Source organism: Tachypleus tridentatus, chromosome 6 (assembly GCF_004210375.1).
Source record: "Tachypleus tridentatus isolate NWPU-2018 chromosome 6, ASM421037v1, whole genome shotgun sequence".
Taxonomy (NCBI): domain Eukaryota; kingdom Metazoa; phylum Arthropoda; class Merostomata; order Xiphosura; family Limulidae; genus Tachypleus; species Tachypleus tridentatus.
In genome coordinates this window covers 167,464,789-167,733,642 of record NC_134830.1, presented here as the reverse complement: position 1 = coordinate 167,733,642, position 268,854 = coordinate 167,464,789, and the positions used below count along the sequence as shown (strand labels likewise).

Sequence of the window (268,854 nt, the reverse complement as noted above, 5' to 3'; positions counted from 1 at the left end):
TTAATCGTTGTATGTCAATTTAATAAGTTTACTTAAATAGCTATATATCCATATGATAAGTTAATTAGGTCGCTATTTTTGCTTTTGTAATTTTATATCAGTTTAATAAGCTTAAATAGTTATATATGCATTTAAAAATTAGCTTGGATGGTTATATATAGATTTCGTACGTTAACTTTGGCGACTTTATAAGCAGTTAATAAGTTAACTTAACCATATATCCATAACTTACTCTTGGTGGCTTCACAAGCATTTAATAATTGACTTACGTTGCTACATATCTATTTAATAAGTTAGCTTTGATGGCTTCACATTCATTTAATAGTTGACTTTCGTTGTTATATATCTCAATAAAATGAATATATATTATCAACTTTTATTAGTTTATAGGAAGTGTCATGTTTATTATGAACATGGAATGTACGTCAGATCTGACAAAGAATGAAATATTTCATTTTTTCGAGTGTATTAAACATTCGCTAAAGATATACATTGTATTAATGAATATCGAATATTTCATATTTATATTATATATAACTCCTTCTGTGTATACATAATGACATTTTTATGCTCACAAGCATAAATTTCAAATGAATATTTATTTGTAGGCCTTTATAATGCGTGCATATAAATAATATATATATATGTGTGTGTGTGTGTGTGTGTGTGTGTACACAGACACACATACATATACGAAGTCACCCGCTAGTACAGCAGTAAGTCTATGGATTTCCAACTCTACAATCAGCGGTTCGATTCTCCTCGGTAAACTAAGCCGATAACCCGACGTGGCTTTACTATAAGAAAACACACACAGTTACCTCCAAACATTTATGGGCCCGGCATGGCCTAGCGTGTTAAGGCGTGCGACTCGTAATCTGAGGGTCGCGGGTTTGCATCCCCGTCACGCCAAACATGCTCGCTCTTTTAGCTGTGGGGCGTTATATTGTGACGGTCAATCCCACTATTCGTTGGTAAAAGAGTAGCCCAAGAGTTGGCGGTGGGTAGTGTTACACTGCTAAATTAGGGACGGCTAGCACAGATAGCCCTCGAGTAGCTTTATGCAAAATTTAAAAAAACAAAGAACAAACATACATATATGAATTTAAGGTTTACATTATATTTATTCACATATACATGTATATGTGTGTCGAATTTTTTTTTTCTTTTCACCAAAAGTTAAATTGAAAATGCTTTTCCTGATTGGTCGTACTTTCTGCTATGGACCGCAGTTTTGCCTATCCAAAGCTGAGCAGCAGATTTAGGCCTATTATAATAGTGATGTGTATTCGTGTTTCAGTGACGACAAAGTGACGTAGACGTCAGATCTATTTTTTGATTCGTTACTTTTATTGCAGCAGATTAGTTTTTTTATTTCATAACTCATTACTGCTTATAGGAAGAACAAAACAGGTAAATGTTTGTTTGTAGTTAAGAACAAAGCTACACAATGGACTACAGGTATTGAAACCTTCTTTCTAGCGTTTTAATATCCTCAGACGTTCGGTTGTGCTACTCGAGGGTCCGAAGCAAATAACAAGTAGACCTCATATATTTTGCAGTGGAACGTAAACAACTGTTTTGATTTTGATGTATCGTGTTTTATTCTTCACTCACTAGTAATAACCTAAAAGTTATCTACTGGTATAGTGGTAAGTCCACGGATTTACAATGTTAATGTTTGGGGTTCGATTCCCCTCGCTGAACTCCGCGGATAGCCCCATGTGGCTCTGCTATAAAGATACACACACACACAGTAATCTGAAGCATTTTTAGTTAATAACGGCGAGTAAAGAACTATGAATCATCCAAAGAAATTATCATTATATTGTTTAATATAAATATTATTGGCTCGGCATGGCCAGGTGGGTTAAGGCGTTCGACTCGTAATCTGACGGTTGCGGGTTCGAATCCCGGTCGCACCAACCATGCTCACCCTTTCAACAGTGGGGACGTTATAATGTGATGGTCAATTCAACTATTTGTTGGTAAAAGAAAAGTAGTCCAACAGTTGGCGGTGGGTGGTAATGACTAGCTGCCTTCCCTCTAGTCTTACACTGCTAAATTAGAGACGACTTGCACAGATAGCCCTCGAGTAGATCTGCGCGAAATTCAAAAACAAACGACTTAAATATTGTTAACGTGTTATTTTTCTAAAGTACTTAAAGTTTTTCTTATGTAAATAAATTATTCCCATAAGTAATAATTAGTTATTTTATGTACATTAGCTCAGAAGATAATGTTTAACTATTTCAGTTTAAAACATAACTGTTCAAACTTCGAAACATTTACCAACTTGTCTAGTTTAAGTTGGGACAGAAATTTCGCTTGAGACCATTTATTTTGTTTGAGTCTACGTGCTGAAAAACTAGTGTTTACAAATATTATTACATTAAATTTTGTTAGCTCTAAACGAACTGACGTTTTCATATTTTCACCATATACAAAATTGATTATAGTTTAATGTCTTTATAACAACTCGAAGCAAAATTAGTTCGAGGTCAACGATGCTAAGAGTTTAGGAGTAAGAAAAAAAAAGCGTTAAATTTTAACTATTAACGGCTATTCTAGTTTATATTTACTATGAAGTTTCATTAATATTCTGCTTTGTGTTTAATCCTCAGTGGACTTTAGAATTGCATTTAAATAAAGGAGCCACACCCTTTCACTTAGGGACACACCCGTTAAATATGAGGTATAAATATTAGCAGAAAATTTGTATTTTGAAACAATGCTTACACTAACCATTATTCTTAAAAAGTTTCCGAACACATCCAGTCGATGAGTTTCCAGTAATAGAAGAAATGCATACGCGTGGTAAATTGAAAGAATTGAATAATAATAATAGTTGTGTGAAGCTTGTCAAATTAAAATAACAGTATTGATGAAAAGAAAAATAGCGTTTTGGACAATAGCCAATCATCAGATTTCTGGTGATAATCAGGCTGTTAACAGAATAATTATGATAAAAGAACAAATACCACGTGGTTGATAAGCTGTTTAAATGTCGTTTTGTTTGTAACTTAGGGTTTGCTCTCGAGTGTTCGGATCACATGTTACTTGTCCTTTTTTTTACTTCAAACAATCTCTTTGACTGTAGAGCTTTATTATTATCGGAGTAGAACCCGATACAAGACAGTTGTTCGATAAGTTGTTTTCATTAATAAAATTATTTTAATTTGGAGAAAGTTTTGCCATTATTATTATTCTATATGCAATCGGTGTTCATAATTAGAAGTACTCTACTGTAATTTTAAAATGGGCAACTCATTTGAAGTCGTAATAAAACTTCTAAGCACGTTTAACATGTTGTGTTCAACTCCGCCCAAATTTTTAAATGCCATCCAGAAATAACAAGTTCTATGCGTGTTTCTTCGGTCTTATACACATCTCAATGTTTCTTGAAAGTTTTATCATATCCTTAACATTTTCGCGCGGAATTATGCCAGCTTCTTACAGGCATACATAAGAACTAATGACTCGTAAACGTCACCAAATCTGAAACACAGACATTTGAAATACATTACATGTTATTTATTCCGCAGTTTAAAACATGTATTTGATTTTCTGGTGGACGTATAATTTACAGTACAATAGAAATCACTACATAGCATATAGCCATTTACTATGACGTTACGCACGCGCTCCTAATGGCTAGGCCAGGCATGGCCAGGTGGTTAGGGCGTTCGACTTGTGTTCTGAGAGTCGCAGAGTCGAATCTTGCCACTCCAAATATGCTCGTCCTTTCAACTGTAGGAACCTTACTATGTGACGGCCAATCCCACTATTCTTTGGTAAAAAAGTTGTTGGTGGGTAGTGTTGATTAGCTGCTTTTCCTCTAGTCTTACGCTATTAAATTATGGACGACTAGCGCAGATAACCCTCGTGTAACTTTGCACGAAATACAAACAAAAAATTACGTTATTCAACGAATAATGGGATTGTCCATAACGGTATAATGCCCCAATGGCTGAAAGGACGATCATGTTTGCTGTGAGGGGGATTCGAACCCGTGACCCACAGATTACGATTTGAAAATCCTAACCACCTAGTCGTGCCAGGCATACGTAAAAACAATAGGCCCGACAACCATAGCTTTTGCCGCTTTGTGAAAACAAATGGTACACTAAAATAATCAGCTAAGTTATATATTTTGTTTCACTCTTATTTTATACATGTAATAATTATAATATATCTAGCATTTATTAAAAACATTTAACCACGAATGTGAAGTAATGTTCACATTAGGACGGTTAGCGTACATTGTTGATTTTAACTAAGAATCAAATGATCAAGTTCAATACGTTTTTATTATTTGATTAATTTTAAGGAAAATAACTTCAGTAACATAAATCAACACACATGGTTTTTTTTGGAACGATTGTTTGAAATTAAGCATAAGGTTCCACAATGGACTATCTGCGCTCTGCCTACCATGCGCACCGAAACCCGGTTTCTAGCTGTGTGATTCTATAGACAACACGCAACGACAGGCATTAAGTCAATTCATTATCTATTCATGGCTTATAAACAACAGAATACACCATTTTTAAAGATTTAATGGCAGGGTACAAAAATCCAGAATATAAACCAAACCAGGGATGGATACAGAGGGGGGATGGGGGATGCATCCCCCACTGTCCATACCAAAATTGTGTACGATTACTTGTAACTTGATATTTTAGAATAAAATCAATAAATGAGAGTTCATAGTCATATATGTTTCTTTTATTTGTTTCTAAATTCATTCCATGAAGTTTACATTACAGTAACAAGGAAAAGTTTACTTGGGGTCGGTTTTAAGTCACTGTTACTTAGTCGATCATACTCCCCACACCAAAAAATCCTGTATCCACCCCTGAACCAAACTGTGTGTGTGTGTTTTTCTTATAGCAAAGCTACATCAGGCTATCTGCTGAGCCCACCGAGGGGAATCGTTTTAAATCTGTAGATATGTGTGTGTGTGTTTGTTTTTCTTATATTAATGCCACAATGGGCTATCTGCTCAGCCCACCGAGGGGAGTCGAACCCCTAATTTTAGCGTTGTAAATCCGTAGACATACCGCTGTACTAGCGGGTGGGGGGTGCTAAATCAAATTGTTTCACTTTAATTATAAACACAGCAAAAATTAATATGACATCAATAATACCATACACAGTACAGAATTTCATGGACGCATTCTTAACATAAACATTCACAATCTAACACATTAGCATCCAGGGTGGTCTTGATTCCAAGAGCACGAGATTGAAAACTTTTTAATATAAACTAATCCTTATATTGTAGTAATAACTGAAGCTATGTACTATAAAAATAATTCACTTAAATTTTGGGGATATATTACTTTAAGAGTAGATAGACTAAACAAAAATGATCCAAGTAGAGGCATTGCAGTATTATAAAAATTTGCTCCATTTATTACACACCTAGAAATTAAAAATAATAAAGAAAATATTATTACAGATGTTAACTTATCAAAAGAAAATATTATTTACTATAGCTGAAATTTATTGCTTTACCACAAATATATCGGATACTCAATTACTATATACGTTAATTGAATATAATAATCAATTAATAATCGTAAGTGATCTAAATAGTAAATATATTTTTTTCTGCAATAAAGCAAGTCATAATAGAATTAAGACTATTATACTTTATAAATAACACCAGGTGTGTGTTGTCAAATAACAACCCTTTTTCATACAGTGATTGATATAGCACAACATGTTTGGTTTGTTTTTAATTTCGCGCAAAACAGCTCGAGGGCTATCTGCGCTAGCCGTTCCTAATTTAGCAGTGTAAGATTAAAGGGAAGGTTGCTAGTCATCACTACCCACCGCCAACTCTTGGACTACTATTTTACCAACGAATACTGTGATTGACCGTCACTTTATAATGCCCCCACGGCTGAAAGGGCGAGCATGTTTGGTGTGACGGGGATTCGAACCCGCGACCATGGAATTACGAGTCGAGTGCCTTAACCACCTGGCCATGTCGGGTCCCAGTTATGATTGAGACTATTAGACTTTTATAAATAACACCAGCTGTGTGTTATTAAAAGACAACACTTTTACCTGTACAATGACTGATAAAATACAATTGGTATAATAGGTCTATGTATTAGTACTATAGAACTAGCAAAAAACTGTCCAAATTTGTATGCAGGTAATAATGTAGATGGTGATAATTTACTAGTATTCTGTATCTTCGATCTCGCACCTCATCACAATCAACCTGTAATAAAACCTAGCTTTGATGATTGGAAAGATCAGTGGTCTAAATATGCAAATTACTACCAAATTCAACCGTCGAAATTGCAAAAAAAACCCATCATGTATACGGACGAATACTGTCAAACTGTTTCTGAGTGCCTTATAAATGTCATTGAGAAAACAATATCGAAAAAATAAAAATATAACTCTAACACAAAATGAAAACCACGCGTTCAAGTAATAGACTTGATCAAAAGAAGATAATTAAGAAGACATTGCATGATACAGGGGATCCGAATATTGAAAAATGTATATATTTTTTAATAATTAACTTCATAAGAAATGCAATGAAAGAATTAAAACAAGATAGCTGGAAGAGTTACTGTTTGAAGCAAAATAGTTACACAGACTCTTTGTACACGTTGAGAAAGATTCAGAAATAATCTAAAGACTCGCAGATATCCACCATTACACATCAATAACAAAATAATCGATAGAAATGAAACAAAAACCAGACGCTTTTAAAACACATCACAAACCAGATAAAATAACCATTTATACAACAAAGTAAGTAAATATGTACAGCGAAATCAAGGTTTATATACACCAACACGTGCGGCCACTACAACAATCTTACAATACAATAATCACGATCCAGCACAATAAATCATAAACACAATAACTAAACCTGAAGATACATTATCTGTAAAACAAACAAATAGCAAAGCACTAGGAAAAAAACAAATACAAACTGTATTATTAAAGAAAAATGCTAAGAGATTATTTGATCACCTGACCGCGTAAATTAATGTATCCCAAACTTGTGGAATCAAGGAAATGTACTTATGTTCTTGAAAGGTGGAAAACCAGCGAATAATCCGGAAAATTACAGAGCGATAACTTTAACTGGTTGTCTAGGGACAACGTTAAAGAAAATTAATTATTAGCAACAGGATCATAAATTTTCTATATATCCCATTAAAATTATTTGAAGTTCAAAATGGTTTTAGGAAATATCAGAACAATTAATGATTAGTTAATTAGGCTAACTGAATGTTGTTTTCTTTGGAGTTAAGCAAAAAGCTATACAATGGGCTGTCTGTGCCTTGCCCACTACGAATATCGAAACCCGGTTTGTTGCGGTCTGAGTTTGCACACACGCCACTGTGCCACTGATGGGCTACCTGAAACCGTAATAACGTATACTAAAGATGGCTGGTATAGGTATCAAGACTTTAATCAAAATAAAGTACAGGACAACGTTTTGACCTTCTTAAGTCATCTTCAGGTTAACGAGGAGAGTTTGCAACTGACCATTACTGGGCATATGTCTTAGAGACGAGAATGTAAGTAGATATGAGATTGTACGGAGTCATTTTCAGATAAATTCAACTTTACACCCACCACAATACTGGTACCGACATGTTGACGATATAATTGTTGAATTCACGTCTATAGAACATACACTTAGTTTTTTTCAACCAAGTTAACACAATACATCCCTACATTAAATTCATCTGTGAACATGAAAACACTAACCAAACAGCATTACTTAACTTCAAGATCTCCGGAACCAATACACAATCGAAACTGAAATTAACAGAAATATCACTCGTACTGGACTATACGTTTTCTGCGATCAAGCATAATAAAGAAAACACAACCTCAACATATTAGGAAACTAAATAAACACAGCCACAAAACAACACTTATTCTGTAAATTTAATTTTGAAATCAACCAAATAAACAACACTTCATCAATATCAATTTTTCCTTCAAAAACTGTTGAGAAAATTATACATACGCGCACGCACCAAGACCAACACCACAGTCAACGTCAAATAAATAATAATATATTCAAAGAAACAACAAGCTACGAGACCTTACGTTACTGCATACCATACACTTCCGATATTAGCGAAACAATAACCAACATTTGGAAAAACTTACAAAAACTAAACAATATTTTTTTTTAGTAAACACTAAATTTATTCAAAAACTAGGTACAAAACTAAAGCCTATACTGTGTAAAAACTACGCTGACAAACACAACGCTAACATAATTTATAAAATACAATGCAACAACTGTCACGACTTCTGTATTAGAGAAACAAACGAAAAAATCGAAACCAGATTCACAGAAAAAAAAACACTTTCGAACGTTTTGAACACTGCAAATAAAATAAACACAACATAACCATAGAAAATACCCAGATACTAAGTAGGGAAACAAACGGCAAAATCACAGAAGCCCTACTTGTACAAGAACTCTTTTATAGACACAGGAACATCCATAGGAAACATTATTAAAATTTATAAACAAGACATCAAACCAATAGTATACACAGGAGCCACTGAATTGCTACTGTAAGAATAATACCACCTACGCCATACGTCAAAATTTCCCACCAACATTTATGAAACATCGATATATTTAAATAGGGTGTTATTGAATGTATCCTGAGAACAAATGTGATTTAATATCGGAATTATTTGTGATCTTACAGGACCAAATGAAGCTAAATACTACTTTACGAACTGTTTGTTAGTGCGTGGGGTAAAATTCGTGGACAGACAGACTACAGAAGATAGTTCATTGTGTAGTTCTGCACTAAAAACAACAATTATTTTTGTAGTGTTGTCAGGTTTCAATTATTTTCGATCTTTTACAGTGTTTATTGAATGTCTGTCTGTGATCCTTTACACTGTTTGTTTGGTGGTTATAGTGAAGGATTATTTACATTGTTTGTTGGGTGGTTATAGTGAAGGATTATTTTCATTGTTTGTTGGGTGGTTATAGTGAAGGATTATTTACATTGTTTGTTGGGTGGTTATAGTGAAGGATTATTTTCATTGTTTGTTGGGTGGTTATAGTGAAGGATTATTTACATTGTTTGTTGGGTGGTTATAGTGAAGGATTATTTACATTGTTTGTTGGATGGCTCTCATGTATGATTAACATTATTAGCGTTCGATTCTTTACATTGCATTATTTTTGTGTCTCTTTCTTGAAGGATTATCGTCAGTGGAAATACTAAGATTTTAAACACGTGTTTGTGTATTTCTGAATTATCAGTATTATGTCCAAGTGTGTGCTGTTGTAACTTTTCTTTTCTCTACTGTTATAATGTTGCTGGATGACTATACTTACAATTCAACAGTGTTATGTTACGTTTTGATTGTTGTGAATTTTTGATAATAAATCTACTTTGAACAATAAATATTCTTTGTTGTTTTTTTTAATTTCGACTCGGAATCTGAGTGTCCCCGGTTCGAATGCGCATCATACCAAACATGATAGTCGTCCATTCAGCCGTGGGGGAGGTATAATGTAACGTTCAATCCAACTACTCGGTGTTAAAAGAGTAGCCCAAGAATTGGCGGCGGGTGGTGATAACTAGCTGCCTTCCCTCTATTCTTGCACTGCTAAATTAAGAACGACTAGCGCAGATAGCCCTCGTGCAGCTTTGCGCGAAATTAAAACAAACAAAACAAATCCTTTAGTGAAAACAAGTATATATATTACAGTCTATATAAGTTTGGAAACATTGTTCTCAGGTTTCAAAAATCAGAATCTTAAAAAGAACTCATAAATATTTTAACGACGTGAAATGAAAAATAGGTATAGTAGACATACAACTTGGGAAGTGGAATATTGTGATAAATGTAGGTGTGTTCATTGCATGTTGCTTTAAACTACAAAAAAGCAACAATACACATGTTTTGCGGGGTGAAGAGAAAGAAATTTTCTGAGCACCTCCAGTTATATCTGTTCCTAAACACTAGTGACAGATATATTTAAACCAAAATACCTGCCACGTTCTTCGGTCGATAACATTCACCAACCAACACGGGTTCTAATCTTACCATGACTTGTAATCAAAATTATTTATACAGATAGTGATGTCCGTCGGAATTTTATCTATGTTTCTTTTATGTATATACGTATTTTTGGTTTAGTAAATCCAATGACATTCAGAGAAATGATTCGATAGAATTATAATCGATAGAACAAGTTTAATAGCTATTCTGTTTAAAAATACAATTCCGAGAAACAGTATGCAAACTTTTATGATTTAATTATAACCAAAGGAGTTATTATTAACTTAGTATAGTTAATTACCTATTCAAAACTGATTTTATCTGCATTGCTGGCTGTGTATTTGTTTAACACAATAGTATTGAAAAAGTGAGATAGAAAGTCAAACTTAGCATAAAAACAAACTCATAAACGCTGGTTGTTGTCAATACGTGACTCAAGTTGTGGTGTTCATAATTTTGCGAGCTCAGATCACAGTAAAATCAGGTCCATAGTTCGGTTTGTTTGGTTCGTTTTGAATTTCGCGCAAAGCTACACAAGGGCTATCTGCGCTAGCCGTTCCTAATTTAGCAGTGTAAGAATAGAGGGAAGGCAGCTAGTTATTACCACCCGCTGCCAACTCTTGGACTACTCTTTTACCAACGAATAGTGGAATTAAACGTTGCATTATAACGCACTCACGGTTGAAAGCGCGAGCATGTTTGGTGTCAGGGGGATTCAAACCTGTGACCATCTAATTACGAGTCGAGCGCTTTAACCACCTGACCAATATCGAGCCCCATAGTTCGGCTTGTTGGACATGAGTGACGGACTATGGACTTGTGGTCCGCTATTCCCGTCCATTTGAAGCAAAAGAAGAATCGTGTCCACCACTGGAGGTGGGTTTTTTATAAGGATGAATGTCTAATTCCACTAATTTGTGAGACAAGTATAGCCTAATAATGTAAAGAGAGCGCTGTTGACGAACTACATTCCATCTAGTGTTTCCGTTAAAAATTAGATAAAGCAGTACAGTTAGCCCTTGAACAGTTTTGTACAAATAACTGAAAGCAAATATACAAAGAATAAAAGTAAAATTAAACAAATTATTTTCTAGCAGTGTGAGACATACACTCTAGGGTAAACGTTTTAAATAAGAGAATAGTAAAGCATGTCCTGTAACAGTTTACCTAATAGATACTGTTTTTTAAAACAGTAAATAATAAGGAACGTGAACAACAAAATAATAATTTTAGAAGACTTGGCATGACCAGGTGGTTAGAGCAATCTGCAGGTTGCGGGTTCGAATAATCGTCCCACCAAACATTCTCGTCCTTTCAGCTGTGGGTGCGTTATAATGTAACGATCAATTCCACTATTAGTTAGTACAAAGTAGTCTAACAGTTGGTAATGGGTGGTGATGACTAGCTGCCTTTCTTCTAGATTTTTACTGTTTTGCCTCAAATTTATAATAAACACAGATATTTTAAATGTGAAAATAATGATGTAGGTATTTAAAAGTATAAGCTATAAAATTCGTTTCTTAGTATCCCACTACTCAGGATGCCAAGACACTGTGGAAAAATACGAAGACTGAGATGTATTCGAACCCAGGTACCCGACCAGATGGTTTCTAAGATACTGCACGACTCGGTTTCACCTTATTGGTTATTGAAGATGAAAATATTGTATAACGTTTGAGCTACAGTGTTAAAAATAGTTATGGTATTATGGAAAGGAGATGGAAAAAGAGTATACAAAGCAAATACAATGAGGGTAACACTTCTTTATTGTTAAAAATAAATTGCATCAGAATACAATAACTGTTTTGATGGCTTACATTGTGATTGGTTGTCAGCTAATCAGTCAGAAAGTTCCAAAGAAACTATGCCCAGTAGTAGCAGCAGCAGCGTAGCCTCCATGTTTCAATAGGAGGTGTATACAAGAATTTGAAGAGTGTACGAAAAATTGAAGCTGTTAATAATAATAGTGGTCGAGGCAGAATCCCGAAACTGTTCGAAGGTGATGTTACTCCCAGAAGACCGGAAGTAATGTTATTTGCGAGATAAATGACCACAGTCGAGTACTGTTCTTGTTGACAAAAAGCTGGCATAGACAGATTCTAATTCATCATACTATTCCAATAGGACACATTCCATCAAGACAATGATAGAGCAAATATGGTGAAATGGTGTCTTGAGGTTGATGGAAAATTCATGTCATGATTTGGGCTGCACAAAGTTCAGATGAGAACATTCATGCCACAGTTTGGGTTGCACAAAGCCCAGATAAGAATATGCTAAAGCCAATATGAGTTTATGTAAAAAGTGAGAAAGCCAATAAACGAAAAACCAACTTTGGTGAATTGTAAAAAGTAATAACGTATACATTTAGAACTATGTTACGTGATCATAAGAGGCCTGGCATGGCCAAGTGTGTTAAGGCGTTCGACTCGTAATTCGAATCCCGGTCGCACTAAACATGCTCGCCCCTTTCAGCCGTGTGGGCGTTATAATGTGACGGTCATTCCCACTATTCGTTGGTAAAAGAGTAGCCCAAGAGTTGGCGGTGGGTGGCGATGACTAGCTGCCTTCTACCAATATAAATTGGTAGATTATATGGCATTATGAAAACAAGGCGTATATTTCAATGTAAAGCAAAGGGCTTGCATAAAAAATAGTAGAAACAACATACAACTTATTCAATTTTTTTGTATTTTATATTTTAGCTATCAATGATTTCACCATCTGGCTACCATTAAACATCGTTTACGACTCCTGGATATTATCGCTTATATGTTTGCATAATTAATTATGTTACTCAATGTTGTTACTCGTTTTTGTAACGGGTTTAATATTATTTTAATATATATTTAGAAACGTGTATTGCAAAAGTCCCGCCTGTTCTCTAAATATGTAGAAGATTCTCGAGCATAAGAATCAACAATGTACTAGGTGTGTATGTAAAAGACTACTGATTACCGGTATTGTTGCCCATTGAACTTTCTTGAATGTTGCCTTAAAGTTTATAAATCGACGCGCTGAGAAACAGTATAATATCGTTGGTCTACTACAGTGAGTATACTGTAAACCTTGGAAGCAATAACTGTGATAAACGCTTATCAATCGTAAAACTACAGATGTTTGACCAGGAATGCTTATAGATTTCGAACTTTATAAAACATTCAATCTCGGAGAATTAACTCCAAACATCTCTATTTCTACGAAGACAGTAGAAAAACTCACGTGTGAGCAGCGAAAGATACCTTACCAGTTAATTGAACTCTACTGATATCAATATTGAAATATTCGTTCTTCGTGAAACGTCGATAAAATATTTAGTTCCATACCAGATAGAAGACTCAGTATTGTTTGCCAGTTTGTGAAACTCTTATGTATAAATCATATTTGTAATAACCATTATTATAAATTGTATTGTTGTTTGTATATTAAAATATATATATTTGTGTTATAAAGTAAATCGTGTGTATGAATTTTTGGCATATATCATAAATATGATACATATCGACATTTAGTTAACTTTTAAATTAAAATTAAAATTTCAGGTTATTTAAAATAATAATACGTTACGTAACATAATAAATTGGAGACTCGTCCGAGATTTCTTATAATACAAAAAAAATGCCGACATAGGTCGTGAGTCCTATCGAATTCTGTCCTGGATAGCCAGTCTGGTAAAACTGATAATTACGGCTCGAATGAATTAACTAATGCTTTAATTTTAGTTGGTGAAAGCACATCCTCAGATTTTGAAAAACATTCTAACTTGGAATGGTGTGCCAATCTTAACATTTCTGTTATCGAACCACCAAAAATTGGACACTTCCAACAACCACAAGAATTGGACAAACAAAGTATCGCGCATGCAAAGCTCACTTTATGCCGACGTCATCATGGCAATAAATATGTTGATTTTGAGTTATTAATAAAGACAAAAACAAATATAGCCTATCGAAATACTGTAATGATGTGGTGCCTGTAGGTGGCAGCACAGAAAATATATAACACTGAACTTGTAACATAAACGATGCTAACGTGATCAACAGTATTACGTGTGACGACTTTGTTTCTGTTCGTTTGCATATTATGATAATCACGTATTTAATATGCTAAACATATTGTGTTAGGGGCTGAAGTGTGTAAATTAGAGTGGACACAAGATTAAAAAACATCAGCAACTAAAATTAGCTACACAGTAGAAAACCGTAACATGAAGCAGCTTAGATATGGTTAGGTGGGTTAAGGAGTTCCACTCGTAATCCGATGGTCGCGGGTTCGAATCCCCGTCGCACCAAACATGCTCGCCCTTTCAGCCGTGAAGGCGTTATAATGTGATGGTCAATCCCACTATTCGTTAGTAAAAGAGTAGCCCAAGAGTTGGCGGTGGGTGGTGATGACTAGCTGCCTTTCCCCTAGTCCTACACTGTTAAATTAGAGACGGCTAATGCAGATAGCCCTCGTGTAGCTTTGCGCGAAATTCAAAACAAACAAACAAAACATTTATTCACGTGATTAATAAAATATACAGAAATTAGGTACGTGTTTTCGGCCTCGGACCAGTAGTTTACGAACAGTGGAACAAGTCTATTATATGGTACTGATAAAATTGAGGCTACACTGTTCCAAAAAAGAGTAAGCAGTTATGTTTAGCCTAACAACAAATGCAGTTGAAAATGTTGTTGTTGTTGTCTGGTCTTTCTTTGTGTACCTTCAACGAACATAAATTGACTAAAGAACTAATCCTGTTTGATATCCTTCAAACTTACAAAAGAAGTTTTTATAACATTTATTGATGGAATGGAGTACCAGTCATGAAATTTGGTAATCTTGTTGCACGAGAGGTTAATTTCTCAAGGTGAGCTTTTCCGAGTGGTTTGATAACCCACACACCGGGCTGTAAAAGACCTTCAGTTCTACAGAGACAGTTAGCGAACTCTTGATGCTTAACAAATAAGCGGTGAACATCTAAGAATTGTTTGTGCCATATTGTATTAAAATCAACACGCTTAACTTCCAGAAACATGGATATCAGCTTTACCCTGAAGCCCGTACGTATTAGTAAACACATGCGTAATGAAATAGTTATTGAACGTACACAACCTACACCCTTTTAACTGAGACCTCTTTTACTTTTTTATATTGTGCGAGTTTATAACATTTATTGTGCTTGTCACTGCAGAAAAACACAAAAATCAAACATTATCAGAGAAGATATAAAACACGAATATATCTAATTTTGATGTGTATGATTGGATGGATTTCATAATATCCTACACATGAAAAATTAATGTATTATGTGCTATACATTCCATGAAATGTACTTTCACTACAGAGTTGTCATTAATAACTTGGTATTGAAATTAACATTTTAGATTTTGGGGAAATTTTTATTTGACGAGTATTTGTGTTTTCTTATATCAAAGCCACATTGGGTGATCTTTTGAGTCCACTGTTATTTGACGAGAGGTCGCATTTAAACATTGAAATTTTCCTCCTACAAAATGTGATATGTGTGTGTATATAGTCTTGACTAACTTGTTTCCATACTGTTTTATACTGTTATTACTGTCTGGATACAAGTAACTACTGAGTGGATACTCGAGTAGTAACGGAGAAGATATTGTATGATCGAGTTGTTATCCTGGTCTGTATAACTTGTTTTGACCATTTGTTCGTCAAGCAACACACACGGATCACATGCAGACAGTTTCTCTCAGTGCTTTATGCAGACAGTTTCTCTCAGTGCTTTATGTTTTGTATAAATTTTCTCTCAGTGCTTTATTCAGGATGTGCTTTCGGTCTAAACGTTTTTGAAACGGATCAGCGCTTTATTCAGACATTTTCTCTCAGTGCTTTATGCAGACAGTTTCTCTCAGTGCTTTATTCAGACATTTTCTCTCAGTGCTTTATTCAGACATTTTCTCTCAGTGCTTTATTCAGACATTTTCTCTATACTTGGTGTACGTTCATTGTTCTGGCAATGCCCATTTACTTCCCACCATTTCTGGACAATTAAATAATTCGATGCCTTATAACAATAAGGTCTCTCTAGTGTAATGTACTTAGAATAATGAAACGCCATTGGACTGTAGAAAACGTTGTTCCAAGTAGATGCCGAAAACACTACTGCCCGAGATGACCATGTTTTGATGGAATTAACAACTGAGGGTTGAAAGACTTTTTATAGCATCTTACAGTTATGTTGTGAACATATTCACTCATGGTATCCAACAGAACAGTGAATAGGTGATTGATATAGCAAAGTTGTTTCGCAAGAAAAATTACTAACAAACGAATATTAACAAAATTCACAACCATCATTGTGTTACTTGAACATACTTGGACAAGACATGCTAACTTGCAGTTAGGACTTTGGTGATATGTTAGGTTTTCAGATGAATCCTGTGTCCGTCTTCTTAAAGCTGATTGTAGAATTCGTGTTCTGTTGCCTGGAGAACAAATGAGGGAAAACTATCTGTCCCACAGGATACACACAGGAGGTGGTGCAGTACACGTTTGGCAGCTATTCATCATTGACAAGGCTTGGTAGTAACTTTGTGTTCCAGGATTACAATGCCACTGTTCACTGTGTACGTACTGTACAGGATTTTCTTGACCAGAAGGCGTGTGTATTTGTATGTTTTCTTATAGCAAAGCCACATCTGGCTATCTGCTGAGCCCACCAAGGGGAATCGAATCTCTGATGTTAGCGTTGTAAATTTGTATACTTACCGCTTTATTAGCGGGAAGCAACCAGAAGGCAATGTTACAGCGTTGTCATGGTCATGAGTTGCAATCCAAATGAGTACTGTATGGCAGAAATATATCGGAAAATTACTCACCACGAACTTTAGTTATATAGTATAGTTGAGCTGCAGTAGCGTTTAGTGACAAGTTGTGATGAAATCACAATGAATTACATCAATATCCTGATCGACAGTATGCCACGTCGTCTTGTAGAGCTTATTAGAGTATGACAAGGACCAACCAGTTACTGAATGTTTAATATGAAATGATTTAAGGATGCATACACTGTTTATTATTTGATGTTATATTTTGTGTATGTTTTGTTGTGATTGGTAAATCGCTGAATTCCACATCTTTCTACAAGTGATAAAATTGTTTACTGTTGTAATACATTGCTCATGTCCATAGAACCTATCTTATTATACAAATTACGTATTTAGTTGTTTCATATGACATGTATTTCATAGATTGGCAGCACTAAGTGTATTTGTATTCCATATGAATAATAATGATTTTATTTGTTATAAAATATGCAAACATTTTGGCTTGGGCTAAGACTGTATGTATATATATATGACACAGACTATACTGGTCTAGATTTAGAATATAGTACAGTAAGTAATTTAATGTTGAATATCGTAACTTACCTGTTTGTTTATTTCAGACATTTGCGAAACATTAGACAAGGGCTATGTGCGCGTCACGTCCCTAATGTGGAATTGATAAACTAATGGAACGGTGGATAATTAATAGCACCCACTTTCGAACATTGTCATCAAATAACGGGATTTGGTTGTTACTCTTATAATGCACCTACTGTTTCAAAATGATAAACGCGATTTTTGCGACAATAGTTTGCGAACGATGGACTCTCCGATTCATAATCTAATACGTTAACCTCAAGACCAGATCCAGCCCAATATTTAATTCGAGGGTCGCGGGTTCGAATCCCCGTCACACCAAACATGCTTACCCTTTCAGCCGTGGGGGCGTTACAATGTGACGGTCAATCCCACTATTCGTTGATAAAAGAGTAGCCCAAGAATTGGCGATGGGTGGTGATGACTAGGTGCCTTCCCTCTAATCTAACACTACTAAATTAGGGACGGCTAGTGCATATAGCCCTCGTGTAGCTTTGCGCGAAATTCATAACAAACCAAACCAGCCCAATATCACAACTTTCGGGAAGGTTGCACTTAGAATATAATTGACTAAAAAGATAACCTAGTCCTCAGGTATCATATCTTATACTAAATTACTTATAATGGTTTTATCTTAGACTGAAAACAACTTTTAAGTTAACTTGGATTAAGACACTTAAAGGTAAAACTGTTCTTGATCTTTACTTCGACTGATAAATTATACTTGTATTGAGTTTTTAAAATTAAAACGTTAGATGTTACAAACGAACTTACCTGAAATTAAACATGTTTCTTATCTCGTGTACACATAAAATTACAGTTCATTCAACGTGTCGCATAAGATGCTTCTCAGGTTCACTTGTTGTATTTCGCAAAAAAGAGGTCTATCTGCATTAGACGTTTCTAAGTTAGGTGTGATAGACCATACTGAAAGCAGTTAGTCGACATTACCCACCGCCAACTCTTAAGCCATCAATGAAAAATGGGATTGTCCGTATCATTGAGATGACTGAAAAAGCGAATTTATTCAGTGACATGATTACAATTCATGACTTGCAGTTTACGAGTCAAGCGCCCAAATCACCAAGTCCTTTCAGGCTAATAATATCAAATAGAATTGTTCGTGGAGATATTTTATTTATTTGGCTCTCAAGTAGAGTTGAAATTGTCACGAATTTTAATGGTCGTCAGATTTCTTTGAGCAAACATGAATAAATTTTGGTGTATTATTAAAATAATGTCATTGCATTTGCAATTACGTAAGTTTTGGTTAACAAAAAATTTAGAATTTAAACCCGTGATTTAGTGTATATATTTCAATCCGTACGTAGAGTGTTGTATAAAAATGTTCAAATATATTCACCGAACTCAAAAGTAAATGTTAAATATGATTAGTCATTTTTAGGTCTTAAAGAAAGAAAACATCTCACATATTAAAGCGGTAAATACAAGGGACTTATTTCCAGATGGACCAGGGTATATACCCCATTGTTTAGCTTAGCCCCTTCCAAAACAAAACAACAACAACTACACAACAATGGTTACATGCTTTTCTGCTCCAAAGTGTGTATAAAACTTTTATCCAACGTATCATTGTTTTTATTTTTATAAAAGGCAAAGAGTTATCTGAGATAATTCATGTGACCAAGGCATTAACATTCACTTGTACAGTGAGAAAATCGAAACAACAGTTAGTTGTAATTAAGTGCAAAGCTACATACTGGGCTATCTGTGCTCTGCCCATCACAGTTATCGAAACTATTGTTCTAGCATTGAAAGTCTACAGACATATCGTTGTGCCACTATCGGGCGATGCGAATAGTATTTTAGTTGTTTATTTAAGAGCAAAGCCCCATGGGTCTATCTACTATGTTTACTGCTGGGAATCAAATCCCAGATGTTGGCGTTGTAAATCCTTAAACTGAAATTGCTCACAACTCAAATTTGAAGATAAAATTACAAAAGCGATAAACAAGACGTGGGAATATTTATTCTGATTAAACATATATGTAGATTTTATATTGTTGACCACATTTAATATAAACAACCAAAACATTTTGTGCATGTTTTCTTATAGTAAATCCTCATCAGATTATCTGCGGAGCCTATCGCGGGGAATCGAACCCCTGATTTTAGCGTTGTAAATCCGTAAATCTACCGGTGTACTAACGGGGCAACCAAAATATTTTGATAGAGAAGTCTGTAATCTAGTGAATTACAAATAATATGTTCAGCTTGAAAAATCTCTATAACATAATCAAATGCTAAAATAAATGATAAGTAGAATAAAGAAATCTTACGTAAATAACCTTATGACAAAGAAAAATATATGTTGCTAAAGAAATAGGCTTACTTCAAAATCCTCCATATTGGACTTCCTTCAGGAAATATATTTCAAGTTGAATTAACTACTGAACCGAAATATTTTCTTCCTAAACAAACGTTATGAATATGAGAATTCAGTGCCAATGTGTTGCTTTCCTACAAGAGATGGTTAGAATAAAATCTAACTGAGGTATTTGAGGATTCCCAGAAAAACACAACTCCACTTGCGCGACGATCGATCGATCTAAGTTTTGTTATACGTCCATGCAATTGGTTGATATTTAGGTACACATGCAGAACACATGAAAAGCATGTGATTCTTTGAAGAGAGACTTGAAAGAAACAATCACATATTTCACAGAAAATGACCTGACGGAGTAAGCTAGAAAAGATTGATTCTAAAACAACACAAGTGATGAAATTTTAAAAATCCAGAGTTTTAACTTGGTATTGATATGTTGTTATGAATAATATTGATTTTAATATTTCACAATGTTACTTCTTATTTGTTAGAAATAAAAAAATAAAACTTACCATAAAAAACATTTTGTTTTGAATTTTGCACAAAGCTACTCGAGGGCTATATGCACTAGCCGTCCCTAATTTAGCAGCGTAAGAGTAGAGGGAAGGCAGCTAGTCATCACCACCCACTGCCAACTCTTGGGCTACTCTTTTACCAACGAATAATGGGACTGACCGTAACATTATAACAACTCCACGGCTGAAAGGGAGAGTATGTTGGTGCGACGGGGATTCGAATCAGCGATCCTCAGATTACGAGTCGAATGCCTTAACCCACCTGGCCATATCAGGCCAGTAATCGACAGCTACTACTTAGCATTCGAACTAATACGATCAAATAGTCATCGATCAAATAATTATACACCGTATTAGCTAGCTACTAGTTATGTTTATTATCATTACATTGTAAAAACGTAGCTATCATGTGAAATAATCTTTTGACAGTAACTGAGCGTGAAAAATCAACGAACAAGATAAATAGGGGAAAAAATCAGAATTTAAAAATCTGCAGTTAGGTGTCGTAAAATATAAGGTGTTTAACAAAATTAAAACGCTAGAAGCTACAAACAAATTTACCTTAAATTAAACATATTTTTTAACTCGTGCACACAAAAATTTCAATATATTCCACATGTTGTATGAAATGCCTCTTAGGTTTACGTGTTGAATTTCGCGAAAATAGATCTATCTGCGCCAGACGTTTCTGAATTTAAAGTTATTGGCCACACTTTGTTGCCAAAATAACATCATAAACGTCCACAATATAAACAATAAATAAAACATGTATTGAGCTGCACAGAATGTGTTGTATTTGTACAAAGAATAATGCTTTGTTCATACAATTTCTCTGTTCACTGGATGGTACTTTCACTGAGTTTGGCCCGGCATGGCCAGGTGAGTTAAGGCACTAGACTCGTAATCCGAGGGTTGCGGATTCGAATCCCCATCACACCAGACAAGCTCGCCCTATCAGCCGTGAGGGCGTTATAATTTGATGGTCAATCCCACTATTCATTAGTAAAAGAGTAGCCCAAGAGTTCGCGGTAGGAGGTGATGACCAGCTGCCTTCCCTCTATTCTTACACTGTTAAATTAGGGACGGCTAGCGGAGATAGCCCTTGAGTAGTTTTGCGCGACATTAAAAAATAAACAAACAGTCATTAAGTTTAACTTTAATGTCCTTACGACCTGATATATCAGTTTAATCAAAGTATGCTATTGTTGAGAAAACGTTGTTTCTGGGTTTGTTTAATTTGTTGAACTATATTTCAGAAAAAACAAAATTCTGTTTCTGAATACAGTAATAGAAAGCTGAAGCTTATTCACACTATACTTACCAAGATATTTATACGAATATTTTGGGAAGTATTTTATTCACCTATCGAAAAATTCATGAATAAATTACAAGTTTACCTTGTAGAGACTATTGATTAATAACAGGATATTATCCAGAGTAGAAGTCTCAGCAATTTAAAAATAGTATCCACATTATGTTCCAGGCATATGCTTAATATTCAGTTTGTACGTTTTTTTTCAAATATCTACTTTTATAGAGTTTTAATTTTCAAGAATGAATTTTTATTTCTGAGAAGTATCATACTTTAAAATATTTATTAGTGCAATAAATTATATGTTCCATTATTATATATTGAGTTTGAAAATAAAGATGAAAAATAATATTGTAATTGCACCTGTTTATAATGTGATAGTGAACTGCATCAGAATTCGAAATGTTTTGATAATTAAAATTTTAATTAGCTGTTATTCAATGAATTTAAAAGCCACATGAGCATAAATGCATTAAAAGTACTATGCCCAGTAGCAATATGAATCTAGTCATGACTATGAGGACTGAAACACTGTGTGGCAAGCAAATAAAAGTCAAAGTTTTTTTTGGTCAAGGATACACCGTTCAAAACAATGCAGTAAAACTCAATGTTTTAGTATAATATTGAAGATTGTGAGGTTGTAACGTGAAACTGGCACTGTTCATAACAGAGTTATTCAAAATAAAAATTGAAACTTTCTGAAACTGATGTCACAAAGTGTGTTATTTAGAAAACAGATAAAGACGGTCGAGTACAGATCTTTCCAACGACCCCTGTATAAATGTAATTGTGAATGTTACCCCATGAACAGTAAAATATATATTAACATAAAGTGTTTTCATGGATGTGCAGCTCTTTGAAAACTACTTCTGGGTAAGGTAGCTAAGCCTAAAACTCAAAATGTGCATGTTATTACAAAATAACAACAACAACAAACAAACTAGAACGACATTTTGTTTGATAGCAAAATAGACAATAATTATACAGTGTAGCAGGTGAAAGATCAATACAAGCTTGGTGTTAACTATCAGCCAGTGATGTCGGTGGTCTACACAAAAATTGATGGCACCCTAACTGCTGACAAGAACTTACAGATTGTAATGTATCAGGTCATTCCCACCATGGCTCATTGGACGTTATTCATCTTCCATTAAACAAGAAGTAAATAGAAAATGTGGTAAACCGATACCTTGAAGGTGCCTTGTTCGTTTATTATTAAGTACATAATGGACTGCCTGTGCTGTACTTAGCACGGGTATTGAAATCAGGTTTGTATTGTTGTAGACTTTCAAACTTACCCCTTGAGCCGCCGCTAGGGTCTATCTTGACACAATCTGCCGAAATTCCCAATATGAACAAAAAGAGATAAACAATTTGATGGAGATGGGAAAAGTGATACAGAACATTTGTAACAGCATTTCACAATTGTACTTGAAGAAAGTAAATGAAAAGTATGAAAACACAATCTTGTGTTCAACGTTTTTACTTTTTAGTGAGCAGTGCCTATTGATTAGATAGACGAACTGTATTTCTGAGGTTCCCTGATTAGTATCTTTGGGGCCTTGGATGTGTATGATGAATACCATAATTACTAGTTCTAAATAAGGATGGCTAGTTCTATAGTTCTGCACAAATATCCAAATGAAAGAATATTTCACATCTTCTTTTTTGTATCATTAATAAATGCATCATCTATTTGACAGGTTCCCCTGAAAACAAAGCCAGTAAGGTAGGGGTTCACTGAGATGGGGTTTTCAGTCATACCTTCAATTAAGTCATTACTTAACACAAGCAGATGGGGAATGACTCAGATATTTATACAACTTCGTACGAAAACATAACTGAGAAGTCACCAGCTACAGTACCTATGTTTTTCTGTATAATCGGACTTCTGAAATGGGAGATGAAAAAAACTATCACCCTACTCTACTAGATAGATTATTTAGAGCCTGCAGAAAGTGTGCTTTGGATATGCTATAGTTTCGCAGTGGAAACAACACCGCAAGACTACTATTAAGATGCACTGCTGTCAGATATAGTATGACTTCACGTGGCATCAGGAACTCCAAAGTTGTTCTAGCATAATGTACTGACTCTGTGTATTGTTCTCTACGGAGTTACAACAGTTAAAATCCAATGTCGAATCCCGGTATTTGGTGCTATTGAAATTTAAATTCAATATCACATAGACATTATTAATAAGGATCCGGCATGGCCAGGTGGTAACGGTGCTCATCTCGTAAGTTAAAGGTTGCGTGTTCGAATCTCCTTCGCACCAAACATGCTGGCCCTTTCAGCCGTAGGAACGTTACATTGTCACAGTCAATTCCACTATGGCGGTGGGAGTGATGACAAGCTGCCTTCTCTCTAGTCTTACATTGCCAAATTAGGGACGGCTAGCGCCGACAGCCCTCATGTAGCTTTGCCCGAAATTCAAAAACAAAATAAACAATATTAATGTACCATCATAAATTAACTACTGAACTACAGTGTGTACAGTTAAACGATCAATATATTTGTTTTAACATTTTTCAGCTCTCCAGATTTTAATATGAAAAATAACTTCTTGATATAAAAAAGGAAAGCAAAGTGCATGCTTGTTTTGAGAAATAACTATATGTTTGATAACACGTGAATTACGTGCATGAATTTTGATATATGTTTCGTTCCTTGAAGAGACACCATGAATATTGAATTTTAGCTTATACAATTAGCAACGTAAAGGCAAACTGTTGGGGGTAAAATGTTAAAAAAGTGTCTTTAAGTAAATATGAAAATAAGAAGCTTGTTTTGTTCGTTTTTGAATTTCGCGCAAAGCTACACGAGGGCTATCTGCGCTAGCCGGCCCTAATTTAGCAGTGTAAGACTAGAGGAAAGACAGCTAGTCATCACCAACCACCTCCAACTCTTGTTTGTTTTGGAATTTCGCACAAAGCTACTCGAGGGCTATCTGTGCTAGCCGGCCCTAATTTAGCAGTGTAAGACTAGAGGAAAGACAGCTAGTCATCACCAACCACCTCCAACTCTTGTTTGTTTTGGAATTTCGCACAAAGCTACTCGAGGGCTATCTGTGCTAGCCGTCCCTAATTTAGCAGTGTAAGGCTAGAGGGAAGGCAGCTAGTCATCACCACCCACCGCCAACTCTTGGGCGACTCTTTTAACAACGAATAGTGGGATTGACTGTAACATTATAACGCCCCTACGGCTGAAAGGGCGAGCATGTTTGGCGCGACTGGGATACGAACCCGTGACCCTCGGATTACGAGTTGTACGCCTTAACAGGCTTGGCCATGCCGGGCTTAAAATGTTTGGTGTAACAGGTATTCGAACCCGCGACCCTCAGATTACGAGTCCAATGCCTTAACCACCTGGTCAAGCCAGGCCAGTACATATCTGGATTCTCATGATTAATTCAGTTTTACATAAGTCATGTGTTTTTGTTATTATTTTCACGTATGTTTGGAAGTACCTGCCTTGTTGCACGTACACTAACTTTTCACTCTAAAATACCTCTCTCAACATGACCACATTCCCAGTAATATATTTCCTTAGAAGTAGTAGTACATATAATAACTGTTTCTAAATCAATCACCTACCATAGCGTGAAAGATCTGATTCATTGCAAACTGACTCACACCATTGTTTTTATAACACATGTAGATTGATATATAACATGACACTTCATAGGTGGTTCTACTGTATCTCATTTTCCTTTTAAATTGTGATTCCCGAAGAAAGCTAGAATTTCAATAAAATGTGTTAAAACGGTTTCAGAATCACAAATGATAATATTAATATTCCAATTCGTGTTAACGTAATATCTCCATACTTTGTTTTGTACTCGCTGTAACTCGTCTAGCATTTACTGTTAATCCATTTAACCACAATATGTCAGCAATTTCAACTTCAGTCAATATTTATAATAAGTTTAGACTTTCAATCCGAGTTTTAAATAATTTTAAACATTTTTACATTTTCTTAAACATATTTTGAAAAAAATAATGTCACTGAATAATATCGTCAAATACGAGTCCACAATCCCGTATCCGAAGTTTTTTCGCGGAGTGTGGAGCGTCAGTATAATTGCTGACCCCACTCCACATCCACTTGACCCACGTCACTCAGGTGTCACGTGGCGGCGTGGTCTAGCCGCCCAGCAGCCTAACACGCGCGTCAGTTGTATCTCAGCGCTCCTACTGGTCACATGTGTGTCTGCTGTTCGCTGATATTTTTTCTTTATTTTTATTTTGTGACTTTGTGTATAATTTCACATTGAAAATTATTATGGGATGCTGCCCTGGATTCTACTGGGGTGATACAATTGTTCTATAATCCGAAAAATTGCGAAACACAACTGGTTCCAAGGGTTTCGGAAAGGGGATTGTGGACCTGCATTAAAAATAATCATGAACATCAATTTAACTTTCTGTATCTTTATATAAAGTACGAGACTCTAGAGATAAACCTATTCACGTCTGACGCTTTGTTTCTTTGAATCTACGGGAATATTCTTATTAACTGATTTAATGTAAAGGTCAGATATGTTTTCTTGTGGACAATACATTTTGTCATGAGATCTCAAAATTTAGATACATATCACCATATTGAAGAAATAATAACTTCAATATTCATAGTACTTATAAATAAGAGAGTGATTTAATTATGTAAATTACATGAATAAATAAATATATTAAGCTCGCTGAAATACTGAGTCTGTTTTTCGTTGTTAAACAAAATACAAAAACAGCATCACAAACTACATCTCACTGCATTAATGGTAAAAAACAAAACAATTGTTGGTAGTATATAATGAACGTGTATCTCCTGTCATACATAGTTTAGAAAGGAGAACTGATGGGGTTGCAAAATCAATGATCCCAGACAAGGTGTTCATAGAGGAATGTTAGTGTTAAATGACAAGTTATGCGAGTTCTAAATGGAAAACCGAAATAGTAACTCAGAAAATAGCTTCCCAATTCATCAAATATGAGAATTTCGTGAATGTACATTTAGTTTTCTATATTCCGGAATATTTCAATGATAACGAATTAAAACAGTAAAAACTACAACTCGAATGAAATACCATGAAAAAGACAAATTTTAATAATGCAGTCTTTGGTGTGACGGCTTCTTCATACGATGTCACCTATTTTGCACCCATAGTGTTGACCCCTCTGGGTGACGCTGGTGTAGTTCTATTATACTATCTACCAACGTCACGTAGCAACACACACCCTGCCGCAATCCTATTATATCGCCTAACAACACACCATAAGAATATTAGGTCAATGCCCTCGACATTTTCAAGCTTGTCAAAATTGGGTTAAGATCATGTTTGTTTACTTCCAGCTACCTAGTGGTACCTAATACTACAGTGCTCTTTGTGATAATTACAAGTGACAGCCAACTCCACCCACAGCCAACTCTTGAGCCACTCTTTTACCAACAAACATAGGGATTATCTGTACATTGTAACACCCCCAAAACGAGTATATTCGGTGTCAGGGATTCGAAACCGTGATCGTCAGATTATTCAGTGCCCTAACCTTCAGACCTTTTAATTTTTATCTTAAGGTCTACTTATAAACTAACATGTGTTTAATAACAGATGCTTACAGATATTTTTAAAGTTTTCACATTGTTTGTTGTAATTACAAGAAAAATCCATTACCAATTGTTTGTTTGTTTTTCAATTAGTATCTGCAAAAATGGATTTATGGTTTCGCTTATCAGTTAAATTATTGTTTCTTCACGTTTTTAGTTTGATGAAATATTAAAAGTAATTTCAATATTCTTCTACCACGATTGTTATTGTTCCAGCCCTTAATAAATATTCATGGAAAGACGAAACAGTACATAACTTTCAGTAATGATGGACATTATTTGATAATTATTGCCTGAATACAGTGGAACGTGCACAGACTATATTACAGCTTGCTGCACTTGAAAAGGTCAAGATATAATGGATTATTCATTAAGAGGAGTGATGTTTATAATTAGCAGTCACACATCATTAATCACATTATGTTTGTAACAAACACGGATAGTTTGAAGCATATTAATAAACAAGTTAGAATTTCGTGTTAAACAGAAACAATAAACGATAAATTAAAAAATAAACAGAGCAACTGTTGGTTCCATGATATGGTTTACACTAATGTTATAATAACTTTATTAAAAAAATGTTCAAACTACAAAACTTTTATGACTTATATTCGTAATGTATATTTGAATATGATAATATGAATTTTGATAAAGACATATGAGCAAATTCACTTCAGTAAAGAATGTTATTTGAAATGTTTTAAGTTACAATATTATGATGGAGTTTTTGTTTTGAATTTCGCGCAAAGATACTCGAGGGCTATCTGTGCTAGCCGTCACTAATTTAACAGTGTAAGACTAGAGGGAAGACAGCCAACTCTTGGGCTACTCTTTTACCAACGAATAGTGGGATTTAACGTTATATTATAACGCGCCCACTGCTGAAAGGGCGAGCATGCTTAGTGCGACGGGGATTCGAACCCGCGACCCTCGAATTACGAGTGGAACGCCTTATCACACTTGGCCATGCCGGACCTTATGATGAAGTAAAATAAAAAGAATACGAAATTAGAACGTAATATTGTAAACATTTCCACAAATAAAATGTGTCATAATAGGAAAAAAAAAACGCCAAGAGATAATTTTTTATGGTTAAAATAAAGCCAAACGAAGAACTTATTAAGTAACAATATAGAGGTGTAAACTAAGGGGCGCTGCATGGCCAAGTGGTTAAAATAGGTGATCCTTCCAGGAGACCTTCAGTCTACTTTCGTATCAATAATACACAGATAAACACTCTTTTCTGCGACTTATCAGAGCTGAGTGTTATTTGTTGATAATAATATATAATAATGGACAGCTAATAAAAAATATTTCCTCTGTCTCATTAAAGTAAAGAAAATTTTGTGGTAATAATATAGAATGAAGGACAGCTAAAGTTTGTCGTTTGATTTAAACAGTTACGTAAATTGTTTGACCTAAGAAAAAACAAGGACGTTGACGAAATATTTTAAAAATACCTAAGTGATGTTATTCATAATTTACCAAACGTGTTATTTGATTTTATCATGCTGGCTGTTTAGTTTGTTACTGTACGTGTACATAAATAACATTAGAAAGACAACTAAATATAAAGAGTATCAATGGTAGATTTTACTAATCTTTACAAGTTAGCTTTGACTTATATTTGTGATAATCATGAAGAACTACCCTCTCGAGGTATTCACGAGAAAGGAACTATCTGGATAAAAGAGAAAATAGGCAGGATGATAAAGGGTATGTGAATTAAGGACCAAACATATGAGTTTGTCTATCATGCTAAATGCTTTTTGATGACTTGCATACAAACTGTTCCAAGTCTCCTTCTGGATAGCTTAGATGTCAACAATTTATCCGTATTCGTTTGTTTTCGTGGCCCGGCATGGCCAAGCGTGTAAGGCGCGCGACTCGTAATCCGAGGGTCGCGGGTTCGCGCCCGCGTCGCGCCAAACATGCTCGCCCTCCCAGCCGTGGGGGCGTTATAATGTGACGGTCAATCCCACTATTCGTTGGTAAAAGAGTAGCCCAAGAGTTGGCGGTGGGTGGTGATGACTAGCTGCCTTCCCTGTAGTCTTACACTGCGAAATTAAAGACGGCTAGCACAGATAGCCCTCGAGTAGCTTTGTGCGAAATTCCAAACAAACGAATTCCTTTGTTTTCCAATGTTACGTTTTGAAAAATGGAAATCCTCAATCGGCAATACATCTCTGTTTTCTGAGTGTATGAATACTTTTATTGAAAAGGGCTGTTACATACCTTTCCCAAAAGCGATTAACTTTCTGTGTCATCATACAACATGAGATGCCAAAAAAGTAATTCTGATACAAGTGTTCCACAAAATTTGTACATTATTAACTACTCAATACTTTGATTTTGTATACATTTCTTTATTATAAACGTCTTCTATGCAGTCTTTCGCAGATATATGTAAAATGTGATACGTTTTAACGCATTACTAAATAGTTTTTATCTTACACACTGAAGGGCATGCAATTCTGAAGGATAGGTTTCGTTATGTCGCGCTATATAGTGACAAATAGAACTAAAATGAAGAGAACGTTATATTGGGAACCTAAGTGTACAAGATTGTTCAGCTCGTATGGGTAGAATACCAATTTTTTACCTAATTAGTAGGATGTACACACACGTATATTTGTTTTAAGGACTTCACAGTTCCCAGTTGTACCTCAAAAAATATTTTACTTTCGTTTAACAATTGTAAAACAGTGTATTGATAAGTTCTGTTCTAATTATTACGGGCCTGGCATGGCCAGGTGAGTTAAGGCGTTCGACTTGTAATCCGAGGGTCGCAGGTTCGAATCCCGGTCACACCAAACATGCTCGCCCCTTTTAGCCGTGGGAGTGTTATAATGTGACGGTCAATCCCAATATTCGTCAGTAAAAGAGTAGCCCAAGAGTTGGCGGTGGGGGGGTGATGATGATTAACTGCCTTCCCTCTAGTCTTACACTGCTAAATTATGGACGGCTAACGCAGATACCCCTCGTGTAGCTTTGCGCGAAATTTAAAATAACATAACTCTTATTATTAAATTAGTACACTAATCTAATGAATTGGAGGGTGAGAATAACTTATTGTTACACTGCTTTACAACAGAATGAATAAGAGATATGAAAGGAAATTCAAGTATACCATTAATCCTGAGTGTGGTAAATTATTCATCTTCTCTGGTAGGAAATTGTTAGTTACGATTAAAGAAACACATGTATCCTCAGTTTTAAAACGTTTAGAATTTGAATCTTATTGTATTAAGTTGTCTGGAAAAATAATGTTTAGTGAATAAGAACAGTTGGATTTAACACTGAAACCTATTGACATTAACAGAATGAGATGTCTGTGGAGAGAGGTTAAGATAATTCCTTACCTTTCTCTGAAGTATCATAACATCTCAACACAAATTCCGACAGGAGACACAAAATGGAAAATTAAGCTTCGTGTTTTAAAGTTTACTCCAAGGATGCTGCCTAATGTTGATTGGTTGCTTCAGGAAGCGTGTTGACGACGTTACTGTGGTACTCAGCAGGTACAATTAAATCATAATTTCTGGAAGTGGCACTAGATGGCGAATATGTCTCAGGAAGGAGAAGGATGATCACAGAGACAGCTAACGATCAAACCACCGGAGTGTAATGTAGGTCATTGTGTCATCAACTTCATACTGTCAATTAAAGTCTTACAATTAATAATTTCATTGTTAATCTAATTTACATAATGTTGTGTTTACTATTATACATCTTTGCTTTATGGCCAATACACTAAATCTGCTATTCTAATCTTATAAACTTTAGAGTTTTCCCTCACATATATACTGCACATGTTTTACATGAGCAGATGGTGTTTCTATAGGCGGACGATTTTACTAAGGTTTTATAGGCAGACTGTGCAATTAAGGGCAAAGTTAGGATAGTTCCTAGGATAATTAATTTTATTGATATTATTATACCTTATTTGCTTAGCATACGTTTGCAAATTCTGAAAGGTCCGGCATGGCCAGGTGGTTGAGGCACTCATTTCGTAATCCGAGGGTCGCGGGTTCGAATCCCCGTCACACCAAACATGCTCGCCCTTTCAGCCGTGGGGGGCGTTATAATGTGACAGACAATCCCACTATTCGTTGGTAAAATAGTAACCCAAGAGTTGACGGTGGGTGGTGATGACTAGGTGCCTTCCCTCTAGTCTTACACTTTTAAATTAGGAACGGCTAGCGCAGATAGCCCTCGAGTAGCTTTGCTTGAAATTCAAAACAAACAAAAACTCATGATAAGTAGAAATTTTTTTGTAAACCAATTTAACATAAAGTTTACTACTTCGCTAGTTTGGATTTATTACTTAAATACACCATTTTTTTTTACCCATATACAGATAACTTTTATTGTGTGTGTAACAGTTTTCTTAATATTTCAGTTTACAAATGTTGACATTTATTATATAGTTTTCACTTACATACTAAATTTTCATAAGCAGATGGTGTTACTAAGTTTCTATAGGAAGATAGATGGTCTTATTAAACACATTGTGTGTGTTTTATAAAGGCAGAGTGTTTCAGTAGCCAAAGATTACTATAGTGCTCTAGGACCGAATACGGATTTCATCATGTACTTAAAGTTTTCATTTATGTACAAGCACCTTTATTACGAGAGATTTATAAAGATGTGTGGTATTTCAAATGGTGGAAAGCGTTAATATAGTTCAATAATACAGAATATAGACATCAGTATATGTCAACTTATGTTTATAGCTTTTCGATTATACATTCAATTTGCATGCTACAAGTTTCGATTATTCAAAGACTGGATTAAGTTACCATTACATTTAATGTACTGATTATTGTTCTTGCTTCTACATCTAAACGTACTTGAAAATCTATATAAAACCAACAGAAATATGTTTAAATTTTAGAAGATTAAGCAGTAGATTAATACTGATTTTTCTTGTAAACACTAAACATGAGAAACTATTTCTCAGTAAAGTGATAGGTGCAATCATGCAATTTTACCTTTCTCTATTTCAGTATGTGATGATCCAGAAAAGTACTTTTAACTTCAATTGCTTTAATAAAATAATTTTCTTCTGATGAAGAACATCCTTCTTCATTATTTACAGGACGAATAGTCATACTAAGAACATTATGTTTATTATGTATAACTCCAAGAGCCCAGTGTAGTTTCAAATGAGTGAATATTAACAAGATGAGTCAAGTAACTACAAAAATAAAAAACACCTCCATTAAAAATGAAATCGTACACTTAGAAAAATGGTTTGTACTGAGATGATACTTACATTATTGTACGTTTCAAATATTATTACCACAAAGTATACTCTAATAACACATGTTTAAACATTAACTTTACACACATACATAATTTTACAGTGATAAAAGTAAAAATTACAAAACTTAGTGTCCACTGATAATGTAAAACAAGTGTCTGCTTCTATCATTTATTAAAATATTTAAATTTAGATGTTACATTTCCATATCCAATGTACTTTGGAACTTGGCGAAATGGGCCCAGCATGGCCAGTTGGTTAAGGTACTAAATTCGTAATCCGAGGGTCTCGGGTTTGAATTCCCATCACACCAAACATACTCGCCCTTTCAGCAGATGGGGCATCTTAACATGAAGGTCAATCTCACTAATCGATGGTAAAAGAGTAGCCTGAGAGTTGGCGGTGGGTGGTGATGACTAGCTGCCTTCGATCTAGTCTTACACTGCTAAATTAGGGACGGCTAGCGTAGATAGTCATCGTGTAGGTTTGCACGAAGTTCAAAAACGGGGCGAAAGGGGTGGTTGGTAGTAATGTGCATTTGACAGTGTGCGTACTTCTCAAGTTGTTTCTCACTGGAAACCCGTGATAAAAGATCAGTAAGGAAACATTTGTAAGGAAGTGTAACCATTTGATATGTGTTTAAAATACCCATAACTCAAGAAATTCATTTCTATATTTGGCGTAGAGTGAACATACCAATTTTGTGTACTGTACAATCTCAATGCTTGTCTACATTTTATGAATCCTTGGCAGTGTACAGTTACATTTTGGTATGAGATCTTGAGACTGACGCAAAAAAGTGATTCATATGTTATTTTAGTAATCTACTCATTTATGTACTGACATGTCTTTAGTACGAATTTTCGTGATAAATTCAGTTTGTTTTCATATATTTTGACATAACTGAAAATTACAGAATCTAACAGAAATAACAATTCGAATCCAGAAATAAAACAGAGACTGTACATGATTTAAGAATTTTATCTTCATAATATATGTAATAATTTTAAAGCTACAAAATGAGTTACTAAATAGTACTGTATTAAGAAACAGAGGATAGGATTATTTGTTATCATAGATTGTTTACAAATTTTGTAGATCAACCCTTACTGAACGATGAAAGTTAATCCTAGGTTTGTTTGCTTTTTTCACAGTTAAAGATATATTAGCAGCGCGCTCGTCTTATTGTTCAGAGACGACTTTCTTAATTTAATTATTATATTATTCTAAGGTGGAATTATTCTCGAAAAAGGAAAATGACGAGGAAAACTGTAGGCACATCACATTTGTTTAGACAATGGTTGTCAATAGAACTTGTTTTGTAGGTTTTAAGTGTTACCAACAGTGTGATGTTTAGTGATGTTGCTTGTCTTCAAGTTGGAGAGCTACTTTAACATACATTATTTTTAAAACCATATTTTCACCTTAACTATATATATTTATTGATAATTTTCTTCTTAATCGTGTAATAAATAACGTTTAGTAATGTCACATAACACGGAGATTAGGAAGGAGTCGTTTATTTGTCCATCTGGATTGTCCCATGCTTAACTAAACTATAAAATAAACTCCAGACCAATTCTCACCTTTTAGCTCCATAAACTGAAACTGCGACGTATTAAAGCAACACACGTTCCAAAGGCCAACCACCCTGTTAAAAATGAAACAGTTTTAGCTAAAGACGACTCCTATCTTGCAAAAGAAAACAATAAGTTTTTTCTCCTCTAATTCTATTCTACTAGTTTTACCATTAACTAATAGAAAAGATGATACATCGATACTGTTATTCCACTTAACAATCTTAAATGCCTGAATAAAATCTCCTCTAACACTGTTTTTTTTCAAGAAAATGCGGTTTCAGAGATATTAAGCCTTCATATCCCAGTTATCACTATCAGTTTACTTTTGATCTCTTCCGAACAATTCAATGTCCTTTGTACAACAAAGAGCTTAAGATTCAACACATCACTCAATATTGTGCCTAAATAATGAGTTATGCAACAAAATTATGATTTATTTGGACTTATATTCAACATTTCTGTATCAAGATCCTCTTTTCCCATAATAAGAACCTTGATACTTTGGTTGATCAGTTTCTTAAGCCATCCAAGCAATGTGATGTTGTCAGTGGAAAAATAAAATAGAATTTTAGGATATTTTCAACAAGGTTATACGTATAATATCGTACACTGCTGTAATTAAATATCCTCATTTTTTGTAAAAAAAAAAAAACAGCATTCTTTTTACACCCAGTAACAGCAAAGCACTCAGTATGAGTAATTTTAAAACAATTTATTGACCGTTTTTTCATGTATGTTACTGATCTAAAGCAAAACGAGCAACGGTTTTAACACTTAGACCAATGGTATTCTATTTGCAAAGTTAATCCAGTTTCACTGAACTAAAATTGCGACAGTCTTTTGCTTTTTAAGCTACTTTTGTATCCAAGAGACCAACTTATCCTACACATCTATACATATAACTTTTCTAATAAATTTTTAACGTTTTATTTGGCACCTTGTCCAATGTCTTCTGAAAGTCCAAATACACTAAATCCGCACTCTTATCCTCATCGATGTAAACAGTAACCTCTTCAAATAATACTAACCATGTTGATTATCAAATAATAATAATAACTCGAAGTTAGTTAAGTAAGAAAGCATCCTTTATAGAACTTTCGAAAACCTTTCATAAAACAGATGTAAGATCAATAGGCTTCACAATAGTTAACTTTTAATCTTCTGGCACGTGCCTATAATTTACGGTATTAAAGAAAATATTAGCAAACGGACCACACATCGTATTCTCAGTTTCTTTTAAAACTCTCTTCTAAATATCATCTGAACCCAGAGACTCACAATTCTTTAAATTTTAAAAGGTTTCCTTAAAAAAACCTTACATTAATGTTGTAATATTGTTAGATCTTGTTTACATGTATTCTCTTCTAGGACGTACAACACTAAAATCCTGGATTTGTTCTCCGCTATGGACAAAACAGATAGCCCAGTGTGTCTTTGCTCTGGAAGCCACACATACAATGTTTCCATTTAGCAACTGTTCAAGGAGAAGAAATATCATTTCGTTTTTCCTTTGTAAAAACGTAAATAAGTTAGGTAATTATTATTTATTGATATAAAACAAGACAAAATTAAGTTTATGCTTGTCCCACCAAGTCTAATCAAAGTTAATGAACCACTACAAACTTCTGTTTACTATAGAAGTACTGAACAACAAGGTAAAATAATAATAAATATAACAGTCTCATCTCATACGTACGATATGCCATTTTAGTTTTAGTTTTATAACAACGGATGTGGTTTTGTATTTTTAAACACAACTAATAAAATGGATATCATTATTAATCTATGTCTCTTTTTAACGAAGCTATTAACAAATTAACAAGTATCATTTAAATAAAATACATGATATACAAACTCTTCCAAAAACAGGGTCGAAAATATTGCGAGTTGTTGATTATCGGTGTCTAAATATATATATATATATATCTTAGGTTATTAACTTTAAATAACAAACTGAGCACATGTGGAAACTGATAGATCAACAACTTAATAAATCAAACGTTACTTCCAAAGACATTTTACGGTAGTGCATAAGAGACATTTAGAGCAAAATTCCAAAGGATACTTTGATTACGTATGTTGTAACAACGCTTAAAAAACTATACATAGTTGTTAAAACAATACAAACAAAATAAAACTGTTTTACTGAGTGTCTCTTCTATTAGATATGAAGGTTAATAAAATTTTGATGTTTCACCTGTGATTTCCATTTCATTTTTCTTTACAAGTAACCACAAATGGAATTTTTTTACTTTAACTAAATACTTTTGAATCGTACTATACTTTGGTTATATTTGAATGTACTTATTTTGTTTCTAAAGACTGTCGTTTTGTTACATTGGTTTCTTCTTTCAGTTCAGTATTCCGAAGTACTAGATCATCTCTGATCAGGTTTCCCAGAATCACACAAACTTTATCCTTTTCGTTTTAATAAATTTGAGACTACCATTAAATTCACTTACGAAATTGAATTTAAATTTGTTTTGATGAATATTTCACTTCTTTTGATTCATTGTTCCAAGTGATTATTATACTTGTTAGTTATGTCAAGAGCATAACTTGAGAATTTTGTAACATTTCATTTCGAATGAAGTTAATAAAGTTTTAACATGTCAGGGATTCAACATTCATATTGTGCCTCCTTTCCTTGTTAAGTAGATAATACATGATAAAGTAAGATTTATAACAGGATCTGTGATAATGTCCATCTGCTGCAACAGGTTCTGTGCTCAACTTGGTTGAGTAGTTATATCATGAATTTTTACAGTCTATATATTTTATTAAATTTTCTTTCATTTTTTCTTCTGATATTTATATACCTTGTTACAAAACATACACACTACATCATGAAAACTTTGGAGGTAGTTGAATGTTGTCTTGGTTCCTTGAACTCATCATGTTGTTCCAGAAGATTCTGTATTCCTTCTTCAACCGTCAGAGTCTGTTTTATAGTGAGCAGATCTGAATACCTGTTCATTGTTATAATGGCCCCACATTTGTGGTTATTGGGCAAATGTTCCTTTGGCATTTTTTTCACCAAACTCCGTGAGAAGTTTCTCACGCACATTATTCTCTGTGATAACGTGACAAGTTTCCTTTTTTGTTCGTTGTGAATTGTCTACGAAAATGATTTATTATCATAACAATAAAACAACGATTTTATGGTAATAGAAATATATTATTTTATCACTTTTAGAATTCCAGTGTAAAATAGCTAATATAATACTACTTTAAGTATTATATACAACATTTTAAGGATTCATGACCAGGTACAAATGGTTACTAATAAGGGTTGTGGTGATGAAGATAAATCTAGAGATGATTACGTAATCCAATGTGATTGTGGCTTTCTTCTCCAAGTCATTTTCCAGTTTAAATGTAAATATTCGACCCAGGTTTAGATTCTTGACTGACTTAACCAGGTTCCCACTCCCTAAATATCAGAAACATCCTCATAACATGATGCTGTCACTACCAAGTTTTACTGTTACGATGGTGTTATGAGTGATGTTGTGTGTTGGCTCGGCATGGCCAGGTGGGTAAAGGCGTTCGGCTCGTAATCGGAAGGTCGCTGGTTTGAATCCCCATCGCACCACACATGCTTGCCCTTTCAGCTGTGGGGGACGTTATAATGTTACGGTCAATCCCACTATTCGTTAGTAAAATAGTAGCAAAAGAGTTGATGGTGGGTGGTGATGACTAGCTGCCTTCCTTTTAGTCTTACACTGCTAAATTAGGGACGGCTAGCGCAGATAGTCCTCATGTAGCTTTGCGCGATACTAAGAAAACAACAACAAACAAACTAAATGTAACACAAAACGCATAAGCCTGACTCAGCTGTGGATTTAATTAAGTATTTATGATCTTTGGAGACAACACGGACAACCAATTGTGTGGCTGTATATTTAACAGTAAGTCAACCGTATAATAGCTTTACTATTTATATACTTTACTAATTTTATATGTTACCAGGATATTTTGGCAACCTCAGTGCCATACTTTTGTGGCTTCAAGAGACTGAATGTTGAAAACGAATGCAGCAACTCATTTTCATCTAGTAACCTCCACTTTGACCATAGTGTGATTAAATAAGTCCTGTGCCGTTTTGGAACTAGAGGACGTGGTTACAAATTTCATTAATTACCAAACAGAAACAAAAGCAAATAGCCTAGTAGATGAAATTAAACGAGCGATACTACTGGCCAGCAGAGTTGACGAAATAGTCAGGAGGTTATGATTACAGGTATGTGTTTACCTGCATTCTTACTGGTCAAAAGTTCAGATATAAGTGCAAGTTTCACGTCAGTAATAGCAATTATTAATACAAAATATTAAAATACTTGCCCTGCTAAAATATCATTTCAGCAAGTATATGTACATTGTCTATAGAAAATATCTCTCGTGCATCATTCAATATTATGTTCCAACATTTTTTGTATAAGCTCTTATATTGATGGATATACGGTTATTCTATCCACAATATCAATACAATACAATTTTGACTACATCTAACATTCATATTCATATTCTACAGAGCTGAAATCTAGTATGGTACATAAATTACTTTCAACGGATTTCACTTTCTATAGAATATTTTATCTATTCATGAATATTCGAATTTGATTCAATCAAACATATTCTTCCGTAAAATCATTAAATATATTTGGGTAAAACTGTATAGTCTTCTAACTACAGTGTTATCTCATATACTGCTGTTATCATTTTGACAAAACACTGCCATCTGTCTAATTGTTCAGCGTCAAAAACATTCTTTCCCCAAAATAATGCAAATAAACTTCTACACAGGGGCCTGTATCATCTGTACTCATCACAATAATTCACAGAGTTACATTAAAAATTTATTTAAACAGCTTTAATACAAACGTAGTTCTATAACATTAATATAAGACTGTAGTTTGTAATTCAGATATTTGTGTTATTTACGATTTAATTTATTGATTTCAAAATTAAATATTTAAAGATAGTCTAAACCTTCATTTCTGTATGTCACGTGACGTGTTTGTTCTGTTAAATCTCCTCTCACCACACGATAACACAAGCCTTTATCATTTTCATGTTGTAGGCCTAGCTGATGATGTACAAGAAAGTTATACTCATATGATTTCTGATCCAATGCAAAAGTATCCCTTTCAGATTCGTGAGTCTTTTTGAGCAAACATTTGTCACACGAATGATAATTTTTTAAACATACAAGTAAGGACATTCATTGTTCATATATACTGTAAATTAAAACAGTTATTGTTTCACCATATAGTATGCACATTCATGAGTTGTAACTGTATGACTAGTATATGAAATTATATATTGTACTGCACTGATGATAACATTCTACGTGTAGTTGTGCAAAGTCACCGAAAGTGATCTGTTTCAAAATAATAAAACCAGAATTAAGTGTAACAAATGTAGCTCACAGAGTAAATAATTGTTCTCATGCTTCTTGGTATGCACGTGTTTATTAACATTACAAAAGAAGAAACGTTAAGGTTCCATTATATGATGTTATTTCAGTACCGACTAACTGACAGATCACTGCTATATAATGGTATGATTGGTTAAAATCTGAGCTACTTCAGGCAGTTTCAGGTCCCACTTTTGACAAATTACACTAGTGCTCCTATAAGCATTTAGTTATAGAAGACAACTTTTCCTCACGTATACTAATATCCATTTTTTAATAAAGTTCACGTCAGTGACTGAAACCTTTTTGACACAGTTTTAAATCCATCAAAAAAACATATTCATTTTTAATGTAAGTCAATAATGGAACATCAGTTTTGGAAAATCGATCACAACTTATCAATTATGTGAATCAGAAGTTGGAAAGCTCCAGAACACTCATAGTTTAAAGGTCAGGATACTATCTTACCCATGCGAGTTTCACACTTCGTCTCTTAATATAATGTAACTAATGCATGACACTCATAGTTTAAAGTCAGGATACTATCTTATCCCTGCGAGTTTCACACTTCGTCTCTTAATATAATGTAAATAATGCATGAGCAAATTTTACAAATATATCACTGGTTTTAATTTCAAGTCTTTTTTTTTTCCCATCCACTGACTTAAATATCTGACAAAATAACAAACCAAATGTTTGTATGGAAAGTATAAGGAGAATATTGATGATCAAATAAAACAAGTGATGATTAGAACACTTCATTCACTATCTGAATGTTACAGGACTGATACCTACCAACAAAAATATATATCCTGTTTAATTTTATGGTAACTGTAATGTATTGGTCAATCTCACTATTTGTTGGTAAAGAAAGTTGGAAACAAGTATTACAGGCAAATACCTTCTACAGGTTCAACAGCTCAAAATTAAGGATGGTATCAGGGACTTAAAATTTTACAACCAATAAAGTTGGTAAAAGTTGTGATAAATTCCTTCCATCTTTCGTTTTTTTAACACTCTCAAAATTGTGTAGGTTTTAGTCCTTCAAGATTTTTCCACAACTATTCTACTGATCCACATGTCTGTCTCATATGTGAACTTAGTTTAATTTAAACAAGACATTATAAACATACATGAGGAAAACTTCCATCGAATCCTCTCCGTATGAGCTGCATAGGCCCAGCATAGCCAAGCGCGTAAGGCGCGCGACTCGTAATCCGAGGGTCGCGGGTTCGCGCCCGCGTCGCGCTAAACATGCTCGCCCTCCCAGCCGTGGGGGCGTTATAATATTACGGTCAATCCCACTTTTCGTTGGTAAAAAAAGTAGCCCAAGAGTTGGCGGTGGGTGGTGATGACTAGCTGCCTTCCCTCTAGTCTTACACTGCTAAATTAGGGACGGCTAGCACAGATAGCCCTCGAGTAGCTTTGTGCGAAATTCCAAAACAAACAAACAAATGAGCTGCATTACGGAACTACTCGGGTGACCAGTGTGAATCTGTCTCTTTATTGCCTCTTTAACGAGTTTTACAGTGTGCTACCATTAATAAAGTACCTTAAAATCCCCAGAAACGAGGGTAAAACGGGATATTAATTGATTGAAAATTAATCTGCCTCTTCTTCGTTATGACAAACTGATTTCTAATCTCGAAAATCTGCTTCCATATATATATGAAAAGGTGAAATGATTTACTCAGGTTAATATAGCACCTTTTGAATTATTTAAAAATATATTTAAATATTGTCTCAAGTAATTTAAATTTACGGGACAGACAAAAACTGTAGGATGGGATATTGTTTTAATATTAGCTTGGAAAACACTCACAGTCACATTTCGTTAACAACATATAGCAGATAAATGATTATAATTTGGTATACACTTTTCTGTTCCTGGTACTTTAAAAGTAAATCATTCTGTATGGAAGTATTCGAGCTTCATTATGTAAGACTAAACGTCACACGTGACATAAGTCAATCAATTCGCTCTTAAACTGTTCACACATTCACATTTCATACTCATGGTTTTTGATACACGTGAAAAACATATTTCACTGTCTTTGTTCATTTACTGTTATATGTTAGATAACAGTATTTTGATATTCACAATACTGATCTTCAAAAGAAATGAAAAATTCTAGAAAATAATTATCTTTAATCTTTTACAACAAAAAACAAAAAAATGAGTCATGAAAATTAATTTCCCTATTTGTTTCAAAATTTATCCTCTGCCAATAAGAGAATAAAACGTAAGTGCGTGATTTATTGTACTGAGAATATATGAGTTTGTTGTTGTCTTCTTGTTAAATAACACGTTTGTATTTATAATATTAATGAGGTTAACAAATATTATATATCATCACAATGTTAACGGGCCCGGCATGGCCAGGTGGGTTAAGGCGTTCGACTCGTAATCTGAGGGCCGCGGGGTCGAATCCCGGTCGCACCAAACCTGCTCGCCCTCTCAGCCGTGGGAGCGTTATAATGTGACGGTCAATCCCATTATTCTTTGGTAAAAGAGTAGCCCAAGAGTTGGCAGTGGGTGGTGATGACTAGCTGCCTTCCCTCTAGTCTTACACTGCTAAATTAGGGACGGCTAGCACAGATAGTCCTCGAGTAGCTTTGTGCGAAATTCACAAACAAAAACGAACTTCTTGAAAATTTAAATTTTAATGTTTGATTAGTGATGCTAACACGCTTGGCCATGCCGGGCCGAAATTTTCAAGAAACAGACTCATTTAGATTTCAAATTTTCCACTTTTGTTTTCAAAACACGAATTTTCTGAACAGATAAAGTTTTATGATTTCCAAACCAAAAGATCTAAACAGCCTATTCTCTGACCCTAATTTCAAACTGGTTCTCGTGCTTTTCCTTGGGAGCTACATGTCTGCCACCAGGTGCTATTTAAAACATTGCTTTTAAATAAAGCAATCGACATTCTCATCCAATTCAATTGCTTTCAAACTATCTGAGAAACATCCTTTATTATCGATACTTTTCGATAAAAATTTTACACCAAATGTTCATTTGTTAATTTGCTAAACCCTAAATTTTGTTTACATATTATCATTCTCTGTTACAATCAACTTGTTAAATATCTAGGAATAAATAAAAAAACTCTTTCATTGTAACTAACCAAATGTTTCTTAATGTGGTTCCAATAATGTTATTAAATATTTTACACTATACTAATTCGAACACATTTTAACCATGTTATTAAATGCTAGGAAAGATGGCGAGAACGTTGAGCACGTCCATCACAAGGGTATTTATAGTTCTATAGGCCTCGGAGACTCTACTGGCTATTTTGACAGTGAATGTAACTTCTTTCTTGACTTTTCAACTTTTCAAACGAATTTCTACCTTCGAATATGAGTTTGTTTATACAAAGTTTTCTGGTATTCTTACGATCTCCCAAATAGTGTACACAACCGCCCGACTGTACATCTGACACAATTGTGTGTTTTCTTTGATTATTTCCTAATTCTCAAAACCAGAATCCAAACCACTGTTCATTGGTTGCAGATAAAGTCAGGAAATCAGCAGCCTTCTTACTTGTCTGTCCACCTTTAGTCGTATATACGTTTTCATGTCCTAATTTCCTGTTATACTATATTTCTTCATCTTCAGTAATAATCTAAATTTCCTGTTATACCGGTCAATGTAAGTTTCTTTACCTACAACGCTTTAATTTGTTCTCTGATACTTTTGTTTCTATAATGAATAAGCTTACCGTTAATACTTAAAAACAGTCATACCTAAAAAGTGTCTCCTAATAACTCATCTGCCAATTTATAGCGGGCATTTCTTTTTGCACACCTTGGACATTTGTTTTTTTAAATTTATGAACAAAATATGATTATTCCTTATTTCTAAATGAACCTGATAGAGAAATATTCATATGCACCCATATTTTATCCAGTTTCCATCCTCTCAATCATTTCTTTATTTGAATCATTTGAATAAATCTAAAATAGCAATATTTCTGATACGTTCCTTGTCTAATTGTTGAAGAAAATCATCCTTAAAAGTTTCCATAAACTTTAATTTCTAACAGCTCAACTCTCAACATTTCCAAGATTTTGTGCCTGTACTTAAAATCACTCATAATTTTAACTTCTTTAACAGCTGAAATATTAGTCTCAGTGTAAATATTCTCACTAATTTCATAAGTATCAGTTAGTGGTCTGTAACAGATTCCAACTAAGCCACTTTATATCCACTAATAGAAATCCAAATCGATTCAATCTCTTACATATAAAGTTTTTTTAGCATTCTGTTCATATTAAACAGCTTGTAACCCTGTATTTTAAAGAGATTTTTCTTATTAAAATCACTTATGTTTAACTGTGTTTCACTTGTTCCCATTATATCAAAATCACTTATGTTTAACTGTGTTTCACTTGTTCTCATTATATCAAAATCACTTATGTTTAACTGTGTTTCACTTGTTCTCATTATATCAAAATCACTTATGTTTAACTGTGTTTCACTTGTTCTCATTATATCAAAATCACTTATGTTTAACTGTGTTTCACTTGTTCTCATTATATCAAAATCACTTATGTTTAACTGTGTTTCACTTGTTCTCATTATATCAAAATCACTTATGTTTAACTGTGTTTCACTTGTTCCCATTATATCAAAATCACTTATGTTTAACTGTGTTTCACTTGTTCCCATTATATCAAAATCACTTATGTTTAACTGTGTTTCACTTGTTCCCATTATATCAAAATCACTTATGTTTAACTGTGTTTCACTTGTTCCCATTATATCAAAATCACTTATGTTTAACTGTGTTTCACTTGTTCCCATTATATCAAAATCACTTATGTTTAACTGTGTTTCACTTGTTCCCATTATATCAAAACTTTCCATTTTTACCAGTGCTCCAAGTCACCCATTTAATAGCGTACACTTTTAGCATTACAACTGTATCAATTAAACCTATCCTTATAACTACAGTATTACGACAGTATCAATTAAACCTATCCTTATAACTACATCGTTACGACAGTATCAATTAAACCTATCCTTATAACTACATCATTACAACAGTATCAATTAAACCTATCCTTATAACTACATCATTACAACAGTATCAATTAAACCTATCCTTATAACTACATCATTACAACAGTATCAATTAAACCTATCCTTATAACTACATCATTACAACAGTATCAATTAAACCTATCCTTATCACTACATCATTACGACAGTATCAATTAAACCTATCCTTATAACTACAGCATTACAACTGTATCAATTAAACCTATCCTTATAACTACATCATTACAACAGTATCAATTAAACCTATCCTTATCACTACAGCATTACGACAGTATCAATTAAACCTATCCTTATAACTACATCATTACAACAGTATCAATTAAACCTATCCTTATAACTACAGCATTACAACAGTATCAATTAAACCTATCCTTATAACTACATCATTACAACAGTATCAATTAAACCTATCCTTATAACTACAGCATTACAACAGTATCAATTAAACCTATCCTTATAACTACATCATTACAACAGTATCAATTAAACCTATCCTTATCACTACAGCATTACGACAGTATCAATTAAACCTATCCTTATAACTACATCATTACAACAGTATCAATTAAACCTATCCTTATAACTACATCATTACAACAGTATCAATTAAACCTATCCTTATCACTACAGCATTACGACAGTATCAATTAAACCTATCCTTATAACTACATCATTACAACAGTATCAATTAAACCTATCCTTATAACTACAGCATTACGACAGTATCAATTAAACCTATCCTTATAACTACATCATTACAACAGTATCAATTAAACCTATCCTTATAACTACATCATTACAACAGTATCAATTAAACCTATCCTTATAACTACATCATTACAACAGTATCAATTAAACCTATCCTTATAACTACAGCATTACGACGGTATCAATTAAACCTATCCTTATAACTACATCATTACAACAGTATCAATTAAACCTATCCTTATAACTACATCATTACAACGGTATCAATTAAACCTATCCTTATAACTACATCATTACTACGGTATCAATTAAACCTATCCTTATAACTACATCATTACAACAGTATCAATTAAACCTATCCTTATAACTACATCATTACTACAGTATCAATTAAACCTATCCTTATAACTACATCATTACAACAGTATCAATTAAACCTATCCTTATAACTACATCATTACAACAGTATCAATTAAACCTATCCTTATAACTACATCATTACTACAGTATCAATTAAACCTATCCTTATAACTACATCATTACAACAGTATCAATTAAACCTATCCTTATAACTACATCATTACAACAGTATCAATTAAACCTATCCTTATAGCTACAGTATTACAACAGTATCAATTAAACCTATCCTTATAACTACAGCATTACAACAGTATCAATTAAACCTATCCTTATAACTACAGCATTACGACAGTATCAATTAAACCTATCCTTATAACTACAGCATTACAACGGTATCAGTTAAACCTATCCTTATAACTACATCATTACAACAGTATCAATTAAACCTATCCTTATAGCTACAGCATTACAACGGTATCAATTAAACCTATCCTTAAAACTACATCATTACAACGGTATCAATTAAACCTATCCTTATAACTAAAGTATTACAACGGTATCAATTAAACCTATCCTTATAACTACAGCATTACAACTGTATCAATTAAACCTATCCTTATAACTACAGCATTACTACAGTATCAATTAAACCTATCCTTATAACTACAGCATTACAACGGTATCAGTTAAACCTATCCTTATAACTGCAGCGTTACAACGGTATCAATTAAACCTATCCTTATAACTACAGCATTACAACTGTATCAATTAAACCTATCCTTATAACTTCAGCATTACGACGGTATTAATTAAACCTATTCTTATAACTACAGTATTACAACAGTATCAATTAAACCTATCCTTATAACTACAGCATTACAACGGTATCAATTAAACCTATCCTTATAACTACAGCATTACAACAGTATCAATTAAACCTATCCTTATAACTACATCATTACAACGGTATCAATTAAACCTATCCTTATAACTACATCATTACAACGGTATCAATTAAACCTATCCTTATAACTACAGCATTACGACGGTATCAATTAAACCTATCCTTATAACTACATCATTACTACGGTATCAATTAAACCTATCCTTATAACTGCATCATTACAACGGTATCAATTAAACCTATCCTTATAACTACATCATTACAACAGTATCAATTAAACCTATCCTTATAACTACATCATTACAACAGTATCAATTAAACCTATCCTTATAACTACATCATTACAACAGTATCAATTAAACCTATCCTTATAACTACATCATTACAACAGTATCAATTAAACCTATCCTTATCACTACATCATTACGACAGTATCAATTAAACCTATCCTTATAACTACAGCATTACAACTGTATCAATTAAACCTATCCTTATAACTACATCATTACAACGGTATCAATTAAACCTATCCTTATCACTACAGCATTACGACGGTATCAATTAAACCTATCCTTATAACTACATCATTACAACGGTATCAATTAAACCTATCCTTATAACTACAGCATTACAACAGTATCAATTAAACCTATCCTTATAACTACATCATTACAACAGTATCAATTAAACCTATCCTTATAACTACAGCATTACAACAGTATCAATTAAACCTATCCTTATAACTACAGCATTACAACAGTATCAATTAAACCTATCCTTATAACTACATCATTACTACAGTATCAATTAAACCTATCCTTATAACTACAGCATTACGACAGTATCAATTAAACCTATCCTTATAACTACATCATTGCAACAGTATCAATTAAACCTATCCTTATAACTACATCATTACAACAGTATCAATTAAACCTATCCTTATAACTACATCATTACAACAGTATCAATTAAACCTATCCTTATAACTACAGCATTACGACAGTATCAATTAAACCTATCCTTATAACTACATCATTACAACAGTATCAATTAAACCTATCCTTATAACTACATCATTACAACAGTATCACTAAACCTATCCTTATAACTACATCATTACAACAGTATCAATTAAACCTATCCTTATAACTACAGCATTACAACAGTATCAATTAAACCTATCCTTATAACTACATCATTACTACAGTATCAATTAAACCTATCCTTATAACTACAGCATTACAACAGTATCAATTAAACCTATCCTTATAACTACATCATTACAACAGTATCAATTAAACCTATCCTTATAACTACATCATTACTACAGTATCAATTAAACCTATCCTTATAACTACATCATTACAACAGTATCAATTAAACCTATCCTTATAACTACATCATTACAACAGTATCAATTAAACCTATCCTTATAACTACATCATTACAACAGTATCAATTAAACCTATCCTTATAACTACATCATTACAACTGTATCAATTAAACCTATCCTTATAACTACATCATTACAACAGTATCAATTAAACCTATCCTTATAACTGCATCATTACACAGTATCAATTAAACCTATCCTTATAACTACATCATTACAACGGTATCAATTAAACCTATCCTTATAACTACATCATTACAACAGTATCAATTAAACCTATCCTTATAGCTACAGTATTACAACAGTATCAATTAAACCTATCCTTATAACTACAGCATTACAACAGTATCAATTAAACCTATCCTTATAACTACAGCATTACGACAGTATCAATTAAACCTATCCTTATAACTACAGCATTACAACAGTATCAATTAAACCTATCCTTATAACTACATCATTACAACAGTATCAATTAAACCTATCCTTATAACTACATCATTACAACAGTATCAATTAAACCTATCCTTATAACTACATCATTACAACAGTATCAATTAAACCTATCCTTATAGCTACAGTATTACAACAGTATCAATTAAACCTATCCTTATAACTACAGCATTACAACAGTATCAATTAAACCTATCCTTATAACTACAGCATTACGACAGTATCAATTAAACCTATCCTTATAACTACAGCATTACAACAGTATCAATTAAACCTATCCTTATAACTACATCATTACAACAGTATCAATTAAACCTATCCTTACAGCTACAGCATTACAACAGTATCAATTAAACCTATCCTTAAAACTACATCATTACAACAGTATCAATTAAACCTATCCTTATAACTAAAGTATTACAACAGTATCAATTAAACCTATCCTTATAACTACAGCATTACAACTGTATCAATTAAACCTATCCTTATAACTACAGCATTACTACAGTATCAATTAAACCTATCCTTATAACTACAGCATTACAACAGTATCAATTAAACCTATCCTTATAACTGCAGCGTTACAACAGTATCAATTAAACCTATCCTTATAACTACAGCATTACAACTGTATCAATTAAACCTATCCTTATAACTTCAGCATTACGACAGTATTAATTAAACCTATTCTTATAACTACAGTATTACAACAGTATCAATTAAACCTATCCTTATAACTACAGCATTACAACAGTATCAATTAAACCTATCCTTATAACTACAGCATTACTACAGTATCAATTAAACCTATCCTTATAGCTACAGTATTACAACAGTATCAATTAAACCTATCCTTATAACTACAGCATTACAACAGTATCAATTAAACCTATCCTTATAACTACAGCATTACGACAGTATCAATTAAACCTATCCTTATAACTACAGCATTACAACAGTATCAATTAAACCTATTCTTATAACTACATCATTACAACAGTATCAATTAAACCTATCCTTACAGCTACAGCATTACAACAGTATCAATTAAACCTATCCTTATAACTACAGCATTACAACAGTATCAATTAAACCTATCCTTATAACTGCAGCGTTACAACAGTATCAATTAAACCTATCCTTATAACTACAGCATTACAACTGTATCAATTAAACCTATCCTTATAACTTCAGCATTACGACAGTATTAATTAAACCTATTCTTATAACTACAGTATTACAACAGTATCAATTAAACCTATCCTTATAACTACAGCATTACAACAGTATCAATTAAACCTATCCTTATAACTACTTCTATAAATTTTCTATACTAAACTATTCTCCGCCTTTTATTATTTTTACATTAAGTTGGGCGTTGCCTTCTCCACTACCTGTTCCTATTTTAAACCTTACCTTATAGCCGAGTTAGAAGTCGTGACATAACACGCCGGCCCCTATCTCATTTAAATGTAAACCATTCATTCTAAAGGACTCCCTTCTTTCAAAGTATTGATTTCTCAAGACAAATCAATCAATTTTATCATCCTTATATAATAACCTAAATCCACCGTTTAACCCTAGTTACCTATTTATAACTTTACTCCTACACTTAACTCTGGGCAGTACTCCTGACAAAATTAAGTTACGATATTTTTCGTTAAATGCCTTTATCAACCCCTTGTGCAAGTGATTAGCTCCTTCCACCTACCTTTCCCTATATCATCAGCAAATACATGCACCACAAAAACTATATCTCTTCTAGTCCCCTTTATTATATCACCTCCTCTGTGATTTATATCCGCCACCTGTGCTCCTGGATAGCATCACCTGATTATTTTCTCCCTATTTACCCCACAGATCCTCATGTCTTATCAAACAATCATCTACAACTATAATCTTATCATCCCACATCCTTCTCTAATTAATCTTTTTTTTTTCCTTCCAGAAGCCAAGGGATGAATTTTTTGCTCAATGGAATAGGCTTATTACAACTAAATTCACTATTTAACTCTAACAGTACTCTCTCTAACTTCCTAATATCATTGTTAGCTGATGTATGCCTTGTATATAAAACCTTAAACTCCTCCTGTAATCCTGCTTCCATTTCCCACAGTCTGCACGTTTCTTTATCTATTGCCTCTACTATAATCGTGATAGTCTCCAAGCTTCAGATGTAGAAACTCTATATACAAATTGTTCATCTTCGTTAGTAGATTCAGTAAAAGTACTTATACTGAAGTGGAAAATAAATACTGAAGTGAACACCAGAAGACTATTGTCAAAACTGTTACTGTTAAGCCTAACATTTGAGAACAAATTGTTTTATAACTAGTTTGTCTTCACACTAAATAAAGATTATCTTTAATTATATAGAACTTCATTAACTAGTTTTTGATTTACACTCGCTGTTAATTTGAGAATAACAGTACAATGTATTTAGCCAGTTTTATTGTTTACCAGTAGACATAAGCCTAAACTTCCTCTGACTTAAAACTTAACCGTCTTTCATTTATTTACTATTTTTTCCACATCTAGTTATTTTTGTGCTATTTAACCCAAATTCCTACAAATTATAATATTAATATTAAATATTTTTTAAAAAAATGTAAGAGCTGAACTTTTCAATATCTTCTCTCCTCCCTGGTGCCCTCTAAGTTTATGAATTATGAACAGATTAAGATGAACCCCATTTAAGGCACGTGTTAACACGTCGGATCAATCAAAGGGCCTAAATGCATGAAGCTCATTCACAGCCACAGTTTCAACACTTCTGAAGAGAAAGTGATCAGTTAACAGGTAAAACGTCTGTAAAGAGAATTGGATCATCAATGTTACACATATCTAAAGAGATTTGGCTGCAGGTGAAACAAAAGTGAGGATAATGTTATCAGCTACAAGTTACACATGTGTGAAATGTTTGGTATTATTCACATGAGTTCATACTCATGGAATATATGGTAGTCTGGAAATGAGATATACTTGTGTATAGATTACAATTAGATGCACGTGAGATAAGTGTGAAGATAAGTGTCGCATTAGCGACAGGTCAGATACGAGAGGAAAGAATGGAATAAGCTAAAAGTGAGACACGTATGAACAGAACTTATTTAAAAGGATCTCATGACACTTAGTTGAGACACACATGAGAAGCTCGGATTAGCCACAGGACACTTACATGTGCAGTAAATAGGATGAGCCACAGATAAGATACATGTTGAGATTAGGATCAGTCACACGTAACTCAAGTGTAAAGACCATTGTAAAATTCTAAGTTCAAGTTTGTGTTGAGAAAATGGGATAAATTTCAGGTTAGACACGCATGAAAAGAAAAGGATCAGTGAAAGGTGAGTGACATATGAAAAGAAATGCATAAGTTATACCTCAGACATATGTGATAGAAATGGGATGAGCCATACTTCAGATATAAGTTTAGGCACTGGAATCCACCCCAGTTGAAGATTGAGTAAGAAGAAAGGATCATTCCACTTCAGACATATGTTGTGCAAATCAGGAAAGGTTAATAGTAGAATGACTAATATTTGAACTCATCAAGCTCTGCCCTTTGATATAAATATATTCATCATACATATTAGGTCTGGTTTAGAGTGGTTCACAACAACTGTAATTATTTTCACTTATCTCGAGTGAATAACAGGAACATTGTTTTGTATCAACAAAGGAACAGAAAAGAAACTGTAAAAACAACAATCAATCAATGAAATCATGTGCACAAAATATCCTAAAAATATTAAGATGTGGAAATGTTATGTTTAATGATAATTTAAACGCACATTAATACAACATTGTTGGTTGTAATGAATATAAAAATTATCTTGAAAAACACGAAATCGTAGAAATGAGTATTAATATTCCATTTGTATGTTTGTGAATAAGTGTCTGTTTCGTTGTCATTAGTTGTCCTCCAATGGTTCAGCAGAAAGACTGCAGTCTTTCAACGCTAAAAGTCAGGTTTCAATACAAGCGGTAAGCAGAGCACAAATAGCACATTGTGTAGCTTTGTTGTTAATTCCAAACAATCGACCAAACACACTATGGGACGACCAGACTGAAGACAGGTAAGTAACGTAATATATTTAAAGTGTTAGGAATGTGTACTACTTTTGTTATAATGTAGATTTACATTATGATTTTGTATTTATATTTGATGATCCGAAATAGAGCACATAGAATAAAGTATATTGTTTAGGACAATATACATATATATAGACAATAAGATGACTGCGTTCTGCACTGTGAAGAATCAGACACTCAAGTGTTTCACTGACCCGCTAGGGCACCACCTCCTTAATTAATTTGAATACCGTGTTTCTTTCAGTTGAAAATCCAAGTTCCGTAAACATGTTTGTGGTATTCCTAATTTTTAGGAGTAATAGTAAACTTACACTCATACCAGGATAGGTTTGAAGATTTTTAAATCAATGTATCAAATCACGCGGTTGATATAGACAGTTAATGATCTACATAAAATTACAGCACTTTACCGCAGGTCTTGGTCATTGAAATCAGAATGTAAATTTTTGAAAGTATCAAAACACGCACACAAGAATAATGGTAAGTATCTGTAAACATATGTGTTCAGATGACAGTTGTATAGTTATCCTATAGAACAGTATAGGACACAATACGAACTATCTCATGAAATATTAGATCGTTACATTGGTCGAGGGTTGACCTGACCTGGCACTTAGAGCACTCGACTCTCAGTTTATATCACTGACCATACTTGCTCTTTCAGTAGTGGTCGTTATAATGTCTCACTCAATCCCACTTTTACTTCATAAAAGAGTAGTCCAAGAGTATTTGGCAGTGGGTGGTGTTGACAGGTTGTTTCTCTATATACAATGAAAGAAAATGTCAGACCGTTAGCCCGGTTATCCATTAAGTAGCTTTACACGAAATTACAAAAAAAAAACATTGACCGGATCATGTTGCAGAGAGTTATAATAACACGTAACTTAAATAGGTTTATTGTGTTATAGTATGAACTTTTTGAACGTTTTTGGGTAATATGAAATACGTACTGTAGGAAAATAGGATATATGTTATCTACATATGTGTTCATAACCTTGTGAGCGAAATAGCTTAAATTAGAATTACGTTTGAAAATAACGTGCAGATCACCTTGTCAAAGCAACGTTTCGTACTTAGAAATGATGAAATTACATCAACCGTGTGCTATTAATTCTAATTTTGTTCAGTGGATCAAGCATTAATCTTGCAGAACTTACTGCATAAATGAAAGCTATAGTAACTGTTTAACTTCGACTGTAGCCCAAAATGGAAAACCAATAACATTGTTTCAAATTTAATTGGCTCTTAAGTGTGTACGTAAATTCTGCTTCGCTACTTTCTAACTCACGCAACAATTTCCATGAACTTCCTAAGTTGTAAAATAGTTTGTAATTTATTAAATAAATCCTAGTTAGTGATGTCAAACACAAAGTAACGTTTGCATGTAAATCATGTTGAACTGAAAACATGTTTTGATTCTATTAGTCGTACCGTAGATACCTAGTGGTTAGCATGCCGGGCTGCTGAACAAACGTTCAAATGTTCAGACGTGATGATTCTGAACTCGCACCTTTAACGGGTTATGTAAATTGACAGGTAATCCTATTAGTCTGTAAAGTTCTTGTATCAGCAGGTGTTACTGTCTAGTTGTCTTCATTTTGTTCAGTAGTTCAAACGTAGGGACGATTCCACCTGAAACCTAGAATTTTTCAGTGTTTAGTCCATGTGTGAATAATGCACATTCAATGTGAAAATTACAAATCAGTGTTATTTGTATTTCCAGACATAATAAAGATATCAAATTTAGGAACTTAAAGAACAAGATAAAGATTATCGAAAAATACAATGTTTATCCTAATTTTATTACAACTGTGAGAAACTGTTTTATTTTCAATATGAAAAACTATATATATATATATCAGACACGAACTCTGGGAGATTCAAGGGGTTTGAACGAACCCCTTAACCCTTGTTCCATAAAAATATGTTTGTATAGTTATGACTACAGCGCAGCTACGTATGGTATTTAATATTTTCTACTATGGCGGATTCAATGTTATTTTAATACCTATGTTTGTTTTAGTTTAATGTTTACGGTATTTAGGAAGTTATATAACTTATATTGTTAAATGTGCATTGCAGAAGCTCTGCCTGTCCTGTAAATTTGTAGGAGATTCTCGAGAGTAAGAATCAACTACATATGTTTTACGAATGCCCAAGGGTATTTTTGATTATTGTTGGGCCAAATGAAATTTCGAAAATATCGCTTAAAAAATTATAAATCGACTCGCTAAGAGACAATAAAATATTGTTTGTTTGCTACAGTCAATATATTATAAGCCTCGGAAGCTATAATTGTGACACGGGTCCGGCATGGTCAAGCGCGTTAAGGCGTGCGACTCGTAATCTGAGGGGCGCGGGTTCGCATCCCCGTCGCGCCAAACATGCTCGCCCTTTCAGCCGTGGGGGCGTTATAATGTGACGGTCAATCCCACTATTTGTTGGTAAAAGAGTAGCCCAAGAGTTGGCGGTGGGTGGTGATGACTAGCTGCCTTCCCTCTAGTTTTACACTGCTAAATTAGGGACGGCTAGCACAGATAGCCCTCGAGTAGCTTTGTTCGAAATTCAAAAAACACACACACAAAAAACACACATAATTGTGACAGACATTATTAAGCGGAAATCTACAGTTATTTGAACAGGAACGTTTACAGGTTTCGAACTCACAAACGTTAGTGAATTACCTTCGGACGTTAGTATTTCTTCGAGGATATTAGGTAATTTCGTCAGGAAAAACTCACGTCTGAAGAATACACCTAGCTAGTGAAATGTATCTGTGTGCCAACATAAAAGTAACATATGTCTCGTGAACCGTCGACAAAATATTCAGTTTCGGACTAGATAGAGGACTTAATATTTTGGCATATAATTTAGAATGAATTCGCTTTTCATGAATTGTCGATAAAATATTTTTGACCTATACAAGTGATTTAAAAATATGGAAATATTACGAAGTCTCTGTGTATGTTTATAAAATGAAAATGTTTGAATAAAACGTAATTTTATAATAGTTTTTTATGTGCCTTCTATATATATATTTATATTGGTCATATGATCTGGTTCAACGAAGATGTATTAAAATGAAATCTGAACAATGGCTATCACAATTTTCTTTTCATATTCCACTTCACTTTCATTACAAATTTCAAATCAGAAGTGTGCGGTGCTCAAGTTCTGCTGGATGTCTGTTTTTCTAAATCTCAAGGTAGAAACTCTGTAATTAAAAACGTCTCAGTTTTATAGCATTGCGAACTGATACCTTACTAATTTAATTAAAAATACAAAATATATTTGTTAGTCCAAGAAAAATCAGTGTCCAGAAGCATTGTATTTTTCTACACCTTTAATTGCAGCCTTTAAAACTCATAACTATTATTGAATTCATAAGGGAGCAAAGCATCATTACAGAAAAAACAAAATAAAGGCGCGTGCGCCCTTTGCTTTACATAGAACATCACATCTTGTTTTTATAAGATCAATGTTGATCAATGTACGATTGTAGAATATTGTTCTAAATCTCCTGTATAGAGCCAAGTTGTTTAGTCCACTTTCTACATTGTAAGAACTTAAAACGAGTTCATCAACAAATTATACACTCAACCATCACTTGTCTCAAGTAAACAAACCCTGAGATATTTAACATCGGTTTTAAAAGAGTATCAGTTTTTTTAACTTCACCACTTCTGTTATTGAGAGTACCTATTTTATTTACCTTCTATAGAATCTCGCATACAACTCTTACTTAAATATGGAGTCTTGCTATAACTTTTCTCATAAAGTATCCTTGACTAACCAAAAACTGATTGATACTCACTTTTCATGTAGTATTCAGTCCTGGAAGACCTGACTCAGTCCCACTAACGCCACTGGACGTAATATGAATGCATATACTATTATCGTTTTTTTATTAACGTGGCACTTTCTGATTGGTTGGATAACAATCACCCTCTGTGTAAAGTACTGCATGCTATTGTATTCAGATGTAATTGATTAAAGGATGCCATTCCCTTAGTATTCATCTTTAATAGCCTCAGAGTTTACATGAATATTTCAATACTGTATGTAAAATCACATCTATTTAAGATTACAGTAGTAATTGAAAAATGTATATACAAGTTTTCAAGCCTTTTAATCGATCTTTCATAAACTTACAGAAATTATACTTTCATTTAATCATATTTACTTACGTTCTTTATTAAAGTTACATGCAACTTAAACCTAACCATAACATATCTAGGTTGCTTCAAAATAAAGATTTAATAGTAATGTTTATTTGTAGAGAAACAAAACATGACAAAAAATTAAATATTTCTGTTAATGCAAATTTAACACAAGAGAAACTACGCTTCATTTTAAATACACCAAAATAAACTGTATCTCTGTTAAAACGAAATCTCAGCATTGAAATGCCGAAATTAATAATACAGCTAATTTTAGTTCATACAGTTTTAAATTAATTTTTTAAGGATTTTATTCTATCAGGTACTAGAAATATATTTAAGAATGTTGGGAAGGTACTAGTACCAGCAGTTTGTGTAACTTCATTATCTTGGTTTGTTTTTTGAGGAAATAGTATGAGATTTAACTGTAACAAGAAGAAATACACAAAAAGAAATAAGGTGAGCCGTCATGACACAGCCAGGTGATTAGGGTGATCGACTCGTAATTCAAGAGTCGAGGGTTCAAATCTCCGTCACACCAAACATGCTTCCCATTGCAGCCGTGGAGGCATTATAAAGCTACGGTCAATTCCACTATTCGTTGGAAAAAGAGTATTCCACGAGCTGGCGGTGGGTGGTGATGACCAGATGCCTTCCCTCTAGTCTTACAGATAGCACTCGAGTAGCTTTGCGCGAAATTCAAATCAAATAAACAAACAATTTTGTTCATTGAAATGAAGATCATAATAACGAGGCAAAACAAATTACTTGGTTTTCACCTCTCGATGAAAAAGCGAGTAGTAGTAAGCGAATCGTGGTTAACCGACGTGCAGTTCGAAGACGTGGGAATATACACTTGTGAAAATGATGAAGCGAGAACATACATTTTGTCACAGGTTAATTCAGTGTTTTTGTTTTTAGATCTTATTTTTGTTAACTAAGATATATTAATTTCACAACAAAAGTACTTAACTAGAAGTTACCCAATTCGCTTTGAAATGTGTGGCAGTCATAACCTTTCTGTTTGATCTTTCACCCACCATGTGTATTGATTAAAAATTAATTGATATTCTTAACGCATACCTAGATTTTGAATATTATGACAATAGTATCACTTTTATCAATATTATGACAATAGTATCACTTTTATTAATATTATGGCAGTAGTATCACTTTTATCAATATTATGGCAGTAGTATCACTTTTATCAATATTATGACAATAGTATCACTTTTATCAATATTATGACAATAGTATCACTTTTATCAATATTATGGCAGTAGTATCACTTTTATCAATATTAGGCAGTAGTATCACTTTTATCAATATTATGGCAGTAGTATCACTTTTACCAATATTAGGCAGTAGTATCACTTTTATCAATATTATGGCAGTAGTATCACTTTTATCAATATTATGGCAGTAGTATCACTTTTATCAATATTATGGCAGTAGTATCACTTTTATCCTAATTCTTCACAATATAGAAAATTTTACGTTAATGTTTTACTTTTTGTTAACAACCAAGCCGGATGTACATAGAAAGTAAAACGAAAATGAATTCTGTCATAAGTTGTTATTGGAGAGTATTACAAATATAGTTTAATTGTTACAAAAAATTCGATAACAAATATTTTATCAATCTAACCATATGTTTGTGATATTTATGTTTAAACTAATATACATTCGTTGGTTAGAGTTACGTAATTCCTGGTTCTTATGTTTTTAGGCTTAGCAGATAACGAAGCTTAAAGTGAACAAGGAATTCTGACAAATCAACCTCTAGAATCCATAATTTTCGTTAAAATTTTAAATGTAAACATAAAAACTATTTTACTGATACACTTCACATTAATTGTGTAATGTGGTTTCAGACTGTACGAGTTTTCTTTCCTAGCTTAGCTTTGCATACAATTTTACCTACACAAATTAGATATTTTCATTTTAAACTTAGATTTTTACTATAAACGGATATTTATTTAATAATATTAAGGTTTGGTAGCGAGCGCAGAGTCTGGTGAAAATTACTAATTATCATTAAAATCACCTGTCTTATAGATATTTCTAACCCACTTTTGTTAATTAGTTCGTTACGGATTTTAAATCACTGTTGTGCAAAATCACGTTTTAGATCTGACGTTTTCTTTAACGTTAGAACCCAATATATATTTTCTTTATGCATTGTGAAATACATATAGCATGCGTATTAACTACATTTGTTGGTAAAGCATTGAAGCTTTTTGATTAACAGAACTGAAAAATCACTTCAGGTGAACATGTTCTTTGGCTACATTTCTCTCAAAGTCGTTTTACACGCACTATGATTTAATGTCTGAATTGGACTAAATGCGGCCAAATGTCTTCTGTGGTTAAAAGGGATTTTAATTAAAATTTTAATTAAAATTTCATTAGTTAAAGCCAGTGTTTCCTTTTGCACCGATCCTTTTATTCTTGTGGTTCAAGACTTTCCAACGACTTACAAATACATTGTTGTTTTTTACATTTTTTATGAATATATTTAAATTCAAATTCTATGGGCATGTATTTGGTTAAAGTAGAGTGCATATTTACAAAGAAGAAATAGAAACAGAAAAAAAACACAGGGTAATAAGTGTAGTATAATTTTGTGTACGATTTAACCATTAATTAACAGATATTAAGAGAAAAATCTTGTAATTTATATATTTCCTCCTGTGTATTGCTTACAATATATAAGGTTTGATTCCTTCTATACAATGGATAAGATGCTGGGCTAAAGGTTTTTGCGATGCACAACAAGTCAGACATGTTTTAACATACTAAACAAACAACTGTCTTCGATAAAATTACACGAAAATAAAGAAACACACATAAATATTTTTTTCTCAATGTCAGTAAACATTTATCACATAAAGGCTTTTCTATGAGTATTTTAAAGGTAACCCACAGACATCTGTATAAATTGGAAATCAGCTCACCCAACTATAAGAAAACAAAACCACACATTTTAAAAACACTAATTTTTAATGCCAAAACCATTTGTAATTTCCAGGATATTCTAAGTTCAGGAATACAATATCTAAAACCTTTTTCTTTTTCATAAATACACTTCCTAAAACTATCACCAAAAACAAACTTTCAAGGTATTTCTCATCCATTGGAAATATTATGGTTTCACCTACGCGGAATTCACGGAATTTAACATAAATGTTAAATTTGTATTTACTCCTGGCACAAAATTAGGGCAGTGTTGTGCCAAATAAACTCCAAGTATAGGAACTTGTGGATGAAAGTAAAGAGGAATCTCATTTCGTATCAACCACACAATATCCACCATATCAATGACGACGAGGCCTTTTCTACATCACCAGAGTCCGTCAGAACAACTATGTTAGTAATGTTGTTTATCAATACAAATATCAGTGTAGTAGATAAAGCCACATGAGAGAAACAGGGAGAAAAATCAACACCTGTATAAACCAGCACAATAATCAACCTTACATTGCTCAACATAAACAAAACTCTGGTCACAACATTCCCTTTAATTCATTTCACAACCTATTTAGAAGAAATAAGAACCCTCTGTAAACAAATATGTTGGTGTTTTTTATAATATTTGTTTACCAACGATATTTCAACTAATTTATGATGGGTTCACTTAAGTTTTTATATTTCGAATGTAGTTTTCAAACAATCACTCGTACATTATACGTCATATACTGCAGACGTGAAGTGGTAAATATTTTAACTGTCTCTTATAAATACTTCAAAAAACATATATTAAATCTTATTAATAGAAAACTACGTTATAAATAATCACCTGCATCTACTAAATTAGAAATAAATTTATCTATATCATGTACACATGTACAAAAACACGTGTATATATAGTTCATTAATATCCGATACCGATGGAGTACTTACTACATTAGAAATCGATTTATAGTATTCAATACACCAGTTGGAGACTATAGTGATTTAATAAATTAATTAATGAGGAATGGAAGTGAATTAGAAAGTTTTGTTATCACTCGTGACTTGAGTACGAGGGTATTACCAAGCTTCTAATTCACATCAACTCTCACAACTCCACTGAAGTCATGAATGTTTTAATGTTTACTTATCTTTCAAACTATAACTACATTTTGAAAACTATAACAACGTCGTTATTTGCAACCAGAGGCAACATCTTCAAAAACACGACTTTCGAGTTTTTCTTGAACTAAATTATTGCCCCCCTAATGACTCAGCAGTATGTCTGTGGACTTACAACTCTAAAAACCGGGTTTCGATAACCGTGGTGGGCAGAACACAAATAGCCCATTGAGTAGCTTTGTGCTTAATTCAAAACAACAACAACAAGTAAATTATTTCTCAGTCAAGAATTAAATATAGCTTATCTATATAAACTGTTAATTGTAGTACTTTTATATAGCTATTCTTTTTAAGTTGTTTGTTGTAGTACTTTCATATAGTTTATCCATATAAATTGTTAATTGTAGTACTTTTATACAGCTGTTCTTTTTAAGTTGTATGTTGTAGTACTTTTATATAGTTTATCCATATAAATTGTTAATTGTAGTACTTTTATATAACTATTCTTTTTAAGTTGTTTGTTGTAGTTCTTTAAGTCTATGATGTGTTTAAAATATTTGGCTGTAATACTTTCACATAGGTAGGAATCAAATAACTTACGTCTTTAGTCACTGTCGACAAAAGTAGAGATAGACTTTGTACATTGACGTTTTCAGAGACATAGATTAGGGTTCGAAAACGTCAATTAAAATAATGATAAACTTTATTTACGGTTGTGTATGTAGCCTTGACAGTTTGCACTAAATGTTTCTCCCACTTAAGTAATCTGTGGAATTCTCTGTAGTCTGAGGTACATTAATTTCACTTACAGTAATTAAACAGGTTCAATAGTATAGCTGCATATTATAGTATATTTTGGGTTTCAATAAATTGTTAAGAATGAAAGAAACGGAATCCAGTGTTTTACAACACAGAAAAATATTTATTAAACAAACAGTCAGATGTAATGAGTGTAATGAAAGACCACTTTTACTGGAGCTTTCAGACCTTTCTGTAAAAAAGAATCTATTCACTCTGTAGCATTGTGTAAATGAAATAATACTGTTATTTTTCCAAGGGTGAATGAAATATTCACGTCATTTACATCATATAATGCTTTCATAACCCACAAATGTGGGTTTGTTTTTCAATGAACAGTTCAAGACTATGCAGATTCAAATTCCAAACACAGATCACAAAGGCCACGCCTCTCTTTGAGTCGATATGGACCCAATTGGTAATTTTAGGCTTAATAGAAATATGTATAATATTTATAAATATGTATAACATCCTTTATTAATTTGGTTCTACTTCATTGTGTTCCTTAAAATTGTTATATATTTCCAGTCCTGAATGTGCTTCACATGAAAATGGATTTATATATCTAATAAAATCTGCTTAGACGACCATAACGCCATTTTGATGTAACAATTTCGTTGTTGAAACCTTGCGTTGTGAGTTTAGAAAAGGTGTGTTATAGCGTTATGTTTGCTCCAGTTCTTAAGTAGATGTTGCAATTGCTTTATATGTTCTGTTTTATTTACCTTTTGAACAAAAAACATACACTAGTAAAGGATGTGCTAGATTGTTGTCAAGCACTAAGCTAAACAATGGACTATTTGTGCTCTTAACCACCACGAGTATCGAAACCTGGTTTATAGTGTTGTAAGTCCGTAGACATATTGCTGTGCTGTTGCGGGGGCGTGGTTAATAAATAGATAAATAAATGATGATTGAAATTTGTATTGTTACAGAGACAAAAATCACTGTTATAGAATAATATTATGTTACCTCCCTTGATTTATCGCTATTTAAGTCAAGCATACGGTGATAAATGATGTGAAATAATACAATCATAGAATATCCTAAGTCACTTTGGAAATATGATTTGAAATACGAATTATCGGTCATGTAGGTATGCTTTTCATATGTATTTATATTCAGTGTTCAGTATGGTACATAGTGTCTTACTCATCACTGATAAATGCATTACAGAGTTCAAAATACTCCACCTTTTCATGAACCACGATAATAACTTAAACAAAATATTTTACGTGTTATTGGAAACCTGCCAATTACAACAGGCTGTCGTGGCTTAACTCGAAGCATCTCAAGGTGTCGCTGGTAGAATATGGAACCGCACTTATACCAATGGCACAGTTATTTCTATTCGAGATTTTCTTACCGGAATCTAACATGGAGAGATGACAGTCATCTTTTGCTTCTGACTCGTTACGACTGTAGGAAAGTGGTCCTAAAACAGAATCAGATTATCACACCAGTCAGTAGGCGTCTGTTAATGTATAAAAAGAAAGCTTTATGTGCCAGGCTCTCAGTTAGATGTTTTTTGTTAAGGACAAGCCATGTAACAATAAATTGTGAAGATGGCTGACATGGGCAATATAAAAAGTTTGATTACATTATACAACTAGAAGAATAATGATGTGTCGACTTCTTAGGAAGGAAACTTGAAAACTGAACGATAAAAAAGTAAAGAAAAAACTTTTAAATAAATGTAGGGATAACTAACATCAGTCAGTTAGAAACAATACAAACAATATAGTAGGAATAACACTTACATCATCCATAAATAACAGCACATAATAACATAAACTCAACTGTGATTAAATAGTTATATGTATTAGTGTATGTCAACTATTCTTTGTATTATTAAGTTGAGATGATACAACCGACATCCCTACTATTTTGATCCATTCATATTAACTATCACTACATTTACTTCCTGTTTTTTTAAATGTTTTTCTTTACTTGTTTGTTTGTTCTTTTAATGCAGTGTTTTAATAGACAATAGGTTGAATTTAATATTGAATTTCCGTAATAAATATAATCTCAAGTGGTAACCTCGTTTACACAAAAATTGTAAATATGTTTAATTACCACCAGTTATTAATAATAACTATGAAACTATGTAACCTCAGTGAAGTTTATTAATACTGTTGTTTTAGTTTTCGGGTTGTCACGACTCCAGTTAGGTGGAAATTCAATCATTAAGTACACAAAGAAACAAGTCTTCTGTTAAGAAACCGTTTTGAAACACGACACGTTTTATTTTTCACACGAAAAGTAACATTGCGTTGTTGTTACACAGAGTGAGTCATAATAAGTAATTTAATCAGTGTGTCGTGCACATTGCAAAAACCTTATATTCCAGCGGTGACACGAAAGGTGCTAAAAATATTAACTCTTTGTAATTTTTCCCAGTGTTTGATACAACGGGGAACCTCGGCTGCACTCGAGGATACAGAAGAGATGATGACAGGTGTTGTTAGTATACATGACAGCCAACTACTTTTACTGTTCACATTAAACACAATAGAAAATTGACTTTTAAAATCATATAGTTTTACAAATATATACGTTTTATTGTTAGGACTATAAAATGTAACAACGAGTAAATAAATACCTAAGTATGTACTTTTAACGTTTTTGATCTCTGTCCTCCTGGTTACTATGACGACGGATTCCAAGCTCACTGCCTGCCATGCCCGGAAGGAACCAATATGATATCTTATGCAGCTGACACCTGTACTGCTTGTCCTGAAGGCAAAATTACTTACTAAGAAGGAGCCAACAGTGAAGATCTTTGTATAACGACTGGAAAAAAGGTTTTAAAATATTTTTTTACTGTTCCATTCGAACTTTTTAAAAAATGTTTATTTTTGTTTACACAGTTTGTTATAATAACACACTATTTCAGCACTTTCATTGTTTTATAAGTACATTATAAAGCGTTGCTTTTAACCGGAAAATCTTTTTCACAAGTTGTATACAATTGTCTGAACGATTCAATATGTTAACTGTTCTTTCTGAAAAGCTTACATTTACTTAGACAAAGTTTTGAGACAGTGTGTTATTGTTTTGTTGATCTTGTATGATAACAATTCTATATTAAAACGTTTGTTTTTCTTATTTTGAATCTATGCAATTTTGGCATATTAAGAATGCATACAATATTTTTTTTTGGATACCTAATACACTATGTAACACAAATTTTGTTCCTGTATAGTATGTATTATTTCTCAATTGCTTATGTTGTAAAAGTACAGAGAATGACCATTATTCCTTTTAAACTTTGCTTTTGTGACCTTGATAATGAAATTTAGAAATTAACCTATTTTCTATGTAAAAACGGGCAAATTTGCACATTTTCATTTACATAAAATCTGAATAAAACAACATGTGAATCAAGATGTATTTATACTAAAGTTATACAAAAATGTTTAGAAGTGAGTATTTTTTCGAGATTTGCGATTGTAATGTAAATCACTTTTACGTATCAGACCCAAATATAGTCTCCCATCATGTTTTCGTTATAAGCTCCTTGGTAGCGGCGTTTAAAGTCCAGTATATCTTGGTGGAAGCGCTGATCTTGGTTCTCTGAGTATGCTCCCATGTTCTCCTTGAATTTATCAAAATGAGCATCAAGGATATGGACTTTCAGGGACATCCTGCAGCCCATTTTGCCTTAGTTTTTCACCAGAACCTCAACCAGTTCCACATAGTTTCTGGCCTTGTGATTGCCCAAGAAGCCCTGAACCACTGCGACAAAGCTGCCCCAAGCTTTCTTTTCCTCCCTATTGAGCTTCTTGGGGAATTTTGTGTACTCCAGGATCTTCTTTATTTGTGGTCCAACAAAGACACCTGTGACTCAGACAGCTTAGGGAAGAAGTCTCGAAGGTACTTGAAGGTTGTAGACTTCTTATAAAGAGCTGTGACAAATTGTTTCATAACATTTCATTCTATGTGCAAAGGTGGGAACAACACCTTCTGAATGTCCACTAGTGGCTCACACTTGACATTGTGCCTCCCCACAGATAACTCGGTCCGTTGTAGTCAGTGCTTCCTGTTGTAGTGTGCTGCGGTGTCCCTGCTGTCCCAAAGGCAAAGATAACAAGAAACTTGGTAAATCCACCTTAGGGACCCATCAGAAATGCCACCATTTTGAAGTTTCCAATAACCTTCTAGCCATACTCATCATACTTCAAGGCTTCCAGCAAGGTCTTGATGCTGTTGTATTCCTCTTTAAGATATTTAAATTTTAAAAGGTCTAACATTTGTATAACATAAAAGCTTACTATTCATGCAAGCAAAAGGTGTCCGTCTTATCTTCTAGAGTTTCTTTACAGTGCTCGCAGGTAAAATGAGGTGCCCAGGGATTGTCTTGACCCCCGACAAGCGTGCCGAAATATGCCTTGTAGGCTTCACACATTTTAGTAAATGCTGTCACAGAGTACTTTTTTGCTCTTGTCTTGATAAATTAACCACATACACAGCAGAATGCGTCTGGAGAATGCTTGCAGCTTCTTGATGTCACCTCTGATAAAATCAGATAGATCTATGTGTTCACTTAGGCAGCTAGATCTGAACTGGAGTGGTGAGTGGTGAGCCCCTGTATATATATATATATATATTACTATGGAAAGTTCTAGAAAATTCTAAAAGGTTCTTGAAAATTCTCGTAAGTTTTACAACATTCTAGAATGTTTTTGAAAATTCTTATAAGTTCGAGATAATTCTCTATCGACTACTCAGCACTGATTCTACCTAGAATGTTCTGGAAAAGGGGTGAATTTGTAAATTTCATTACCCAACTCACAAAAGCAAAGTTTGAAGAGAAAAACAGGTCTTTCACATTTACTTTAGGCGTGAGGAATTGAGATATAACGCTTTCTGCCCAGGAAGAAGGAAAAATAAAATTTTATGACATAGTGATATTGGAACTGAAGTAAATGTTTTCATTCAAAGAGATCTATACATAGCATCTCCAGTATTTGGTCTAAAAAACTAACTTCTAAAACTATGCAGAAATTGTATTTAATACAATTGTAGTAATGGTAAGTTAAAAAATAGAGAGAGTTTCGTCGAGTGAAATAATCCTACTTAGTGAAGAGCTCAGATAACTCAATAGTTGTTATTTTTCTAGGTATCGGTTTAAATTGCAAAAAATATATGTATATACACTTGGCGAATTTAAATGTTGTCGATTTTTAGTATAAAATGTATTATAAATGTAAGAAATATCATGTTTATTTACATAAGATGTTAAAACAAAATTATTGTTGAACATAAAGAATTATACACCTTTTGTATTATTATTAACTTAGGTTTTAAATTTTCTTTCGGTTTTACGTAATCGAAACAATACGTAACACGGGTTTATATATGACGCTCTTTCTCAAGATCAAACTAAAGTGGTTCTTGTGTTTACGTCTCTATCAGCTTCAACACCTACAGTTACAAAATATCCTGGGTGGGTGAAACACGTAACAATCATGTTGATCTGTTTTATTGCTTTATGGTAAGTTATATGTTATCTTCCAGTTTTTGATAATTAATGTATGTGGAACACAGTTATAAATCACTTGATGATATTGGGGTGGAATGCATCTGGCCTCAATATCCAATTAAACTTTTAACTGAATACTGGGATTGGGTTTTCAATTATAGCGCTACCACATTTGAAAATATCATGTGTGTTGAGTGGCCCTTTGGTTGATAATGCATGAAAACACCAAAGTAAGCCTAGCAACGCTGAATAAGTTTAATTAACTTTGCGAAACAAGCCGAAACAAGTTTTCAGTTATAGTTAATACTACTTACTGAACTAATGATTAAACATACTTTCAGTTATAGTTAATACTACTTACTGAACTGAGGATTAAACATACTTTCAGTTATAGTTAATACTACTTACTGAACTGAGGATTAAACATACTTTCAGTTATAGTTAATACTACTTACTGAACTGAGGATTAAACATACTTTCAGTTATAGTTAATACTACTTACTGAACTGAGGATTAAACATACTTTCAGTTATAGTTAATACTACTTACTGAACTGAGGATTAAACATACTTTCAGTTATAGTTAATACTACTTACTGAACTAATGATTAAACATACTTTCAGTTATAGTTAATACTACTTACTGAACTGAGGATTAAACATACTTTCAGTTATAGTTAATACTACTTACTGAACTGAGGATTAAACATACTTTCAGTTATAGTTAATACTACTTACTGAACTGAGGATTAAACATACTTTCAGTTATAGTTAATACTACTTACTGAACTGAGGATTAAACATACTTTCAGTTATAGTTAATACTACTTACTGAACTGAGGATTAAACATACTTTCAGTTATAGTTAATACTACTTACTGAACTGAGGATTAAACATACTTTCAGTTATAGTTAATACTACTTACTGAACTGAGGATTAAACATACTTTCAGTTATAGTTAATACTACTTACTGAACTGATGATTAAACATACTTTCAGTTATAGTTAATACTACTTACTGAACTGATGATTAAACATACTTTCAGTTATAGTTAATACTACTTACTGAACTGAGGATTAAACATACTTTCAGTTATAGTTAATACTACTTACTGAACTGAGGATTAAACATACTTTCAGTTATAGTTAATACTACTTACTGAACTGAGGATTAAACATACTTTCAGTTATAGTTAATACTACTTACTGAACTGAGGATTAAACATACTTTCAGTTATAGTTAATACTACTTACTGAACTGAGGATTAAACATACTTTCAGTTATAGTTAATACTACTTACTGAACTGATGATTAAACATACTTTCAGTTATAGTTAATACTACTTACTGAACTGAGGATTAAACATACTTTCAGTTATAGTTAATACTACTTACTGAACTGAGGATTAAACATACTTTCAGTTATAGTTAATACTACTTACTGAACTGAGGATTAAACATACTTTCAGTTATAGTTAATACTACTTACTGAACTGAGGATTAAACATACTTTCAGTTATAGTTACTACTACTTACTGAACTGAGGATTAAACATACTTTCAGTTATAGTTAATACTACTTACTGAACTGAGGATTAAACATACTTTCAGTTATAGTTAATACTACTTACTGAACTGAGGATTAAACATTCTTTCAGTTATAGTTAATACTACTTACTGAACTGAGGATTAAACATACTTTCAGTTATAGTTAATACTACTTACTGAACTGAGGATTAAACATACTTTCAGTTATAGTTAATACTACTTACTGAACTGAGGATTAAACATACTTTCAGTTATAGTTAATACTACTTACTGAACTGAGGATTAAACATACTTTAGGTTACAGTTAATACTACTTACTGAACTGATGATTAAACATACTTTCAGTTATAGTTAATACTACTTACTGAACTGATGATTAAACATACTTTCAGTTATAGTTAATACTACTTACTGAAGTGATGATTAAACATACTTTCAGTTATAGTTAATACCATATACTGAAGTGATGATTAAACATACTTTCAGTTATAGTTAATACTACTTACTGAAGTGATGATTAAACATACTTTCAGTTATAGTTAATACTACTTACTGAAGTGATGATTAAACATACTTTCAGTTATAGTTAATACTACTTACTGAACTGATGCTTAAACATACTTTCAGTTATAGTTAATACTACTTACTGAACTGATGCTTAAACATACTTTCAGTTATAGTTAATACTACTTACCTGAACTGATGATTAAACATACTTTCAGCTATAGTTAATGTTACTTACTGAACTGATGATTAAACATACTTTCAGTTATAGTTAATACTACTTACTGAACTAATGATTAAACATACTTTCAGTTATAATTAATACTACTTACTGAAGTGATGATTAAACATACTTTCAGTTATAATTGATACTACATACTGAATTGATGATTAAACATACTTTCAGTTATAGTTAATGCTACTTACTGAACTGATGATTAAACATACTTTCAGTTATAGTTACTACTACGTACTGAACTGATGATTAAACATACTTTCAGTTATAATTAATACTACTTACTGAACTGATGATTAAACATACTTTCAGTTATAATTAATACTACTTACTGAACTGATGATCAAACATACTTTCAGTTATGGTTAATACCACTTACTGAAGTGATGATTAAACATACTTTCAGTTATAGTTAATACTACATACTGAAGTGATGATTAAACATACTTTCAGTTATAGTTAATACTACTTACTGAACTGATGATTAAACATACTTTCAGTTATAGTTAATACTACTTACTGAACTGATGATTAAACATGCCTTCAGTTATAATTAATACTACTTACTAAACTAATGATTAAACATACTTTCAGTTATAGTTAATACTACTTACTGAATTGATGATTAAACATACTTTCAGTTATAGTTAATACTACTTACTGAATTGATGATTAAACATACTTTCAGTTATAGTTAATACTACATACTGAACTTGTACGAGAGAATTTTTGAAGTATTTTTCTGGATGTGTTTACATGTGATATAGCAACAAGTAAAAGAGTGATTTAGAACTAATTTTTAGTACTATTGTGTATATATAGAAAACAGAAGGAAAAATCGCGTTTTATTTCTTGTTTGACTGTACGAAATTTAATTTAAATTATTTTATCAAATGTTTCAATAAACTTTGGTGTCGGTACCCACACTGCTGTTAAAAACATCTGCTTTCATGTGAGATACTATATTCACATATCTGTCTTCATATGATATAGGGCCCGGCATGGCCAAGCGTGTTAAGGCGTTCGACTTGTAAGCCGAGGTTCGCGGGTTCGAATCCCGGTCGCACCAAACATGCCTGCCATTTCAGCCCTGGGGGCGTTATAATGTACGGTCAATCCCACTACTCGTTGGTTAAAGAGTAGTTCAAGAGTTGGCGGTGGGTGGTGATGACTAGCTGCCTTCCCTCTAGTCTTACATTGCTAAATTAGGGACGGCTAGTACAGATAGCCCTCGAATAGCTTTGTGCGAAATTCAAAACAAACAAACAAAATCATATGATATAATATGTTGATATATCTGATATCAGGTGAGGTATTAATTTGATACATTCATCTTCATATGGGGCATTATATTGATACACCTGCCTTCATATAAAGTACTAGACTGGATGATTCGAAACATTATGACTGAACACACTTGGCTAAAGAATCGGTGGAATTGTTTGTTGCTTGAGAATGAGTCTGCTTGTATAATGATATAAATACCGTTTATAAATAAAGGTGTAACTAATTACTCATAGATCATGTAATAAAAAATGTGTATTTTAATAATATTAAAACACGTGTTTTCTTTAAATGATTTTATAGCTTTTTTGTTGTTTCCTCCTCCGGGTTAAAGAAGACTGGAACGAATGGACTTTTCTGTAAATTGTCTTCCGAGGGACATGCACAAGTCTACTTCAGGTGCTGTTGAAGATGTCACAATGAACATCAGTGATGACATACCTGAAGAGACATTGAAATATGATTCACGGATAAGGGTTCGTATTCCTTTAAAGTTTTTTTTTTATTTTTAATGATACTCAGTATTATACAGCATAGTCATATATCCACTAACAACAGCGTTGTGGACTCAATATTAAACTTTCACTTATTATAAGTTTATTTATATGTACACATGTGTTGCGCAATTATATATTATGTATTCATTCCATTGTCTACGTTGATAGAATGAATAGTACGTTAATAGCACGAAGGCAGCATTGCTGTTATAAAATAATGGCAATCATTCTTATATTTAATTTGTATGAAAATCTTACATTTAATTATCAATATGTGGTTTGATATTCAAGTAGCTGACCATTAATCATCTTAATTCATCTTATGCTTAGAAATTAATATTTGATAGAAGTGAATTCACACTTTTACAGTCAAAAATATTTCACTTTAATGTAATGTATGCAACGTAAAATCATTGTTGATAAGACTCTGGGATAGTCCCAACTACTTAAAAACATGCGTTCAGATAATCTTTAATGTTCAGAGTCATTTGAATACATGTGACTTTTCTTCCAAAAGAAACAGATACATGTTCGATACTATTAAGGTCTGATAAGACTGTGCACCAGTAAAACTTGTCAGTTATATCTTCTTCAAACTCAGTACGTGTGGGTAAGAGGCAATACCTTTTCTATAATGTATAACATTAATTACATCCGGAGTACATAAAGGTTAGAGTGGCTATTCATGATTTTGCATTTGTATATATACTTCCACTACCGATATTTAAATCGTGTTATTTTATGTCTTATTGCAACTGTAATATACCTTTTCTGCTCGTATTGCAAAGCTTATTGAGTGTTTAACTGTCTTACACTAAAATGACATTCTGTTGCAACTACGAACATCAGATTCAGTTATTAAGCAGATGCCTCATAATTGCGGCGATTCAACAGATAAGGGTAACCTTCTTAATATGTGGATGGTGTTCTGTTTAATCCATTACTCAAGTATCTGTGTAACTTTGTTGCAAGTGGTTCCACATCCTGTTAACGACACTTTTAGACACATTACAACTTTCTTTATAGTCAGTGTGTCATTTTGTTACAACTGGTTCCACATCCTGTTAACGACACTTTTAGACACATTACAACTTTCTTTATAGTCAGTGTGTCATTTTGTTACAACTGGTTCCACATCCTGTTAACGACACTTTTAGACACATTACAACTTTATAGTCAGTGTGTCATTTTGTTGCAACTGGTTCCACATCCTGTTAACAACACTTTTAGACACATTACAACTTCCCTTATAGTCAGTGTGTCATTTTGTTACAACTGGTTCCACATCCTGTTAACGACACTTTTAGACACATTATAACTTTCTTTATAGTCAGTCAGTATTCAGTGGTCTGATGGTTTCCTTTAGCAAGACATCCATTTATCTTCTTTCTGACTTTATTATGATTATTGAATACCTTAAAAACACTTTAAACTACATGATTTGCTTCAAAATAATAACTAAAATGATACAGTTTGAAAACTTTTTCTCCAAATAAAATAAATGACCAGTCATTTGCAGTTCAGATTACGTAACTGTTCATCACATGCATAAATTGTATAACAATGAAATGAGGAGAAAAACTGATATTTATTTATAACAGTAGTTTTTATCTCGTCTTAACAGTAATATAAACAATCCAATTATTCTTTGGGAATGTTCAAAATATAAATGTGAAACAGTATTTACAGCTATTGTTTGCTGTATATTACCTTACTTACCAATTGGAACAATGCGTGATATAATTTTCCTAGTTATCTTGAAAACGTTTATCAAATATCTGGAACCAATTTCATAATATATAATTTTTTATACAAACATGTGTTTGGTTTTACGTATATTATATTAAAGAAATTGTTATATAAAGAAATAAATTATATAAGATGTTTATTAAACGATCAATGCTATTAAAACAAAACATTTTCTCCATTGATGAATGTTGCACCACTATATATAGTTATGTTTTACATCTTCAGACAGAAACACCAGCATCAGGAGAGACAATAGACGGTGATGAAAATATTCAAAATAAGACATTTAACTACATCAGGCCAATGACTACTGGACTTCGCAACAACTATGACGAAATTATCACCACGAGGCCTATCTGCAAACCAGAAGATCACCACAAAAATATTATTGTTCTTGAAAGTGCTGACAGCCAAAATAAATCTTTCATTACAAGATCTCCGAAACCAACTCCCATGTGTAAAAACAATCATGATAGTTTTACTGTAGATGACACTAAAGAGAATAATTATTCTAATGATGCTGATGTGCTAGAGAACTCTGCCATTACAAGAGTTCTAAAATGTGAATGTTTATATCAGTGAAAACGTACTAAAATTAAATATGGTACTTTTGTTGTACATTTAACTGAATAGGGTAATCCTTCTGAAGGTGCTAACATCCAAGTCAACTCTACCGTTACAAGAGCTCAGAATCAAGCCCCATTAGCACAGCGGTAAGTTTACGGAGTTACAATGCTAAAATCAGGGTTTCGATTCCCCTCGGTGTGCTCAGCACATAACCCGATGTGGCTTTGCTATAAAAAAAACACATACACACTCAGAACCAACAAATAAGTTAAAAAGTTCACATAAAATGTTGGTTAAAAATAAATAACGTAATCATATTGTTCCCTGAAACTCGGAACTCGAATCACTAAATATACTATAAAACTGCCCAAGCTGACAAACTGTCCTTACAGTTGAGAGAAATTAAGATGGCTTCAATATCAACAGTATGCAGGTGGCACGACTGGGATTGACACTTAAAAATTTCAGAAATTATTATTAATTCAGCATTAATGGCATAACTGGTTAAAGCAGAAACGTAAATTATATGTTTATCTTTATGTACAGACAAAATAAAATAAACTTTGAAAATTTAAAATTTTATCGAAACATTCATAATTATCATAAAATTATAAGAGATGAAGACTATAGTTCAACAATCAGAAATGTCTTTTTTATTTTCTTACAATCAACTTGTTACGCAGTATTTACTTATAATAACCTATAACGTTAAAAGCTGAATATAGTATCAACACAAAAATAATCAAATGTTTTTATCACATATTTTTCGCCAAGTTAACAGATATTCGAAATTATAATGTTCATTTCAGTCCCAATGGCTTTTTTGTTTATGGTGTAGCTCTATGTGTGGCGTTATCGAGTGTTATAATCTAAGTCTAACAATTCAAAGTAAGCTACACTGAGATCTACATGAGACACTTTTCACTGTAGCACATGATATGTATGTGATTCTTGAATTTTTACATGTAATATGTCGTTCATTACTACACATAAGCCTAATTTTGCTTCGTCAACTGTTACCAGCGCGTGACATAATTTTCATGCTTTATATCTACATGTTGGACAGGTGGGGTCTTTGATTATTACTCTGTTATCTGTTTAATTATGTCATATTTTATATTCACTTTGCTATATAAATTTTCGCTCTTCAGTTGTTATGTGTTGTTGAGATGCAACATTTTCAGTTGACTTGCTGTAATACACATACGTCATATTCTATTGTTATTCTATAGTATATATTTAGCGTTTCCCAATGCTACTCCGTGATTAACGTGTAGCATTGTTTGTATTTTAATCATCATGTGGCGTCTTATGTATGAAAGCTTCAACTGCTACCAATACTGGCATCAATTTGAAATACAACATATGCACACAGCTGAGCAGGGACAGAGACCCATTAGTACCTCGTACATTAACCTTTACTATTTTCGAAAGAGTTTATATCTGACAGTGCTATATATAACAAGAGGTGTAAGTACTATGGATATCTCAAACAATACACCTGTTTCCGGAGGTGTTCACATTCGTATGTTTAGTGCTGTGTATATTTATATGGCCCTTATAATTATGGTAAACTTTATATTCGCATGTCCTAAAACAGCCCCAGACAAAATATTGATAGAAGTTTTTTAAAACAGGTGCAGACACATACAATTTTTCTGGAACAAGATAGTTGCCTGGGCTTAGTTTTTTACTTGAGAGATCGAAGGTTTACGTTTAAAGTGTTGTGAAGCTTTTACGTCGCTTTGTCTTTTCAGTCTTTTCAAGGACTTTGTATAATCTGCACTAAATAGTTGATTCAGTTTTCTCCTACATTCCGTATATCAGTTTCTCTCGTCACTAGCTTTAATTATTCTTTCCACTGTAATATTTATATGTTTTGTCTCCTAAGTTTACGTTTCTATAATGGTTTCTCTTCTTGCATCTTAGTGTACATTCTAATCCTATCTCTAACATCTCACTGGTTTAAAACCCAAACCCACTTCTATCATTCCACCAAAAATTGATACACTTGCAGTTATTTAGGTTATCAAATTAGCTGTTTTCTCTTTATGCAGTGTCATAAAATAGCAGGTGTACTTAGCTCTTTACTGGTGCGTTTAGTGTTTTAAGCATCCGAGCTGATTTATATTTTTGATATTAAAAATAATAATAAGGTAAAATAACAATGATTTTAAAACTCAAGCTTGTTATTTTGAAGTCCGTTAGTATCACGCATTTTACTGTAAACATTATTAATAACACAAAAACAATATAATTTGAGGTTTGTGAAATTATTTTAAATGTGTCAAGACAGTAAAATTTTTGCGATTACTTTACTGGATAATGACAAAACTTTATTATAAATATACGTGGCACATTTATAATAGTTTTTTCATCACACAATCAAGCCACCTCTAAACTTTTTTTTTTCTAAAACGTGGGTTCCTGTTTATTAAAACTCAAGGCTGTACTTTATTTCTTCGTTATTAGCTGTTACATTTCAACCTATTTTTTTCAGAAGAAAATTAGTTTAACTGGTGGACCATCATTAAGATCCATAGAATAATGAACACAGATAGAGAAGAATATATTACTTTCCGTAATTAAAATAATACTCTAAGTTGTTAGAAGTACTTCCGCAAGGTCCGCTAAATTATTTTGATTCAAGAGTAAATATAACCAAAATTATAAGTATGAATTTTTTTTCTTTTAAAGTCATATGTCTTGGTCTGTTGTAGAATAAAGAGTTCATAGTACTTCACGTGATTCATTGCATACGCACGTTTTACTGACGTGACGACAGCACAAAGAGCAACGTTAAAGCATACCTTATGCAACGTAATTTTAGTGTCTAATGACTGAATGACAGACAACTCTACTCTGTAGTGGTGTGAATGATTAAAACAGACAAGTCATCCAGGTGGCTTTTGGTCCCTTTTTGGAGAAATGGCATACTCAAATAAAATCAAGTTTCCGATTGTTTTTGGCTCGTTGAGGGGATTAAAGTTGTCATAGGTGGGGCTTTCAACTTGGCAGAAAGTGAACTGAAAACAAAACCATGAGCAAGCAAATCGGTTCTTTGATGGTTTTAAGAACTTTCTTAAAATGTTAACTCAACTCTTTATTTAAAACCATAACATTAACTAATAGTCTATAGTAGTCAGGAATGAAAACTTCAATTAAGCAAATATTCTGAAAGTATGTTAAACTTTATACATAAGTTACTTTGATGAATTGAGACTAAGCTCAACCTATGTGGACATCACTACAGATCATTGTAACTACATAATAAACAAATAGCGATTCAATAGCGATTGGAATTTTATCAGTTTAAGTAGTGTTGTTATGGTTTTCAAAGTTGTGGTTATTACCGTGTGTATTCCTTGTTAATTATTTCTTGTTTATTTTCAAATGAACACCATCACGGGTGATAGCTGTACCTTTCATTTGTTTTTGTGTTACACAATTGCTAAGACCACCTTAGACGATTCGTTAAAAATTCTAATGACTGTCATACGCAATCTTTTTCTCTTACGCAATATACTCAGTGCCAGATGAAGACGATCGTAAGGCCCAGTCACTTTCTCTTCGTAGGTCTTATCAGCCGTATAAGTTGAACCAAAGATTAACTTGTAAGGAAAATTTTCATAGACCCATAGTTTTCTAGACTCTAGGCACTGTGCCAATTGTGCCTAATAAATAATCCAACCCTGAATTTACTGTAGTATTTTTAGAATCTGAGAACGAAGAAAATCAAATTAATTTTATTTTCTAAGTACATTATTCACACGTTGTGTGTCTCTGTATATTGTTTGCTTTAATTAAGATCCTTTTGACTCTGTAAAGGACGTAAGTTTGGCGGGGTGGCTTGAACTAGTTACCAAAACACTCTTATATTAACCACTATTGGAGAACATTGGTGTAGGACACTCATAAGTAGAACAAATACACAAGTATAACTTACCTGTAAAGTTTATCACGCAATAATATCTACACATGAAAGAAAATAACTTAGATGTCTTTATGAGCAAACTGTTTGGGTTGTCTAAGTTAACCCAGGGCTTGAAAATGGATTTAATCTGCATTTGATAAAAGACAATATTATGTATTTATAAGTCATGCACTTTCATTTATCAGTAAGATTGTAGTGATTGTTAGCTATATTAATCAATTTCATTAAGAATGGAATATAGGAGCAGTCAAGACATGTTCATGAAAACACGTCACTGTGATTGAAGTGGACCACTGATGCAAGTAGCAAAAATACCATAATTTACTTATCACATCTATTAGTTTATTTACGATTTACCAGAAGTATGATATTAATAATCCATGTTTTTATTATGTCAAGTCTGGGATACTTTTAGAATCAATGAAACTAGTGTATTAGAGGAATTTATTAACTTTGAAGAATTTTGTAGAGTTTATGTTTTTTCTCTAAAAATAATACACGAAGAACTTTACTAATATAATTATTGCTTGTTTGTAACTAAGTGCTTGTTTGTTTGTTTTGAATTTCACGCAAAGCTACTCGAGGGCTATCTGCGCTAGCCGTCCCTAATTTAGCAGTGTAAGACTAGAGGGAAGGCAACTAGTCATCACTACCTACCGCCGACTCTTGGGCTACTCTTTTACCAACGAATAGTGGAATTGACCGTCACATTATAACACCCCCACGGCTAAAAGGTGCAACATGTTTGGTGCAACGGGGATTTGAACCCGTGACCCTCAGATTACGAGTCGAACGCCTTAACCCACCTAGCCATGCAACTTAGTGCAAAGCTATAAAATAAACTACTTGTGCCCAGCCCACGAGGTGCCCACTGTCTTTTTTAATTAAAAATGTTATTAATTTTATAAGTTATCGCCTGATATTTACAATGGTGAGCTACAAAATGTAGTGGTTGATGTGATACCACTAAACACACTCCGCACCTTATGGTGCTCCTGTTTGTCTGCCTTTTCTGTGGTTAGAAGTTCAATTTTGATCACTGATTTACCTGAATTACATGGACTTCTGACCTAGTGTTTACTGTTGTTCTATTTGGAATATCACAAAAGTATTTTGTAAGCAAATAAGATATTTTCAAATAGTAACAAAAATTTTGTAAACGTATTATTGTCATTTAGACAAAATAAATACAGTACCTAATAACTAGGGAAATATCATGTTTGGCAAAAAACAACAACATGTTTTGGATATTATGTATTTGAATCCACAATTTTATAAAATTTAAAAGTAATGATACGTAAATCAAATATTTAAAACAGTTAAGTGACTAATCTAGACTATTCACATGTAAGACACGTGGAAGATAAGTTATCTAGACTATTCACATGTAAGACACGTGGAAGATAAGTTATCTAGACTATTCACATGTAAGACACGTGGAAGATAAGTTATCTAGACTATTCACATGTAGGACACGTGGAAGATAAGTTATCTAGACTATTCACATGTAGGACACGTGGAAGATAAGTTATCTAGACTATTCACATGTAGGACACGTGGAAGATAAGTTATCTAGACTATTCACATGTAGGACACGTGGAAGATAAGTTATCTAGACTATTCACATGTAGGACACGTGGAAGATAAGTTATCTAGACTATTCACATGTAAGACACGTGGAAGATAAGTTATCTAGACTATTCACATGTGGGACACGTGGAAGATAAGTTATCTAGACTATTCACATGTAGGACACGTGGAAGATAAGTTATCTAGACTACACATGTAGGACACGTGGAAGATAAGTTATCTAGACTATTCACATGTAGGACACGTGGAAGATAAGTTATCTAGACTATTCACATGTAGGACACGTGGAAGATAAGTTATCTAGACTATTCACATGTAGGACACGTGGAAGATAAGTTATCTAGACTATTCACATGTAGGACACGTGGAAGATAAGTTCAGTAACCACAGGAAAAAACAGGATGACAAAAAGATCTTACATACATGAAGGCGTTAAGATCAGTCATGTATGAATATCTTTGACAGTGTCCCAAATCAGACACAGATAAGACACGTGTCAGAAGTATAAAATCGATCAAAGTTTTCTCACATGTGTAAATAATAGGATCCGCCAAAGATCTCCCATATTTGAAGACAACAACGTCTGTCCCAGTTGAAGAATATCTTAGAAGAAATTATCATAATTAAGACACATATATGTAGAGACATCAGGATATGCTATAGATAAGACACGTGTGAAGATAATGTCATTGGGTACAGGAAACTCACTTGAAGAAAACAGTACGACCAAGAGACCACATATATATCAAAATATTTGTTTCAGTCAAAGGTGAGCCACGTGTGAAGAAATGGGGTCATCTTCAGATAAGACACATGTAGAAATAATAACATAAATAAAAGTTTTCCAACATGTGAAAATAAAAACAGGATTGGATAAAAATATACCACATTAGATGATGATGGGATTTGTTCCAGTTGTAAAATATGTAAGAAGAAAGAATCAACATCAAGACAGACATATGTGAAGACTTCAATACGCCACAAATAAGACATATGTGAAGACTTGAATACGCCACAAATAAGACATATGTGAAGACTTGAATACGCCACAAATAAGACATATGTGAAGACTTGAATACGCCACAAATAAGACATATGTGAAGGCTTGAATACGCCACAAATAAGACATATGCGAAGAGGAAAGGATCAACCACAGGACAGACGCATGATGTCAGTAATCACGAGAAGAATACTGGATGAGCAATAGATAGTATGTATGTGAAGCCTCAAGATCAGTCGCAGGTGAACCACGTGTGAAGATCTTTGAAACAGTCCCTAATCAGACAGATGTGTAAAAACTTAGATTGGGGAAAGATAAGGCACGTGTGAAAAGTAAACGATCGATCAAAGTTCTCCCACTGTCATTAGCCTCCGGAGAATCACAGGAAGAACACAAGATGAGAAACTAATCGCATATACTGTGTTTGCAGTTTGTTCAGTCAAATGTGAGCAATGTTCAAAGACCTTTGACAATGATATAAATCAGACAGATGTGTAAGAAACAGAGTAAGCCCCAGATAAGACACGTAAAAATAATAAGAACAATCAAAGTTTTCCTACGTCTAAAACAAAAAAACAGAACCAAGTTACTGATCTTTAACATATGAGAACAGTAACATCTACACCAAATAAAGAATGTGTAAGAAAATTGAACCACCACCATCAATAAAGACATATGTGAAGACATCAGGATATGGCATAGATAAGAGGGAAGAAGAGTCACAAGTAATACATGTGGAAAGATAATGCCAATAACAGTAAAAGAAAACAGGATGATCAACAGATCACATGTACATGACAGACAGACATAGATGAAGATATCAGGATACGCCATAGATAATACGTATGTAAAAAGAAAGAGATGAACCATAGGTTTGACAGGTAAGAAGATAATGTGATTCATTACAGAAGAAACACAGAGGCACAAAACTAGATGACCAACAGATCATGTGTACATGACAGACAGACATATGTGAAGACATAAGGATACACCACATGTAATATGTATGTAAAAAGAAAGAGATGAACCACAGGTATGAAGATACTTTCATTCATCACAGAAGAAACACAGGAGCAGAAAACAGGATGACCAACAGATCACAATTAAGTGTAGGCTTTAAGATCAGTCACAGGTGAACCACGTGTGAAGATCTTTTAAAATGTCCCAAATCAGACAGATGTGTAAGGAACTGTATCGGCAACAGATAATGAACGTGTGAAAAGTACATGATCGATCAAAGTTCTCACACATGTGAAGAGAAGTGAATCAACCACAGATCTTGCACATTTGATCACAATAAGATATGTCATATAGAATAGTAAACATAATGCTTCAGACGAACCACATACTACAGCTATTCTGATGTTTTTTGTGACATAGTTGGCTTTGATTTCATCTAAGTGATTGACATCATCCACCTTCGCCATCTGAACGGATAAATATATTCTTTTAAATGAAGAGATTAACAGAGAAGTGCATCCTCTCAAACTTTAGTCCCAGCAGTTATGTATGGGATATTCTTAAAGATAAGTCACATTCTATCAACTGTATGTTTATGGATATAATTATTTGAGAAAGCTGATTCAGGATTTTACTAACATTCTAATTTGTCTCTTTGGTATTTTTGTGACTACTATCCGTATCAAAGTGAAACATAATGAACTATAAATCTGTTAAATCATTTCTTAAAAATAATAATAGCTTCTGATCAGAGTAAATTATGTACTGGAGCAAACTTCAACACAAAGCTGGCCATCAATGTAAGTGAATTAAAAATAATCTTTTTAACGTTTTTACTAACAAAGATCAGAAGGTATTATATCATTAGTTGGATACCGTCGTTTTTAAGAAATATTTCGGCCGTAATCCTAATAATATCTCATGAGGTTCGGCCAGCTGAAGAGATTTAGGTTAGTTTTAAATACTGAGCTAACAATGTAAAATAATTTAGATGATAATAATAAATTAATGAAATTCGCTATATTAAATAGCGTAGCAAGCACAATTAATGAAATTAACAATAAATAGAAGTACTTAGGTAACACGCTCGACTGGAACTACTTACATAAAATGAAATGTATCGAAACTGTAACCTATTTATATCATGTCTATTTGTACTATCCAGATGTGTGTGTGTGTTTCTAATTGCAAAGCCATATTAGGCTATCTGCTGTGTACACCGAGGGGAATCGAAGTCCAGATTTTAGAGTTGTAAATCCGTTTTAACATTGAGGTCTTACAATGATTTCATTTTAAAATATGTAAACTTGTACCTTCACATATACTCTGAACTGTAAGTTATCTAAAACGAAATTTGTGTCTTTCATAGAAGTTTATTCAATATTACAATTTTATTTTCAATATTACTTTGGTTCATTAAGTGTATTGACACAACATCAAAATTCAACAGTCAAGAAAGTTCAAATTAATAACAGGGTGCATCAAAGTTCAATACCATCATTTAATTTTGGAATGCACCAAACTTGATATAGAGGAACTCTGTTCTTTGTATCTGTCATAAACAGTTGTGTTTTACAGTCGATAGATATGTTATTTTTTCACTTATATTTTATTTATGAAATATTTTCCCAGGAAAATAGTTATTTCTTCACACCAAGGCAGAGCCTTCTTTGGAAAAAATTAAAAAAAAACACATCAACTTTGTATTTTAGTGTTGGAGTTATGTAAAAGATGACCTTCAATTTTTTGAAGATTATTTTTAATTCACTTACATTGATGGCCAGCTTTGTGTTGAAGTTTGCTCCAGTACATAATTTACTCTGATCAGAAGTTATTATTATTTTTAAGAAATGATTTAACAGATTTATAGTTCATTATGTTTCACTTTGATACGGATAGTAGTCACAACAGCAAGAGATGATATTTTGTCTTCTATAAAAAGTGAAAAATATGAATAATACAAACATTACATTCCAAAATAATGTCCAGCCTAGCCTAAAGCCAAACACAGGTTTCACCACAGCGAAACATTTAAGATATAATGTTTTGATATAGATGTCTTAAGCAAGAACGATTGGCTTGGACCAGTTAATGAGTACCTACACCTTGTTCTTATTAACAATACCTACTGTATGCAGGATAAAAATACCTGTACAGGACGATTACCAATGAAGCAAATGAGGTTTTGATAGCTAAGAAAAGACCAAGTTAAAATAAGAATGAGTGTCTCTATATCTTATGTTGCCAACAAAAACATATAAAAGAGTATTTTTATGTAATGTTTCATGTCACTCTTTATCTGCTAATGCAGCTCGCACGGAGAGGCTGCAAAGAGAGTTTACGCAATTTTTGTTTATAATGTTTTGTTTAAATTAAACTAAGTTGAATTAAGAGATAGATATGTGGATCAGTAGAATAGTTGTGGAAAAATCTTGAAGTACTAAAACCTACACAATTTCGAGAGTGTTATAAAAACGAAAGATGAAAGATGAAAGGAATTTATCACAACTTTTACCTTTATTTTGTTGGTTGTAAAAATTTTAAATCCCTGATACCATCCTTAATTTCGAACTGATGAACCTAGGGAAGGTATTGTCCAGTAACACTTACTTCCAACTTCTTTTAATAATAAATACTGAGATTGACCACTACGTTATAATGACTATAAAGTTAAAAAAGATACGTATTTTTGAGTGTGGGTTTCAATCCTGAAACGTGCAGATTATGAGTCAAGAGCCCTAATCACAAGGTTTTGCAAACTTCACTTGTTTTATCTGAGAATGTATTTTCTCTTTAAACATTCCATACAAGTATTTGATTTGTTATTTGTTCAGATATTTCAGTCAGTGAAAGGAAAAATAAAAGTCTTGAAATTAAAACTAGGGATATATCTGTGTGTGTGGTGTCTTTTTATAACAAAGCAACATCAGACTATCTAGTGAGTCCACTGATGAGTGGATTCCAAACCCTGATTTTAGCATTGTAAATCCGTAGACTTACCGCTGTATCAGCTGGAGACTGGATATATTTGTAAAGTTATACTCGTGCATACAAAGGTCATATTTTTTTCTTGCATTCTATTTAGCGATGATGTGTGAAACTCACAGGGGTAAGAACTTAAAACTATGAGTATTCTGGAGTTTTCCAAGTACTGACTTGTGACCGATTTTTCCAAGACTGTTGATCTATTATTGGCTCACATTAAAGCTGAAACACATTTTAGGTGGACGTAGAAGTGCGTACAAAACATTCAGTCACTAACGTGAGCTTTATTAGCAAATGGATATTAGTATACATTAGAACTACATATTAGTATACATGTGGAAATACTGTTATTTGTAACTAATGCTTATGACAGCACTAGTATAATTTTTCAGAAAGAGCAGCGCAAGCTGTCTAAAGCAGCTCCTGTTTTAATCACTCATGCCATTATATAGCAGTGTATTGTCTGTCAGTTAGTCAGTAATGAAATAACGTCCTGTAATGGACGCTTAACGTTGCAGTTTGTACCGTTGTAACGTTACTAAACGTGTGTATACCAGGAATCATGAGAACAATTATTCACTCTGTAAGATACATTGTTACTCTTAATATTAGTTTTATTTACTCTTGAAACAGATCACTTTCAGACACTCTGCATAAATACATGTAGATGTAACAATACTTTCATCAGTTCAGTACGATGTGTACTTGCATATACCAATCATACAATGACAACTCATGAACATAGATACTGTATGTTGAAGAAATAATGTCTTTCATTTGCAGCATATATGAATAACGAAAACCCTTTGTTGTATATTTGAAAAGGGTAATTCGTGTAACACACGCTTTGCTCAGAAAGGCTAATGTACTTTGGAAATCTGAAAGGGATACTTTCTAGTACATCATCAGCTGTGACTGCAACATGGAAATGTTGATTACTTGTGTTATCATATGGTGAAGAGAGATTTAAGAAAGCAAACACATCACGTGACACACAGAAATGGTGATTTACACTAACTTTATGTTGTTTTGTAAACTCCTGTGGTTTATGAATCGTGTTTCTTGTTTTGTATAACGCCAATGTTTTGTGAGATCAAACTGTGAATTGTATCATTGGACGTCGTCTGTTCAGGTGATTCATGAACTCTTGAATTTATATTTCGTATTATAAATTTATTTTATTTTGACTTATATGAATATTTCTACATTCACATGTTAATTTGTACAAACCAAGGTTTTACCATTAATTCAATTTTATATTTAGTTATGTTAAGATTCTGGACAACTTTATTGTTGTTTTTTTCTATTGTTGCTTTCTTTGACAAGACAAATACCATTATTTAAATATTTAATAAGTACTGTTAAACGTTATCCTTTTCTTTAATAAATCTGTCACTGAAAATTCACACAATTGTCTTTCTGTTCTTCACGGATACATTATTGTTTTACGTCTTTGTTTTAGTGGCCAAGTGACCATTGGCGATATACAACACTTCATAATAATATTGGACACATTTTACAACACTGAAGGAAAAAAACAACAACTAATAGTATATAATAAATATTTAAATATTGGACTGTCTCCAGTTTCAAATCACAATATGTTTTTATTTCACTTAATAGTTTTACTATGAGACTATGAACAATCTCGTATCCTTCAAGTTTCGACTGCTTATTGCGCCATCTTTAGAGTGCAATATATTACAATAATTAAGACCTATATATATTATTCCCGAAACAACATCTTCAAATTCATATAGATTTTAACTTAAAAAATGTTACGTTGTGTTTAAAAATATTTCTCTATAGTCGTTTAACCTAATTTAATACTTTCAAATTATGTTCATTGCATTTGGTTATCTCAATATGTTCAAGGATATTACAGCTGTTTATGTTTGCAGATTTTGCTAACCTAACAGTTTTTTTCCCCCCTATTGAATCATGAGTTTAGTTTCATTACTATGTTTAGCTAAAAGCGATGACTTTGTACTATTATTTGAAACATTAGTATATGAGCAGAATCTTGGGTCGTAGAACGGCTGTGCTGAATTATAGCTTGTTCATTAAACCACCGAGAGAGGGAGACAGCTAATTCAACTGTTCCTCTTAAATACCTGTATTCTGTGGTAATATGGACAACTTTAGTATTCCTTTTATATTGTATCAAAAATAAATTTTCACCTTATGTCACAACTCCAAACTCTTTTTATCATTGTCATAATTAAAAATAATTAAGATGTTTGGTAAGACTGATGTCTTAAACCTGAACTTCATGACCAGATAAAAACATTTATTTCAGAATACAGACAATTAATTTATAACTACTTCTGTTTCTACTCATTACACCTGACTGTTACTCAATTACAGACGTCAGTGTAATCTTTATCAGACTATTGACGTTGAGACAGAAGAAGACCGTATTAAAACATGATAAACGGCTATTTTACCTACTTACATAACTGTATAATCGTAAAATAATTATATTTCGTAGTTTAATGTCTCTCCTATATTTACACTCAAATATACGTGTGTTTAATGTCTTGTCTTTATACATATGTAAGATTTCCTAAGTATCGTAGGAAATTTAGTCTTCTATCCAATGAATGAACGTTAAGCCTCTTTAGACATAAATGTGTAACTTTATACTAGGAAAAACTGGCTAAAAACACTATTACACGTTATCTAGTTTAACTTATTTGTTCAGTACTAGCTCCCTGTTAAAACAATGTTTTAAAACGTCTTATAACAGATAGTACTGGTTATCCCTACCATGTATTAGTATGTTATTGTGTCTAACTTGGAAAAAAGTTCTCCGTGACCATCTTAGTATTAGATCGTTCAGTGATTCACGCCAGGGCGATTCCATAGAATGCTAGTTATCTTTAGTTTATCGTATTACTCAGAAAATTATCGAACCTTATTTTTATACACAAAATTAATTTAGTAGTAAATTATAAATTTACTTTTCCTGTCAGTGTTTAACACTAATGTTTCAGAAGACTGACTATTACTATTTTTCACCGTTTATATTTTATTTATAGTTGCTTTATGTACTAATAGATGTCGCAATAACATTTTCTTTAGAAAAATTTGATTATTTATTTTTGTTCTGAATTAAGTACAAAACTACGCAATAGGCTATCGCTACACTGCCTACCACGGATATCCAAACCTGTTATCTGGCAGTGTAAGTCCGCAGACATAGCGGTGGCACACTGATGGGGGTGGCTGATTATTTTGACTTGAAACATTTGTGATATTCATACATTTTATAAAAGACATTCACTTTTTTGTTTTTGCTTTATAAATCGTGCTAAGGCGTGCGACTCGTAATCTGAGGGTCGCGGGTTCGCATCCCCATCGCGCCAAACATGCTCGCCCTTTCAGCCGTGGGGGCGTTATAATGTGACGATCAATCCCACTATTCGTTGATAAAAGAGTAGCCCAAGAGTTGGCGGTGGGTGGTGATGACTAGCTGTCTTCCCTCTAGTCATACACTGCTAAATTAGGGACGGCAAGCACAGATAGCCCTCGAGTAGCTTTGTGCGAAATTCAACAAACAAACAAAGCTTTAGAAATGACGTTTCAAACAGTTAAATGATTACTTGACACGTAGTTTTTAATACAGTTCACATACGGACTATATTTACATGTACTTTTAAACGGAAAATTCCTGAAAACACTTAAGCTGCACAACGTTTCGGCTCTTTCGTGTTCTGCTGAAACGATGTTCAAAAATCATTATTTCAAGACATACTGTCTGTTAGGAAATACAAATTCTCTCTATTCGATGCTCTATTACTCATCTATGGCTCTTAGTCCGATACTCGGAGCTTGTTGAGAGATTTCATGGTATAGTTCAGTAGTAAGGTTTGGAAACTTCATAGTGTATTTATTTTAATGTTTCTTTTAGTTAATTATATATTTTAAAATGTATGTAATTTATACAGTTAAATGTGTATTGCGAAAGTACAGCCTGTTCTCTAAATTCGTACAATATTCTCAAGCGTAAGAATCAACAATATACTAGGTGTGTACGTGACGCTAGTGATTGAGAGTATTGTTGTCAAGTGAATTTTTGAAAATGTATCCTCAAAGTCCATAAATCAACACGAGAAGAGACAGTGTAATAATATTCTTGGGCCGCAACAGCCAGTATGCCATAAGCCTCAGAAGCTATAATTGTGAAAAACAGTTATTAATCGGAAAACTACAGCTATTTGAAAAGTTTATAGATTTCGAACACTACAAACTGCAGTGAATTAACTTCAGACTTTAGCATTTCTAAGAGCACATTAGATATTTTTTTCGGGAAAAAATCTGACGTGTGAAGAATAGAGCTAGCTAGTATTCACATTAAGTGATGTGTATCTTTGCATCAATATAAAAGTAATTTGCGCTTCGTAAACCGTCGACAAAGTATTCAGTTACAGACCAGATAGAACACTCAGTATTGTGTCTAAGTGCATAAAACTTTTGTATATAAACAATTTTTTTTAATAGCTATTATTAAAGCCGTATTGTTTTTGTATATCAAAATATATTTTTGTTAAGAAAGAAAATTGTGTGTATCACACTTGTTGTCAAACATCAAAAAATTAATACGTGTTAACATTAATTAACTTCGATTTTTAAATTTAAATTTCCGGTACTTGAAATTGTAATACGTAACGTACATAACATAATAAATCAAAAATTCTTCCAAGATAAATTATAATACGTTACAAAAGTATAGTCCAATCAGTAAAAATCTGAGAATTCATAGTGTACTCCACTCAGTAATGTTAAAAGACTTCTTAATGTAGTATAGTCATTAAGGTTGAAATATTTCATGGTGCAGCCGAGTCAATAATACTGAGATACTTTATGGTATTATCTAGTCATTTCATTTATGAGGTTTTATGGTGTATTCTAATAAATCAAGTTGGAATACTTCATGGTGTCGTCCAACCGGAAAGTAAGGTTGAAAGACTTGATGGTGTAGTTCAATCATTAAGATTGAAATACTTCATAACGTAGTCCAATCAGTATTTTGCTGGCGCTACAAAAATTGTTAATACATAGATAAAGACAGTAGTAAATAAATTAGCAAACTTTTAATAGTGACAATTAATGAAAACTTTGTCTTTCAACCGTTTAATGTGGATATTTTGTTGTTATCCAGTTAGAAAACCTTGAAACATTCAATCTGTTCTGTTAAGAAAAAAATGTACATGTTATTCGTTGTATTTAAACTTACGAGAAATGTTCTTAAATAAAATTAATTTAAAACTGACAAATATTCGCTTTAATCTCAGAATTTTCAAGTTTGCTCTTGAACTATTTTCCAAAACAAAAAACATTAAGTATCTGAGAAGACGTCATAGAGATTGCAACTTTCAAGTGTGTAAGCAAGAAGTCATTGAGATTTCTTTTAAGTTAAAATATTAAACATTTATAAGTCTTCGTACTTATATAAGTAACTTAAAACGGGACGTAACAGGAATTGTTATAGAAACTTATAAAAAAGATCACTGATGTCATCTTAATCTGTAGCACGTGGTGAAACGTCTCCATGTGGATAATATTTTAGATTCCCGACTGGGACAGCGGGGAGTCTTGGAATTTAAAACGCTAAAATCAGGGTGTCGGTTCTCCTCGGTGAACACAGCAGATAGCATAATGTGGGTTTGCTGTAATAAAATACAAACAAAAACAATAACAATAATATAATTGTATGAAATGACTTTGACCACATGTGTTGGAAAGACGCGCGCCTTCTTGGCGTGCTGCAAAAGTCAGATACGTTTTAATTCAGTTAGAAAATAAAAATCTAACGTAATTTAACATTGTCCTTCGCTTCCTAATTGCTATTAAACAAAGAGACAGTAAGTTTAGAATTATAGCACTACACTACTAAGTTTAATCTTAATACCGTGTTTCTCCGAAAATAAGACAGGGCTTATATTAATTTTCACTCCAAAATATTACACTAGGGCTTATTTTCGGTGGATGTCTTATTTTGATATATTAAAAAATGAAGTTACAAAGTAAAACTATTAAACTAACCATTTAAAATAAACTATTATTAAACTATTAAACTAACTGATTAATACTTAAGCAAACTAATTAACTAACTATTAAACTAATTAATAAATTAATTTTTTTTATTTCTTTCCTCTTCCTGCCACTCTTAACTAGGGCTTATTTTAAGGGTAGGGCTTATATTAAAACTATCCCCAAAAATAACACTAGGTCTTATTTTATGGGTAGGTCTTATTATCGGAGAAACACGGTAACTAACTTTTTATCCAGCACTTACTGAATGTACTTTTAAATTTGTAATTTAAAACTGTCCAATACGTTAAAACTCACTGAAAGTATGTCACATTGATGTGAAGTAATAGTGAAATCCAAGGAAATGCCGACTGAATGTTAATTTGTTAAACCAGTTTGCGTTATTCATTGTTACGTTCGATTATTGCAAAGAAACTTCCAAGACTTTAATTAAATTAATAAAAATATAGATTTTTTAACATGAAAAATTAAGAACATAAAAATAAATGCTGTTTGTACGAAACAAGTGTCAACAATTTCACAGACTCAATGTTACTATGAATGAAAGACGAACTATCTGAGATAAATAGCTAAAATATTCTACATCAAATGTTATAATGATGAAAAACAGTTATAAAACATATGATATTTAATAAAATAAAACAAACCTAATAAAAAAGTAAACTGAAAAAAAGATATGCTTTGTGGAAGTTATTTAATAAACGTTTGAAGTTAAAAAGGAAACCTATGTGATTTTTTACAGAAAAGCCATATCGACCGAGTCCACCGAAAAGAATAGAACCGTTGGTTTTAGCGTTGTAAATCCATAGACTTACCGTTGTACCAACGGAGAACGAAAGGAAAATGCCAACGATAAAAAGTAGAGATTTTTACATACCACTTCATAAAACTCATGTTTTAACATTTTGAAACGCGAATAAAGGCTCATGTATTCGTTATCGGAAGACAGTTACAATACACTCATGTAATGTTATGTTTCTGTATCTTATGAGCAGCGAATTTTAAATATTAAAAGTATTTTCTGACATTTCTTACTTTAAAACATTAATATTTTTATTCTGGTGCTGGAGGCTTCACCAGACTGTATTTGTAACTATAAGCGGTGGCGTATTTAGTTGAGGATTAGAGGGGGCTAAGCCCCAGGATCCATGGGTTTAATGGGAGGTCCATTAATAATTTTATTCTATGTAAAATTATATGGAATGTAAAGCCCATAAAAAGTATTAGCCCCCGGCCTCACACAACTTTAAATCAGCCATTGACTGTAAGTTGTTTTTTAGTGTTCTACGGTCTAAAGAACACTCCAGGACGACAAACACGTTAATATGCACAGCATAGATCGTCTATAATGAAACTTTGTAGAATGGACGGCAACTGCCTGCTGTGAAAACACAAGCGTAAGGAAATATCTTCTCCAATCAGAACACTGAAATCAACGTCAGCTGTTCGCCCACGAAGAGCTCTATTAATCTATTCTCTGTTGTTTTTTTCAGAGGCGTCGACATACCCATTCACCCTGCAGAAATCAAACATGCCACAGAATGCCAAACCAAGACTGAGATATGTGCCATCTATCGGATTTTCTCCAAACATACCAATCAAGCCACTAAATTCTTCAGGATAGTTACAACCTACAAGCACAGTGCCGAACACCCTCGTTGTCGCTCCACCCAGCTATAGATATCTAAACTCCCTAGACAACTACAACATAGACAATAAACTGAAGACTTCCCACAACCAGCCACTGACTTACCGCTAAATCAACAACCAGCCAGGAAAAACACGCAAATTTATTCATGCAACAATGCCGCTAACCCCTACTACCAGCAACATCCCAATACTCACCATCAGGACCAAAGACAATGAGACTCAGACTGACGACGTGGTCAACCACAGCTACGACCTAATCTAAAGAAGAAATGTAACAGATCCTGCCAGACCCCAAGTTCAACTCCGTGTGCTACAACCATATGCCAAACTCAAATCACGACCACCAAAGCGTCAGTTGAAACAGACAACCAGATCACTAACACTCAGAAGATACAAACTAAAATTGCAAGAAGACACAAATCATCCCAGACCGTTAAAGAACAATACACTAAAGAAAAAACATCCAGTCGAGTCACCTCCACTCTCACGATTTTCCTCATCACTTCTGGGTGTCAGATGTGAATACAGGTTCAACCTGAAGTTCCTCCCTGACTTTACAAGATTTGTCCTCATGGCCAGGTTGGTTAAGGCACTCGTCTCGTAATCCGAGGGTCGCGGATTCGAATCCCCATCGCACCAAACATGCTCGCTCTTTCAGCCGTGGGGGGGGGGGGTATAATGTAACTGCCAATCCACTATTCGTTGGTAAAAGAGTAGCCCAAGAGTTGACAGTGGGTGGTGATGATTAGCTGCCTTTCCTCTAGTCTTCCTCTGCTAAATTAGGGACGATTAGCGCAGATAGCCCTCGAGTAGCTTTGCGCAAAATTAAAACAAACAAACAAAATTTTTCAAGTTAACGGCAAGTCGTTTTCCAAGTCACCATCCAATTAGCTACTTCCGCATCTTTGCCTTAAGTCACGTGTTTTATTCCTGTATGCGTTATTAACCCTGATTTCCTTTCCAGCTACTTCCGGTCACGGTCTGGGTAGAGTTTTCGGCACCCTGGGTTTTCTCGGGCTATTCCCGTTTACCCACACACCTAAATCCGAGGCATTAAATCTCTAGATCCCAGCCAGGGCAACTTGATCCATTGATCCTTGGCCAGCCCCGAATCGTGCCTTTTAGGTTGATGTTTCGTCTCGTCTGCCATATAACTTTTCGGACTGGACTCTGGCCTTGCCTACCTTTATTGTGCCGCCTTCGTCTCGCTCGGCATTCTCACTTGACAGGTTCATACTGCCTCACTTCACTTCACTGTATCAAACAAATCAAATAAAATATAGGAGAACTCCCACGCGCAGATAGATAAACGTTCCTGAACACCCCTTATGGGGAGAGAATTCGTCAGACTTCTCTATCTCTAAACGAAACTCCTGCCATGGTTTGTTGTTGTTGCACACACACTGACCTGAAGCCAAAAGGTGGAAGACTTTCGAAACGTCGTCCTCTACACTTGTGTCCCCACAAGAGGCAGTAGCCGTCCATTCTTCAAAGTTTCACCATGAATACTCTGCCTAAACAATTTATCAAAGTATAGATCGTCTATGTGGTTATTTTTAAGATTTGATGAATAAATAATAGAAAATAATAATTATAAAAATAACCTCCTTCAGTTTTTATTTTATTTTATAATTATATAGTAAATTAAGTTTTTTTCTTAACACTCAGTACTTCCCTTTGAGGGTAAAATATTATATGATTTTACAATAGCTTAAGACTTGTTCTAAGTTCAAAAAATGACTAAGTGTAGATTTTTCACAGTGTCTAAAGTATACCAGGATCAATGTAACTGTGAAACTGTTTTAAGTTGATAAAACACAGCAGCGATCGTCGACAGCTACGGCCGGTTTTAGAAATTAGGATTTTTATCAAAACGTCTAGCATATTATCCAAGAATAAGTTCTCAATATAATTTGTAACCAAAAGTGATTTATACGCGAAGTTGATTTGATTAGATTCAGGCTTCAGTTTCGTGAATCTCAAATTTACATGTTTTTCATACGAGTTAGCAAAGTCCTCTTAGTGGAAATGTAAAAGCCATGTGAGAAGAAAACTGTCATCTGGTGTGAAGAAATATGGAAATATGATATCAACTACAAGATGAGTTTGCTTGAACATGCCTCAGATGATTGTGACGTAGTTAATCATTCAGTTTATTTTAAGACCTTACAAGAGTCAATAAAAATAGCTTCTATATTAAAAAAAGAGCTTACTCGTTCACAAACAGATACTTGGAAGTCAGCCATATGTATACGTTCACTTGGTTCTATACCGTGCATTTGTCAATTTTCTAATTGGAACTATAAGCATTAGGTGTAATTATTGTTAAGTGCTAAGCTACATCATGGACTATCTATGCTATTCCAACCATCTTTATTGAAACCCGAATTCTAGTGTCGTAAGTCTTTAGGCTAACTGCTGAGCCATTGTGAGCTAATATAACAGTTGGTAGAAAAGAACAGTTTCATACTGATGGGTTAGAAAGTAAGTCGTTAGATTTATATTTAATCAAAATGTGCAAACACATTAAAAAAGTTATTCAGAGAATAGTTTGTCCTGAAGCTCAAACTATACAATAAATTCTTAGAAAAACGCACAGTCAGGTGATTAAGGCACTCGACTTATAATCTGAAGGTCGCGGGTTCGAATCCTCATCACACCAAACATGCTCACCCTTTCAACCGTTACTGTTAATCCCACGTTGGTAAAAGAGTAACCCGAAAGTTGGCGATGGGTGGTGATGACAAGCTGCCTTTCATCCATTGTTACACGGCTGAATTAGGGACAGCGAGCGCAGATAGCCCTCGTGTAAATTTGCGCGAAATTCACAAAAACAAAACCTACAAAAAAAACTATAAGCTATATTTTACAAATCGAGTGTAATTACCATGACAGACAACAACCTATGTAAACAGATGATAGATAAACAGAGTAACGAGTTTAGACTTTGCAATCTGTTTCGTTTAGATAAAAAAAATCCAAAAATTTCAACTCAATGAGTGAGCTAATGTCAGTGGCAAGTCTGGTGAGTTACTCCTACATAACAATTAAAATCTGTTTCTCTCTTGATAGAAAATTTTCTTCTAAATATGTTTTGTTTATGAATTTGACGCAAAGCGACACAAGGGCTATCTGCGCTAGCCGTCCTTAGTTTAGCAGTGTAAGACTAGAGGGAAGGCGGCTAGTCATCACCACCCACTGCCAACGCTTGAGCTACTCTTTTATCACAGAATTGTGAGATTGATCGTAACATTACAACGCCCTCACGGCTGAAAGAGCGAGCGTGTTTGGTGTGAGCGGAATTCGAACCTGCGTCACTAAGATTACGAGTCTTAACCCACCTGGCCATGTCGGGCTTCTTCTAAATCTATCATCAACAACTTAAATTAATTCAATAGATCATTTTATGTCTCATAATGCAAGATAAATTTAACAATTTTGATCAAAGTAAACGTTTTTTCTTTCCAATACCGGCTCGAATCCAACTTGAGCAATAAAAAGGCAGAAAAGTGCATTCAAGGCAATCAAGCATTGTTAAGTTCCTTTGTGAACCAATCAAAATTGCGATCACTCATGAAATGAATTTGGGGCGTATTCGTAGAATAATTATTTCTAAAAATTAGTTGGTCCGGTTTGGTTTGTTTTGAATTTCGCGCAAAGCTACACGGTCAAATCCACCAAGTGTTAGTAAAAGAGTAGCTTCAGAGTAAGTGGTTGGTGGTGATGACTAGCTGCCTTCCTTGTAATCTTACACTCCTAAATTAGGGACGGCTAGCGCAGATGACCCTTGTGTAGCTTTGCGCGAAATTCAAAATAAACAAACAAATCATGTTAAATGTTATGTTCTTGGCTTTAGGATAGGTTATCGCACTCTACGTCTCTATATAAGGTCGATCATACCAACGCTTATTGACTATTTGTTTTTGAATTTGTGCAAGGCTACACGAGGACTATCTGCACTAGCCGTCCCCAATTAAGTAATGTAAGACTAGAGGGAAGGCAAAACTATATTATCAAGATAACCTAAGAAAGTTGAATGTTATTATTTATTTTAATTAAAGTTTTAATACCCATACCAGCCGTTTTTAGAATACATTTTTACTTCAAGTGGGTTTCTCGTCATCATGAATAGAAGGAAGGCAGCTAGTCATCACCACCCACCGCTAGCTCTTGGACTACTATTTTATCAACGAATAATGGGATTGACGTCAAGTTATAACATCCATACGGCTGAAAAGACGAGCATGTTTGGCTTGAAGAGGATTCGAACCGCAACTCTCAGATTACGAGTCAAGCGCCCCCTAACCATCTGGCCATGCGAGGCATACCAATACTCATTACACTTGTAAAGTTTCACGGCATCTTTCTCGCGGCCACCTAGCGTCTTCGTCACTATAGTCGTAATAGGCAAACACTAATCGAACTATTGTATCCGAATAAATGAATTTTTTACTTTTATAACTCGTATCTAGAGGAACTAACGTGACGTGACACACATTGTTTTTTTTAATAGGTTAAATATACATATATATATCTGTTAATCTCATTAAGTCCTAAGTTGAAATATCTTAAATCCAGTCTTGTTAAATTGGGCTTGAGATTTTACTTACATTGTTTGTCAATTAAAAAATTTATTTACTGTTTTATGGGACCGTTGCATTATGTCTGAGTTGACTGAATGTTTAGGGAATACCTAGCGACAATGACATGAATCAGAAATATTTTCACATTTCAATACAATTTTTTATGACTTACCAGCAACAGAAGGAGTGAATATTGTGAATTCTGTCTTAGCGTTTCCAGATCATATATGTTGGAATTATTGAGTGTGAAAGTTTGTTTTATGAACTAAAGAGAGTAAAGATTCGCTCTAAAAAAGTCTTAGTTTCTACCCCATGGTTATGGACAATTAGTTTTAACTTCATTTCACTTTCAGTATACTTTAATAATAAACATATTCTTTCAGTTTTCTTACTTTCTATACAAAGCAGTAATCACATTTCCAGAGTTATTAACATTTAAATGAGCCATTATTCTGCTTTTGTTCTGTTCCCGGTAGGGACAGCTGTAAGTTTACGGGCTTACAACGTTAAAATTCGATGTTCGATTATCCGTGATAGAAACAGCAACAAGTTCAAAGTGGGTTGTCTGTGAGATAAAAACAAATAAACAAAACAAAGTTTTTGTTCTAAAAAGAGATTTTCGTTTCATCTATACATATAATTGCACGTGTCCTTCCGCATATCAAATCAATATATTTTTTGTTTCTGTATAGATGTAGCTACTCTGAGTTAGGTTTATCTTTGAACTACCAAGATAATCTATGATCAGAACTTGATTATTGTGGAAGTGATATTTGATTCTGGTCTGTGCTGCTTGTGAAATATTATCCAAAGAATATCCTGCATTCAGAAAAGTCAGATTGATGTTAGCCAAGAGAAGACGAGTCAGATTGATCTGAGGGTAAGGATAAAATAATTTCGATTATTTTGCAGGAGTTATTTGTTAAATATCAATATTTACCCGGATTCCAACAGGCGATTCAGACCTCCAAACTTTAACTATGAAACAAGATAACTGATCCGCGGACTGTTTCATGAGGTACCACTTATATTAACAAGTGGTCTCGAGTAAGTCAAACGAGATCGAAAGGTTAAAAGCTGCTAAGGAGGCATGACCAACCGTGGATACATTAAGAATAATTATGTCAGCCTGGTCAGCGAACCATAGATATCAGCATTCTGTACAGTCGATATTTTTTACTGGATAATGCCTACAAAAATGTTTAAAACAGTCACGACAAGCAGGTGATTCGTCTTTACAATTTACTTATGATAAATCTTGGATAAGCCAAGAGACCTCTTCTGATGGAAGGAATAGTTTCAACGTTTTTTTCCTAATACGAACCCCGTGTTCTAATGACATTAGTTATAGATATAATTGGCAATGCATTACTAGAGCGAGTTTGTGTTTAACATTTAGCAGAATTTGAGAAATTCGTCCATAAGATAGAAGTCAATGATTGTACTAACGAATTAAATGATGTCGACCTGTTGACAGTTCTTGATACAACCAGCAGGTAGTATTGAGGTGAATTATACAAAACCCTATCTTTCTATGATTGAATGAAGGAATACTTATCTCACTTCCTTCATTCAGGTAGCAACATGAAATTTCTGTACCCAAAATTAAATGACTTGGTGTTTGTTGACTAGTTATGATAGTAGAGTGTTTTACACCTTTATAGTCATTGTCACAAGGTTGCATCGGTATTCGAATCATCAATAAATTAAGCCGCTTGTCGAGCAGAAATCAATACTTATAAGTAAGGTACCTGTGAACAACACTTGGCTCCATATGCCAATGAGCGAGCTGTGACAGTAGATCATCTTAATCAATTACTTTGTGAAGGAAATCGTAGTGTGTTAGTGAGATGTTACTGGAGTTTAGAGTTATTATGTCTCTTATGTGACAGTGTGGTACAAGATCATAACTTTGATCAAGATGTTAGAGAGAAGGAACCTAAAGTAGTAGTTCCACCTGATGGAGATCTGAGACAAATTTCTCCACACATCAGGTTTTGTATGTAGTAACATAAACCTCAATGACTGTCATAGAGTGGTAGTGGTACCACAGTCTTGTAATAGTAACTGTGAAAGTTATATGCCTGTATGTTTTAAGTCATATACTGGCAAAAGATATCCTTGTTGCAGCTGTGGACAAGATGATTATTACTAATAAATGTGCCTTTTATTTTTTTCTTGTAGGCGAGAACAAAACAAACAACTGACAACAGGCCCTTGGGACATGATATACAGTAAACGCCAATGGTTTGCTCGCTTAAACTAAGGAGATCTGGATTAGTTCTGACTACTGATCAGGGAAGAAATAGCCATAATTCTGTTTCAGATACGATGGTGTGTTAATTTCTGTTTAAATGGTTCTGCGCCAAGTAATTGGGTAGAAATTGTAGGATAATAAGATGGCCGCCATGAAACGCACTGTGAAGAAAAAATATATTATATCTTAACCTTGACTGAGTTTGAAGGAATGAAGAGATTTATACGCAGGTTAAACACAGTGGCGCAATATTTATTCCAAAGCAATCAAAATTAAATGATAAACGAATGGTTTGACACCATTATATCATATTATGTAATTAACTTTATCCTGCCTAGATGGGTGTATTCTGCCACGAGGGAAAAATTGTATCACAGAAATAGTAATTTATTGAAATACACTTTAGTTCCTATTCCTCATATTAAGCGATGAAAACAACACTTGAATGACGCAATAAACTATTTCGACTTTATAATTTAAACATAAATGCAGCTTTATTCAGTTTTTATTTCATGATTGGTTTGGTTTCTTTTGAATTTTGCGTAAAGTTACATGAGGGTTATCTGCGCTAGCCGTCTCTAGTTTAGCAGTGTAAGACTAAATGGAGGGCAGCTAGTCAACATCATCAACCGCCAACTCTTTGGCTACTCTTTTACCAACGAATAATGGGATTCACCGTCACGTTATAACTCCCCACGACTGAAAGGACGAGTATGTAACATCTCGGTAACATCTTGAATAAGTAAGGAGAATCAATAGAAAGAAATGCGATTCAAATGTATGTATAAATATAACATATAAGTATAAATTAATATAAAATGGGTTTAAAACTTATAATATATATTAAATGAAATGTTGTTAGTTGTAATTAAAAGCAGTTGGCTTTAATATAGTGTTACTATGATAAACTAATTATTTTATAGTATGTAAATAATGTAAATATTGACAAACTGCATGCGGTATTTCTCGGATCAAAGCAAAGATATTATTACAGTTTTATAAAATAAAATATTTACAGGAACTTTTTACAAGAATTTAAAAAGACGTAAAGATCGGAAGCTTAAATATACATACAGTGTACATAAAATACAAGTAAGATAAACCCTTTAAAAGTACATAAGTTTGTTTATTTTTGAATTTCGCACAAAGCTACTCCAGGGCTATCGGTGCTAGCCGTCCCTAATTAAAACTAGAGGGAAGGCAGCTAGTCATCACCACCCACCGCCAACTCTTGGGTTACTCTTTTACCAACGAAAAGTGGAATTGACTGTCACATTATAACGCCCCCACGGCTGAAAGGGCGAGCATGTTTGGCGCGACGGGGATGCGAACCCACGACCCTCAGATTACGAGTCGCACGCTTTAACATGCTTGGCCATGCCGGGCTCCTTAGTAAGGAAGTATTGGTTTACTGGTAAAGGTAAGTAACAATTGTTACTAAAACACAATGTTTCACTGAATATTATCTGCTTCTATATTTTCTAGAATATATTCTTTGATTTGTAAAGTATTGCTGCCATGAAATGAATTAAAAAGCAATTATATTTTGTAAGAATAATAGATATTCATTAATCTTTCTGTACAAATGTAATAACAGTAATGAAGGTAAACTAACAGAAGTGCGAGTGAAAACTAACACAAGTGAGAATTAAATTCATTTAACACCGAGCAGAGAAAACACGAACTGAACATCAGGCGCATGAGTGGAGCACAATTCGTCTTCCGCGATAACATTTGCTACCACGTGAGACACTGAACAGTCATAGCTCCAAAAATAACTATTTTTAGCTTGTATGTTACATATTATCAGTAGGTGTAAGATCTTAATATGAACTGGTTGCCTTGAATCACAAGCTCTTGTTTTCAACCAATACTGTTTCGGTCTGAACAGAGGATGTAAGCTACAGTAAGTTATCACTGTTTTATTCACATAAAGTATTTGAATTAATGAACTTCGAAGGGATTTTTTTTGTATCTTAATGTTTTCCCATTAATGTTTCCGCTCGGTGGCTCAATAGTAAGCCTGATGATTTATAACACTAAAACTTGAGTTTCAATACACGTGATAAGCAGAGAACAAGTAACCCGTAGTTTGGCTCTGTGCGCAACAATATATAAATCTAGTGGATTTTTTAAAAATATTTCCATTTTGAAAGTATAGTGGCGATTATTCACGTGATCTAGGTATGTTGTAAGAAACGTAATTGTTGGACATTTTCATCACACATAACTCTATATGTATGTTTGTTATATCAGTGTAGATGCTGTTGTTTGCTTGTTTTGAATTTCGTACAAATGTACTCCCGAGCTATCTGAACTAGCCGTCTCTAATTCAGCAGTGACAGACTAAAGAGAAAACAAAGTGGCCGAGATGTTTGTTGATTACTTTTGTTAATATACTTTAGTTTCAGGTATTTTTGAAAAGTCGGTTAAAGCGACGTTATTTGATAACAATATCTCCACTAGATCAACAGCATCAGTAATTTCCTTTTGAAATGCATATTACTTTTGTTAATCATTCTTTTTTGAAAAGTCGGTTAAAGCGACGTTATTTGATAACAATATCTCCACTAGCATATCAGCTATAATATAAATATTATATTATAGATACATCTATGCATCCATAAAGAGCAATCATCTTACGAGCTTTAAAACGTTTAATTGTGTTTCACTCTTGGTTTCACTCAGAGTCAAAACTCTGAGCTACTTATACTGCTCTCTACAAAAAGGAATTATTGAGATTTCGGTTAAGACCATCTACAATAAATAACATAAGGTAAATTACAATTTTATTATTTTTGTTACGCCATATTTTGAGGTGTAAATAATAGTATGATTAATTCATAGCAATTTAGTGTAGAATAAAATTTGTCACCAACCTTACTCATGCCTGCTGTGACGTCATGTCAAAGATGAATGTTGAGTTCTGACTGTGTGCACAGCTTTTCAAACAGGAAACAGACATCACGGTTCACAATCTGGATAAAATAGTGCGTTTTACACGTACGATAGTAGCCAGTGTGGTAGAAGCTCAAAAGGTTGTGGATACTTGCTTGACGATCGATTTTTAGTTCATTATTATATAAAACTACACTAGAAGTATCCCCTCCAAACTTTGACCTTTTAATTAATTTTCAGAATAGCCTAGCTGATATATTCGAGTTGGATATATTTTGTTTCGTTATTTAGGCTTATTTAAGAATCCTACAGTAATTTTCTGCTATATTGGATTTTGAGGACTGGCAAGTCATTATTATAATCAGATAACATTTATTTAACATTCTGTAAATTGATGGATTATCTTTTATGTTGAGTTTTATAACTGGATTGAAATCAACATTTGTTTGATTGGAAGTAAGTGCTTGTTTCTTTTTTTAGCATGTGGTCGTGTAACCAATATCCATATACGAAGCAAAATATAAAGTTGGAAAGTTGCCAGAAGATATCGCCTCAAACTATTCCTGTATATTTATAAGCCAACGTACACTAACAGTCTCTGTAAAGCTTCCTCTAGCAACTACGCAGATTTGACTGTCGGATTTTAGGCCTAAAGATTTTTCTCTGATGTTGATGTTTTGAATTAAGCACAAAGCTACACAATAGGCTATCTGTGCTCTGCCCACCACGAGTATCGAAACCCGGTTTTTAGCGTTGTAAATCCGCAGACATGCCGCTGACCCACTGGGGGCAGTTTTTTTCTCTATATTTTATGCAAATAGTTAAATCAATATATTATATACTAATATAATTAATAATTTTAATTTAATTAATCATTAGCAAAGTCACACAAACGTCCCGAATAAGCCGTCAAAATGTGAAAGATTGCGTTCATAAATTCTAAGTAACTAGACAATAATAAAATTGTTGGAATAACTGTTATTTTAAATTTTAAAACTTTGAACATGCCACAGTATTCTAAAGCAAGTAACGCAAATCTGAATAAGGAAAGATTTCCCGTACGCGATGAATATGAATAAATTAATTGAAAGTTACTAAACAGATAGAAGTTCAATAATTTAGCATACATTTCAAATTATTAGCTACAAAAATGACTAGAGACTATTTACTGAGTTAATGATCATTACATTAATGGTGATAAAGTAATATTAACTCATAATTGTTTTATTTTCTCCTGAATGATGTTCCAGTGATACCATTTATATCATTCTTCCTGGGTGAATCCACTTCAGGCTTTCATATTGTATTAATGCAGATAGGTTTCCTGACAAACCAGCGATGTGATCTTTTACAACCTCAAATTTCGGCAGCTCTAACCCTAAGTGGTAGTATCAAAGGAATACAAAGTGCTCAGAGAGGCTTAATGTCGAAAGCTATATCATCAAACTCAAGAACCTCAGGGCCCTACTGCACCTGCCGGTCACCTGAAGATGGAGGAACAAAACTGAGACTTTATGGCCAAGAGAATTGGGATAAACAGTGTGTAAACACACCCTCAGTCTCCACAGATACCCCCAAAAGGGGTGTTCAAGTATTTCCAACTTCTTCTGGTCAGACGTCTACGCTAGTTGTCAACAGTTTATCAAGCACATCAACTTCTGTTCCGTCGCCTCCACAACCAAGAGAAAACAGCATGATCACGAGGCGAGGAAAAACAAAAGTGATTTTTTTTTTACTTGTAACACATTGTTGAATATTCGGATTATGATAAGTTACTTAATGTTCAAACTCATTATAGGTTACTAATTGTTCATACTTATGATGTGTTACTGAATGCTCAAACTTATGTTAATGGATGCTTGAACTTATTATATGTTACTTAATATTGAAGTTTATGATAAATTACTGAATGTTCAAACTTATGATAGGTAACTGAATGTTCATGCTTATGATTTATTAACAAATGTTCAGTGTGAGAAAAATAAATTTTTAATTACTCATTACAGTTCATGCAAATTATGTAAAATGCAAGAAAAAAACTCTTCATGTCATCATGTACACAAAAAGGTGTAATAGATAGTGTTACACATACCTATGGTAGGTTCTGAGAGGTATAATAGGCACTCAGAGGTATAATATAAAAAAAACAAGAACTTTATCTCGACACAAAGGTCTGTTGTCTTAAACATTAATTTACTAAATATTATACGTGATATAAGATCTGACAGTCTGATGTAAATGTTATATATAATGTAAAGTTATCAAGACGTTTGTACACTGAAGTATTCGTGTAGTATGTAATGTAAAGTTATCAAGACGTTTGTACACTGAAGTATTGGTGTAGTATATAATGTAAAGTTATCAAGACGTTTGTACACTGAAGTATTCGTGTAGTATATAATGTAAAGTTATCAAGACGTTTGTACACTGAAGTATTGGTGTAGTATATAATGTAAAGTTATCAAGACGTTTGTACACTGAAGTATTCGTGTAGTATGTAATGTAAAGTTATCAAGACGTTTGTACACTGAAGTATTCGTGTAGTATATAATGTAAAGTTATAAAGACGTTTGTAAACTGAAGTATTCGTGTAGTATGTAATGTAAAGTTATCAAGACGTTTGTACACTGAAGTATTCGTGTAGTATGTAATGTAAAGTTATCAAGACGTTTGTACACTGAAGTATTTGTGTAGTATGTAATGTAAAGTTATCAAGACGTTTGTAAACTGAAGTATTCGTGTAGTATATAATGTAAAGTTATAAACACGTTTGTAAACTGAAGTATTCGTGTAGTATATAATGTAAAGTTATCAAGACGTTTGTACACTGAAGTATTCGTGTAGTATGTAATGTAAAGTTATCAAGACGTTTGTACACTGAAGTATTCGTGTAGTATGTAATGTAAAGTTATCAAGACGTTTGTACACTGAAGCATTTGTGTAGTATGTAATGTAAAGTTATCAAGACGTTTGTACACTGAAGTATTCGTGTAGTATGTAATGTAAAGTTATCAAGACGTTTGTACACTGAAGTATTCGTGTAATGTATAATGTAAAGTTATCAACACGTTTGTAAACTGAAGTATTCGTGTAGTGTATAATGTAAAGTTATCAAGACGTTTGTACACTGAAGTATTCGTGTAGTATGTAATGTAAAGTTATCAAGACGTTTGTACACTGAAGTATTCGTGTAATGTATAATGTAAAGTTATCAACACGTTTGTACACTGAAGTATTCGTGTAATGTATAATGTAAAGTTATCAACACGTTTGTACACTGAAGTATTCGTGTAGTATATAATGTAAAGTTATCAAGACGTTTGTACACTGAAGTATTCGTGTAGTATGTAATGTAAAGTTATCAAGACGTTTGTACACTGAAGTATTTGTGTAGTATGTAATGTAAAGTTATCAAGACGTTTGTACACTGAAGTATTTGTGTAGTATGTAATGTAAAGTTATCAAGACGTTTGTACACTGAAGTATTCGTGTAGTATGTAATGTAAAGTTATCAAGACGTTTGTACACTGAAGTATTCGTGTAATGTATAATGTAAAGTTATCAACACGTTTGTACACTGAAGTATTCGTGTAGTGTATAATGTAAAGTTATCAAGACGTTTGTACACTGAAGTATTTGTGTAGTATGTAATGTAAAGTTATCAAGACGTTTGTACACTGAAGTATTCGTGTAGTATGTAATGTAAAGTTATCAACACGTTTGTACACTGAAGTATTCGTGTTTTCTAAAGTCACAAATGATTATTAAGATAAATCGATATTGACACCTTATAGAGATATTTGTGTAAGTTAACAAAACTCATACTAACTGTTGAAGGTTCCTTACAGAAAGTTAACTTTAATCAACCTTATTTTCCAGGAGAAACTCAAAGGAAAAGATAAAGAATCAGGAAGTAAACTGTTAGAAAATGTGCTGTCCTGTATTTGTGAATGTTTCCTATGCGGTGAAGGAGCTGTTCGCCCCAGCAATACCAGAGGGTTTTCAGAAGAAACCCATAAAAAAGCTGAGCCCCCCACATGTACCAGACAACTTTCACAGGAACTTTACCCTAACAAAGTTTGTCAGTTCTCCTATGACGAATCTAAAGTCTGAGACTTAGATTCTTACTTTACTATTCTCATTGCACATAACGAAGTCTAAATTAATTAATATGTTGCGTAAAATAACAACACTTAAACCAACTTACTAAAAACATTGCACATATAAATTACTTAATCTTTCAATTTTTACTTGTGGAACTTTTTATTACTAATAACACTAAGTAACACAAATTTTGTTCCTGGATAGTGTGTGTTATTTCTTAATTGCTTATGTTGTAAAAGTACAGAAAATGGCCATTATTCCCTTCAAGTATTGAAATGAAATTTAGAAATAAACCTATTTTCTAGGTAAAAACGGGCAACTTTGCACATTTTCATTTACATTAGGTCTGAATAAAACAACATATGAATCAAGATTTACATGTATTTATACTAAAGTTATACAAAAATGTTTAAAAGTGAAATCACTTTCACCTATCAAATATAGTTTGTTTTTGAATTTCGCGCATAGCTACTCGAGGGCTATCTGGGCTAGCCGTCCTTAACTTAGCAGTGCAAGACTAGAGGGAAGGCAGCTAGTCATCACCACCCACCGCCAACTCTTGGGCTATTCTTCTACCAAGGAATAGTGGGATTATAACTCCCCTACGGCTGAAAGAGAGACCTTGTTTGGTGCGATGGAGATTCGAACCCGCAACCTTTAGATTACGAGTCGAACGTCTTAACCCACCTGGCTATGCCAGGCAATTACAAATTTAGCCTCCCATCGTGTTTTCGTTATACGCTCCCAGGTCACAAAAGCAAAGTTTGAAGAGAAAAATAGGTCTTTTCCATTTACATTTGGCATAAGCAATTGAGAAATAACAAGAAAAAAGTAAAAATTGTGTTACATAGTGTTATTGAATAGTGTTAATGTTAAATATCTACCACATTAAGATGTTTTTCTTCTTTCAAATCTCATGATCGTTTCTTCTTAATGATTAATTAAACTAAGATTTCATTGAACTCAGGTTATAACGAGACTTCATAATACTTGTTCGAACTGTTCGAAATATGAACATGAATACAGTTTAAAAATTTAATACAGTATAAGAGTTTTTTTTTTAATTAAAATTAGAGCTAGGCTGACAAAGTTTAATGTTAAGTGAAATCTTTCGAAAACAATGTTCAGATTTGAATAATCAAAGAAATGTACCGAGAGTAATATGTTTTAAAAACCACATTTGGAACTAGGTGAGGAAATTTGAAGGAAATCATGTATTATTGAGCGTGATACTTTTCAAACTATATTTAAAGTTAGATTAACAAATTTTATATGAGTTTGAACGTTTCATAAAAGCTATATTACGAGCTGGTTTAACAAAAGATCTATAATACATATTTCATATAGATAGTATAGTGTTTTAAAAAAATTCTATATTTTACAGATGAGCAATACGGAATACGAGACCACTAGTCGCCAGCCTTCACAGCGATACATTAATAAAACAAATGAAAATTGTTGTAACCAGTACAGTAACCTACCTCCCGAGTTGTACGGGACAATGAAGAAAGATAAGAAACCTTTCACGTACACTCCTGGAGGCATTAACTTGTTAGAGATTAAGTCGCCTCGAATGGCTAAAAGGATTATTGCCAATCAACAAGATCCAGGTGTTGCTGTCAGACCTGAAGCTCAGAGAGGGCCTTCTGCTGCTGTGATTCAGGCTGAGATCCACGCCTCAGAAAACCGCGTTTATTCTCAACCAATAGTCACTCGGCAACTGTTGTTACCAGCAACGATTAACTATGGAATCCAAGCTCCAGGAAACAGTGTTAGTCCTCAATCAGTAGCTACTCGGCAACCGGTGTTACCAGAAATGATAAAGTATGGAATCCAAACTCCAGGAAACAGCGTTTGTCCTCAACCAATAGTCACTCGGCAACCGGTGTTACCAGCAACGATTGACTATGGAATCCAAGCTCCAGGAAACAGTGTTCGTCCTCAATCAGTAGCTACTCAGCAACCGGTGTTACCAGAAATGATAAACTATGGAATCCAAGCTCCAGGAAACAGTGTTCGTCCTCAATCAGTAGCTACTCGGCAACCGGTGTTACCAGGAATGATAAACCAACATTCTGTGTCGTTAAGCCCAACGTACTCTAAAAGCCCCAAAGTAACTCAGAAACGGAATGCGGATTTGTGCTCTTCAGAGAAAACTAGGGAGTAGGAAGAATATCTTTATTTTTTTACTTAAAATATATGTAAATAAGAAATAATTGGCAGACTTAAGTGAAAAAGATGAAACCATTACTTACAACATTTCGAAAATTTTAATTATATGTATCTTTAATTGCATTAATAGCAGATAAAACATATACAGTACTGTGCAAAAGTGATATGACAAAATCAGAAATTAGATGTCAAGTGAGTTTAAAAAAACAATAGAAGGTGAATCACAAGCGAAACGTCAACGTTTTATTAATCTGCATACTTAATGCAACAGAAACTCAGTGGAAGTGCTTAAGTTCAGTAAACAATTAATATTTCTGTATCCCCCTTCTTGCTTTAATAGCTGCAGACAGTCTTTTAGGAATTGTTGCAACATATTTTATCAAGTTGTCCTTTAGGAATTCATTCCAAATGTCTCAAACACACTCCCATAAAGTTTCTTCAGAAGTAGCATTAGATTTGTCAAGTTTAGGCCTATCAAATCACAGACTAATTCAATTGGGTTCAGATTGGAGCTCTGTGGAAGACATTACATCACTTGAACGATTCAAGCAGCTTCATTCTTAGTTAAGTAATTTCTGCTTAGGTTGAATGAGTGTTTGGAGTTCTTTATCTTTTTGCAATTAGAATCCTTTGCCAATAATCCCAAGCCACTGGGTAAACCTTCACTGATGAGTATCTGATGGTATTTGATTTGGTCCACTATTCCATCTATGTTGCAAATATCTCCTGTCGTCTCAACAAATAAACACTTCTAAACCATCACAACGTCTCACCCATGCTTTATGGTAGGTTTTATGCATTGAGGTAAGTATCTTTCACCTTTCTTCCATCGGTCTACAAACTGCGCATTGAACTAGATATTTCAAACTTGGACTCGTATGTCCCTAACACCCTTTCAAATCATTAACAGTCCAGATTTTTTGGGTTTTGTTACTTTTAAGCAAATTTCAGACGATGAAAATCGAAGTAAAGGTTTTTTGTAACTGCTACACGGCCAAATATTTTATTTTTCATTAGATCTACCTGATATTGTAGATCTGGCTACATTTCTATCATTTGCTACGTGGTTGTTTATCCCATGCTTTCTTCTGTCCTGAAGGCTTCATAAACAAAATACTTAACATTAGTATCATTGAGTTTAGGAGTTCTGCATCTTCCTTTCATATTTTTAAATTTACCTGTTTTGGTCTCACGATCTAGGGTGTACTTGATAATGTTTGGAGAACATTTCAAGTTTACAGCAATTTGTCAGAGAGTCCAGCCAGGATCATCTGAGGCTTCTAATGCGATTTCTCTGCTCTACTGACAATTCTCTACGTGTTTTGGGCTGTGACATGAAATAAAACCTAATAAATAGTGTTAAACACTTTTTATGAAGGTTTATTTGTGGAGTACTATTAAATTATTTTATTCTAGGTGTTGCATATTATAATTTATTTCGGACAAGTCTCCTGGTTATTATATTACATATGTTAACGAATTACTATTTCAAGCAGTAGAAAGTTTTATTCTTAATTTAGTAGTTCATTGAAAAACACAGTTTTATTTTATAACACAAATATATTTTGATATACAGACATAAAAACAATAGAATTTATGATAATGGTTATTACCAATAATTATTACAAACCATTGTTTACATACCAGAAGTTACAGATAATACTGAGTTATATATCCGGAATAGAACAATATTTTATAAAAGACCCAGGTCCGGGACGATCAAATTACTTTTGAGTTGATATTGTTGCACCAGGGTTAAGCTATCTATACTTAATTAGCCCCACACACTTACAAATTCACTTCTCATCGATAAAGATAGAGGTAATAACATCCGAAGAAATTCACTGAAGTAGAATGTAGTGTAATTTTCGAAACCTATAACCTTTTGAACTTTTATAATTTTTCGATTAATAGACGTTAATCACAATTATAGCTTCCTGGGCCTATAGCATACTACTGCAGCTGTTCAACAATAATTTTCTCTTCCGTCACTTGGCTAGCTGCTTTCTATAGAAATCGTGCGAGTTTGTAGAAATTTCAACAATATTCCTGTGCGCTTTCTTCAAAGAAGTATTGTTGATTTTTATACTCAAGAACGTTCTATAAATTTTGAGAACAGGCGACACTTGCACAGTATAGTGAAGAATATAATCACATACAACAAAGAAAACTATAATGAAACAAGCGTAAGCACCAAAATAAGTGTACAAAGATAAATCGGTTATATAGTATATACCTATAACATATTCCAGCTCCTTGTTAGCTTCTTTCTATACAGTTAACACTCTGCAGGAAGTTCCATAACAGTTATTTAAGACCCTAAATTTTATCAGTATGTTCATTCAACCAGAAACGTTATGGCATGTCTATGGTAAAAGTATATGGGAATTCTAAAGAATGATAATGTTCTCACCCGAGCTCATTCAGTTGTCAACATGGATCGGTGAAGCATTACTATAGTGTTGAAATTTACATTCTATAATGGCATGGATGAATTACCCCACAAAATAGAAAGAATTACAAAATATTCTCATGTTCTAATATTTTTGCACAGTACTGTATAACTTGTAAAGAAATTTGTTTAATTATACTTCATGAGAAACTCTGTCTTCGTGTATTCCAGTTTCTATCTAGGTACGAACGAAAAGGAACCAAAAAGGTTTAAGCAATTACAACAGTATTATTCCAAGTTGCTACCTCAAAACCATGATATATACTACGAACCAAGAAGTCTCACTCAACCCTGTTTCTTATGTGTTTCTCAAAACCTTACAAGCACCGAAGAAATGGAAGACAAAAACGGTAAAATGTTTTCTATTTTCTGAAAATTATTTGTTTTGTTACCCCACGTTAACTACAAACTAAACTAATATAACACAATCCTGCGAGTATTTCACTGTCTTACGAGTTTTACATGTTCTACAGTAATTCCTGTACGCTGAATCCGAAAGTGATGTATACTTTTTTCTATCACGTACAGATTTTTCACAGCAATTTATATGTAGTTTTACAAAAGTGGATCATTTTCATTGAGATTTGGTCACATTTTGTTGTTCTTAAATGTTGAAACCAAGGTTTTTCTAGACTAATGACAACGTGAGAATTTGTATGAACAGTTAGAAAGGACGATGACGAAAGTTGAAAAAATAAACATAGATTACCTCTAAAGATGTTACTGACATTTTATAAGAAACAACAAAGATCCATTTGTATCGTCAACATATCTGTACCAGTGTGGCGACGGGTGTAAGGCTTAATTGATTACTGTTACGTTAGCCGGTTCCTTTTCCAACGACTCTTTTAAATTTAAATATATTCTTGATCAATAAACTATAAAACCGTAATAGCCAGTTTTGATGTAATCTCCATTTTTACAGAGGTCCCAATAACTGAAGCCTGTAAGATAGCATTAGAACTTCATATCCAAAACCCCAACCCATTGATACACATCCCTTATAGAATTCACTACCACCAAAACTAACTTTACATTCAATAACCAAAACTACCAACAGATGATTGGCCTAAGCATGGGCAGTCCTGTGTCACCAGTTTTAGCTAACATTTGTATGAGACAGATTGCATATCAAGAGATCAATTCAGCCTTACATCCACCACTATACTGGTGGATTAACATCTACAGAACACACACTTAGTATTTTCAACCCTTTAATTCCATACACCCTAACATTAAGTTCACCTGTAAACATGGATAAAGACTAACCAAATAACATTTATGAACCTCAAGATCACTAGAACTGATACACAATTCAAAACATAAATCCACAGAAAAGTCACCCATGCTGGACTATACATCTCCTGGACTCAGCACATGAAACATATAATTACTCGACATATTACTGTTTCTGTTATTGTTTTGAATTAAGCACAAAGCTACACAATGGGCTATCAACAAATTTCCTCCAAGAAACGTTGAAAGAATTACACACACATACACGTAAATCAACAACTTACAAACAATAATAAATTCCAAGAAACAACAAACAACAAAACTTTACATTGCTGCATTCCACATATTTCCGACATTAGCGAAAAAATAACGAACATTAGGAAAAGAATTTATGACAAAACACAACATTCCAGTGAACACCAAATTTATTCAAATAACAAGTACAAAACTAAAGTCCATACTATGCAAAAGGTTCATTGACAAACACCACAACTAACATTATTTATAACTGCCACGACTTCTATATTGGAGAAACAAGTAGATAAATGAAACCAGATTCGAATAACAACAAAAATCTCATTCACACGTTTTTGAACACTGAAAGTTAAATAAACACAACATAACTATAGAAAACACCTAGATATTAAGTAGGGAAACAAATATAAACAAAAAACGAAAAATCAAAGAAGCCTTACTTATACAACAACTAAAACCAACATTAAACCAATGTAAAGAAACACCTACATACCTATACTAATTAATAACCTAACATCCATCTGCAACGCCCCTTATAATCCGGTACCCTTTTATACTCTCGTCTCTAAGACATGTCCGTCACGGTCACATTCAAAACTCTTTCTTAACCTGAAGATGACCTAGGAAGGTCGAAACTTTGTTCTCTACTGTATTTTAATAAAAGTCGTCTATATTAGTCGTCTTGAGATACATTTTAGCTTCAAGTGGGTTTCTTGTCGTCACGATGTGGTTTTAGTTGCTCGTTGTTCTTGACGGACTATAAAAAAGTTGGTAGTACATAGATATATGTTAGTTTTGTTATTCTGTACAGAGGTTGTAATGTATGTATTTATTTATTCAAGTTATTGCTAAAACTTATGTTCTACAACACAGTGCAATATACCTTTTCCTGTTTCACAAGAAAACCCAATCTACCTCTTTTCTCTTTCACAACAGAATCCAGACTACCTTGTTCTATTTCACAATAATATTCAATCTACCGTATTGTGTTTCACAACAAAATCAATTTACTTTATATTTCACACACAAACAATGTACTAAAAGTAAAAATGCAAAAAAACTAACGTTTTTCTGGCACCGTGGAAAGTAAAATATTTATTATTGGTTATAACCGGCTAGTTTTGGTAACACAGTTACCATTATTAGAACTAGTATCTGCATTACCCAATCTAGTCGGTTAAGGCTAATAATGAAGGTTTCACATTTTATTGTACCAAAATATGTTGGATTTTGTAGTTTTTACTGTCCATATAGTAGCACATTGTGGCTGAAAATAAATTATAAAAATGAAAGTACCTTTTTATGTTTCACAAAAGAACCAATTTTCTCTTTCACAAAAAATAAACTGTTTATTATTTGTTTCACTTTGAAACTTAAAGCCATAGACGAACCCCACATAACTAAAAATGTTGCAGAATCTTATGTTTGCTAATTGGAAGTTGGCGCTGCAAAGGCCTTTACAGCAAGGCGAGACACAAAAGTCATTTTCACTTCATGATTTACTGGACATTTTCAATACACTAAAAACCTTAGAATGTGGATCATATATTAAAGTCTACAACTTACAAACAACCCATTGTTGTTCTCAAGAGTTACATCAGGGAAGCAACTGATACAATTCCCGAACACATGTTTTTCTATAAGTTTGATGAATGGCGAAAATGATAATAGAAGTTGACATAGGCCAACACATAATCTTTCTTCGCTTAAATGCTATTATATTTTGAAAAGACTACAGCTATCTACCTTGTACGTAACTAGATTCTTCCACATTATGCTATATTATTGAATATGGACTGGTACAATATCCCAGAACTGTGTTTTGTCACGTCTTGGTTTGTATCTTGATGAGTAGTTGGTTGAATAATGTTTGCGTTGTAATGGTTACACCAGCGTATATTTCTTTAGAGCCAGTTGACTATACTTTCGGTACGTTTCTTAAGAAACAGTTAGAAAATATGTAAATATTTGCAACAAGTTTTTTGTTTTGTTTTTGAATTTCGTGCAAAGCTACTTGTCTGTCTGCGCTAGCCGTCCCTAATTTTGCATTGTAAGACTAGAGGGAAGGCAGCTAGTCATCATCATCCACCGGCAACTCTTGGACTAGTCTTTTATCATCGAATATTGGGATTGATCGTTACATTATAACGCCCCCACGGCTGAAAGGACGAGCATGTTTGGCACGATGAGGATGTGAACCCGTGACCCTCAGATTACGAGTCGCACGCCTTGACCCACCTAGTCATGCCGGGCCTTTTCTAACAACGTGCAGACGAATGTCAAATTGTTACGTATTGTTACCTTGTATTATTGGTGTGTCGTTTGTAACAGAAGTGACTCCTTGTTCAAATTGCTTCTTCAGTAGTGCGTTTTGAAAGGAAAATCCTAATTTGATTATGATTAATATAACTCATTTTGCTCTAATGGTTATTAACCACGTTTTGCGAGCATCCTTTACTGGAATAAAGAACACGTTGAATGTTTAGAACTTCACAAGTTATTAAAACAAATATCTCTACATAAGCAGGCTAAGAAAATACTACAATACGCTGCCTTTAAACTAAGCATAGTTCAGGTATTTTTTGATTGAACGTTCCAAATTGTTTTCTTTTCTATCACAGTCCAATGAATAAAAGTTTAATTTGACTAAAATGAAAATAAATCATAATATGAACCAAACAATAAATGCTTCTAGTGACTAAATTAACCCATGAATTCAATTTCAGAGACTATGAAAGTATGCGAAAAAAGTTTCTCATGTCTTATCCTACATCACTTCAAAGTTAATGTTTTCAGAAAATGTACACACAAGAAAATACTGTATGTAGCCATAAAGCAAATGGTAAAAATATTATAGAAAGGATTTTATAGTAAAATGGGTATATAGAAAAGTAAAGAAGAAACTTTTTAATGCATCTGAAACAAAGATATACCGCTGACTAATAGCGATATTAATGGACTATAGTTATGTCCAAACAATAAAGAAATGTAAACAAATTTTAAAAAATGAAAAGTGGGTGGTTTTTTAAGATGATAATGCTTCCGTGAGCATAATTAGTTGTCCAGTGGTTTGAGGAGCATGATACTGACGTTATCCATATGTCATGGCCTTTTCAATCTCAAGATCTAAACTCAATAGAGAATGTAGAGGATATTCTGGAAAGATGCTTATGACAACGATTTTACTTCCTGCAACTAGGCGGGAATTGATCAATTTCTCTTGGTGTTGTATTCTTTCTGTAGAATTTCAAACGCTGGTAGACTTTATGTCACAGTGCACGCAGTCCATACTGGCGGCACCTGGTGGCTCAACACATCATTAAAAGACTTTACATTGGTGATTTCATTTCTGACCACTATTTGTACAATTGCAGAGTCATTTAAAACTCTCTATATCGAACTCAGAACTGCATATGCAGGAAAAGGAATACAAGAATAACAGTGCTTCTGCATACATGACTTATTCCATGGTATTCCGTGAACATCTGGTGTACCAGTACTATATAAAACAGTTATAGAAGTCATATATGAAGTAAACTGCTTCATGTCCAGAATGCAGACAGCATTTGTTCAGAAAGTCAATTGTCTGACAAGAAATAAACGTTCCTATGCTGTTTTAAATGTATGGGTAATTGGCTATTCAGCAGAATTCTGGAATAATTATAGGCACGAAGTGCAAAGAGAAAGCAACTAATAATATTGGTAAATGCTAGACTTCTAGCGAGTGAACTTTGTCAGAAAACAAATACAGGGTTACCAATATAACATAAGCAATTGGTTAAGGATTGCACAAACAATTTTGACACAGTGTATCAAAAACTTCTGAATGAAGAATTGAATGAATATGCAAATGTGTTTGTGGGTCCAAATGACCAAAGTGATTGAGCATTGATGAGTTAGGACTATTTATACACAGACAGTGCACATCCATTAAAGCAACTGCCATCCTATCATCTTTGTAGTGCTAGAAAGGTCATTGATAAAAAAATAGTGTACGTTAAAGTAAAGAGTCATGCGACCTTTGTAGAGAGCATGATTGCTTCCAGTAGTGGTTGTAAGGAAGAAGGAGAGTATGACAAGGTTCCATGTTGATTTAATATTGGTAAACCACCATGATGACGTTCTCTTTCACCAGATGAAAGTTTGAGTATGCTAGAAGGATCTCATTAATTTAACATCGAGATATGAAATCCTGTTACAAGTAAGTCAAACTGGACAATGAGAGCAAATATACGACTGTTTATTGTACAAGAGGTGGCTTGCATGTAATTTGTAGCATATTATTTAACGTCTTTAATGTTCTCACTACATTAGAGGTGATAATAGAACTTATATTGAAGGGAAAATAACAAAAGAGATGCGTGGTCTGCATCAATAATTTTTAGTGTTTGGTCAAAATTTAGATTAAGTGGTTAAAAACCTGAAAATAATATTCCATGTTTAAAATGAAACCAGGAAAGTATTCAGTTATGTGAAAGCTCATGAAGTTTCTCTATATCATATAGTAAGTTTAGGTGGAATCTATACCAAGTCAGCTGAGATAGCTTCTGTAAAAGATGATTAAGGAATAAGCCTGCAGTTTCTTTGGTTTTGTATTTTATCACCAACAGTTTGTGGCAAGTTTTTTTCAAGATAACATCAAAATTGTCTCTTCTAATAACAGTTGAGGCGCACGAGGATGGAGGAAGAAATGTGATCAAGCATTCTGATCCATAAAGCATCTTTATCAGATTCTTCAGTGTCATCATATCTATGAAAAGATTGTGAGTAACAATAAGTAACAATAGAATAGAAGCAGTGTTATCACAGTAGGATTGAGCTGAACATGTAATAATATATGCCAGTCATAAACACACACAGTTTTAAAACACAAATATTGTATGATGAAGAAAGATCAACTTACAGGTATAACCTTCAAGTGTTCGTGAAACAATATCACTACTATTTATATGGTAGAAAGTTCACTAATCAGACAGACTATGTTGCATTAAATTGTATTAAGAATTTTAATGAAAAACTTAGAAGGGATGATAGCACAATCGATTACAATGCTGCAAAATGATTGCTTTGTCATAATTTATTGCCTGGACTTACAAAATATAAATGAAGATGAGCTCTCTTGTTGCACAGTGAGACCTTGTCCATTCATTAAGTGCATTTACCCTGGACAACTTGTGGGAGTTGAAAGCGTAGTCATTTCTAATATAGCAAGCCATAATTGAGGAGCTTCTACTGATGGAAAGACGTTGTGATCAACCCTTCAAAAACGCAGGATAGAGAGAATAAAAGCCCTGACAAAGTAAGGGTATTTCTTACCATGCAGAAAAGTAAATCCTAACCCACACTCATTGAGGAGCATAGCAGAGATACAAGTAACCTGTAGCATACTTAGAATCAGCTACAAGTACACGAAGATGTGCTATACTATTACTATAAACCACAGACACATGGATTTATAATTGTGTTGCTGCTAGTGGTCTCCTCACTTTTATGACACCAGATTGTCCACACTTTGTATAATATAAAGATTGGAGGGCATCAGGATATAACCCATAGTCATTCTAATACTTGGTAATGGATCTTCTTGAGGAATTTGATTTGACAGTGTGAATATTGTACAATGCAGGATGCACAGAGATAAACTAGTTGAGGCAGAAGAAAATGAACCGCAAGTAATTGAGTCTACTTTGTAAAATATAGCTTTGACTACATCAGTAAAGAGTAATTGGCACGTATTCATAGTTACTCAATACTTTATGATGTGTGATTAAGCTTATTCATTAGTCAATACCTTATATGCAAACGTCACTTTATCTTCTCAATTTCATGGTTTAGCAGAACTGGTGATACAGAATATTAACCAAGGAAAATTTATTAATTCCAACACAAATGGGTCGGTTGAAATCATGCCAGATAAGATGGCATATAGAGCAATGAAACAAAACTTCACAGACTATTTACTGAGCATGTTCATATTTGGGTGAAAATATTACTCCCTGTTGATGTGATGCATCATTGCCTTCGCCCACAAGAAGATATCCTACAGTTTACAGTGGAATGTTTGAACTGGTTGAGATATATGATGGCTGATGTGGACAATTATGCTTGATAACAGCAAGAAAAAGGATACACATTGACAGAACAATGTGAAAGAGTTGGTGTTTCAGTAGGTAAACTAGTTCTGGTTGTAGTATATGTCAGCAGCACAGAATCAATTTTACTCTGGCAGGAACATCTATATCTGAGGCTTTAGAAGTTGTTATGTTACCATGTGACCACATATGAACGAAACTGCATAGAACACGTTAATGTGTTGAAGACAAGCTATTGGGTTTCAGTCTTGACAAGGAATCTGGAGTCGATACAGATGAATGTTAGAAGGAAGAATATTTTGTCATGAGCTATCTTTATGGATACCAGACATCTCAGTGAAACTGGAATTGCCCCACTTTATTGTCCTAATTTCATGAAACTATCGTAAAAAATGCTGAAAATGAAAGTTATAGATAGTTCTGACCATCAAACAAGATGAGGTGGAGCCAATCAGTGTTTATAATCTAAGATAATCTTTAGGTCGAACAACCAATGATGAAAAGGAAATCATTTTCTATAAAACGAATGCATTTCGATATTGGCACAGAAATCAGTTCTTTAAAATTTTCACATTCAAGACACAAAAGTATGTCTAGTGCTCTTTCCAGATTACGAGATAGGTGGCGTTACTTTGACCAAATCCCTAATGTAAGAAAATACTATGTGTTCGTATTATATTTCGTGTTTACGGCAAAGCTGTTAATGTTGTCTTACGTTTACCCAAGTTCTGACCAAATAATGACCAAAGGGAAGACACCCAGTCATTAGCATTCTACCATTTACCATCTACATTAAAGAGTTGGCTGCCACCCTCAGAATGCACTCAAGTCTTAAAATGCAGGGAATATTTTCGCCACCTCACAGGCTCTGACATCCAAAACTTTACAACAGCAACACACAGTGCCCTTATTATAGGAAATAAATATACAAGACTATTGCACAACTATAAAATAATAATATATTTTAGACTTTATACAAGTACCAGTAACATGATCGACAGTCTTTCAGTCTACTAAATATCATTTATTTAATTTTATTACTTATTTAGAAATTGTACCGAGTGTGAAACACTTGACGAAACAGCCATCGAACCTCGTTACCAAGGAGGAAATATACCTTCTTACACATTCAAACTTCTGCAGGAAATGACAGGGAGCAATAATGAAGATAAGTATTTTTGTTATTAGTGCATATCCTTAGATAAGTATCTCTGTTATCAGTGCTTATCCTAAGATAAGTATCTCTGTTATTAATGCTTATCCTAAGATAAGTATCTTTGTTATTAGTGCTTATCCTAAGATTCTTGTTTATTATTGTCCATTCCTGTTTATAAGCATTATTCGTTGGTTTACTGGTTGCTAGGTGTCGAAAGTAAATAATAAATAACAAGCTTTCGTCAGTTATAAAATAAAGCCAGGCTTGATAATTAGTTGCTCGGTATTAAGCTTTATCTCTTTACGTACATTAAAAAGTTTTCGAAGGTTTTAAGAATATTATTTTACATAGGTTCAGATTTGTTAGGTTATGAACACATTAGTTTAGTTATATTAAAATATGCTAGGTTTTGAATACACTATTTCAAGTATATTAAAATGTGTTTGGTTTTAACCACACTCTGCTTTGTATATAGATAAAACTTAGGAGATTTGAAGCACATTAAGTTTTACGTATATTCAAATTTGTTTAGTTTTGGGGACACTATTTTAAGCATGTTAAAATTTGTTACTTTAAGCATGATCTTTGTAATACATATTCAGGTTTGTTTGTTTGTTTTGAATACAGTGTTTTAAGTATGTAAAATGTGTTTCGTTTTAAACACACTTTGTTTTATGTATAATCAAACGTCGTAGGCCTTGATACTCTGTTTTATGTATGTTCACGCCTATTACGTTTTGAGTACACTCTGTTTAACCTATATAAAGCGATATATTTTACGTACACATTCTCGGCTTTTGCGAAAACATGCTTATTGTAGGATATAAATATTGAAGAAAAATATTCTCAAACCAGGTTAACTTTGTTATTGTAATCTAAGAAATTTAAATTGTTATACAAACTACGTAAAGATGTAATTTACTTTGACGTTTTACTAAGTTTGGTAATTATAAAGAATTTCACAAACGAAACCCATATTGTAGGTTAAGATATTTATAGAAGAATGTTCTGAAACTAAGTAGACACACTCATTATTGGTTTGAAATATTCAAGAGAATGTTCTCTAATCATGTAAACGTTATTATTGATGATTAGGAAAAATCTAGAAGAATGTTTTCAAACTAAGTAGACACTTGTTATTGGTTAGGAAATTTAAATAAGAATGTTTTACAAATTAGGTAGAACCACTTATTGTTGTCTGGGTAAATTCAAGACGAACGATATCAAACTAGATAGACAAGCTTATTGTTTGTAGCGGTAAAAATAGCCCAAATTTTTGATGTCAGCTACGAAGTTTAATAAATATTGTTGTTTGAAGTTCAGCATAAAGCTACAGAATAGGCTATATGTGTCTTGCGCACCATGGGTATCGAAACCCGTTTTCTAGCGTGGGATAATCTACAGACATACCGCTGTGCCACTGGGGGCTTTACTGAATGAATCTAATACGATTTTAATTTCTGAAAACATATGATATAATAACAAAGCCAAAAACTAACAAAAATATAAGCTACTTCTACGGTATTTACTTGTGGTTGTCTGGTACTCTACAATATGAAAACCTAACTCTGAAATGAAACGTTTTGAATTTCGCGCAAAGCTACATGAGAGCTATCTGCGCTAGTCGTCTCTAATTTAGCAAGGTAAGACTAGAGGGAAGACAGCTAGTCATCACCACCCACCGCCAACTCTTGGGCTACTCTTTTATCAACGAATAGTGGATTGACCGTCACATTATAACGCTCGCACTGTTGAAAGGGCGAGCATGTTTACTGTGACGGAGATTCGAACTCACAACCCTCAGATTACGAGTCGAGTGCCTTAACTACCGGGCCATGCCGGGCCACGTTAAATGTTGTTATCGATTTTGATTTTTATAAACAGCAGTTTTAGTTTGTTTATTTTCATTTTGAACTTCTCTGTTATGAAGTAAACATACAAGCAAACTTAAAAAAAAACCTAATCCCAGGTTTTTTCATGAGATATGATATGAATTGTAATGGTTACGTGATTGTATTGGCATGGTTCACCTGGTAAAAAGTGCAATTTCGTATGTTAAAAGGATAAGATGGAATTATTCATGATAAGAACAAACATGTTTGCTTCCAGAGTCAGTGATAAGATGATATTTCATGGCACATGGCCTCATCAGAATTCCCTTATTCAACGTATTAAGCATTTCAAGTAACGCGTGTGTAAAAACAACGTTTAAGATCAATTATTTATCTGCCACAACCCCTTTGGCCGACAAACATTTAACCCTTAAATGGGGCCTATCATCAATTAATGATGCTACCTACAACATTCCCGCTGTTTAAGGGTTAATTCAATTATTTTGTTTTGTTTTGTTGCAAACAATGAATTTATGGATGAAGTAAAAACTATTAATCTAGTTGCCCCCCCCAGTAGTACAGCGGAAAGTTTATGTATTTACAAGCCTAAAATTAGGGTTTCGATTCCCCTCGGTGGGGTCAGCAGATGGCTGGATGTGGTTTTGCTATAAGAAAGACACATACACCCCTAACCTAGTCAACCCTAGATGCTGAGAGGTCTGGAAAAAATTATAGTTTTCAATTTGTTTATTCCCAATAATATATTTCATTCAGTTACGGTTTTAAACAATTATTGTATATTAACATACCGTTCGTATAATTGTAACGTAAACATATTTATCTTCTATAAATATATCTTTGGCTGCATTAGGCCTTGTAAAAGCTGATGATTTATGGCATTAAAGGTAAGGCTTTTTGTATAAGAGTTAAGATAAATAGTTGGCTCCCAGTGAAAAGATAAATCATTGTTTACTGTTAAATATGGTTCTAAAAGAGAAGATAAATCATTGTTTACTGTTACAATGTGGGTTCGCAATACGAAAAGTTTATCGTAATATTTAATTATAACTTTGGTTTATGTTTCTACAGACGAACCTTTTTGGTCAGTGCAGAAATTGATTTAAAGCTATATAGTGAATGAAGTCCAGAATTAATATAACCAGCCTTATTGTGACATATGTAAATTCATATATAATCAGCCTAACTGTGACATATGTAACTTCACATATATTGTTTGTTTGTTTTGGAATTTCGCACAAAGCTACATGAGAGCTATCTGCGCTAGTCGTCTCTAATTTAGCAAGGGAAGACAGCTAGTCATCACCACCCACCGCCAACTCTTGGGCTACTCTTTTACCAACGAAAGGTGAGATTGACCGTAACATTATAATGCCCCCACGGCTGGGAGGGCGAGCATGTTTGGCACGATTCGGGCGCGAACCCGCGACCATCAGATTACGAAGCGCACGCCTTAACGCGCTAGGCCATGCCAGGCCCCTCACATATATTATACAGTTTGTCAGAGTCGAATTAAGAATTATTCCTGCTTCAGTACCAACAGTTTTCTATAATTATTATCAAAATTACAATATAATAACCGAAAACATATAAAAATATTTTGTTTATATTATTTCATTATACTTTTATTATTTAAGAAGTGAGAATATAATAATTCTAAGATAGTTTATATATATATACAATAGGATATAAACAGCTCTTTTATCCGTATTTTATAGGATCTCAGCTTTCGTCTGAGTTACAACTTAATAGAAAGACTCCGAAAAGTCAGGCCCATGTGTTTGACCCTCAACAGCCGTTGCCTCCAAAACACTTCCCTCGACCCGAAGTACCCGCGTCGCAACTTCCTAGTGAACCGGAACCAAAAAAGTACACTGGAGGAAAGATCCCTTCTCGGTCATTCCGAATGCTTCAAACAATGACTGGACAAGATCGAGAGACAGATAGTAATTAAGTTGTTGTCAAGTTAACAAAAAAAAAAATTCGCCTTTCTTTTTCTATAAATGTAACAACAATAGAAAACAGAAACGTAGAGGAAGGCGTACATTTCGCAACATTTATTTTATTGTAAACATCTGAGCACGCACATCTCGCTAGGACACAGTATACGGATCTGTAAAATCTGCTACACAAACAGGATCATGGGGTTCAAACCCCTCTTAGACTTTATTAGAACATTTCAAAACAAAGTGTAATACGTTAGTTCCCACTATAACAAATTATAGAATTACATTATTGAAAAATAAAAGCTGAAAAGATTCATACGAATTTCTCTGTTAATGTAACAGCTTTCAGAAGCTCAAAGTACTATGTACTTACAATAACATATCATATAGCAGCTTCTTCCGTTACCACCACTACAATAATATCACAAATACAGTACTTTATCATATAATGTCTTTTTCTACTGTTGTCCATACACTAAAATCAAACGGGTTGATGTTATTGTTGTCGTAGTAAAAATCATATAGTACCTTATTGCACTGTCGTCACTGAAATAAGACCACAAATATCAATATTACAGTAGCTTATCATATAGTGCCTTCTTCTACTGTCATTGCTACAGTAATATCACTGGTTGATATTACACTAGCTTATCATATAGTGCCTTCTCTTCTGTCATTGCTACAGTAATATCACTGGTTGATATTACACTAGCTTATCATATAGTGCCTTCTTCTACTGTCATTGCTACAGTAATATCACTGGTTGATATTACACTAGCTTATCATATAGTGCCTTCTCTTCTGTCATTGCTACATGTTTTCATGTTGTTGTTTTTTAATATTAAAATAATATGAAATTTTTCTCATGGAGTGTAGCCCGTGAAATACACATTCAGGTGACATGCGCTAAAAAGGAGTTGACAGCAACTACTGCGTTGTGAGTAATAAAAATGTTTACGTTATAGAAAGACAACTTCATTACCCAGTATCTTCACTGAAGATACTCAGTGAAGTTAAGAAATAGTATAGATTACAAATAAGTTCGAAATTTACTTTTTGAAGATGATATTCAACAGAAATCGATGAAGTTTTAAAAAATTTGCATATAAGAAAGATTAAAAATGAGGCAGTGTTCTACTTATATCCTTTTGTAACATGTAATCGATATAAATGTTATTATGAGTCAAAATATATTTAAAACTGTATTATATTTTTAAATATGAAATATCTGAGTATGACATATATTACGGGCTTTACGTAAAAAATAATCTATATAGCTATGATAAAATCTTATTGAATATGCAAAAATGTTTAAAAGTAAGAGATAAGAAATAACTGCAGCTTTATATTGTTGTTCATAGATAAAATATTGTCCAAAATAGATGTCTAAACATTCAGCAGTCTTGTGTTGTTAAGTTCGCACCAAACATGCTCACCCTTTCAGCCGTGGGGGCATTATAATGTGACGGTCAATCCCACTATTCGTTGGTAAAAAGAGTAGCCCAAGAGTTGACAGTGGGTGGTGATGACTAGCTGCCTTTCCTCTAGTCTTACACTGCTAAATTAGGGACGGCTAGCACAGATAGCCCTCGAGTAGCTTTGTGCGAAATTCAAAACAAACAAACAAACAAACAAATATCTGGTTAAGTTGTTACTTTATAAAAATAGAAGTGTGAACCTTTGCCCAAATTCTTTATTTGTGCCAGTGTTATATGTTGCACAGCTTTTATCTATAAAAGGAATTCCCAGGTATTATTTACCCAAAATTCCACAGGTACTGATATCGTGACTGAGGGATCTCATTAAACAGCTCTAGGAAAAAACAAACGAACAAACATTAAATCAAATTGCGGAGTTGTTTTAGATGGAATATTTTTATACGTTACTGCCCACCAGAAATCACACCATGGATCCTCAGTGAAGATTCTTTGTTGCGTCACTATTAGTCAAGTCTCATGTAATACGTTCCGTGTCATAACAGTTCCTCCTCTACTGGGTATAGTTTACTTTCCACACTCATTCATATGTGAGTGTAGAATGCTTTTTCAATGACAAATAATTTTTAGTGTAGAAATATGCTCATGTGTATTCCTGGAAAAGGATATGATTTAGAAATTGCTTTCTTCGTAAAAATCTCAAACAATATGTTTTTAAGAGTTCAACTCAACAATATCGTTATACCAAAAAATTGTAAAAGAGAAGATGACATTTCTTATAACCTTAACTGAAGTAGGCTTCTGAGAAGCTCAGAGGAGAAAAATTTGGATATTATTTTAACTGTTTGCTTTGGTCGTATTCGTGTGTATGCTGCAAACTGGTCATTGGCTATTTATTGAGGACATATCCGTGTCAAAACTATAAAATTACCATTGATGTTTTACTGAAGACATATCCGTGTCAAAACTATAAAATTACCATTGATGTTTTATTGAAGACATATCCGTGTCAAAACTATAAAATTACCATTGATGTTTTATTGAAGACATATCCGTGTCAAAACTATAAAATTACCATTGATGTTTTACTGAGGACATATCCATGTCATATCCGTGTCAAAACTATAAAATTACCATTGATGTTTTATTGAAGACATATCCGTGTCAAAACTATAAAATTACCATTGATGTTTTATTGAGGACATATCCGTGTCAAAACTATAAAATTACCATTGATGTTTTACTGAAGACATATCCGTGTCAAAACTATAAAATTACCATTGATGTTTTACTGATGACATATTCGTTTAAAAACTACAAATGGTAGTTGGTTGTGAACATATTCGTTTCTAAGCTACAAAGGAGAACGTAATAATTACGTGCTTATCAAGCGAACCAGTTAATCATTTTTTTTCCAAAATGTTTTAACTTTCTTCTTTGTATATAGTTTGTGAAAGATTGTATTAATAAATAGTTTATTTTCGGAGAAAACAAGGAAAGAAATTATGGTTCCAAAATGTTTGTGCTCAGAAATACCTCTGACCAAAGTTAAGATTATATTTAATGTAATAATATTACGTTTATTTTGTGAAGGCATAACCCCGATACAATGCTGTGTAGAAAATGTATTGATAAATTCAATGTAAATATATTTACGTTATTTGTTAACATGCTTAAGAAGTATATGTTGAAATAGGGGTAATTTTAGTATACTCCCTTAAGCATGATGTCTTATAAAGATGTAGTACCTTTCGTTTAAAACGTATTTGCCATCTATCCATCCCCTTCTAATATATTACGACATTTTTGTTCCAGCAGTGAATAATATACATAGATAATTGTCTTCCTAAAACAGCTATTAAGCAAAATTAACATTGATGTATTTGAATTGATTGTACTGTCGTGTTAGTGTTTGCAAAAAATAAAGTCGAACTATTAGCTTAAGGATACTTTGCTCAGAGTTTTTTGTATGCTACGAACAATAACCGAAATAACATGGCCCATACATTTGGGGAGATGTTTTGATACTATAATATACTCCGGTCGTTGTTTGGAAACTAACTACTTAGGCCTTTATAGACTGAGCAAAATTGTGAATTATTTAACCCTGCTCTTTTGTAAGTAATGAGGTATTCTCAGTTCATTAGTGTGTTTAACAACCACGTGATAAATGTATGGCATTTCCAGTCTTATTGCACTAATTAAACCATTCTTCTTACTTTGTACTACTTTCGATCGTAAATAACGTACGTCTTTCTAATTAAATCACTTCACTGTGTGCACAAATAAGGGTTAGTTCAAGAAAAATACGTAGAAGACAATGGGCGTATGAATAAAAAAACGCGATAGCTATTCCATCTTAATTCTTTATCATAATTTAAACAAGTGGTGACCAGCTGTGGGAAGTGTTGTTTTTTTTCTACCAGATGACAGTACTTGGGTGGTTTGAGCATGTCTTCAAAAGTTTTCCTTGAATCTTAAAAAAATATTCTGTTTAACAAACTACAAGTTAATTACAGTTTTGGGTTCTTGTATTTTAATGGAGAGGTAAAACATAATTTGTTAAAGATAATATTTCATATATTTGTCAATTACATTTCTTGAGTGATCTTATTCAACAAAACATCTAACATCGACTTGAACTATAGTGTAACAAAGACTGTAAAAAGGAAAGCTAAATAATTTCTTACATTTAACAAAAAAGAGGTGATTTGATGGTCAATATTCAGAAAAGTGACGAGCACTTCCACTATATTTAAAAATACAGTCGGTATACAAACTAATTCGTCAAAAATATTAATATTATCATTATTACTATTGCTGTCGAGATTAACCCTATTTTAAAATAATTACTAATCTCTAAATCCTAATTTTAACACTACATTAAGCTTAGGTATCGAGTTTTAAAAATTAAACCAAGGAGAGTTTTTGCACTAATAATTTATTGTTGACGTCATCAGAATTTCTTTCTATGGTTTACGCTCAAAGAATAAAGTGTCTCTCGTACGTTGTTTGGAGATATATTCATTCCTCACTTAACCTAGTAAGTGGTTTCCTAGGAAAATTATTCATAAAGTATTTCAACAGTTGTTAGTCATCTACCATGTTACATTCACTCACTAGGTGTTCTTAAAGTCGGTGCATTGTAACCGGATTTTTCATGGCTATCCCAATAGAGTATATTTAGTTTACAACAGAAACTTCGTGACTATGCAATCCAGAGATAAATTGAGAGTTTAAACAACTAGTTACTGGTATCGTATTTCTTTTGTTATTAGCATACAATGTTGAGAGAGCTCTGGCTGATTGGCTAAAATGTTAAGAATATAAATTCAATGAATCCAGATTCTTTGGCTGATGTCGCACAAGTCTTCATAACACTTTAAGGTCTTGGGTGCATTATAAGAGTGATCATTATTCGATAGAGAAGAGTAACCCAAACATTGTAAGTACATGTTGTTAACTAGTTCCATTCCCTTTAGTCAATCGTTGACAATTAGGAATGGGTAACTTGTCGAAAATGTTCTGAAACAAGTAAACAAGTTGGTATGAGGTCCTCCAACTATTGGCAACACTGACACACATACTTGAAAATATATTTAATAAAAAAAAAAGCGAACACGTTGTTGCTTTTGTGAAAAATTGAAACCTTGCTCAACGTGAATATTTTGTGCAAAGTGACAGTTTACGACTGGATGTACGTGAAATGTTAAATTACTATTTCACCTTCCATTCAACAGTTATGGGCCCCGGCATGGCCAAGCGTATTAAGGCGTGCGACTCGTAATCTGAGGGTCGCGAGTTCGCATCCCCGTCGCGCCAAACATGTTCGCCCTCCCAGCCGTGGGGGCGTTATAATGTTACGGTCAATCCCACTATTCGTTGATAAAAGAGTAGCCCAAGAGTTGGCGGTGGGTGGTGATGACTAGCTGCCTTCCCTCTAGTCTTACACTGCTAAATTAGGGACGGCTAGCACGGATAGCCCTCGAGTAGCTTTGTGCGAAATTAAAAAAAAACAATCGACAGTTATAAAATCATACTGACCTATGTAGTCCTCAATCCGGAAAAAGATATGCTATATTAACAAGAATTTCTAGACTATAGGCTGTTGCATTTTGGAAAAGAATTTTTGTAATCTTTTTGGGAAATATAAAAAATGTATTTTAATTCTAAACGTTCACAAAATAATATTTAATATTATCTTTGATTTTTATTTTGGATAATCTAAAACTTTTCTATTCGTTTCACTTTTCGTTTTATTAATTACAAACGAAAGTACTCAGCGTCGCTCGGGTTATTATGGTGAATTCTGAACGCATTTTAGAAAAAAAAAGAGTAACCGATATGTTTATGTTGCTGAACATAATAATATTGTTGGAACATATTGTTACCAAAACGCAATGGCTTTATATATGTACATATACTAGAAATTGTTATGTATTAAGGATCTATTTCCTATGTCATTAAAAAGACGCACATGCGAATACACACGTAGATAAGTAATATTCAGATGGACATCCACAGGGTCCACTTAGCATGGGAGCAAAATTTCAGACTTCTATTCTTCATCGTCTTGCTAATTATTTGACACCCAATTCTATATTTCATTGTGTTACCCACCACTTGACACCCAGATCTCTATTCTTTATTGTATTACTCACCACTTGACATTCAGATCTATATTCTTCATTGTCTTACTAATTGTTAGAGCTATAGCGTTTTCATTTCTGCTCTATATAGGTTTTCGCATCAAAAGATGCGCATGCGAACACGCAAAAGTACCCGGCTTTGCTCGGGCTATCTAGGTTGATATTTTAAACTCATTTTAGTATAAAAGTATAACCTATATACATGCGTTGCTAAGCGACACGACATAAAACTCACTATTGGAACGCTTTTGGTTGGTTGAATTTAAGCAAAAAAATAACACAATGAGCTATCTTTGCTCTGCCCACGACACGTATCAAAACCCGGTTTATAGCGTTGTAAGCCTGGAAATATATTGCTGTGCTATTGGGGAGCTCTTAGAACGCATTGTTATGAAAATGCAATTACTTTTTATTTTAATAAGAAACAATTAGATATTAAAAAGCTTCTTTTCTATGGGTTTTTTGCTAGCTTGCCTCATAAAAAAGTGCAGGCCATAAGCGCGCACATTAGTGTGTATCTGTCTGTGATTTATATTAGTAATATAAGTAAATACATCATTAACTGATGTTTGATACATTTTTTAAGACAGTATAGCTTCACTACATCGTGATGTTAAAAGACACCAACGTATATTAATTTGGTGACCAAAACTAAAATGATATTGTAATAAGTCGATAATTCGTACTGATGTTATTAAGATAAATTATATTCAGTATTACACAGCTAAGTTTCACTTGTGTACCAAACACTTAGTATAGATATTGTTAAAAGACACATTATAATAATTATTTTCAAAGCAAAAGAGAAAAACAACTAAGCGTTACACAAAAAAGTCGTTTCTGTTATTGTTGAGGAAAATAACTTTTCACTGGCTTGGTAACTAAACAGGTACCATTGGTACATCGAAAAGGTTCTGCTGATATTGATCCTTCTTGACTTGATATTACATCAGAAAATTTTAATTATATATCAATGCCTTGGGTACATTGCCCACACTTCTTTCCTATGTGGTTTTCCGCTAGGTTGCCTCATAAAAATACGTGCACCCATTTCGGTTTCTCTCTGTATGAGTGTGATTTATATTTGTAATGCAAGATATCACTTCGTATCTATGTGGTTTTTCTCTAGTTTGCTTCATTAAACATTCAGGAGGATAAATAATAATACTCAACTGCTCAGGTTTCTATGTTCTTTGTTATAGGAGCTACGGTGGTCACACATTCTTGTGTATGTGGTTTTTCGCTAACTTGCCTCATTAAAAGGATGCGCATGTGCACATGGCTAACATAAATAATACCAAGGTGCACACCCTCAGCATGTATGCAAACTATGGTGCTACTGCAGCCGTTCATTTATAATATTTATATATGGCTGTTTTGTTAGCTTGCCTCATTAAAAAGATGAGTGCGCGCATGTGGATAAGATACCCAGATTCCATTTAACATGACCCGACATAGCCAGGTGGGTTAAGGCGTTCGACTCGTAATTCGAGTGTCGCGGGTTCGAATCTCGGAAGCACCAAACATGCTCGCCCCTTTTAGCCGTGGGGGCGTTATAATGTGTCAGTCAATCCCAATATTCGTTGGTAAAAGAGTAGCCCAAGAGTTGGCGGAGGGTGGTGATGATTAACTGACTTCCTTCTAGTCTTACACTGCTAAATTAGGGATGGGCTAGCGTAGATAGACCTACTTTAGCTTTTTGCGAAATTCAAAACAAATCAAACCAATCCTTTAGCATGAATCGTTGGGAACAGAGTGACGCCGACTCGCTGGCTCCCCTCTGGCCAATAGTTTTAAAATTAGAGACAGCGACACATGCCATCATTAGCTTTGCCACGAACACAAATTACAAATAAACGATTTGAGATGCCATGACTGGATAATAAAAAAACACTTTATTGTAATTGTTCGACGTTTCGGCAAGATTTGTCCTTATCAAGTATGAATACAAAGTTACCAACAAAATTATAAAGTTGTACTTTACAGTTTACTGAAAACCTTTTCCGCTGCTAACAGTTTGACAGTTGTGAATACATCACGTCCTTATTTATAAAGCAGCCTCACAAACGTTATTCAGAATATCAGTGTTGAAATATAGGGAAACAGTGGAGAAGAATGTCAGCCGAAAAGCTGTCCGTTTAATGAAACTTTGAAATAAACGCAATATTTCATGTACATGCTTGGAAATAAATAACAGTGTATTGTTGTCATAGTGTTTGTGTATTTTCTTATAGCAAAACCACATCGGGATATCTTCTGAGTCCAACAAGAGGAATCGAGTTCCCCTGACTTTAGCGATGTAAGTCCGTAGACTTACCGCTGGACCAGCGGAGGACTGTCGGCATAGAGTGAATAAAGAAGTGATAGTGTGTGCGTGTTTTTCTATAGCAAAACCACATCGGGCTATCTGGTGAGCTCACCGAGGGAATCGAACTCCTGATTTTAGCGTTGTAAATCCGTAGACTTACCGCTGTACTAGCGGAGGACAGAAGTGATAGTTCAATTACAAACTGATTACGTCTTTAGAAGTTATATTGAGAATCTGGAACTAATTTTAATCGTTCGCAGAAAACAATCTTATAATAGGCATAGCGTGTATATGTGTATATGGCTGAAACTGTTGCGCCTTCTATTAGATGGTTCCACAAACAAAAAACAAATTAATGAAAAAATTCACAATTTGGGTATTCTAGATATGTACAGAAGAACAACTACGATACGTGCAACAACCATTTCTTTAAGATAGAATACATTCTTAAATAATTGTCCCCTCCTCACAACAAGAAAATGACCTTCATTAGAATGGTACTTGAGTATTTGAATACATCTTTATTGACGTACTTGGTAAAAATTTGACGTACTTGATAAAAATACTACTGAAAATGGAATTATTTAAAATATTATTTAACGAACGCCATCTATTTTAATATATAAAAACATAACATTTTTTTTCGGAACAATCCGAACACTCTTCCTGAATCATTATTTTGTAAGATGTAGAACAGCGTTTCTGTTACAAAAACAATGTGAAAAATATTTTCAAGAATGTGGAAAACTCTATATTATGTATTTTGTACACTATTAAGTATTTTATAAGTAAGGTGTAGTTAAACAAAGGGACAATAAGAAAATTATTCACGTTCCCTGATGATAAACGGTTCAAAATAAATGACAAATATACATTAAAAAGACTCCTATATGACTCTTATCTGACTTAACTAAAAACCATAGGCCATTAATATAATTTAATTATGATAAACGATTCAAAATAAATGACAAATATACATTAAAAAGACTCCTATATGACTCTTATCTAAATTAACTAAAAACCATAGACCATTAATATAATTTAATTATAATAAAAGGTTATTTTCAAATGAGGAATTTTACTTTAAACAATCATGCCCTCAGTGGTTTAGCGGAAGTGTGAAAGCTTATAACACTAAAAACCGGGTTTGGATACCCACAGTGAGTACAGCACAATGAAATAACATAGAGAAGAAACGCAGGAAATGAAACGAACGAGAAAACTCGAGAGTAAAGAGGACACACAAATGTGTCAAAACTGATTTCTCCTACATCAAGTCAGTCTGTTCCATTTACTGTGGTTTTTTACTTGCGTCCTAGATACTTCCGGTACGTCAGCATCCTAGATAATTTGACTCAACCCATTTCGGAGCTAAACCAGGCTCACCTTTAACTGTACTCGATGAACCCATTAGCAGAACGATCCTAAAGTGGATTACATCGGCCAGAAAGCTGACGCTGCATCACGTCATATTACAGACCAACTGTTCAAAGTCTTAATCGACTGGGTACATATGTTAGATACATACACTGCACTGTCAACTGCGTGGTTACATTACTTAAGCATCATTTTTCACTCATCCCAATTGGTTTCTGAGTTAAAGTTCTGCAAGCAGAGAACAGGATAGAATGTTAACCTACTCTAACCTTGTATGTGTAGAACTTGGAAACTTCCTTGAATTTCTCCGTACAACGTGATACTTTGTAGATTCAAAGAACTATAACAGTGCCAAACCATGTAACACCACCGCCTCCTCTTTCTCTCAAACGTGGGAGTCAGAGTTATGGTAGTCTTTCGCAAGACATTCTTAAAATATGTAAAAGATAAATATAATTCCAGAGGCTTACCATTATATACCAAACAGAGAATGTGGGTGTATGTTGAATTTGTACTCATATAAATATGTAGAGTCAACAGTGTTGCTTGTGATACTGAGATCTGTCACTGCCTATACACAATCTCTAAGAAGACTTAAAAAGTTACAAAATGATATTTAGAAAGTTATATGAAGACAGCTGTTCTAGAAGAAACGCATTTTTAAACTTAACTTCTTGGTCTCTTCTGTGTTTGTGGATTTCTTTGCCATTATTTGGAGCAAAAACAGAGGTAATATACAATTAGATTGTCCATTTGATTTTTTTTTTTTTAAATTGTGAAAGGCATTATGGGAGTTTTCTTTCGATTGTTGACTAAACAGCTGTAAAGCATAACTTAATAGAATAATCCGCGACTTGCAGAGATGGCAGTCTTTCTTTGATCAAAACTCTTTAAAACTTTATCAAATCAAGATTTTTTTAAATCTCTAATAAACCTTTTGAATAGGTCATTCAACCCCAAACCAAGCACTCATAAAGCTTGTGAAACATGATTTTTTTCAGCAGAACAATCCCAGTGTCTATTTTCTAAGTTGAAGGGTTTATACAGAACGATAGCAAACTCTGTCAAATCAAATTCAGTTTTCTGAAACAAACTGGATTGTTTAGCAATATAAAACCAAACTAGTATCGTAGAAAGCCCGTGTGAGCAGAAAAAAATAACTTCGGCTTTCCTACTATTGTTTAAGGCTCGTTTGAATAAAACGAAATCATTTTAGATTTCTACTGTTGTGGAAATCTTGATTGAGCAGAAACAAAATTAGACCAATATAGAGAAAAAAAATAATTTTAAATCAGTCTACTAATGCAGAAGGTTTATTTGAGCAGAACAAAATCATTTTTGGTCAACTTTCTGTTGTAACACGTTTGTTTGATCTGATCTATACTGCATTAATCAAAACATGTATACTTCTAACAGTTAATTTTAAAGCAAGAATTTGTGGTAGTTTAAGTTCTTGAAATTTCTCTTACTAAAGAGCGGAACCACTACTTGGCACAACACAGGTTTGGCATGCGAGAAGTATTAGTCGAAACATGATACCACGTGATGCATAAACTGGATTACCAGATACTTATAGTATTCTAAGTTTTTGTTCACTTTATTTCTTTGAAGCTGCGAAAAATTAGTTGTCGGTTTTCATTCTTTTTCCTTTCCTGAGAAGTACTTCCACTGATCGGTTTACGTACATCGCATGAACTGATTTCCTAATAATGCCAAATAACTACATCAAAAATAAATAAACATCACACATACAGGTTTTATAAAAAAATAAACCAGATTTAAAAATTGCAGTATGGAAATACTAAAGTCTGTCCAAGTGAAAAATATCTGTCTGATTATAAACCTCACAAACGTGAGAACGCGCCATCTATCTTACGTACCAAGATACAATTTAATAACCTAATTACACGTATACCAGCCCCGCTGCCGAACGTATTTGTTTTTGGTCTTGTCTGAAATTAGTTGTTTTTGTTTGTTTGTTTGTTTTTAATTTCGTGCAAAGCTGCTCGAAAGCTATCTGCGCTAGACATTCCTAATTCAGCAGTGTAAGACTAGAGGGAAGGCAGCTAGTCATCACCACCATCGCCAATACTTGGGCTACTCTTTTACCAACGAATAGTGGGATTGACCGTCACGTTACAACGCTCCCACGGTTGAGAGGGCGAGCATGTTTGGTGTGACGGAGATTCGAAACTTGTCTGAAATTAGAAATAATAGAAGACATGGTTTTTTTACATCCTTTTTAGTTAGATTCTAAAGTTACTGTTTTACGTGTAAATTCATATTTCATTAAATCTGCTATAGTAGTAACGGAATACATTAACTATATTCACAGTAATGGGATTTAATAAAACGTTAATATCTATTTATCAAATATGAAATTAAAGTAAAATGCCCTTTGTTTTATTAATTTAATACTTTACCACTCAATTTATGAGAATCAAATGAAAAAAAAAGAAAGAAAAAGATTTATAATGCACACTGTCCCTCCGTGTCATAAGCTCATGTTTGGTCAGTCAGCGGGGTCAGGTAGTTTGGACAACATAATCGTTTCAAATTATTTCCTTCAATGAGGAAAGGTAATAATGTGTTACCTGAAGTATTATTGGTTCAATGAGAAAAGGTAATAATGTGTTACCTGAAGTATTATTGGTTCAATGAGGAAAGGTAATAATGTGTTACCTGAAGTATTATTGGTTCAATGAGAAAAGGTAATAATGTGTTACCTGAAGTATTATTGGTTCCATTAGTTTTTATTAGTATCTATCATCGTTTAATACCTTTTACTTTGCATTGTTATATGTCATGCGTATAACAAAGTAATATTGAGACATCAGCCTATATACATTGATCTAGAAAAACTTTTGGCCCTGCATGGCCAGGTGGGTCAAGGCGTGCGACTCGTAATTTGAGGGTCGCGGGTTCGAATACCGGTCGCACCAAACATGCTCGTCCTTTCAGCCGTGGCAACTTTATAATTTGACGGTCAATTCCACTACTCATTGGTAAAAGGGTAATCGAAGAGTTGGCTGTGGGTGGTGATGACTAGTTGCCTTCCCTCTAGTCTTACACTGCTGAATTAGGGACAGCTAGCGCAGATAGCCCTCGATTAGCTTTGCGCGAAAGTAAAAATAAACAAATAAGAAATCTTTTACTTGGTTTTATTATCTGATCACGTTGTAAGATTACTTATAATATTGGACTTATTTTTTGTTATTTTCTACTATAAAAAACATTTTTCTTTAAGAAAAACCGAATTTAATTTTTGATTCCAGAAGCCAAATTACTAAGTGAACACAGCAAAATGTATTGAGTGATTAAAGTATATACGTTGAATACTGATTATTTTGTATCTAGTTTAACACAAAGAATCTCACGAAGCCAGAAACAGAAAAATGGGCAGAATGGAGCACGTGGTCACCTTGTACAGCCACGTGTGGATATGGTGTTCAAGATCGTCAACGAACTTGTGTAACTCACGTCAGAACACCAGATTCTACATTCAAACGAGGCCGCATAATTAATTACTTTGACAGGAAATGTCCACAAAAAACACAGCATCAAAGAAGGATTTGTAGTCTAGGCAAATGCTACAATACCCGTAAGTTTGTGAAAAGCTTCTTGTTTGAGAAACTAGCTACTGTTTAATCATTAATTACCCTTGCCTTTCGTCCAAAAAGTTGAATCTCATAAATAAAATTATTTTTCGTGGTCACAGAAATTTTGTAGATTTGTTAATGTGCATTTTACTACACTTTTCATGAACGATGTAATTAATAGGGTTTTCATAAGTGCCAAACAAATTAGTTTTAGTTTGTTTTTTAATTTCGTACAAAGCTACACGAGGGCTATCTGCGTTAACCGTCTCTAATTTAGCAAGGTAAGACTAGAATGAAGGCAGCTAGTTATCACCACCCACCGCCAACTCTTGGGCTACTCTTATACCAACGAACAGTGGGATTGATCGTAACATTATAACGCCCTCATGGCTGAAAGGGCGAGCATGTTTGGTAGGACGGAGATTCGAACCTGCGACCCTCAGATTAAGAGTCCAGTGCCCTAACCACTTGGCCACGCCAGACCAATAAAGTAGTATTGGCAATATGTAAAATCAAATATATTAAATGTTTGTACGAAATGTGAAATCGCTGAGATGTTAATATCTTTTTTAATATTGTTGATAAAAGAATAGCTCAAGAATTGGCTGAATGTGATGATAGACTAGCTGTCCTCCCTCTAGTCTGTCTCTGCTAAATTAGGGACGGCTAGCGCAGATAGCTAGCTCTCTTGCGGCTTTGCGTGAAATTCGAAAACACAAACAAACATAATTTCCGAATATTATGTATGGAAAATGTATAGCCTTAAAACACAAATTTATCATACATGAGTGCTGGTAATAAACTAGCTTATTAAAATGCTTTTTAAACATATTTATATCAACACAGCTTAAGATAGGCGAGGAGTTATCTAGCTATGGTAACACCAAGGTAGGGTTATTGCCATTGAAAAATCTCCTTTTAAAAGGAGGCATGATTGTTAGGGAGCTCAAATTGCAATCTAAATTTCGTGGGCTTGAATCCTCTTTAAAATGTTTGTCCTTTTAGCCGTAGGGACCTTATTATGTTTCGGCCAATCCCACTATTTGTTAGTATAAGAATTGGTGGTGGGTGGCGTTGATTATCGGCCTTCCCTCTAGTAATTGCGAAATTAGGGAATGTTAATGCAGTTGACCCTAATTCGAAACTAACCAAAGATTAAAAAGCTAGAAGTACAAAAGGAGGAACATTTAAAATATTTTACCATATTATGTTTGTTCTGAATTTCGAGCAAAGCTACATGAGTGTTATCTGTGTTAGCTGCCTTCGCTCACTGCTAAATTAGGACCAGCTAACGCAGATTCAGAACAAATAAATAAACGTAATATAGTAAAATATTTTAAATGTTTCTCCTTTTACCAACGAAAAGTGGGATTAGCCATCACATAATAAGGCCTCTACAAGTGAAAGGGCGAGCATGTTTGGTGTACGATATTGTGAATAGTATGATAAGCTTTATTTATTTTCGAATACTTTACATATTTTTAACTTTTATTTAACAATAGAACTTATGCCTCAGTCTTAATTCTTGTTTTGCGAAACCTTAAATACTTTGTTTCAGAGATACACATCGACTAATATATTTTATCTTAAAACAAATCATGCTTTACAAACCTTCATTATGATAATTGTTCCTTAAACAAACGGTTTTCGGTTTAGTTTCAGTGAAACCGCAGCGGATCTGTCAACCTGCTGTATCATTTAACCATGGAAAAATAATAGGTGGAGTTAAGCCTATCCTTGGTGCAGTCCTAAGATTTGTTTGTGACGAAGGATTTAAACGCACTGGGCCTGCGCGAGTATACTGCCGGAAATTTCCTGACGGAAGTGTGGGATGGAACGCTCCTTTTCCTGAATGCTTTCCTATTACAGGTATTTGTAACATATAAATGTTATAGGAGTTAAATTGCTAAGACGTTCATAACCGATAATATTAGTGTAACCGATTCTGTGAAATTAGGATGTGAAATAGGCTTTGTTATGTGTTTCATTGCTGTCAAGAAAGGAAACGGAAGTTATTTCCTTATTATTTCCCAGAACCACGGCGCTAACATAGTTGCTACCAGCGACAGGTGGCAAATTGGTGCTTTATTTCTGCCACCTTTTACAAAAGACATAATTAGTTCTATCAGTAGATAATTGGAAACATTATTGTATATTTGTCTACACTTCCATATCTATAAAAATAAAGTTCATTTTTTTCATATATCTAATTAAAGTTTTGTGCGCACGCTGACTTACTAGTATATTTGGTCCCCATTTCTGTTAACGATGCTTTTCATATTCTTTACGAGCATTTGATACGTTTTTTAAAATATTTTTTGAAACTGGATAAGTTAGGGTTAACAGTAAAAACTATTGTGTTTGTTTATAATTTCCAAACGCTAGTGGCCCGGCAAGGCCAGATGGGTTAAGGCGTGTGACTCGTAATCTGAGGGTCACACCAAATATGCTCGCCCTTTCAGCCTTGAGTGCGTTATAATGTTACGGTCAATCCCACTATTCGTTGGTAAAAGAGTGGCCCAAGAGTTGGTGGTGGGTGGTGATGACTAGTTGCCTTCCCTCCAGTCTTACACTACTAAGTTAGGGACGGTTAGCGCAGGTAGCCCGCGAAATTCAAACCGAATGCTAGTTTTTACAATTCTTACTTTTCGCTTCTCGAAGACTGTTATGTACATGTATCATATTTGCAGGTGGATAAGAAAGCAATAATAACAATAGCAAATCTTAGCACAAAAATCAGAATTGCACCAATAAACGTGACCAACCTTTAACATTCGCTCTAATTTAAAATAGTTCTAGATGGCCTTTTAAACGCATGATTCCTTATTGATTGAAAGTTTATTTGCTGCTATGAAATCTACTATTTGTTAGAAATTCACTGATGTATCGCTGTCAACTGCTCATTATGTATTTATTACTTAGAGTTTCCATATTTCTTAAGAAATAAGTGACTTTTTTGCGACTAAATGTTTAATTTTTGTGTAGGTGCAACTGTGTCATGTTCATTCGATGAAGATTTGTGTGACCTCCATCAGGGGAATAACGATGATTTTGACTGGACAAGACACAAAGGTCAGACTCCCACGCGTAACACTGGTCCAAAGTCGGATCACACGACATATAACTTAACAGGAGCGGTTCAAGGGTCAGGTATGAATATCAGTTATTTTTTGGGCTGTTACCAAAATTGTTATTATTATGAATCTAAAATCTATCATAAAGCTAGACTTGAAGAAATCTTGCTAAAAATCTTTCTTTTTATTTCTCAACGTTTGTTTTTTCTGGTAAACAGTACTTATCTTACCTCCAGACTATTCATCTACGTTATTTACTTATCTTACCTCCAGACTATTCATCTACGTTATTTACTTATCTTACCTCCAGACTATTCATCTACGTTATTTCCAAGTGCATGCATGCTTTGATATGGTTAAATAAGATCAGATTAAAAACTTATGTTCCTTTTTTAGTTTCCCAGCGCTAGTAACTTTTTAAATCCTACGTTTTATCTCTGAAAGGTTAATATGCAACTGCATAAAGCAATTCGCCCTATCTTGAAAAATATTTAGTTGTATTATTTTACCGTTGAAGTCTAAATTTAAAAAGTGAAGTAGAAAAGATCATTTAAGTTTTTGAAAGTTTATTCTCCAATATTGTTTTAATTATACATTCAGTTGAATGTATAAATAAAATAAATAAATGATAATAGTTTTCCATATTCTATAAGAAGGTTGCACAGACAAATTCATATTGTTTGCACGATTGAATGTTTTGATTAACCTAAATATAAAAAAAATGTTTTTAGTGAAAATCTTCACTGATCTATTTGAGTTTGAAAAATATATTTTATGTTCAGTGAAATTCAAAAAACTGATTGGTAAAAGTTTATGAATTTTAGTAAAATCATAACTCGTTATAACTCCATATCTTTATTATATTATTTTCAACTTTTTTAAAGAAAAATAAGTGTAATAATTTATTATTCTTATTTTGTTCGCTTCACATTTCATAAATTTTATTTTTATTCTTTTATTCTACTGCATTATGCATTGATGACATAAACTTCCAAAGCAATAATTCAAAACATTAAGATTGTGAATAACATACGCCAGATGGCTTTAGTTGGCTACGTTTCATTTAGCAATGAATTTGAGACGGTAAAGAACGTGCGTTTCAGTTGTGTTTATTTCGAGTTTCAATCACGCTTTAGGCAACGTTATATCCGAGTATATACTTGTAAAGGAAGATTTCGTATTAAGAAATATTTTCTCCTCTGTTTTTACAGGGTACTATCTTTATATCGAAACATCTAATCCCAGAAGGGCATACCAAACAGCTAGATTAATGACACCATGGTTAAATACGTCACAAACAGGCTTTTGTTTAACATTTTGGTATCATATGCATGGAAAAAGTGTGGGGACATTGCAGGCATTTTTACATAGGAGTAAAAGGAACGGGCAATTGGAAGAAACTTTGTTATTTAAAGAAACCGGTAACCATGGAGACATTTGGCTTCAATCAGCGATAAACATTCCTGTGAACAACACTGAAATCAGAGTAAGTAATTCACTATCTGTATATATAATAATAATTAATTTATTGATTTCTTTTAGTTTCTTTATTAAACAGTTAAAGTTGAAACTCAAACACATACTTTTTTGAAGACAGATTTGAAAATTTAAGATTACAACAACAGAAGGTTGTACTTATATAAACTCTCTAACTTGAAATATATACCAACTTAATACTTGTTTAACTGTCAATATGTGCTTACCTAATACTTACATGACAGTCAATATGTACCAATTTAGTACTTACATGACAGTCAATATCTTTATAATTCAATCATATTTTTAAATCTATGTTCCCAGTCACATCTTATGGCCACGGATTATAGCCTTATTTTATGATCTATGTTCTCAGTCACATCTTATGGCCACAGCGTTTAGCCATATTTCATACTCTATGTTCCCAGTCACATCTTATGGTAACAGATTCTAGCCATATTTTATAATGCATGTTCCCAGTCACGTTTTGTGGCAACAGATTCTAGCTATATTTTATAATGTATGTTCCCAGTAACATCTTATGGCCACAACTTCTAGCCATATTTTATAATCTATTTTCCTAGTCACATCTTATGGCCACAGCTTGTGGCCGTATTTTATAATCAATAATGTTCCAACTGAAATTTACTGCCAATGTTGTCGGTCAAACATTATAGTTAGTACTCTTAGTCAAATGATATTGTCAAGGTTATTTTATTAAGTCAAACGCTGTATGGTCATTGTCCTTCACACGTTTCTTACTTTGTGTTTCTGATTAAGTTACATGATCGGTGAAATTACTAACCAAATTTTACGCCTAATGTTCCGAGTCAGATTTAGGAGTCAGAATTGTCTTTGCTGAAAACGTCAATGACTTTTTATTCTTTAATCTTTTACCATGACGAGTCTTTTTTTGTTATAGCAAAAACAAATGTTCTTCGATATTCTGATATAATACAAGTGAATATAATAACTTAGTAGAGAGTACACCCATAACTTTAAAGTACAAACCCAAGCCGCTAGAAAAGACATCGCTTAATGCTATAACGTCTAAAACCTATGGTTTATGTAAAATACACTTATGTACGTTAGAACTGAATAATTCATTAAAAGGAATTTAATTTCTTGTGTTTTATAAAAAATATTTTTAAATGGTTGTTCATTTCTTTTTTTCTTGTAAGAGATAAGAGCTTCATTAGTCCTAGCTCTTTTTCGTCCTATTTATGGCGATGTTACTTAATGTAAATAGCTTAAAACTCCACTGAATAATAAATTATTTTAACCTCAAAGTGTAACATTATCAACTACGTCAAGGCAAGATTATTTTTTTAATTACAGCTTTTTTGTTTCATAGGTGGCGTTTGAAGGCGTAGTAGGAGACGATGTTTTCGGTGACATTTCTTTAGATGACATTGTCATTGAAAGGAATTTATGTATCGAACGTACCTATGGCAAATGAGAATAATAAAAGCCGTTAAGAAAAGACGTTTTTTATTATCAGCAATTATTTTCAAGTTTTAACCTTTAAGTTTTTTCCCATTATGAAACAAGTTTGAATAGGACTTATTTAGGAATGAGCTACAGAAAAAGAAATATTGCGCAATCATGTTCAACGTAGGCAATCTTGCAACAACAGACATTTTCAAATAAATGCCTCACGATGTTTCCAACTATGATAAAAAATAGACATTTTTTGATTTGATGATCCCTAATGTTTCCTGTTGCGTGTTGTGACATTCAATAACTTAAGTAACCATGGTGGCAATAGTAATTTTGAAGTTGATGATTCGTGATGATTCTGGATGCAAGTTTTATCAATTTACAACATGAGTGTTATGAGTGAAATTAAACCTTTCTGTGGAGTATTGATAAACAAGCAAACTAGCACACAACTACATATGTTTCTACCCATATTGTGATCTTCATGAGTATCGAAACCCGGTTTTTAGTCTTATAACTCTTCAACTTACCTCTGGTCTAATAAAAGAAGCTTTTAACGTTAGAAGTCGGATGATGTTTTTAAATTTTAAATAATAGATCAAGTTATATATATTTATATATATACATATGTATGTATGTTATTTACTTAATAATATATGTATATATATATATAAAAAAACAAGCATAGCACAATCTGAAAGCAGATTTTCAATATTGTTTTTTTTACAAAAAAACGTTAATAGTTTTTTGTTACCTTATATCAAATATCACATTATTTCTCATTTTTTCTGATTCATATTTCAAATATTTTTCCTGATACAACTTTTATCAAATAATAGTTCTTTTGGAAAAAAACCACAAACCGTGGGATCAGATGTGGCTGTAAAGATAAACTTCCTGAGAGAGTTGTAGTCATGAAGAAAAATCTGATTGTGATAGAGGAGATCGTAATTTATTGAGACTTACTATTACACAAAACACTATGGTTCTTATTGAAATAAGAATAAAAATACACTAGTGATTACTCATGCCTTTATTACTCTTATGAATGTAATATTGTATTAATTTCATTTGCACAAAGCTGTATATTAGGCTATCTGGACTTTGGTGCGGTAAGCCTTACTGTATCGTTTGCTTATCAAACACGTTTCTTACATACATGTATATACATATTTGCTTTGCTATTATTTGCTGTTTTCTTCATTACAAGCATTGAAATCAAGTTTAGTGAAAGGAAAATGACAATTTTAAAGTAACATTATTTACATAATATCAGAGTGGTATGAAAGATACTGTCATTTTATTTTTAATGTAAAATTAAATTTCAGAATGCCTAACAAATTGTTTCACTAGGCCTAAAACGTTAAAATTTGATCATTACGTGATTTTAATTGCGTTCATGATAATAGAAAAATAACATAAAAATTTCACATGCTATAAATCAAACAGAATAAAACGAGTTTTATGAATAATAGAACAGCCTCATTGTCAATATTAATTTAAACAATTTATACTATTAAAGAACAAAAGGTATGTAGAGTCAATAATTTATTTTAATTTCAGGTCATATTTAATTACAAGTTATACATAGATGTCAATAAAAGGATAAGTAAGATTAAATTACGAATACAATAACAACTCAATTAGCAAAAAAAAACTTCTATACGTTACTCATTAATTAAAGTATTGCTTCTACATTTTGAAGATTATGTAAAGAAATACTGAAACAGTGAAAATAATTAAAAATCATTACCTTTAATATATATACAAGACAGATAAATCAGTTTTATATAGTACTTATTTTCAAAATCTAAATTATGCAATACTTAAAGAGCAAATATTCATGAATATGTGTAATAATACCTTTCTGAAACACATTGTAGTAACATATCTTGCAAGTAACACAAAAGGACGACATATCACATCACTGTATTGTTATAAATTTAATATAGGATGTAATTATGATATTGTTATGGAAATTGTTGCAGAAGAAATTATTATTGGAATTAAACAAAGCAACATTTCAACAATCGCTACCATACTTTTGTTAAATGTACACCATGATTAAGCCTAAAAATCTTTCTTGAAACATTGCTTTAGTTTATATCAAACATAATGGAATGGTCTAATATATTTTTTAAAATCATAATTTTATTAAGCAACAATTATTTCATTTGATGATCATAATTTATACCTGAAAATTAGGATAGGTTTCTATAGTTTTCCACTGGAACCATCTTCATTGCTTATTATCGTAAGTGATTACTTCTAATTCCTCATTAAACGTAACTACCGATTTCTTTCTGTTCTGATTGTTTTGATCATATTTGTTGTCATCCGTATCATTAACCGACTCTGTGTCAGCCGCAACGTTTTGACTGCCATCATTGTTGGCACTGTCTGTAACATCGGTACTATCAATATCTGGATAATCTGGCTGTGGTAACGTGTTCTCCAGATCATTTGTTTTGCTGGACACATCACTCTCTACAATCGGATGACCACTGCTGACGTTACCGCAGTTCGTGTCTTCTATTAGTTCAATCGATTTATCCTCAACATTTGTTGGACTGGACACTGGCAAGTCGGTAGCTGATGACATCCTAGCGGCTTTTCTTTCGTTAATTTCTTGAACAATATTCTTGAAGAAGTTTTTTGTTATGTTTTCGTTGTCTTCTTCCATTACTCTTTTGAACAGATATTCAGTATCGCCGTCTGTAACACTTTGAAATAAAGAAAAATGAAAAATGAAATTAGGTTTGAATTAATATATATATGTTAAGATTTAACAATAATGTTTAGATATTAATTTTCTGTGCCATTCATGACAAAATAAATTAGAATCATATACAAACAACTGCTGTTGTTTGAGAACAAAGCCATATTAGGCTCTCTGCTCTGTTAACTAATGGGAATCGAACTCCGAAATTTAGCATTGTAAATCCGTAAACTTATCATTGTCCTATTGGAAGACTGTTGTGAGAAAAAACCTCATTTAGTGAAAGGTCTGTCTGAAATGAATTCCAAGGTACTGTTACACAGGATTATGGACGTCAAAAGCTGATTGGAACAGTTATTGAAATCAATGTGTTATGATAAAAAAAACAACAACAGATTTTTAAAGATGCAGGATTCTAGGATATGAGTGTCCTAAACATTTCAGTACGAATCTAAATGTTTATTGGTAATCTGCTGAGGAACAAGATACGTGTTTAAGTAAAATATTGATATGTCAACATCATATTAGTAATTCGTTGCATGAGAATTAAGAAATGCGTTATGAAAACAAATCATTTACTAATGAGTTAAATGATAGTTTAATATTACAGGCAAGCGTATTAACTGCGCAAAAAGATCTCTATTTTACAGGATTTCAAGATACGTGAATGTCAACTACTATGCTCCGAGAGTTGTAGACCGGGTATGTTTGTTTGTTTTTTGAATTTCGCGCAAACCTACTCGAGGGCTATCTGCGCTAGCCATCCCTAGTTTGCAGTGTAAGATTAGAGGGAAGGCAGTTAGTCATCACCACCTACCGCCAACTCTTGGGCTACTCTTTTACCAACGAATAGTGAGATTGACCGTCACGTTATAACACCCCCACGCCTGAAAGGGCGAACACGTTTTGTGCGAGCGGGAGTTCAACCCGCGACCCTCAGAGTACAAGTCGAACGTCTTAACCCACCTGGCCATGCCTGGCCAGTGTACGTCGGGGAGAATATTGATAAAAACACATACACTGAAACGGTCACCTCTGTTACATAATGTTTGATTTGGCCAGACAAGCGTGACTATTCAGACAATTTGAAAAATATTTTGAATATGACTGTAAAAAGTGGTCTAGACTTGTTTTAAGTAATTTTGATTTGGTCCGTTCGTAATAGTTATAGAAACATGGAATCATACAAAGAAGCGTATTTCATTTAGAATAATAATACGCTATTACATCACACGTTACGTCTAGGACTAGATAAAGATCACAGTTTACCTTGAGCACTCTAGTGTCAATCTGAGATACTATAGGACAGTTTGGAGTGCTGTCGGAGGAATACAGGAGACAGGACAGCGATTGGTGACAAGTCTTAATAACACAGACAGGCAGACATTAAAATGAAACATGGGCCTACGCCTTAATACAACGAAGGATCGGTAACAAAATCATTTTCTCAATATTTTGGTAACAGGTATACTTACACAAACAAAAGCATCAGTACTCCATAAAGACATTACAATGTTTACACGTTATATTCTCAAAAATACGAATTTTGAGTTTGCCAAGATGTGATGATCCAGTTAATAAAAGGGTGTTTTTAACATATTTTATTTCTAGATTTCAATGTACTTTCACAAAATACATAAAAATAACATAAGAATCTTGACAAATTTGATTTTCATTTAATCATATGCGCAATTATACCGTTTTCATATTATCAGATGTGGTATTTACTTATTTCTGTTTTTAATTGAGTGATAAAGTTTTACTGCCCTCAGGTTTAGACAGTTTAAAGTGAGATTATTAAATTGGATTCAGATAAGAGAAATATACTATGACTATTACTCATATATTAGGAAGCAGCTATGAATTAATTCGTATTATCATATTTTTCATATTTATAAGTAATATAGAATATATAATTAGATGTAATTTCGTTGTGTTTCTGCAAGTAGCTAAGCACATTCTTGGTACACCATACAGTTCCGACCAGAATGGGTTCAAAAGGGTAGACTGCATGCATGTTAATAAAGAGGTAGTGATGCCATCAAATATTACAGACAGTGTTACCTGCTGTACAATGTACGTAGTCTGTATTACAGATAGTGTTACCTGCTGTACAATGTACGTAGTCTGTATTACAGACAGTGTTACCTGCTGTACAATGTACGTAGTCTGTGTTACAGATAGTGTTACCTGCTGTACAATGTACGTAGTCTGCATTACAGATAGTGTTACCTGCTGTACAATGTACGTAGACTGTATTACAGATAGTGTTACCTGCTGTACAATGTACGTAGTCTGTATTACAGATAGTGTTACCTGCTGTACAATGTACGTAGTCTGCATTACAGATAGTGTTACCTGCTGTACAATGTACGTAGACTGTATTACAGATAGTGTTACCTGCTGTACAATGTACGTAGTCTGTATTACAGATAGTGTTACCTGCTGTACAATGTACGTAGTCTGTATTACAGATAGTGTTACCTGCTGTACAATGTACGTAGACTGTATTACAGATAGTGTTACCTGCTGTACAATGTACGTAGTCTGTATTACAGATAGCGTTACCTGCTGTACAATGTACGTAGTCTGCATTACAGATAGTGTTACCTGTTGTACAATGTACGTAGTCTGCATTATAGATAGTGTTACCTGCTGTACAATGTACGTAGACTGTATTACAGATAGTGTTACCTGCTGTACAATGTACGTAGTCTGTATTACAGATAGTGTTACCTGCTGTACAATGTACGTAGACTGTATTACAGATAGTGTTACCTGCTGTACAATGTACGTAGACTGTATTACAGATAGTGTTACCTGCTGTACAATGTACGTAGTCTATATTACAGATAGTGTTACCTGCTGTACAATGTACGTAGTCTGTATTACAGATAGTGTTACCTGCTGTACAATGTACGTAGTCTGCATTACAGATAGTGTTACCTGCTGTACAATGTACGTAGTCTGTATTACAGATAGTGTTACCTGCTGTACAATGTACGTAGTCTATATTACAGATAGTGTTATCTGCTGTACAGTGTGCATAATCTATATTACTGACAATGTTACCTGCTGTACAATGTACGTAGTCTAAATGCATTCTCGTTCTTTGCTTCAGTAATAACACAGTTTAAACCAGGTTAAACCAACTCAAACACAGATATGCCTATGTATGGATAATGTTCCAGCACTTCACTAGTATCTAACTACAAGCATTCAGCTCCAAAGAAACTGATTAACTTATGTTACATCCACTTTACCACAACAAAGAAAGAACTTCTTGACTTCCAAAGTTGTAAATTCTACTCTTTACTAGAGTTGTTTGATTGTAATTTTGCGTAAAGCTACACGAGGGCTATCTGCGCTAGCTGTTCCTAATTTAGCAGTGTAAGACTAAATGGAAGGCAGCTAGTCATCACCACCCACCGCTGACTCTTGGACTACTCTTTTACCAACGAATAGTGGTATTGATCGTAACATTATAACGCCCCCACAACTGAAAGGACGAGCATGTTTGGTGCGATGAGGATTCGAACCCGCGACCTTCAGATTGCGAGTCGCACGCCTTAACCCACCTGACCATGCCAGGCCCTTATTAGAGTTGAACACAAAGACATCGATTAAGTAACCTGCTCAGGGACTTTGTTGATGTATTCATGAGATCAGAAGGCAGTCGTATTGGACGACAATCACACGTTATCACAAAAGTCGTAATATCGGAGGTAGTAATGAAGTGCCCATTCATTCTCTAAAGATCACAGTAGCAAAGGTCTGGTCCCAAGATGAGACTAATAAATCTAATTTGGGCTTGCATCATATTATCAACACACTGTTATCCAGTTCATTCAAGATAGTTGCTCCATTGGAGTCACGATCAACTACGAACAAAGACAAAATAATACTATTCATAGGCCCATAAATTACATAAGCTCCTAGGTCACCAGTAAGCTTAACCTGTTCTTAATAAAACAATACTCAGAATGGCTAATGTGCTTCAAAAATCCAGAAAGTATGACTGCATATTGGATAAAAACACTCAAGAGTACAATACTGTCCAAGTCCTCCACTAAATACTAAGAAAGCCAATCATTACGTGCTGGGCATTATTAATTATTTAGCTAAGTGAGCTAATACCAAACCGTTAGTTGTTAGCATAGTCCATTACAAGTGTGTTAGTTGAACAATGATTTTCATTTTTGGAACACTTGGAGAGATTAACATGTTGGAGTTAGCTCATTCTCCAATAGACAGCTGTTTGCAGACTAGTAGCCCATGTTAGGTGTAATGGAAATGCAGGATCCATCATATACTTTCAGTCTCGTGTTTAAACTGTACAGGATGTTAAAAATATGCTTGCTAAGTGTATTAACTTCAAGCACCTACCACACGTCACGATGGGTAACCATGCAACTGAGCAACAAGCGAGTATATGTTTTTCAAATATTTTGATGGTTGGATAAATAGTACAGTAAAAATTGGCATGACCAGTGCATAGGTGTTGCAATGTATACAGGAATGTGTCGAATGGCTGCTTTCTGCATTATTTGAAGCATGCTAATTAGCACACCAGTAATGGGTAAAGCAGCTATGTGGCAAAGCGATGTTGATGCCGAAAATTAGCAAAACAACAGCTTAAACTTGGATATACCACCTAGCACAACAGAAAAAATCGGTGTCTAGTTAGGCATATCAAAATTTCGTCTGACTACAGCTTAAGAAAGTAAATGAGAGAGATATAAATAGCATTACTTATATATATAACAACTAAAGTTGTCTATAGGCTTAGAGCTTACATTACTGATGAATCTCTAAAATCACTGGTGATGATAAGAGACCAGTATCAAATACCTGGCTATTCCTGGAAAGTCAGATGAGGAAATGTTATCAGGGGGAGCAGTTTGGTTCTGGTTTGATTCAAATTTCGCGCAAAGTTGCACGAAGGCTATCTGCGCTAGCCGTCCCTAATTTAGTACTGGAAGACTGGGCTACTCTTTTACAAATTAACAGTGGCATTGACCATCTCTCTCTAATGTCTGCACGGCTGACAGGGAGAGCATGTATGGCGAGTAATGATTCGAACCCGCAACCCTAACATTGTGAGTCGAGCGCCCTAACCACCTGGCCACGCGGGATCCTGGAAGAACAGACTACAGGATTGCGCCTTAATAGTCTGTCAGGGTCTGTAGCAGCCTTTGTAAAGAACTAACATGAGCTGTATGAATATGGCGTGATTTGTAAAATTTTATTGGCTTTTCACGTTTATCTAGTGTAGTGGGTTTATATTAACTTTATATAGAGGTACAAAATAAATGAACACAACAAGTCAGACTTAATGCTCTGTTATAAATTTAAAAAACAATTTTATTGCTGTCTATTGTGTATATACACGTGTGCTAAATATATGACGACACCATGTGATCGTGAAGAGTATTAACTAGTCGTTTATGACAGATATGTACTTACAATTCTGTCACAGCTATTTCGTGTTGGCTAAACAAAAATAATTGTAGCCTTGTTTGTGAAATCAGGGAATTATTTGAATTACGTTTAACGTATTTCAGGAAATAAGTTGAACTTTCTGTGTTTTTTGAGTTGAATTAACCCCTAGGATACAAAGATATGAAGAACCAGTTCTTCCTGTTCATAGTTCACCCAGTAGACCTGGGTACTAGTAAAACTACAAAACTCTTACAGGTGATATTAAGATGGCAGAAGGCCATAGATGAAGAGAATGCAACAATAATTAATTACCATTTCTGGAGCTCAGTAGTCTTAGATGCTGACCTCATGAGTATTTGGTCAGCATCTAATGAGCAAGGAGCTTCCTTACACTTGAGACTAAGTTTCAAGTTTATTTGACAGTGTGAAAAGTAGCTTACATTGTTTTTTTTTAAGTTAGTGTTGTGCAGTTACAAGTACCACTACGTTTAGCTTATTTTTAAATTTCGTTTTCATATCTTAAGTGAGGATTTTCATCTCGCATTTTTAATTCTATATGGATTTTTATATTAATTTTCTGTTTGGGTTTTGTATTATAATAACACATTTAATCATTTTGATTTAATATTATTATTTCCTTTTATTCTAAGTTTATTTTAGTTTTAAATTTTTCAGTTGTATTTTAATCCAGCTCGCTTTTAGATCCTGATGTACTCCTTCACTGTCTAAGCGTAGGCGACATAGAATCGTGTGTCAAATATAAAAAGAGACATTACTGTAATTTAAGAGCTGTTAGTTAACTTTTTGGTTTGGCTTTTAGTGCTTAAATTAGAATTTCGAATCTGGAAAGCCCTAAGATAGGGAAAGGAAGATATAATATATTAATATCAACATATCTTGTTTTCTATAGTTAATGTAGGATATATTCAGGCTATTTTTTTACATTGTCATGAAGTTGTTTAGCGTGAAGTTGGTGTCTTCCGTAAACCGGAAGTAACAAGGCCATACACGTACACTAATAATCTTGCTTGGATAAGGTTACATTGGCTGTCTGAAGGAAACTTGCAAAATATGGACTCTCTATCTATGTCTATTCCTTGAGGCAGTATGACCTTATTTCAAGTAGCATTACAGACACCCGTAAAAGTCAGTATGAGGTGGGATGTTCTCACTTTTGTACGTTATTTGAAATAACCATTGAATTATGGCATTCTAAGGATCGTGGGATACTGTTTAGAATTCTGGTCAACTTGAAGACAGTATTCTTTCTTACTCCTGCTCCTGCCTCAATGTCAAGTTCAAGCTACAATTTCAATCAGGAGTTTGTCAGTTGGGTTGAAGAGTTTCACTACGCCACTTTATTGTGAATAATTATTTGATTCAGTTTGATTTCTCGCACGTGCTGATCGTGTTCATTTAAACATTTTTCATAAAATTTCTGGGACACACGTTTTATGAATACCTGATTCCTGTCTGTTAGAGATGTATACCGAGATATCAGTCAAATAAGTAAATTGTCACTCGAACTCGAGTTTTAGCTTGTTTTATATCTGAAGTCAAATAAAATTGTCTCAGAGAAGAAAAAATATTATTTTAGACATATACACTAAAACTATAAATAGACGATATCTGATTCAGTCCTTTCATGGAAGAAGAATATAAGAAATATTCTCATTATGAGTTTGTTTTAAAAAATAATACCTTTCTTGTATAGATGGTGGAAGTGGAATCATCCAACTGGGTTTTGCACTACCATCCAATTCCGAGCGTGAGTCGCTGTTAAACAAATCCAATGGTAAACATATTGTTAACATATCAATGATCATAATAACGTATGGACTGTGTATTATTAAATTTCTGTATTCATTTCAAATTTAATTATAATGCTTTGTTAATATTTCAAAACTTCATATCAAAGGTTTCGCACTTAAGTACGGTTTAATAATAATAAAAGTGGTATGCTATTGTCAACCTGCCATCCGAAGTGAAACTGTTTGTTTTTGAATTTTGCACAAAGCTACTCGAGAGCTATCTGCGCTAGCCGTCCCTAATTTAGCAGTGTAAGACTAGAGGGAAGGCAGCTACTCATCACCACCCACCGCCAACTCTTGGGCTACTTTTTAACCAACGAATAGTGGGATTGACTGTCACTTATAACGCCCCCACGACTGAAAGGGTGAGCATGTTTGGTGCGACCGGGATTCGAAACCTGGACCCTCAGATTATGAGTCAAACGCCTTAACACGCTTAGGGTTATCAATTCCGAATAAAATATTTATCAGTGTTTTTCAGTTACAATGTTCAGTTATAAATCCATTATGGAATTTCTGAATCTCTAGTTACTGAAGATTACGAGAAAATTATATATTGATCAGCAGGTGTTTGTGTTCACAAATTAAAACAAATTAACAAAACAACAATTGTTTCAACCACGGACCAAAATGTTTAACTTTCTCGTACTTAGAAACTCTAAGTTCTAAGTAAGAACTTATGTGACATACACTACTGGCCAAAATCTCAAGGCCAACGAACATAAAGAAAAAATATGCATTTTGCGTTGTTACACTCAACCGCTTATTCGATAAATGAAAATAAGAAAATGTAAAATAAAAATAAAAAACTTTTTTGGCCTGGCATGGCCAGGTGGATTAAGGCATTCGACTCGTAATCTGAGGGTCGCGGGTTCGAATCCCGGTCGCACCAAACATGCTCGTCCTTTCAGCGGTGAGGACGTTATAATGTGACGGTCAATTCCACTATTCGTTGATAAAAGAGTAGCCCAAGAGTTGGCGGTGGGTGGTGATGACTAGCTGCCTTCTCTCTAGTCTTACACTGCTAAATTAGGGACGGCTAGCACAGACAGCCCTGCAGTCGCTTTTTGCAAAATTAAAAAAAAAACTTTTTTAACATTTAAAATATCGGGAAAATGTTAACACTATGGAATTAGCTTAAATGCTAGCTGGTCAAAAGTTTAAGACCATACCAAAAAGAAGTCCTAAACAGGGTAGGAAATGCCCAACAAGAGGTCTCAGTAGAGAGTTGCACGGCCGTCACTGCGAATAACTGCAAACATTCGCTTTGGCATAGTCGATATAAGCGTTTGCAGAAGGCTGGCTGGAATGTTATTTCAAGTGGTGAAGATGGCTTCACAAAGACCATGCACTGTTTGGAATTGACGTCAATCTCTATGGACTTCCCTTGCCATCCACCCCCAAACATTTTCAATGGGATTCAGTTCGGGCGAACACGCTGGATGGTCCAAAAGAATCGCGTTATTCGCCATGAAAAAGTCCTTTGTCCTGCGGGCATTATGGATTGCAGTGTTGTCCTGCTGAAAGATCCAGTCATTTCTACACAATCGAGGGCCTTCAGTCAATAAGGATGCTCTCTCCAACATGCCAATGTAGCAAGATGTTGTTTGACCCCCTGTATAACCTGAACCTCCACTGTTCCATGGAAGGAGAAAGCACCCCAGTTCATGATGGAACCTTCTCCACTGTGTCGTGTAGAATATGTGTCCGGTGGAATATCCTTATCATGTGAGTAACGTTAGAAGCTATTCCGACCATCCAGGTTAAATTTTTTCTCGTCATAGAACAAAACCTTCGTCCACTTTTCTACGTCCCACGTTTGGTGCTTCTTAGCAAAGTTTAACCGAGCTGTTTCGTGGTGTTGAAGGTGGCGTGGCCTTTGAAGACGTTTACGGTTTTTAAAGCCTTTCTCTCGTAGATGCCGTCTTTTTGTTCTTGAGCTGCATTCTACGTCCGTAAGGGCCTTAATCTGGTTCGACGATCAGCTGGTGTCTTGCCGGACAACCCTTCGAATCCTCCTGCTCAACACCGGCGAAATTGTTTTGGGCCGACCACTTGAAATTCTCGTTCCGTATTCCTCAGGGTCTCTTAAGAAATTTGCAACAGCAGTTTTACTACGCCCAATCTCACCAGTGATGGCACATTGAAAGAGATCTTGCTTTTGCGGCTCGACAATTCTGCCACGTTCAAACTCTGTCAACTTTTTAGCTTTTGCCTTGTTTTTACCCAATGTAACTCAAGAGATGTCAGTGGGAGATGTTGACAACGCTAATGCTTGAACACAAAAGACTAAATTTCGTTACGTGTTTACCGATTAACGCTTTGTTTCAGTTTCCATTTGGTCTTAAACTTTTGACCAGCTAGTATTTAGGCTAATTTCATACTGTTCACATTTTCCCTATTAAATACTCAAATAAGTGGTTGAGTCTAACAACGCAAAATGCATATTTTTTCTTTATGTTCATTGGCCTTAAGATTTTGGCCAGCAGTGTATATCGAGATTATTGTTATAAAATTCATGAGCTTACAAAACTCCATAACTTCATAACAACTGGATTCCTTTTACAATAAGGAAGTCCAGTGATTCCCACATTTAATTCTATGTATTATAATACAGTATTTAAACACAGTATTTCACATTATTACATTTCACACGCACCGTTTCGTTAATTGCTCCGTATCCTCTTCTTTTCTTGAATGATTCTTTCTAATAAAATAGAGCATATATGAAAATATAATGATACAATTATATTATTGGCAATGTTAATGATACAAAAAATAACTGTACATTAATGACAGTGATAATGATACAAGCAATAACTGTACTTTAATTATTGGCAGTGTTAATGATAGAAAAATAACTTACATAATTGGCAGTGTTAATGATACAAGAAGTAACCGTACATTATTTGCAAAATTAATAATAGAAGAAATAACTGTAGTATAATTATTGGCAGTGTTAATGATACAAGAAGTAACCGTACATTATTTGCAAAATTAATAATAGAAGAAATAACTGTAGTATAATTATTGGCAGTGTTAATGATACAAGAAGTAACTGTACATTACTGGCAAAATTAATGATACAAAAGATAACTGTACTTTAATTATTGGCAGTGTTAATGAAAGAAGAAATAATTACATCATTGGCAAAGTTAATGGTAAAGAAATAACTGTACATTATTGGAAGTGTTAATGATAGAAGAAATAACTGTACTTTAATCATTGGCAGTGTTAATGAAAGAAGAAGTAGCTGTACATGATTGGCAGAGTTAATGATAGAAAAAATAACTGTACATTAATAGCAGTGCTAATGATACAAGAAATAACTGTACATTAATGGCAGTGCTAATGATACAAGAAATAACTGTACATTAATGGCAGTGCTAATTATTAGCAGTGAAAGAAGAAATAACTGTACTTTAATTATTAGCAGTGTTAAAGAAAGAAGAAATAACTGTACTTTAATTATTAGCAGTGTTAAAGAAAGAAGAAATAACTGTACTTTAATTATTAGCAGTGTTAAAGAAAGAAGAAATAACTGTACTTTAATTATTAGCAGTGTTAGATTTAATTAGAAAAGAAGAAGAAATAACTGTACTTTAATTATTAGCAGTGTTAAAGAAAGAAGAAATAACTGTACAGTATTGGCAAAATTAATGATAGAAGAAATAACTGTACTTTAATTATTGGCAGTGTTAAAGAAACAAGAAATAACTGTACATTATTAGCAGTGTTAATGATACAAAAAGTCTTGACTCTTTCGAACTAAATATATTTTACTGATGTTCTTTAACTGCAACGCATTATAACGTATTATACGAAATGGGTCATCTTTATAAGTTTTCAAGCTTAGCACTGTACGTGAGTCCAGTTGAAAACATTCTACATTTTCTTTGATAAGAGATATCTTTGTTCCAAGTAACAGGGTGAAAGCAGTACCACATATAATATAGAACACAATACACCATTCCTACCACAAACAATATAGAACACAATATAACCATCCCATCTCAAAGTGGACAGCATCCTACTGAAGGAAGCAACACACAAAAAGAAGGACAGATAAATAACCGGATTTAAAGTGCTCAAAATCAGGTAAAGAGATTACAAATACTTATGATATGAAATATATACTATTGGAGAATGATATATGTGATAGTTACATATCCTGATTATTTCTACATTTCGAGGTATAATTAATTTCTTAATTAATACTTCTTTATAAACATTTTATTCGCTAATGTACTTTTTACAATAATTCACAATATTTTTAACTTACAAAAATCGACGTCTCAGAAACAAGAGAAGAAGTAAAGTCAACATAATAGCAACAGCTCCGCCCAGCACAACAATTGCAATGGTATATGAAACCTCTTTTTTTTCTGTCAACTGGTAATTTTCTGTCATCGAATTACTACTTTCGACAGGCTCTAAAATGAATGGTCCAAACACGTCCTTTAGCTCACCTACATTCCACCTGAAGAACAAAAATGTAAGGATTTACAAACATGAATAAATTACATGTTCTCCTACATTTCCCTAAAGAACAAAACAGAGAAGGTTTACAAAAGTGAATAAGCTACTCGTTCTCCTACATTCCACCTAATGAACAAAAAGTGAGGATTTACAAACAATAATAACCTATTACCTCCCCTACATTCCACCTAAAGAAAGAAACAGTGAGGATTTACAACTAAAAAACAAAACAGTGAGGAAATACAAGTCTGAATAAGCGACTCGCTTTCCTACATTCACTTAAAGAACAAAACAGTGCTGACTTACAAACATGAGTAAGCTTCTCTTTCTGCTACATTCCACCTAATGAACAAAACAGTGCTGACTTACAAACATGAGTAAGCTTCTCTTTCTGCTACATTCCACCTAATGAACAAAACAGTGCTGACTTACAAACATGAGTAAGCTTCTCTTCTGCTACATTCCACCTAATGAACAAAACAGTGCTGACTTACAAACATGAGTAAGCTTCTCTTTCTGCTACATTCCACCTAATGAACAAAACAGTGCTGACTTACAAACATGAGTAAGCTTCTCTTTCTGCTACATTCCACCTAATGAACAAAACAGTGCTGACTTACAAACATGAGTAAGCTTCTCTTTCTGCTACATTCCACCTAATGAACAAAACAGTGCTGACTTACAAACATGAGTAAGCTTCTCTTTCTGCTACATTCCACCTAATGAACAAAACAGTGCTGACTTACAAACATGAGTAAGCTTCTCTTTCTGCTACATTCCACCTAAAGAACAAAACAGTGAGAATTTAAACACGTGAATAACTTATTCGCTCTACTACATTCTACCTAAAGAGCAAAAAGTGAGGATTTACAAACATGAATAACCTATTAGCTCTCCTACATTCCACCTAAAGAACAAAACAATGAGGATTTACAAACGTGAATAATATATTTATGTAAAAACGGCTGGTAAGGGTAGAGAAAACTCTATGTAGAAGAGCGAAAAACGAAGGCCGAAACGTTGTTCGCTCCTCTACATAGTTTTATCTACCCATACCAGACATTTTTCCATATATATTATCTCTACAAGTGGATTTTCTCGTCATCACGGATTACACGTGAATAAGCAACTTTCTCTCCTAAATTATACTTGAAGAACAAATAAAATTGAGGTTTTGCAAACAAGAATAAGCTATTCGCTCTCCTACGTTCCACCTGAAAAACAAATAAAAGTGAGGATTTATAAACACGAATAAGCTTCTCGTTCAGCTGCATTCCACCTAAAGAAAAAAAACAGTGAGGATTTACAAACGTGAATAAGTTACTCGGTCTCCTACATTCCGTCAGAAGAACAAAACAGTGAGGATTTACAAACATGCTACTCGTTCCTCTACATTTTACTTAAAGAACAAAACAGTGAGGATTTACAAACATGCTACTCGTTCCTCTACATTTTACTTAAAGAACAAAACAGTGAGGATTTACAAACATGCTACTCGTTCCTCTACATTTTACTTAAAGAACAAAACAGTGAGGATTTACAAACATGCTACTCGTTCCTCTACATTTCACCTAAAGAACAAAACAGTGAGGATTTACAAACATGAATACTCTATTCGCTCTACATTTCCACCTGAAGAACAAAACAGTGAGGATTTACAAACATCAATAAGCTACTCGTTCTTCTACATTCCACCTAAAGAACAAAACAGTGAGGATTTACAAACATGAGTAAGCTTCTCTTTCTGCTACATTCCACCTAATGAACAAAACAGTGCTGACTTACAAACATGAGTAAGCTTTCTTTCTGCTATATTCCACCTAATGAACAAAACAGTGCTGACTTACAAACATGAGTAAGCTTTCTTTCTACTACATTCCACCTAATGAACAAAACAGTGCTGACTTACAAACATGAGTAAGCTTTCGTTCTTCTACATTCCACCTAAAGAACAAAACAGTGAGGATTTACAAACATGAATAAGCTTCTTCTTTCTACTACATTCCACCTAAAGAACAAAACAGTGAGGATTTACAAAATCAATGAGCTACTCGTTCTTCTACATTCCACCTAATGAACAAAACAGTGAGGACTTACAAACATCAATAAGCTTTCTTTCTTCTACATTCCACCTAAAGAACAAAACAGTGAGGATTTACAAACATGAATAACTTATTCGCTCTACTACATTCCACCTAAAGAGCAAAAAAGTGAGGATTTACAAACATGAATAACCTATTAGCTCTACATTCCACCTAAAGAACAAAACAATGAGGATTTACAAACGTGAATAATATATTTATGTAAAACAATAAGAAAACTATGTCGAAAACGAAGGCCGAAACGTTGTTCGCTCCTACATTCCTACCCATACCAGACATTTTTCATATAACTCTACAAGTGATTTTCTCGTCATCACGATTACACGTGAATAAGCAACTTTCTCTCCTAAATTCTACTGAAGAACAAATAAAATTGAGGTTTTGCAAACAAGAATAAGCTATTCGCTCTCCTACGTTCCACCTGAAAAACAAATAAAAGTGAGGATTTATAAACACGAATAAGCTTCTCGTTCAGCTGCATTCCACCTAAAGAAAAAACAGTGAGGATTTACAAACGTGAATAAGTTACTCGCTCTCCTACATTCCGTCAGAAGAACAAAACAGTGAGGATTTACAAACATGCTACTCGTTCCTCTACATTTTACTTAAAGAACAAAACAGTGAGGATTTACAAACATGCTACTCGTTCCTCTACATTTTACTTAAAGAACAAAACAGTGAGGATTTACAAACATGCTACTCGTTCCTCTACATTTTACTTAAAGAACAAAACAGTGAGGATTTACAAACATGCTACTCGTTCCTCTACATTTTACTTAAAGAACAAAACAGTGAGGATTTACAAACATGCTACTCGTTCCTCTACATTTCACCTAAAGAACAAAACAGTGAGGATTTACAAACATGAATAAGCTATTCGCTCTACTACATTCCACCTGAAGAAAAAAAATGAGGATTTACAAAAATCAATAAGCTACTCGTTCTTCTACATTCCACCTAAAGAACAAAACAGTGAGGATTTACAAAAATCAGTAAGCTATTCGTTCTTCTACATTCCACCTAAAGAACAAAACAGTGAGGATTTACAAACATGAATAAGCTATTCGCTCTACTACATTCCACCTGAAGAAAAAAAATGAGGATTTACAAAAATCAATAAGCTACTCGTTCTTCTACATTCCACCTAAAGAACAAAACAGTGAGGATTTACAAAAATCAGTAAGCTATTCGTTCTTCTACATTCCACCTAAAGAACAAAACAGTGAGGATTTACAAACATGAATAAGCTATTCGTTCTTCTACATTCCACCTAAAGAACAAAACAGTGAGGATTTACAAACATGAATAAGCTATTCGCTCTACTACATTCCACCTGAAGAAAAAAAAATGAGGATTTACAAAAATCAATAAGCTATTCGTTCTTCTACATTCCACCTAAAGAACATAACAGTGAGGATTTTTACAAAAAATCAATAAGCTATTCGTTCTTCTACATTCCACCTAAAGAACAAAACAGTGAGAATTTACAAACATGAATCAGCTACTCGCTCTCTTACGGTGCTTACAAACGAACATTCAAATATGCTGTATTCTCAATAAATTCATAAAACTGTTTGTTTTTCACATTATAACATTTCGCAAATATCGCCGTTCTTTGTAAAAGTATTAAAATGCACAAATATAAAACTAACTGGAAAAGAGAAATAATTAGGTAAACACACTTCGTGAAAGTTCTACATTGACACTATCTTAAACATTCGACGACAATAACGGTTAACCAAAAAAGAATTTTTTTTTAGTTTTTTTTACTTTTAATCTGATTTATAGATTTTCATTATTCTCAGTGATACATGAAATAACAAGAGGTTACTGACAGTGATATGTTTTGTTATTGTTACATACTAAACGATAAACGCTATTTAAATACTCAATGTTTTAGAGCATTCAAAACAAAATAATTTGAATCTCTCAAACAAATAAATACAATTACTTTTGAATAAAGCTCTCACTTCTTATGAGCTATTCGTGTGGAAGTTGCTCCTTCTGAGATATAAAAATAAACACATCATTTAATCATGCAAAGAAACATAAAGCATGTTTTTTATTGTTAATACCCTTACCAGCTGTTCTAAGATACATTTTTATTTCAAGCAGGTTTCTCGTCATCAAAAAAGCATGTTTTTTATTGTTAATACCCTTACCAGCTGTTCTAAGATACATTTTTATTTCAAGCAGGTTTCTCGTCATCAAAAAAGCATGTTTTTTTATTGTTAATACCCTTACCAGCTGTTCTAAGATACATTTTTATTTCAAAAGTTTCGTCATCATAAACATGTTCATTGTTAATCATGTTCTAAGAAACATTTTAAAGCATGTTTTTTTTTATTGTTAATACCCTTACCAGCTGTTCTAAGATACATTTTATTTCAAGCAGGTTTGTTTTTTTATTGTTAATACTCGTCATCAAAAAAAGCATGTTTTTTTTTATTGTTAATACAACAAACACGTCACAAAGGTTTGTCCTACATAACAATCGGTGGCTTGTAAGACTTAAATAAAGTAATCAACTTACCTCAAGAAAACAGCTTGCTGTAAAGTACACTGCAAGTTTAGTAATTAGTTGTTTATAAAATGAGTCTTAAAATACTTACACTGTTAGTCTAGTAATTAGTTCTTTATAAGATGAGTCTTAAAATATTTATGTTGTAAGTCTAGTAATTAGTTGTTTATAAGATGAGTCTTAAAATATTTACACTGTAAGTTTAGTAATTACTTGTTTATAAGTTGAGTCTTAAAATACTTACACTGTAAGTTTAGTAATTAGTTTATAAGTTGAGTCTTAAAATACTTACACTGTAAGTCTAGTAAATAGTTGTTTATAAGTCTTAAAATATTTACACTGTAAGTCTAGTAATTAGTTCTTTATAAGATGAGTCTTAAGATATTTACAGTGTAAGTCTATTAATTGTTTATAAGATGAGTCTTAAAAAACTATTTGATTCAAAGAAATTGCTACTATTTTATGTTAATAATAATGATTTAAAGAATGCCTACTTTAAGAGCATTAATAATCATTTATTTATAAATAAAACGTATAAGACAGATTTCATATTTCGGAGATGCAAGTAATCGACGGGTTGTTAATAAAACAAGTTACACATGCTAGTTACTTTGTAAGAAGTCAAGAACTGTTCATTCAACTGGCGTTCAAGTGAAAAGAGACTTTGGTAACGGTTGAAATGTTTACAATGATAGCTGAGTTACAACTACTTAGTTTACGAAAAACTGGAACTTGGTGATTGATAAAAAAAAACTAAATATATAATTTACCTTTGGAGTTCATCGTATTCGACTGGCTTATAACCTTTTCCACGCTTATAATTTTCCACTCCCGCCAAATAGACAGATGAACTACACAGAAAACAAAATCTCGTACATTATTATTCCCAGTATTCTGAAAATCAAAACATTAAATAACTCCCAATTTTAACACGTGGTGTAAAAGTGTAAAATAATAGAATAAACCTACATTAGTCTGGAGTGATTTCAAGACATTAAAAAACAAGATTGTGTGAGGTTATTGGAGACAAAATTTCACAAATAATCCAAAAATATACAAAATATAATGAAGAAAAAACTATCTATTACAATATAATTATATTGGCTATCTGGTTCTGTCCTCTGTGCTTCCGCAGTTACCACTTAGCCACTGTGTGTGTATGTGGAGAAGATAAAGTTCTGTTTTTGTAAGGACTAGTTACAAAATATAAAACGTATCATAAATATAACATATAAGCTTGCGTTTGGTATATAGTTAACAAACGGAGATTTTATTACTGTTTCAAATACATACCTCATGTTGTCTCTTTTGGAACCTTCAAAATGCAATATTTTGTATTCGTTAGATGTTTGATTCATCAGCTTCCTGTAATCAACAGATACAACATAAAATACTTAAAAGTTATTTCGATTACAACTTGATTGCTTTGACACTTTCAATGGCTCCCAGAACGTTAAAAACACAAGCAGATTGGTGGGATTGTCAACTTTCTTGTGTTTTTAACGTTTTACGAGACATTGACCTTTTTAAATCTATGAACTCTTTTATTCGAATTTTGTACACTGTTTGATTTAACTCTATTTCTTTTATAATAATTTAGCTTTTGTATTGTTTGACGTCAATAAATGCCAAACAACCAACAACCAACCTTGATGCATTAAACAAGTGAAATAATTCAACCGCGATACACATGATAATCTATTTCAGTTTATCCATTATGGATTAAGATGTTCTCAAACATACATCTGCAATGATAAACCGAATCATAGTTTAATCATCAAGTTGTCGTGGTTTTCGCTTCATTTCCATTCATCGAAGGTCGGTTCTGATTGGCTATTGAACATCAAAGGCCTTTTAAACGATATGAAATAAGACAAGAAAGTTTGAGGCTGTAGCTTTGAAAGAATTTTAATCCCTAACAAGAAAATATTAAAATCGAATAGAAATAATAACGTACTTCTCTATGTTAGCTGTTTCCGTTGGAAGTTCGTGTAGTTTGAGAGTAGAATGTACGACGAACATTTGGTTTGATTTCAAACGGAATATCTGAAAAACAAATTTTATTTGTCTTTTAAATAAAGTATTGGAGTTCTTAACAGTTAAAGGCAAAATAATTCACAATTGTTAAATTTTAGTGCTTCGACGTTGTTAAAAGCTAAGAAAACACATCTTTAAAATATTATATCTTAACAAAGTGTTTTGCTCGAAGTCAAATACTATAGTGTGGCTTTATTACGCATTAACCACATCAACGTAGTTTCATCAAGCACGCATTGGTGGCCTTCTGACAGTTTGAAATAAATTAATTTATCACAGTTAAGTGACATATATTTCATTATGTTATCTCATAAGAAAGATAACCAGTTGTTGAGTTGACTTTCTTACAGTTTGATTGGTTTGTTTTGAATTTCGCGCAAAGTTACACAAAGGCTATCTGTGCTAGCCGTCCCTAGTTTAGCAGTGTAAGACTAAAGAACGGGCAGTTAGTCATCACCACCCACCACCAACTCTTGGGCTACTCTTTTACCAACGAATAGTGGGATTGACAGTAACGTTATAATGCTGAAAGGGCGAGCATGTTTGGTGTGACAGTGATTCGAACCCGAGAACCTCGGATTACGAGTCGTGTGCCTTAACCATCCAGCCATGCTGGGCCCCGACAGTTTGAAATAAATTAATTTATCACAGTTAAGTAATATATATTTCATTACGTTATCCCATAAGAAAGACAACCAATTGTCGATAACGCCTTGGTGTATTACTCATGCTTTATTTGTTTTGGTTTTTGAATGTCGCGAAAAGCTACACGAGGACTATCTGCGCTAGCCGTATCTAATTTAGCAGTGTAAAACTAGAGAGAAGGCAGCAAATAGTGGGATTGACCGTAACTTTATAACGCCCTCACGGCTGAAAGGATAAGCATATTTGGTGCGACGGGGATTCCAACCCGCAACCTTCAGATTACGAGTCGAACGCCTTAACATACCTGGCGTATTTTCATGCATACAATGAATTGTCTTGTGTGAAAATAGTGTGAAAATTATTAAAATTAGGTTGAAGAAGCGTGTTAACGTTATGGCTTCCACTGTACTTTTAACCAACATTTAAGTGCCATTACTTTAAAATGTGATTTTATACATTTTACATGTACACAGACAAAATGAGAGACGCTACTTCTGTCATATTAAGATTCACGTTCACTTCATACCATTGGCTCTGGTACAACAAACTGGTATTAAAACATAACCTAAGGAAAGTCCAAACTGACACATTCTGTGATTGTTTACTTTGAAAACTGTAACCAGTTTAAGAGTTAATAAAAACCTAAAAATCAGCGACACAAACAACGGACATCATTCTATTTACAAAAGATTCAGCTTTTGTAAGTTCCACATTCACGTACTAACGACAGAACAAAGAACACAACTTCATTCTTGGATGTCCGTACTTAAATATACTGAACGTTAAACATCACATATATGGATAACTGAAGTCATACAAGGACACGTGATGTTTAAAATATTCAACTTTTGCTCACCCAGGCATATGGAATATACGCTTATCATAAACTGTGCTATTGATATTACACAGTAATCCTAGGGCATGTCAAAAAAATACAGTGGAACCCCTCTAAAGCAGCCACCTTCGGGACTGAGACAAACTGGCCTGATTAGAGGGGTTCCACTGTATATAATTAGGGATTATGTAAACAAAAAAACGGACTGTGATTGAATGACCGCTTTCAAGGGGTGACCGAATCTGAGGGGTGGCCCCTTAGAGGGGTTCCACTGTTTTCCGATAAACACATAGCATGGTAATGAAAAAGTTCTGATAGAAGTGTCCTAATTTTTGAATAAATTTATTTTGATACATTATTATCAATTTACTAAATAAAATATTTGATCCTGTGTGGGTTTGTGTAATATTAAAGTTTTTTATAAGTTTGAGATCCGATATTTTTCCCAAAAATACTTTTTGTTTCGTACAAATACCTAAAACAATACATTAACAGTAATTTACTTAAGTATAAATTTAACAAAGAAACATGTTTACATAGATTTTTATCGAGTCCTTCCATCCGTTTGAGTCTCTCATATTGACAGTGAAGTCAGTCTTGAATGATTCGTCTGCGGTGACGTCAGTGATTGGAAACAGCAGTCCGCTATTCTGTGTGATATCGAAATTTGCTTCAGTCTTATCTTTATCGATGGAAAATATTACTTGTTCTTCTTCAGATGTTCCTGTATACTGAAGAAATAGAAGATGGTTCAGGAATTTAAAACAAATGTAAATGTTCGCTTTACATGTGAATGTGGAGTTTTGTTGGGTTCATCATTTTTGGGACATAAAATTCACAAGATTTGTTTATTAGGCATGATGTCCTGCTATATTTATACTTAAAATATTGTCTTCAAAGCACATGCTGAATTATTTACCCTCGCACATACTGATATGGAGGATTTTCTTTTATTAAATTTATTTTGTTTGAAATAGGAAAGTACACAAAGAAAAGAAGCATGATTTGTTAGACTGTAACAACCTGTGAAGCTGTCAGATTATAACAATATGTGAGCTGTCAGATTATAACAATATGTGAGCTGTCAGATTATAACAATATGTGAGCTGTCAGATTATAACAATATGTGAAGCTGTCAGATTATAACAATATGTGAGCTGTCAGATTATAACAATATGTGAAGCTGTCAGATTATAACAACCTGTGAAGCTGTCAGATTATAACAATATGTGAGCTGTCAGATTATAACAATATGTGAGCTGTCAGATTATAACAACATGTGAAGCTGTCAGATTATAACAATATGTGAGCTGTCAGATTATAGCAATATGTGAGCTGTCAGATTATAACAATATGTGAAGCTGTCAGATTATAACAATATGTGAGCTGTCAGATTATAACAATATGTGAGCTGTCAGATTATAACAATATGTGAGCTGTCAGATTATAACAACCTGTGAAGCTGTCAGATTATAACAATATGTGAGCTGTCAGATTATAACAACCTGTGAAGCTGTCAGATTATAACAATATGTGAGCTGTCAGATTATAACAACCCGTGAAGCTGTCAGATTATAACAATATGTGAGCTGTCAGATTATAACAATATGTGAGCTGTCAGATTATAACAACCTGTGAAGCTGTCAGATTATAACAATATGTGAGCTGTCAGATTATAACAACCTGTGAAGCTGTCAGATTATAACAATATGTGAGCTGTCAGATTATAACAATATGTGAGCTGTCAGATTATAACAATATGTGAGCTGTCAGATTATAACAATATGTGAGCTGTCAGATTATAACAATATGTGAGCTGTCAGATTATAACAATATGTGAGCTGTCAGATTATAGCAATATGTGAGCTGTCAGATTATAATACTTTATGCAGCTGTAAGACTATAACAAATAGTGCAGCTGGCAGACTATTACACTCTGTGCAGCTATCAGACTATAACACTCCGTGCAGCTATCAGACTATAACACTCTGTGCAGCTCTCAGGCTAGAAACATTTTGGTCTAGTTCTTCTTACATACTCCTTGGTGACAGTTTAACCAAATGGCCTTAACTATCATATTATACAGACACAACATAGCATAAAAATATATTGTACACAGGTTTCAGAACTCACATTTCAATACGTACTCTATTATCTTAAATGTTGACATTTTAAAATGATACTTTTAGTCTATATTCCCTTATCCTAGCGTTTTAATAAAGTGATACACAAGTTTGTACGAAACCTGTAGTTGATACACATAGTCACTGAGAGGTTTCCACGGTTCGTATACCAATACAAGCGGTTTCATGTGGAGAAATCTTGGAGAACTAAGCAGGCTAATAATAACCACTGCTTCGTCACTTCCAACTTCTGGAATATCTGAGGGACACAAAAAATAATTAAGGTAAAATCTGGAACATAGGTTAAAAGTGCGTTACGATTTCCTGCGTATAAAACCTTTAGTAAAGTGGTTTGTTTCACAAAACAAATGATTTAAAATAGTTATGGTGTATTTAAGTTGGAAATACCAAACAAACAAGATTAATGCTTTCGTAACGTTCTTTTTATTTCAATGTGAATTCTAACGAATTTCGAAATGAATGTGGAACTGTTATCTTACCGACTGAAATTTATTAACTCCGTTGTTGCTTAACTACGCGCACGAGAACGAGAGAGACTTCACGACGACCTAAGCTGTCATTAAAATAAGCATGTACTGTGAAATAACAATAAAGACATACCGACAGCTTGAACTCCTTGTGTTTTGGGCACAATCTTCGTAGCCGTGACCACCAAAACAAATTTTTCCTCAAGAGAAGAATTGAGTGGATTGTTCAGGACTAATCCTCCCTGGTCATTGATGTCAAAATATCCTGTGAAAACAACGCAATCGTGCAAGAAATAACTAAATTATTGCTGAAAGGATGCTATATTAATAAATCAGGTATATTACACTTGCTGATCCGGTTTTACAGTTTTATTAATAAATCAGTCAGTATTGTTTCTTCCGGTGTAGTGACAACCACTTTCTTTTGAAACTGAGTGAAAAACAGTAGGGCCGAAAATATAGAGCTACAAATAACTGCACCAGTAGCAGAAATATAACTTAAAAACTCAAACTTGTTAAGACTACTAATATTGACAAGTACACGATGTTAGTAAAACACGTCTTGCTAGAAATGAATACAAACCCTATAACTCGAGCGCTTTCGAAAGATGGGCCTTTATTTCTTTACAGGTAAACTGGAAGTCAAATGCGATTCCCAAATTTTGAAATGTTGAAATTTTATTACACTATAATACGTGATTAACAAGTATGATCAACAATTTTATTACACTATGATACGTGCTAACAAGTATGATCAACAATTTTATTACAATATGATACGTGCTAACAAGTATGATCAACAATTTTATTACAATATGATACGTGATTAACAAGTATGATCAACAATTTTATTACACTATGATACGTGATTAACAAGTATGATCAACAATTTTATTACACTATGATGATACGTGATCAACAATTTTATTACACTATGATAACAAGTATGATCAACAATTTTATTACACTATGATACGTGATTAACAAGTATGATCAACAATTTTATTACACTATGATACGTGATTAACAAGTATGATCAACAATTTTATTACACTATGATACGTGATTAACAAGTATGATCAACAATTTTATTACACTATGATACGTGATTAACAAGTATGATCAACAATTTCCAATACTTGTTCTTCTTTTACCACATAACATGAGAGTGTAAATTACTGGAAATCAAGGAAACGAGACATACATCTTTCATAAGATCCTTTTGTAAGTGTTGATTAGAGTTGAACAACTAGTGAAAAATGTACTTTATATTGACAAATAAACCCTCGCTAAATACTTTACGTTGACAGATAGACCCTTGCTATGTTCTTTGTATTGACAGATAGACCCTCGCTATGCACTTTACCTTGACAGATAGACCCTCGCTTTGAACTTTGTGTTGACAGATAGACCCTTGCTATGTACTTTGTGTTGACAGATAGACCCTTGCTATATCCTATGTGTTGACAGATAAACCCTTGCTTTGTAATTTATGTTGACAGATAGACCGAAGCTGTATTCTTTGGTAGACATGTAAACCCTCGCTAGCATGGTAAGTGGAAGATAAAAAGAAAATGAAACAATATAGAACAACAATAGTACCATTTTCATTTCCCGATATAATGGTGTACTTGGTATTAACTGGCGATATGATATCAGAGTCGTGCCTCAGTTGAACTATTACTCTTGGAGAAGACGCATCAGAACTTATAGCCTCTTTGTAGACACATTTAGAGAAGAATTTGACGTCAGCGCCACATCTGCCGACTAGAAACACAATCTGAAAAACAGTTCATCCGATAAATAAAAGATTATAGAATGTCAGTGCACGTAAATGGGTTTCCACGTAAAACAATGCAATGCACTATACTATAGTTTCATTCCGTCTGTATGAAAAGTAAATTATTCAAGATATTATTCTTCAGTTTAAAACTAGGGAACTGAGAAAAATATATATGCTTTAAATAAGCGCCACCTTTTGGTGATCATATGGTTAAAATGTTGTTACTTTTTCAATAATTCCGCAAAAACTTCCTCACACATTAGTCATGTCTGTTTTGTTATAAACTGATAAAAACTCCCTCTAACTTTAATTTTATACACTATTTTAATAGCAACTGTTTACCGGTATATTTTTCTGAAAACTTTACTTCAAAAAAACACTCATTATTAAGAGCTGCTTGTTTCAAAAGCATCAAAATACTTTAGTTCTATATTACTTAACAATGTAAGCTTTACAAACACAGCTAGCCTTAACGGATGTCACTTTATAGTCACCATATTTGTCTACTTATCAGTTAAATATTTCAATATCTAGTCGTCTGATGTATTTATGCGTTAATTATGAACTTCGATGTCTGGTCATCACATTATTTTACTCGCCAATTAAGAATTTCATTCTCGACTTGCTAAAACGAATTTAGGCGTAAGTAGAGTTTTCACGAAATAGAAATGTAAGAAATTCACGCTTTGATTTAACATTAAATCTGGCCCGGCATGGCCAGGTGGGTTAAGGCGTTCGACTCGTAACCCGAGGGTCGCGGGTTCGAATCCCCGACGCACAAAACATGTTCGCCCTTTCAGCCGTGGGGCGTTATAATGTGACGGTCAATCCCACTATTTGTTGGTAAAAGAGTAGCCCAAGAGTTGGCGATGGGTGGTGATGACTATTTGCCTTCCCTCTAGTCTTACACTGCTAAGTTAGGGACGGCTAGCGTAGATAGCCCTCGTGTAGCTTTGCGCGAAATTCAAAAACAAACAAACATTAAGTCTTCGATGAACACAGGTGTTCAACTAGAAAATTAATGTTTCTCAATGCTTATCTTGAATGTTACAATCAACATAAATCACATTAGATAAATTTCAAATCTTATGGGATGCTTAAATGATGCTGTTGACCCAATTAATGTTGGATTTGGTTTATCACTTAACACTTTAACAGTAAAACACTTACAAGGAAATCAATTACAATTCAGTGAATGTGATCTTTAAGACCACCATTCATAAATGTCTTTAAAATAGAAAGTTGTTCACATTTAGATATACGAAAAATACACTGTCTTAAATCTGGATCGGTTAGAGCTAAATACAGTTTCGTTACCTCAACTTTTTCTTTCGCTAATTCTTTGACACCTTCAATGATTAGATGGAATTTCGTATCATCATCGTCTAGATCTCTACGAAGGGTAACTTCTCCAGAGTCCTTATCAATGTCAAACATGTCCTTCTCGTCTTCTATAACCAATATAAAATCATGGATAGTTCAGTTAAGTAACTTAACAACATAAACTGACGAATATTTAACCTGACGAGACATGGAAAAACATCCCCGGTTATCTCACAGTAATATCTAACAGATACTCCGGCTTTAGAAATGGTAAATTTTCAAACAACTGTTCACAAGTTATAGCCTCTGGCACCTTGTGAGTGAACAAAAGACTTAACTCACTTGAATAACTGAAATATTTCAGATCCTATATAAATTAATGAGTGAGTTACTTCAGGGACTGTTTTTGTATTTCGGAAAACATAATCACCAGTCCCACTTAAGTTGAAAGACAAGTGTTGCTTATACTTAAAAACACACATTTAAGATCTAACACACTTTACTGATTGAGAGATTGCGTACTGAAGTAACGTATATACTTAAAAACACGTTTCAAGTAACTTGACACTCGAGAAATTTGCGTATTTAATATTCCATCTAAATCCAATTAAACTTCGTAGAATGTGTTGGTGTGTTATTAAAAACTAATAACAGTCTGATACTTCTTAGATCAACTGAAGAGTCTAGTTTAATGGTATTGTCCTTTCTCAAAACCTGAATCATTTAAGTATGTATAACTCTATAGGATCACGAAATATAAATTATTTAAGTATGTATAACTCTATAGGATCACGAAATATCAATTATTTAAATATGTACGATTTTCTGAGATCACGAAATATAAATTATTTAAGTGTGTATAATTTTCTGGGATCACGAAATGTAAATTATTTAAGTATATACAATATTCTGGGATCACGAAATATAAATTATTTAAGTATGTATAACTCTATAGGATCACGAAATATCAATTATTTAAGAATGTACAATTTTCTGGGATCACGAAATATAAATTATTTAAGTATGTATAACTCTGTAGGATCACGAAATATAAATTATTTAAGTATGTATAACTCTGTAGGATCACGAAATATAAATTATTTAAGTATGTATAACTCTATAGGATCACGAAATATCAATTATTTAAGAATGTACAATTTTCTGGGATCACGAAATATAAATTATTTAAGTGTGTATAATTTTCTGTGATTACGAAATATAAATTATTCAAGTATGTACAAATTTCTAGAATCAATTATAATACTTCAACATGGATAAATAAAAGTTGATAATGAAAATTATTTCCTAAGTAATTTTAAAATTCTTTATACTCACGAATAATTTCAAAATTCACATTATTGACATTCGTCTTTATCTTGAAGACTTTGGTTCCTATGGTAGCATTAGGGTAAATGTCTACAACAAAAACGTCCTTGCTGAACAGTTTCGGTGGCAGTCTTCGATCAATCACGAATACAAGTTCCATTTTGTCAGTGTAGGTTGTGGTTTCGCCCTCTAGTGTAATCTGGTATGATAGCTTTTCAGGATCTAAGTCTTTCCTAAGGTAAATATTTTTATCTCTGATGCCAAAATAATCTTTATCTTTACCTACGGGAAGAGAAAACACGATGCTTTACGTGTTTATTTAAAACATAATGTTCTACTAAACAGAATAATAAACCATAAAGAGTGACAAAACATTGTATCTCAGGACAGCTAGGACGGGTATTAACACTTTAACCAAAATAAAGCAGAAAACAACGTTTCGACCATCTTAGGTCATCTTCAGGTTAACAAAAAGAGAGTTTGCAACTGACCATTGCCAGGCACATGTCTTAGGGATGAGAGTATAAATGGGTACGGGATTGTAGGGGGCGTAGCAGTGGGCTACATCATCCTTCACCAACTCTTGGGATACTCTTTTACCAACGAGTAGTGGAATTGCCCCGAATATTATCACACCCTCACAGTAGCAAGGACGAGCATGTTTAGTGAAGTGGATTCGAACCCGCTACCAGCATATTGTGAGCCCAATGCTTTAAACAACAGGCAACGTCAGCCTTAGTGAGTGGAGTGTGTAATTATGATATCTGTAATATCATAATTGTGGTATGATAATTGTGATATCTGGTTTCTATATTGGTATACCAAGAAGAGCTGAGCTACTAAACAGAATATTATTTTATCATAGTACAACTGCAGGAGAATAAGTTAAAAGATAAAAATAAAGATAAAATCACTGTCTTTCTTTCCAATAGTAATAATAATAACTTTATGGGTGTTACACCTCCTTTTATCATCTATTTATTAACATAATGTACTGTGCAAATGTACTTTAAAATATCGAAATATTACCTGTTATAGTAACACTAGTTCCAAGCTTCATATCTATTTCTATAATTGGTTTATCAGGTTTAGTTGTACTGTCAATTGCTTTCACAATGAGTTTTTGACTAAACAGCTCATCTGGGACCGAAAATTCAATTGTGGTCGTGTCTGTAATTTTCCCTTTCTCGGAGTTGTAAGTACCTTTGAGAAAAAGTTCGAGAACTTTCCCAGGTTGAATAGGTGATGTCAGGGTGATGTCCTTGTCGTTAACATTAAAGTAGTCTTTACCGTTACCACCTAAAAACAGAGGGAAGATATAAAAAATACGTACTTGTTACCTAAATTTTAAAAGAACATACCCTTTAATGGTTATTTTTGCAAGTAAAAAGTAACGCTACTCATTGAAACAACTGGTGTTAATATGCTGTAACTAAATTGGGTAAAACTGTAGAATTTCGATGTTATTACATACAAATAGAATCGCTTTATTTCAAACATCCTTCGTTTACTAGTTTATTATCAACAAGTTTATTTGATAGTGACTGATGCTAAGCACAAATTTACTCTAGGGATAATAAGCAATTTGCCATCGAGGGTATCGAGCTCTAATTTTGGTGGTATAAGCACTCAGACTTGAAACTGTTCCGTAAGGGGGGGCTGAAGTTTAACTAATCATCGATTTTATTGTTTTACTTGGTAACAGATTATAACGACAAGGGACTAACTTAATAGTTATTTCACTTAAGTAACTATAAGATGAAATACTTATATAGCTCATAACAACATTGTAGGTTTATTTCACTTAATCAAAACATTAGCATTCTAGCATGTCAAGAATAATTGTTTGTTTGTTTTGAATTTCGCGTCTAGCTACTCAAGGGCTATCTGCACTAACTGTCCTTAATTTAGCAGTTTAAGCTAGAGAAAAGGCAGCTAGTCATCACCACCCACCGCCAACTCTTGGGCTACTCTTTTACCAACGAATAGTGAGATTGACCGTCACATTATAACGTCCCCACGGCTGAAAAGGCGAGCATGTTTGGTGCGACAGGGATTCGAACCTGTGACGCTCGAATTACGAGTCGAACTCCTTAACTCACCTGCCCATGCCGAACCGGTCAATAATAAAAGTTTGAGACATTTACCACGAATAAAAGAAAGAAAGAAAAATACTGAGCGAATTTATTACAATCTTACACAACTGTGAGTATTAGATTTCCGCATATTTTACGTCTAAACAAATTAGTAGCATGTGGTTATCACAGCTCTAAAATGCTTTGTGCCAAAAGTAGTACCAAAAGAGTAGGATTTTTACTTTGTATTCAACATTACTTAGGGTTTATATCTGAAAGAAAATTATTGGATTTACTAAAACTACTGCAAATACACTGGAATGCCTAACACTTAATAAAATACTTAATAGCGATTTCATAGACATATTCAAATTGTCAGATAAATTCCTTATCACTACTTTCACCTGTAAATACAGTGGCGATACTAATTAACCATAGAATTTTAGTCTGATTAAAATAGTACAATGAAAATATAATTCAAAATTACGACAAACTAATCTAATCAACTACCTACTGGAAACTTATCACTTTGGCATTTAATACACAAAAAAGAAAAATAACATTTAAATTTCTCCATACCTATTATTTGAATTTGAACTTCAACCTTTGTGGTCCTTACTGTAAATACCTTCAGACCTTTATCATTGGCAGTAGGGATTTCCACTCTGAACAGTTCCTTTTCAAATAAACTGTCAGTAGTTTGAGTTTTTGTACTACATAAATAATGACTTTAGTTTTATCTGTTAGCTTTGGAGTTGTTTTGGTTTCTGCAAGGACTTCGATAGGATATTTGTGATTCGTTTCAACCTTGTTGGGATCCATTGTAATTGTACCATCGTTAGAAACACTGAATTTATCAGCATGTTCACCTAGAGTGTTGGACAAGAATATGAAACTCAGTTATTTACGCAGCACAAACAATTTTACAGAAGCAGTGTTTAGAATTCACTTATTTAAAGTATGGTTTTATATGTTTAATTTTCAGTACTTCTTATTACGGATATACACATAATTATTTTCGCCTCACACAAAAACAAAAACCTTGGTTATAATAAACTTAAGAATGAACTTTAACCCTTTATGGTAAGTGTTATTAAGCCTGACGTATTAATATTGAAAACCATATAATTACCATTTAATACATTTTCATTATTTACCATATATTAACTTCTTTCTCTGTCTCTTGGTTTGATTTGTTTTGAATTTCGCGCAAAGCTACACAAGGGCTATCTGCGCTAGCCGGCCCTAATTTAGTAATATCAAACTAGAGAGAAGGCAGATAGTCATCACCACCCACCGCCAATTCTTGGACTACTCTTTTACCAACGAATAGTGGGACTGACCGTAACATTATAACGCCCCCATGGCTGAAAAGGCGAGCAGGTTTGGTGTAACAGGGATTCGAACCCGCGACCTACAGATTGAAATCACAGACCAGTCTTCGTGTTGGTGCTTATTGGCATAAAATGAGCTATTTAAAATATCTTAGTTTTTCCATGTTCCACAAAAGTCGTTGAAACGTTTTTGTTTTAAATGTTATATCCTGTCTATCAGATCTAAATTATGAATATTTGTCTTCACAAAAAGCGGTTTGCATAACGTTCCAGGTGCCAATCATGTATGTAAACATTGAAAGCGTTTTGAAAGACTATGCAGTATATGTTGCAAGAAAGGTGCCCATGTGTTGCGTGTCCTCAGTGCCATGACCATCCAGCCAAGGACACAGGATTGGATAAATCAGCTAGAAACGTGAGCATTTTCACCACGCATTTCATTGTAAGTAATGCTCTATGTGGTTATTTTAAATATATTTTTATTTACGGAAGACGGGATACCCCATAGATCACAAATAAATAAATAAATTAATACCTCTTTAAAGCCAAAGCTAATCCTTAGAACATACCTTCTATCTTAAGGTCAACATTTTCAAGTTTGAGTTCCAGTTTGAAATCTGTAGTTTCCTTATCCATTTCCACGAAAAGCTGATCTTTTGCAAACACTCGACTATCTTCTTTGACAAAAAAGTCAATCTGAGAAAAAAACAAACGAAAATTGATCGATATGAATGATAGTTACATTCAGATTTCCTGATAAGATATTAACCGTGGAAAAGTGAATTAAAATTATTATTATTATTGCAAGAGAACAGTTAAACATGGATTAAGTTTTATTGGTCAGAAGATCAATAACAACAGCACATTGTACAGACACAAATATTTCACAATAACAGGACATGCGATTAACTTGCGGTAAAATCCTAGCAGCGCCGTATCTGATGGATAAGCGTTTTTCACACATTTCGTTAGCACAGTGAAAAAGCAAGCAAATTTATTGTTTTTTTCCCTAAGATGTGATTCTTTTTCAGAAAATAGAGTGCATGTTACCCAAGGTAAAAGAAAGAAATGAAAATTATAGTCCTGAAGGCGTTCTTAGTTTATTGAAGTAATAAAGATGTACAGTAACAGGTTTGCAAGTGAGCACTTGATGAATAGAAAGCAGTCAGTCGCTGAAGAGCTGTAAGCAACAAGACTGGTGTCCTGGAGTTACAGCTAGTGAATGCAATAGAAAGAACAAGATGGTTTTCTATTATCTCCAGGTTACATACTTGGGTCGTGTCTTTCTGTTCACCCATTTCATTTTTCATGGTGCCCTCAAGTTTCAAGGTGTAATAAGATTTTGAATCGTCATATCCCGAGCCCACACTCACAACACCTGAGTCTGAATCCAGTGTTAAACTGTCACTGTCACCGTCTAAAATAAAAACAACAGAAGAATTAACCTTATGGTTTAAACTAAATTAAAGGGCTATTAGTTCGAACACAGCTATGATATACAAATGATATGTTTGAGTTACTTATGAATCTCACATTTTGATAGATATCGCCATTAAAAACAATACACAATGATTATTTTACAGAGTTGAATGGATCATCCTACCTATGATTTTCATTTCAACACCAGTTTTTGCCTTCACTGTAAAAATACTTTGACCTTCTGAAACGAGGCTTGGGATTTCTGCCACGAAAAGATCTTTCTCAAACAAACGCGTATAGTTCAGGTTATCACCTAACACGTCAACTATAACGATAGTTCTATCTGAAATCGAGGGATTAGATGTTTGTGCAGACACTGTGAACTTGTACTTCCTTCCATTCTTAACCTTACTGGGATCCATCGTGATACTTCCATCTTCAGACACTCGGAATATTTCGGATTCATCTATACTCAGTGAAGATAGTGAACGTAAAATAGATACATCTGATATTTAGCCCTGAGTGGTAATTTAAATGAACTATAGTTCTCAGTTAATAATATATATGTTTTCATAATTCTCAACTATTGATAACTAAGGCACTTTGTATTGTATAAATATTGCTTGAGAAAAAGAAAGAAACAAGAAACAATGAAAATAAAATCAGAATATTTCAGTTTCATTAACCTTGACTCCTTTTATTAGATTTTTAAAATCTTTAAATTACTAATCACCTAACATTTTCTGTAGTTTTATTGTAATAGTTTTATCATTTTCTTTGTAGAATGTACTTACTCACAATACCGAAGGTGATGTCTTCCACTGATTTCAAAAGGCTCAACTGATAAACCAATTTTGAGTTTTCAGACACTTGCACAAAATATTGGTCTTTCTCAAACAAACGATGTATGACGTGGAATTCAATCTACAATAAAGTAATTCATTTCCTACATATTATTCTATAAAGACAGATGTGTTTCCAACATAACTATCAGTAAATATAAATGTACTAATGTTCAAACACTAACTGATAACTTTACCACCTGAGTAGAAATCAGAGTCATTTTAAATTTTCGTTCCTATGGCCCAGCATGGCCAAGTGTGTTAAGACGTTCGATTCATAATCCGAAAGTTGCGAGTTCGAATCCGGGTCGCACCAAACATGCTCGCTCTTTCAGCCGTAGGGACGTTATAATATGGCGGTCATTCCCATTATTAGTTGGTGGAAAAAGTAGCCCAAGAGTTGGCGGTTGGTGGTGATGACTAGCTGCATTCCCTCTAGTCTTACACTGCTAAATTAAGGACAGTTAGTGCAGATAGCTCTCGAGTAGCTCTGCGCAAAATTCAAAACAAACAATTTTTGTTCCTATCATAATAGAAAACCCTCTAGGTTCATGTGAAGTAGCAAAACCAATAGCAGGAAAATACGTTTCAAGTAACGTTAGATCTCATTATCCCAGCCGAGTTCACCACCAATGACCTTATCACTAAAGCGTCAATATCTATGTACCAGTGTAAAAATTAAATTACCGCCTATTTGGAAATGTTTCACTTTACTTTTCTCAATATCTTACATTATCAAAATTTCACTATTTCAAAGAACTTTTATTGAAGTAAGTAAGCGACTTTTCCAGGCAAGTTTACAGAAAAAAATGATGAACCGTATCGATCTATTTCATTCACAGAACTCTTGTGTCTGGAGTTCCAATGTTTCCTATCATGTACCAGTATATATCCACATATAGATATAAAGGGTACTTTACTTTAGGCATACAATTAGATTTGAAAGTAGGCTGGTAGAGACCCTGATGACTATTAAAATCGAATCAAGTATTCGAGATATTCGTGTGCTTTAAACAAGTTATTGCTGGGGTAAAAAGTGCAGTTAATAAAAATGAAAGAAACAAAGCCAATAACAAAAATTTTAAATTCTATAAAAGCAAATATAAAACGACATATACGTAACCTAGTTAGTAGTTATAGTGTAATATACAGTTTTATAATACAACAAAAAGTATTTAAACAAGAAAGCCAAATCTGCTAAAACTAAATTACTTATAATACTGAAATATATATATATATTTGCTTTACTTTGATTCAGGCTAACGTAATTACAGTGGTTTTCCAAAGTGGGGGTAATTTTTAATTTCAGTTATCTAATTATTATAGATTTCACCTTTCTTGTTTTAATAATTTTTGTAGTATTAAAAATATATGTATTATTATATTATATATTTATATAATAATAGATCCCAACCTGTCACTGTAATTTATTTTTTTAATTTTATGTATAGTCAGTAAGGGTATTATGAATATTGTACGTAATAAATTAATATTTATTTCCAACACTACGCTTTAACACCAGCTATCCTTCATCATTATTTAGCAAAGAAAAAAATTCACTTACACGAGAAAATGTTCTGTTGAATCTTCAGCATCAAGGTACATTACATTTGAGATTATCAAAGGTTTCAAGTTACATTCAGTTTCACAGATATATATACATTAGCAATTACCTAATTTCATATACCTACCTTCCACACACACACACACACATGTACACATATATATAAATATATCTTTTAATCTTTAGTATTAAAAAGTAACGTTATAAAATTGGTAACTGGTTTGTTGAACACACTGGCGATTCGATTACTTATGTCTTGTATATACGATAATGTTACTTAATATTCTTATCTCAAAAATTATATTATACAGAAGAATTGTACAAAACAATTTCAGATACATAATTTCAATATAATACATACAACATTCAACATACATTTGTTGTGTCAGTGCTCTGTTTGCCATCTTCATTCTCTGTTGTTCCTTTAATTTTTAAAGTGTATTTTAATTTTGAGCCATCATATCCTGACCCTAAAGTTATTACACCCGATTCTGGATCAAGTGTAAAGCTGTCACTGTCTCCTTCTGTCACAAATAAATAAATGAAACAGTTATTTCGATAACATTATTTTCTAACATAGACCACGTCAAACATCGATAAAATGGTCTCTAATTTTCTTTATGTACACAATATCACAGAGGTTTCAATTCATTCAGTGGCTCGTATTATTTCAGAGCTTCTTTCTATTAATAAAATCACCATATATCATTTCTTATTCATTCTAATAAAAGTGTCAATTACGTATAAATATTGGATTAATGAACTTTTCAAGGTTAAAAAGACACTTTTTATGTTAACTTCTACAAAATATTTTTCTTTTCTTTTAAAAACTGAAAATGAGATTTATATTGAAATAACAACAACATAAACGACATACCTATAATTTCCATTACAATGGGTGTCCTTATTTCGTTAGTTTTTACCGTAAAAACTGGCTGACCCTTGGAAGTGTCGCTTGGAACTTCCACCACGTATTGATCTTTCTTAAAAAAAGGAATATCTCGAGATTTCTCTTTTATGTATACGATAATTGTTGTTTTATCTGTAATCTCAGGTTGTGATTTTCGTGCAGAGATTTCTAACTTATACTCTTCGTTGTTTTTAACCTTACTGGAATCCATTGTAAGCTTTCCATTTGATTCTATTTGAAATATGCCTTCATATTCACCTAGAGTTCAGAAAAATTATAAATATCTTAATTGTTCTTTTTGTATTTCAAATAACATTCGCTTATCTGTTTCACTTGTAGTGCAAAACCTCAAAAAGATTTGTCTCTAATATGTCCAGTAATGAGGTGTGATCAATTTATTATTGTTCATAGGCCTAAAAGATACTGTTGATGTACCGTATAGATTATTAATAAAGTAAAGATAGACATAAATGAACATCTTAGATCCATAACCTTATAAAGCTTACTCGAATGGATTCTTTAACTATACATTCTTGTATAATCCATAAAGTAACTTAAAAACATCTATCTTCGTAGAATAGACATGTACAAAGTAAATTACATGGTAAATTATAAACAAATGACCTAGTCCTCGGCTCATCAGTTTGTGAATTGTTCGATATACCTGATTATTAAAATAAGCAGATATTACTTAAGTTAGCTACGTTTATCATAACAGCCATAAGAGTATGGAATGTTTCAAAAAGCATGACATTAACATTCGATAGAGTTTGATAGAAAATAAACATAAGTTGTCCAACAGTGAATTAATGATTTATTACATACGGCACACTTTGATAATGATAATTTGTCTTTCGAGTTTATTTCATAACATAAAACTGGTTTTACATTGAGGGATAAATTAACAGAAGTACAGATATGTAAATCTGCAATTTTCTCTAATTTCTGCATTACGAGTACAATTACTCATTCTCATATAATGTTCTACGACTTACAGCTCAACCTAAGACACTTCACAATGTCAATAACAAAGAACAGTAAATGTATAAAAACAAACAAATAACATTGAAATGTGAACACCTTTATAAACAATATTAATAATTTAATATATATGAAAATAGTGAATTGTTTAGTTTTTTGAGATTATAATTTGAAATATATTCTAGACATGACTCGCCCACCTTCATTATTGATCGTGACGTGATCTACGGGTTTCAAGAACTCAAACTGGTACACCAACGCCTTGTCTTTTGACACTTCTACAAAATGTTGGTCTTTTTTAAATAAACGATACTTTACTTGGAATTCGATCTACAAGAATAAAAAAAAATCAACATAGTACATTCCAATCATATAGAAGTGAGTAAGTAAAAAAGATTTAAGCATACACAGAAACTGAAGCCAGATATGAAACATAAGTGAAATTACTTTTCTACAACAGAAAGTAATGATTAAGTTAATTAAGTACGCAATTGTTTCACTCAGAATTTTATCTGACCATATCGTAATTCGTTGTATGTTTCTAGAATTTGTTTAAGTTCTCTTCATAAAATTTCATTATGTTTCTTAATCTACATTTTAGGAGGAAAAATAGATATGGATATTTGCTTTTAAATACACCTAGGAATATTATTTAACCCTCCAGGAATATTTAATAATTAATACATCGTGCACTTTAAAACCTAGAATATTATCCCTCTGTAGTTGTTAAATAACCCTTACTTTCAAAATTGATAGAATATAAACATATCTTTCATAGGGAAAATGTGAAAATCAACTGTGTTTGATTAGCGTTGCATTACACATTCATTATTAAAAATCTGAATTTTTTAATATCAAAGATACATACATTTGTTGTGTCAGTGCTTTGTTCGCCATCTTCATTCTCTGTTGTTCCCTTAATTTTTAAAGTGTATTTTAATTTTGAGCCATCATATCCTGAACCTAAAGTTATTACACCCGATTCTGGATCAAGTGTAAAGCTGTCACTGTCTCCTTCTGTCATAAATAAATAAATGAAACAGTTATTTTGATAACATTATTTTCTAACATAGACCACGTCAAACATCGCTAAAATGGTCTCTAATTTTCTTTATGTATACAATATCATAGAGGTTTCAATTCATTCAGTGGCTCGTATTATTTCAGAGCTTCTTTCTATTAATAAAATAACCATATATCATTTCTTATTCATTCTAATAAAAGTGTCAGTTACGTATAAATATTGGATTAATGAACTTTTCAAGGTTAAAAAGACATTTTTGATGTTAATTTCTACAAAATATTTTTCTTTTCTTTTAAAAACTGAAAATGAGATTTATATTGAAATAACAACAACATGAACGACATACCTATAATTTCCATTACAATGGGTGTCTTTATTTCGTTAGTTTTTACCGTAAAAACTGGCTGACCCTTGGAGGTGTCGCTTGGAACTTCCACCACGTATTGATCTTTCTTAAACAAAGGAATACCTTGAGATTTCTCTTTTATGTATAGGATAATTGTTGTTTTATCTGTAATCTCAGGTTGTGATTTTCGTGCAGAGATTTCTAACTTATACTCTTCGTTGTTTTTAACCTTACTGGAATCCATTGTAAGTTTTTCATTTGACTCTATTTGAAATATGCCTTCATATTCACCTAGAGTTCAGAAAAATTATAAATATCTTGATTGTTCTTTTTCTATTTCAAATAACATTCGCTTATCTGTTTCACTTGTAGTGCAAAACCTCTAAAAGGTTTGTCTGTAATATGTCCAGTAATGAGGTGTGATCAATTTATTATTGTTCTTAAGCCTAAAACATACTGTTGATGTATCGCGTGGATTATTAATAAAGTAAAAATAGACATAAATGAACATCTTAGATCCATAACCTTATAAAGCTTACTCGAATAGATTCTTTAACTATACATTCTTGTATAATCCATTAAAGTAACTTAAAAACTTCTATCTCAATAGAATAGACATGTACAAAGTAAATTGCATGGTAAATTATAAACAAATGACCTAGTCCTAGGCTCATCAGTTTGTGAATTGTTCAATATACCTGATTATTAAAATAAGCAGATATTACTTACGTTAGCTACGTTTATGATAACAGCCATAAAAGTATAGAATGTTGCAAAAAGACATGACATTAACATTCGATAGAGTTTGATAGAAAATAAACATAAGTTGTCCAACAGCGAAATAATGAATTATTACATACGGCACACTTTGATAATGATAATTTGTCTTTCGAGTTTATTTCATAACATAAAACTGGTTTTACATTGAGGGTTAAGCTAACAGAAGCACAGATATATAACTTTGCAATTTTCTCTAATTTCTGCATTACGAGTACAATTACTTAACCTAAGACACTTCACAATGTCAATAACAAAGAACAGTAAATGTTTTAAAACAAACAAATAACATTGAAATGTGAACACCTTTATAAACAATATTAATAATTTATATATATGAAAATAGTGAATTGTTTTGTTTTTTGAGATTATAATTTGAAATATATTCTAGACATGACTCGCCCACCTTCATTATTGATCGTGACGTGATCTACGGGTTTCAAGAACTCAAACTGGTACACCAACGCCTTGTCTTTTGACACTTCTACAAAATGTTGGTCTTTTTTAAATAAACGATACTTTACTTGGAATTCGATCTACAAGAATAAAAAAAATCAACATAGTACATTCCAATCATATAGAAGTGAGTAAGTAAAAAAGATTTAAGCATACACAGAAACTGAAGCCAGATATGAAACACAAGTGAAATTACTTTTCTACAAACAGAAAGTAATGATTAAGTTAATTAAGTACGCAATTGTTTCACTCAGAATTTTATCTGACCATATCGTAATTCGTTGTATGTTTCTAGAATTTGTTTAAGTTCTCTTCATAAAATTTCATTATGTTTCTTAATCTACATTTTAGGAGGAAAAATAGATATGGATATTTGCTTTTAATTAAACCTAGGAATATTATTTAACCGTCCAGGAATATTTAATAATTAATTCATCGTGCACTTTAAAACCTAGAATATTATCCCTCTGTAGTTGTTAAATAACCTGTACTTCCAAAATTGATAGAATATAATCATATCTTTCATAGGGAAAATGCGAAAATCAACTGTGTTTGATTAGCGTTGTATTACACATTCATTATTAGAAATCTGAATTTTTTAATCTCAAAGATACATACATTTGTTGTGTCAGTGGTTTGTTCGCCATCTTCATTCTCTGTTGTTCCCTTAATTTTTAAAGTGTATTTTAATTTTGAGCCATCATATCCTGAATCTAAAGTTATTACACCCGATTCTGGATCAAGTGTAAAGCTGTCACTATCTCCTTCTATCATAAATAAATAAATGAAACAGTTATTTTGATAACATTATTTTCTAACATAGACCACGTCAAATATCGCTAAAATGGTCTCTAATTTTCTTTATGTACACAATATCATAGAGGTTTCAATTCATTCAGTGGCTCGTATTATTTCAGAGCTTCTTTCTATTAATAAAATAACCATATGTCATTTCTTATTCATTCTAATAAAAGTGTCAATTACGTATAAATATTGGATTAATGAACTTTTCAAGGTTAAAAAGACACTTTTTATGTTAACTTCTACAAAATATTTTTTTTCTTTTAAAATATTTTTCTTTTCTTTTAAAAACTGAAAATGAGATTTATATTGAAATAACAACAACATGAACGACATACCTATAATTTCCATTACAATGGGTGTCTTTATTTCGTTAGTTTTTACCGTAAAAACTGGCTGACCCTTGGAGGTGTCGCTTGGAACTTCCACCACGTATTGATCTTTCTTAAACAAAGGAATATCTCGAGATTTCTCTTTTATGTATACGATAATTGTTGTTTTATCTGTAATCTCAGGTTGTGATTTTCGTGCAGAGATTTCTAACTTATACTCTTCGTTGTTTTTAACCTTACTGGAATCCATTATAAGTTTTCCATTTGACTCTATTTGAAATATGCCTTCATATTCACCTAGAGTTCAGAAAATTATAAATATCTTGATTGTTCTTTTTGTATTTCAAATAACATTCGCTTATCTGATTCAATTGTAGTGCAAAACCTCAAAAAGGTTTGTCTCTAATATGTCCAGTAATGAGGTGTGATCAATTTATTATTGTTCTTAAGCCTAAAACATACTGTTGATGTACCGCGTGGATTATTAATAAAGTAAAAATAGACATAAATGAACATCTTAGATCCATAACCTTATAAAGCTTACTCGAATAGATTCTTTAACTATACATTCTTGTATAATCCATTAAAGTAACTTAAAAACATCTATCTTCGTAGAATAGACATGTACAAAGTAAATTACATGGTAAATTATAAACAAATGAACTAGTCCTAGGCTCATCAGTTTGTGAATTGTTCGATATACCTGATTATTAAAATAAGCAGATATTACTTACGTTAGCTACGTTTATCATAACAGCCATAAGAGTATGGAATGTTAGAAAAAGACATGACGTTAACATTCGATAGAGTTCAACAGAAAATAAACATAAGTTGTCCAACAGTGAAATAATGAATTATTACATACGGCACACTTTGATAATGATAATTTGTCTTTCGAGTTTATTTCATAACATAAAACTGGTTTTACATTGAGGGGTAAGCTAACAGAAGTACAGATATATAACTTTGCAATTTTCTCTAATTTTTGCATTACGAGTACAATTACTCATTCTCATATAATGTTCTACGACTTACAGCTCAACCTAAGACACTTCACATGTCAATAACAAAGAACAGTAAATGTATAAAAACAAACAAATTTACATTGAAATGTGAACACCTTTATAAACAATATTAATAATTTAATATATATGAAAATAGTGAATTGTTTAGTTTTTTGATATTATAATTTGAAATATATTCTAGACAAGTCTCGCCCACCTTGATTATTGATCGTGACGTGATCTACGGGTTTCAAGAACTCAAACTGGTACACCAACGCCTTGTCTTTTGACACTTCTACAAAATGTTGGTCTTTTTTAAATAAACTATACTTTACTTGGAATTCGATCTACAAGAATAAAAAAAATCAACATAGTACATTCCAATCATATAGAAGTGAGTAAGTAAAAAAGATTTAAGCATACACAGAAACTGAAGCCAGATATGAAACACAAGTGAAATTACTTTTCTACAAACAGAAAGTAATGATTAAGTTAATTAAGTACGCAATTGTTTCACTCAGAATTTTATCTGACCATATCGTAATTCGTTGTATGTTTCTAGAATTTGTTTAAGTTCTCTTCATAAAATTTCATTATGTTTCTTAATCTACATTTTAGGAGGAAAAATAGATATGGATATTTGCTTTTAATTAAACCTAGGAATATTATTTAACGCTCCAGGAATATTTAATAATTAATACATCGTGCACTTTAAAACCTAGAATATTATCCCTCTGTAGTTGTTAAATAACCCTTACTTTCAAAATTGATAGAATATAAACATATCTTTCATAGGAAAAATGTGAAAATCAACTGTGTTTGATTAGCGTTGCATTACACATTCATTATTAAAAATCTGAATTTTTTAATATCAAAGATACATACATTTGTTGTGTCAGTGCTTTGTTCGCCATCTTCATTCTCTGTTGTTCCCTTAATTTTTAAAGTGTATTTTAATTTTGAGCCATCATATCCTGAACCTAAAGTTATTACACCCGATTCTGGATCAAGTGTAAAGCTGTCACTGTCTCCTTCTGTCATAAATAAATAAATGAAACAGTTATTTTGATAACATTATTTTCTAACATAGACCATGTCAAACATCGCTAAAATGGTCTCTAATTTTCTTTATGTACACAATATCATAGAGGTTTTAATTCTTTCAGGGCACGTATTATTTCAGAGCTTCTTTCTATTAATAAAATAACCATATATCATTTCTTATTCATTCTAATAAAAGTGTCAATTACGTATAAATATTGGATTAATGAACTTTTCAAGGTAAAAAAAGACACTTTTATATTAACTTCTACAAAATATTTTTCTTTTCTTTTAAAAACTGAAAATGAGATTTATATTGAAATCACAACACCATGAACGACATACCTATAACTTCCATTACAATGGGTGTCTTTATTTCGTTAGTTTTTACCGTAAAAACTGGCTGACCCTTGGAGGTGTCGCTTGGAACTTCCACCACGTATTGATCTTTCTTAAACAAAGGAATATCTCGAGATTTCTCTTTTATGTATACGATAATTGTTGTTTTATCTGTAATCTCAGGTTGTGATTTTCGTGCAGAGATTTCTAACTTATACTCTTCGTCGTTTTTAACCTTACTGGAATCCATTATAAGTTTTCCATTTGACTCTATTTGAAATATGCCTTCATATTCACCTAGAGTTCAGAAAAATTATAAATATCTTGATTGTTCTTTTTGTATTTCAAATAACATTCGCTTATCTGATTCAATTGTAGTGCAAAACCTCAAAAAGGTTTGTCTCTAATATGTCCAGTAATGAGGTGTGATCAATTTATTATTGTTCTTAAGCCTAAAACATACTGTTGATGTACCGCGTGGATTATTAATAAAGTAAAATAGACATAAATGAACATCTTAGATCCATAACCTTATAAAGCTTACTCGAATAGATTCTTTAACTATACATTCTTGTATAATCCATTAAAGTAACTTAAAAACATCTATCTTCGTAGAATAGACATGTACAAAGTAAATTACATGGTAAATTATAAACAAATGACCTAGTCCTAGGCTCATCAGTTTGTGAATTGTTCGATATACCTGATTATTAAAATAAGCAGATATTACTTACGTTAGCTACGTTTATCATAACAGCCATAAGAGTATGGAATGTTAGAAAAGACATGACGTTAACATTCGATAGAGTTTGATAGAAAATAAACATAAGTTGTCCAACAGTGAAATAATGAATTATTACATACGGCACACTTTGATAATGATAATTTGTCTTTCGAGTTTATTTTATAACATAAAACTGGTTTTACATTGAGGGGTAAGCTAACAGAAGTACAGATATATAACTTTGCAATTTTCTTTAATTTCTGCATTACGAGTACAATTACTCATTCTCATATAATGTTCTACGATTTACAGCTTTACCTAAGACACTTCACAATGTCAATAACAAAGAACAGTAAATGTTTTAAAACAAACAAATAACATTGAAATTTGAACACCTTTATAAACAATATTAATAATTTATATATATGAAAATAGTGAATTGTTTAGTTTTTTGAGATTATAATTTGAAATATATTCTAGACATGACTCGCCCACCTTCATTATTGATCGTGACGTGATCTACGGGTTTCAAGAACTCAAACTGGTACACAAACGCCTTGTCTTTTGACACTTCTACAAAATGTTGGTCTTTTTTAAATAAACGATATTTTACTTGGAATTCGATCTACAAGAATAAAAAAAATCAACATAGAACATTCCAATCATATAAAAGTGAGTAAGTAAAAAAGATTTAAGCATACACAGAAACTGAAGCCAGATATGAAACACAAGTAAAATTACTTTTCTACAAACAGAAAGTAATGATTAAGTTAATTAAGTACGCAATTGTTTCACTCAGAATTTTATCTGACCATATCGTAACTCGTTGTATGTTTCTAGAATTTGTTTAAGTTCTCTTCATAAAATTTCATTATGTTTCTTAATCTACATTTTAGGAGGAAAAATAGATATGGATATTTGCTTTTAATTAAACCTAGGAATATTATTTAACCGTCCAGGAATATTTAATAATTAATTCATCGTGCACTTTAAAACCTAGAATATTATCCCTCTGTAGTTGTTAAATAACCCTTACTTTCAAAATTGATAGAATATAAACATATCTTTCATAGGGAAAATGTGAAAATCAACTGTGTTTGATTAGCGTTGCATTACACATTCATTATTAAAAATCTGAATTTTTTAATCTCAAAGATACATACATTTGTTGTGTCAGTGCTTTGTTCGCCATCTTCATTCTCTGTTGTTCCCTTAATTTTTAAAGTGTATTTTAATTTTGAGCCATCATATCCTGAACCTAAAGTTATTACACCCGATTCTGGATCAAGTGTAAAGCTGTCACTGTCTCCTTCTGTCATAAATAAATAAATGAAACAGTTATTTTGATAACATTATTTTCTAACATAGACCATGTCAAATATCGCTAAAATGGTCTCTAATTTTCTTTATGTACACAATATCATAGAGGTTTCAATTCATTCAGTGGCACGTATTATTTCAGAGCTTCTTTCTATTAACAAAATAACCATATATCATTTCTTATTCATTCTAATAAAAGTGTCAATTACGTATAAATATTGGATTAATGAACTTTTCAAGGTTAAAAAGACACTTTTTATGTTAACTTCTACAAAATATTTTTCTTTTCTTTTAAAATATTTTTCTTTTCTTTTAAAAACTGAAAATGAGATTTATATTGAAATAACAACACCATGAACGACATACCTATAACTTCCATTACAATGGGTGTCTTTATTTCGTTAGTTTTTACCGTAAAAACTGGCTGACCCTTGGAGGTGTCGCTTGGAACTTCCACCACGTATTGATCTTTCTTAAACAAAGGAATATCTCGAGATTTCTCTTTTATGTATACGATAATTGTTGTTTTATCTGTAATCTCAGGTTGTGATTTTCGTGCAGAGATTTCTAACTTATACTCTTCGTCGTTTTTAACCTTACTGGAATCCATTATAAGTTTTCCATTTGACTCTATTTGAAATATGCCTTCATATTCACCTAGAGTTCAGAAAAATTATAAATATCTTGATTGTTCTTTTTGTATTTCAAATAACATTCGCTTATCTGTTTCACTTGCAGTGCAAAACCTCAAAAAGGTTTGTCTCTAATATGTCCAGTAATGAGGTGTGATCAATTTATTATTGTTCTTAAGCTTAAAACATACTGTTGATGTACCGCGTGGATTATTAATAAAGTAAAAATAGACATAAATGAACATCTTAGATCCATAACCTTATAAAGCTTACTCGAATATTCTTTAACTATACATTCTTGTATAATCCATTAAAGTAACTTAAAAACATCTATTTTCGTAGAATAGACATGTACAAAGTAAATTACATGGTAAATTATAAACAAATGACCTAGTCCTAGGCTCATCAGTTTATGAATTGTTCGATATACCTGATTATTAAAATAAGCAGATATTACTTACGTTAGCTACGTTTATCATAACAGCCATAAGAGTATGGAATGTTAGAAAAAGACATGACCTTAACATTCGATAGAGTTTGATAGAAAATAAACATAAGTTGTCCAACAGTGAAATAATGAATTATTACATACGGCACACTTTGATAATGATGATTTGTCTTTCGAGTTTATTTCATAACATAAAAATGGTTTTACATTGAGGGTTAAGCTAACAGAAGTACAGATATATAACTTTGCAATTTTCTTTAATTTCTGCATTACGAGTACAATTACTCATTCTCATATAATGTTCTACGATTTACAGCTTTACCTAAGACACTTCACAATGTCAATAACAAAGAACAGTAAATGTTTTAAAACAAACAAATAACATTGAAATTTGAACACCTTTATAAACAATATTAATAATTTATATATATGAAAATAGTGAATTGTTTAGTTTTTTGAGATTATAATTTGAAATATATTCTAGACATGACTCGCCCACCTTCATTATTGATCGTGACGTGATCTACGGGTTTCAAGAACTCAAACTGGTACACCAACGCCTTGTCTTTTGACACTTCTACAAAATGTTGGTCTTTTTTAAATAAACGATATTTTACTTGGAATTCGATCTATAAGAATAAAAAAAATAAACATAGAACATTCCAATCATATAAAAGTGAGTAAGTAAAAAAGATTTAAGCATTAAATACACAGAAACTGAAGCCAGATATGAAACACAAGTGAAATTACTTTTCTACAAACAGAAAGTAATGATTAAGTTAATTAAGAACGCAATTGTTTCACTCAGAACTTTATCTGACCATATCGTAATTCGTTGTATGTTTCTAGTAGTTGTTTAAGTTCTCTTCATAAAAAAAAATCATTATGTTTCTTAATCTACATTTTAGGAGGAAAAATAGATATGGATATTTGCTTTTAATTAAACCTAGGAATATTATTTAACCGTCCAGGAATATTTAATAATTAATTCATCGTGCACTTTAAAACCTAGAATATTATCCCTCTGTAGTTGTTAAATAACCCGTACTTCCAAAATTGATAGAATATAAACATATCTTTCATAGGGAAAATGTGAAAATCAACTGTGTTTGATTAGCGTTGCATTACACATTCATTATTAAAAATCTGAATTTTTAAATCTCAAAGATACATACATTTGTAGTGTCAGTGCTTTGTTCGCCATCTTCATTCTCTGTTGTTCCCTTAATTTTTTAAAGTGTATTTTAATTTTGAACCATCATATCCTGAACCTAAAGTTATTACACCCGATTTTGGATCAAGTGTAAAGCTGTCACTGTCTCCTTCTGTAATAAATAAATAAATGAAACAGTTATTTTGATAATATTATTTTCTAACATAGACCACGTCAAACATCGCTAAAATGGTCTCTAATTTTCTTTATGTATACAATATCATAGAGGTTTCAATTCATTCAATGGCTCGTATTATTTCAGAGCTTCTTTCCATTAATAAAATAACCATATATCATTTCTTATTCATTCTAATAAAAGTGTCAGTTACGTATAAATACTGGATTAATGAACTTTTCAAGGCTAAAAAGACATTTTTTTATGTTAATTTCTACAAAATATTTTTCTTTTCTTTTAAAAACTGAAAATAAGATTTATATTGAAATAACAACAACATGAACGACATACCTATAATTTCCATTACAATGGGTGTCTTTATTTCGTTAGTTTTTACCGTAAAAACTGGCTGACCCTTGGAGGTGTCGCTTGGAACTTCCACCACGTATTGATCTTTCTTAAACAAAGGAATATCTCGAGATTTCTCTTTTATGTATACGATAATTGTTGTTTTATCTGTAATCTCAGGTTGTGATTTTCGTGCAGAGATTTCTAACTTATACTCTTCGTCGTTTTTAACCTTACTGGAATCCATTATAAGTTTTCCATTTGACTCTATTTGAAATATGCCTTCATATTCACCTAGAGTTCAGAAAAATTATAAATATCTTGATTGTTCTTTTTCTATTTCAAATAACATTCGCTTATCTGTTTCACTTGCAGTGCAAAACCTCAAAAAGGTTTGTCTCTAATATGTCCAGTAATGAGGTGTGATCAATTTATTATTGTGCTTAGGCTTAAAACAAACTGTTGATGTACCGCGTGTATTATTAATAAAGTAAAAATAAACATAAATGAACATCTTAGATCCATAACCTTATAAAGCTTAGTCGAATAGATTCTTTAACTATACATTTTTGTATAATCCATTAAAGTAACTTAAAAACATCTATCTTCGTAGAATAGACATGTACAAAGTAAATTACATGGTAAATTATAAACAAATGACCTAGTCCTTGGCTCATCAGTTTGTGAATTGTTCGATATACCTGATTATTAAAATAAGCAGATATTACTTACGTTAGCTACATTTATGATAACAGCCATAAGAGTATGGAATGTTTCAAAAAGACATGACATTAACATTCGATAGAGTTTGATAGAAAATAAAAATAAGTTGTCCAAAAGTGAAATAATGAATTATTACATACGGCACACTTTGATAATGATAATTTGTCTTTCGAGTTTATTTCATAACATAAAACTGGTTTTACATTGAGGGTTAAGTTAACAGAGCACAGATATGTAAATCTGCAATTTTCTTTAATTTCTGCATTACGAGTACAATTACTCATTCTCATATAATGTTCTACGATTTACAGCTTTACCTAAGACACTTCACAATGTCAATAACAAAGAACAGTAAATGTTTTAAAACAAACAAATAACATTGAAATGTGAACACCTTTATAAACAATATTAATAATTTATATATATGAAAATAGTGAATTGTTTTGTTTTTTGAGATTATAATTTGAAATATATTTTAGACATGACTCGCCCACCTTTATTATTGATCGTGACGCGATCTACGGGTTTCAAGAACTCAAACTGGTACACCAACGCCTTGTCTTTTGACACTTCTACAAAATGTTGGTCTTTTTTAAATAAACGATATTTTACTTGGAATTCGATCTATAAGAATAAAAAAAATAAACATAGAACATTCCAATCATATAAAAGTGAGTAAGTAAAAAAGATTTAAGCATTAAATACACAGAAACTGAAGCCAGATATGAAACACAAGTGAAATTACTTTTCTACAAACAGAAAGTAATGATTAAGTTAATTAAGAACGCAATTGTTTCACTCAGAACTTTATCTGACCATATCGTAATTCGTTGTATGTTTCTAGTAGTTGTTTAAGTTCTCTTCATAAAAAAAAATCATTATGTTTCTTAATCTACATTTTAGGAGGAAAAATAGATATGGATATTTGCTTTTAATTAAACCTAGGAATATTATTTAACCGTCCAGGAATATTTAATAATTAATTCATCGTGCACTTTAAAACCTAGAATATTATCCCTCTGTAGTTGTTAAATAACCCGTACTTCCAAAATTGATAGAATATAAACATATCTTTCATAGGGAAAATGTGAAAATCAACTGTGTTTGATTAGCGTTGCATTACACATTCATTATTAAAAGTCTGAATTTTTTAATCTCAAAGATACATACATTTGTTGTGTCAGTGCTTTGTTCGCCATCTTCATTCTCTGTTGTTCCCTTAATTTTTAAAGTGTATTTTAATTTTGAGCCATCATATCCTGAACCTAAAGTTATTACACCCGATTCTGGATCAAGTGTAAAGCTGTCACTGTCTCCTTCTGTCATAAATAAATAAATGAAACAGTTATTTTGATAACATTATTTTTTAACATAGACCACGTCAAACATCGCTAAAATGGTCTCTAATTTTCTTTATGTACACAATATCATAGAGGTTTCAATTCATTAAGTGGCTCGTATTATTTCAGAGCTTCTTTCTATTAATAAAATAACCATATGTCATTTCTTATTCATTCTAATAAATGTGTCAATTACGTATAAATATTGGATTAATGATCTTTTCAAGGTTAAAAAGACAATTTTTATGTTAATTTCTACAAAATATTATGTTTCATTTAAAACTATCTCAGGTTAACTGAATTTCAGATTTATATTGAAAAAAACAAACATGAACGACATACCTATAACTTCCATTACATTGGGTGTCTTTATTTCGTTAGTTTTTACCGTAAAAACTGGCTGACCCTTGGAGGTGTCGCTTGGAACTTCCACCACGTATTGATCTTTCTTAAACAAAGGAATATCTCGAGATTTCTCTTTTATGTATAGGATAATTGTTGTTTTATCTGTAATCTCAGGTTGTGATTTTAGTGCAGAGATTTCTAGCTTATACTCTTCGTTGTTTTTAACCTTACTGGAATCCATTGTAAGTTTTCCATTTGACTCTATTTGAAATATGCCTTCATATTCACCTAGAGTTTAGAAAAATTATAAATATCTTGATTGTTCTTTTTGTATTTCAAATAACATTCGCTTATCTGTTTCACTTGCAGTGCAAAACCTCAAAACGGTTTGTCTGTAATATGTCCAGTAATGAGGTGTGATCAATTTATTATTGTTCTTAGGCCTAAAACATACTGTTGATGTACCGCGTAGATTATTAATAAAGTAAAGATAGACATAAATGAACATCTTAGATCCATAACCTTATAAAGCTTACTCGAATGGATTCTTTAACTATACATTCTTGTATAATCCATTAAAGTAACTTAGAAACATCTATCTTCATAGAATAGACATGTACAAAGTAAATTGCATGGTAAATAATAAACAAATGACCTAGTCCTAGGCTCATCAGTTTGTGAATTGTTCGATATACCAGATTATTAAAATAAGCATATATTACTTACGTTAGATACGTTTATGATAACAGCCATAAAAGTATAGAATGTTTCAAAAAGACATGACATTAACATTCGATAGAGTTTGATAGAAAATAAACATAAGTTGTCCAACAGTGAAATAATGAATCATTACATAGGCACACTTTGACAATTTACGATTTACAGCTTAACGTAACACAATTCACAATATCAATAACAAAGAACAGTAAATGTGAAAATCGAACAAATAACATTAAAATGTGAACACTTTTGTAAACAATATTAATAACACTGCACAACAAAGTTTTTGCTTCTTGAACACTGTTGGGTGTTGCTTTTAGAATTTTGGCTGTTGATCACGAAAATCACATCCAAATTTGCCCATCATGTACCGTTTCATCGAAATCTTCCATTTTTTCATGTTTTGTCTTATATTTGTGTCCAAAAAGTTTCGTTTCTGTAAGAGACCTATGAACAATGTTTTGTGCAGTCTGGGCATGTCCAGACATGAAATCAGGACATGTTGGAAGGTGTTCTGTGGAAGTATGCAGCCCGTGCAGGCCGGAGCCAGCTTGACACTGTCTCAGCAGGCTATAAAAGTGGCTTGCATACACAGATGCTGCTCATTGGGTTAATATAGACCTTATAGTGTGTATGTATTGTTTCAAACCTATCTGTGCCAGCCATGGAACACTGAATTTAAAGTAAGTTGTTCCCCAACGAAAAGTCCAGTCAATCTTTATTCTGTATTCCTCAGGGGCGTCGACCCATCAATTCAACCAGAAGAAATTAGACAAACCATAGAACCCCAAATACAAGCCAAGGTATACGCAGTTCATCGAATTTATTCTAAGAACAGTAATCATCCCACACACTTCATGAAGATAGTGACAACATCGAAGTACAGTGCCGACTGTATTTTACGAGATGGCTGCTATTATCATATATTTCATTTTAGAGCCGAACGCCCACATCGACGACCACTCAAGAATGGTTCAAACCAAGCACCCAGATATCGCAAACAACCAACGGAAATCTTCCAACAGGAAAATGCCAAAATACCGCCGAGTCCAGACCGTATTAGAAGAAACACGAAGACGGATTCAGACAACCAGACTCAGAAGAAGACAACACCCATTGTTGGCAACACGCCAAGTTCCAGTAGTTCAAGAAAGAAAAAGGACAGTTCCTGCCAGACTTCAATCCCAGTTCCACAGAACTCAACAACCAGCCAGACTCAAACCATTACGAAGATAACCATCGACGCGACAGCACAAACTGAAAAACAATCTACCTCCACGCAGAAAACTCAAACCAAAATCTCGAGAAGAAACAAAGCATCACAGACCAGCAAAGAACAACTCACCGAAGAACAGCCAGTAGTTCCACCACCAAGACCACGTTTCTCAGTTGCACCAATGGGCTTCAAGTGTGGAAACAAGTTCATGAAGAAGTTGCCACCCGATCTACAAGACTGCAGCTAACGGTTTTCACGTACACCATCAACGTAGTTCATCAGTTTTCTTTTTTCTTTTTTTTGTGGTTTTTTTTTCTTCTTTTTTTTTCCCAGCTACTTCCGGGCACGGTCTGGGTAGACTATTCGGCGCCCAGGCCGTGAAAGTGGGTTTTCTCGGGGTACTCCCGTTTCCCCCCACAGCAAAATCTCTGGCATCGGACCTGTAGGTCCCAGCCTCATTCTGAAAAGGGCCGTTTACCCAGTCAAGGGTATCTAATTAATTACAGTAAATTTTAAAAACCAATTCGCCAGCCGCCAGGGTTCTCCATCCTCGAGCCAAAGTCTGGCTCACTTCACTTTCGCTGCTTTCGTCCAGTTCTCCCGTCCTTCCTCTCACTCACAAATATTTTTGAAATGTTAAAAATAAAGTAAAAATTCCATGGATATTTTAAAACATTTCTCACGTAAAGGGGACGAAAAGGAACTATAAAGTTCCTGAACACCCCAGTTGGAGAGAGAACTCTTCTGATTTCTCTCTCTCTAAACTGAACCCCTGCCACGTTAGTTTAGTTTAGTTAGTTTGTATTGTTTCAGAATATAGCATTGCCTGAGTAGCACTGTAACAAGTAAGTTAGATGGTATAGACGTTTTACAGAACGATTGATGTCGGTAAATACGTGTCGTCAATGTCGTAACAGCCGCGATACATTCTGCTATATCTGTGGCGAGTATACGCTTGTTCGTCAGAGACGCTCAATGACTGCTCTTGTGAAGAAAGTATATTATCTGTACTTCGGCTGTAAAGTTGGTGATCAAGACCAGGAATGGGCGCCTCACATTTGTTGTGTGACATGTGCTGTATGTCTAAGAGCTTGGCTCAGAGGCACTCGAAATACAATGCCGTTTGCTGTCCCGATGATATGGCGAGAACAGAAAGACCATATGACGGACTGTTACTTCTGTCTGACCAATGTGTCTGGTTTCTCTACCAAAAACCAGAAGTCAATTGAATACCCTAATCTGCCTTCAGCAATGAGACTAGTGCCACATGACGACAGTCTTCCAATTCCGAAACCACCAGAGGAATAGACCTTAGACGAACCAGATGAAGAAACTGCAATGCAGGGAACTGGCAGTGATACTGATCTGGATTTTGAACCGTGCTCCTCAGGCGATCCACATCTCATAACACAGTCAGAATTAAACGATCTTGTCAGAGATTTAGGTCTGTCAAAAGCAAAAGCCGAATTTGTGGGTTCGAGACTGCAGGAATGGTGTTTGTTGTCACAAAGTACGAAAATATTTGTTTTTCAAAGCTGCCAAGATGATATAACAAGTTGACAGTCTCTGTTCCTGTGTTGGTATCGAAGGATTGTTCTCTGCTATTGGTTGTGACCATGACCCGCAAAAGTGGCGTCTCTTTATTGATTCATCAATGTTAAGCCTCAAAGCTGTTCTGTTACACATTGATAACGTTCACCCTTCAATACCTGTTGGCTATGCAGCACACATGAAAGAAACCTACAAGAACATGGAAATGCTGCTGAAGCATATCCAGTACAGCAAGTACAACTGGAATATCTGTGGAGATCTGAAAGTCATTGCTCTGTTACTGGGACTGCAGCTCGGCTACACAAAGTACTATTGTTTCATCTGTAAATGGGACAGTCGTGCCAAAGAGTCACATTATTCTAGACATAGCTGGTCACTCCGTAAAAAGTTAGTTCCAGGACAGAAAAATGTGGCGCATGAACCGCTTGTCGACCCGGCAAAGATTTTTTTGCCTCCTCTTCACATAAAATTGGGACTTATGAAGAATTTCGTGAGAGCAATAAACAAAGAAGGCGAAGGCTTTTGTTATTTAAGTCAGATGTTCCCAAGCATAACTGAGGCCAAGATCAAAGAAGGCATTTTTGTTGGTCCTCAGATGAGGCATGTTATGAGTGACAAGTGGTTCGAAGATCTGTTAGTTGGACCGGAAAAAATTTCCTGGAAAGCCTTCAAAGACGTTCTTGACAATTACAGAGCCCCACATTACATTCAGCTGGTAGACAAACTTCTCAAAGCATACAAAACAATAAAGTGCAACATGTCACTCAAGATTCATTTCCTCCACTCACACTTGAACTTCTTCCGCAAATCTCGGTGCTGTATTGACAAACACGGTGAAAGGTTTCACCAGAACATTGCTACAATGGAAAAACGATATCAAGGCAACTGGAATCCGTCAATGCTTGCTAACTACTGTTGAACACTGCAACGTGATGCACCGAACATTGAATAGAAACGAAAATCAGGAGCAAAACATTTTTAATTATGTTGAACTTAATAGCGTATTAGAAACATAAGCGCAATTAAATACGTTATTGCCGGTAAACAGTTAACTGTCTATTTCTCAGAGCTTCTATGTAATGAAGAAAAACCAAAACCATATTTGTGCATTCCCACCACGTACCTGTCACAATCAGCTAAACCTTTTCAGGAAGCAAAACTTTTCAAAAAAATTGTTGTGCAGTGTATTATTTAATATATATGAAATTAGTGAATTGTTTTTGAGATTATAATTTGAAATTTATTCTATACATGACTCGCCTACCTTCATTAGTGATCGTGACGTGATCTACGGGTTTCAAGAACTCTAACTGGTACACCAACGCCTTGTCTTTTGACACTTCTACAAAATGTTGGTCTTTTTTAAACAAACGATACTTTACTTGGAATTCGATCTAAAATCAAAACAGATTTCTTCCTGTATAAACAATTCTGTCATAGAGTATTTTTTAAACTGAAGATAAACATTTATTTAAAATCCATAAACTGAAATGAATATTAAAATGTGTAATATGACAATGTATCTCAAATCCATAATAAGCTGATAATATTTCAATAAGTGAATATTTAATTTTGTTGAGGCCCCTACATTTCACTTATTTAACTATAACTTTTTATTTTTGGAACCACATTTCAATTTGTTTTTCTTATTTAAATTGTCCCTTATTAATTCATTAAATATAAATAAGTTTCACTCAGTGATGGAGCATCTTATGCCAATAGGAATCTCTAGTCATCACGTAACTTACCACTTTTACTATTCCAGTATTATTTTCTTTTCCTATGTAATTGCATTTTCCATCATTTTGTGACATAGTTTTTCCCCCTTATTTATTGCTTTTATTATAGCGTTTGTTATAATTATCAACTTTTTCAAATACACGGTTATTATTGTGATGTCATTATGTTTTCCTTCTGATTTCGTTAAGATAAGCAAAAAGTTATTTTTAGTTGTTTTATTCGCTCAACTTTCACATTTGTTTTTATTAATTCTTTATTTTCACTTAATTATATTAAGTTTGCTTAGAGTAATGGATAATGCATAAATGGTATTAATATGGATTTTTATAAGCATTAAATAACATTGTAATGTAATAATACGACTGCATAGAAACTTCAGATGCATTTGCTCTATTTTTCAGGTTTTGTTTTATTATTTTCTTCGTTTCTATAATGGAATTGTACTGTTTAAACGTTTTAATAACTTAATCTCACGATTTCAGTTTTTTTTTATGTTTAACCTTTCACACTCCAATAATGTACTATATTATTTAAATAATGTGTGAAAACTGTTTCAGTTATGCAAACATATTATTTCTTTATTGTAAGTATATATTATTTTAGTAATGTAAGTATATCATTTCATCAACTTGATTACGTAAATTTCATACCACTCTCTGTTGTTATCATTCACAATCTACTCACCAGGTGCATGTAATATTTCGTTTTGTGAATTCCGTAACAGGTTTTCAGGTTTGATAAGTCAATTCTATTTTGTGTTTTGTTATCATGATTAAACGCTGTTGTTCACTATGTGTTAAGAACCTACATTTTTAGCGTTATAAAACTATAAAAATTACCAATTTTGTAAAGATTATACATTTCAAACATTTTACACGGTAAATGTTTCAAGTTCCATTTTCCTGTAAGTAACATCCATTTTATTAAATTTTAAAATATAAATAAGTTTGCAATTTATTCTACTGTAATGTTTTACATTTACGAATTCTGCGTTAGTTGTTTTTCAACAATTGTCCAAAAGTGAAAAATTCCAAATAAACTGTCCTTTATAAAACAGTCAAAGACACAGTTTAATTATCTTCAGTACCTTAATTATTATTTATGTTAAAAGTAAAAACACGTGTGTATTGAAATATTTTCTATTGTACAGTATGAGATTACTTCAAATGCATAAAAGTTAAAAGTTTCATCGTTTTGCTCGCGTGTTAATGAACATATACTTAGTAAAACAAATCAAAATCGCTTCGTTCCCGTAATAACGAAGGACAATGTATATATACATATATACTTAGTAAAACATAATAAAAGTCGTTTACTTCTGTATAATCAGTTTCTTGCGGGTCTGTCATGGTCATTCCTTTAACTCGTATGACAAAACTGGATTTTGTCGGGTCAAGGGGTTTAGTAAGCTTTACTTGACCGCTGTTTTTGTCAATGGAAAAGTACTGGAAGTCTTTTTCCTCTATTTAAAAATCCATATACAACATATATATATATATATACGCATTTTACAAATCCACATACAATATATACATATATATACCACTATACATCAAATTATTACGACAGTAAATTTCATACAAATGTTACAACTTAACTTATGTCATTTAAATAATGTACATTAATTTCAAAGAAGTGACAGTAACTTGATTCGAAACTTCTTAATCGGATCTGCCTTAGAAACATTTTTGGACACGATTTAAGTTTCTCACACAGATCTTCTCCTAATCACTAGCAGCTCAAAACGTCATCCAAAAACTTTCTAAGGCCTAAACCTTCTCTTAGACTTATGAACACTAAATAAAACTCAACGGTATACTGCTCTACGACAAGTAATGTTTTAGAATCATGACTATGCTGTCCTTACCTTCTAAACTCATTTCGACACCTTCGACATTCGTTTCCACTTTGAATATGTTGCTATCCTGTTTTATCGAACCGTCGACCTCCACTTGGTGCTTAGCTTTCGTGAACAGGGGTTTCATATATGGCTCACGATCCACGAGCGTGAATATAAACTAAGTGACGAATTAGAACATTGTACACATATTTTTCGTACGTTTCTTATCCACGATTACTAATATTTTGAAATCTAGATGACTGGCTTCAACCACGATTTGTTAGAGGTGTAATACAAAATATAACGTAATGCTCTATCGCCAATGTATTTTAATGGTTTATGACAATAAATGAATGTCTGCTGTGTAAACGAAACAAGCAGTCTGAAAATAACAATTATGGTAATGAAAATTTTGTTCTGGTTAACTTTATATCTCTGATTATAATTGTGTTTTCCAATGTCTTGAATAAAACAGGATGTTAATGTTCTGATTATTAATACGTACAAAATATTGCAAAAAGTTACAAAGAATGTGATAGTTTCACACAGTAATTCATTGAAGCACTACAAATGACCATACATTTTGAAAGATAGCTGTTTTTAGTTTCTTTTGTATATTACTATTAAAAGAATTAGCGATATTAGGCCTAGTAACATTTTGACTGTATGTATTCTATGTAGTGGATTCTGGTAAATGTATTAGATGATGTAATTCGTTGAAGGAGTGCTCTGTACCACAGCGGATATACACGACACAAGGATATAAAAATAACTTGTTTCGTTCTGGTATATACGTATATCCCACATTACGCCGAAGAACTATCATTTTCTCAACTATTGTTAAAGTACCTAGCTTTTAAAATAAGGAACAAAATTATACGTAAACTTAATGTAGGCACAATGGTTAGGTTGCTTTATAAACCACATCACCTCATCACTGGATCGTTCCGCAAATTAAAATAGTCACATCAAATAACGTATTGCCCTATAATCGTCCAGCGCCAAGAATTACACATGACACTTTCTGTTTTCTTGATACCTCTACCCTCTCAAACATTTAATTGGTTTCTATACTTCCATTCTCATGCCAAACTGTGGAAACAGAAAAATAATTGAGAAGAAACTCTGTCGAGGCCTCAATCGACAAAGAGATATTACATTCATTAAACGTTAAAAGGTTAATTAGCAATAATAAGCTACAGCCATTATGCTGTAGTCAATAATCTATCATGATATAGAAATCTAAAATATAATATTTTAAGGAAGGTTCAATGAACAAAACAATAAATTTATTAATATATGTGACAAGATTATAAAAACAAAGACATAAAAAAAAATGTAAACACAGTTTACTTTAATCAAGAAATTCGAGAGGGTTAATGTGCTTGGCTGCGGATCGAAAAGGTTCAAGACTTGAACTGTGGTATGTAAGTAAATCTGCAATAGACTTTCAATTGTACGGTCATCATAGGTGTAACAATTCGTTCTATTGTTCGTTTAATAGCCGCGTAGTTAGAGAGCGCTGCTGACTAATTTGGTTTGGTTTTGAATTTCGCGCAAAGTTACTCAGGGCCTATCTGCGCTAGCCGTCCTAATTTATCAGTTTAAGACTAGAGAAAAGGAAGCTAGTCATCACCATCCACCACCAACTCTTGGGCTACTCTTTTACCAACGAATAGTGAGATTGACCGAATATTATAACGCCCCCACGGCTGAAAGGGCGAGCAAGTTTGATGTGACGGATTATGTCTTGTAAGACAGGCTCCTGAAGGTGATGTTGCAAACATTCAGTGTCAACATTCTGGTGGTCATATGTTGACCTTAATTAAAATAGTTTAATTCTGTACCCATTTTAACGTCGGATGTTATATACTATTCTCACATTACACACGAGCGCCAAGGAATAATATTAACCATGGATTAAAACAAATCCACTTTTCTCCGTGTAAATAATATTTTCACAAAACTTGACCGTTACATTTTAACGCCCCCCACGGCTGAAAGGGCGAACATTTTTGGTGTAACGGGGACTCGAACCTACAACCCTCGGATTACGAGTCGACTACCTTAACCACCTGGCCATGCCAGGCCTCCAGAGTAAGGAAAGCCTAAGCAAGGTTATATTCAGCTATGTAATACGAATAGCTGAAACAGTAAATTAATATAACTGATTGCGCTACACATATCTAACAGAAAGTTCACCTCTACTGTTGTGTTAGAAACGTTTATTTTAACATTATTTGTCCATTAATTTTCTGGCTGTTTAGTTCAGTCTCTACAGAAAGTTCGTCATATTTGGCATGAAGTGAAATTCTTATGTTATTATAGACACACAGACATATATGTATTTACAACTATTGAATAGGCCTAAACTGTACAAAAGTATTAGAACGTACTGAAAACGCAAAGAGTAAAATTCTCATGTGATCATGCGAAACTACAGATGGCTAGATTATGTTGCCATTTCACGTAAGTAAATAATCACAAATAATCAGTAAAAGTAATTCTGAATTACATGATTTAGATGCTTGTTATTGGAAATGTTAACATATGCAGGCAGCAAATTAATCATAAGATATTTTAGCATCAGTATTTTCGTATGAAGCGTGTTTTATATTCAGATACAAAATATTAACTCCTGTTAACAATGTGGTAAAAAATATATTCTCCAAATGGTCAATTTATAAATTCTTTTAACAAAACTGTTATAATGTAAAATGTCTCTGTTTGAAAGATAGTATATATAGTACAACGTGAAGTGAAGCAAAAAAAGTGAACAAACGTTTGTAAATATTTTACTTCATCGGTTATTGTTATTTAGTTACTAGAGAAGATCGTTTACACTATTTGGGAGTGGGATGGAGGTGTCTTTATTAATTTAGATATAATACTATGAAACCCGTCTTTCTCACCAGTAAACTTTATCTATGTATTTTCCTAATGCTTCAGTAGTAGACTTTCTCTTGCCCAAGTAAAGGTAAAATAATAGATAGTTCATTCAGCAGGAGACTTTCTCCTGTTTATGTATTCAAAATAAATATTTTGTGAAACTGTGTCACGGATTCACCATTATAAGTTTATTTTAGTCCCTAAGTTTGTTTCATTATAGTTTTCTTTTTTGCTTTTCTCGAACTTTGTAGAAGATTCCTGAGTGTAATAATCAACATTTGTTTTACGAAAACGTTAGCGTGTTTTAGAACATTGTTCAACGTTTACTAAATACGCATGATTCATATAAAAGCAGCTCAGTAGCCAAGAGACAGTTGAAGAAGAATATGATTGGACAGCTACAGTGTGTATGCTATATGCCTTGGTAACTATAATTATGATTAACGCCTATTAATCGGAAAACTGCAGAACTGAACAAGCAACATTTGTAGATTTCGAACATTACAGACTGTTCAACTTCAGTAAATCGAATTTCAACGTTAGTATTTCAAGGACATTAAATATCTTCGCCGGGAAAAGTCAGCTTGCGAAGGTATGAGCCAATCAAGAAGCAACATCTACATAGCTAGGTTGAAGGGTACCAACTCAGAATTAATTTGTAAAAGATCAAGATAGAAAAAAAAACTTGTGCGATTCTATAAGATAAAGAGAGAGGAAACTTCTAGTGTTGTTTGATAGGACGTGGCGTCGATAAAATATTCAGTTCCACACTGGATAGAAAGTTCAGAATTGTCTATAAGTTTGTAAATCTCTTGTATATAAACCATCATTTGAAATTACTATTGGTAACAACCATTATTATAAACTGTATTGTGTTTTGTTTGTATATCAAAATATATTCGTGTAAAAAAAAGAAAATTGTTGGTATCAATCTTGCTGGAAAATATTATATATTTAATACATATTAACATTTAATTAACTTCTAAGTTTAAATTTCCGGTTACTTGAAATCGTATTACGTTAGTTAACATACGTGATATAACAAATTGGAGACTTGTACTAAATAAATTACAATACGTAACAACTGGAATATTTAAGGATGTATTTTGTTTGGTTTCATTTTCGCGCAAAGCTACTCGAGAGCTATCTGCGCTAGCCGTCCCTAATTTAGCAGTATAAGACTAGAGGGAAGGCAGCTAGTCATCACCACCCACCGCCAACTCTTGGGCTACTATTTTACCAACGAATAGTGGGATTGATCATCAATTATAACGCCCATACGGCTAAAAGGGCGAGCGTGTTTGGTGTGACGAAGATTCGAGTTCTCGACCCTCAAATTACGAGTCGAGCGCCTTAACCACCTGGCCAATTTAAAGGTGGATTAAACGGTAAATAAAAAAAAAACAATCAACATACTTGGAAATACAGATGATTAAACACCACATAAAAATTTATGAAGATGTGTGTTAGTATAATATTTATAATATACTCTACTTTCATTATCCTAATCGTGATAATTTTTAAGTTATGACGGAAAAACTACTCACGACGCAGGGGTACGAACACTTTCTGTCGTAACTGTATTAGTAGAACATAGATAAGGATACTGTGCATATAATTAGGTAACACAATAGTACTGTCAAGTGAAATTCAGTTAGCAATGTGAAAGGTGTTATCTCAGAACGGCTCAGGCCTGGCATGGCCAAGCGCGTAAGGCGTGCGACTCGTAATCCGAGCGTCGTGGGTTCGCGTCCGCGTCGCGCCAAACATGCTCGCCCTCCCAGCCGTGGGGGCGTTATAATGTGACGGTCAATCTCACTATTCGTTGGTAAAAGAGTAGCCCAAGATTTGGCGGTGGGTGGTGATGACTAGTTGCCTTCCCTCTAGTCTTACACTGCTAAATTAGGGACGGCTAGCACAGATAGCCCTCGAGTAGCTTTGTGTGAAATTCCAAAAACAAACAAACAACAAACAGAACGGCTCATATGGGTTAATTAACACTTTTATTGATAAGCAAAGAACAACGATTTGACCTTCGTCGAAACGTTCTTCTCTCCTTATCAATAAAAGTGTTAATACCCATACCAGCCTTTCTGAGACACGTTGTTATTTCAAGTGGGTTTCTCGTCATCAAAAGTGTTAATTGTGAAACTGATTTATGCCAGCCAGTAGCTGCGCACGCGTTAAATCTGCACATCCTGAACTGAGCTGCCTGTTAAATATTTTCTGCGCATAATGTCAGAATAGAAGACGTGGTATGCTTGTAGTACATTACGTAATATATTCACAGCGAATAACAACAAATCCATTTGTTTCAGACGTTATCAAAAAAGAAATAAAATAACAACAGTAAGAGGATGAAATACTTAAGTAAAACTTTAAATAACATCTCAACATAAAAACCTGGATTTTATTATCTTTTCCCGTTTACTACGAAGGATTTGTTGTAGGAAAATTCACTGTTCATGAACGTGAACTACTTTTCATAAGTTTACCATATTTATACAAAATAATATTCTGTAATCAAAATATTTTTTTTTTATTAATTTAAGAATAGAAAAATGAAACCAATTATGGTTTTATTGAAAATTATTTGTTAAACATAAACTTGTAAAATAATTTATTACCAATTGTAAACAGGTTATCACGAAACGTAATTGTTCTTACAAGCAATCAATAATAAGTTAAAATTTCGGAAACTCAAGCTATTAAGTTATCAATATCTCCAACTGCAGTATTTAAAAAAAATGATTTTTTTTTAGATATTATGTTGAGCTCGTCAAAGTTTGAAGAAATACTATTTATTAGCAAATATAACACCATAAAGAAACTGTTTGTTCTATACAAATATGTCTTGGCTAAATACGAGAAACGTCATTTAAAGCAGATACGGCCCGACATGGCCAGATGGGTTAAGGTGTTCGACTCGTAATACGAGGGTGGCGGGTTCGAATCCCCGTCGTACCAAAATACTCACCCTCTCAGCCGGGGAGGCGTTATAACGTGACTGTCAATTCCACTATTCGTTGGTAAGAGAGTAACCAAAGAGTTGGCGGTGGGTGGTGATGACAAGCTGCCTTCCCTCTTGTCTTATACTGCTAAATTAAGGACGGCTAGCGCATATAGCTCTCGAGTAGCTTTGCGCGAAATTCAAAAACAAATAAACCTAAGACAGATATCTTTTTGCTGTAATGACATAACGTCTTTCATCACTTGGTGAGGAAATGTTTATAGTGACAGAGAGATGTCCTGGCGAAGAGAAAATGAAATTACGCCTGCTTAAAATCAGTTCAAAGTGTAAACGTCGATGAACATTTTTGCTGCGGCGACTTAATATTCCTTACCTTAAGCTGATTATCTCCACGTTTAGACTTGGCTGTAACGATGATAGTGCATCTATCCTCACAAACTTTGGGACTTCCACGTAACATAATCTGGCCAGATGCGTCAATACTAAACTTGTCTTGTTGAGGACCTTTAAAAATATATTATTTTACGTTCACGTTTTCATTTTATAGCTATGCCAGGATCATATGGTGAATAAGATAAAATACGTTAGGGTTTTTAGAACTTCATGTGTTACACCTATATTTCACATTTTTGTAAATTTATTACCAGTGCAGGATAATTTGTAAAATAGATAACTATTAAATAAGAAGGCAGGGACAACCCGGTAAAGAATTTCTTGTATTATGTAAAACATATGACTACGAAATCAGACGGCAGAGACAGCCTGGAAAAGGAAGTTCTTATAATATGTAAAACAGATAACTATTAACTCAGAAGCCAGGGACAGCCTGGAAAAGGACGTTATTGTAATATGTGAAACAGATAACTATTAACTCAAAAGGCAGGGTCAGCCTGCAAATTTCTAAAACCCGAGAGATATGGTACTGATCCAAACAACTCCACAGCTGCTAAATAATAGAATCATTGGAGGCAAACATTTGAAAACTTTATACATTCAATAACTGATCTCTCTCTGCACAAAATAGCAGTCTTAGTGAACTATGCTGTATCAGCTGTATATCAATACACAGCTGAATGTGGCGGTTATACAAAACGTATACATAAAATATAAGAAGATTTATATGATAGAGTCCACTGATAGATTTCAACACATTTCAGGCGCTGAAACAGTTCAGTAAGGATTGTGACTTCCATGACTGTTCAGCTTTCAGTGACTTTCCCAATTCTGTGAGAAAATTCATGCATTTATTTAATGCAGGTAATTTACATCTACATCTGTTGCTTAAAACTATTTTGGATTTCTAAAAAAAACAGACTTAAAAACAGCGGTGACAGCTATAGATCACAAAACAGTGGTGACAGATATAGATCACAAAACAGCGGTGACAGATATAGATCACAAAACAGCAGTGATAGCTATAGATAACAAAACAGTGGTGACAGCTATAGATCACAAAACAGCGGTTATAGCTATAGATCACAAAACAGCGGTTATAGCTATAGATCACAAAACAGCGGTTATAGCTATAGATCACAAAACAGTGGTTATAGCTATAGATCACAAAACAGCAGTGACAGCTATAGATCACAAAACAGCAGTGACAGCTATAGATCACAAAACAGCAGTGACAGCTATAGATCACAAAACAGCGGTGACAGATATAGATCACAAAACAGCAGTGATAGCTATAGATAACAAAAAACGGTGACAGCTATAGATCACAAAACAGTGGTGACAGATATAGATCACAAAACAGCAGTGACAGCTATAGATCACAAAACAGTGGTGACAGCTATAGATCACAAAACAGCGGTGATAGCTATAGATCACAAAACAGCTGTTATAGCTATAGATCACAAAACAGCGGTTATAGCTATAGATCACAAAACAGCAGTGACATCTATAGATCACAAAACAGCAGTGACAGCTATAGATCACAAAACAGCGGTGACAGATATAGATCACAAAACAGTGGTGACAGCTATAGATCACAAAACAGTGGTGACAGCTATAGATCACAAAACAGCGGTTATAGCTATAGATCACAAAACAGCGGTTATAGCTATAGATCACAAAACAGCAGTGACAGCTATAGATCACAAAACAGCAGTGACAGCTATAGATCACAAAACAGCGGTGACAGATATAGATCACAAAACAGCAGTGATAGCTATAGATAACAAAAAACGGTGACAGCTATAGATCACAAAACAGCAGTGACAGCTATAGATCACAAAACAGTGGTGACAGCTATAGATCACAAAACAACGGTGACAGCTATAGATCACAAAACAACGGTTATAGCTATAGATCACAAAACAGCAGTGACAGCTATAGATCACAAAACAGCAGTGACAGCTATAGATCACAAAACAGTGGTGACAGCTATAGATCACAAAACAACGGTGACAGCTATAGATCACAAAACAACGGTGACAGCTATAGATCACAAAACAACGGTGACAGCTATAGATCACAAAACAACGGTGACAGCTATAGATCACAAAACAACGGTGACAGCTATAGATCACAAAACAGTGGTGACAGCTATAGATCACAAAACAACGGTGGTAGCTATAGATCACAAAACAACGGTGACAGCTATAGATCACAAAAAACGGTGACAGCTATAGATCACAAAACAGTGGTGACAGCTATAGATCACAAAACAGTGGTGACAGCTATAGATCACAAAACAACGGTGACAGCTATAGATCACAAAACAACGGTGACAGCTATAGATCACAAAACAACGGTGACAGCTATAGATCACAAAACAACGGTGACAGCTATAGATCACAAAACAACGGTGACAGCTATAGATCACAAAACAACGGTGACAGCTATAGATCACAAAACAGTGGTGACAGCTATAGATCACAAAACAGCGGTGACAGCTATAGATCACAAAACAGCGGTTATAGCTATAGATCACAAAACAGCAGTGACAGCTATAGATCACAAAACAGCAGTGACAGCTATAGATCACAAAACAACGGTGACAGATATAGATCACAAAACAGCAGTGATAGCTATAGATCACAAAAAAACGGTGACAGCTATAGATCACAAAACAGCAGTGACAGCTATAGATCACAAAACAGTGGTGACAGCTATAGATCACAAAACAACGGTGACAGCTATAGATCACAAAACAACGGTTACAGCTATAGATCACAAAACAGCAGTGACAGCTATAGATCACAAAACAGCAGTGACAGCTATAGATCACAAAACAGTGGTGACAGCTATAGATCACAAAACAACGGTGACAGCTATAGATCACAAAACAACGGTGACAGCTATAGATCACAAAACAACGGTGACAGCTATAGATCACAAAACAACGGTGACAGCTATAGATCACAAAACAACGGTGACAGCTATAGATCACAAAACAGTGGTGACAGCTATAGATCACAAAACAACGGTGGTAGCTATAGATCACAAAACAACGGTGACAGCTATAGATCACAAAATAACGGTGACAGCTATAGATCACAAAACAGTGGTGACAGCTATAGATCACAAAACAGTGGTGACAGCTATAGATCACAAAACAACGGTGACAGCTATAGATCACAAAACAACGGTGACAGCTATAGATCACAAAACAGTGGTGACAGCTATAGATCACAAAACAACGGTGACAGCTATAGATCACAAAACAACGGTGACAGCTATAGATCACAAAACAACGGTGACAGCTATAGATCACAAAACAGTGGTGACAGCTATAGATCACAAAACAGTGGTGACAGCTATAGATCACAAAACAACGGTGACAGCTATAGATCACAAAACAACGGTGACAGCTATAGATCACAAAACAACGGTGACAGCTATAGATCACAAAACAACGGTGACAGCTATAGATCACAAAACAACGGTGGTAGCTATAGATCACAAAACAACGGTGACAGCTATAGATCACAAAATAACGGTGACAGCTATAGATCACAAAACAGTGGTGACAGCTATAGATCACAAAACAGTGGTGACAGCTATAGATCACAAAACAACGGTGACAGCTATAGATCACAAAACAACGGTGACAGCTATAGATCACAAAACAGCAGTGACAGCCATAGATCACAAAACAGTGGTGACAGCTATAGATCACAAAACAACGGTGACAGCTATAGATCACAAAACAACGGTGACAGCTATAGATCACAAAACAGCAGTGACAGCCATAGATCACAAAACAGTGGTGACAGCTATAGATCACAAAACAACGGTGACAGCTATAGATCACAAAACAACGGTGACAGCTATAGATCACAAAACAGTGGTGACAGCTATAGATCACAAAACAACGGTGGTAGCTATAGATCACAAAACAACGGTGACAGCTATAGATCACAAAAAAACGGTGACAGCTATAGATCACAAAACAGTGGTGACAGCTATAGATCACAAAACAGTGGTGACAGCTATAGATCACAAAACAACGGTGACAGCTATAGATCACAAAACAACGGTGACAGCTATAGATCACAAAACAACGGTGACAGCTATAGATCACAAAACAACGGTGGTAGCTATAGATCACAAAACAACGGTGACAGCTATAGATCACAAAAAACGGTGACAGCTATAGATCACAAAACAGTGGTGACAGCTATAGATCACAAAACAGTGGTGACAGCTATAGATCACAAAACAACGGTGACAGCTATAGATCACAAAACAACGGTGACAGCTATAGATCACAAAACAGCAGTGACAGCCATAGATCACAAAACAGTGGTGACAGCTATAGATCACAAAACAACGGTGACAGCTATAGATCACAAAACAACGGTGACAGCTATAGATCACAAAACAGCAGTGACAGCCATAGATCACAAAACAGTGGTGACAGCTATAGATCACAAAACAACGGTGACAGCTATAGATCACAAAACAACGGTGACAGCTATAGATCACAAAACAGCAGTGACAGCCATAGATCACAAAACAGTGGTGACAGCTATAGATCACAAAACAACGGTGACAGCTATAGATCACAAAACAACGGTGACAGCTATAGATCACAAAACAGCAGTGACAGCCATAGATCACAAAACAGTGGTGACAGCTATAGATCACAAAACAACGGTGACAGCTATAGATCGCAGCTCATCTTTTGTTGTTGTATAAAACGCTTCAAATTGTGCAATCGCCACTATGTTTATTTAGATGGATTATCCATTGGTTTATCTCAAGAGCACTCTCAGCATTAGAACAACGCCACGTTGCACTACAGAAAGAAGCCTGTTATACTGTGGAAATACAGTTTAAATGGAAGTATCACCTTCTTGAACATCACTTTCAGCTCATCACAGACCAAAAATCAGAAGCATTTATGTTTAACAATAAAGAATCTGGAAAGATAATGAATGAGGAAGTCATGAGAGAGAATCTTGAACAAACACCATACAGCTACGACACAAACAATCGACTTGGAAAGTGCAACATGGCAGCTGATACACCTTCACAGAGTCATTTCTCAGCTATTAACACAGACTCACTGTTCGAACTTTATGATTGTTTGTGCCATTCATGATTCGTTGCAGGATCTCTCCGTGTTCTGTTTGTGACATCAAAAGAATGATTAGCTGTAGTTTGTGCTGAGATCAAACCTAGTTTCTTCAAGCCTCCACAAACGAAGCTGATCAAAGCTATGAGTTTTCACGATTATTTTTCATAATGTCTTGTCCTCACATCTCATTTACTTCAGTGCTCATATCTTTATGTCAGCTCTTCTCGATTGCTGGCACTTCATCACACATATCTAGTGATCGTGAGCCATCTTTTATGTCATCTGAGCTTAGGAATTTCTTTCACGATAAAGAAATCGCTATTATTTGTACCACTCCTATAACTCTCAAGATAATGGTCAAGTTCAGTGCTACAATAGTATTATGTGGAAAGCTATAACACTGGAAGTAAAGTCCAGAAAACCGGATACCTCTTAATCGAAGGTGGCACTGTACATTCCATTTAACCACTGTTATCCACTTTAGGTAACATGACACTTTACGAATGGCCCTTTGGATTCCAACTTATCTTGTTGTCTAAGCAAAGTTTTTCTTAAAAGACACTTGTGTCACCAGACAGAAGGGAAACTATTCTTTCTGTTAAACATTAACACAAAGTGATATTCATTCTACTGTGGAACCTGTGGTCGGAACAGAACGGAAACGGCTGACGACACCTATGTCGCATCACCTAGTCCTTCTAGTAGGGGACCTTCAAAAGGTTCTAAAAAAGCACTGATGGTCGCTGATGATAATACACATTAAAATATGACAGAAGAACATCTTGTTGTCGTCGCCCTCTGCGTGACTTATAGTATAGTGCCCATGTACCTGTTGTCGTCGCCCTCTGCGTGACTTATAGTATGGTGCCCATGTACCTGTTGTCGTCGCCCTCTGCGTGACTTACAGTATGGTGCCCATGTAATGTTACTGCTTCTTAGCACTCTTTGATCTTGAATTTTGAAGCTGCGATTTTTGTCAGGTAAGATTATGCTGTAATTGTTTTTAATTATTATATTATGTTTAAACTAACAGTATATCGTTACCTTATACTTCGGATCAACAGATGACGCTTGACTTGTTAATCAAGCACGTGAATGTCATTTGACCCATCATTCCTGACGTATTTCATTTAGTAGAATAAAGCCATATTCTGCTCTGATATGATTATTATTTTTATGGTCTAAATCAGTTCAACATTCCAATATACATCATATAAACAACATTAACGTGTAATAAATACAATCTCAGATAGTCCATTAAATTATTTCCTGAATTAATAAATAACCAATAATATTTAAACTAATAATAATTAATTTTGACACGTACCTGAAATAACAAATTCAACATCTCTGTCGACTTGAATAGAGTGAACTTGACTGTTTTCCGGAAGACTTTTAGGTATACGGACAACTTGTGTGAATAATGGGAGGTTAACATCTTCGGTGGTCAACTTAACAGATACAGTAGCGTGAGCTTTTCTTTCATTATTATTCTGTTGATGAGCCTAAAAAAGTCATAGCGATATAATGATAATTAACTGAAACAAAAAGTAGAATCGATCATCGATTACCTTCACCAAACTATGTTTAACATAGCTAAAACAATATGACGGTTAAGACAACCTCCATCAAACTATGTTTAACATAGCTAAAACAATATGACGGTTAAGACAACCTCCATCAAACTATGCTTAACATAGCTAAAACAATATGACGGTTAAGACAACCTTCACCAAACTATATTTAACATAGCTAAAACAATAAAACGGTCAAGACTACCTTCACCAAACTATGTTTAACATAGCTAAAACAATAAAACGGTGAAGACTACCTTCATCAAACTATGCTTAACATAGCTAAAACAATAAGACGGTGAATACTACCTTCATCAAACTATGAGGTTATCCCTCAAGTATTGTCCGAATATTTAATACAGAAAGTGCATCATCAGTTCTGTCTTTGTAGAAGGGTTTAATGACTAAAATATGTAGTAGGACATATAAAATATGTAGTAGCTGCACTTGATGAAAGTTGTGTTGTAACAGTTGAAAAACTAGCACAGAAGCTTAATTCAACCCATTCAATAGTTCACTGTCATCTGCAACAGTTTGAAAATATGTCAAACCTTGGAAAATAGGTCCACCATGATTAGACACAAGCCAACCTTAGAGTAAGAGTAGACATTTTGCACTTCTCTGCACTCTCGTGAACGTAACTCACCTTTTGTGGACACGTTAATGACTGGAGATGAAAAATGGATATTTCATAAAAATGTTAAACGCCGCAGACAATGGCTCAGTGCGGGATACCCGAATAAAGCACAGTCCAAAATGGACCTCCACCACAGGAAAGTCTTGTTAAGCATTTGATGGGATATTGTTGGTGTGATCCACTTTGAGCTGCTGCCACTCAATGTAACGATGACATCAGACTTCTGTTGTCAACAGAGTGCTTGAATGTTTTACTGAAAGAAAAGAGGCCTGCTTCGATCAATCGTAAATGTGTTGTGTTACACCAGGATAATGCATGGCCCCATATAGCAAGGATTGAAGAGCTAGACTGGGAAAAACTTCCACATCCTTCTTATTCTCTAGACCTTGCCCCATCTGTTTACCATCTATTCCAAAGTCTGCAGAACTATCTTAATAAAAAAGAGCTTGGAACATATGAAGATGTCAAAACTATTGTATCTACGTTCTTTTCCTCCAAACTCCAAGAATTTTATAGAAGTGGCATTCAGAAGCTTCTGAATCGTTAGTAGGAAGTAATTAATAACAATGTAACATAATTACTGATTAAATAACATTAAAAGCGTTTGAAATCCTTTGTATTTTTCTGAACCTAAAATTGGACATTACTTTAGGGATGACCTGATATGTTTCACGTGGCTAAAACAATAAGACGGTGAAGACTACCTTCATCAAACTATGTTTAACGAAGCTAAAACAATAAGATGGTAAAGACTACGTTCGTCACAATATGATTAACGTAGCTAAAAAAAATAAAACGGTAAAGACCACCTTCATTAAACTATGTTTAATATATATGTAAAAACGGCTCGTTTGGGTTGAGAAAATTTACGTAGAGGAGCGAACAACGTTTCGACCTTCTTCGGTCATCGTCAGGTTCACAAAGAAAGGGAGAAGTAACTGACCGGAAGCTGACCACATGTTTGAAAGGGGTTGTGTAACTGAGTATCGGAATGTAGAGGGCGGGCTTAGATGTTTGAATATATAATTTTATATTATATTTTATTATTTATTATATTATTTTTAATATATATATAAAGGTGTTCCTTTGTATTGGTTTATTTTAAGCATAAGTTGTTGTACAAGTAAGGCTTCTTTAATTTTGCGTTTGTTTATGTTTGTTTCTTTATTTGAGTGTTTTCTATGGTTATGTTGTGTTTATTTGACTTGCAGTGTTCGAAAACGTGTGAAGGTGACTTTTTATGTTCTTTAACTCTGGTTTCCATTTTTCTACTTGTTTCTCCAATACATAAGTCGTGGCAGTTATCACATTGTATTTTATAAATAATGTTGGTGTGGTGTTTGTCAGTGTAGTTTTTACATAGTATAGACCTCAGTTTTGTGCCTGGTTTTGGAATAAATTTGGTATTAACTGGAATGTCATATTTTGTTACTAGTTTTGCCAAATGTTGGTTATTTTTCTGCTGATGTCGAGAATGTATGGTATGCAGCAGTATATGGTTTCGTCATTTTTGGATTCGTGAGATATATTTACTTTTGTTGGTTGATTTTGCTTTCTGTTTATGTGTGTGCGTATAATGTTTTCTTCGGTTTGTGGCGGAAACTTATTGATGTTGATGAAGTATTATTTTATTTTGTCTAATTCGTTGTTAATTTTATCTAGTGAGCATAATTTTGTGGCTGTGTTTATTTGGTTTCTTAGTATGTTGAGTTTTTGTTTTATTTCATGTGCTGAGTCCCAAGGAATGTATAGTTCAGTATGGGTGATTTTTCGGTGGATTCCTGTTTTAAATTGTGCATCGGTTCATGTAATTTTGAGGTTAAGAAATGATATTTGATTGCTTTCTTCTTGTTCACATGTGAAGTTAATGTTGGGATGTATAGCGTTAATGTGATTGAAAAAATTAAATGTGTGTTCTGTAGATGTGAATCCCGCGATCGTGTCGTCTACATATCTGTATCAGTATAATGGTGGATGTAATGCTGTGTTAATTGCTTGTGTTTTAACTTGTGTCATAAAAGTATTGGCTAGCCTCTCTCTTTCTTTGTGAACCTGATGATGACCGAAGAAGGTCGAAACGTTGTTCACTCCTCTACGTAAAATATTTTCTCAACCCAAACTAGCCGTTTCTACATATATATTTCTCTACAAGTGGGTTTTCTCGACATCACAAAGTATGTTTAAGGTAGCTAAAACAATAAGACAGTGAAGACCACCTTCATCAAACTAAATAAAACGTAGCTAAAACAATAAGATGGTAAAGACTACCATCATCACACCATAATTAACGTAGCTAAAACAATAAAACAGTGAAGACTAATTTCATAAACTGAACAAAACGTAGCTAAAACAATAAGTGAAGACTACCTTTATCACACTATTTTTAACGTATCTAAATAAGTGTTTATACGTATTACACTTTATGAACAATGTGGGTACATTAAGGTTCTCGTCAAGCATAAGGCTAAACAAAGGACTATCTGTGCTCTGTCCATCACGGGTATCGAAACTTGGTTTCAAGCGTCGTAAGTCCGCTGTACCCCATGGAGGCTCCAAGTTTTGAATAAATCAAATTTTGATGAGGTGAAACAAGAATTATATGCTGTAAGTTTATCAACTGAACTAATTTGAGATACTTATGAAACGTGGAAAAGTTGAAAAAACAAATTATTAAATATTCAAGATAGGTATGTTCCTAATAAATCGAAAAGTGGATGAAAGTTATACAAAAGGCTAGGTTTGTTCACAAAGGTATATAGGATAAAATGAAAGAAAATCATTATAAATATAAGGAATTTAAATTGACCGCCATGATGAGTAATTTGAGGAAATACAGAAGCCCAAAAGAACTGATTTCACTTAAAATTAGTAGATTAAAAAAAACGTGTATGAAACAATTGGCTCAACATGTAAAAATTAATAGTAAAGAATTCTTCAAATACATTAAAAGTAAAATGTTTAGATGGAAGTAGAGCCTTTGAGGGATAACACAGACAGTTTAATATGTGATGATTATTGGATGGCAAAGTTAGTACATTATGCTTTTCTCCAATTTTTACACATGAAAATTTAATCAATACTCCCTTTTCTGAACAGTAGCTAGATGCAAGCAAGATTGAAAAAGACAATACTTTAATAACATTAATTTTGAACTTAAAGAATGATAAATCTCCTGGGTTGGGTAATATTTACTCAAGGGTTTTTAAAACAATTAAGAATATTGCGAAATTATTCTAGTAATAAGAATCCTACTGGTCTTACGTCAATGGCAGGAAACGGGTTCAAAATTATGATAAAAAAAGCTATGTAAATTAATTTAACAAGCTTTGTTTTGAATTTCGCGCAAAGCTACACGAAGGCTATCAACGTTGGCCCATCCTAATTTAGTAATGAAAGACTATAGATAAGGCAGCTAGTCATCAGCACCCACCGCCAACTCCTGGGCTACTATTTTCCTTGCTGGTACAGTATTATGGCTACGGATTTACAACACCAAAATTAGAGGTTCGATTCCCCTCGGTAGACTCAGCAGATAGTCCAATGTGGCTTTGTTATGAGAAAACACACACACTATATTACCAACGAATAGTGAGATTTACCGTCATATTATAGTGCCATCACTTCAGATTACAAGTCGAATACCTCTAATCACCTAGTCATGCCGAGCGTCATACAAGGATAGGTAAAGTCTTTGAGCTCATTTTCTCTTCAAAAGAGAATAACTGGAAAGGATCTGACTGTTGAAGATTGTTAAATAAATTAATAGTGTTGACTCATCTTACTTTTCATACTTAATGGTGAGATGTTAACAATATAGACATTTATAATAATTTTGGCAGCTCAAGTAAGCAACGAATACAGAAAAATACATCACTACTGTTACTTAGGAGGTGAGTTGGAGGAATAATAGACATCTAAATAAACAGCAAAGTGGAAAAGGCAACATGGCCAACCTACCATAAATCGTTATTTATTTATTTTTTTTCATTTTACGGTGTAAAATTTGGAAACATTCGAAGAACCACCTTTTCGGCTTATTCAAGTACAAGTATTTTGAAACATTCACTGTTACCCATGAGCTGCTGTAGGAAAAATGCTCACATTTTAAGCTACTTAAATTCCAGGACAGTAGAATATTGTAACATTTTTTTATCTTTAATTGTCTATAATACAGCTTCCCTAGGCCCAGCATGGCTAAGTGGTTAAGGAACTTGACCCGTAATCTGAGGGTCGAAGGTTCGAATCCCCGTCACACCAAACATGCTCGCTCTTTCAGCCATATAATGTGCGGTCAATCCCACTATTTTTTGGTAAAAGAGTAGCCCAACAGTTGTCAGTGGGTGGAGATGACTAGCTGCCTTTCCTCTTGTCTTATACTGCAAAATTAGGGACGGCTGTGCAGATAGCCCTCGTGTAGCTTTGCGCGAAATTCAAAAACAAGCAAACAATACACACACCCCCAGTGACACAGCGATATGTCTGCGGACTTATAGCGCTAGAAAACGGGTTTTTATACCCCTAGTGGCCAAATCTTTGTGCTTAATATCGAAGAAACAATGTCCACTACACTAATTTTCAACGTGGCCTCCTAACAGAACTAGTAACAATGCGAAATTAAAAATAGAATCAGTGTTTAAAAAGCAGGACAATATCTCATATGGCAGACGTTTAAACGTCGATTCTATTTTTAATTTCAAAATTTCGCCTACATGTATTTTCTAGTACCCACCTCAATAGAGAAGCTAATTTGACTTTTTAACAATAGTTCTGGACTCGCAGACTTCAAAGTTAATTCACCTGTGTTTTCATCAATCTCAAAGCTTTTCAATACAATCTCTTCTTGACCTTTGAAAAACAAAAGAACACAATTTCTAAAAATTACATGGTTTGAAATATTACAAGCATTTAACCAGAATATCTATCAAGTTGACATCTATTAATGTTAAAGTAAAACAATTTCATATTCTTCACACCACCACAGTTTGAAATATATAAATACTACGTAACATTTTGGCGGGAAAAACGTAAACATCAAACTTACATTTTCTTGGTTAATTATATTACTATATGTATATCTAGCTTTCCATGTTTACTCTATTTTTAAAAATGTTCACACGATGTGAAATTGTACGTTTACAGCAACGAAAACCCTCTCACCACGAGTAACATATTTAAAAAAACCCCTCAAAGAATGGACAAAAAATAAGGGTTCTTTGGGTGCGTTTCATGTTTTATTGAATCAATTCACTGGAAAATTGATATTATTAGACAATAAACTGATTAAAACAATAATATGATATTAGGTATAATTTAAAATTCTATATAGAATAAAGAATGTTTCAGGATTCATGGGAACTGGACCCACAGATTCACATCTGTATTGCTGTTAAATTTAAAGGATGGTTCACGATAATTATAAACGTTTAGATTTTTGAGTATTTCATACCAAACTTTCTGTGAACGATAAATAGAGTTTGGTCCCCTGCTGGGACGACAGTAAGTTCACAGATTTACAGTGATAAAGTCAGGGGGGTTCGATTCCCCTCGATGGACACATCTGATAACCGATGTGGCTTTGCTATAAGAAAACACAAGTACACACAAAGAGAGTTTATAGGCACTCAAGACTGAACGCATAGATTTACCTAAAAACTGAAAAAATATATATTAAAATGGTTCTTTGAAAGAAACTATGCAGTTTCTTCTTAAATAGTACTTGTTTTCCATATTGTCTCCAGAAATGTTATTGTTTCTTTATTTTGTTTTTTTAAATTTCGCGCATAGCTATACGAGGGCTATCTGCGCTAGCCGTTCCTAAATTTGCAGTGTAAGACTAGAGGGAAGGCATCTAGTCATCACCACCCACCGCCGACTCTTGGGATATTTTTTTACCAACGAACAGTGGGACAGACCGTCACTTTATAACGCCCCCACGGCTAGCATGTTTGGTGTGATGTGGATTCGAACCCACGACTCTCGGATTACGAGTCGAACGCCTTAACCCACCTGGCCATGCCGAGCCGTGTCTTTATTAATACGTGATTAATAAACGAATGCATTAACAACAATCCCGAGAATTACTAAGTTTTATCTGTCATGGTTTAAACACCATTACTATGTATTACCAAGAAATAACTCAATCACTGTCCTTAAATTACTAATTATTGTTGTTAAGGTACAATCATCACTATCTGAACTCTTATTATTTTGTTCTACTAAATCATAAACCAGTTAAACAATTGTCCAATTGGAATAAAGAAGTAAACCTGCCTGTGGGAATACTGTATTTAATGATTTCATTAATTCCTTCATCTTGATCATAAGCCTCGATTCTAGGTGATGTAATAAGTTTCAAAGGCGACATATTTCCATCCTTATCTGCTTTCACCGAATTATCATTTCCAATCTGCTGAATAGTAACGCCATCTTCCTGTGAGATAAAATACATATTCTAATTATGTAATGTTACAAGCGAAAACTAAAGTTCCAATCTGTTGAATAATAACACGAGCTTCCTATAATATAAAAACGGAATCTAGTTATGTGATATTGCAAGTCCTATCATAATGAAATAATTTCAGTTCGAGAAAACAGAATAATGATAAAATTTACCTACTTGATAAAACAACGATAAAAGTACAGAGCAAAATTACATAGAGACAAATAGTATGTTTTAATAGTTGGTGAAACTGAACCACACACGAACAGTTCAGGATTAGAGAATGAAATTCTACTAAAAAATTCAAAATATGAATTTTGACAGATTGAAATCAAATCGATTGATTTTGTGTGTTCAAAACTTAAATCTGCATCAGATGGATATGTAAATTGTTATGTAGTTTGTAATCATAAACATGAGATGTAGTTGTGTTAACATAAAATTTCTTGTGTAACTTCTAAGGATTAAATTCTTTATCATGTTAGCAGTTTTATTTTTAAACGTTAGAAACTTTGAAGAGTGTAACAAAGTACTATTTATAATTATTTTTATTTATATTTATTTTTATGTTGAAGACTGTTGTTTTTTGTTCGTTTTACAAAGCAATAACACTTAAAGCTAAAACATAATTTAAAACATAAAAATTTAAAATAAATTCTCTCAAATTAGTTTTGATAACGAACAAAAATTTGATTGTTTAAGAAATGCATAGAATTACAACATTGGATTAATTAACTGCGAAAAATATAATATCTTTTAAGACATAATTTGACGTTTTCGTATTTTTTTTCTTTTATTTTGTGGTCTTAGCGTGTGTATGTTTCTTATAGTAAAACCAAATATGGTTATCTGCTGAGTCCACCGAGGGGAATCAAACCCCCTGATTTTAGCGTTATAAATCCATATACTTACTTACTACTGTACCAGCGGTGGATGGCAGACCCCCTAGGTCATAATTACATATGCTTGCTTATTAGAATTCACTTACATTTTATAAATAGAGAGAGGACTTCTGAAAGGCCTTCCAGAAACACAGTGATATGTCTGCCATCTGGTTTCGATAACTTTGGTGGGCAGAGCCCAGATAGCCCTTTGTGTATCTTTGTGGATAGTAACAAAATAAGACTTCAAAAAGATCCATTTTCAGGGAATAAATGACAACTATTTGTATTTTGTTAACAGCCAAAGGAAAAAACTTTGTCTGAAGTCATTTATCTTTCTCACAGTTTAATTTTCAGTTTGGTACTTATTCAAATACTAGTTGCTATCCATTCGTTTTGAGTCTACTCATGAAAATCTATGACTTAAATGTTTGAATGCTTTCAAGAAACGTATCTACTTTTACCGGTCTTATGTTCTTCGTTAAGTGAATAATGAAGACTTTGCTATTTTTCTGTTTATATTTCTCAACACACTTTATTGTATGGTGAGTTATTACATGTAGAATGATATTAAGTCGTCTTGTAAGTCCATTATTTTCATGAATTCTAACTTATGTTATGGGTTCTCTGGTGTATTGGAATCCATATTCACAATGATAATTATAAATGGTGTTTTTTTTTCTTTATGTGATATGGCGCGTGCTAATTACGTGAGAATTGTGTTGTAATTTCTGAATATCATTCTAACTTTATAATATTAACATATTACTCACATTTTTGACTCGACCCTGACTTTGCTTCGTGTCATACAAAATGTTAAAGGATTCTCTGTTGCAGTAAGGCTGTGTTAAATCACTTATACACGTGACATATTGATATAACAGATACTTCTTACTAAGATACAAATCAAACAATAAACGTTGATAAAAATGTCACTTGCGATGTGTGGTTTATCATCAGGCTTTACTTAGCTTTGAATAAAATTCTACACTGACGTTCACTGCGTAAACAGTTAAGGTGTCACGAATAACACCGCTAAATACTAATATTTGTCATATGAATACTTCAAGTACCAGAGACACCACTGCATTGTGTACCAGGCCTATATATTGACCCTTCATAATATAAGCAGTTAGAGTGTCAAAGATAATACTACTATGTCTTACAGAGTTACATGTTGGCACTTACTGTGCAAAGAATCGAAGTGGTAGAAATGGTTTAGAATATTACTTTGAAAATCATATTTGAATAAGTCATCAGTTTATGATCTACCTGTGTAGCATTATTCCTAATACTTGAGCACACAGGTAGAGGTTATAATATGGAATTATCAAGGTAAAGTCACGTCATAGGGTGTTGAGCCACAACGTGCGGCCAGTACAGTCTGTACGCGCCATTGCATAGAGGCTACCAGCGCCTTTAGTTTTGCTTCAGGAAGAATATCAGTTCCCACCTAGTTTATGGAAGTGGAAAGCGCTGTCTCATGCATCTTTCAAGAATATCCTTTACATGTTCGAATGAGTTCTGATCTGGAAACTGAGAAGGCCATGACATATGGGTAACGTAAGCGTCATGTTCCTTAAACCACTGGGCGACTACTCATGCTCCGTGGAGGTGGCATTGTCATCCTGAAAAACATCTCTCTGCAGGACAGCAATCCTGTAACATGGGTGATCAATTAGTACTATTACGTAACGACTGGTATAGAGCTTTTCTTCTAAAAGTATAACCAAATCCATGCCAGAAAGATGCGCTTCACACTATAAAAAAAAAAAAATTACCAGAATCATTCACTATTGGAACTAGACACTCAGGGCTGTAAAGTTCTTTAGCTTACCGACACAGATGCACTCGTCCGTTTGCCGAGAACATGGTCAAGGATGATTCATTTGACCAATCACATTCTTCCATTATTTGTTACCCCATATCCTGTGTGTTTCCACAACCTTGTATTTTCCAAGTGTAATGACTGGTTATTGCACTATAATCCAACTTTGGTGTCCCGTTCTGTGTTTGGTGAAACTGGCGGCTCTCACCCCAGGTTGCCATTTGCGGTCAATTGATCTGAGATGACCTGCTTGTTTTTCCTTGCACTTCCAATTAATACATGGACATTATTATCTTGAAGTATGTGCTTCCCTCCATTGTTTTGCTTCACAGGTGATGTTTTTCCCATAGCGTAACATGGTGACATCACCTTAAACACCGTTGCTCGTGAAATGTCGTCATGTTGAGTTGTCCTGGTCATTGTAGCTCTCACCAAACGTGTTTCATCAGTCACCTTCTTACAAAGGCACTGAAAACTACGCTTGCAATCATAACAGTCTTGATTATAGGTAATAAGACCTATCCAGCATTGTTATACATGACCCTATGCATGCTGGGACATTATTTTCTTAATTTATTTACCTAGGTGTTTCCATTTTCTTTTCCACTACCTGTACATAGACACTTAACATTTATAACTTTCTTACCTCCTTTGTGTGGCTCAGTTCAAAAACGTAATGAACATCCCTAAATACCGGGTCGAGGTCATCCTCATCTATGACTTTGATGACCACATCAGCTGTTGATTGAAGCAGACTGCCATTGTAAGCTTCCTTTTTATTCTATATAATAGACATTGATACACTATTTAAAATGTATATATTTTAATATGTTTATTATAAACGTAAAATTATCATTCAACATTTAACAACAGTAAAATATTTCCATTTTAAATAGCTTAATCAGATTTTACTTACGTTTAATATTATATTTAGACTGGATATCTCAGTCCTAAATCCATGTATTAATTCTCATTTATAGTAGAGATATATTGATCAATGATATTTCAAATCAAACAAATTATCAATTTTATACATTAGATAAATTTATACATTTTATACAGAAACGATCATTGTTCTTGAACAATAAAGAAAATATTGTTTTAGTTTTAACCATTTCATATAATACATAGACTTACTTTAGCTAAAATTTTAAATCTGTGTTCTTTCTGCTTGTTGTGATTCATTCGATCCTTGACTTTTAGAGTAAAATGTGTCGTTTCTAGCAAGGTAGAGCTATCGCATTCTTCTTTCTCGACAAGTTCAAAATGGTCATCACTTTCCTGAGGAAACAAGAAATGGTCAACGTTATTTTAAAACATTATAGTCTGGATAAAAGTTGAAGCAAATCCCCTCATTGAAGTTATTTCATTCAATGTTTTTGGGAGGATTTCCAGAGTTAAACAAATACATTGTTCATAACAAGTAAATTTCGTAGAAAAGCGTCGTAATAAACAATGCCTCATAATAAGTTTGTTTACAAAACATCATATCACAACAATAAATTTTGTAAAGTTACTGATAAGTAAAGACAGAGATTGGTTTAATTTTATTTAATACCACGATAAACATAAAAAATACGTGTATAAATTAGTCTAACCTCAATTATTTGGTATGTACTGACAACATTATCATTCCAGGAGTCTTTATCGAGCACTTTTATCAGATCATTCGGATTCACTGATTGTCCTTCCAAAAGAAACTATTCAGATAAAAGGAAAAACTTTTGCGATAAGCTGAGATTTTATTACTTAAAAATACGAAAAAATAAGTTCCATTAAAAATAGTTTTAAAAAAGAGTGTGAACTATAAGGTTATTATGTGGTTTACATTATCGTATAAATTTAATGTGACAAAAACTCCAATAATACGATACAAATATTCGTTCATGGGGACAAAATCATATACCTATCTATTTCTGCAACAAACATTATTAGATAATTGTGCAGTTTATATTCATATGAAATTGTTTATTTTGAAATTATAAATGATATATGTTAGTCTCATATTTACCACATTCTCCACCAGGGTCAAAAAGCTAACTTCCCAAGACTAACAACGAATCATGAACACCAAGAACTAAGAATCACTAAACGATACGACTTTCATCAAATACCGTTCGTGTTAGGCCTAAAAATATTAAAGTTATTGCCTTATCTTTTCTATTCAAAGACCTTTCTTTACTTATAATTAATGTAATTATAACAGTTTAAATTAAGGTTATGTATTACTAATTAATGGATATTATACTCAGGAAATAAACTATAGCTTACCTCTGATGCTGTAAAACTGTAATTTGCCTTATTAAACTCGGGTGGTTTATTATTCACGTCTATCAATCCTATATTCTTAAAAAAGAAACAATAAGTGGAATATTTAACAATTATTTAGACTATTAAAAATATCAAAAAATATTCAATACTAAAGATGATCTGAACATATCAAATGTAACTAAATTTGTCAAAAATAATCTTGTAACTATAAAGTTCTCAGGTAAAAAATATAAGAGAACATATTCTAGAATTATCAGTAATCAGGAACTTCAGGCGCACCTTTACATTTACCCACACATATACAAGTTTAAATAGAGTCATAAACAGTGTCATAAAGTGTAGAGTTACTACACTTAATGATGTCAATTTCAAGACCTTCTTTTATCAACTTAAGACTTAGGACCAGTGGTGGGATTCAGGGGGTTCGCAGGGGTTCGCGCGAACCCGTTCTTAAAAATTTTTGAGCTTAGCGAACCCGTTGATGGCTTCAATTATACCGTCGAATTGTTGATGTCGTGGAAACTGATTGCGTCACACTTCATCACACATTTCGACAAGAAAGATTTAATGAGAAAATCACAGACCGTATTATTGACAAAGTTCGTCAAGTGAATGCAGTCAGTTTCTTAATTGTCCATACGTTGAACCCCATCTCGTCGATGTAGATGACACGGGGTGCGCGAAGTGCCGTCTCCATGAACCACAGGGCATAGTCTTTCCTTTCAGCCTTCACGTCAGGCCGATTTCTGTCGGCTGGGGCGGCTTGCAGTTTCTTCAGAGTGAAAAGCATTCCATGACAAATTTTCCCCAGATGTTGTCCCCATTAATGATTTTCGTGATTATGTGGAAAATGTCCTGAAAGATTTTAATAATCCTGTAATTCCCGAGAGTATACAAAAGGCAAAAACCATTATGAATACGATTGCCATCAGTTCTGCAGAGGCAGAAAGAGGGTTTTCAAGAATGAATATTATATACTCAGATAAAAGAAGCCGCCTCACAGTAGAAAATGTCAGAAACCTATTGACGATTAATCTTATTGGCCTTCCTTTCGATTTATGGGATGCTACTCCTTTTGTTAAAACATGGCTTCGCAATAATCACAGTGCAGATGATAATAGAGTGAAACAGAAAAAACGGACAAATATGATGACAATCAATTGACTATTTGGAAATTTTTAAACTGAAATAAATAAAAGATTTTAAAGCACTTTTTCCATTATTTTCCTTTTCAAATGATGTATCAGTATAGACTTCCGGAAAAGTAAGAGAACCCGTTATTATTGAGGCCTTCCCTTGAGAGAACCCCTTCTTAAAATTTTTGAATCCCACCACTGCTTAGGACAATTTTTGGCAATTTGTTTTGCATGAGCTTAAATATTATGCATTTATATACGTTATTAATACAACTTACATAAAATGTGAAAATTAGTGTTCGCTTCCTTGATAATCTCAGCTTATAAGATAATCATTATTATCATGTATGAATATGTATTTATGGAATTATTTTATTATTATCTAATAAATCAAAATAATATATGTCATCGAACGTCTTTGGTTTGGTTTGAATTTCGCGAAAAGCTACACGAGTTCTATCTCCGCCAGCTGTCCTGAATTTAGCAGTGTAAGACTAAAGGGAAGGAAACTAGTCATTACCACCCACTGCCAACTCTTGAGTTACTCTTTTACCAACGAATAGAAGGATTGAACGTCGCATTATAACGTCCCCACCGATGCAAGGGAGAGCATGTTTGGTGTGACGGGGATTCAAACCCGCGTTCCTCAGATCACGAGTCGAGTGCCTTAACCACCTGGCCATGTCGGGCCAAACGTCTTTGGAATCATCTTGTTGGAGCTACAAATGAATCTCAAAATGCCCACTAAAGAGCTATATTTTACATTCATGTGACGCCGTCATAAAACATTTCATAACACCTTTCTATCATCTTTGAAACAAAAAAGAATGTTCTAATGGACATATTAATGTTTTAATAATTTTCTAAAGTCCTCAGAAAATAAAATATTATCATAAGTATGACGTTTTTTGGCCGATATTATTAATTTAGAAGTAACTATTTTAAAGATTAGAACACACGAAACCACATACAATACATATATAAGTATGTGATGTTGAATAATTTCTAATTAACTTCTACACTAATGGGTCCGGTATTGCCAGGTGGTTAAAGCACTGGACTTGTAATCTTAGGATCGCAGGTTCGAATTCTTGTCGCATTAAACATTCTCACCCTTTCAGCCGTGGAGGTGTTATAATGTTACCTTCATTCTCACTATTCGTTGGTAAAAGAGTAGCCCAAGAGTTGGCGGTGGGTGGTGATGACTAGCTGTCTTCCCTCTAGTCTTACAATGCTAAATTAGGGACGCCTAGCACAGATAGCTCTCGTGTAGCTTTGCGCAAAATTTAAGCCAATCTATACTGATAAACGTATCACCTCTTTTTCCATTGATTAAATGTTAGGTACTCACTCTCCCAGTACATAATTAAATCATGAATTACAATTTGTTTAACTTTAATGTCAATAATTATTACATTTATTATGGGATACAATAAAACAGAAACATGTTTCAAATTACAAATCAGTTATGTTAAGTGTTAAATTTTAACAACATCTTACCTCTGTTAAGGTTGTACCTTCGCATGACCAGTGAATGGTAAGGATTTCCCCGATATCAGGCTAAAAGACGGGAAATGTAATAAATAAAGTGTCGATTTATCTTTTAGAAACAAACAACGCGAAAACTTTAACATTAATAAAAGTAATACTCAATTTATATACTACAGATAAAAGTAATAAATAAAAAATAAACAAGTTAGATTAGAGCTTAATCTGTCCATTCAGATTAATATTTTTCCTTTCCTTGAGCACACTGAAATTATATTCTAAGACATAATACCAACATACACCCGTTTACATGGTTGTATGAAAATGATGTATTACATCATAAAGGGTTTCTTAAGCATTTATACATATATATATAGTCATATAGAAAATTAGGCTTAGAAATAACTAGCGATAAAATAAAACGTCTCAGGATTAAGGAAATTTATAATCCAATAGGACTACAGACTTGTGGAAAGCTCTAAGAACTCACCAGTCTCGTTGCATATTACAAAGACATGTCCTAATACGGGTTATTTACTGTATTACACGATATCGGTAAAAGTTTTACTTTCGTTTCTATGATGTACATTATTTGAAATTTAATGTTTTGTTACTAAATAGGAGAAACACTAAGCGAACCCTTGACAACGTCCATTGGTGCGGTAAACGTGCTATTAAATAAACAAAGCATGAAGGAAAATTGCAGTTTTTAAAATTATTTAGAAAATATGAGTTCAGAAAAATAGAATAATTAAAATAAAACACAAAATATCTCAGAGTGGTTTTAATTAAATATATTTGCACAATACTTGTATCTATCTATGTATGTATATATAAATACTCGTAATATCTTGCAGTAGTGTGTTAGTTAGATATATTTATGGTACTTATAGATATATTTTTTATAATTTTTCAAATGAAACAGTGGGTTAATTCCTAGCTATAAAAATGTTGCGCATGTATTAGAATAATAACAAATGCTATATTAAAAGGCATAAGTCAGATGACCACCGTAAAGAAAAATGTATTTTTATTTAAGTTTGAATAGATTAAAGAGATTCTTACCAATTTAATACAATACATAAAAAGGATTCATATAATTCTAGAGTTTCAGTGTGTGCATTGAGCTTTGTTTCAGAATTTGTGGCGCTTTCTGATGGTAATTAGACATTTTAACGATAAAGTTTTGTTTAAAATCTCCAGATAATAATAAAATAAAAATATCATTTCAGATAATACTTCGTTAATGTAGCTCAATCAAAGCTAGTAGCCAGTATTACGTTGACACATTTTGACCTGGAACAATAACTACGAGGTCTGTTCAAAAAATACGCGGACTGACGTCATAAAACAAAATGTACTTTATTTAGAAGTTACAGGTCTGGGACCCCTTCAAAGTACTCTCCTCCCCAACGCACACACTTATCCCAACGGTGTTGCCACTTGTTGAAACAGTCCTGGTACGCTTCTTTTGTAATGTCCTCCAGCTCCTTCGTCGCATTTGCCTTAATCTCGGGAATCGTCTCAAATCTTCTTCCTTTCAAGGGTCTTTTGAGTTTGAGGAACAAGAAACAATCGCAAGGAGCAAGTTCATGTGAATAGGGGGGTGGGGAAGAACAGTGATCGAGTGTTTGGCCAAAACTCACGAGTTCTGAGGGCTGAATTTCGCAGCAACGCGGTGCATCTTCAATTTTTCGGTCAAAATCTCGTAACAAGATCCAAGTGATATTCCACACTCTTCAGCAAGCTCCCTGACAGTCAGACGTCGATTTGCTCGCACCAGGGTGTTGATTTTGTCGACGTGTGGGTCGTCAGTTGACGTGGAAGGACGTCCAGGACGCTCATCATCTTCAATGGATTGTCGACCATCCTTAAAACGTTCATGCCACTTGAAACATGCCGTACGCTTCATAGAAACATCACCGTAAGCCATGTTAAGCATAGCAAAAGTTTCAGTCGCAGATTTTCCAAGTTTAACACAAAATTTCACAGCAAGTCGTTGCTCCTTCAGGTCATTCATTCTGAAATACGCCAAACGAAAAAATCGCACTTCACTTAAAACCGCGTATCTAATACACAAATGAAGATATCTGCAATCGGGAAATGGCGTCGTAATCAGCTGATCTGTGCAAACCTAGCGACACCAAGCTGATTCCCCTGGAACCAACTGGAGCCGCGCAATTCAAACAGTCCGATTATTTTTTGAACAGCCCTCGTATATAGAATAACTATATTCCATTCACTGAAAAATTACGACCCACAATGGTTTACAAGTGACAGCAGAAGATTACATTAACGATTGGTTTTAGATTGTTTAACATGAATGGAACTTTATTCACATAATTCAGAAACGATTTCGCATTCTTAATTTTAAGCTTCTGACCAGATAAAAGTTAACCAGTCAGCAGTGGAGTATAGAAAACCACAAGAGACGACAAAGTAATTCTCATCTTAAACTTCCTGTTCTCTAAGCATTTATGAAACTGTGAGTCTTTGTTTGCATATAAAACATGTAGTGAGTCATCTTATCATTTGCTCAGAGAAGGTATATTCTTAATATTAGATTATGTAAAAATATAAATAGCTCAAAGCATGTTCAGTAACTCCTTGTTATTTACCATGTGTGTAAATTCGACATCCGATCATGGACAGAACAAAATCCAATATCTCAACAAATTCACTCAGACGTTGTCTATTACTCTGCGATCTACATCTTCCCAGTTGCAAACTACACAGTCTACCTATTCGGATAAATCAACTATGACATACAAGTGCCCAACCATCTCTCGGGTCATTCAAGCTAGAATACCTATAAAACATAAACTATCCCAGATGACTGAGAAATACCCGGATAACGTACCAATACAAGTACCTACACCATACCCACCGAAACTAAGATTATCACCAGCCTGTGCTATCGACCACGACTACTATTCAATACGTGAAGCATTACAACAGACCCCGATGGCAAAAATGTTTAATTTGAGACTTGATGAGATGGAAAGAGAACCGAACCATAAAAGATCGATGGTACTTAGAAATTTATCTTCTAGGCTCCTAGAAGCATAACTTCTCTCCAACGATGACTGGCCATGCTTAACCCCTCCATAATTATTTGATGTAAATTCCCCAGCTACCCAGGGCACGGTCAGGGTAGATAATTCGGCGCCCTGGCCGTGAAAGTGGGTTTTCTCGGGGTACTCCTGTTACCCCCTCAGCAAAATTTTAGGTATTTCTTTACCTAGGCCCTAAAAAGGTGATCCGTTACCCTGTGCCTTCTCTTCATTTCATGCAGAATCTAAGTTAATACGTTTCCCTACTCTACCCTATTTGTCTATCCCTGCTCGTTACGTTAGTCTTGTTATTTTTTCCTCACTTCAAGTTAGCTCGTTCCTCCTTTTCTCCTCCGTCTCTCTGGCCTTCACTGCAACTACACCCGAACGACCCCAACTCGACCAGCAGAAATATACCAAGTCATCAAACTACAAAGTGCTTGTCCTTCAATTCCTGATGTCTTTAACCTTTTTAATATGCGGGGCTGAAGAGAAACAGAAGTTTCTGAGCACCCCTGGTTTGCCTTTGGGGTCTCCCCAAAGGTCTTTAAAACCAAAACATCTACTAAGCTTAAAATAAAAAATCGTGCCGTCTCTTTATCATCCCTTGGAAAGTAATTTCTGAACAAGACCCCGCACATGACTACTCGTTCTACAGGCGGACCTCTGTCGACCTCAATTCAAATTACTTCAGGAAGCGGAGAAATGTTGCTTTTTCAGTAAAGCTGAAACAGACAACTCACATTTAACTACAGATGACAGCTACAGTACCCCATGTAATTCTCCCAGGTATGCAAATACCGACTCCAAGACAACTAAACCTACTGACCAACCCAACAATCCGATGCTAGACCAAGCCATGTCCCCTACCAAGTCTGCAGAGGCACCATTACCTACAAAAACTCAATAGCTTCACCCCAAGATGCCAACAGCTGATATTGTCGAGGGGATTCCAGTTAAAAATAGAATCACCGAAATAGCTAAATAACTAGAAAGACTATTTCCACGAGTTACTTTCAATCACCTCCAACAACTCCCAAGAGGAGGAGTTTTGATAAAATGTGCTGATCGACATGGATATACTTCCCTACTCAACCCTTGGCCAGTCAATGCATTCCAAGGTGCTGATATCACAGTTCATGTCGCCAGTAACCTGATTCTCGAAAAAGAAGTAGTGAACCGGAGTGTCCCCTTTGACATCACTGTTAATGAAGTCAAAGAAGAACTCGAAGCCCAGGACATTCAAGTAACCAAAATAGACCTAATTAAGTCACCCAGGACCGGACACAAAGTTTTTGCTTCTTGAACACTGTTGGGTGTTCCTTATAGATTTTTGGCTGCTGATCACGAAAATAACATCCAAATTTCCCCTCACGTACCGTTTCATCAAAATCTTGGTTTCACCAGGACATTACTATAATGGAAAAACGATATCAGGGCAACTGGAAGCCGTCAATGCTTGTTGACTACTGTTGGACATTACAACGTGATGCACCGGACATTGAATACAAACAAAAATTAGGAGCAAAACACTTTTAATTATGTTGAACTTAATAGTATATTAGAAACATAAATGCAATTAAATACGTTATTGCCGGTAAACAGTTAACTGTCTATTTTTCAGAGTTTCTACGTGATGAAGCAAAACCAAAACTATATTTGTGCATACCCACCAGGTACCTGTCACAATCAGCAAAATCTTTTCAGGAAGCAAAACTTTAAAAAAAATGTTGTGCAATGTTACCTACACCGCTGGTACGGATCAATATCCCTGTTGTTATAAAAACCGAAAAGATAATATCAACAGGTGTGATACTTTTTTACACACATCACCAGGTTGAATAATCCAAGGATACTGGCCCTAAAATAATACAATGCTATAAATGTCACGTTTCGGACACATTACAGTTACCTGTAGGTTTTCCTCTCGTTGTGTTAGAAGTTGTGGACTACACCAAGTTATTTCATTCCCCAATGAAAGACAGACAACGCGTTGTGCTTATTGCAACGGGCCCCATGCTGCCCCAAATTTAAGACAGTTCTACAAGCACAGCGAAATACACCTCTGACCGCACAACCAGTCACTACAACTAAGAAATCCATCAAGTTTGCTGTACCAGTGGTTACAGAACTCACCAAGAGTCAACCGCCTAGAAAAGACACACATCCACCCAACCTCACTACTAAAAAAGCATATACAGATGCAGCAAACCCCCAAAAAGAGTCAGAGCCTTACGAGGTATCGGTTATATCCTCACCACAGTTGTGGTCATCCGAGTCAGAGGACCGGGCCTTACAAGGTATCGGTAATATCCTCACCACAGTTGTGGTCATCCGAGTCAGAGGACCGGGCCTTACAAGGTATCGGTAATATCCTCACCACAGTTGTGGTCATCCGAGTCAGAGGACCGGGCCTTACGAGGTATCGGTAATATCCTCACTACAGTTGTGCTCATCCAAGTCAGAGAACCGGGCCTTACGAGGTATCGGTAATATCCTCACAACAGTTGTGCTCATTCTCACCGATGTCCTAGCTGAACTCACCGATGAAAGCTTCGATCGAGATAACATCGTTAATATAGTCTGGAAAAGTGCCATGGATTACTTCCACACCGAATCAGTCATGAATCCAGTGCTTTTGGGTAGACTCTTGGAAGAGGAAAATGAATGCCCAGAAGCAGGCAGACAAATCAATTCTGGACGACCAGTAAGTTTTTTTTTAGTTTTATTAATGATAACTATAACACATACAGTCATGTGAAAAGTTAGGACATCCTATGAAAGCCTGTGTATTTTTGTAATATTTTTGGATATATAGATATTTAATCTCAATTTTAACAATACTGAGATATTATAGGAATATAACTAAACAATTAAAAATGAAAAAATACTCTTCAAGATTTCTGTAAATGTAATTTTACAAAAATGCATATTCTAACTGAGGAAAAAGTTAGGACACCCCCACATTTGTTCACACTTAAAATGGCTCAACTCACATACAGGTGTATTACACCAGGTGCACATGAGTAAAAGATCGTTACTCAGCATTTTGAATGAGCCTTGCCCGATTTAAACCTCAGACATTTAGTTTGGTGTGCTCTTGACTGTTGAAGTGAGAGTGAGCACCACTTCTTAGCCTGTTGGGATTTTGCCGTGCGTTGTGGTGCCGTCATTTGCCGTGCCCGTTTCGGGTGTTTCTTGTGTTTATTATCGTGTACTGTAACGTGTACGGCTCTTATAGTACAACTTAGCCGTGTGTTGTGTCGAATCCGCGCTGTTTCGCGGCCGTTTAGTGTGTGTCTGTGTAAACAATATTGTTCAGGTCCGTACGGCTGCGGGCATACTCTATTCGGCCGCGGTCTATCCGCTTCGTGGTGCTCGCGGCTTCGTTACCCTCGGCGGTTATAGACGCTTTGAACGCCGTTGTCGGGGGTAGTCACAGTGAATGCCTTCAGCATTTTGGGGGTGGGCGTTATGTGGCGACGCTGGCGTTGGCCGCTCATGCCCGTCGCCTACTGGCCAGGGGGACTTTCCCTTGGGGGATCAGCGTGTGCCCGTGGAGCCGGCTGGGCAGAACCTTAAGTGGGTCACCCTTCGGTTGGCTCCATTTGAAATGTCCCATGACGTCGTCAAGATGTGTTGTCGGCGTATGGAACCGTCAGGAAAATTGAACATGAGGTGCAGCAGTCGCACCTAAGTGTTTGTATGTTTGGACATGCCAACGCCCGTCCCTAACTTTATTGTGGTGAACGGGTTCCGGGTCATGTGCAATTACACGGGAATGCGTCGACTGTGTCGCCGTTGTGGCCAAGAAGGCCACCTGTTAGCCGAATGCCAGGCCCCCTGTGCGGGATATGTCTGGAGTATGGACACCTGGATGCTGCGTGTGCTATTAAGTGTAGTATTTGTAGTGGTGGCCACACGCCCTCGCGATGTCCAAGGCGTGTGGTGATGTACGCCTCAGTAGCTGCGGGGCCGCCGACGGTTGCGTGGCCCAAAAAAGCAAGGGAGAAACGGGCAGGGACAGCAGCTCTTCCTCTCGCGTCGTCGGTGGCAGTTATGGGTGGGGTCCCTGAGGGGACGCCTGTCCCGACGGCTGCAGCGACTGCAGAGGGTGTGTCACGGTCCTCTGAGGGAGTCCGTGTCTCGTCCACCCAGGACATGGAGGCTGTGTCCTCTGCGGTGGAAGGTGGCGCCTCGGGTGCTGATCGGGTGGAGGGGGGGCTTAAGCTCATCTTTCGGGTCCGGGTACGGACGGGGCCCTTGTGAGGTTCTGGTCGGTCCGGGTGGCCACGAGGCGTCTCCCGTCTTCATGGGGGCTCTGGTCTCCCTGTCGGATGGTGTGGGGGTTGTGTGGGCGCCCAAGATCCAACTGCACCTGTAAGTGTTCGGGAGGGTCCCTCTGCAAAGATTATTTCTAAGGTTCTGTGCGCCCGTTTGGGTGCAGTCATGCCTTCCTTGGTCGGCTGCACTCAGACTTGTGGCGTGTGGGGCAGAAGTATCCAACAAAACCTGGTGCTTCACAGTGACCTGTTCCATTACATCATGGATCGGGATATTTCTGTAGTCTCTGTGTCCCTCGATCAGAGCAAAGCTTTCGATCGAGTTCACCATGGATTTCTGTGGTTCGTTCTGGAGAGGTGTGGCCTACCTCCGGTTTTTGTCTGGTACGTGCAAGCCTTGTATGCGACCACTTCGACCAGGCTCTTAGTTAACGGGTACCTGACGTGCTCCTTTCCCATCTTACAGGGAGTTCGTGAGAGCAGCCCGTTGTCCCTAACAATCTATGTGTTGGGTATCAAGTGCCTGCTCTCTCATCTGTCTTGGTGCGTAGCCTCCAGATGCCTGGGGGTTCGTACATGATGTATGTCGCGCATGCAGATGATGTGAACCTGTTCCTCGAGAACTTCACATCCTTAGGCTCACTGCTGGCCATTGTCCATCGTTACTCTCGGGCCAGTGCCACCCAGCTGAATATTCCCAAGTCTCGTGCACGGGGCTATGGCAAACGGGTTTCGTCTGCCGACTCCCCATTTGGTCTGGATTGGACCCCTTCCCAATCACCTGCTTTGGGGTTCGTTTTCTCGCGGGCCCTGAGGCTGCTTTGTGGGGGAGGTTCAGCGTGTTGGTTCGGCCGTGCACTATTACCGCTACTGCCCTGTTAACCTCTTTGACAGTGCAGAAGTGGTGAGGAGAAAGATCCTCCCCTTGGTCTGGTACCTGGGGGCTGTCCTTCCTCTGGATGACTGCACTGCTCGAGCCATCGAGCGCCATGTCTATGCCTTCCTGTGGGGTGGCAAGCCTGAGGCAGTGTCTTGGCACTCCTTGATGCTGTCGCCTCCAAGGGGTGGTCTGGGCGTCCGATGTGTCAGGACCAAGTGTCTTTCCCTTCTTCTGTCTGTTACCTTTCGCTGTCTGTCTTTGGAGGGTCACCCCTGTTGCCACCTTATGAGATTCTTGGTTGGCATAGTCTTCCTATGAGCCTGCAGATACCTATGTGTTTTGACCCACCTTTCTGGTACGTCGACGCTGCTGCTACGATACGGCCGTGTCGTACCGTGTCTGCCGATGCACCGACGAACTCCCGTTCTCTCTATCGCCTGCTGGTCCCCCGCATGTACCCACAGGATCGAGCGACACCACCCTGCTCTGCCGTGGGATGTTGTTTGAGGCCGCGTTGCGCTGCACCATGTTGATCGCTACCTCCAGGCTTTCAAGTGGTGTGTGGTGCATAACATCCTGCTGGTGAGGGAGCGTAGCTATCTGTGGAACTCAAGTACAACTGTGTTGTGTCCCATGTTTCACACCCAGGTGGAGTCTTTCTTGAACAGGTTGGTCCTCTGTTTGACGTCGGCAGAAATCTGGGAAAGGGTTGTGGGCCTTTTCCGGGTCCAGTCGCTCTCGGCAAAGACCATCCTGCACCATGTACCTGTCCCTGATCCTAGCCACCTGGCCTTCACCTTTTAGTACACTATTACCATCTTCAAGCACGTCATCTGGCTTGCTCGGAACAACTTGGACTTCGAGCAGGCTCCAGTGTCGTACTTTTCGATACTGGGTTGGGCCAGATATCGGCTGTTACTCCACCTAGAGGCGAACTATCAGCGCCTGGGTTCTGGAACGTTTCACCATCTCTGGCAGCTGGACGTATTGCCCCTTTGTGCGTTGGTGGGGTCGGGTGGAGATCGGCTTCTGAGCTGCCCTACCTCCACTCTCGCTTCTTGTGTTTTTTGTGGTTTTTTGTATATATTTCATGTTTTTCTTCCATTTGTAAATATTCATGTTCGTATCTACTTCATCTTTTTTTCCATTTGTATATATTCATATTTGTATATATTTCTTTTTTTTCCATTTGTATATATTCATATTTGTATATATTTCTTTTTTTTCCATTTGTACATATTAATGTTTTTTGCTTGTTCATATTTCACGTCTTGCCTTTTTGTCCTGTTTTCTTTGTTGTAAATAAATTCAAAATGAGACTAAAAGAGCTGTCTGAGGCCTTCAGAAAGAAAACTGTAGCATCTTATGAGTCTGGTAAGGGATTTAAAAATATCTCAAAAGAGTTTGAAATCAGCCATTCCACTGTCCGGAAAATAGTCAACAAGTGGAGGGCTTTTAAAACAATTGCCAACATGCCCAGGTCCCGTTGTCCAAGTAAGTTCACCACGAGTGCAGATCACAAGATGCTAAAAGAGGTCTCCAAACACCCTAAAATGTCATCACGGGACCTACAGTAGGCTCTGGTTACTGTTGATGTGAAAGTGCATGCCTCTACAATCAGAAAGAGACTGGACAAGTTTAACTTGCATAGGAGGTGTGCAAAGAGGAAACCATTGCTCTCTAAGAGAAACATCAAGGCCAGACTGAAGTTTGCCAGAGAGAATGTAGACAAAGACCAGGACTTCTGGAATAATGTTCTTTGGACAGATGAGTCCAAAATTGAATTGTTTGGACACCAGAACAGAGGACATGTTTGGCGTAAACCAAATACAGCATTCAAGGAAAAGAACCTCATACCAACTGTGAAGCATGGAGGTGGAAGTGTCATGGTTTGGGACTGTTTTGCTGCAGCAGGACCTGGACAGCTCACAATCATAAAATCAACCATAAATTCTACTGTGTATAAGAGGGTGCTTGAGGATCATGTGAGACCATCTGTACGAAAATTAAAGCTGAAGCGTAACTGAACCCAACAACACGTTAATGACCCAAAACATACCAGTACATCCACGAAGGACTTGCTGAAAACTAAGAAATGGAAAGTCCTGGAATGGCCGAGTCAAAGCCCAGATCTTAATCCCATTGAGATGCTGTGGGGTGACTTGAAACGGGCTGTACATGCAAGAAACCCTTCAAACATCTCACAGCTGACAGAATTCTGCATTGAGGAGTGGACAAACTTTCTTCAGATCGATGTCAGAGACTGGTAGATGGCTACAAGAAGCGTCTCACTGCAGTTATCTCAGCCAAAGGGGGTAACACTAGCTATTAGGGGGTAGGGTGTCGTAACTTTTTCTTAAGTTCGAATATGCACTTTTGTAGCGTGACATTTGCAGAATATCTTAAAGTCTTTTCTTCAGTTTTAATTGTTTAGTTATATTCCTATAAGCTCTCAGTATTGTTAAAATTGAGATTAAGTATCTATATATCCAAAAATGTTACAAAGATACACGGGCTTTCATAGGGTGTCCTAACTTTTTCACATGACTGTATAAACATTAGAGGTGGTCTGCAACATAAAAAATTCGAATTATTCCAATTACTTAAAACAGCCAACACCGATATCCTATGCATAAATGAAACTTTACTGAAGGAAAAAACATTACACGAACAGTAACGGCAACATATTACATAAATTCGTAGAGAACAATAATCTTGTTACTATAAACAGTAAATCAAGCCATTTACACGCACTGGGATGACAGCGAAGACATCCTTGACCTAATAATAGCCCTGATGGGACAGTCACAGCAACTGCGTAACTTTTAGGTTCTCAACGACGTCGGGAGCGATTATTATCCTATTTACATTAAAATTTTCCTCAATCTCATACCAAAACCAAACACACTACTGCCAATATCTAATTATTCTCGCGCAGATTGGACTTGCGTTAATAAGCATATTCAAAACCAATTACCCCTATTATTAACTGTAGCCTCCTACGAAAATGATATAGAAAATTATACATCCCAAATAACCAATACCATCAATCAAGCCATCCAGGAAGCTATACCCACTACAAAACGCTATAACAATTCTAATTCTTGGAAAATTAACCCTGAACTACACCAAGTAATTATTCATAGACGACGACTACAACGTCAGTTCATTATCACTTTTAACCCCAACATTAAAACTCTGATCAATAACACTAATAACAGGATTAAAACCCTGATCAAAACTCTCCAAACACATAATTGGAACAGATTTTGCAGTACCATTGAAAATGCTTACCCAAATCCTGCACTTTTCTGGAAAAAGGTCAAATCCATAACCAACACTCAACCAAATAATAACTACCAGAAATCAAATACAACAATATCGCAACAACCACTGATTCAGATAAAGCCAACATATTTGCTCAACATCTCATGAACACTTTTGTCACCCCAAAGATTTCAACCTTTGACCAATCTCACCACAACCAAATTAATCAGGTCATCAGTTTAAATTCCACTCTTTTCTCTACACAGTTCCCTATTATTCTCAATCAAGATAACCAGCCTTTCTCATATTACACTCGCCCAATCACCAGAACCGAGATAATGCTACTCCTAAAGAATATAAGAAATAAAGCCCTAGGACTATAAAATATCAGTAATATAGTTCTTAAGAATTTGTCTGACACCAATCTTAATCACCTGGTCTCATTTTTTAATCTCTCCATGTTTTCAGGTTGTTACCTTACCATTTGGAAAACTAGTGTAAATAAAGTCATACCAAAAAAAGACAAGAAAATAAGTAATCCGTATAACTATAGACCAATCAGTATTCTGAATACCCTTGGTAAACTTTTGGAAAAAAACAATTTCCAACAGAGTTAACTGTTTCATTGAGTCCAACAATTTGATCAGCGAGAACTAAAACGCAGGTAGAAGGAAAAGACAAACCACTGATCATCTGGTCCATCTTATGGAATCAATTTTTAGAGGATTCAACCGCAAACAAACAACTATCGCTACCTTTTTGAATGTCCAAAAAGCATTCGATTCATTCTATCACAATGGCCTCCGGTATAAAACACGAGTCCTAGGCATCGCGCAAATGTTAGTGATATCAAGCTTCATCATTAATCGTACAGCTGTAGTCAAAATTCATACATCAGTTCAAATCCATTAAACTTAAATGCAGGTGTGCCCCAAGGCTCGGTACTTAGTCCAATACTTTACAATATCTATGTTAATGACATACCCTTTCCGTCTCTTAATTATACCATTATTTCCCAGTATGCCGATGATATAGCAATATGGAGCACCTCCAGCAACCCTCACACAGCAGCCTACAGAGTCCAAACAACACCCGACCCTGTCACTCAGTGGTGCAACAAATGACGTGTCGCCTTAAACCCCACCAAATCTCAGGCCATAGCCTTCATCGAAAAGCCAATAAGAACAGGAAAAAATTAACAATATAAAACTGAATCTCAATAACGTTAATATCCACTTTACCAATTCCATCACCTTCCTAGGCCTCATCATGTCTCGGAATTTAACCTGGACACGACACTTCCAAATAAGTAATATAATTTTCTTTCTAAAACGTATTAGTGGCTCGAACAAAGGTTGCTCCCCCAAAATCGTTCTCACCGTATACAAAGTATTCATTGGAACCCTGTTTGAGTGCAGCAGTCCAGACACATGTAACATACCTGAAAACCAATACTCAATATTACAGAACCTCCAGAATCGCACCATCAAAATTGCTTATCGCTTTTCCGTCAGGGTTGTTCTTTTGTTATGGTGTTTTTGTATGTATCTATATTTTTCACCTTTTTTTCTCTTTTTTTCCGTCAGGGTTGTTCTTTTTGTTATGGTGTTTTTGTATGTATCTATATTTTTTCACCTTTTTTTCTCTTTTTTTCCGTCAGTGTTGTTCTTTTTCTTATGGTGTTTTGTATGTATCTATATTTTTTCACCTTTTTTTCCTTTTTTTCTGTCAGTGTTGTTCTTTTTCTTATGGTGTTTTGTATGTATCTATATTTTTTCACCTTTTTATCTCTTTTTTTCCGTCAGTGTTGTTCTTTTTCTTATGGTGTTTTGTAGGTATCTATATTTTTTCACCTTTTTTTCTCTTTTTTTCTGTCAGTGTTGTTCTTTTTCTTATGGTGTTTTGTATGTATCTATATTTTTTCACCTTTTCTTCTCTTTTTTCCGTCAGTGTTGTTCTTTTTCTTATGGTGTTTTTGTATGTATCTATATTTTTTCACATTTTCTTCTCTTTTTTTTCTGTCAGTGTTGTTCTTTTTCTTATGGTGTTTTGTATGTATCTATATTGTTTTACTTAGTCCTTCCTGTCTTTTTCTCTTTTACTTCTTTTTCTTCCTTCCCCTTATTTCTTTTTTCTATATATATCACCATTCTCTCTGCTTAGACCAAATGCATCCTGTGGTAAAATGTGACGGGCTGCAGCTTGGATCTCTCTGCAATTCCACAAATTCCTTCATCTGAAAACCTTATCACAAGATTGAATTCATCCCCACTGAAATAGCCCACCTGTCCTTCTCCACAGCCTTCCTGACTTTTCTGTTTTTCCTGACATAAAACAAGATATTCTTCTCTCCTTCAAGACAGGCTTAACCTAGAAATGCGTGTGGAGCTGAGGAGAAACAATAGTTTCTGAGCGCCCCTGATTTGCTTCTTGGGTTTTCTTCCCTGGAGGTTTAAAAACCAAAGCGAATATCATGATAAATTTGGATTTGGTGCCGTTTTTGGAGTAGTAACTACGCCATGAGAGTAAAATGTGATCTGTTGTGATCTGAGTGTCACAAAGGTCACACGTTAAAACTGTAACCAGTGCGTAGCTTTGCCAGAACACTTGTTTGTGTTGATTCTTATGGAAACAAGATGGCCAGAGAACAATATAATATTTGATCTGGAAAAGCTTGTTATCATGATCCTTACTTCAAACTCACTGCCAACTGGTGCGAAGCTAAGCTTTGAATACAGGACCGTAGTCCCTATATGGTAAAAGTACGGCTGTGATGGTATTATATACACTTTTGTGTCAGCCATGATGGGGTAAAGAGAAAGAAAGTTTTACACCATTCTCGGTTTGGTCTGTTCCCGATCTTTGGCTAGGAATCAGATAAATGTTAAACACATATATCTGCCACGTTCTCTGATCTGCTCTGACAGTACTAGAACCGACGGACGTAGCTCTGGTGTCATTTAGCTCGTTCCCACGAATATCGACGAGAACCGGGTGAAAACTATCATGAAGAGATTCCAGAGCCAGTACAGAGTTAAGAGAGTCAGTGTAAATAGTACAATCAGTGTACTTGTACATGATCCAGAGCAAGAGAAATGACATATAACTTGGCACTGAGCACAAGAAATGTAGATGAAACTCTGTGAGCAGACGTCATACAACAACAAACATGACAGAGCTTACAGAATCACCTGACTTCAAACATGACAGAGCTTACAGAATCACCTGACTTCGAAAATGACAGAGCTTACAGAATCACCTGACTTCAAACATGACAGAGCTTACAGAATCACCTGACTTCAAACATGACAGAGCTTACAGAATCACCTGACTTCAAACATGACAGAGCTTACAGAATCACCTGACTTCGAACATGACAGAGCTTACAGAATCACCTGACTTCAAACATGACAGAGCTTACAGAATCACCTGACTTCAAACATGACAGAGCTTACAGAATCACCTGACTTCAAACATGACAGAGCTTACAGAATCACCTGACTTCAAACATGACAGAGCTTACAGAATCACCTGACTTCAAACATGACAGAGCTTACAGAATCACCTGACTTCAAACATGACAGAGCTTACAGAATCACCTGACTTCAAACATGACAGAGCTTACAGAATCACCTGACTTCAAACATGACAGAGCTTACAGAATCACCTGACTTCGAACAATTCGTGTAAACGGGAATAGAAGGATAGTTCTAAAGATTTTCAGTAAAGAGAAGACGATAATTCTATTCGGAATTATCTGCCTTCTTCAGGTGACTCAAGGATAGGTCATATCTGGAGATGGTAACAAGCCACATTGGAATGGATTGATCACTGGGGACAGTAACGTCATACAATGTCACACCCTATTTATCCAGTTATCCCTGGATACAAAGACCAAAATAAGAAATTACAAACCATCTATTATGAAAGACCACTGTCAACTAAGGAAGAAAGCCACAACTCTGGATGGGATGCTGTATTAAAAATCGAAGCTTGATAGCATACTGTATAGAAAGTTTGAAACAGTAAAGATGGTAAAGAGGTTGGTGACAATTGTGTACAACCTCTGAATTGAAGAAGTGTGGAAGGCTCCAGATGGTGAATGGGGAACAGTATCTTCAAGGTTAAGGTCCTAGCAGAACGATAGACCAGAAACACGAAGTCCAGTTTGGATTAAATCAAGGCATAATAATTTCTGAGCATAAAAATTAAACAAGAAGTGGAACAGAGGATACAGAAAATATTCAGTGCTTTAGTGTAGTTGACTCGTAACTGTTTTATGTGAAAAATGAAAGTAAGCTCTACAGTCAAAGATAAACCCCAAGAACCAGGGATCACTGGATTGAAAGCACAAATTTTGCACACGGTTTTGAAGAAATAAAAGATAAAATATTTTGCTGTGGTCCACTTCAACAAATTATTGAGGGTAGTAATCGACATAGAGCTCAGTTGCAACACGTTGTGTAGAAATATAATTAATCTTGATACTGAAAAGTGTGACATTCAAGGCATAGCCCTAAGGAACTCCAATTTCCAATGTAGAAAAAGAGTTGAACCCACACAGGCTCGTAATCGTCTATCCAGTAAAAGTTTTAAATGAAAATGGGTAAATGGCCAAACAACCAAAATAGGTGGAGATCCCACATAATGCAGTACTTCCATGTAGTGCCATAAGCCTTCTTTAAGTAAAATAACACGGAAACAAGATGTTATATCTTGTAAAGAGGCTTCTCTGATCGAGGTTTCGACTTGAATCAGATCTCCACGGTAGAGCACTGTTGATGGAATTCACACTGGGTGGATAAGAAGAGGTTGCTTGATTTGGGGAACTAAACTAAACCATTAGCCATCTTTTCTAAGCCCTTACTAAGATAGCAAGTCAAAGCAATTGGACAATAATTAGAAGGGATCTTGGGATCCTTTTCAGGCTTAAAGAAAGGGGAACAATAACTTGGCACCAAACATAAAAAAAAAAAACATTCTCCTGTCAGATCTGGTTCAATACAGCCAGAAATAGCAAGAGAGGCAGGAAAGAGGTTGTGTAGCATCTCACAGTGAACAACATCAAGTCTGACTGATGTACTGCCAGACCAATGAAAAGCAAGCTTGAGTTGTCCCTTTACACGATCGGCATAAAAGAAAACAAGCAGTCACTATGCCTGAGACTTAATAGTAAAGAAAGCAAGTAAAGCTTTCACTAAGTGTGTCAGCTACACACTATACATTAAACTTTCTGGTAATTGGAGAACAAGATGGAAAGGGGATGGAAAAATGACTTTGAAATTGGTGGTAGAATAGATGCTAGTTATGAACTTAATCCAAGATTTCTTTCGGCTCTGACATTTGACCTGCCTAGTATGGGCACGGGTCCACTAGAAAGTGGTTTGAAAGAGTGAGATACCTAGATAGGTGTGCCAGGCCTGCTTCTGAGACTTCCGTGCCTGCTGGTAGACTGGATAACAATTATGGACGAGGATGCCTGTCGAGGTTCTAGATATAGAATTAATAGTTATTAGAACAATGCAATCAGTTCCATGCATTCAAAAAGTATAAGAAACAGTATTGAAAAGAGAAAGGTTGTGATCTAAGAGCATATGTTCTATAGAATGACCTCTATCATATCAGCACCACCTCATAGGTGATTATGTCAATTAAAGTCTTCCAGGATTAGAATGGAGACAGCAACTGTTCAATGACAGCATCAAAGTCTGGTTGATCATAAGTTTCTCCAGAAGACAGGTAAAGAGAACAAATAGTGATGGTATCATCCAAGAAAACACGGATGGCTGTGGCCTCTAAGAGTGTATTGAGTAGCACAGAGAGAGTGGGCACGCAGTGGTGAACCAACAGCGCCACCTCTTTATGCACTCACTCATTACACAACCAGTAATTCTAGTATACATTCTGGTGACCATATTAGAAGGCTTCACAAACGTTTCATGTAAGGAAAAACAAACAGAATCATAGGAATTCATCAAAGCCTTAACACCATCCAAATTAGAATGAAAACCTCGACAGTTGCACTGTTTTAAAGAATACATTTTTACCTAGATGGAAAAAACTGGATGAAGAACACTTCTGTTTACGGCCAGGCCATTTTTCTTTACTAGAAAGAGATCTATTGATCTTCATGGATCCTGCCTTACGTCAGTAGCCATAGGTTCTAGGGACTGAGGGCATGAACGAATAATCATTCTTCATCTCGATGTCTAAAAAGATGGATTCGAGTACACACCAGAAGCCAGGGCCAAAGAAAGTGAACCAGGGTTATCACTAAAAATAATAATGGGGACGGAGACAGAAGTAGACATTTACTTGTCAACTTGATTATCCACTGAGGTCAAAAGACTCTTCACGTGATGGAAGAAAGACTTTCACAGATGTACAGAAAGTGCTGTATACACAATCATTGTAGTAGTGTAACGTAATGCAGTAACATATGTCTGTGATGGAATCCAGGACAACAACTTTCGAGCCTCCAGATGAGAAATGTTGTTAACCATTTTAATAATTGTACCACATTCTTCTCCACTTACTTAGCTCGATAGTAAGAAGTGTGGGAACCACTACAAATTACCCTCGAGGGTCCAGTTCGCGTCGTGGTCTTCATAAACTCTTAATGAGGAATTCAAAGCAACATGGGGAGTAACTTTAATGAGTGCGTCCCAATTGTTTTAGCATTCAAGTGGCGTTTACTGTTTTTGAGGAAGACATTTTTTCACCGAGATGATAGAAGAACGTAGTTTCTTGACTAACTTTGGAGAGGCAGAAAGCCATTCTAATCCCTTCTGAATAAGAAAGGGAAGATATTTACCCTAAATATTTGTCTGTCAAAAAAGCAGGATAAGAAAATGAGATAGAGATGCAGAATAGGGTGGAAGCTGCTGTGGTCATTTACCAATTAGCTGTTTTTACGATTTCATTTTTTGAAGAATTTGGGAGATCCATAAGGAAAGAAGAAAGATTCATTGCACACTTGCCCCACCTACCATGGATTCCTACAAGAGAACGCACAACTATGTCAAACAACTGTACTGCAGAAACGCCACGGTTTCGTGAGCACTCTCAAAGACCAGCATTAGACACAATGTTCGCAACTAGTTGATAACGTCCAATAATGGTACACAGTTGTCCCTTGCCCAGTAGGCCACCCAAAGGCTCTCCGTTTCCAGGAATTAAAGGTCTAAATGGTGTGCTGTGGTTGGGCCCTTCAATCACCAGAAGCCTCTCCTTCCATTCAGGAATTGATACATATGGCAAACAAGTGAATGGACGTTCAGATTTGAAAAAAAGGTAAATTAAAAAGACAGAACCATCTCTGGGAGGTCCTTACATCATGTACAGGTATCTACACCGAGGAGTTTTGTGTAAGGATCAGATATGTTTTTAACGTAAGATTACTTATGAATAGATACAATTAAAAGCATGCTTAATAACGTCTTGTTATTCATCATTTGTGTGAGGAATTGATGTGGTCTTAATGTATACTTATGGATAGATGCAACATCAGGTTTGTTCAGTAACCACTTGTTATTGCTTTAACCTTTAAATTACTATAAACGTTTTATCACTTATTGTGTGATTTTGTTATTAACTGGCTATTTTTCTTTTATTTACATGAGTTTTTCGCTGCATTAACTACAGTTGTTAGGATAAAACAAAGGTACACCGCTGTATCCATTTAATGGGCTTTAATATCCATGAGACGTTTTTTGAAAAAATTATATAAAGTTCTGTTTTTACTGACGTCATGCTTTTCAAGGCACGAGAAATCACTGCTAATTCTTAAGAATCGATCATTTCTAAGGCGTTTTTTATGTAAATTATATTTGTTTGAATTAAGTTTATATATTATTTTTATTATCTTTCAAAATATAAATAAAAAAATATAATTATGTAATGTTAACTTATTAAATCCCCTAAGTTTCCCTAACCTTGTAACCATGAAGCTGTATATCTAATAATTATAAAACTTTATTTAATGGCATTACCCGTTGACCTCTACATTAAATATTTACTTGGTTTACTCTGTTAATCTTAATTGTGATCGATGTATGTAATTTGCTTTAGGCAGAACTTTTTAAAACTTCCCTAACGATAAGTAGATTAAATACTAAACAAACCACCTATATTCTTTTATAGATCGAAAGAAATTACTCAACTAATCATAAAATCAGTTTATTTTACGTATGCAAATAAATGCAATATTTTAAACACTTTAAGGGAGCCTAAGTAATGAATACTCGGTACACATATCATTTAATCAAGTTATGCGGGAGCCTAAGTAATGAATACTCGGTACACATATCATTTAATCAAGTTATGCGGGAACCTAAGTAATGAATACTCGGTACACATATCATTTAATCAAGTTATGCGGGAGCCTAAGTAATGAATACTCGGTACACATATCATTTAATCAAGTTATGCGGGAGCCTAAGTAATGAATACTCGGTACACATATCATTTAATCAAGTTATGCGGGAGCCTAAGTAATGAATACTCGGTACACATATCATTTAATCAAGTTATGCGGGAGCCTAAGTAATGAATACTCGGTACACATATCATTTAATCAAGTTATGCGGGAGCCTAAGTAATGAATACTCGGTACACATATCATTTAATCAAGTTATGCGGGAGCCTAAGTAATGAATACTCGGTACACATATCATTTAATCAAGTTATGCGGGAGCCTAAGTAATGAATACTCGGTACACATATCATTTAATCAAGTTATGCAGAAGCCTAAGTAATGAATACTCGGTACACATATCATTTAATCAAGTTATGCAGAAGCCTAAGTAATGAATACTCGGTACACATATCATTTAATCAAGTTATGCGGGAGCCTAAGTAATGAATACTCGATACACATATCATTTAATCAAGTTATGCGCCATTATGAAATATTAACTAAAAACAAATGACTTACGTAATCACATGCCCCAATTAAACTTTTCCGCAGTTTGATATCTGTTTCACTAACTTTGAATTTCTCATATTTTATTTTCTTCCCCTCCTTAGTTGGAACGAAATATTCGATTTCACCACTTATTTTGTTAACCTTCATGATAGGATCACCTGAAACAAAATCAAAGATAATATATAGTACCTAAATGCACGATTTTGTGAATTACTGAAAATGCGTTTCAGTATTATAACGAAAAATTGTGCTTCAAATCACAATCAACATTTTTTTCATTTTACAGTTTTTAAATAATTCGTTCAAACATAATTTTGAACTTTTTTTCCTAATGACAATCGTCGGTCTTACATAAACATTACATTTTGTGAAGAGAAAAATATCAACTACACACTTCATGCCCGTAGAATATTCTAGAAAATAATAACATTTGCCAAAAAATTAAAGTAGCAACAACTTTGATTACTTATCAGACCATAATGTTATATAAAAGTAACTAGAGGACAGTTATAAATTACCTACAAGAGATTCACACTATTATTCGAGAAAAAATATTAATTCAATATAATCCTTCAGAAAAATAACACTCTACATATAATAGTACGAACTGAGCTTAGTTACTTTGTTTTTACTCTCAAAACAGCATCATTTAATCGGTTTCATATTAGTATAACCATTTTACCTTCTTCTACGACACAATTTTCGTCTCGTTATTCTTGTCGTCAGATATCGAAACACCACCTCAATTTTTATTTTAAAGTGTTGACTAAACTATTGGATGCAGTCTAAATGGTAATGCTAGAAAAATTAAACTTTTAAACGTTATTATGGTTTGACCAAAGGCTGGTTGAATAATATAATCAGAGGTTTGAATCATTTACAAACTATGATAATTTTAAATTATTTCTTATTAATAAGTATATTAAATTTATTTTGAAAATATTTGAAAGAATAAAGACACTAAAAAAAGTGGAACTATTGAATTAATATTTGAAAGAGATTTAGTGAATAAGAACCGAACTGAAAATATTAACGAATAAAAGTTAACGATTCAGAATGTTTAATAGAATAATAAAAATTTGCTGAGGGGATCAAAATATATTCCAGTCATCGCTCTATTAATGCAATAACTTAATTACTATACCTTTTCAAACACAAAAATTTCTACTCACTTATACTGTGATCTTCAAAAATGGCAGTTTCCACTTCTTCCACCCTGCATTTTTCGCTCCCTGAAAGTGAATAAACAATCTATGTGTTTAGACATATATAAAACGGATAAGTCAATAAATGTTATTTCTTAATCAAAATTACATTTGTACAAAACTCATACATTACAAGGAAACACATATTTTGTTGATAAAAAAACACATATAAACACTTTGAAATTTAATGCATTGTTTTTATTTTATCAGTATACGTACACCATAGTAGTATACATAAAAACTGATGTTAATAGCATGGCAGGACTTAAAGTAGAATATTTTTTAAGGACAGAGATATTTATTGATACAGAAACATGGGAAGATTGTCAAAAATGTTAATTTCTGTTTTAAACGCAAAGTTAACATAGTTTCTAATTTTAACAAAGCTAGTATTCTAAATATAATGAGAAGAATGTTATATAGACAACTAATGATGTGAAGAAATACTTTATTATGATAAAACATTATAAATAAAACAATTAGAAAAGTAATCAGACCATCTAACTTAAATAAAGACAATATTCTACATAAAAAACAAAACATCAGAGTAATGCAGTAACAAAAAACGTAGCCTAATCCACTAACAAGGTTTATTTTATTGTCATGAAACATTATAACCAATAAATGAAAAGTATTAACATGTTCATGGATTAAAACAACGAATTTATAACCAATACATGAGAAGTATTAACATGTTCATGGATTAAAACAACGAATTTATAACCAATAAATGAAAAGTATTAACATGTTCATGGATTAAAACAACGAATTTATAACCAATAAATGAAAAGTATTAACATGTTCATGGGTTAAAACAACGAATTTATTGACTGGGAAGAAATCTTAAAATTCTGACAGTTAGCCACTCTGATGGACTAACTTTATCTTCTGAGAAAGGAAGATTAATTGGTGTACAATGTGCGCGATTAGTTCAGAGTTGAAGGATTTTCTTATCAGTTCTACATTTAAAGATTCTTACTTTCAAATGGTGAGTTGTTTAACCGTTATAGATAGCCTGTCAGATATCACAAAAAACGTTGTAGTTTGGGTATCCAGTCTTTAAAGTAAAAACAAACTGTCGGTTAAGTCAAAAGTAAGATTTATAGGCAAGTCTTAGTTGTGTTAGAGGGTAAAACAGTTTGATCAACTAGCTATTTAATTTGGTTTGTTTTTAAAGAAGTGCTCTATTTGCCCGGGACAGGAAGGAAAGATTACTGGGACTCTTTGGAAAATTAGGAATAAGGAGACATTTTTCATATTCCTCATTAAATAATTTGTATATTACTTTGTGTAGAGGGTTTCCTGAGTAACTGTTCTTTATTACGATGTTTTGAAGGAAGTAGGTTTCCCTGTGAAAATATTAATACTTAGAATATATTTTGTAGGTTTTGTATATTACTTTGTGTAGAAGGTTTCCTAGGTAACTATTCTTTATTACGATGTTTTGAAGGAAGTAGGTTTCCCTGTGAAAATATTAATACTTAGAATATATTTTGTAGGTTTTGTATATTACTTTGTGTAGAGGGTTTCCTAGGTAACTGTTCTTTATTACGATGTTTAGAAGGAAGTAGGTTTCCTTGTGGAAAGATTGATACTTAGAATATATTTTGTAGGTTTTTTATATTACTTTGTGTAGAAGGTTTCCTAGGTAACTGTTCTTTATTAGGATGTTTTGAAGGAAGTAGGTTTCCTTGTGGAAAGATTGATACTTAGAATATATTTTGTAGGTTTTGTATATTACTTTGTGTAGAAGGTTTCCTAGGTAACTGTTCTTTATTAGGATGTTTTGAAGGAAGTAGGTTTTCTTGTGCAAAGATTGATACTTAGAATATATTTTGTAGGTTTTGTATATTACATTGTGTAGAAGGTTTCCTAGGTAACTATTCTTTATTAGGATGTTTTGTAGGAAGTAGGATTCCTTGTGAAAATATTGATACTTAGAATATATTTTGTAGGTTTTGTATATTACTTTGTGTAGAAGGTTTCCTAGGTAACTGTTCGTTATTAGGATGTTTTGAAGGAAGTAGGTTTTCTTGTGCAAAGATTGATACTTAGAATATATTTTGTAGGTTTTGTATATTACATTGTGTAGAAGGTTTCCTAGGTAACTATTCTTTACTAGGATGTTTTGAAGGAAGTAGGGTTTCTTGTGAAAAGATTGATACTTAGAATATATTTTGTAGGTTTTGTATATTACTTTGTGTAGAAGGTTTCCTAGGTAACTATTCTTTACTAGGATGTTTTGAAGGAAGTAGGTTTTCTTGTGAAAAGATTGATACTTAGAATATATTTTGTAGGTTTTGTATATTACTTTGTGTAGAAGGTTTCCTAGGTAACTATTCTTTACTAGGATGTTTTGAAGGAAGTAGGTTTTCTTGTGCAAAGATTGATACTTAGAATATATTTTGTAGGTTTTGTATATTACTTTGTGTAGAAGGTTTCCTAGGTAACTGTTCTTTATTAGGATGTTTTGAAGGAAGTAGGTTTTCTTGTGCAAAGATTGATACTTAGAATATATTTTGTAGGTTTTGTATATTACTTTGTGTAGAAGGTTTCCTAGGTAACTGTTCTTTATTAGGATGTTTTGAAGGAAGTAGGTTTCCTTGTGCAAAGATTGATACTTAGAATATATTTTGTAGGTTTTGTATATTACATTGTGTAGAAGGTTCCTAGGTAACTATTCTTTATTACGATGTTTTGAAGGAAGTAGGTTTCCTTGTGGAAAGATTGATACTTAGAATATATTTTGTAGGTTTTGTATATTACATTGTGTAGAAGGTTTCCTAGGTAACTATTCTTTATTACGATGTTTTGAAGGAAGTAGGTTTCCTTGTGGAAAGATTGATACTTAGAATATATTTTGTAGGTTTTGTATATTACATTGTGTAGAAGGTTTCCTAGGTAACTATTCTTTACTAGGATGTTTTGTAGGAAGTAGGTTTCCTTGTGCAAAGATTGATACTTAGAATATATTTTGTAGGTTTTGTATATTACTTTGTGTAGAAGGTTTCCTAGGTAACTATTCTTTATTACGATGTTTTGAAGGAAGTAGGTTTCCTTGTGGAAAGATTGATACTTAGAATATATTTTGTAGGTTTGTATATTACATTGTGTAGAAGGTTTCCTAGGTAACTATTCTTTACTAGGATGTTTTGTAGGAAGTAGGTTTCCTTGTGCAAAGATTGATACTTAGAATATATTTTGTAGGTTTTGTATATTACTTTGTGTAGAAGGTTTCCTCGGTAACTGTTCTTTATTACGATGTTTTGAAGGAAGTAGGTTTCCTTGTGCAAAGATTGATACTTAGAATATATTTTGTAGGTTTTGTATATTACATTGTGTAGAAGGTTTCCTAGGTAACTATTCTTTACTAGGATGTTTTGAAGGAAGTAGGGTTTCTTGTGAAAAGATTGATACTTAGAATATATTTTGTAGGTTTTGTATATTACTTTGTGTAGAAGGTTTCCTAGGTAACTGTTCTTTATTAGGATGTTTTGAAGGAAGTAGGTTTCCTTGTGGAAAGATTGATACTTAGAATATATTTTGTAGGTTTTGTATATTACTTTGTGTAGAAGGTTTCCTAGGTAACTATTCTTTATTACGATGTTTTGAAGGAAGTAGGTTTCCTTGTAGAAAGATTGATACTTAGAATATATTTTGTAGGTTTTGTATATTACATTGTGTAGAAGGTTTCCTAGGTAACTATTCTTTACTAGGATGTTTTGTAGGAAGTAGGTTTCCTTGTGGAAAGATTGATACTTAGAATATATTTTGTAGGTTCTGATCAAAACGTTATGAACACGATCTAGTATGTAGGTATAGGAAATAAAACTGACAAAACGTGTGAGAAGATCAGATGAAGTTTGTCTTGTGTGGATAACTGAGGTTAAGAAATGTTTAGAATTACACGTTGTGACGATGCCTAAAATAAAATGCTTTTTCAAAATAGTTTCGAAAACGTAATTACTCTTTAGTTTTTCTTGTTCTGTTACATTCTAACAATTTTCCTTGTTCCGTTAAATTCAAACAATTTTTTTCTGTTCGATTACATTCTAACAACCTTCTCTTGTTCTGTTATATTCTAACAATTTTTTTCTGTTCGACTATATTCTAACAATTTTTTTCTGTTCGACTATATTCTAACAATTTTTTCTGTTCGACTATATTCTAACAATTTTTTTCTGTTCGACTATATTCTAACAATTTTTTTCTGTTCGACTATATTCTAACAATTTTTTCTTGTTCCGATACACTCTAACAATTTTTTCTTGGTCCGTTATATTTAACAATTTTTTCTGTTCGACTACATTCTAACAATTTTCTCTTGTCCGTTATATTCTAACAATTTTTTGTCTGTTCTTATTTTTGTTTATCTAGCTTAATTTAAACTTTACACGTTTCGTTATTTTTATTCTACAGTATGTTACTGATCAAAGAAAGTTTAAATCACCAAAAGTCTCTTGATGGTTCTTCTAAGTGTTTTTTTAGACTTCATTGTTGGGATAGATGTGACAATATAATTAACGTGCCCGGTTCTCTGTCCTTCAACCTATGAGTCACGTCCTTTCAACGCAAAAAAAAAGTAATAATACTTATAATAATTCGCGCTCAGCGTTTTGGAACCGTGAATGTATTATGGTGTTACAGTATAGAAAGGTTTAGTACTATCGGCTAACTATCTTTTCTTTAGTTTATCTGTTCAAAATTACGAACATCTATTGCTATTCTTATTTTCTCATTCAAACGACATGCCAATCAAGGATTCTTGGATTTACTGTCTGGCACGTTGAAACATCCATTCATGTTTATTGTCATTTACACCAAAGTTACTGCCACTAAGGTTCCTGTCACTAATGCTAATGTTACTAAAGTTCCTGTCATTAGCTTTATTTTTAAGTTTTGCACAAAGCTACACAATAGGCTGCCTGTGTTATATCCATAACGAGGATCGAAACCCGGTTTCTGGAATTGTAATTCCACAAATATGCTACTGAGCCCCTGGGGAACTTATCACAATAACAAGAGCTAGTCTACGTTTTTATACGTCTCAAATATTGGATATTTCTTAAACTACACAATTTTAAGTGGATTTACATAATAAATAGTGTTTGTAAAGATAACCTCTACTTTTTATCGTTCCTGTTATTGTAACCATATGATACTTTCCACCTATTTCCACAAAGCTTATTTCCACCAGATGTTTTAATGTGCACTTTCCTTTCATTATCAGGCTTTCAACAGTGTTTTTATTTTTATATATTTCGTTAGGGTCTGTTCCAAACTGGCTTTCCATAACACTATGTAACATAAATTTTGTTCCTGGACAGTATGTGTTATTTCTTAATTGGTTATGTTGTAAAAGTACAGAAAATGGCCATTATTCTCTTCAAACTTTGCTTTAATGACCTGGATAATTAAATTTAGAAATTAACCTATTTTATATGTAAGAACAAGCAAATTTGCACATTTTCATTTAAGATCTGAATAAAACAACATATGAATCAAGATTTACACGTATTTATACAAAAATGTTCAGAAGTGAGTAGTTTTTTGAGAATTGCGACTGTAATGTAAGTCACTTTTACGTATCAGCCCCCAAATATATTCTCCCATATTGTTTTTGTTATATGCTAGGAAGTCACAAAAGCAAAGTTTGAAGAGAAAAATAGGTCTTTTCCATTTACTTTAGGCATAAGCAATTGGCAAATAACACTTTCTGCCGAGTAACAAGAAAAAGTAAAATCTTTGTTACATAGTGTATTTGTTTATTTCTTGTTTTGATTCTCTGGCTTCGGTTTATTCGTTCTGTTAATCTTTGTTTTTTCTAATTAATATTTATTTTTATCGGTCTTTCCTAACTTCTACAACGTTATCGTCTTTTGTTCTATCTTTAAAAACATTCCTCAGTTAACCATGTATGAAAAATAGTAGACTTCGAACCTTATATCAAATAGTACTTGTAATTTCATTTTCTAAACAGACGGAAAGATGTGCTATTAATTCAACGTTTTGAATCACCACAAATGTTTCCTATCGTTAGTTTAAGGAATTCGCTCAAGATTATAGCAGCGTGAAAAATCATTGCTTAAATGTGGCCATTATTACAGATTACATATAAACTTATAACACTGCTATATATGCATATTTGGTTTATTTCATATAACTAAAACTTTATCTTACCTTTGGAAAAAGCACACAGACATGCTAATAGAATTATTCCAGGAATTAACCTGTCCCGTCTTTTCATTTTCTTCTGTAAACATACAAAAAAAACATTAAGAAATCGAAGCATTTGTGTCTAATAACTTTTATATGATATCATTTTTAGGGTTATAGTTATCGAAAATTAAATTTTAAAAAAGGATATTTCTAGTGTAATGTTTATAACCTTTACTTTTCCGTTTTTTTTTTTTTTTTCCTCTGTAGGTTTACAAAATTACAACACAAAAATCTGGAATTCGATTACCCGAATTGGGCAGAGCACAAATACAGCCTATTGTGTAACTTTAAACAAAACGAAACAGTTTTTTTTCCCACTTCTCATACACTTAATCAATAACATACATTTTTATACTTTATATTATATTTCTATCAACGCTTGTAAAATATCAGTATCAGTAAGTTAACTGATAAACTTATCCAACATAGATGTCACAATTCACTAAGAGATAAGTATAATTTCAAGGAAAACTTTCATTTGAAGAAAGTGAGTTAACATTTTGATTTTAAAACATATATTGTGACGTTGAGTGTTATAATGAAATTATTTTTAACGTTTCATCATCGTGCAGTTAAAAATAAGGTTAGGTTCAGTTTGTTTGTTTGTTTGATTTTTAATTTCGCGCGAAGCTACTCGAGGGCTATCTGCGCTAGCCGTTCCTAATTTTGCAGTGTAAGTCTAGAGGGAAGGCAGCTAGTCATTACCACCCGCCGCCAACTCTTAGGCTACTCTTTTACAACGAATAGTGGGATTGATCAGATCAATATAACGCCCTCACGGCTGAAAGGGTGAGCACGTTTGGTGTGACGGGGATTTGAACCCGCGACCCTCAAATTACGAGTCCAGTACCTTAACCAACTGGCTGTACAGGGCCGAAAAAAAAGAGTAAACGCTAATAGTGAAATTACAAAGATCCAGACAACATAATTAATTTAATGTTATGAATAGGTTTAAAGTATATAACTTACAATCCAGACTACCAGACAGATTTACAACGCTAAAATCAGAGGTTTCATTTCCCTCTGTAGACTCAGTAAATAGCCCGTGTGTCTTTGCTATAAGAAAACACATACACACTATTGTTGCCTTCTTTAATTATAATTTTTTTAGTCATTTAGCTACCTCCTCATGCGATCTTATAACTCTTATACAAAATTTTAAAAGTTCTACTTTTTAGAATGAGATAGTAATATAATAAACAACAAACGTACCTGCTATATTCAGGGTAAAATGTTTGTTGTTTATTAAATGCCAAATTTGTGATGAAATGTCATTTCCGGTTTACCTTTATAAGGTGATAGGTAGGTTGACAGCTTTTATTTGTAGTATACATGGAAAAAGAAATAAGTATCGTGTCTTACTTTAGCTAGAAATGTTAAGTTATCATGGGGCTTCACCTTAACTTTAGAAAACAAATGGTTCAATGACACAAAGTTCCATTTTTTTAAATAAAATAATCAAAATATTGCAACATTATTCTTTTTTTTCAAAATCAGTTAGTTGGATTTGTAACACCATGAAGCAACCGAAATACTAAACCGGGATTCAAATTTTTTTATTGTTTGTTTGGAATTATGCACAAAGCTGGACAATTGGATATCTGTGCTCTGTTCACTGCGGGTATCGAAACCCGGTTTTTAACGGTGTAAGTCTGCAGGTGCCACTGGAGAGCAAGGAATCATTTGTTTGGTTTGTTTTGAATTTCGCGCAAAGCTACACGAGGCCTATCTGCGCTAGTCGTCCCTAATTTACCAGTGTACGACTAGAGGGAAGGCAGCTAGTCATCACCATCCACCACCATTTTTTCTGCTATTCTTTAACTAATGAATAGTAAGATTGACTTTTACAAACCTTATCAAGGAAAAACAAAACTTTCTCGTTAATGTAGAAATGTCAAGTTGACAGACAATGAATTTATGTTTTGTTTTTTTTACTAGCTCGATACCAATTATAAAATCCAAACCACTACAAACAATCAAGTTTGCAAAACTAAAAATCATTTCTGGTACAGAAGGTCAACTTATAAAACTTTTCAGTAATTCGAAAAACCTCATCGCACCAGACATGCTTGCCCTTTCAGTCGTGGGGGCGTTATAAAGTGATGGTCAATCCCACTATTCGTTGGTAAAAGGGTAGTCCAAGAACTGGCGGTAGGTGGTAATGACTAGCTGCCTTCCCTCTTGTCTTACACTGCTAAATTAGAGACGGCTAGTGCAGATAGCCCTTGAGTAGCTTTGCGCGAAATTCAAAACAAACAAACTAGTTTAACAAAAACAGAATCGTTGTTGTTAAAAATATGTCAAATTAACAATCACAATAATAATGTTATGAAAACCAAATTTTTTTACCAAAATAAGATAGACAAGCTTATGATGAATAAAATTATTTCACGAGTGCAAAATGTCACGTCAACAAATTTCTCACAATTACAAACATGATAAAATAATAAAGAAGAAAAACATAATTCAGATAAAAATCACTCAGTTGTTTACTGACAAAAAACGTCAAACTGACAATAAAAAATATTGTTTCACTTGAGTACAATAGGTAGTGTTAAAAATGTTTCAGCAACATAAAAAATAAACCTAATAAAAAAACAAAATTGTTTAACGAGTTGCAAAGCATTAAGTCTTACTTGTTTCACGTAAAAAAGCAAACTGAACATAAAATATAATTTCATGCGTGCGAATGAAATCAAATTGGCAAATTGCAAGCTTGTCTTACAATACAACAATACAAATACGTGTAATTATTGAGACTTTTTGCTACGCATAAATGTTATTAAGATTTAAAAACGAATTATAATTTGTTTATCTTAAGCCTTAAGAACTTATAATTAAAAACAACTAAGCTCACCTTTCTGCTGTGTTAACATATAAATATCACAGAAAAGAATAAATCCTGTTAGACGGACAGAGTGAACCTAAAGCCTGATAGCCACCGTTCAAAGATAACGTTGCTAGGTTACGAGACGATAAGTTAATCTAACACACAGCGTTACATGAACTACCTTATCATTTAGCCGACATCACTATTACGGCCTTTGCATTCACTAAGAAAAGGTTTGGCTTATCGCACAACACAATAGAGAACTTATTATATGAAGCAATATGTGTGTTCGTTTTACATATCTTAATTTTAACCATTTTCAATTAGATCCCATAAATACTGTCGATAAACAAATCGCATGGGCACTTATTAGATGCCTTAAGCCTTTCTTGTTGAAGTATATTTAAAATATATTTTGTTATGATTCTATTCTGATTTGAAAAAAAAAGCTATGCGCTAAGTTTGAGGTAACTATATTTAACTGATCTTTAATTACAGTAGTAGAAACGTAATTGTGAAACAGGAAGGACTAAATAGTGAAACAGAAAGGACTAAACCCTATGAAACAACCAACACTCGAGCAACATACAGGAAGATACAATATCGCCTAAAATATCTGAGAATCGCGGGTTCGAATCCCTGTCATGCCAAAGATGCTCGCTCTTTAAGCCATGGGGGCGTTATAATGTGACGATCAAACCCACTATTCGTTGGTAAAAGAGTAGCCCAACAGTTGACGGTGGGTGGTGATGACTAGCTGCCTTCCCTCTTGTCTCACACTGCAAAATTAGGGACGGCTAGCGCAGATAGCCCTTGTGTGGCTTTGCGTGAAATTCGAACCAAACCAAAATCCGACTATAAGCTTCGAAATGAGGTTGTATTTAATTTCTCAACGTATAGTTTCTACGACTACTTCAGAAGTGTCTTTACACGAATCAAACTACACACATAAATTGAAGAGTGTGGAACATGAAAGGTCACGTGGTTTGGGTTTTTGTTGTGAAGCGGAAAATACACAATAGAGTGTCTGTGCTCTGTTTATTAAAGATTTCGAAACAAGATATATATAATGTCATAAGCGTATATGTGTGTTTGTTTTCTTATAGCAAAGCCACATCTGGCTATCTGCTAAGTCCACCAAAGGGAATCGAACCCCTTATTTTAGCGTTGTAAATACGTAGACTTACCGCTATACCAGTGGGGGACGCATCATAAGCCTACAGACAATTATAAGCCTCTGAATAATTACACTATGTAACAAATTTTTACACTGTTTCTTGTTACTGGGCAGAAACTGTTATTTTCCAATTGCTTATGCCTAAAGTAAACAGAAAAGACCTATTTTTCTCTTCAAACTTTGCTATTGTGACCTGGGTAATGAAATTTTCAAATTTACCTAATTTCCAGAACATTCCAGGATAATTCAGTGCTGAGTAGCTGATAAAATTTTTTCTCAAACTTATAAGAATTTTCGAGAACTATAAAAAATGTTGCAGAACTTAAAAAATTTCTAGAATGTTGTAGAACTTAGGGGAATTCTCAAGAACCTTTAAAATTTTCTAGAATTTTCCATAGTAATATATATACACAGGGGTTCATCACTCACCACTTCAGTTTAGTCCTACCTGCCTAAGTGGACACATAGACCTATCTGATTTTATCAGAGATGGCATCAAGAAGCTGCAAGTATTCTGCTATGTATGTGGCCAATTTATCAAAACAAGAGCGAAAAAGTACTCTGTGACAGCATTTGCTAAAATGTGTGAAGCCTACAAGGCATATTTCGGCATGTCTTTTAGGGATCAATACAAACCTTGGGCACCTCGTTTTACCTGTGAGCACTGCAAAAAAAAAAAAAAAAATCCAGAAGGTAAGACGGACAATTTTTGCTTACTTTAATAGTAAGATTTTATATTATATAAACTTTAGACCTTTTAAAATTTAAATATCTTTTCATATATTTTTTAATTTCCAATAATATAGGCCCCCGCTAGTTTAGCTGTAAGTCAACGTATTTGCAACGCTAAAATCAGCGGTTCGCTTCCCCTCTGTGGTCTCAGCAGATAGCCTAATGTGACTTTGCTATAAGCAGACACACACACACCAATAGTACAGAAAACATATCACGAATAAAATTTTTCATGAAGCTCTTGCACATTAGTTGTGGGTAAAATAAATTTATTTTTCACAATAACAATTTTATTTTGCACTTTTGCAAATTGGTACAAAGGGGAAAAGAAAGCATGAAGTTCGCTATTTCAAGAATTTGGCATGAACCCACTGACCACTCAAGCAATTGCTACTTCTGCATGGTGGACCCTTCCAAACGTCAGGCTGGCAAGAATGCATCTGCTATCATGTATCCGGACCTCTTGATAAGGAGTCTGCAGCCTTCAAGTACCTTCAAGACTTCTTCCCTAAGGTGTCTGAGGCAAAGGTCAAAGCTGGTGTTTTCGTTGGACCACAAATAAAGAAGATCCTGAAGTTCACTGAATTCCCCAAGAAGCTCAGTAGGAAGGAAAAAAAGCTTGGGGCAACTTTGTCGCAGTGGTTCGGGGCTTTTTGGACAATCACAAGGCCGAAAATTATGTGGAATTGGTTTAGGCTCTTGTGAAAAAATACGGTAAAATAGGCTGCAGGATGTCCCTGAAAGTCCATATCCTTAACGCTCATCTTGATAAATTCAAAGAGACCATGAAGAATACTCAGAGGGGCAAGGCGAGCGCTTCCACCAAGATATACCAGACTTTGAACGTTACTACAAAGGAGCGTATAACGAAAACATGATGGGAGACTATATTTGGGGGCTGATACGTGAAAGTGACATACATTACAGTCGCAAATCTCAAAAACTACTCGCTTCTAAACATTTTTGTATAACGTTAGTATAAATACATGTAAATCTTGATTCATATATTGTTTTATTCAGACCTTTTGCCCGTTTTTACATAGAAAACAGGTTAATTTCTAAATTTCATTATCCAGGTCACAAAAGCAAAGTTTGAAGGAAATAATGACCATTTTCTGTACTTTTACAACATAAGCAATTAGGAAATAACACATACTATCCAGGAACAAAATTTGTGTTACATAGTGTTATGTACAAAGTAATCCGAGGGTCGTGGGTTCGAATCCCGGTCACACCAAACATGCTCGCCCTTTCAGCCGCGGGGTCGTTATAAAGTGACGGGAAGTCCAACTATTCGTTGGTAAAAGAGTTGGTGGTGGGTGGTGATGACTATCTGCCTTTTCTCTAGTCTTACACTACTAAATTAGGGACGGCTAGCACAGACAGCCCTGGAATAGCTTTGGGAGAAATTCAAAACAAACAAACGACGAAGAAAATTATTAGCTGTTTTACTTTATCGAATTGAATTAAGACTCTGGCGTGTTAAAACAAATATGTGGCTTAATTACGACACGTTTTCCAATATAAAATTCATTGCATATTCTAAAAGTTACTTCACAAATATCGTTTTCAGTGTACGTCTGTCGTCTGTTCCTACGTCTTTATGGAAGTCTAAATGTTTCTTGGAAGTATCGTCTGGATTGTATGAAGAACGTATTGATACATTTTTTTGTACAGGTTTTATTTCTTGCCTTGACTTTGATATTACTGACTGTAAGCCTCTTTTAATTCTTCACTAATATATGGAACATTTCGTAAAGTTAACTTTATCGTCGTGTTTTCACATAACAAAAGCACCCTCATTTTCTCTGAAACACTTCTGAATTAATCATAAATAAATCTATCCGGATATTTATTCAGTTTCAGTGTGTACGCATTTCTTGAGTTTGCTTCCTTCAGAACTAAAAGTACAGATGTTATCCATGATTTGTTCTGTGTTAGTTGTTGTTGTTTTTTTTCATATAATGATGTGAATCTGAGGGTAAGAAAACCAGTTTAGACATGTTTTTTTTTTGTATACACTTATTATAAGTTTACTTTGCGAACAGTTAGAAATGACATTTAGGAAATTGAGTTCCCCGCTTCTTGTCGAAAGCTCTGAAGTAAAAATTACACTTATATGTCAGTTCTTCAAATATATGTGAAACGTTTTCAGTCTGTGTAAAGTAGACGGTCGAATACAACAATATCATCTATGTACTTAAATCACAATACAGGTTCTCGTGTTCTCTAAAACCGTGACACCAGTGCATCTACAAAGCAAACATTACCACAAGCCTGTTTCAGATAACAACTCCTTTCTTCTTGTCTGTAAATATTTTTTGTCGAATTAAAAATAAACGTTATTGAAAATAAACTGAAGACATCGTTCTAAAATTCCCACAGGAATACCGAAACGTTTAGTGCTGATTTTCCTTAACGTTCATAATTTCTCGTGTGTAGGTATTAAAGGGTTAAAGAGAAACCGTATCTATGTTGTAAATAAATAAGCTTTATTTATTTAAGTTATTTAAGTAAAATATACAATTTTCTGAAAATAAACGACTGTCAGTGAAACCCTTCGGATATTTTCTAGCTAATTAAAACATTTTAATGCATTCAACTTACTAATTCTTTCACTGTTGCTTACGAAATGTTTGTTTTGGTTTGTTTAGGATGGCTACTTTGACTCCTAAATAAGTACAAAAATTGATCGGTTTATAAAAAATATGAGTTTCTAAGAGCTGTTTTCAGACACTTCAGTGTCAATATATTCAAGAAATGTAATGTTTCATAAGTCCTTTCAATAGTGAATTTACCTTTAGATCTAGATTACTGAAACATGAACAAAATTACACCAATCTTAAATACTTGTTTCAAATAATAAAACAATCATCAGTGCATCTGAGCCAATACAACTTCACATACGAACTAACATTTAACGTCTTTCTTCAATCAGCAAGGGCTTAGATCTATTGTTCTTCAAAAATGTTATCATAAAACGTATTTGATATTAAAGCTATCCTGTTCCATTTATCATATTTATAAAGCTTATATCATTGGAACGTAGATTGCATAAAATATTATTCTAGGTATTTTGATAATGCTTAAACCGTGTTGAAAATAAAGGTAGGTTTTTTTCCCTTCTGATTACATAGTTCAATATTGATACTAGTTGTTCCTATAAAACGATACCTTTCTTAAAGTAATACCTTTTTAGTTATGAGTTTGATCTTCTATGTAAAATCCTTTGAGTCTAATTCGTTTGATACAACGACTTATATATCATTGTTTGTAAGTAATTAGGCTTACTCAGTGTAAAGTAAAAATATTTCACTGTTTGTAAACTTGTCATTACATCTATTTAACACAGTACGATTTTCAACTTGGTGCAACCAACAGTTAAAAAAGCAAACTTAGTTATTCGTAAACTAGTTTCTTTGTTCTTGTAGCGACTTCACACGTTTTTTAATCAATCAGGTTAATTATTCCTTTAATATTCAATATCTGTACTTATTTCTCGGAGAATCTTTCTTAAAAATGGTAATGAGGGATGTTTTATAAATGTTATTACCAATATTAGTTTCAGCTGTTACTTATAATGTCCTTCACATATTGTTTGCTTTTTCATTTTCACTCAATAGATTCGTTTTAATTTTTTTTCAAATAATATAATAATATTATTATTATACTTCATAATTCCAACATGTGTTATTTCCTAATTATTATATATATATATATTATATATTATTTCTTAATTATCATGTATATATTATATTATTTCCTAATTATATATATATATTACGTATTATTTCCTAATTATATATATATATATATATTATATAAAATCCATAAACAATTAAACTTTTAAATAAGGTTAAATATGGAAAAATAACTTACAATTATAATATAATATTCATAATTAACTTAGATTCGATTTCAATTAATTCCAGGGTTTTGTTTTCCAGAATAACTGTCACAAAATAATATTTCTTGTTGATTTTTACAAAACCAAAATGTTATTGTTATGAGTCGTAGGTGCTGATCATACAGTTAATAAAAATGTTCTTAGTATCTTAATGGACTCTGACTTGTGTTTTTAATATTATGTTTATATTTCATATCATAGCTATTTGTGATCTATGGTACCATTACTTAATGTGCTTTAGACTCTACTCTCTGCCAGCGACGTAACAAGCTTCACAACGTTCCAGTAAATTCTTCACATATTATTGTTACGAGCAAATAACAGTAGAGATTGAAGACAAATATGTGTTAACTTTCAAGTCACAACTCCGGTATGACTTATCTGTATTTGTTTAATAAAGTTATAAGACAAATATTTTTACATTATCGGATATTTCCAATAACCTTATCAAAGGTGCTACGTATCTAATAAGTGCAGGTACATGTGTGTCTTTATAAAGACGTCGTGATATTAGTTATTTAGAATTTGACTAATGTAAGTGCAATGTTTAGTGATAAAAAATGTTTTATAGTTTTTATGATAGTCGTTTATCTACAGTTTCAGATAGTTTCTGAACAATGAAAAATATGGAGATACTTATGTTTTTTAATACTGATTGAAAACATTTCTTCAACTATTCTAAACCAAAAACGAAACACGCTTAACTAGACTGAGTTAAAAACACACGTAAGCTATTCTAAACCAAAAACGAAACACACTCAACTGGATTGATTTTAAAACACGTGTAAGCTATTCTAAACCAAAAACGAGACACGCTCAACTGGATTGATTTAAAAACACACGTAAGCTATTCTAAACCAAAAACGAAACACACTCAACTGGATTGATTCAAAAACACACGTAAGCTATTCTAAACCAAAAACGAAACACACTCAACTGGATTGATTTAAAAACACACGTAAGCTATTCTAAACCAAAAACGAAATACACTCAACTGGACTTTGTTAAAACACACGTAAGCTATTCTAAACCTAAAACAAAACACGCTCAACTAGACTGATTTAAAAACACACTTTAGGTATTCTAAACCAAAAACAAAACACACTCAACTAGACTGAGTTAAAAACACACGTAAGCTATTCTAAACCTAAAACGAAACACGCTCAGCTGGACTGATTTAAAAACACACATAAGCTATTCTAAATCAGAAATGAAACACGCTCAACTAGACTGAGTTAAAAACACACTAAAGGTATTCTAAACCAAAAACAAAATACACTCAACGAGACTAAGTTAAAAACACACGTAAGCTATTCCAAACCAAAAACGAAACACGCTCAACTAGACTGATTTGAAAACACACGTAAGTTATTCTAAACCAGAAATAAAACACACTCAACTAGACTGAGTTAAAAACACACGTAAGCTATTCTAAACCAAAAACGAAACACGCTCAGCTGAACTGATTGAAAAACACACATAAGCTATTCTAAATCAGAAACGAAATACACTCAACTAGACTGATTTATAAACACACGTAAGCTATTTTAAATAAAAAACTAAACACGCTCAACTAGACTTATTTGAAAGGACATAAATATTGTTTATAGCAATGTTTAACCACGTTAAAGTGATATAATAAACAAATACAAAACGTGTTATCTATAGTAATGTTTTACCACGTTAAGATGACATAATAAACAAATACAAAACATGTATTATCTATAGTAATGTTTTGCTACGTTAAGATGATATAATGAACAAATACAAAACATGTACTATCTATAGCAATGTTTTACCACGTTAAGCTGACATTAAGAAGAGAGAGTTGGCTGTGGGTGGTGATGACTATCTGCCTTCCCTCTAGTTTTACACAGTTTAGCATTGCGCGAAATTCAGACAAACCAAATCAAACGACACCGAGCTTAACTACGTTAACGTGATTTTCAGGAGAATATATTTTCAAATAATTCTTGTTAAAACACAACATATTATCTCGTTATCTTGGATATCAGAATTTACACAAACAAATTTAATGTTTAGTTATTTAAACAGTGTAGGCTAGAGACGTCATTCTTATATCTATGTAGTTACTGTTTATATTCTAAATAATAGAGTCGGGGGTTCAAATCCTCCGAATTACACAAAAAGCTTTCTGTGTAAACAGAAAAAAAATATACTGTTATAACATCTAATGACGTCCTGAGAATACAGTGGTCGAAACGTTAGGAAAACGATAACACATATAATAAAGGTGAGAACAATACTTCAATTAATTATTCCATTAGTAACTTCATGTCACGTGCTATAATAAAACTAACACAACTGTAATTTAAAGCTCGAAAGTTTGTTAGCATACAGTTTCAACACTACGGAATAAGAAATATCTCTGATTTTACATTTGAATCTCAGTTGTTGTATAGAAAATATGTATCCGTGAAAATGTTCTGGCATTGAGACCTTCTAGACTGTTATTCAAACTCGAAAACTGTTTTCTAGGTTTATATCTATATTCTGTTTCTGCCGATACTCCGGTGGCTATATATTTCTTACTATCATAAATTTTTCTGTAACAGTGTAGTAAATTCTGACTATCAATGACGTATTAACGTTCCCAAAGTGCTGGGTGCTGCAACAAGACGTGAACCATGGATCCTCCGATTCTCAGTTCAGCACACTAAATATTAAGTTGTTCGAAAAATAATGGTGGATTTTTATACTAAAATGTTAATAATTTATAGCGATGTTTTTATTTTGTTTTTGAATTTTGCACAAAACTACTCAAGGACTATCTACGCTAGCCATCTCTAATTTAGCAGTGTAAGACCAGAGAGAAAACAGCTAGTCATCACCACCCACCGCCAACTCTTGGGCTACTCTTTTACCAACGAATAGTGGGATTGACCGTCACATTATAACGACCCCACGGGTGGGAGGCCGAGCATGTTTGGTGCGACCGGTATTCGAACCCGCGACCCTGGGATTACGATTCAAACGCCTTAACACGCTTGGCCATGCCGGGCCTATTTATAGGGATAAGAAACTTGTATTTTTCACGACTTCATATATACCATTGAAAAACTAAAGTTTTCTTCTATTCATTAACGTTTTTACTTTTATCTCAAACTTTATTTCCAATATTTCAGACCTTTACAATTAATGATGAAAATAAAAAAAGTTGCGCATCATTTGTTTTTGCATAAATTCAAACTTGGTCATAATGCATCACAAACAGATCGCAATATCAACCAACCATGGGGCGAAAGAACCAACTAAAAGTCAAAAGTTTCGTAATGGAGATGTGAGTGGGCCTTGAAAATAAGGAGGACAGAAGATGTCTTTCTGCTGTTGGAAACGACCATCTGAGAGCATTAGCGGAAAGAAACCCGTACCAGAATGTTCGAGATATGACACAAGGAATGGCTGTTGGCGTTTCCACAACTTCGGACCATCTTGATCAAATTTTAAAAGTGGAAAAAAACGTGACAAGTGGGTTCTACACAAACTCAGAATCAGTAAAATCGCCGTTTCGAACTGTGCTCTATGCCAGTGGTTCCCAAACTGTGCGTCGCGGCGAACTCCTAGGGGTGACGCGGGATATTTCAAATTTTTGAAGGAAGCACGACGATATCGGCATCTGTCAGACACCGCACGAACTACTAGCTCGCGGTCGAAGTAGTTCACAGTT

The 268,854-nt window shown here is 33.9% G+C and overlaps 5 protein-coding genes across 5 annotated transcripts; 3 read left to right on the top strand and 2 right to left on the bottom strand.

Moving 5' to 3' along the window:
- The first annotated feature begins 70,868 nt into the window (after positions 1-70,868).
- Positions 70,869-73,483, top strand: LOC143251532 (uncharacterized). The gene is made up of 2 exons (XM_076502804.1): positions 70,869-71,019; positions 73,015-73,483. Exons 1-2 carry the CDS (start codon positions 70,891-70,893, stop codon positions 73,369-73,371), a joined length of 486 nt encoding a protein of 161 aa, XP_076358919.1. The 5' UTR covers positions 70,869-70,890; the 3' UTR covers positions 73,372-73,483.
- Positions 73,484-93,998: 20,515 nt separating this feature from the next.
- LOC143254398 (uncharacterized) lies at positions 93,999-110,472 on the top strand. The gene is made up of 5 exons (XM_076509501.1): positions 93,999-94,016; positions 102,521-102,990; positions 105,150-105,347; positions 106,759-107,537; positions 110,170-110,472. Coding segments are annotated over exons 1-5 (1,650 nt in total). The 5' UTR covers positions 93,999-94,015; the 3' UTR covers positions 110,372-110,472.
- A 22,227-nt stretch (positions 110,473-132,699) lies between these two features.
- Positions 132,700-141,938, top strand: LOC143254397 (uncharacterized). The gene is made up of 6 exons (XM_076509500.1): positions 132,700-133,032; positions 135,661-135,904; positions 137,559-137,771; positions 138,888-139,052; positions 140,188-140,462; positions 141,807-141,938. The coding sequence occupies exons 1-6, from the start codon at positions 132,913-132,915 to the stop codon at positions 141,909-141,911; spliced, it is 1,122 nt and encodes a 373-aa protein (XP_076365615.1). The 5' UTR covers positions 132,700-132,912; the 3' UTR covers positions 141,912-141,938.
- Positions 141,939-142,828: 890 nt separating this feature from the next.
- Positions 142,829-173,636, bottom strand: LOC143251809 (uncharacterized). The gene is made up of 16 exons (XM_076503052.1): positions 173,629-173,636; positions 173,222-173,277; positions 172,556-172,825; positions 171,536-171,808; positions 170,195-170,328; positions 168,697-168,874; positions 167,228-167,359; positions 166,729-166,865; positions 165,020-165,214; positions 162,924-163,012; positions 162,260-162,331; positions 161,737-161,817; positions 156,147-156,344; positions 154,524-154,571; positions 151,755-151,829; positions 142,829-144,615 (listed from the first exon to the last, which is right to left on the bottom strand). The coding sequence occupies exons 1-16, from the start codon at positions 173,634-173,636 to the stop codon at positions 144,132-144,134; spliced, it is 2,430 nt and encodes an 809-aa protein (XP_076359167.1). The 3' UTR covers positions 142,829-144,131.
- Positions 172,627-259,457, bottom strand: LOC143254396 (protocadherin Fat 4-like). The gene is made up of 39 exons (XM_076509499.1): positions 259,378-259,457; positions 256,482-256,554; positions 250,269-250,328; positions 249,106-249,254; positions 228,700-228,759; positions 226,064-226,138; positions 225,391-225,492; positions 224,930-225,073; positions 224,439-224,573; positions 220,915-221,074; positions 219,374-219,489; positions 213,761-213,938; positions 207,280-207,410; positions 201,074-201,224; positions 200,523-200,668; positions 198,731-198,860; positions 193,977-194,267; positions 193,465-193,613; positions 190,395-190,524; positions 189,182-189,472; positions 188,659-188,807; positions 187,991-188,120; positions 186,778-187,068; positions 186,277-186,425; positions 185,609-185,738; positions 184,394-184,684; positions 183,873-184,021; positions 183,205-183,334; positions 182,022-182,312; positions 181,520-181,668; positions 180,852-180,981; positions 179,638-179,928; positions 179,136-179,284; positions 177,149-177,278; positions 176,539-176,820; positions 176,207-176,352; positions 175,505-175,631; positions 174,181-174,470; positions 172,627-172,825 (listed from the first exon to the last, which is right to left on the bottom strand). The coding sequence occupies exons 2-38, from the start codon at positions 256,546-256,548 to the stop codon at positions 174,232-174,234; spliced, it is 6,018 nt and encodes a 2,005-aa protein (XP_076365614.1). The 5' UTR covers positions 256,549-256,554; positions 259,378-259,457; the 3' UTR covers positions 172,627-172,825; positions 174,181-174,231.
- Positions 259,458-268,854: the final 9,397 nt, after the last annotated feature.

What these genes read in the sequence shown, in the direction of transcription:
- LOC143254396 (XM_076509499.1), bottom strand. Translation starts at nt 256,548, where the DNA reads ATGAAAAGACGGGACAGGTTAATTCCTGGAATAATTCTATTAGCATGT. An exon ending in TAAATACAGTATTCCCACAG is followed by an intron (nt 219,490 to 220,914) that starts GCAGGTTTACTT and finishes TGTTTTTCAAAG; the next exon opens with GTCAAGAAGAGATTGTATTG. An exon ending in AACAGAAAGACACGACCCAA is followed by an intron (nt 175,632 to 176,206) that starts GTATGTAACCTG and finishes TTTTTTTCTCAG; the next exon opens with ATTGACTTTTTTGTCAAAGA.
- LOC143251809 (XM_076503052.1), bottom strand. An exon ending in TCGTTATAATCTGTTACCAA is followed by an intron (nt 172,826 to 173,221) that starts GTAAAACAATAA and finishes CTCTGTTTTTAG; the next exon opens with GTGGTAACGGTAAAGACTAC. An exon ending in ACAAGGAGTTCAAGCTGTCG is followed by an intron (nt 166,866 to 167,227) that starts GTATGTCTTTAT and finishes TGTGTCCCTCAG; the next exon opens with ATATTCCAGAAGTTGGAAGT.
- LOC143251532 (XM_076502804.1), top strand. Translation starts at nt 70,891, where the DNA reads ATGGACTTTTCTGTAAATTGTCTTCCGAGGGACATGCACAAGTCTACT. An exon ending in AATATGATTCACGGATAAGG is followed by an intron (nt 71,020 to 73,014) that starts GTTCGTATTCCT and finishes TTACATCTTCAG; the next exon opens with ACAGAAACACCAGCATCAGG.
- LOC143254398 (XM_076509501.1), top strand. An exon ending in AGGAACTTTACCCTAACAAA is followed by an intron (nt 105,348 to 106,758) that starts GTTTGTCAGTTC and finishes TATATTTTACAG; the next exon opens with ATGAGCAATACGGAATACGA. An exon ending in TCTTCAGAGAAAACTAGGGA is followed by an intron (nt 107,538 to 110,169) that starts GTAGGAAGAATA and finishes CGTGTATTCCAG; the next exon opens with TTTCTATCTAGGTACGAACG.
- LOC143254397 (XM_076509500.1), top strand. Translation starts at nt 132,913, where the DNA reads ATGATATTTAGAAAGTTATATGAAGACAGCTGTTCTAGAAGAAACGCA. An exon ending in AGGAGCGGTTCAAGGGTCAG is followed by an intron (nt 139,053 to 140,187) that starts GTATGAATATCA and finishes CTGTTTTTACAG; the next exon opens with GGTACTATCTTTATATCGAA. An exon ending in TGAACAACACTGAAATCAGA is followed by an intron (nt 140,463 to 141,806) that starts GTAAGTAATTCA and finishes TTTGTTTCATAG; the next exon opens with GTGGCGTTTGAAGGCGTAGT.